The sequence below is a fragment of the Narcine bancroftii genome, chromosome 8 (assembly GCF_036971445.1).
Source record: "Narcine bancroftii isolate sNarBan1 chromosome 8, sNarBan1.hap1, whole genome shotgun sequence".
Lineage (NCBI taxonomy): Eukaryota > Metazoa > Chordata > Chondrichthyes > Torpediniformes > Narcinidae > Narcine > Narcine bancroftii.
In genome coordinates, this window is record NC_091476.1 from 158777092 (window position 1) to 159065449 (window position 288358).

The following is a 288358-nucleotide window of genomic DNA, read 5'->3' on the forward strand; positions in this document are numbered from 1 at the left end:
GATTGTGCATGCAGTATTGAGATTCAATGCACCCCCCCCCCCCAATAAAGTTATCCAGTTTCCTTTTCGTATCTATTTCCAATTGTAAAAATATATATTTTCTTGCTGGAGTGAGTTGAGGGAATTGCCATTACTCCAGGCTACTAGCTAAAATAAAAGAGGTTTTGTTTTGGCTTAATTATTGATAATAAATATTTCTAGTATCAGGATGGTTGACAAGTGATTGCACATATTTTCATGCACATATTGTATAGCCTTTCCTTAAATTCTCGGTGCCCGTCCTTGAATATAAAGGAAGGATTCAATGAACATCTTCCAAGCTTGCGGAATCCACCGCAACTTAATATATCCTCGATCTAATGCAGCCATTCTTTGTTGTTTCCAAATCCTTTGCGGAACCAGAAATCAATTTAACTCCTCGCCCTTCCACTTACTCTGGAAAAAGTTCAGTTCCCCTTATCTGATTTGACAAAGTATTCTTATCAACCCATTCATTATTTCAAAGATATTGAGTTATAACTTGATAACTTCCTTTTTTACAGAAAGGATTAATTAAACTTCCTCGGCGTTCTATAATGAAATAACATTTAAGGGGACAGATCGAAACTATTTTGATCACATCTCACAGAAGAAAATGGGTCTGAGACACCGCAAAGCTCTCACTGAGCTCTGCTGTCAGGGGAGGAGAAACAGTCATAATCTGTTTAAACAAGATTCTAAATCCAGCAATTCTTCTTTTACAGCCTCCACCGAAGAGGTTAACACAGCGTGGGTGTGGCTTTGCTGGCTGCAATGGCTCGACTTCATTGTGTCTTCTAAGTTTCATGGAGTTTTATTGATGGAAGTGAGACACTGTGTCTTGAGAGTTAAGATGTGCAGAAAAGGTAAGGTCTCCTTCTGTGCATTGGCAATGGTGAGGTTGGGGAATTAATGAGTGAACAAATGATGTTTTTCAAACCAGAAGGAGAGGTGCGAGCCTAGACAAAGGAAGTGTTTGCACCGAGTCCAATTCAAGGCAGCGCGCTGTTTGCGCCTGCTGCAATTCGGGGAAGGATCTCTTCACTTGATACCTGGGGTTTCCTGCTCCCACTTCCCTCTTCATTTATCCGCCCTGTTAAATTTACTGCCAACCCCCAACAAGAACGTGATGCCACGTATAAACTGAACAAAATTCCCAGCGGAAGGCATGGATGCTGATGTCGTCCGAGCTAAATAAATATTTCCAAATTCTTGCAAATACAGGGCGAATATTCTCGACATGGCAAATGCAGTTGTTTTAATCGGGCTTTATTTTAATGGTTGTTTCGATTCAGATGCAAAGTATTTTTAAAAAATAATGTTCTGATGTTTGATCTTGTCCATTTCCTTCAACTACTTGAAGAAAAGATAGAAATCAACTTGGGTCTGGAGTATCATCCAGTAGCCATCTGTCATCCCAAATAGGGAGTCAGATGAAATAATAATATTCTTTGAAAATGGGATCTAAATATGGCAAACTTTTTTAACAGTGGAAACATTATGGAAAGTTATTGATTTCCAAATTCCCCTCCCAAAAAAAATGCTGGTGGTTATTGCATATATAAAGCATCAATCATTGTGTGAGCCAAGCCCTGAATACATGTTCTGCAGGTACTTTGTTAATATTTATTTTGGAGTTATTAACTGAAATATTTCTATTGCAGATAATAAGTTCAGTATCGGTGTTGTATGTTTAGGTTACAAGTTAATGAAAAACAAAAACTAATGGATGGATTGCATATTGATTTGTACTTTAAAATAATTATTATTTCAGGAAAAGAGGTAGAGCACAAAGCAAGGTCATGAAATTAGTCAAACAGCAGGAAATTTTATTTGCAGACCCTAAAAAAAAATTTTTATAGACAAAATACATTGTAACTTACATGAAGTTTGAATGATGTGGTCTTTTGGTTTTTCTCTAGGATTATTCATAATTCTGTTCATAAATATTCTATCCTTTCAGGTGGCAAATAATTCAATCAGTGGCAATTTTGTTTGGTTGAAAATGAGTTTTGAAAGATCCTCCTTGAACTTTCCAAAATAATTATACACAACATATTCAGCACAAATACTCATAAAGACGATCAGAACATAAGAAATGGACCATCCAGTTTACATGGTTCATGCCCCATGGTTCATCAAGATAATGGCAGATCTTCTACCACACCACTTTCTTTCATGATCCCTTGATTCCCTAAATATTCAGAAATCTATGGCTCTCTGTTTTGCCTTATTTTGAATAAACATAATAATTGAGCTATTTCAGTGATTTCCTGAGGTTCAGCATCTTCTTAGCAAAGGGATTTTTTTTTTCTAATCACAATCCTAAACTCTTTACCCTTATTTTTAAACTGCTCACCTGATTACAGTCTCCTCATTCAAAGGAAAGATCCTCTGCACCCAGCCTGTCAAGCACTTTTAAGAATTTTGTCTGTTTCGATTAGATCTCCTGCCATTCTTTTCCTTATCGATAAAAGCTCTTACCCTCTGTTTATTTGCACTCCTCGAAACTTGTTCATCCTTTGGCTTAATTGTAATGGCAGAGTGAAGGATATGCTGTTATAAGTTGTGATGGAATACAACCCTGGTGATCCAGATGGTCCATCCACACGATTGCCTGTTTTGAGATGCTAGATCTGTTATGAACCACACCTATTATATCAGAGGAACTTGATGTACAAGAATGTGTTGTGTTTTCCACCTGGGCAAGCATGGAGAAAAACTGTTTCATTCCACTAATATTCTACAAATGAATCACCGTTACATGCTGTGGCAAATTCATATCCATTTTCAGTGCTCTGCATCTAACAGGAAGACAGCATATTACCCACTAATAGATACAGTTGGGGTATCTTTTCTACAAACGGAAAGGATATTCATTGTTGCTTCATCGAAAAATAAAACAATGTTATTATGCATATGTGGAAGTTACACAATCAAGAGAAATGCCCCCATAGTTCAATTAATTGTGGGATAAATATTGGTCAGGTATCAAGAGAACTCCGAGTTCACTTTGGAAAGAGCAGACATGTTCTCAGGTTAGTGTCATGTCTGAAAAAAAACATAAAATGATGTCAATCACTGTAGAAGATCAATGATTCTCAACGTTTTTCAACATCTATAAACCACCTTTTATTCCTTTACTTAAGCCCGCCGCCTATAACATACTCTTAGACCATCAGGTGGGGGAGGGAGGCTAGTGAGCTTGAAACTGGTTTTTTTTGTTTTGTTGGAAAAATAGTTCACAAACGTTTGAACTTTTTTGTTGTCAAAATTTTACAACCTGATTACATATTACTCGTTAATTATATCAGTGATATTTGCTTTCACCATGTCACAACAGATCATCTACAACAAACCATTGACTGCAAGTTAAGAAATACTCTTCTACATTATGTATTGAATGATGTGATTTTGGAATTTAAACTTTCTGAGAGAAGAGAAAATCAAGATAATTCACAGAAAAATAAACAAATCAAAATTACCTCTCCAAAGCAGCAAAAAGTAGGATTGTGAGCCAAGACGAGGCCAAAGGACTGAGTTTAATGAGTATCGGAGAGAAGAAAAGGATGTGGAAATGAAAGACTGTGTTTTAGGGAAAGGATTCCAGATACAGTAAAATCTCCATTATCTGAATTCAAGCAATTGGCAGCCTCAAGCAACAAAAAAAATCACAGAAAATAAACAGGTAAAACACATGAAGATTTAAAATCAGTGCCCCCAGCAATCTGTTCTGCAATCCACACAACACGCAATCTCAACCAACCAGCAAATTCACATATCTGGCATCTATCAAACCCCATAGGTGCTGATACTGGGTTTTTTTTTTAACTGTATAAGGACTTTATAGCTTGTTTGTAGGAAGGAGAGTGCAGAGTGGAACTTGCTTTTCTAAGAGGGTCATGTGGTTTTGCAAGCAGAGAGAGTAAAACAGGCTTTCTCTTCCTCCCCCCCCCTCTCTCTCTCCCTCTCTCCCTCAGAGAGAAAGCAAGAAAGAGAGAGAGAGTTCTGTTCAGTTTTACAGCCAGCAGCAGCAGCTGGGACTGGAACAGGACAAGCTGGCAAGCTTGTGGAAAACCCCCATTTGGAAGATGAGTTCTGAGTGCTTAGTTCAGCCTGGTCAAAGCCCTTGTGGTTCATACAAGAGGAGAGGACTGGGTGTCTAATGTTTCACTTGAAATAAGAGAAACAAAAAGGCACTCTGGTGACCTGAAAGAAAGAGGTTATCATCTGGAAAACCCTGAGGGGACAAGTTTCTTCGGCAAGACACTGAAGTGGCTGGTTACAAGGAATCATTTGTGGGTGTCCAGCAAACAACAAATCTCTCTCTGAAAACCAACAAGCACCTTCCTGAGCGGTAACCATTTACCTTTCAAGCACCAAAACCTGGTGAACTTTATACATGTTAAATTCTGTGCACAGTATAAGAATTGCCTGCAACTAGTGAATTTTGTGGAATGAGAAGTGAGATTGGACTGTGAATCAAAGAACTTTTCTATACTTACACACACATTACATACACGTGCTCTTAGAATTAGAAGTGGGTTAAGTTAGGTTAGTTAAGTCAATAAGTTTGATGCTGTTTTCATGTTTAAAGATAATTAAAAGCAACTTTTGTTTAAATAACCATTTGTCTTGGTGAATATCTTGCTGCTGGGTTTTGGGGTCCTCTGAGCTCGTAACATCCTGTTTATTAGAAAAACTGTGCTAATATCAGAAAAATAAACAGGGTGTTAATATTAACGTGACAAACATCTATTTTCTGCATACTTAAATAGTAATGATTATACAGGAATATTATGAAATGTATTGGAAAAGCTGTACAATATCAGAAAAATACATTTTCATAATGTTCCTGTATTATCATTACTATTTATAAGTATGCAGAAAGTAGATGTTTGTCATGTTAATATATGTGGAATTCCACCAGCGTTGTCTCCGCTCCATCCTCAACATCCATTGGAGCGCTTTCATCCCTAACGTCGAAGTACTCGAGATGGCAGAGGTCGACAGCATCGAGTCCACGCTGCTGAAGATCCAGCTGCGCTGGATGGGTCACGTCTCCAGAATGGAGGACCATCGCCTTCCCAAGATCGTGTTATATGGCGAGCTCTCCACTGGCCACCGTGACAGAGGTGCACCAAAGAAAAGGTACAAGGACTGCCTAAAGAAATCTCTTGGTGCCTGCCCCATTGACCACCGCCAGTGGGCTGATAACGCCTCAAACCGTGCATCTTGGCGCCTCACAGTTTGGCGGGCAGCAACCTCCTTTGAAGAAGACCACAGAGCCCACCTCACTGACAAAAGGCAAAGGAGGAAAAACCCAACACTCAACCCCAACCCACCAATTTCCCCCTGCAGCCGCTGCAACCGTGTCTGCCTGTCCCGCATCGGACTTGTCAGCCACAAACGAGCCTGCAGCTGACGTGGACTTTTTACCCCCTCCATAAATCTTCGTCCGCGAAGCAAAGCCAAAGAGAAAGAAAAATATGTGGAATTAGCCTAGAATAATTTTGTAGACAACTGTTATAACATTTTATTTGAAAAAAAACTAGACGTTGGGGTGGTTCAATTTGAAATGTTATTATATTCTTAATACCATGATACACTGTGCATAAATTCATTGGGCTGGTTTGATACCTTATTTTTAAAGGAGAAGATAATATAATGTTATATTCTCTTTAGACATAACTTTACAGAAGATTATTTGTCACTCCATTACAACCAGTTATTAATGCAATTTGGAGATTGATCATTGTTCATTGTGGAGATCGGCTGGCTCTTGTGCACATCGAAAGCTATTTGTTTTCTCACGTGCAGCAAAGAAACCAGGTGCGCTTCAGAGTGAATCGCTCATTTGACAAGAACTTGGAAGTAACTTCCTGCCAATGTGCAATTGCTCATAAATGGTTTAGACCAGCCATTCTCATACGGAACCTTGGGGGCTGCAGCATAGTTGGGGGGTGGGGGGGGTTTGGATTTTCTCGAATGTGCTGCAAACAAGACTGGGAGAAATACAAAGCAATCAACCTCATGGTTGACTGGCAACAATAGTGTGCAGAGTCAGGGAATTTAAGTCAGGAATGAATGAAAAACTACAGGCAACCCTTCCTGCTAGGACATTAACATTTTGGCAATGAAGAATTCATCAGACTTTTTAAATGCTTTTCAGTTGTCACAGTGAACATCAGGCACTCTTATTATTGAGGTGTAAATTGCAAATCCATCACACAGTAAAAGATATCCAAATGCAAGAGTGATTTCCAAAAGTTAACGAATAGAAATAAATCCCTCTATAAACCCCTCGTCTTTCTGCATGTGATAAGTTATCAAGTAATAGAGGTCGATGGTATGGAAATAGTCCCCGAAGTCCATTCTATCCATGCTGACCAAACTACTCCCATTTGTCTGCATTCGGTCCATATCCCTCTTAACTTTTGCTGTCCATGAACCAATCTAAAAGTCTTTAAAACATTACAATTATCCCCATCTCTACCACCTCCTCTGACAGCTGGGTCCATGTACCAACCACCCTCTGTGAAAAGAAGGTATTCCTCAAGTCTCTTGAATGTTTCCCCACTCACTTTAAATCAATGCCCTTTCATTTTAGAGCCACTACCCTGGGAAAAAGACTACGATTATTTAACTGATCTATGCCCTTAACTGTCCTACTCGTCACAGAGGAAAGTTCCAGCCTATCCAGTCTCTCCTTATAATTCAAGCAGCCCAGTCCCGGTAACATTTTCCTGAATCTTTTCTGCACTCTTTCCTGCCTAATGATATCTTTGCTATAGTTGGGTGACTGCAGTACGCCAAGTGTAGTCTCACCAATGTCTTGTCCAGTTGTAACATGATGTCCCCACTCCTGTACTCATTGCATTTTTTGGGTAATTATATGGAGAGTTATTAAACCATGCAGCACTGTTTTAACTTTGGTTTATGATTGCATTAGAATGCTCTAGTGTGCAGATTAATAAGTTTCATATTTCACATGCTGTTTATACAATATTAACTGTCTGATTTCAGTGATTAATAATAATTCCATAAAGAAGATTCATATTTAATTTTTTAAAATTTAATTTATATATAGAGGCCTTTCTGGCCTACAGACCCATGCCGCCCAAATAGCCCCAATTAACCTACATCCCCAGTACGTTTTGAAGGGTGGGAAGAAACCCACTTAGACATGGAGAGAAAGTACAAACTCCTTACAGAGAGAGCTGGATTCGATCCCAGTTCGCTGCTGCTGTGACAGCATTGCGGTAACCACTACTCTAACTATACCACCCATCTACATGTTGCTCAAGAGAATAAACTATTACATTTACTGGATAAAAATTTGAAATTGCTAACTTGATTTCATCTTCAACTTATAGTGTGCATGTTTAATATCTTCCATGTGTGGAATTTTTTGTGGGGTTAATTTAAGGAGACCTACAATTTTAATATTTGAAGTGGTTTTTTAGGTAATTATGCATGAGCATATAAATTTGGAAAAATAAACTGATTCCCATCGAGACTGGTTTTTGTTCATTCTAATTATCTGACTCTATCTGTATTTGAGAGCATCTTATTTTTTTTTGATGTGTGCTCATATAAATCAAACTTTATTGGTCATAATTTTAATTTTTCCTTTGGAAACCTGAGACTGCCCATTAAATCTGAGTTTAATTTGGAAAGTTCAAAACTGCTAATTAACATGGTGGTGGTGATTCTACTATAAAACACCACACAAAACATTCATTGTAATGTTGTTTTCACTTTAGTGGAATATTTAATTTTCACAATTTTTATTAAAAAAATGGTTTTATCTGGGAGTAATTTTGATTGTGTGATTGGGTTTAGTGAATATATGCAGATATCATTATCTTCACAAGTCATTGCACATAATGCTATTACCTCATTCCCTTTCTGCTCAAGGCAAGGTTCCAGTGACCTGAGGCTTCATCCAATAAAACTGAAGAACAATTGTTGGCATGTCAATTGGTTGATGTGGCTTGTGGTTGTTTTGGATAGATAGGACAAGTGAGTAAGGTCATGGTGATAACCTTCTCTATTGTTTTCTTATGAATGAGAGTTAATGTTTAACCTTTTGGTATGTCAAAACCAAATGTCAATAGTTTGCTTTGATTAGAAGATTAGTTTCTCCCCACCGAACAACTCATACACTGAAATCCATAGAGCAGAAATCTGTCTGCAGCAGACAAACAGTGTAATACACCATAATGTCCAAAGAGTGAAGAAACCATACATTGCATATCATTTGAATCAAAGCAGTGATAGTTTTGTGGCATGGTATTGTTCTCTGACGTGAGTGACATCATTATAACTGTACTTAATCAACAAAGAACATGGCTGAGCTCTTGGTTATACTGTTTACTTAGAAAGAGAAGTTTGAAATAAGTTTGCCATAGTAAGCATAACTTGTGTGTGTGTGAGATTATTTATTCCTTCCATTAGTTCTTTTCTATCCTCTGTACTCCTTATATCTCCAAAGAGCTCCAGTAAATTTGTCAAACATGATCTGTCTTTTTTTGAATCCACGCTGCTTCTGCTGAATGGAACAATTTCTATCCAGGTATCTCACTATTTTCTTAATAATTTTCCTGTCTACAGACATAAAACTATTTGCCATTTAGTTCCCTGTCTTTTGCCTACGTCATTTCTTTAAGAGTGGTGTGACATTCACTGTCTTCCAATCTGCTGGGACCTGTCAGGAGTTCAGAGAAATTTGGTAAATTACCACAAAATGCATCTACTATTACCTTCTGCCAATTCTTTCAGAACACTTGATGCATTCCATCAGGATCCGATGACATATTGCTACCTGTTTAGAGATAGCAATTGTAATGAGGTCCTCAGTTCACACTTTGGAATGTTAGAGGTACCTTCCACTGGAAAGAAGGACACAAAATAGTTGTTCAAGTCCTCAACCATTATTGCATTACCTAATATTAATTCTCCCTTCTTACCTTCCTCAGGACCTACATTCACTTGAGCCATCCTATTCTGCTTTATGTAATTATAAAATACTTATTATCGGTGTTTATATTTTGTGCAAGTTTATTTCATAATCTATTTTTGCTTTCTTTGTCAAAGTTTTCCCAATCTTACATTTTCCCGTTACTGCAGGCAACTTTGTACACACGAGCTTTTAGTATGATGCCTTCCTTTATTCCCTTTGTTATTCAAGGCTGGCTCTTCCGACCCCTCACTGTCCTATTTTTTAACGGGAGTTCACTTTTGTTGAGCACTGTGCAAAATCTTTGAAAGTCTTCCAATGTTTCTCAAATGTTCCACCATGTTGCCCGTGTGCTGTCTCCACTACCCAATTCCTCCTTCCTCCTGTTGTCATCACTCTTGTCTACACTGGTTTTAGACCTTACTATCGGACCCATCATTTGTATGAGAAATTCAGTCATACTGTGATCTCTCTTTCTGAGAGGATTCCAAACTACATGATCATTATTTTTACCTGTGTCATTACACAGGAACAGATCTAAGATAGCATATTCCTTTGTAGGATTGGTAATGTGTTCCTCAAGAAAGCTATCATGAACACATTGTATGAACCCCTCCCCAAGACTGCTTTGACCAACTTGATTGGCCCAATCTATGTGCAAGATAGAGAACCCCATGACAACTGCCATACTATTCTCACATGCATCAGATACATATGGTTTATTAGAGGGGTGGCCAAACTTGCTTAATATAGGAGCCACAAATGATAAAGCTCAGATGCTTGAGCGCTGTAGGACAAGAACAAAATTCACACATATGTTTTTATTGTTACATACACATTTTGTAACAAAAAAATTATATAAATTTTAAGAAATGCATATTAAATGCAATAATATTTATTCATGCATGCAGTTTTTAAACTGTTAATTTGTATTAGTTTCAATCATCACAAATATGTAAAAAAAGGTAAACCAAAAAAATGAGACATTTTAATCAGATTTCCACCTTACAAAATTACTCTTATTATAAATCATATTTTTATGACTAAAATACAATGCTACAAATGTCAGGCTATTAAAGAAGCGAGTCGGGCGAGTGAGGGGGGGACCAGCAGTGCGAGTTGGGCGGGCGAGAAGGAGAGACCAGCAGCACGAGACTGGCAGCGCGAGGGGCAGAGACTGGCAGCGTGAGACGGCCGGGCGAGGGGGAGAGACCGGCAGCAGGAGACAGGTGGGCGAGTGGGAGAGACTGGCAGCGCGAGATGGGCGGGCGAGGGGGAGAGACCGGCAGTGGGTGTCGGGCGGGCGAGGGGAGTGGGGGGGTGGGGAGACCGACAGCGAGCCGTATATTAAAGGTCAAAGAGCAGCATGTGGCTCGCAAGCTGCGGTTTGGCCACCCCTGGTCTGTTGCCTGTGGCACTGTAGAGTTATTATTTGTTGCCTATTGATAACTCCCACAAGTGATGTTTTCCCTTTACTATTCCTAATCTGTAACCAGATGGATTAAATATTTTATTCCTTAGATCTGATAACGTCTCTCATTATGTTCATGATCTCATCCTTGAAAGAGGGCTACCCTGCCTCCCTTACCTCCTGCCTATCCTAGCTAATTACCTGATACTTCTAATATTTAATTCCCAATTACTGGATCTCCACCCCACAACCACGTTTCTGTAATGGCCACTAAATCATATCCCTTTGTACTGATTTGTGCCATAAGTTCATTGACATTAGGTGCTTTCACACTGCCCCTGAAAGCCGGTATTTAATCGGCTTTTTAACCATTTCACTTACCTGTGTGAATATGAACAACATGGTATGGGGGGGGGGGGGGGGGGGGGTGGGAGGGTGTCACTTTCATCCTGATACTTAGCCGCCAAGGTAGGTTGTACCAGTACATTTCACACCGGCTCTAGTGTAAAAGGCTTACTTGCCTTCCCAGCGTGTAATCTCTGCAATGCTGCAGGTCCTGTCTCCTTTTGCACAAGGATGCCAGATCCCTATGTAAAAGGATACAACTGAACCAGCTTTTCTTGGTTCCGATCTGACCCAACCCAGCTTTAAACAGGTCGTTGACATGACAATTTACTGGGATCTCAGTGTGAAAGCACATCATGTTTTGAATGCCTTTGAACTACCCTTCCATCTAGTAATCTCTCAGTCTTTTGCATTTGACCTGTCTTATACTTTTTTACTCTTACGCTCCCTTATACTTTTCTCTTTTCTAACTTATGCTTTTGTCTCTGCATTTGCTCACATCTGTGTTTCTGATGGATTCCCATTCTCCTGCTATATTAGTGTAAACCGTTATCAATAGCACGAGCAAAAAAAATCCCACAGGACATTGATCTTGGTCCTATCCAGGTGTAGACCACCTCCCCAGATGGTTACATTGCCTCAAGAATCTAAAATCCTCCCTCCTGCACCACTGCTTAAGTTACATATTCAGAATCGGATTTCAGATTTATTGTCAGAGTAAATACATGGCATCACATACAACCCTGAGATTCCTTTTCCTACAGGTGAGGCAGAATCACCCCTTACTGGTAGTGCAAAAAAATCTGTACCTAATGTACACATGTAAACAAATAAAGAAATATAAACAAACTCTGTGTAACACAGAGAGAAAAAAAATCAATAAAAGTGCAAAAGAGTCCTTAAATGAGTCTGATTGAATTTGTTGTTGAGGAGACTGATGGTGAAGGAATGGCAGCTGTTCCTGAACCTGGTGGTGTGAGACCTCTTTCCTGATGGTAGCAAGGAAAATGAGTGTGTTCTGGGTTATGTGGATCCTTGATGATTGCTGCTGTTCTCCGACGGCAGTGTTCTCTGTCGATGTTATTGATGGTGGGGATGGTTTTTTTCTGTGATTCCTGAGATGTGTCCACTACCACTTACAGGGTTTTATGCTCAGCAGTATTGGTGGCCCCATAACAGACTGTGATGCAGCCGTTCAGCACAATTTTCATCACACATCTGTAGAAATTTGCCAGAGTTTCTGGTATCATATCAAACCTCCACAAACTCATGAAGAAGTAGAGGTGCTTTCTTCACGATGCTGTTGGTGTGTTGGGTCCAAGAAAGATCTTTGAGATAGTGACTTCCAAGAACCTAAATTTGCTCACTCTCTTCACCTCTGTCCCCCCCAATGATCATTGGATTGTACACCTTTGGCTTTCCTTTCCTGAAGTCAACAATCACCTCCTTAGTTTTGGTGACAAATGAGTGCAAGGTTGTCATTGGTGCACCATTCAGTCAAATTTTAAATCTCCATCCTGTATGCTGACTCATTTCTTTCCTTTATATAACTCACTACTGTGATATCGACGGCAAATTTGTATATGGTGTTGTGGTCGTACTGAGCCATACAATTGTAGGTGTAAAGTGAGTAGAGCAGGGGGCCTAAGAACACAGCCCTGTTGTGCTCTGGTACTGGTGGAGATTGTGGAGGAGATGTTCTTAATAATCCTCACTGATTGTGGTCTGGAGGTGAGGAAATTCATGATCCAATTACACAGCGGGTCTTGGAGTTTATTGATCAATTTTGAATGCTGAACCCTAGTTGTTGATAAAGAGCATCCTGTTGTATGCATCTTTGCTGTCCAGGTGTTCCAGGGCTTTGTGTAGAGCCAGTGAGATGGCATCCACTGTAAACCTGTTTCTATGATAGGTGAACTGGAATGGATCAATGTCACCACTCAGACAGGAGCTGATACGCTTCATCACCAGTCTTTCAAAACATTTCATTACTGTTGATGCAAGAGCTACTGGTCGATAGTCATTAAGGCAGGTCAGTGCACTCTTCTTGGGCACTGGTATGATTGACTCCTGTTTGAAACAGGTGGGTACCATGCCCTGCTGGAGTGAGATATTGAAGATATCGGTGAATACCTTGGAAAGTTGGCCAGCACAGATCATTATTACTTGATCAGATTCTCTATCTGGGCCAGATGCTTTCCTCAGATTTATTCTCCTGAAGGCAGCATGCATGTCATCCTCAGATACAGACAGGATGGTATCATCAGGGGACGTGGGGATGAGGAGGGGTGGTTCTTTGCTGTTAGTGTCATCAAATCGGGTTTAGAGGGCATTGAGTTCCACTGGGAGAGAAGCTTTGCTGTCTGCTACTTTACCAATTTGGTTTTGTAACAGGTTATGGCATTTAGGCCCTGCCAAAGCTGTCAGGTGTCCCTTGTTCTTTCCATTTTCATCCAGAATCTCCACTTCGCCTGGGAGATAGCTTTTTGCAGGTCGTACCTGCTACTGCTGAACTGATCTGAATTTCTGGACTTAAATGCCTGGCTTAAATGGCTCTCAGCAGGTTCCAGATGTCATTGTTCACCCAGGGCTTCTGGGGAAAATCCTGAATGATTTGGTGGGGACACACTCATCCACAGCTATTTTGATAAAGTCTGTGACAGTCCTGGTGTAATCGTTCAGATTTTCTACTGAGTCCTTTAACAGTGACCAATTTGCCGACTCGAGGAAGTTCTGTAATCGCTCTTCAGCCTCCTGTGACCACTTTCTAGCTGTCCTGACCTCCAGAGCCTCTCTTTTTAGGCTCTATCTGTATGAGCCAGAAGGAGCACAACCCAATGATCTGACTTACCAAATTGTGGTCTTGGAAAAGAACGGTAGCCTTCCTTATCTTGATGTAGCAGTGATCAAGTGTGCTGGGAGCTCTGGTAAATAGGTTACATGCTGGTGGTAGTTAGACAGGCGCTGATGTACTTTCTTCACGTTCGGTCCAGAAAAGATTCTCCGAGATAGTGACTCCCAAGAACTTAAATTTACTCACTGATCCCTCAGTGATCAGTGAATCGTACACCCCTGGTTTTCTCTTCCTGATCTCCACAATCAGCTCCTTAGTTTTTGGTGACATTGAGTGCAAGGTTGAGTGTATGATCCAGGATGAGAATTCACAAGAGATTTGGCAGAAAGGTCATGATGCAGCAAACCATGTAGCAATAGGAAACTCCCTATGATGTCTGAGACTTGTGATAAAATGGTGTGAATTTTAAACATATGTTCATCCCATGGAGGCGAAAAGGGTGAATGGATGAAATACTAGGTCTACTGGAGTAAAAATGAGGAATTTCAAAAATACTCAGCAGGTCAGACATGTGCTGTTAAAAGAGAACCAGTTAGGATTAAAAAAACACAAGAGTTATTCAGAATAAAACCTGGTTTTTGGATAAATAATCGTATTATAAAGTAGAATTTAAACTAATTTATTTGTAATTTAATTTCATTTAGACTTACAGTAACAGGCTGTTTCGGCCTTCGAACCTGTGCCGCCCAATTCCACCCAATTAACCTACACCCCCGATAAGTTTTTTTGAATGGTGGGAGGATTCTGGAGGAAACCCACGCAGACACAGGGAGAACATACAAACTCCTTATAGACAGAGTCGGATTCGAGCCTGGGTCACTGGCGTCGTAATAACGCTGCGCTAACTGCTAAGCTAACTGTGCCTCCCCCTACAATATCCCATGTAACCTGTAGTTTGCATGCTTGAGCTACAATATTGTAGAAATGCTGGGTTTGTGCTTAATTTAGGGAGACTTCACTGTCATATTTGGGGCCGTGCTTTCATTTTAAGACAACATATAATAGTCTCTGGGGTTTAGAACTTGGAACAATAAGGAGAACCACCTATTATATTGCCTTCCATTTGATTATATTTCCACATGACTGATTCAGAATTCCCAAGAGTCAACACAATGATGTTGATATTACCCAGCATAACTCACACCATAACAGGACAGGAATATATCAAGGATAATAAAATAACAGAATATGCTTGCAGAAATTATTTCCCAACCATCGCAGTAAAATCAGTGAGAATAAATAAAGAGAAATATCCCACTGTGTTTTCATTTGAATAAAGGTTCCACGATCACAGAGAGCTCCTCAGACCACCAAGTCAGCTGTCAGGCACCCATTTTCATGTTCATCTTACCCTAACCCATTTTATTCTTTCCACATTCCCATCAATTCCCCAAGATTCTACCACTCACATAAACGAGGGGAAATTTACTCTGGCCTTTAACAGCACGTATTTGGGATGTGAGAGGAAACAGCAGTCAATGAAACCCACGTGGTCACAGGGATAACATAGAGAATCTTACACAGTCATTGGAGATCAGGATTGAACTCAGGTCAGTATACTGCCAGTGACCATGCAACAGGAACAAATGGAAGACGATCTTACAAAGCATTTACGTTTCTTTACCAAATGTAAAGCGACCAAGTCAAGGGGAATGAAGATATTTGGTTCACTGAAATGAATGCATTTCAGTGAACCAAATATTTCCATTCACTATGTTCAATTGCTTTCCTGACATGTTACTGCAGGTTCAAATTTGAGCATATTCTATTATTTTCTTCAGAGACTCAGACAGGAAAATCACATGTGTGTGAGCAGTCAAACAAATACAGGTTGAGAAGGGGAATGAAAGGTGACTCATCACCAACCTGAAAGGAAACCAATTAGATTAAACACCAGTGTTTGGAAGCAGATGCCTGTCTTCAAGAGAATCTCATAAACATACGTCACCCGAGAGTGCCTGCTGCGCTGATTTGATCGTGGAATTGGAGAGAAAACACTGCTCCACGGAGGATGCCTGCAAATTGGAATGTTTAAAAAAATCAAAAGGTTTAGAGAAATAGCTGGTAAACTGGAAACTGTAGCGAGTGGAGCAGTAAATAAAGCATAACAGAAGTTGTCTGTGTGCTGAACCGACAGAACTGTTTAATGAAATCTTTGCAGGAGTTTAATTACAGTTGGTGCGCTATCACCATCATCCGGCCTCTGAAGCCATGCGCCTCCCAGAGTTCTTCATGCCCCCCCCCCCGGCCATCAGGAACTCCTGATCCTGCGGGGGCCCGCAACTACAGATGTCGGTTTATCATGGAGTGGCTCGGTTCGCCACAATATGACGAGACACCAATGCCCCCGAGCATGAAACCCTGCTGAAGGTAGTAGACACAGCCCAGGACGTCACAGGCAAACCATTTTCCACCATTAAGAACATCAGCAGCAATCATCAAAGATCTACACCACCCAGCACATGCTCTTCTCTCACTGCTACCCCTCCACTATCAGACTCCCCAACAACAAACTCAATCAGGGACTTATTTAAGGACTCTTTATTTTGCAATTTATTGTTTGCTTATTTTTCTCCTCTCTGTTTTGCATAGTCAGTTGTTTACATTTGTTTATTTGTCAAGTTTATTGTCATCTGATTGTACAAGTACAACCCGACGACACAGGGTTCTCTGATCCTCAGTACAAATACATGCAGACACACAACCAGACATAACACAAATTCAGACAAATAATGTATATGCAGGACAATATCTTTTATTTACATCTGTACATATTTTACAATTTTTTTTTTGCATTGTCAATAAGTGTTAATTCTGCCAGGCCTACAGGAAAGAGAATCTCAGGGTTGTACGTGATGTTATGTATGTATGAAATCTGGAAGAAGAAGATTCAATATATTCTGCCTGGAGGTCAGTGACTAGTAGCATTCCACAGGGATCTGTTCTGGGACTCTGACTTCTTGTGATTTTTTAATAAATAACTTGGATGAAGAAGTGGAGGGGTGGGTCAATAGGTTTGTAGATGATATAAAGGTTGGAGATGTTGTGGATGGTGTAGAAGGGTTGTTTTTGGCCACAACTGGACATTGACAGGATAAAACATTGGCAGAGAAGTGGCAGATGGAGCTCAATCCAGATAAGTATGAAGTGATGCACTTTGGAAAGTTGAACTTGAATGCAGTCTATGTGGTTAATGACAAGATTCATAACAGTGTAGAGGGTCAGAAGGACGATGATTAATTATAATTTAATTCATCAGCTATATTTAACGCCGGAGAAATTAAAAAAATTTGGTCTTAGTAAGTTTGATTCTTGTTTTCGATGTGATCAGACGGCCAATACTTTTTTGCATACTGTTTGGCTTTGTGATCGATTGCAACAGCTTTGGAAAGGTATTCAATCTATTTTTAACAGTTTATATAATATCCATCTTGTATTAGATCCCGATATATTTTTATTAGGGAACATGCAATCATTAATTGATTTAGGTTTAGAGGATTATCAGATTTCCTTTATCTATTTAGCTTTAGTCGTGGCTAAGAAATGTATAGCACTTACTTGGAAAGATAAAAATATACTAACTTTAGATAAGTGGTATTTGGAAATGAAATTTTGTTTGACTATGGAAAGGATATCTTTTTCAATTCAGGATAAGATGTCTTTTTATAAGTTAAAGTGGACTCCGTTTGCTAATTATATGCATTTAAGTTTGATTTAAATATATGTTTAAGCGTGATATTTTAGTATTGATAAAAAAAATTTTTTGTTGTTAGAATTTTTTTTAGGTTAAGTTTTATCTCTTTTTTGTAAGTGGGTATTTTTTTTTCCATATATAATATTGTTAATTTTATTAACTCTTCACTCTTTATTTTGGGGGGAGGGTTGGACTAATTTTAAGTTAGATTACTAAAATTGTGTTACAATTAACGGGGGGGGGGGATATTTTGTGTAGTTTTCTGATGTAATATTGTAATCATACCATTTTAATTTTTTAAATTTTTCTTTAAATGTAATTCTCTATTGTATTCATGTTATAAAATTTTAAATAAAGTCTTCAAAAAAAAAAGAGGGTCAGAAGGACTTTAGGGTCCAAATCCATAGCTCTCTCAAGGTGGCTGAGCAGGTTGATAGGGTAGCTAAGAGGGATTATGGAATGCTGGTATTCATTAGTCAGGGGATTGAGGGAGAGATCACCGGGAGGAACACATTTCACGTGTATTTCTCTTTCTTCATGTTTCAGATAATTCGTTGGATAAAAAGCAGCTGATGAAGATAGGAATTGTTTTAATTATAACTGGCCATTTGAATTTCATACTTGGAGCAATTGTCCATGGAACAGTTCTACGACACACCAGTTTGCCAGGAAACAACATTACTGTTGAGTATTCTGTGACCAACATTTTTGCTACGATCTCAGGAATATTGGTATGGTTAACCTATTTTTAACATCATTTTTATGTTGAAGCTTTTTAGAATGGTGATTATACTTCCAATTAATGATCATGGGAATATTTTCTTGGATGCACAAGGTTCAACTACATCAGAAACAAAATAAGCAGGGCAGGCAGCATCCATGAAGAGAAACACAAAAGTTAAAATTTCAAGTGAATGACCATGCGTCAGTGCTGGAAAGGTGAAAAGAAACAATTTATTTTGAATTGCAGAAAGGGGAAGGGATGCAGAGAACAAAACTAACATTTCTGAAAGGGTGGAGACCAAGGTTGTTCAGGTGACAGAAATGCTATTACTGCCAATGAGGAGAGGCCTGTGAATTATAGCTGTTCCCTCAGGAAGAGTGAAAATGAAGATAAATGAAGGCAGAGGAAGAAAATTAAAAACATAACAATAAAGTGCATAACACTGCAATTTAAGATAAATGGTATCCAGTAAATTAGGCAGCATCTATGGAGAAAGAAAAACACTGAGTTAATGTTCCATTTGGACGATCGTACATCATCAGCTTGGGCTTCTGAAATTTTTGTATTTTAAATCCCCAGGGTTGTAACCTACCTAGATGGACGATAAGGTTACATTAGACGTGATTGGAGCAATGTTAAGAAGTCAGAGATTGTGAAGTCAGAATGCGATGGAGAATTAAAGTGACTGGCAATTGAAAATTTATGGTTCCCTTTGTGAACTGAACAGAGGTCATACATACAGTGCAGCAGGGTAACAGGTCCTTCCAGCCCACAAGCCTGTGCCACCCAAATACCCCAATTAACCTACACCCCCTGTACATTTTGAAAGGTGTGAGGGAACCAGAGCATCCAGAGGAAACCCATGGGACAATGTACAAACTCCTCACAGACAGTGATGGGTTTGAACCCAGGTCGCCGGACCCCTGGCTGTATTTCATTTGTCCAATGTAGAGGAGAACTCATTCCAGTTGTGCAAACCAGGAAAGACCACTTGGGTCTCTGGATGGCAAAAAGGAAAGTAAAAGAATGGGGGTTTCCTATCCTATATTTCCATAGGGAAAGACCATGGGAAGAGGAGTGGCTGGTGGAACTGGGAGAATGAATCAGGGAATTACAGGGGAATGTTCTCATTAGAAATCTGAAAGGAGGGAATTCAGCAGATAGTGTGGGTGCCTCACAACTCCCACAATTCTGGTTCAGTTCAGATCTTCGTTGCTGTCCATATGAATTTTGCACTTTCTGCCAAAGACAACAGGTGTTCCATGGCAGAAAGGCAATGGTCTTTGGAAATTTACCCATTTTTTTGCACTTTGGTGGTTGAAGAGTCAGAATGGATTTAATGGGCATGGGGAAAATGAATAGACTACAGGGTACGAGGCAGAATGGAGTGAAACATGAAAATTTGCAGACATTGTGATTTTAATAAAAACACAAAAATGAAGGAGGAACTCAACCAGTCGAGGGGTCAGCCCCAAAATGTTGGATGTATATCTCCACCTTGTATGGTCACTGAGGTTGGAATTGACAGGATTCCTTTGCCTAGATTCAGTGGGCCAAATGGACTCCTTCTATGTCATATTAATATCTCAAATATAGAGGATGTAGAGGCTGTTGGGTTGGTGGGTGGGAGGAGAGGAGGTGAGAATAGAAGTGTGGAAAGTAGACCAAAAGCGGCCCATTCTGATAGAGGAAGGTGAAGATCACTGATTTGAAGCGTTAACTGTGTTTCCATTTCCATAAGTGTTGCTGGACCTTTGAGCATTTTCTATTTTTATTTCCAGCATGAGAAACAAATTTTAATTGTGTAAAAATCTGGTGATTACAATTTAAAAAAAGGCAGTGGCATCTAGCTGCCTAAAGATTAGTTGGTAACTCTCAATGGTTCGTTCAAGGGTCTGACCTGTTTCTGGAAAATTCAGCTGCATGCAAAATCCAAGGCATAGTGTGCCCCCGAATATCAGTGATCATGGGTGGGAATGTGTTGATGCTCTGAGAAGATGTTGGATCAGCTTGGGGGGATCTGTGAGCAAGGTAAAGGGATTCCTCAGAGGTTGTGAGCTCTGAGTGGGCAGGAAGTGGGCTCCTGTGGAATAGGAAGAAATCCAGATGATAACCAGCCAAGGTCAGGTTTTCTGCATAATCTAGGACCTTCTCGAGCTGCAACTATTGGAAGTTGGCTTATTGGGCATTGTAAATATTTGCGTCTGCATGAGTGGCCCTTGGTGCAGGGTACAGATACATGGTTGAGACAGTGGCGTTGCCAGGTTTTGACATTAGGGGAAACAAGGGCACATAAAAAAAGGCTACGACCATAGGTTTTGCAATCAGTGTACAAAGGAAATGAATGTGGACACAAAAGGTTAGTTACCTATAATAATATAGTAATTAATATATATAATTTAGTCCAGTAGTGGATTAACTACCACCCGGGTCCCTAGGCTTAGTAAGGCTCCCCCTAACCTTGCCCCCCTCAGGCTTCCGGCAGGAACGGGGATGTCAGATTCCTGAAAGGGTTGATATAGACCACTTTGGAGACCCCTTCCCTAGGCTGTGCCACCATTGCGGAGCAGGCAGACTTGCACGACTGCTCACTCCCTCCACGCATCCTCGCTCAGTTTAAGGGCAGCAGCAGTCGTCCCCTCCCCCCCCCCCCCCCCATCCCTATGACATTGCGGGAAGGAGGTCCGTGGGCAGAGAGGCAAGGTGTTCTGAGCTAAGGCTCTTGATGGACTAACCCAAGAAGCTGTCCGTGGTTTAATGCTGGCTCGGCCAGAGGGAGAAGCATTATTTTCCTTCACTAAAAGAATACTTAAAAGCAAAGGTTAATGAGCTGCAGTCATTTTTGTGAGGAGGTCATGTGCTGCTCTCCTGCAGGCAGGATGAGGGATATCCCAGTTAAGTGCCAAGCTCTGGTCCCAGGATGGCGTGAGAGGGCCGTGGGCGTAGCCGGGCTGAAAAGGCACAAGTTTTGAAAAATATCCCCCCCCGGCTCCGCCCCCTTGGGTTGAGAACTGTGGGAGTGGTGACCAGATGTACATTGCAGAATACTGCACATCACCATTTGTCTGGGGTTCCTCATTCAAGAGTGCATCAGGTAATACGAACCAGAAATAACAAACACTGAATACATATAATTCACAGAACATCTCCAATTAGCAATTCGTTTAGATTTTCTCCAAAATTATATTGAGCAGAGGGCAAAAAAAAGTGATTCTGTGCAATTTAATTTCCAGTTATCAGAATACTGGGATTTTCACTCCCAACCAACTGAGTGGAGTTTGTTACGAGTCCAGAGGACCCCAAAACCTAGCAGCAATGGAAATTTACCAAGACAAATGGTTACTTAAACAAAAGTTGCTTTTGATTTTCTTTAAACATAAAAACAGGATCAAACTTTAACTTATTCCTATTAACTTAACCCCCTTCTAATTCTAAGTGCACGTGTATGTAATATGTATGTTCAGGAAAGTTATTTGTTTTAATAGTCCAATCATTTACTTCTCATTTCTCCAAGTTCACTGGTATCAGGCAATTCTTATACTGTGCACAGAATTTAATATTTACGAATTTTCACCAGGCTCCGGTGCTTCAAGTTAAATGGTTACCACTCAAAAAGGTTCTAGTTGGTTTCAGAGAGATATTTGTTACTCGTTGGACACACACAAACTGATTTCCTATGATCAGCCACTTCAGTGTCTTGCCAAAGAAACATGCCCCATCATGGGTTTTCCAAATGATAGTCTCTTCTTTCAGATCTCCACAGAGTTCCTCTTGTTTCCCCTATTTCAGGAGAAACATTCTCTAGCCAGCCATTTTCTCTTGTAAGGACTACAAGGGTTTTGAACAGGCTGAACACAGAACTCATAACCTATATTCAAAATGGGGTTTTCAACAAGCTTGCTAGCTTTCCATGTGACAGCCTCTAAAAGTTACTGCAGAACAGAATTCTCTCTCTTCCCCCCCCCCCCCACTTGTGAAAACCAAACAACCACTCCCAAGACTCCATATCCAATCTTTGAAAGGTCTTTATCAGCACTTGAGCCTGGGCTTCAATCTATTTGCACCTGCTTCTGAAGTTCCTTCCAAAACAGTTTAATTGCCTTTGCAAAGGCACTGGTATCTCAATGTCTCACTTTCTGCAAAGTTCTTGCATTTTAAATGAGATGTCTTTAGTGAAGTGACCTACACTAAACTCCCACAATCTATCTCTTTTAAAGACATATTTATATATAAAATAACCCGTAACAAGTTCCAACGGGAAAGTCTAGAAATGCTATGATAGCAGGGCAATACACAAACGTGCTGGACAAACCCAGTGGGTTACACAGCATCTATGGGAACCAAAGGGTCTGAGCGCAATTACTGGACCAATTGACACAATTTGATTTGAGTCAATGCTCAGAGATGGAGCTAATCCCTTCAGTAAACCCCAGCCTCAGACAAATAATGACAATATGTTGTCTTGAACTTTGCAGCTGGGGTCCAAAGTCTACCAAGAATTTGGAATCCACATTTTAAAAGAAAGGCAAACTTCCAGGTTATCACTGGTGGAAAAAAATGATATCAAGTGTCTCATTCTGTAGCCTGTATTGACATCTATTGAGGTTCTACATCTGGGGATCTTCAGCAAATCACATTTAAATGTTTTGTTTGGATAGATTAATAATACAGGTTTCCTATAATTGCGTTGACAGGGACACCTGCAGCAGGTGAACGTCACCACCTTTCCCATCACATTCCAGCCTTGAGACCCTCATGTGTGGTGATACTCTGAATGATCGCACTGCAAATGTGGAGTGCCTGGACTCATAAACTAAGGTCTCCATTGCGTTCAACGCTTGAGCACTAACTTGCCATCTGAACACCAATAAAATACCCTCCTCCTTAATATAACTAGCTCCCTTTGGCATAACAACAAACTATTGTACACTACTACACATAGCTCTCCAGAAAGCAACATTTGCAAAGGCACTAGTTGACTGACATAGTCAAGTAGAAAATTATCAGGAAGTGTTTGAATCAAAGCCAATGTCTACCAATTAAAACATTAAAGGTTGATTAAACTTCTGACTTAATTGACTCTTTATAGGATAAAACAAATAAACAAGGCTGTGATTAACTCAAACCATTCCTCATAACTGCCAGGTTGGTGATTTTTTTTAACCCTCTTTGTCCTCAGGATGTGTCCGATGCTGATTTGGTTGTATCTAAAATCCATCCCTCATTGATTGCTCTATGAGTTTTTATAAGGCAGGATAATTAGTAGAACCACTCTTTGCTTAAATGTTTGTATCATTGCAGTATTGAAGTAATAACGGTGGAAAGTGGTCTTCCTTTCTCAAAAGTAGTAATTAAATAAATGAGCTTATGAATTGATAAACAAAGGGCAGCTACTAAGGTTGGGATGGGGCCTCATTGACTATCAAAGTCATTCGGGAGCAGAACTACTAAACTTTGATTTAAGCCAGTCAGCTGGTAGCCAATCTTCGTCCAGAAGACTGAACCTGTGACCACGATGTGATCAGAGGGTGGATGGTAGATGAGCAGGTGAGAGGTAGAATCTGGTGTCAGCTGGAGGGTATGCGAGGAGAGAAAAATGGCAAATAGTATAACCACTGAGTCCTCAGTGGTTAGCATGGACTAGATGGGCCGAAGGGCCTGTTTTTATTTTGTATACAGCATTGTGCAGCCTTTCAAACATCTGCATTATCAAAAAAATTCCTTGGTAAGGCTGTTTAAATCACTTCCTCGGGTAGTTCAAGCATCATTAACTACCGAACTACCTTCATAACCAGTTTGTACATTGCTGTGTACACTCAGAGCAACTATGCCCTGCTCTAATTTCCATGACTTCATTCCGTTTTCCCCTGACACTTTCATCTGTTGCTTCTGCAGGCCTCAGTAAAGAAAAGCTCAATGGGAGGTATAAATGTCTAACATTCTGCCACTTTTCTTGACAGAGAATTAGAGGGATGGGTCAGTATGTTTGCGGATGTTACGAAAATTGGAGGCGCTGTGGAAAGTGTGGAAGGTTGTTGCAGGTTACAGTGGGATAGAGACAAGATGCAGAGTTGGGTAGAAAAGTGGCAGATGGAGTTCAATCCAGATCAGTGTGAGGTGATTCATTTTGGAAGGTCAAATTTGAAGCCAGAGTACATGGTTAATAGTCTGATACTTAACGGTGTGGAAGATCAGAGGGGCCTTTAAATCCATAAATGTCTCAAGGTTGCCATGCATGTTAATAAGGTAGTGAAGAAGGCCTATGGTATGCTGTGTCATTTGTCAGGGGTTGAGTTTGGGAGTCCTGAGGTAATGTTGCAGCTCTATAAATCTCTGGTGTGAACACATTTAGAATATTGTGTTCAGTTCTGGACACAGGAAAGATATGGAAGCTAATGGAGAGGGTGCAGAGGAAAATTACCAAGATGGTGCCTGGATTGGAAAATACATCTTATGAGGCAAGGTTAGCAGAGCTTTTCTCTTCAGAACGAAGAAGGATGAGAGGTGACTTAATAGAGGTCTACAAGATTATGAGAACCATAGATAAGGTAGACAGCCAGGACCTTTTTCCCAGGCCAGGAGTAGCAAAATCCAGAGAATATCAATACCTAGTGAAGTGGGAAGGTTTTGGGGAAACATCAGGGTTTTTTTTACAAGAGAGCTGTGGGTGCCTGGAATCCATTGCCAGGGATGGTGGTGGAGGCTGGAACAATCAGGGCATTTAAAAGATCCTTAAACAGACAACACAGTGAAGAAATAAAAATAGAGAATTTATGAGGTAGGGAAGGTTTAGTTATTTTTGTTAGGTATATATCACAACCTCATGGGCCAGAGAGCCCAAACTGTACTGTAATGTTCTATGTTCAATGCTCAATATAAAGACGTTTTGATTCAAAACTTGAAAGTCTACAAATCTGAAACAAAAACAGAAAATGCTGGATGCACTCATCAGGTCAGGCAGTATCTGTGGAAAGAAGTTAGGTTTTCTGTTTAATGTCTGTTCATCTTTCCATGGATGTTACCTTACTTGCTGAGTGTTTCCAGCATTCTCTATGTTAAGGCCATGACATAGTGGCAGAAATAGACCATCAAGCCTTTCGAGACTCCCCCATCATTCAATTATGAGGTGATCTATTCTCCCTTTCAGGCCCACCCCCGGCCTTCTTTTTGTAATTTTTGATGCCCTGGCTAATTAAGAACCTATTAATTTCTGCCTTAAATACTCCCAAATACTTGGCTTCCACAAATGCTTGTGGCCACAAATTCTACAGATTCACCATCCTCTGGATATAAAAATGTCATTCTAACTTTACATTTTAAATTTAGGCATACAGAACAATAACAGGGCCTTCTGGCCCACAAGCCCATGCTGCCCAATTCACTGACAACTCTACATGTTTTGAAGGGTAGGCGGATACATGAGGACCCAGAGGGAAGACAGTCAGTGCCGGATTCGAACGAGGGTCGCTAGTACTGTAATAGCATGATGGTAACCATGCCCCATCTGTGTTCTATGTGGATCCCCTTCAATCTTGAAGTTGTGACCTCTTGTCCTAGACTCTCCTACCAGAGGAAACAACGTTTCTACATGTACTCTGTCTGTGCCTTTCCACATTTGAAATGTTAATTGAGACAATTAGTTAAGCAATTTCTTTCTGCCAAGCAGAGGGCTTTTCCTCCACATCTTGGGTGGCATGTGCATGTTGGCACCACCATTGGTGCAAATTCCCCTTCCAGTTACTCACAACCTGAAGTACATAGAAATGAAATGGCTTTCCTTTGTTAATCTTGGGCCAAGGTCCTAGAAAGACCGAGTAACAGGAATAGAAATACCTTCTACAGGAGACCATGGTATTCTTGGGGCAGTATAGTGATGCAGCTGTAGCTGGTTGCCTACAGTGAACAATTTCAATCCTGACCTCCGGTGCTGTCATGGTGGAGTTTGCACGTTCTCCATAATCACATGGGTTTCCCCAGTGCTTTTTACTGACAACCTTAAGACGTGCAGGTTTGTAGTTTAATTTGGAAATTATTCCTTGTGTCAGTCAGTGGATGTCAGGAAAGACACAGGAAGCTGATGGCTATGTGAGAGAGATTACGGGAAATAAGAAGGGGAATGGGGATGATTAAATTGTGGTGAGAACTGGCATAGACTTGACAGCTTCTGTATACTTCACAAAGAAATTAATTACTTTAACTGAGCAACAAAGTCATTGTCTTATGACTGTAACAAAAAAGAGCTTCTCCAGTTCCAGGAGAAAGTGCACAAATAATTTTATGGAGGTGTTCCTATCTTTAATATGCAAAGTTTGGAGAGAGAGAGAGAGAGAGAGAGAGAGAGAGAGAGAGAGAGAGAGAGAGAGAGAGAGAGAGAGAGAGAGAGGGGAGAGAAATCCAAGGAGGCAAGGAGGCAGTCAGATCTCAATTAGGAATGGATAAGGAAGACAGACCTTTCCTCTTCCGATTCCTAGGTCACATTCTAAATCTAGATTGTATTGGGATAGGCAAAAAGATACAGTGATGGCAAGGAGGTTGGTGGGCTGTTCTTTCTGATAGGAAAGGATTTACTGTATTCAGGAAGCAGTCCTCTGCCCCCTTCATCTGCCATATCTCCCAACTTTGGGAATCTTGGTTAATGAAGATTAAATCCTCAAGTTATGTTTAACTTAATTTACAACTGTATTTTAACACTGACTTGGCTCCTTAAACTAAATTGGCTCTTCACCCCAGAACTATTCAGTAAAAGTGGAGTCGGGTTTGAGATGGCAAAATTAATTGTTTTACTCCTCTTCCCTACTGCCATTTGAATGCTCTTTTTGTAAAAGTTATATAAATTCAGAGGGACATGAGAAAACTCTGGAGAAATCTCCCACAAAAATACTGGAAATTCACCCTGAACCCACAAAAAACTATTGTAGGAACACTGGAACGTGCATCAAATGTGCGAATCTCCATCATCATCTATCTTCTGATGTATGCTAAACTATTGTTTCCGTTTAAAAATTTTTAATTCAGACATACAGCACATTTTGGCCCACGAGTCTGTGCTGCCTAATTTACACCCCATTAACCTACATCCCCGGTACATTTTGAACGGTGGGAGGATACCAGAGCCCCTGGAGAAAACCCATGCAGACACAGGGAGAACGTACAAATTCCTTTCAGATAGCGTGGGTCTCTGACCCCAGTCTGGATTGCTGGCACTCTAAAGGTTTTGCACTAACCACCTCGCCGATAAGACCGCCTAATGTTGCAAATGGTTCTTTCTGTGCTTCATCAACTTGTTTTACTTCTGCCTTGTCAAGTTTCCCTTGTGAATATATTTCAGACAATTTGCACTGGAATTGCAGTGATTGTGCTGTCTGGGAACATGCCACAAACAACCCTGGTGAGTAAAATGCATTAGTTACGTGTCTGTCTCTTTTTATGCTGTATTATCTTTTATGAAAATACCCAGTCTTTACTAAAGCACTGGTGTTCTTCTCAAGGAAGATTTGGACTTTAGAAAACTAAAGTGGTTAGGGAATCTGGCCAAATAATAGTTGAAGAACGTTGTTGGGTGCGTTATTAAAGTGGAAAGGCTGCTAAGGTAGAATTCTGGAATAAGCAAGTATAGTGACTGAAGGCTCTGTCGCTATTAGTAAATTGAAACGAAAGGGGCATGAAATATAGCTGGAGTCAATAGCGCACACAATGCAAGCAGGGTATAAAGCTGAATGCCGCCTCATCACTCCTCGTGATTAAATGGCATCTTCTTCAGATGTACTTGCAAACAAAGACGAGCATTACTCAGGTGTGTTCTTGAATACCTCTACAATAAAAAAGTTTCTTTTTGTTTAATTATGCAGCAGTACGTTGTACTTGCAAGTAGCATGCTCAACTCACTCATCGCTATGGCCTGTGTGATGGGTCTGGGGTTCTCTGTGGTTGTGACCATTGCAAATGGTGGAAGGACATTGCTTGCAGTCTGTCATCTCAGTTCTACTAAGGATGTTATACAAGTAACAAATGAATGTCCATTCGACCCAACGAGAATCTTTGTAAGTTTACACTCACCGACTATTCTTCCTCTGTATTTGCTAATCAATATGTAGTTAAAATGTATCACACTTTTAGCCAATTTGCAGTTTATCCCAATAATCTGAAACACAATTGCTCAAAATATAAGGAGGAGGAATTGACCATGTTTGGTAAAGCAGCGCAGGAATTGGTTGGTCCTTGTTGAGTCTTCAGTGGCTGTTACCAATTGCAAATCAAATGAACCGCTAATTTGAAGCAGCTAAATTCAAACTAAGAACAGATTGTGTAGCTGAACCAATTAAACTAATGTGCTAACATAAAGCTGTGTGGAAACACAATAATATTGCCATTGCATTAATATGTACTCCACATTATGTCGCAGAATTTCACTGCATTATTATTTATCAATTAATATCAGTGGTACTCTGGTTATGGGACTTTGGAGCAGTGTTGCACTTGTCTCACTGAGACAACATAGGCTCAGGTCCAAAACATTGGTAATGTATCTTTATCTTTGCTGTATAAAGTACGTCGTTTAACCTGCTGAGTTTCTCCTGCATTGTGTTTTTACTTCAATCACGGTGTCTGCAGACTTTCATGTTTTACTTATGGCTACTGTTTGCCCTGCTCATCAACATCCCTGGAAGCATATACTCTTTCTACATTGTCTGTATGTATGTGTGCTATGCCTGGTTGTGTTCTTGCGTTTTGCACTGAGGACTAGAGAATGCTGTTTCGACAGGTTGTACTCATCCAATTGGATGATAATAAGCTTGAACTTGAACGTACATAACAGATATCAATGAATCCTTTAAAACATTCATTAAATCATTTTTCAGTGCAAAAAAAATACTTTTAGCTAAATTGCTTATTGGGTGCATTAAATTACTATATTCCATTTATTTTATAGCGCTCTTTGAGAAGCAAATTCTGTGAAGTTGGATCTGTTTGAGATTTCATTTAAAAGAAAATCAGTGTTGAAGAATAAGTCAACCTTGCCTGTTGCTGTGATTGTTTGATATTTTTTAAAAGGGCAGAATCTTAAGCTTCCAGGCCCAAAGATATCATCCCTTTAAAATAAAATCTGCTTTCAACATTGTTTTTCCCATTGCTTTTGGCATGTTTATTTTTGCACGAATAGCAAAGGGTATTTATTAATGCCCACAAGACAAATGCATGTTTTTGTTCAAAGGAGCTTGATTTTTTTAAAATGTGTCCTGCAATTCGCAATGGCAAAGTGTAATTACTGCACTCTGATATAGCAAGTTTACATATTCTAAATGAGATGTCTCAAAGAGTTATGTGTGGCTTAAATGTCATGTCTGGAGTAGCATTGGTTTACACTGACTAAAATGTACAGTCAGGAAACATCACTTCAATAAATCCACCATGAATTCAAACCAAAGTGTTTTATAAAAGTTGCCCGAGAAATAAAGTCCAACCAGTCTCCCCAAACTAAATAGATCTTTTGAAAATGGTTTGCAACCAACGAAAGCAAATATCTACCACCGTGTGAGGAGAAGGTCAAGGTTTGCAATGGGCTTATGGATGTTGGTCCCCTTTCAAATAACCCAGTGTTTCCAATACTCAAGAGTAACTGAATGTGGATGAGGTGATATCCTTGGAATCCAAGTCACCAGCATCATTGCTCAAAAAGAGCAGAATGTGACACAGCTACACAACAACAAAAAATCCCCAGCAGCAAATGAAAACAGCTCATTAACATTGCAGTCATTCCACTCCAAATTGTTGTTCAGCAGCTGTGATTCATAATTTTCCAAAACTGATAAACACTGTTGAAATTATTGCTATCAACTAATCTCTTTTTTACAGCTGTTCTCACAAGGCTTTTGTCGTGCTTGTCTCACTGAGGATGGTTAATATATCATAAAAAATGGAATTAGCACAGGCTGTTTTGTCAATTATAATGATACATTTTTATGGCTCTGTCAATTTGTCATTTCTGCTCCAGTTTACTTGAATCTCTGATGGTTTATAGTTGAAACTCTCGATAAAACAGTCTGATCAATTTGCACAGACCAACTCTGCTCTTTTCTATTTCATTTAACTTGCATACGTTCACTTGTATAATAAAACACGAAAGTCGGCAGATACTGTGATGGCAGTAAAAACACAAAAGTGCTGGACGGACTCACCAGGTCACGCAGCGACTTGTGTAATGCAAGGTTTTCATGCTGTACTCACTTTGTGAAGAGCACATTTCTGCATATTTATGTTCTGTGAATAAAACATGCACATGTATAGAGTTGGCAAGCATTAACAGTAATGTCAGAGTGCAATGACTGTTTGGACCTCACTTAACAAAATTCTTGTGCTTAGTTATCATATTCACATGTTGATGTCAATGTCCTTATTTTCTAGGCTCCTTGTATAATGTTTAGTCTTCCTCTGTCTTTCCTTCTGTGTTATTATGTGTTAATAAGAACATTTCCCAGCATGCAATACGCACAGTTGGGTGGAAACCGTAAGTGACATATGATGGGGATTGAAGCAGCTGAAGGAAAATAAAGTCAGTTAAGTGTTTAACCCATGTAAAGTCGTTCTTCTTGAAAGAACAACTATAACACCTTCCTCCGGCTTCTAGGTTTGTTTATTAAACCCTCATCTTCCACATCCTATTTCACGTTTCTCAAACTGTTGAGAGATTCATTTTTCCCTGCCAAGTTAAGCTCTGCCCAGGGGCACTGGCAAAAAGGAGAGGGTGGAATTCAGGGCTCTTACTTTACAAAGCAAGTATAAATGTTTTGGATTTAAATGTAGGGATTCTAATTGAGAATTTTGACAAATGACACCTAAATTGGCCAAGTGGTTAATAGTTCCATAACGGCCTTAGGAAAACATCAACATGTGATTGAGAGTAGACAGAAAAATGACAAATGAAATTCAGTCTGGAAAGATTGAGGCAATGTATTTGAGGGAATGCTCAATGCTCAATGAAGTGTAGAAGAATGGAGGGATCCAGAAGGGTATATTCATAAACCTCTGAGCAGTACAGGTTGAATAAGGTGCTTAAGAATTCATACAAGGAAGTTGTCTTCATTGGCTTGAACACGATACAAGGAAAGGGATGACATGCTAGAACTGTGGCACAAATAGAACATTGTGTGCAGGGAATGACTAGATGATGGTGCAGAGATTTACAAGTTCACCACAGGAAGTGGAGAAGGAAGACTTGATAAGATGGGGATTATTTCCTTTGAAACAGAAGTGACTGAATGGAGATTTAATTCAGGTACACAGAGTTACCAGAAGCCAAGATAGGATGGATAGAGCCTGTTTCCTCAGTGGAGAGGTCTGGAATAGGTGGCATGGATCAATGGTAATGAAAAAGGGATTAGAGAGGAACTGAGAAAAATTTATCTCACTCAACAATGAGGCCTGGGACTCACTGAGCTCAAAGGGTATACACCAAGAGTTATGATATCTGAATGCCTCATAACATCATGAAGTAAATCCAGCTTGAATTTGTGTTCCTAATTAACACATTCTAACACTGGTTATTTGAGTCCATTGCCAACATGATCCAGGCACCAATTCTGGCATTCTGCCCATCTCTACTCTACACCTTTGAGACGTTTGTTAGAATCTACCACTTACAGACATCCTGTGATCACCATAGAATCATAATTAATGTAGTTGATTCGGTCATGGACTGGGCTCAGAAAAGAAGTGCCCTTCTCTTGGGCACCAGCTAAGTGGATGGACAGCAGAGCAAAAGAGTTCATTTAATTCTGTTATACCTCTGTTGCTTCACCTGCTCTATGTGAAACCAAGTGGAGGAAATACAATCGTGAGGAGGAAAACCAATGAATTAGTCAATTTTAATTGGCTTTGATAGTTCAGTGGTTAGAGCACTGATCTGGTAAACTAGGGGTCATGAGTTCGTTCCTCACAGGGGCCTCATTTCTGTGAGGGGCGCTGGACAAAGTGGTGACTCTCTGACTTCCTTACAGTAGGCAAAGTTAAAGAATTTCATTTGTTACATTCTAAATGAAGTTATTATGTGACAATAATGGAACCTTTTTTAAAATTCACACAAATGCTTCCTCCAATCATGTTGTTTTCCATCTGCAGTAATGATGGAAATGATGATCCAGGAGATAGCATTCAATCTAATACTCTTGTCTCCTAGGATACCACACTTGCAATGTGGATTCCGTGTCTGATACTGACTGGTCTAGCGGCTTTCCTATCTGTTCGATGTTTTTTTATCTCAATGAACTTACTGGGAAGCAAGAAGCAGCGACATAAACAGGTAGGAGAACAAATCGACCTTCACTTAGTGGGAATGAGTCCCATTTGATTTTATAAACATCTCCACATAATGTTATGAGCTAAATAACACGTCTTATTTATATACTAATAATGTGATGGTTACATTTCCTAAAGGCAATTTTTTAAATACAAGAAACGTGTCATATTGTAACTTAGATCATCACCACCTGAAAGAGAGTTAATAGACAACATTGATATTTTAAATTAATTCTTCATGATAGATAAGACAGTGCAGACTTTCACCTTGATCTGAGCTGACTTATTTTGCATCTAATTTTTTTTTCATATGTAACATGTCCTTCTTGCAGTACCATGGTAACAGTTAACCAAATGCCCAGATACATTTTATGAAAAGGATTTTGAAAATAGCTTCAGTTAATTAGGTAAAAGTCACCAATTAAATATGACCAAAGGAATAACATTTAGACATTAATTAACATAACTATTAATAAACACCTAGGATATGGCCTTTAATCTTGTGGGAATGGTAAATAAACTACTTCCAGGTTCCCATGCTGCCAGGGATGCAATTTCACCAAAATATAATGACAGCATAAAAATATAGTAACCAAGTTTGATTGTATGGTTATCTGCCTATCTAGCCTACACAGAATAAACTTATGAAAATAAAAGCTTTATCATAAAGTAAGCTTTACTGCAAACAAATGTTGCATTTAGTGCAAAGTTTTACAATAGGTGATGACGACTTTTATTTGTATAGCATCTCCAGAGAACGATGAGCGGTCGGTCGTGGTCAAATTAGCTTTGATAACTTGCCATCCCAAGCCCCAAATCTTTTGACCCCTTTAGAATTACAAATGTATCTCACTATTCATTGGATGTATCTGTTGACTTGTCCTCCATTGTCTTCTGTTAACGAATAACACAGGCTCAGCACTTTCACTGTCAAGAAATTTGTTGTTTTGCGAAGAGTGAAAACATTTCTATAAAAACAAATTTCAAAATAAATAAAATAATGCAAGAAAAAGAAAAAGATAAAGTGAGGTAGTTCCTGTGATTCATTGTCCATTCATAAACTTGATGGCAGTAGAGAAGAAGCTGTCCTTGTGCCACTGGGTGTTTGTCCTGTACCTCCTTCCTGATGGATGCAGGGGGAAGGCAGCATGCCCTGGGTGGTGGGAGTCTTTGAGGATAGAGGCTGTTTCTTAAGACACTGCCTCTTGTAGATGTTATTGATGGAATGAATACTGGTGCCCGTGATGTCACTGGCCAAGTTCACAACTCCTTGGAGTTTTTTTCCAGCCCTGTGCAATGCAACCCAACAGAATGCTCTCCTTGGTCCACCTGTAGAAGTTTTTGAGAGTCTTTGGTGACATACCAAATCTCCTCAAACTCCTCACAAAGTACAGCTGCTGGCGAGGCTTCTCATGAGACCATCGACATGGAGGCCCCAGAACAGATCCTCAGAGATGTTGACTCCCAGGAGTTTGAAGTTCCCTCTCTCATTTGACACACATCAAATGTGAAAATTAGATTCAGTTTGGAAACATGTAACTGACAGATGCATCACAGAGACAAAGCTAAAAGTCATTTTAGTCGTGTTCCCCAGATTCTGATAGGTACTTTTTAAAACTATTTGCTATCAATTTATATTTTAAGTAAAATAACAATTCCCCTTGGAGAATTTGAGATAATCCCGATTATAATCTCTTCTCTACCCTCCCCTCCACTCCCCCCACCTCGCTCCACCCAGGTTCATAGACAGTTTCTTTCCTACTGTTACCGGAATCTTAAATGGATCACTCATTGGTAAAAGATAATGGCCTTGCACGATTTTAACTGGACTTTTCTATATGCCCTGCACATTTTGACTTTCAGTCACACCACATCGTGCACCTTTGCTTTATCATTGTACTTCCTGGTATATTAATTAATTGACTTGCCTGGATGGCATGCCAAATAAAGCATTTCAGTCCATCTCTGTGTATCTGCAATAAGAAATTCAATTCTTTAATACATCTAGAAATCTGATGTCAACACTGCAACACAATGTTTACAGCCTTCTCCTGAATTGGAATACAATATGTTTTCGATTATCCAAAAACCTTTTTACCAAAATTCTCGAATCCAAAAACATTTTGGCGGAGACATGACACCACAAGTTGGAAAAAGTGGATTTTTTTTAAACCCACTGTGCTCAAGTGTGGCTACAGGGTATCAGTTTTACAAAGGAGACATTTGTCCACAGGTTACATGTTGAAGGAAAGGATAGGATAGATTATTTATTTATCATTTGTCACTTTTTGGTCATAAGTTACCGCAACTTTGTGATGAATATCGCGCTCTAGCTCCCTGCTCACCCGCCCGAGCCACACTCTCTCCCTGCTCACCTGAGCCACCCTCTCTCTCCGCTTACCCAAGCTGCTCCATCTGTCAAATACCCTTTCAGTGGGGTCACTGAAATTCTGCTGGTTAACAATTCCTGAGATTGTATGTGCAATCTCCTACCACTTACAGGTGAGGTGAGACTTCACACTCCCCGCCAGGATTAGTGATGGCAGTGGGGAGGTGTCGGGGATTGGTGACAGGTGATTCTGCTAAATGCTACTGGGCCTGCTTAAAGAAATTAATCGATTATCTGAAATATCCATATAACCAATGTAGGTCAGATCCCAAGCATTTCGGGTCATCGGAAACATACCATAGTAACTTTAGAGGCATCATGCAAATTTGTCAACTCAAATCATTTACAACACAAATGTTAATGAGCAAAACTATTATTTCTACTGATTGTCCCAAAGAGATTAGAGGGATTGCATGAATGGAGTTTACATTGGTTTTGAGGGTGTAAACTTAATTCAGAGCAAAGTTCAGCTTTTCAACGGTTCCTCTGTGTGCTGGAGAATCTAATTTACATTTCATGTAATTTCAGCTTATTTGAAGTAAAACAATAGACTACAAAAGGAGGCCAGCAGATATGTTCACATTACGTTATCACTTTGCACTCTTACAGGACTGGCACTCCCTATTTTATTTTCAGGCTTTGGCAGAAGCGCAGCTGCAGTGACAGAAATGCTCAACAAAGCTAATATATGCATTTACACCAGGTGTCACATGTCATAGAGAAATGAACTTCCACCCAAAAATAATGCACAGGCATGCAAAAGGAAGTTTTGAGCAAAATAAAATCTGAAATGCTATTTGATCGGAAGGGTCTGTACATCTTCTACCTGGATAAATATTAAAGAAATCAGCTTTGAAACGCACGCATGGCAACGTCTTGAGTTCAAAGCACTAAAAACATGCCAGAGGATTGGTTGGCCTTGCTTCCCCACACTTAATCACCTCGACTTCAGTGGAACTGAATGTGTAGCAAGTGAGTACAGGCAACAAAGGATTCCTTCGCATGCATTTACTGTTGGTAAAATCAGATGCATATACTCCCATTTTAATTTAAAACGTAGTAATAATCTCCCTAAGGAAAGAGGCATCCCTTGCTGCCATGTATCCATTACAAGTTCTAAGTTTCCCTTGAATAACACCCCGGGCATGACTCTTTTGATCCATGGCTCAGCAATTTGTCTTCTCTGTTTCTGATAGGTCAGTCGAAAAGTTTTGGAGGAAATTCAGGAAGTGGATGAAGATAGTGATCTTTTGGAAGGCACTACAGTGAAGTTCTGGGTGTGACGATGAAGTCGTGAAATATAAGGCAATTACAGGAACAGGGAGATTTTCAGGCATTAATACTTTCTGTACCGATGACTGGAGTTTGCTCGATACTCGAAGGAATCATAAAATCATGGCAAAGATATCACTGGAACACTCTCCGATATTTTTGGATCACATTTTGGGTTCCATGTCATTTAAAACTGTGGATTCATGCCACCAATATGTTGGAAGTTGTTCCAATCTTAAAGCCCAGGCTGAAAAGCTGGAGAATATATATATTCAGTAACTACTTTAAAATACATTTGGATACATTCTTGAAGCCTATTCTGCAGTGTTACAGATAAAGAGCAGGGCAGTGATGTCAATAGCCCCTTTCACACTTGCAAGTGGTCCCAGGAATTAACGGCCAATCGGCCTAAAAAGGGAATAGTGCGAAAGGAAAATCTCCTCAACCCCAGGGATAGACTGCCTCAATCCCCAGTGTATGCAGATGCCGGTGTTGCAATCAGGCAAGTGTAGAATGAGGAATTGCATTCTAGGATAGAATTGACCCAAGTTTTTGCATGTGCAGGAACTTGATGGAAGAAAGATTAAAATAAAAGTATAAACTTTACTGTGGGTAAGTCACAGTAGGAGAGAGAGAGAGAGAGAGAGAGAAAATAAATAGCAATAGCGTACAATTTTTAAACAGCATGGAAAAGTTAGTAGTGCTATAGTGTACAATTTATGAAAACTGGGGAAAAAGCGATGGTGGGCCTGTCTTCCCAGAATGCCGTGCAGCACAGAAATCTCTCCATGAATGGCTGTGAATACAGCCCTTTCTCTGCCACACAGAATTCTTGGAGGGCAGGTCTGCCATAATTTTTTTCCTATTGTATTTATATATTGACACGATAGCGTTTTCAACTTTCATACACTGTTTAAACTGTACGCCATAATGCTACCAACTTTCCCATGCTGTTTAAAAATTGTCTGCTATTGCTATTTATTGCTGGCACTTTACCATAATCCCTGATATAGGTTAGCATATCAACAACAGGGGCTGAAGGGCTCATACTGTGCTGTACATAAAGCTTAATTATGTTATAATTAGGTATGATTAATTTTGTTCAAATTTAAGATCCACCATCGCTCGATGCATCATGAAGTCACCAATAGAAGGTAGAACAGTCCTAACCCCGGGATGGCTCCTTGCAAGTGTGAACATGTGCAGTGTCCCAGTTAAGAGTGGTCAAGTGTGAACAGCAAAAACACCATTCCTCCCCTGTGATACTGAAATGATTTAGTGGGATGCTGGTGTAAAAGGGGCTATTGAATAGTTTTCAAAGAGCCAGCATAGGAGCAATGGGCTGAATGACCTCCTCCCATTTATATGATTCTAATAATTAAGCACACCCACTTTAGAGAGCACAGCAGATTGTAAATTTTACAGGGATGACTTTACCCTCTAGAGTTGACAGTCAATGCAATACTGAATGCAAACTTGATGTGCATTGACAGTAAACAAATCACGGTTTTGTGTTACGACCAAGCAGGTTTGCTAATCATTCTAAAGGGTAAAGCATATGCTAATGTTCAACAAGAAATTTGTTAACTCAGTTGGACAGATTTATCAACTTGTACTTCTAATCATTTCGTCAGCTACTTTTGATTTTTTTTAAAGGAAAAATACTAATCCCAGGTTTTACTAATCACTGAACAATGAACATTTTGCTTCCTGAACACTTTTGGGTGTATTTAATGGATTTAGGCTGATGGTCATGAAAATCAGCTTAAGATTTTCCTATCATGTACTTTTTTTTAGATATAATCTACTTTTGTGATTTCCTGTCATATTTTAAGCTTTTTCTTTATTTTAAGCATTGCACACAATGTTTTAGTCAATCTAAGAATGATGTACTCAGTGCAAGTGCTATGTAAATGTTATCTCAGGCCTGGGCATGCTTAGTCAGGATAGATTCAGACAGGCAAAAAAGTAGCTCACATATACAATTGATGTTCATTGCATTGATATAGATTGAATGCCATGTTGATGCACATGTTCTTCAGGCAATAACACAATGAGGGTACTTAACAATAGCATGTTTTGTCTTCAGGAAGATTCAATACAGCAGAGACGTCTTGTTTTAGTGCAGTCAGTGATGAACATTGTGAAAGATTTCACCAGCACATTGTGACCATGGAAGAGCAGTATCAGAGTAACTGGAATCCATCAATGCTGGCCGATTATTGTTGGGCACGAGAGGTATCATAGAACCAGAGAACACTACAGCACAGAAAGAGGCCTCTTCGGCCCTTCTAGTCTGTGTCGAACCATTTTTTTTCTCCTTGCCCCACTGACCTGCACCAGCCCATAGCCCTCCATTCCTCTCCCATCCATGTACCTGTCAAAATTCTTCTTAAATGTTAAAATTGAGCCCACGTTCACTACTTTAGCTGGCAGCTTGTTCCACACTCCCACCACTCTCTGTGTGAAGAAATTCCCCCTAATGATCGCCCTAATCTTTTCCCCTTTTACTCTTAATCCATGATGTTTGGTTTGTTTCTCACCTACCCCAAGTAGTAAAAGCCTAGCTACGTTTACTCTCTCTCTATCCACTTATAATTTTAAATACCTCTATCAAATCTTTCCTCATTCTTTTATGCTCCAGGGAATAAAGTCCTAACCTATTTAACCTTTCCCCATAACTCAGTTCCTGAAGTACAGGCAACATCCTCGTAAATCTTTTCTGCACTTTTTCTATCTTATTGATGGCTTTCCTGTAATTAGGTGACCAAAACTGCACACAATACTCCAAATTTGGCCTCACCAATGTCTTATACAATTTTACCATAACATCCCTTAGAATTGTCCTTCACATTGTCTGCCAAAGCAACCTCACATCTTATTTTTAGTCTTCCTGATTTCTTCCTTGTGTTTTCTTACACTTTTGTGTTCCTCAACAACCTCATTAGCTCAGTGTTGCCTATACCTGCTTTCCACCTTCCAAACCAGATTCCCAATATCCCTCGAAAATCAAGGTTCCCTATGACTGATTACCTTGCCTTTAATTCTGATAGGAACAAAGACTGTACTCTCAAAATTTCACCTTTGAAGGTCCTCCACTCACCTTGCACATCCTTGCCTGAAAAAAAAACATTCCAATCCACACATTTCCTCAAAATTGGCTTTTCTCCAATTTAGAATCTCAACCCAAGGCCCAGACTGAAACTTCTCCATAATTATCTTGAAACTAATAGCATTATGATCACTGGATCCAAATGATTTCCATGCACATACTTCTGTCACCTGTCCTGTCTCGTTCCCTAATAAGAGATCTACTATTGCACTCTCTCTAGTTGGTACCTCTATATATTGATTGAGAAAAATTTCCTGATCACATATGACAAACTTCAAGCCACCCAGCCCTTTTACAATATGGGAGTCCCAGTCATTATGTGGAAAACAAAAATTTCCTACTATTCCAACATTTGTCTGCTCTCTCTCCAGATTTGCTCCTCCAATTCTCGTTGACTATTGGGTGGTCTGTAATACAACCCCTTTCCCATTCCTCAGCTTCACCCTTATAACCTCTGTAGACAGACAAGAAAATAGCAATTGACATCCGCTTTAGAACTCTCAGCTGCTACATTCTTCCTATATTGATGTCTGGTTGCGAGTTATGGACCATCACAAATGCAATGGAAAAAATAATCAATGCAGAGATGTGGTTTCTCAGAAGAATGCTATGCACATCATATACAGACGATAACAAATGAAGAAGTTCTACAAAGAATGAAAACAAAACGTACTTAAAACAATCAGTAACAGCAATTAAAATTCTTTGGACACATCATGTGAAGAGATACATTAGAACATCTGGTTACAGCTGGAAGGAAAAACAAGCAGAGGCAGGCAGAGAATGAAAATGATAAATGGATTAACATCACGTTTAGAAGCAGGGGAGGCAACAATTACAATTCAGGGTGGGGGGGGTCATGATCACCCACGCTGAACAGAAAGGCACCTGAACCAACCAGATGAACCCTCTGGGCTGTCCTGCCTGAGACATTTTCCCTGATGAGCAATGCCACTCTTCCCCCTTTCATCCTCCTCCATTCTATCATGCCTAAAGCAACGGAAGCCTGGAACATTGAGCTGCCAGTCCTGCCTCTCTGGCACACTTCCCATCACTCTGCAAATCTAGTTTAAACCACCTGAATCAGCTCGAGCAAACCTTCCAACAAGGATATTAGTCCCCCTCTAGTTCAGATGTAAACCGTCCCGACAGAACAGGTCCCACCTTTCCTGGAAGGGAGCCCAATGATCTAGAAACCTGAAGCCCTCCCTCCTGTACCATGTCTTTACCCATGTGTTACTGCATTATCCTCCTATTTCTAACCTCACTAGCACGTGGCACAGGTAGCCATCCTGAGATCACAACACTGGAGGTCATGTCCTTCAATCTAGCGCCTAACTCTCCGAAATCTCTTTGCAGGACCTCCTCACCATTCCTACCATGTCATTGGTCCCTATATGGACCATGACATCTGGCTGCTCAGGATGCCATGAACTCAATCTGAGATATCGTGGACTCTGGCACCATGGAGTCAACATACCATCCAGGATACTCAACCTCTTCCCCAGGACCTCTCTCTTATCTGTCCCCCTAACTATGAAATCTCATATCTTTACAGCTCACCTCTTCTACTCCTTCCCTTCTTCGCCACGTGACCAGACTCCATGCCAGAAACCTGATCATCATGGCTTGTCCCTGGTAGGTCATCCTCCAACAGAATCCAAAATGGTATACTTGTTATTGAGGGGAATGGCCACAGATGCAGATGCAGAGTACAAACGTAAATCAGTGGGAAAACATTATCAGGTCAGTTGAACTAATTCACTGTGTCTGTATCATTATGTGATTAAATATGCTAAATTTTTAATGAAAGTTAATTTATTGATTCTCCAACTTCCTCTGCGCTACAACAAATCTGAAATTACCTTTGTTTTCAGCTTGAAATTGTCCATCATAATCCCCAATTTTTTTCAGGAAGCAAACCTGTAATTTAATGAATGTAAATTATCTTCAAACCAATTGCTCACTAATAGAATTTGTTCCGAGATACTCTTTTGGAAATGGAGACTATTAAGGCCCAGCTTTAACTGGAACTGGTCGTAAATGCTTCATTGAACAGAAGCAGAGTAAGCTACACCAAAATAAAATCAGCAAGCCCACCTTTCAGGTTTTGCTTTTTGTAGCGTGGTTGACTCAGCAGCCTGAGAGACCAAACGATGAAGCAGACTTTGGGTTAAATATACAAATAATGTACATTAACTTTGATCAAAATTCCTATTGGAAGTTAAAGTGGGCGATGTGTTTGCTCAGTTTTAGTAATTTTTTTAAAATGTTTGTATAATTGTCGTCACTTTCAGATGCAAATTCAGGAATTTTGCAATGTTTGGATTTTTAACAAATAATTATTAACCAAGAATTGATTTTATTCAATACATCTCAATAAACATACTGTAACACCAAATAACTCCAACCTTTCCATTGTTGTTGTTTTCTGCATTTTTGCACTTTGATTAACATGTTAGTTGCAATTTTTAATGCTTTTTATGAGTTTTGTCGCAACTTTACAGAAGATTTCCATGCAAGGGGGAGAAAATGTTCCAGAGATAAGAGGATGGAAAGAATTTTTCTCATTACATTTGGTCATTGCCCGCAAAGAAAGTACTTACTAACAAAATCACCAATTATTATTGTGCACTTCCCACGAAAAGCTGCAGTCTGTGCAGTGGAGGAGGTTCAAAACTATAGTGAGCTGGCCATCTAGTCAGCACAATCTTAACACCCTGAGATTGTCTGATCTCGGAAGCTAAGCAGGCTCAGGCCTAGTTAGTACTTGGAGGGGAGACCACCTAGTAGGAACACCAGGTGCTATCGGTTTCTGTGAGGGGCTCAGGACAAAGTAGTGACTCTCTGTCTGCCTTACGATAGACAAAAGTTAAAGAATTTCATGCATTTTACATTCTAAATGTAGTATTACGTGACAATAATGGAACCTTTACCTTTAGTTGGTTTGATTTATTGGATGGATGGCACTGCATCCGATGGTCAGCATACCGTAGAGGATGGTCAACTCACGCCACCAGATAGTCACCTTGCTACACCAGGTGGTCAGTTCCCTCCACTGGACAATCATCTTACCTACTGTCATTCAGCTCACTCCATTGGTCGTCCAGTTCATCCGGCAATCAGTCATCTTATTTTGTAAGTCAGTCAGTTCACTCCAACAGATGATCAGCTCACAGCACTACTCCCTCAATAATTTATGCAGAATTTGTAATTATGTGATAAAAATAATTTTTACATCCTCTTTCAATGGTACACCTTTTTGTGACTTAAACTTTGTTGGAAATTTCAAATTTTGTTGAGTAGCAAAAAGTCCAGGATGATTCATGATCTGTATTTTGATCATACATGTATAATATTTGACAACCTTAAAAATGGTTCATTTAACTGGTTAGTATAATCCTTGCTTATTTTGTGCCAGCAATTCCAATGGCAAACCCTGACCAGTTTTAGTGCATTTGCCACGTAATGACAAGCCCAGGGGAAATCATTCTGAGGGTCACATTGATCACACAACATGTCGGGGAATCTCAGTAATGACGTTATCTCTACATATGAAAATAAATATCACAGAAATAGTTACAATGCTCTCTGGGGAAATGATGCACCTGAGCTGGTTCACTAATCTCCACTGAGCTGAATGTCCTTTAACTATGACTTCAAAAACAGGCCATGGACAATTGAAAGGACAGATGTCAGAAAAATGGAATAGTGTCTTCTATTCATCCAAATGAAATATTAGATTATAAAAGTCTCTGGAAATTCGATGATATACCCCAAAGCAAATCTGAATCTTCCATGTTAGCAAATTACATTATTTTTGATCAGGTTTTGTTTTGCTGCTTTACCCCAGCAATGAAGGCAGTGAAAGACTCGTCAGGAATCTCAGTACAAAAGGAAGAGGTGTGGGAAATGGACATAATGCACTGAAGTTTAAAATCTTGCTTGTCTGCTTGCTGGGGCATAACAAGGGCACTGTCACTCTACACCTAATACATCATAACCATTTTCATCTGACAGGGGTCCCCAGGTGACCAATGACCCAATTTACAGAAATAAAGGTATTTGCCAATTCTCCTATTTTAAAGCATTTTCAAGTTTGTAGTGATAATATTGAAATATTTTAATGATTATTATTGATAATAGAATATAATACATATTCCATTAATGTATTAGGTGATTATTTGATGAAAGAATGAAAGTGTAAAAAAAAGGTCCAGGTAGCTATAGAAAATGAAAGTTTCTGACTTACAGGGATATAGTATCAACAGTTCCAGGAATAGAACCCTTACATAGCCAGATGACTGCCTGTATTTTATTAATTAGATCTAGCAATGTGAACTTCAAGATGATCAAACTTACCAGAAACAAATTTAAATTTACAGCACGGTAACAGACCCTTCTGCCCCACAAGCCTGTGCCGCCCAATTACACCCAATTGACCTACAGCCCCCAGTATGTTTTGAATGGTGCTTGCTCTCGAAGGAAGCCCACACAGACACAGGGAGAACATACAAACTCCTTACAGACAGTGCTGGATTTGAACCTTGGTCCTGATCGTTGGCCCTGTAACAGTGTTGCGGAAACCGCTACGCCAACTGTGCTGCCCTGTTTTCTAAACAACTTTGTGGTGAACCAATGTTATGCTATGATTGGCTGCTGCCGGCTGGACACGCCTCCCAAGACCGATCCTTCCCATAGCCCTTTGCATGCTTCCCATTCCTCTCTGCCTTGATGTCAATGAGGTTGACGGCTGTTCCAGTCTCTTGTTCATAAAAGCCTATCAGTTTCACAACTTCAGTCTTTTGTGGTTATTGATGGTGCATCAAACTTAGAGGTTTCCTGATTAAAAGAAAAAAACAGGAGTACATTTGGATGGCTATCTAAAATAGTCCCACCCTCTCCCTTGGAAATAACTAACCATATCTATTTGAAGTCACATTTAAACTTCCTGAACACTCCTTCAAGCAGTATATGCAGATTATAACAATTTACTGATAGTCATCTTTAATTTATGCTCTTTCATGTTGATCTGCCTGACAGTTGAAACAAGGTTAGAAGTTCTTCCCCATCAAAAGAAAAGAAGACAAATACTGTACAAATGCCCATCACGGTACTGTGCACCATTTAACAGACCTTTCATTTTCATGAGTTATAAGGCCTTTAATTTGCTTATGTTGAAAGAAGAGGAATATGGATGGACCTGGTACAGGTGTTGTAAGGGCTGCTCAGGAGGGAGGCCCATCACAGGAGTGAGGCTTTGTAATGTGTGTGTTGGGACTTTTAATTCATATAGGGGTATCAAGTGGGAGATCATTTGGATCACATTTGGATGATGTATGCAAGATGATGAGGGAAGATTGGGGGTAATAGGGAGAGGTACAACATTGGGTAAAAGGGTAACCTTTAACTTGCACTGGACCTGCTCGAGGAAGACCCATCAAGTGTTCCTACAGCTGACCTTGTCTCGTAGAAGTCTGCTCCTGCTTCGGAGGCCCATAGGCAAAGAAATGGCAAGTGAGGTGGTTTCGAGCTGTCGCATACCACTATGCATTCCTGGGAGTCTACAGCTCAGCTTGTTGATTGCAAGATAGATACAGAAGCAACGTTGTGAATCACAAGAGATACAGGAAATGCACTATTGGCTTTCCAATGAGTCAAGCACATAACCAATAGGATAAATGTTAATAAATTGGTCTAGAAATTCCATCAAAATAAATGTTGAAAATGAATTAATTTTTATCTGAAACAATTTACCCACAGGACAACAGCTGTGGAATAGTCCCATTGTACCCAGATGATAGCTACAGCACAGTGAAATGTTCTATGAAACAAACAACAGCTACTTCATTATAAACAGAATTATTTTCCCCAAATAAATCATATTGCAAAGTCACAAAGTCCTGGGAAATCATGCAATGACATGAGCTACTTCACATCCTGCTCTGGAATTAGGAAATATAGATCCAAAATCTAACGCCAGGGGACCCCATAAATGTTGCTTTTTTTGTAAAAAAAAGCTTTCGAGAGCTACAATCTGATTAATACCCTGAAATTTATACAAGCGGACTGAAGCAAGATCTCAGAACACAAAACCAACTCCAATAAAATTCATGGACTATACAAGAATGCAGTTTACAGAAATATGATACATCTGTCATTTAAAAAAAAAACACAGTAAAATCAATGCCCTTGAATCATCTTCACAGAATGTAGAATGCACAGTGCCATAACCCACAGTGGAAATCATACATTGCAATGTTGCAGTGTCACATTGCACAGTAAAGCAGCAGCAATGAGCCATCTGATGCTTGCAGTTCCTCCCCAAAGACTGTTAATTTACTGCCATTATTTTGTTTCATTATTGTCCATTGGGTTTCCAATTGCTCTGTGGTTGACATTAAAATTTGTCTGATTCATTATATTGCTCTCAGATTTTCCACCTTGAATAGCTAGTTGTATGTTGCCCAGTTGTTCTACTTATAATTTATTCACAGGACATGATTTTTGCTCATCCCTGTTCAGATAATAGATACAAAATTCCCAAATTTTGACCAGACACTAATGAAAGAGTACTGACATTTCAGTCAATAAGGAAATGAAGTTCAAAAGAAATTTGACTTTCCAGGTAGCAGAGAAACATAAATTTGGGCAGTTCTGTTATCAAACAACACTTTGAGAGATGCTGGAGAATGCATTCAACACCACATTAATGACAGGCAACTAGTGTGTGTTGATACAGGTCAAATAGGACATATTGCTCTAGATTAGTGGTCTCTAAAGCGGTCGATGGGTCTAAAAGGAGACATAAAATGGCAGGGGGTAGAAAGGGGGGGGTCGATTGAACTTTTGGGGGTTGAAGGAACTGCAGACCCCAAGGTCCCCGCACCTGCCCAGGAGCTCGAGGCCACTTCTTTGATGTGGACGGCACTGCACCTGATGTTGAGAATGGAGTCGTCATCGCCGATACCGAAGACTTGGACCCAGCTCTGTATGGCAACTTCCCGGCCAGAAGCAAAGGTTTTTTTAAAACTGTTATTGTAATCACTTGCTTGGTGATTGAGGTGTTGTTACAAAGTTTGGGTTGCTGGTGGGAGGCCCAGACAGAACCAATAAAAATTAGCCCATATGGTGTTATATTTAAAAAAATATTTTTAATTATTGATCAACAATTATTTAACAACTACTCTAATTTAACTAACTTATGTAAACTTAACTAAGTTTATCTACACCCCAACTATGCCCAAATATATTTGTATGTGTGTGGAATGCGTTAATTCTTGAGAGGCAGTTCCAAGTTCAAAATTCAGAAATTCAGTGATGTTGACACGTGAGCTTGAAATTGATGAGACATACAGGCTTTAGATGGGTCAGGCACACAGGCCTTAAGTGGATGTGACATGCAGGCTTTATGATGGGTGAGACACATAGGCTTTAAACTGAAATTAGCAGTTCATGAAGTGGGTGAAAGAGACTGGGGGGGTGACAGAATGTTGATTAACTCACAAAACCTTTGTTGAAGGGCTTCAGAGAAATGTCCTTATTAGATAAGTGCTTTCTTCTGCAATTAGAACCCTTTTCATGGGTCAAAGTGGTCTTCTCATCCTTTTATAATTAACAGGAGTAAATCTGATAATTTGTCTATAACCACACAATGAGGCCAAGTCAGTTTCTTAAACCCACAAAAGACGTCAAAGAGCTCTTTACTCTTCTGCCGCCTTCTTAAAATGACCTCCTGAGCAAACAGGCACTCTCTTTTCAATAAGCTGGTCTCCAGGGCTGCTTCCCTTCACTCTGCAAACTTTCGGAACATGCTGTCTTCAAAACCTGCTGCTGATTTACAGTCACTTTCCAAAACCCGCAGGCTTTTGTTAAATCTGTGACCTTAAAGGGACAGTCCTACACAAATAAATTGAACTGAAAAATGGAAGAATGTCACAGCAGTTTCCCTCACTAATGCATATGGGAACTGCATGTCTACTTATTTATTTATACATGCCCAGGTGTCTATGAGGGATCAAGGATTCCATATAGGGGATGATGGTCTAAAATGTCTGGGGATCCCTGCTCTAGATGTTAGCAGTTCCTTATGTATTTATTCAGCTTCCGTTCTAGATAAACACTAAATATTTCATCATATTATGAGGCTGCCTTACAAGTAAGAGAGTGGAATAAGTGAATTAGGCAATCTATGTTTGACCTGTAATGTATCTTTACCCACTAGTGGCCAAAATGCACCTCATTAGCAGACATTTTCTCTGACTGTTACAGATTAACTATAATTTTGACCGGCTTTAGAAAATAGGTCACCATTTGTCTGATACGCAGCTACTGTCATTCCGTGTGAAGTCTATGCAACAATAAGAAATGATACAGTTAAGTGATTTTACCTGAAGTAAAATAACTGATGTAGCCTCCTATATCAGTTTCTACAATATTCATGATCTGTTTAATACTGATGCATTGCAACATTTCAAACTTAAAAGAAACGCTTAACATGTAAAGTTAATTGAACCTTGATGGCATTGCACAAGATGAATATTGGTTTGGTCATCTCTGAGCACCAATGACAAAATGATGAATGTTTAAGAAAAAACAAGTTTTCTAAGAATATTGCATTTGTAAAGCATTTGCACATCTCTTTCATTATGCCCCAGAATGTATGGCCTCTAAAGACTATTTCAGTGCTGTAACAAGGAAGCACGAGAGCCAATTTGCACATGGAAAGCTCACACAATAAGGATTGGCCTCATAACTAGCTAATATACTCAAGAAACATTAAACATAAATAATGTTTCAAAATCTCTGTGGGCATTTTACATGCAGAGAACACACCTTAGTTACAACATCCCAATGCATCTCTGATAAAACTGCTCACCTCAGTACTACACTGAAGTCAAGGAATGGTTCTTGAATCTAGTACATTTGGAATCAGAGGTAAGAATGCCTCCCACCGATCCACACTGATACTTCACGTGAATTGAAGTGAGAACTCTTTTGCAAAACATGGTTGTGATCCATTGTGCCACTTTGAACAAAACTGAAATATTCCAGAAAAAGTATAGCTTGGTGATTTCAGTAATTGGTTGCAACTTCTGAAGTTCTATGGATGCTACAAGGTACCGGGGAATCAAAAGAGGAAGGTACTTTGTAGTGGTCTCCATGATCATTACATTGGCTAATTTGTTTGACTGGTGAGCTGGGATCAAGCATCAAACTACTAGAAAGCAAAATTTATGCTTCATCAACCAACTAAGCCAAGGATGATGTTCTCCAAATATTGATAGGAATGTTGTTATTACCTCACCAGCAGCAATTGAGAAATGCATAAACAGATGGATTAAGTTTAATTCAAAATTTATTAACAATTGTTGATAATAGAATTAATTCAATAAACTTAACACCCGAACATAAGCCTTTATGGCAACAGATATTCATACTGTGAATGTGGGTAAAAAACCCAGACCATTGCAGTCCAAGCCCAATATGTCCCAAAAGAAAATTTCCAAAACAAAACCTCCAATCAGTCAAAAGAATATCCACAGAATTTGGTTTCCAGGTGTGGATTTCTTAGTTTAGTTGCAGACAGGACTTTTAGTTGGACGTGGAGAGAGATGACTGCTATTACTGCAGACTTACGACCTTGGCAGGGGAACACAAGAATTTCCTGAGTTTTTAATGTGGTAACAAAATCATTTAATTTCTTCACAGGGAAGCACTGACGCAGCATGCTGAGAAAGCCAACAGCTGGTTGGAGTGTGAGAGCCCCTCACTGAAGCTGGTGGGTTCGTGGAGAGTGCGCCTGCGGTTGTCAACCCCTCTCCACCAATCAGGAGAGCTGAAGGCACGTGCTGGGACAGTTGAAGAGCCCAGCGCGCTGAGTTTAAACAGTTAGTGAGACGTCAGACAATCGGTCTGTGTGTGGGTGCCCGGCAGCTTTAGCAGGTAGGAGGCTGAGTTGCTTCATTCCTGGGTGCCTGCACTGCTGTGAGGAACTGTCTGTCAGTGTGCTCACCCAGCAGCTTCGTCAGAAGAAAACAGTGCGGGTGACAGCTCTGTTGTCCTGACAGCAGTTTGTGACAATCTGCCTCCCAGTTTGTGTACGTGTGTGTCCCCAACCTGAGCTTCTCCAGTCCCCTTTCAAGAGGAAGACTTTGTGTGGCAGAAGTCACTTGACAGCCTAAGGCAGGGTTTTAGAGGAGAGGACTTGTGTGACAGAAGGTCACTTGGTAACCCTAAAAAGGGCTTCAGAAGTGAGGACCTCATGTTAGTGACTAGGAGGTCACTGGGTGAAAATTGCCCTGTGAAGAAATTAAATGATTTTGTTACCACATTAAAAACTCAGGAAAGTCTTGTGTTCCCCTGCCAAGGTCGTAAGTCTGCAGTAATAGCAGTCATCTCTCTCCACGTTGTTAGGTAAAACATCATGAGATGGGAATGTACAGGGAGTTACCCTGTATAAGGCTGTAACAAGAAGGGGAGGTGTCCTTGTACTTACAAGATAAGAGAGACATTGATGGATTGAGAGGCAGGAAGCTAGCAGGGAAAGGATAGCAACAGTTTTAGTCATTGGACAAGTAATGATATGATGATGTTCTAAGCACATATCCAAGGGTATAAAAAATCACCATTTTGCTGATAACGGCAGAATGCATTCTCCGACTAACATGTTTAGTCGCAAGTGTTACAATCCGGTAATAAAGAACAAAGAACCCTGATTTCGACTCAGCCTGGTGTTTGTCTCACTCATTCATGAACAAAGCAGACCTAACAACGTCCAACTAAAAGTCCTGTCTGCAACTAAACTAAGAAATCCACACCTGGAAACCAAATTCTGTGGATATTCTTTTGACTGATTGGAGGTTTTGTTTTGGAAATTTTCTTTTGGGACATATTGGGCTTGGACTGCAATGGTCTGGGTTTTTTACCCACATTCACAGTATGAATATCTGTTGCCATAAAGGCTTATGTTCGGGTGTTAAGTTTATTGAATTAATTCTATTATCAACAATTGTTAATAAATTTTGAATTAAACTTAATCCATCTGTTTATGCATTTCTCAATTGCTGCTGGTGAGGTAATAACAACATTCCTATCAATTTTTGGAGAACATCATCCTTGGCTCAGATAATGAATGCAAACAAACTGACTGTACAATACCGAGAGAACATAAAGAAAATTTATAAAGTGCACAAGTAAGAGTCCCTAAATGAGTCTCTGATTGAGTTTGTTGTTGAGGAGTCTGATGGTGGAGGGGGGAGCAGCTGTTCCTGAACCTGCTGGTGCAAGTCTTGTGCCATCTAAACCTCTTTCCTGATGGCAGAAGCGAGAACGAAGCATGTTCTGGGTGGTGTGGGTCTTTGATGATCGTTGCTGCTCTCCGATAGCAATTTTCCCTGTAGATGTACTCAGTAGTGGGGAGGGTTTTGCCTGTGATGTCCTGAGTGGTGTCTGCTAACCTTTGGAGGGATTTACACTCAGGGGTATTGGTGTTGTTCCCATACCAGACCGCAATGCAGCCGGTCAGCACACTTTCCACCACACATCTGTAGAAATTTGCCATGGTTCCTGGTGTCATAACAAACATCTGCAAACTCCTGAGGAAGTAGACTCTTGGGCACGAATAGTGGGAACTATGCTTTGAAACCTCTAATATTTAGCAGAAAATAATTGACAGTCCAACATTTTCCATCAGCTGTAAAATCCATTCTTTGAGGGTCTTGATGAGTGATGGTATCAATAAGCAAATCCACACTGCCCTGTCCAAACCCTTCAGCTCAATCAACTCAGGATCCAATGGGTTTCAACACTTCTTATGAAAAGCAAGTCTCCATCTCACTGTGTGGCAGTTAATGCAACTTGTCACATGCTGAGTTGCTGGCTTCACATAGAATTAGTTAGACTGTGGCAACATGTGGATCTCCCAGTGGCCACCCATTTCAATTCTGTGTCCCATTGCCATGCTGACATGTCTATCCATGGTCTTGTGCACTGCCAGACTGAGACCACCTGCAAATTGGAGGAACAACACTTCATCTTCTGTCTGGTCACCCTCTAATCAGATGGCATTAACATTAACCTCCAGTTTCTGTTAAACACCCACCTCCCCCCTTCTTCTTTCTCCTGTCACCTTTCCCCCAGTGCTCTCTCTCTCTCTCTCTCTCTCTCTCTCTCTCTCCTTTTCCCTGTTTTCTTTTACAGAGTCAAACTCAATTATCACCTTCCCTCTTATTGTATTCAATAAACATCTTTTGTTGGTCCGGACTCCTCCCCCTGCATTCTTCAGTCTTTATTCTGATTCCTTCCTGTTCTTTGCTTATACCTTGAAGAAGGACTCAGGCCTCAAATGGCAGTAATATACAGGTGTGCAGTTCTAATTTTCTAGGTGCCGGAGTTGACAAAATGCCTGCCATTTCCTATATCCTCTTTTTATATACATCACACCCAATTTGTGTTCATACACGAATGGGGCAAGGAAGTACATGAAATGAGCAGGTACATAAACTGGGTATAACTAATATATATATATATATATATATATGAATAGGGTTTCTTAGAACATCAAGCACTAAACCAAGGTGAAAGAAATATATGAATTCCAGAGCTCCACAGAAATATAGTGATAGTTAAGACATTAAAAAGATTATAGCCTATCACTACATTTTGGTGGATAATGGTACAATAAAACAGAAAATACCTAATTTAATAATATGACAAAGTATTGGACTCACTTTTTTTCTGCAGAGGTCTCTGGTAGATAAATTCAAGTGAGGAAAGGATTGTCTAAATGTGTCACGTCTCTGGCCCTTGCTTTCTCAGGTCTCACCTTCATTTCTCTCTTTAAAATGCCATCTCTCTTTCTGTACTTACCTTGAGTTTGTTACATCTCTCCACATCATGCATTTCTCTCTATGTCTGTCTGTCCTGCTCATTTTTTCTCTCTGTGGGTTTGCCTCTTTGAACTCTGTTTCGTTTTGTTCCTTCCTCTTGCTTTCCTGATCATCCCTTCTTCCTCCACCAAAACCCTCAGGTCACAATTCTCATTGTTCCTATTCCATGTCTAATTTTCTTTTCCCTGCCCAGGATGAAGAGATGGCTGATGCCACTTGCCATTGGGGTGGCTCTCTTAAAGTGTCTCGTTATCCCTGCTTAGTAAGAGTCACCCAGGCCAGAGGTTTTACCTGTAAATTTGGGGGAGGGGGGGTGTTAATTATTTATAATGGTATTTTTTGTCTTTCATGCAGCAGGGTGGAGGGGGAGGAACCTGCAGATACATCGACGGTGTATTAAAATAGATACAAAGGGTGTGACAGAAAAATAACAAAAAATGCTTTGTTTGTATATCATACAGGTAAAGTTTGTTCAGTGTAAGTACAACATAGTATTTTTGTCTTTTAACCTGTTTATTCTTAATGCAGGTATATTAGTTAGGCATTGCAAGATTAAGTCTCAAGCAACCAGAAAATACACTTATCTGGCATTTACCAATCCGCATCGATGCTGGATACCAAGGGTTTTATTGTATTTTACTTTAAGGTGAACTTAGTTGTGTTATTAACATCATTACCAGTTGTACAAAATTTCTTTGCTATTGTACTCAAATCCTCTTGCAATAAAGGTCATGATACCTTTTTCTCTCTAATTTCTTGCTGAACTTGCATGTTACATTTAGTGGATCATGTGATTTCTCTGTCACAATTCTATGTTGACTTTATCCAATCATATTGCTATTTTCTAGATACCCTGTTACTACTTGCTTAGCAGTATTTTCCCAATGGGATTAAGTAAATTCTTTAAGAAGCATAGAATGAACATACCCAGCATTGCGAAAGTACCAGATTGTTTTAAGACTGATTTGATTCAGTAATTCCCTTCATGGAAGAAAATCTGGCAATGTCACTGATTTGAAATGGTTTAATTCCAAGCACAAAGTGGTGTGGTTGAATATTGTTGATAAGCTATTAACCTTCAAGTTTGAGTTGTTCCTGCCTCCACACAAATGTTGTCTTAACTGAGTAATATTTAAATACTTCAAACATCCTTACCTGTGGCGGGAACCACATTTCTTAATCACCCACTGGTTGAGTCGCACATTGAAATCATTAAATCTCAAACCTTTTTGTTTAAAGCTACCCAGGAACATTTAAACAAAATGGGTTTTTTTAAAGTGAAAGGAACTGATTCCTGTGTCCACTGTGGAGGCCCTTGTGGCAATATTTTCCAGCTACAATCAAATAGAATTCAGCTTCCATTTTAAGTGAACACATTCCATTTAAAAAATCTGCTGGAGAAACTCAGAGGGTGAAGCACCGCCAGTGGGAAGAAATAGAAATGGTCAGCATTTTAGGCTGGAGCACTTGATTAGTCATGATGAAGTGTTCCAGCCCGAAACGGTGACTGCTCTTTGACCATTGTCTGTCAAATTCCTCAAGATGATTGTTTTTTTCCCCCCACTCTGGATTTCAACATGTGCAGTCGCTCCTCTTTATTCACGCCTGCTGCAGAAAGGTGTGATAAAGAATCCTTCTGCTTTGTAGTTTCTCCCATCATTTCTCAAGCCAAGTTTATTGTCATCTGATTGCACAAGAGCAAACCGACAAAACAGCATTCTCCGGTCCTCGGTGCACATTTCTCCTGTTTTGGCCTCCGGAGCAAGTACAATTTCAAAGACAGTATCCCTTCATGAATATTCACTGTTCTGATCATTTTCACCTTGATTTTGAACTTCATGTTATTCATAGCAATATTCATAACGTGCCGCATTTTATAGATAGCTCCTGCAAGAGGAGAATGGAAACTCGTGCAATATTATTTTAAGAGCTTTCATCTGAGTTCTTGTGACAGTTCAAAAGATCAGTCTTCATATATTAAGTAATGAAAATCTGAAAACAAATGTCATCAAAAATAGAATTTTCAGAGATGAAGGAACATTGCCTGTAGGAAAGTAACCAGGGAACTGTTTTAGATTTATTTTGGGGGTAGTTAATTAACTTTTTGAACCTTACCAACCACTCCACCACGTGAAACATTCCATCAGGACAGGTTGTTGCTTGTGGGCCTTCATCAGCTGTCCTGCAGCATGAGGTTTTTCTGTTAAAGCATCAAGTGAAAGTGCTGGAAAAGAAAGCTTGGGTAATTATTTTGCATGCATGAAACGACTTCTCTGCAGCCCTGCCTATGGGTGTTCCAAAGAGGTGAAAAATCAAATAGAAGGGAGAAAGGAATGTTGGAGCTTGTTTTTTTTTTCTCAAAAAGGGAGCAGAATTATAAATTACATACACTCTCAGGTGACTGAGAGGTGACATGCTTCGTCTGACGATCACTTTGCCTGATTATTGCAGAGAAACGTTATATCTTGTGTCAGAATAAGAGTTGTGAGGAGAGGGGAAGATGGGAAGATGAAGGTAGGAGCATTGCAAACTACGTGATATGGAATACAACTCTATTGTCTAGTTTTTTTAAAATCATGGAGTGGGTCATAATTTGAATAATGGTACTTTTTGGAATGCATAGATCTAATACAATTGGTGAGATCTCAAAAAGAAATAGACTTGATTTGGATGTTGGCCTGCTGAAGATCAAGTGGAATGGGGTTGCACCATCTGCACAGTGTTCATGGGAATAAAGTGGGAGGTTAGTCAAGAAGGTTCAAACGCCAGGTATTGATGGTGAAGTAGTGAACTGGATTCGACAATGGCTGGACAGGAGAAGCCAGAAAGAAGTGGCGGATGCTGGCTTCTCAGACTGGAGGCCTGTGACTAGTGGTGTGCCTCAGGGAACTGTGCTGGCACCATTGTTGTTTGTCATCAAATCAATGATCTGGATGATAATGTTGTGAATTGGATCAGCAAGTTTGGAGATGGCACCTAAATGGACAGCAAAGAAGGTTTTCAAAGTTAATAAAGGGAGCTGGACCAGCTGGAAAATTGGGCTAAAAAAATGGCAGATGAAATTTAATGCAGAAAAGTGTGATACGTTGCATTTTGGAAGGACAAACCAAGAAAACAAACACAGTAAATGATAGGGGACTGAGGAGTGTGGTAGAACAGAGAGATCTGGGAATACAGGTACATAATTCTCTGAAAGTTGCATCATAGGTGGATAGGGTTGCAAAGAGTGTTTTTGGCATAATGGCCTTCAAAAATCCAAATATTGAGTATAGGAGTTGGGAAATTATGGTAAAGTTGTATCAAACATTGGTGAGGCCAGATTTGAAGTACTTTTGGTCACCTAACTACAGGAAAGATATCAATTAGATAGAATGAGTGCAGAGAAAATTTACTAGGATGTTGCCAGGAACTCATGAACTGAGTTACATGGAAAGGTTAAACAGGTTAGGACTTTATTATCTGGAGTGTAGAAGAAGGGAGATTTGATAGAGGTATTTAAAATTATGAGGGGGTTAAACCTAGTAAATGTAGACAGGCTTTTTCCACTGAGGATAGGTGAGATACCATCCAGAAGACATGGGTTAAGAGTGAAAGGGGAAAGGTTTAGAGGAAAACACAGAGTGGTGGGAGTGTAAAGCAAGCTATCAGCTGGGATGGTGAATATGCAGGCTCTATTTTCATACTTAAGAAGAATTTGGAAAGGAACGTGGATGGGAGAAGTATGGAGAGCTATTGAATGGGTGTAGGTCAATGGGTCTAGGCAAAATAAGTTTTCAGCACAGACCAGAAGGACCAAAGGGGCTGTTTTTGTGCTGTAGCGTTCTATTGTTCTATGCAGTGATTTTATTTTACAAAGGTAATCCCCAGCTCAGTGAAGTGAAGTGTAAGGTACAGCATATCAGCTGCCACAGAAAGGCCAAACTAAAAATTAGTTCCAAGATAGTTTAAGCTGTAAAACAGGGCAACGTCCATTCTAAATAGTGGAAATCTGACCCAGAGCTAAGCAAACTCACAACTGGTAGATCAGGTGGAAGCTCTTAAATTTTCCCATATCAAATACATGCAGTTTTGGTTGACCGGCTAGCGGAAGGATATCCATGAGTTGCCAAATGTGCAGCAGATATTCACCAGGATATTATTGGTTCTGGAAGGATTGAATTACAAGGATAGGTTGGATAGGCTGGGTGTTTATTCACAAGAACATAGGAGGCTGAGGCTTTCCTAAGGTTGACAAATCAGGAGGAGCATGGGTAAAGTGAATGCTCAGTCATTTTATCAAAGTAGGGGAATTTAAATCTAGAGGGCATGGATTTAGGCCGAGAAGGCCTGTTTCATGCTGTATGTCAGTACTCCTGAAAAAAGGGTATAGGACTGACTGAATTGTTCTGCTGGCATGGATCTGATGGGCTCAATGGCCTCTTTGTGCTATCAATAAGAAAAATTCATTCTTTAGAGCCAATTGTATTTTAAACTAGGCTATCCCACACAGGCCCTCCCAAAAAAATCAGTCCAGCCAATTATCACCTCATATCTACCCATCAGAAGTGAAGCACAGAGAAGGTACAATGCTATCAAGTGGATCTTACTCACCAATACTTTGCATTGAATTTCTTCAGGACTACTGAGCTCCAGATCTCATTAAGGGCCTGTGACACATGAATCAAAAAGCTCAACTCCAGCAAGGAGAGGACAAGCAGTGCTCTTGACAGAGAGGCCATTTTTGATCGACTCTGGAAAGAGGATCTGGAAAGTCTTCACATGCAGCAAAATTCGGTCAACATTCAGGCCGAGGACAAATGGCAATAACAGTCAAATCATAACCAATAACCATATCCAATGAGAGAGCTTCCATCTATAGATTTTTAAATTCAGACATTTTAGACACGTACAAGGTAACAGGCTCTTTCAGCCCATGCTGCCCAATTACATCCAATTGACCTTCAACCCCAGTACGTTTTGAAGGGTGGGACGAAACCGGAGCACCTGGAGGAAACCCAGACAAGGAGAGGATATACAAACTCCCTACAGACAGCGCCAGATTCGAATCCCGGTTGCTTGACACTGTAACTGTGTTGCGCTAACTTCTCCACTAACCATGCCACCTATATTTACCATTCAACGTTTAGAGGCATGTCAGCACCTCTATTTCCTCAGGAGTTTGTAGAGGTTTGGTATGATACCAGAAACCCTGGCAAATTTCTACAGAGGTGTGGTGGAAAGTGCGCTGACCGGCTGCATCAGAGTCTGGTATGGGAACTCCAATACCCCTGAGCATAAAGCCCTGCAAAAGGTAATGGACACAGCCCAGGACATCACAGGCAAAACCCTTCCCACTACTGAACACATCTACAGGGAGCGCTGCTGTCGGAGGGCAGCAACAATCACCAAAGCCCACACCACCCAGCACACGCTCTGTTCTTGCTGCTGCCATCAGGAAAGAGGTATAGGTTCCACAAGGCTCGCACCAGCAGGTTCAGGAACAGCTGCTACCCCTCCACCATCAGACTCAACAACAAACTCAATCAGGGACTCATTTAAGGAATCCTACTTTTGCACTTTATTGATTTTCTTTTTGTTCTCTCTGTATTGCACAGTTTCTTTATAGTTCTTTGTTTACATGTTTACGATGCGTACAGTTTATTTTTTGGCACTACCAATTAGTGGTAATTCTGCAGCACCCACTGGAAAAAGGAATCTCAGGATGTCATGTATGTACTCTGAAAAGTAAATCAGAAACCCTATTAATAACTCCAAATCCCTAAACAACAATACACTTCAGTGGTCACCATTGAACTGAAATTTAACTGAGTCATATAAAAACTCTCCACAAAGTCTTTCCATCATCCGCAAGGGGCCAGTGAGGAATGTTATAGAATATCCTTCCAGTGCTTGGTGAAGCACACCTACAAAAGCGCTCAAAGCGCATTGTGTACCATTAACAAGATAAACTGTGGCAGAAAGCCCCTGCTCCTTCAGCATCACCTCCCAAACCAATCACTTGTACAAACCAGAAAGAATGGAAGGGCACATAGTGTGTGCAACGCCCCCACCCCCACCTCCTCCACTGCCTCCAAGTTCATCTTCATTTCCCACAGAAGGTCTAAATCCAAGATCAGCTGAACGAGTTCAGTTAGGACACTTCAAACGCAAAATTTGTATAAATTCAAGTCTCATCCCAACTTTCTGATGGGTAGCTCATTATCTTGACTGGTCTTGCTGTATAACCACCATCTATGGAACAACACTTCTGCAATTCTATGGGTCCATACAGCAGCAGTTGGAAACAACACTCTTGCACAATTGCCCCAAGCTCACTGGTACTCATATGCTCTGCTGCTCAGTACTCATTGCCATGAACTAGATCCCCTGCCTCCTTCACACTTGAGAGACAAGTTACTCAGTGCATACCTAGCGCAGCTCCAGTTCAGTCTTGCGAATACTCATATTGACGTGCATCCCAGCAATGGATGTCGCAAGCCACGTTACTGTCAAATTCACACTTCACCTCATTAACTCCCAAAACTAATCCCCCATCAATGCCAATGTTTAGTGAAATATCCTGTGCTCATAGATCATCGTTTGCATCACAATTTTCAGCAAGGTGTTTGCACAGAGGCTGGTTGGAAAGCTGTCCTCACTGGGATTCAATATCCGTCTCTGTAACTGGATTCCCTAAAAGCAAGATCACAGTCTGTCTGGGTCAGCTGCAGAATGTCGAGCACTGTTATGCTGAGCAGTGGTACACTTCCAGTTCATGAAGGTGACACAGGAGAATCAATGCCAGAATCACCAGGCTGAAAACAGTTTTTTCTACAGCATTAATATCATTTGTCAGTATGTGTGTTATGTCTGGTTGCGTATTTGCATGTTTTTGCATGGAGGACCAGAGAACTCCGTGTCGTCGGGTTGAACTTGTACAAGTGGATGATAATAAACTTGAACCACTGCTGTTCATGTGTTAATGGTGAATGTGGGAGAACATCCTAAAAAGTAGCTAAATGGCAGTTTCATTTCTCCAGATATCGCATCACATATTGCAGGAATTTTGTGTGTACAAACTGCTGTCTTTTTACGTTAGAACAGTGACTTAACATCAAGTACTTCATCTCTGGCACATTCTGACAGGAGAGTGAATGAAGCTATACTGATTATTCTCTTCATAGTTTTCAGACCAGCTTTAACCGTGAAATTTTGACATCTGATCATGTGAATGAAATAGCAAATTTAAGAATCATATTGGCATTGCAAAAGCTCAAACTCACAATCTTCCCATTTCTACAATGTGCAAAACTGGTTTGGACGCAGCAATGACTGTCAAATTCAGATGGAGTTCAACTTTATGCTACCAGTTTCACTGGACACCATTTCTCATTAAAGGAAAAAATGGCATTCAATTCTTGCTTTAAAACAATGATGTTTTAATTTAGAATAGTTTTTGAAGATGAATTACAACACTGTTAAAAATACATTTACTTTTGAATACAATTTCCTTTATGTCATGATCAAACATGCACTGCCAGTGGCTTCTGCTTCATTTCTGAAACACACAAAACACCCCTCTGGAGCAAATTCAGTATATTAATTACACAAATTAAGTGGACTGCTATTCAAGTTATTTTAATGTAGTAAATCAGTAATAATATCAGGCAAGTAGATCTTACATCTGGCCCATTTGTTCACAGTATTCTCTTGTACATTTTAACAGCCATGAATTGTGTTGGTCTCAGGACTTGGCCAACACGTTTGATAGATGCAAGATATACTATGTAAATCTGGTGCATGAATCAAATTCACATGATCTCTGCATTTGGGAGCACTTGGGCATAATCACAAATGATCATTTACTGCTCAAATCTAAAATGTTGAAGACTTACCTCTTCTGTCAAAGTGAGATCTATTATTATTTTATGGTACTACAGAACTCTTTCTTGTCTGTTGTGTTTTGATAGGACAATTTTTGCGAATTGGGGTAGGACCTTCATTTGCCCACTCCCATCAACCGTTTTCTCTTCTTCCCAGTCTGTGGTGAAATGGAGTCATGGAGATGGACCACATTTTTGGTTTGAAACGAGCTGAATGAAGAAATGGATGATTTTTCCATCATTTCGGTAGCAGCCCATTGTCATTTCTGTTAAATGAAAGGCCACTTGGTCTATCTGATCAAACTTCGCTTTGGGAATGTACGACATTTCCGAAGCTTAGAAGGAGGAATACATTCAATTTGATAACTCAGTGGTGCTCGACGAGAACAGGCTTTGTCTCCAAAACCAAAATTGTGGTCAGGGTGCATTTTGTATATCTGCCAACAGCTCCACTGTGTATGCGAGGACAATTTAAATATTTTACCTCTCTGCTTGAACCTCACTTTGCAAATATATTTGTCTTCCTGCTTTCTCAGCATAAACTATACATCCCACAGTGATCTGAGGCTCACTGGGTGAATTTGCAAGTTAAATAATCTATTATCTTAATTTGCTGAGCAATATAGATAATTCTGGGAACTAGGTGTTGGTTTGTACAACAACAAGAGCAATAATTAGAGCAGCTACAATGTACATGAAGCATGTTTGCAAGCTCCCATATGTGGCACCTTTACATCAGTGATGTCAATTTTATGTTCAGGTTATGAGCCAGAGATAGACACGTGCATTATTCTGAACCGTTGTGGAGACCCTGGCACATAATGCCCCGTGGCCCAATAAGTGTTGCATGCCTGTTTATTTATTTACTTATTTTAAAGTGTCCATTGCACAGAAAACACAAAACGAAAGTAACAACATGGTGACTACAAGCTCTCTGAAGATAGCGTGGGTAGACTAAACTGCCCATGTTTGTCAATCACCCTCTTATGACAGGAAGATCAATTCATGATGAGATGGAGGTCAGACAAAGGGTTGGCAATCCAGCTGGAATGAAAGCTTGCTTCTTTATTTCAGGTGATCTGTGCGATACCATCATGTCCCATTAGAACTGAGATGCACTGCTTGGGTCACACTGTAGTAACCGTACAATGGAGGGATCACTCTTGGCACCTTTAATAAATTCTTCAAGGGACAATTTACCTGGAAGAAACACAAATAGGAAAATGATGTATTAACAAGCAAACTGTTCTGAAAATAAACTGGTTATTTTCCACAAAAGATGATCCACATATGGAATATTTCACACGAGGAGGTAAACAAATATATTTAATATAATTTTTTGTATTTATGCTTGTCAGACTGAAGGTGACTGAGGAATTGAACAAGGAGTGACGTTGAGGAGGCTACTTTGTCAAATTATAGCAAAGCATGTGGTAAAATTTACCAAGGAATGCCATTTAAGCAAAAAGTACACATTGATTCATGTAAATGTCTGATTATAGTGTGGACGTTTTTCATTTTCCTCCTGACATCCACCAATTGATGTTCACAATAAAGAAAAGCTTTTTTCCCAAAGATAAATTCTTCAGTCATCTGAAACTCACCTCTTCTGTATGCCCACATAGGAATGAGGCCAAAATCCATAAGTTATGTTGGAACCATGCAAGCGCTGAAGAGCTGGCTCTGAATGGGCAACTAAAGTGGCATCGTCTGCAAAGAGTAGTTCACAGACAAGTTTCTCTTGTGTCTTGGTGTGAGCTTGCAGGCGCCTCAGATTGAAGAGACTGCCATCCGTGCGGTACCGGATGTAAACAGCGTCTTCATTGTTGAGGTCTTTCATGGCTTGGTTCAGCATCATGCTGAAGAAGATTGAAAAGAGGGTTGGTGCGAGAACGCAGCCTTGCTTCACGCCATTGTTAATGGAGAAGGATTCAGAGAGCTCATTGCTGTATCTGACCTGAGCCAGCTTTTCAGCGCTTGACGTCCTGTTTTGCGGAAACTGCCAAAATGTTTGGCCTGGAAGTCAGCCTGAAGAAAACTGAGGTCCTCATTCAGCCAGCTCCCCACCAAGACTACCAGCCCCCCCACATCTCCATTGGGCACACAAAACTCAAAACGGTCAACCAGTTTACCTATCTCGGCTGCACCATTTCATCAAATGCAAGGATCGACAACGAGATAGACGACAGACTCGCCAAGGCAAATAGCGCCTTTGGAAGACTACACAAGAGTCTGGAAAACAACCAACTGAAAAACCTCACAAAGATAAGCGTATACAGAGCCGTTGTCATACACACACTCCTGTTTGGCTCCGAATCATGGGTCCTCTACCGGCATCACCTATGGCTCCTAGAACGCTTCCACCAGCGTTGTCTCCGCTCCATCCTCAACATTCATTGGAGTGACTTCATCCCTAACATCGAAGTACTCGAGATGACAGAGGCCGACAGCATCGAATCCACGCTGTTGAAGATCCAACTGCGCTGGGTAGGTCACGTCTCCAGAATGGAGGACTATCGCCTTCCCAAGATCGTGTTATATGGCGAACTCTCCACTGACCATCGTGTCAGAGGTGCACCAAAGAAGAGGTACAAGGACTGCCTAAAGAAATCTCTTGGTGCCTGCCACATTGACCACTGCCAGTGGGCTGATATCGCCTCAAACTGTGCATCTTGGTGCCTCACAGTTCGGCGGGCAGCAACCTCCTTTGGAGAAGACCGCAGAGCCCACCTCACTGACAAAAGACAAAGGAGGAAAAACCCAACCAACAAATTTTCCCCTGCAACCACTGCAACCGTGTCTGCCTATCCCGCATCGGACTTGTCAGCCACAAATGAGCCTGCAGCTGACGTGGACATTACCCCTCCATAAACCTTCATCTGCGAAGCCAAGCCAAAGAAAGAAAGAATTGCCTCATCTACATATGGGTATAGCAACATCAACAAACCTTGGCTAACACTATTCGGGCCTGATTTGGTGACAAATGTGCCTTGCTGATCAGGCAGAATTAATGTATAGCAGATAGGATTTAAATCACCTTTCCTTGTGGATTTGACAGAATCTTTTTCGGTGGGAAACTTAAAAAACACTTCAGGAAATTATTTGTATATACATTTGTCACGAATAAGTTTGAAATGTTAGAAATAAAACAAGTTTGTAAATTAGAAAGGAATCCAGGACAAAGAAAGATGGGCAATCAAACTTTTACTGGGTTTGAAATTACTTAAAGCACACAAGTTGATCCGTTTACCATGAATTCTTTTGGGGATATTTTAAGTAATTTGTTAACAGGTAAACAGGTAAAAATTTGTTGGTTGGGATTGGGGTTGGGTGTCTTTTGGCTGGTAAGTTTGTACAGAAGCTTAAAGCAAGTGGACCAAGAGGAAAAATGTAAGCAATATTGACTGGGTGAACCCAACATGAAGAGAGCTGCAAAACTAGAAAGTAATGCCCAAGTATGAAAGTGTAAAGCTCAGGCATTATGATAAAACTGAACCCAACTCCAGCCTTTCCCACGGACAGTCCATGCTCAACCCATGCCCTGGAAGTTAACTTTTGACATTCAATGATTCAATATACAGTGCTGGTTGGATAGACAGGCTGCAATCTAAAATTCTCTGGAGGTACTGCTGTGCTGAGGTGTAATTATCATTCAAAATCCTTGAAGAGAAGAAACAACCTTTTTCACATCATGCATTTCCTTGAAACATGGAATGAAAATATTTTAACCTATGAAGTCCATAATAAATCACAGAGTCATCCCAATTTTCATACCACCATTCACTTTCCACTTCCCCATATTCTCTCACTCATCTACACATTCAGGAGTAATTTGCAGTGGACAACTAACCTCCCAACCTGCATGTATTTAGAATGTAGGTACAAAATAAAACATCCGGGGAGAACTCGCATGGTCACAGGAGGAATATGCCAACTCTGCTCAGAGAGCACCAATGGTTGGACTTGGCCTTAGGTCTCCACAGCTGTTGGGTGGGGGGGGGGGGCACTTCTACCAGCTACAACACTGTGATTTTGTGTTTCCGCCTCTCATTGGCCTTTACATTTTATTTCTTCTTACTCCACTTGCTTAAAGATTTTAACCATTTTATGGAATAAAGCATTACTTTTTATTGAACTAACTCAGAGACGTGAGGGCATAAACTTGGGACAACACCACATGCCCTTCATGGCCTGCAGTAGGACTTCTAGTGAAAGAGTAATTAAGGGAATGAGAGTACAAATTGTGGAATGAGAGAAGAGCCATTACCATCGTTATTTGTATCCATCTGTCGGAAGATTTTATCTGTTCGTTTCTCTGGTGTTGCTTCATCATCTGGCATCTTCATCACAGTGGATACCATCTTGTAGATGGCCTGTTGGAATAAAACCACCAATAAATGAGTCAATATTCATTGCTGAGCAGATAGCCAATAGTTTTCATCACAGAGCTTTACATTTGCAGATTAATAGAAGAATAATGCAAAAGCAAAATTGCTTATATTATTGGAAGTTGGAATTAAAAGCAAGAAAATTCTGAACATATTCACATCTGACAGCTTTCCTGGAGATAGAAAGGGGGAAAGACAGATCAATGACCTTTTATTAGCATGGTAAGGACAGAGATCCTATGCTGTATGAGGAAGAGAAAGAGGTGGCCGGAATTGGGGTTTTTAGGGGAAGGGAAGGTCAACGTAACAAAACTGAAGATTTGTGATAGGTGGGAATGACAAAGGGATGTTGATCCAAGGTATAAGAGGCGATTCTTGATTAGCCAGGGCATTAAATGCCTAATGGGGAGAAGGACAGGCAGTGGGCTGAGTGGGCAAATGGATCATCTCATCATGAAATGGCGATGGCCCAAATAGCCTATTTCTGCTCTGGTCTTATGGTCTTGTATGTGGTAATTTAGAAATAAAATATTGGTATAGAGGCAAAGTTTGGTCTCTGCTCATTGAAATGAGAAAAAAACTAACAGGGAAATCATATTACCAAATCATCAACATATTCTTTTCAATGTTACCAGAATATTTCCTTATAAAGTTCTAAACGATGTTGGAGATGCAATCCTGACTGACCAAAACATGGTCATTTGAAGAGGTGGTGTGCAATTTTACTGAGTTTGTTCAAGCAGATTGAGTTTTGAACTTGAACTGGGCATTCTTTTTCAAAAAACGCAGGAATTGAGATTTTATTAATTGGAGACATAGTTGAATTTGTTTTACAAGAACCACAAAAACTGGTTTTATCTTTGGTCCTTCAGAGTACTACACAGAAGTTCCAAATGCACAGATGTGTGATGAATACAGTCAATCCAGTTGGCACAAAGATCCAAACAGAAGCAGGGAGTTCGGTCCTGGGATAGCTTTAAGGTATTGGTGCATCTCTTGAGATGTCAATGCAAATTTAATATTGCAACCATAAATTTTGTGCCATTCATCTGCAGAATTATCTGCTATTATCAACTTTGCAAATCCTGATTGTAACTTTACTATTCCCAGGCAGAAGATGGAGTACTGGGTTATTCACACTTCAATGAAATAGGGAGACACGTGATTGAGAATGCATTATGATACAACAATTCTTCACACTAATATATTTATTTTCACAACTTGGAATATTATAAAAAAAGACAAAGTCCCACCATTAAAATTTTGTTTCAGGTGGTACGGTTAGAGCAACGTTATTACAGCGCCAGCAACATGAGTTCTAATCCAGTGCTATGCATGAGGAGTTTGTACGTTCTCCCTGCGTTTCCTTTGGTTTCCTCATCCTTCAAAACATTTTGGGCTTGCAGATTAATTGGTGCATTTGGACAGCATGGGCTCATGTTACCACACTGCATGTTAAAAAAAAATTGCTGTCGAAGTATAATTAGGCCAGGTATATGAGCAACCAAAAATGACAATAAATAAAATTCTAATAATCTACACCTTTGGGACTTTAGTGTTGTCAAACACTTGAGAAGATCTAAATACACTTTAATTTCACATATTTTCCAGCAGGTTTAGAGGGGGCAGGAAATACATAGGTGGTCTGGAGGCCGTCTCCAGCTGCAAACCAATCTCAATCCTGAACCCTAATGTTTCAGACCCTGACTCCAATTACGCATGGAACTTCACACAAGCAAGAGCAAAGGTTCAAACTTCCTGTCGATAACCCTTCATCGCTCTAATGAATAGATCTCCACCAGAAAGTTTACTGCTTTTCTTTGCACAGATGGTGACTGACCTACTGGATGTTTCCAGCATTTTCCAGTCTTTATTTCATATTGTCAACATCTGCAATTTTTGTTTGGATATACATGAAATAAGCATGTTCAACTCATGGACATCATTCCATTTTCTTTAATAATTCACCATCCTCAACTCCTAGGGTGTGGAGTAGGGCCATTGTGAAGGAGAGACAATGGAAAGATACGCTTTTGACAGGTGGAGCACAAGGAGTGTAGTGGGGTTTGTTTTCATCTGAAGTGTGTGCAGTAAAGGGTGGGGGAGGTGGGGGGGGCAATGAGAGATGATAAATCCTGGGTCCTGAGGTGGAAGTGGGCCCCAGTAACCCAAAGCAAAGAGGGAAAGGTGAGTTATCAGTGAGAAATGCCATGCCAATCCCCACTGAAGTTGCCCTGGTAGAATCCTCATGTTGTTGAGACCTGCTTTTGAATGACTGGTCTACGTGATCCAGTGAGCCTACACATGTAAAAGTTATTGAAGTAGAAAGAAATTGACAAACTTGGCCAAGTCCATCATAATGATTTTATTGTCATATACATTGTACAATGCAAAATGCATCAAAGTTCTTATTTGCTCCAGCTGAACACTTAAAAAAGAACTTCAAAGCAACTAAAAACTACTTCATCAAAAAGGGAAAATAAATACAAAAAGATAATAAATATTCACAATTATCAGTGAGAAAAATTGCGACAATATTGCAGGGAATGCTTTTGTTGGGTCAGGGCAGTCCCTGATGGGAGGTTCAAGAGCCTGCTAGCTTTTAGAATGAAACTGCTTTTGAGTCTGGAGGTAATGGTCTTCAGGCTTCTGTAGGGCACTGACCTCCCATCCATTGAAGACACCCACATGAATAGATGGGTCAAGGTGGCAGTCAACATCATAAAGGATCCTCAGCACGCTGGTCACCACTTCTTCTCGCTGCTACCTTAAGGAAAAAGGTACTGAAGCCTGAAGTCCACTACTTCGAGGTTCGCGAACAGCTTTTTCTGCCTCCTCGTATGTTCTGGTAATTTATACTATATTTGGTGTATCCATTAATTGCCCCAAGAATGTCAGTGCATGTGTACATTGTACTTGTGTATATGACAAACTTTTGTATCAAAATGTGAGCTCATCACTGACCTACTCTGACAATCAGGCTCTATGTTTTAGTGTTTCGATATGCACGTAGTCCTGGAACTAAATTTGGTGATGACGACATTCAATGCTCACGTTTTGCTTGAATTACTTCTGTGCTGTGCTCAAAGGCAGTGTACTCAGGTGGAACATTTCTTGCACAGCTTTTAGTAGTGTGCTGCAGAAAATATCAACATTTACCATCAGAGGGCACTTTAGATACAGTTAACATGCATCACGTCACCATTCATTTTCTCAATGCACAAAATGACTTACATCACTTAATTACTCCCAATATGAAATCCATGGGATGGACTGCCAAATTATAGTTTCACAACAACATCACAGCAACCATTCCTGGCAAGCAAATCCAAGATCAAATCTATCAATTTTTTGTTCAGGAGAAATTGTTGATTTTGTCAGCCACATACAGAAAACACACAATACAACAGCACAAGTATTTCTAAAATTCAGTTTAGATATGGATTGACAGCTTTAGTGAATCCAACCAAGGCCAAAAGTTATTAATTAGGCTAAATTCAGTGGTTTTCCAGCAGAGATACGAGTCAAGGTTAAAGTGCTCACTGCTGCCTGGTTTATTATTACCAATGAAAGCAGAGAATCTTTCAACAACAGTTAAAAGAGTATTCTTCGAGATCTTTCCACAACAGTATGGGAAATTATAGTCACGCAAATTATCTCCAGTCTGACGAGACATTAGCCCAAGATCCCGTGGGCTGGGAAAGAAATTTTCCAGCGTTTCTGCTGCCAACCAATCATTCCTGCTTCGAGATGCTGGCCTGTCATCGGACTGAGCTATGAACCTCGCTCTTCTGCCAGTGATTTGCCTACTGGCATCAGTCACACTTCAGCCAATAAAGAGGGCCACCTGGAGAAGAGTTTTTCATCCACTCCTCTTGCACCCAGATCACAACAGGCAATGCTGTCAGAACACTGAGTAGGAATGGAAGAAAAATTGTTGTATGATCAGAGAAATACTGTTTGCCATTCTAAGGACAGTAAAATTCCAATAAAGCACAATAATTTTGAAATCTTGCCTTCAGCTTTCAGCTCACTCAGTGCTGATCCCCAGCTTCATTCAACACAGAGAGGTCTTGGTTTGTCTGCTCTCCAAATACAATATGCCCTTTTTATTTGCTCTCCCTGGTTTCTGCACCTCCTTTAACACACTGGGGCTCAGGTTTCCAAGCTCCCTTTATCTCACTGGAGCCTGTGTTCACATGTATCCTTTGGCATACACAGAGGCTCCAATTCCTGTGCCATCTTGAATCCATCAGTCCTACAGTTTCACCGGGAGTCCATTTCCCTTCAAGATGACTGGATTTTATAGAACATTATAGCACAGGAGCACACCATTTAGAACAACTGTCTGCACCAAACATGATGTCCGATTAAATTAAGATTCTGATACACTAGTATCAAACTAGAAGCCTCTTAAATGCTACTGTTGGATTCGGTACTACTACCCACAGCCTCTGTTAGATCATTCAAACCACTAGAACATTACAGCACAGAAACAGGCCCTTCAGGCCTTCTAGTCTTCGAAATTCTTCTTAAATGTTAAAATTGAGCCTGCATTTACCACTTCAGCTGGCAGCTTGTTCCACACTCCCATCACTCTCGGTGTGAAGAAGTTCCTCTTATACTTTTCACCTTTCACCCCTAAACCTTAACCCTTTCATCCTCACTTCTTGATTATAAAGAATGAGAAAGAGCCTACAGCATTCCTGGAAGGAGAACACTGTCTACAACGTCAATTCTCTCTCACAGTGACCATGTTGCTTACAACCAGATACAAAAATAACATTTAAGAACAGAAAGAATAACAAAACCTTGGTGAGATCACAGCTGCAGTTTAAAAAAAAAATCACTGTACCCAAAAAGAAATAGACTTGGTTTGGATGTTGGCCTGCTGAAGATCAAGTGGAATGGGGTTGCACCATCTGCACAGTGTTCATGGGAATAAAGTGGGAGGTTAGTCAAGGTTCAAATGCCAGGTATTGATGGTGAAGTAGTGAACTGGATTCCGCAATGGCTGGACAGGAGAAGCCAGAAAGAAGTGGTGGATGGTGACTTCTCAGACTGGAGGCCTGTGACTAGCGGTGTGCCTCAGGGATCAGTACTGGGAACATTGATGTTTGTCATCAAATCAATGATCTGAATGATAATGTTGTAAATTGGATCAGCAAGTTTGGAGATGGCACTCAATTGGAGCTGTTGTGGACAGCAAAGAAGGTTTTCAAAGTTTATAGAGGGATCTGGACCAGCTGGAAAAATGGACTAAAAAAAAAATGGCAGATGGAATTTAATGCAGACAAGTATGAGATGTTGCATTTTGGAAGGACGAACCAAGAAAGGTAAATGGTAGGGGACTGAGGAGTGCGGTAGAACAGAGGAATCTGGGAATACAGATACATAATTCCCTGAAAGTGGCATCACAGGTGGATAGGGTTGTAAAGAGAGCTTTTTAGCATATTGGCCTTCATAAATCAAAGAATTGAGTATGGGAGTTGGGAAATTATGGTTGAGATGTTTCTTTTATTTTCATAAAGAAACTTGGGTTCTTTTATAACAACTATACTCCTAGCTGCAATAACCCATCTCTGAATCCTTTTAGTGATCAGGATTATCACTAGCCCTCCATCATTACATCCCCTTTCTTGAGATGTTTAATGTAACATTTCATCCTCACATTTCAATTTAAAGTTCAACACAAACATAAACACAACATCAGCAGCATAAACTTTAAGGGTGCAGTTCTTTTTTCCTTTAGAAATTCAGTCTGTCAGGTGCTTTGATAATGTGTGTATTTTCTTAATACAGGTGCTTGTGTCAGTTCTGCTGGTCCACTACCGGAGATGTTTCCCTCAGTTGCTGTGCAGGCTGGATTTTCTGTATTTAGCTGTTCTTGCAGTGTCTTGTGTTTTCAGCAGGCTCTTTTGAATCTTCCTCAGTATTTAACCATTCTCTGTTCTGACAGTGTAGGATCTTGGATTTACTTCCTCCAGAACAATAGCCTTTATTTCCCCCCCCACCCCTCAAAGTGTTGGAATCTCTGAGTTTCACTGTGTCATGTTGTGCCAGTGGCCCTAAGCTTCTTGCTGACTTGTCATAGTTCACTTTTTGCCTCAGTTGCAGCTGTTTTTGCTTCCACTTGACACCTTCTAGGAAACCACCACTAAAAGAAACTTGCCATTCACAAATTATTTTTAAAAATATTCTTCCCTCAATTTTAATGTATGTCCTCCAGGATGTGACATTTTTTTTTACTGGGAAATATTCTATCTATCCTATTACTGCCTCTTATATTATAAACTTATGTCCCCATTTCTCATACCCTCCAATCCAGACAACATCCTGGTAAATCTGTACCCAATCCAAAGCTATCACATCCTTCCGGTAATGATGCAACCAGAACTGCACACATATTTTACTCTCCTATTGCTTTGAATCTAACAATCAAGGATTTTAAAAGTGCACTGGAGCATTCTTTCTTTCTTTGGCTTGGCTTCGTGGATGAAGATTTATGGAGGGGTATGTCCACATCTGCTGCAGGCTCGTGCTCGTTGGTGACTGACAAGGCAGATGCGGGACAGGCAGGCACGGTTGCAGCAGTTGCAAGGGAAAATTGGTGGGTTGGGGTTGGGTGTTGGGTTTTTCCTCCTTTGTCTTTTGTCAGTGAGGTGGGCTCTGCGGTCTTCTTCAAAGGAGGTTGCAGCCCGCCGAACTGTGAGGCATCAAGATGCACGGTTGGAGGCGATATCAGCCCACTGGCAGTGGTCAATGTGGCAGGCACCAAGAGATTTCTTTAAGCATTCCTTGTACCTCTTCTTTGGTGCACCTCTGTCTCAGTGGCCAGTGGAGAGCTCGCCATATAACACGATCTTGGGAAGGCTTTGGTCCTTCATTCTGGAGACGTGACCCACCCAGCGCAGTTGGGTCTTCAGCAGCGTGGATTCGATGCTTGCGGACTCTGCCAGCTCGAGTACTTCGATGTTGGTGATGAAGTCATTCCAATGAATGTTGAGGATGGAGCGGAGACAGCACTGATGGAAGCGTTCTAGGAGCCGTAAGTGATGCAAATAAAGGACCCATGATTCAGAGCCGAACAGGAGCGTGGGTATGACAACGGCTCTGTACACGCTGATCTTTGTGTGTTTCTTCAGGTGGTTGTTTTTCCAGACTCTTTTGTGTAGTCTTCCAAAGACGCTATTTGCCTTGACGAGTCTGTTGTCTATCTCTTTGTCGATCCTTGCATTCGATGAAATGGTGCAGCCGAGTTAGGTAAACTGGTTGACTGTTTTGAGTTCGGTGGAGATGTGGGGGGGCTGGTAGTCATGGTGGGGAGCTGGCTGATGGAGGACCTCCGTTTTCTTCAGGCTGACTTCCAGGCCAAACATTTTGGCAGTTTTCGCAAAACAGGATGTCATGCGCTGGAGAGCTGGCTCTGAATGGACAACTAAAGCAGCATCATCTGCAAAGAGTAGTTCATGGACAAGTTGCTCTTGTGTCTTGGTGTGAGCTTGCAGGCACCTCAGATTGAAGAGACTGCCATCCGTGCGGTACCGGATGTAAACAGCGTCTTCATTGTTGAGGTCTTTCATGGCTTGTTTCAGCATCATGCTGAAGAAGATAGTAAAGAGGGTTGGTGCAAGGATGCAGCCTTGCTTCACACCGTTGTCAATGGAGAAGGGTTCGGAGAGCTCATTGCTGTATCTGACCCGACCTTGTTGGTTTTCGTGCAGTTGGATAACCACGATGAGGAACTTGGGGGGGCATCCGAGGCGCTCTAGTATTTGCCAAAGCCCTTTCCTGCTCACGGTGTCAAAGGCTTTGGTGAGGTCAACAAAGATGATGTAGAGTCCTTTGTTTTGTTCTCTGCACTTTTCTTGGAGCTGTCTGAGGGCAAAGACCATGTCAGTAGTTCCTCTGTCTGCGTGAAAGCCACACTGTGATTCTGGGAGGACATTTTCTGCGACACTAGGTATTAGTCTATTAAGCAGAATCCTAGCGAAGATTTTGCCTGCAATGGAGAGCAGAGTGATTCTCCTGTAGTTTGAGCAGTCTGATTTCTTGCCTTTGTTTTTGTACAGGGTGATGATGATGGCATCAGGAAGGTCCTGAGGCAGCTTTCCTTGGACCCAGCAGAGAATGAAAAACTCATGCAGTTTGGTATGCAGAGCATTAATAACATCTGATAATCTGGAAAAATGTTTAACAAGGGCCTGAATGCAACAGATCAACAGTTTTACTGGATTTTCATTTAGTTGGTTCAAGTCCGGCCAACAAGGGAGACAAATACACACAGATTCTTCCAGGTTGATATGTGGGTTTAAAAATCGCTACGTGAAGATTCCCTTTATTAACTAAAGTACAGAATATCAGTGCAGGGAGGGTTTGTTAAAACCATACCATGAGTTATAATTGCACAAGGAAAAATAAGCAAATATTATAGTTAGCAGGCTGAGAAAACAAAGATTGAATAGGCAGGAATTAATTTTCCTTGAAACAGAAAGCTCAAGGAAGATTTAATTGAGATTAATAAAATTAGGAAGAGTTTAAAGTAAATTGGAAGGATGTATTCCTTCTTGTATGCATCAACAATTATTGTTTTTGGGGTCCTAGATGCCAAGTAATTTGTAAAATGATTAGATTTAAAAAAAAATCTACCATAGGATAATCAAGTGATTAATTCAAAAATCTGGTGGGGAAGGGAATGACACATGTGTCATTCAGCTGAAGAGAGGTGATAAACAGGGATGTGGACCTGTTCACACAGACCAGATGTATCTTTATCAACTGGGTGGAGTTGATAGACAGATTGGCTTCCTCTCCAGTTTTGCAAACTTTATATTGCTTGGATGTCAAATGAGTCTCCATAGAAACAGGCAACTAGTAACAAAAGGGATATCTATGTTCACTGCAATATGAAATTAATAACTGAGCTACAAGATCATCATTATCTTCTGACCCAGAAGAATCTGTTGGGATATAAAAGGTCAACATGCTTACCTGTTCCTGCACGAAACTGATGCTATTCAATTTCAAACTGAATGCTAGCACTGGGAAGACACTAAAGACTCCAGATGCTGGATTACTGAGCTAAAAATAAATTGCTGAAGTATCTTTAATCATAATAATGTCCAAGCTTCCAACCTACCAAGCATACATTATTAGTTGAATAGAACCTTGACAGATGCTATTATAAAGTTGTTCACAACCCCAAGAACAATGGGCATGCACCACTGGGAGATGGGTCAGGGTAACATATATATATTTATATATATATACCCACACACACATATATATATATATATATATATACACACAGTTCTTTGATGCATCTAAAAATGGGTGCTTATCAGCTTGCCTTCAGTTTTCCAGCAATGGAAAGTGTAATTAATGGACCATTTAAAATTTCCTCAACATTAAGGTCTAAAAATACCGTAATTACATTGGACAATAAATTTTTTCAGAAGGCTTGCTTCCTGAAAAAAAAGAGGGTTATGATAGACAACTTCAAACTGAACGCAAAGCTAACTTTTATTGAATTCATTTCATTTAATCACATAATGATGCTGACACATTGGAATGGTTCTGCTGACCTAAAGATGTTTTGCTGCTGATCTTCATTTGTACTCAGCATCTGATGCCTCTCATGTCAGTGTCCAACAATTGTTGGCCACCAAGCATCGATTTCAGTTGCCCGGATACCGCTTTTCCATGGTCGCAATGTCCTGGTGAAAACTTTCACCATGTTCATCACTGACTGCACCAAGATCGGCAAGGAAGAGGTCAAAGTGTGAATGCAGAAACTGAATTTTCAACGACATGTTGCACTTCATGGTTTTCTATGCTTAAGTAGACATAAATATGACAGGAAAAAAAAATCACAAAACTAGGTTATATCTTTGAAAAAATGGTACATGATATGAACATTTTAAGGTGATTTTTGTGGTTAGCAACCCAAAATACACCCTATAGTGTTCAGGAAGCAACATTTTTCTTTTTCCAGTGTTACTAATATTATTTTGCCTATATTTCATTTGCTCAATTATCACATAGCTGGACCTGATATTTGACATAGTATACCATCCAAAATAGTTCTTCATTTATACCAGTTTTGCTTATCTGAAAATCTAGCCAGCAGTCTACTCAGTGTTGAACACCATTTCTGAGACGGGAATTTAATCCACAACACTGATTCTTAGTGCAATCGCCTTGGATTAAGGAATCTAGTTGGGAACAATAGCAGGCCTGTCAGACCCTGTCTGTTTCTTCATTCAATCAGATCATGATTAAACTGCATTTCAAACCAGCTAAGATGGCCTTCAATAACTAGATGAAAAATATCTCATTTCTAAAAGGTACTCCACCTCATGGACAATTCAATAATTCTTGATTTCCACAGCCCTTTGTATGAGGGATCTACTGACACTATCCTTGCATTTCCGAGATGCAATTTTAAGATGCAAGTTCCCTCTTCTCCAGAAGAAATTATTTCTCTTTACCGATTCAATCATCACCATTTTACAACATTAAAACAAAAACCACACAAATCCCTCAGCATTCATCATGGTAGAAGCAGTTTTTAAAATGCTTTTCGAACGAAGTAGAGGGAAAGGTGCTGAATATGAATGGTCGGTTTGTTCCTACAACCTGCTCTTGCCCAGCATCCAAACAAGTGAATGATCAACACCACATTTTCAGCTACTACAGCACAGTATCTCAATGGTGGATAAGCCCAGCAGGCCTTTGCTAATGCCATTTCAAGTGGATACAAATGATTTTGATCACAGAAGTACAAATCCTCCCAAGTCATTACAGCCAGATGAGTCCCCATTCAATCCTTGCAGAAATCCGAATGAGCCAGAATTTTCTCTATATAAATTCCATTAGGCAGATTCCCAATCCCAGCATAATGCTTTAGTGTAGCAACAGTAATTTATTCCCATTTTACCAAATCCTTTCAATCATTGCAGAATTATCAGAAGTGGCCGAGCAAAACTAAAAATCTTCCTGAAGTACAGCAAAGAGCCTTGTGACGAACTGTATGCAAAGTTTTAAGAGATAGAAAATCTGAAGAGTCCTCATGCACAGACTGAATCTGCATTAACGGCCCCTAAATATTTTGAACCACATTCGAAGTGAGAAAAGTCAGGCCTAAAGTAAAAAGCAAAAAACACAATGCTGGTGAAACTTAGCGGGTCAAACAGTGTCATTTACATAGCAAAGATAGGTTACATAAGCAACATTCTGGGCTTGAGCAAAATGTAGGCAGGTGCTGAGCTTCTCCAGCATTGTTTTTACTTATTGCCCAGAGTGTAGTTGGCATATACTTGAAGCAGGGAATTTAAAGATGCTACAACATTTGGTGGAAGAAGGAAGTGATACCAAAATCGGGCGTCTGCCCACATTTTGCTCATACCTTGAAGAATGGTTTCAGCTTGAAACTCTGGTGATGTATCTTTGCTATATTAAACACAATGTTTGACCTGCTGAGTTTCTGCAGCATTGTATTTTTACTTCAATCATGGTGTCTGCAGAACTTTGTGTTTTTACTCCTGAAGTAGTAAGAGGCATCTTTAGTGTCAGGAGAACCACCAAGTGCTTTTATTTTGTGTTGCAAATTCAACAATGGACAGGGGATTTGACCCTTTCAATTTAGAAACAATGCAAGTGAGGACAGCTTCCTGTAAAATATGGGGAAAATGCTGTCAAATTAACATTTAATCATGTGCATCCATAAAAATCATGACGCCACTAATTTCTTACCATGCTAATAATAAAATCAGCTGTGAGTATTATGAGAGTGGTATTTCCTATCAAACATTTGAAATGTACAAATGACTTAATTCAATTGCCTCAAAGCTGGAAAATAATAACTGAAAGGTTAAAACTTTCTGGTATTCTGCAGTCCAAACCAACTCTTTTCGAAAAGGATAACAAGGCCAGGCATGCACATGTGTGGAGGTTTGCTTTTCAACTCCCTTTGATCAGGTCCAGGGTGGTGCTCTATTCCTCATCAAATGTACCAGAAGGAATGGTGGACTCTGACACTTTAGTTTACCAGTACTCCTTTATTTACACAATTACTTGGTTTGTATACCCTGCCGTAACCTGACTTAACCAATCAAAAGACAGTCTTCTCCTACGTGACAAGAATGACCCTATCAACGTTAAACTGCACACTATTCATCTGCAAATTACCTTGTTACCTGAACCAATCACGTGCCCATGATCCCCTTCTCTCAAGCATTGTTCTTGCACGTCATCTGATCTGGGGCAACTTCAAACTGATGGAAATGCACTGGTTCGGTTGGGGTTGCCTAGCAACACAAGTCAAGGGGTCCCTCACTTGCAGAATATTTACAAGGCTCAACGTTCTTTTACAAAGCAGCACGGCGCAAGCAGGCATTAACATTTATCGATCTACATCCATCTCCATCAGGCAAACCCTTATTTGCACAACTGTCGAATCCAAGATGAACTGACATGCAAAAGACCGACAGCCAATCACTCTCAATTGAATGGTCCACCACCACACCCCCCCCCCCCCACCCCGTCCAGTCATCTTGAGCTGGCCCCTTTATATCACAGACCAGCAGCAATGGAAATTCACCAAGGTAGTGTTATATTTTTCTTCTAAAACACTATATTAGTAACTACTAATAATATAACATATTAGTCAAATCAAAACCAACTCTGTGTATGAGAGAGAGAGTGAAATCCAAACCATTAGGCACAATTGTGGATATTCATTCCAAAATTCTGTCTTAGAAATCCATTGTCAAAACACAGACTTTTAAACTGGTGCACAGAAGTAATAACCAGAAAGCCAAAAACTCGAATCCTCATTGAATTTTTTCACAACTCCCCTTTTGCTTGAGATGGGGAAACAAAACACATGACTTCCATGATGCTTCCAAAACCCAGGCGCAGGTCAATCAAAGTAATCTTTCCTTGGGACATGGAGGGGTTCAAAAATTCCCCTGACAGGGAGAATTAGCCAAATTGTCCATTATTAGAGTCATTCCGATGAGGTGGCCGCTGGTCAATAAAGTGCTGTTCCTTCAGTGTTCCACACACATGACTCTCTCACCACCTGTGGCCCTGGAAAAAGCAACTGATGTCCTTCCTCCTCGCCAAAGTAGCAAATTTGGTATAGCCTGTACTAACTGATGCCACCCAGTCTCTCCAAACCTGTGAATATTTGCAGCCTGTTCCCACCCTTAAATGAAACGGGAGCTTATAATACTTCCAAGTGCTGTCAAGATGGTGCAGGTGGGAGCAAACATTTTTATATCAGCAAGCACAAGCTTTGAAGCAATGTGAGCACATAATCTTGGCTTACACTGGGGGAGTGTTGGATCAGCTAAGGTGACTAATTGCTCTGAAGCCCCATCAATCTCTGTTGGTTTTTGAGAAAAAGCAGGAAGCTTATTTAACATTCTGGCCCTTGTTGAACAGTGTTAATATCTGAAATTACTGGTTCAAACGTTGCTGTGTCCAAATTAGTTTTCCTGCCAGCCTATGCAACATTTGTGATAATTGGCTACAAAGATTTTTGAAGCATCTTCAGGTATAAAAGGCATTTAAATCTGCAAATTTTTTTTCTTAAAATGGCACAAATTTTAATTTTCACTTGTAACTTAATGTCCCTCAAGATTCACATCAAGGGGATGTAACTTGATGTCGTGGAGGAAGGTGATGGCCTCCCGAAGCTCCCAGGTAATTATAAAATTAAGGAAAATAAAATAACTTACGAGAATTTAAACAGGAAGGAAAATTTTAAACGGCACACCGCCGCAGCAATCGGCGAGTGCAACCAGGAGCCAGCAGACCTCGTACTGGCCTCCAGCTAGCAAACCAGCGGTCATACAACTAAGGCAGCGTAGGGGCCAGCATCCCCAACATGACCCCTGCTGCATAGCCAACAGCTTGGGGATAGTGCGCAGGGAAGAAGGCATTGTAATGCAAGAAGGGAACCCGCTATTGTTATGCGGGCGGTGACGTCAGTTGATGGGGTAAACGGCGGGAATGCCAGCAGTATAAAATTCGGGGTTCAGCCCAAATAAACCAGAGAGCTATACCTCTGTGTCCTTCTTAGAGAAGTGGGGAGCTACAATTGGTAACCCTGACGGTTAAGACAACATCTAAACCCAACTATGAGCGAGCCGACAGCAGTCCACGCAGTCGCCCTGAAGCTGCTGTCCTTCTGGATGAATCGGCCTCGCGTCTGGTTCAATCAATGTGAGGCACAGTTTCAGATCCAGCAGAGACCACCCAGTACTACCACGTAGTGATCGCCTGGACCAGGACACAGCAAGACGGGTGGCCAATTTCATCCAGGGGCCCCCTTCGGAAGGCACCTACACCACCTTCAAAGAGGTGCTTATCGAGACTTTGGGCTCTCACGGCAAGAGAGAGGGGCACGTTTGCTCTACTTAGACAGGCTGGGGGACAGGCCCCCATCAGCTCTGCTGGCCCTCATTGGGAAATATGAACCCTGCATAATGTTTGAGCAGGCATTCTTAGAGCAATTACCTGAAGACGTCCAAATGCTCCTGGAAAGTCGCAACACAAGCGGACAACTTGTAGAAGCAAAAGAGAGTGCTCATCGCCAGACCTGGGCCAAACCGTAGAAGGAGCAGTGACCCCACAAGGAAGGTGAGCCCAATGACCAGAGGTGCTTCTACCACAATCGATGGGGCTCTGAACCCCACTGATGCCGACCACCATGCACATACCAGGGAAGTGCTGGGGCCAGCCATCGCTGATGACCATGATGGTTAGCCAACAAGACAGCCTCCTGTACGTGAGGGATCGTAAAACAGAGCAGCGGTTCCTTGTGGACACAGGAGCGGAGGTCAGCATCCTATCCCTGTCAAGGTAGGAAACCAGAAACCGGCAAGTTGGGCCCGTGTTGAGAGCTGCCGACAACAGCACCATCAGGAACTATGGCACGTGCAGGGATCAACTGCAGTTGGGAGGCAGCCTCTTCTTGTGGGTGTTCACGTTGGCGACAGTGAAACATCCACTCCTCGGAGCAGATTTCCTGTGTGCCCACATCCTACTGGTGGACCTGAAGGACCAGAGACTCGTTCATGCAAAGACATTCCAGACCTTCCTTCTCAAGGATACCAGACTTGCAGCCCCCCACCTGGATTAAGTGCAGCGTTCCACAGATGAGTATGCCAAGATCTTCACGGAGTTCCCAATAGTGCTTACCCACCCCTCCCCCCCCCAGTTCACCTTGGAGATTCCCAAACACGGAGTGCATCATCACATCCTGACCCAGGGCCCACCGCTCCACACAAGATCAAGACGACTGCCCCCAGAGAAGCTCCAACTAGCTAAGGAGGAGTTCAAACAGCTGGAAGAACTGGGCCTTCTCCCCTGCACATGGTGCTCAAAGCCACTGGGGGTTGGAGACCATGTGGCGACTACCGCCAGCTTAAAGAGGTCACTATGCCAGATTGCCACCCCATGCCACATATACAGTACTTTGCAGCCAACCTGCCTGCGCAATAATTTTCTCTAAAACGGACCTCATGCGGGGATCCCCGTACACCATGACGACATCTCCAAGACCACCATCATCACCCCGTTCAGCTTGTTTGAATTCTGACGCATGCCATTCAGGTTGAAGAATGCCACGCAAACCTTCCAGCGGCTGATGGACAAGGTGGGCCAAGACCTGGATGGCACCTTTGTCTACTTCGACGACATCCTGGTGCTGAGCAAAGACTGGCAAGATCACTTGTTGCAACTCCGGAATCTCTACATGGCTGAGTGAGTTTGGACTGTCGATAAACCCAGCCAAATGCCAGTTTGGGTTGGAGAACATTGACTTCCTGGGTCAAGGAAGGGGCCACACCACTACCCAGCAAGGTGGAGGCCATCTGAAAGTTTCCTTGGCCCAGCACAACCAAGGGACTGCAGGTGTTTGTGGGGATTATCAACTTTTAATCACAGATTCATCCCCTCAGCGGCCAGAATCATGCCGCCCTTATTCACCTTCATGGGGGACAAAGCCAAGTACGTAACCTGGGACACAGAGTCAGCAGAGGCCTTCATAAAGGCTAAGGAAGCACTGACTGGCACAGTTATTTTAGCACCCCCCCAGGGCAGATGCTCCAACAGCCCTGACGGTGGACACTTCAGGAACGGCGATTGGCGGAGTTCTGGAGCAGGAGATCAGAAGGAGCTGGCAGCTGCTGACTTTCTTCAGTTGGTGTCTGAGACCCCCAGAACTGAATTACAGCGCTGTACCTAGCCATCCACCACTTCCAACACTTCCTCGAGGGCAGGACTTTTATGGCCTTCACCGACCACAAAACCCCTGACCTTCGCCCTAGCCAAAATCTTGGACCCTTGGTCAGCTTGCCAAGAGCATCATCTGTCGTACATCTCCGTGTACACCATGAATGTGCAACATGTCTCGGGCAAAGACAACGTGGTGGCAGACGCACTGTCCGTGCTATTGAAGGGAGTGGATTTTATGGTAAGATAACAACGAGCAGATGCCGCAGTACAGGACAGCCATTTCGGGAATTCAACTCCAGGACATACCGGTTGACACAGGTAAAACCACCCTCCTGTGCAATGTGGCCACCAGACAAGTCAGACCCATTGTCCCCGTGGCTTGGAGACAACAGGTTTTCAATTCCATCCACTGACTGGATCACCCATCATCAGGACCATGGTCTGGCTGGTGGCCAGCAAATATGTGTGGCATGGTCTCTGAAAACAAGTCAGTGGGTGGGCAAAGGAATATACGCAGTGCCATACAGACAAGGTGCAGCGGCAAACCAAGACCCAACCGTAGCACTTCAAGCCCGCGGAGAGTAGGTTTGACCATGTCCACATGGACGTTGTTGGACCCCTACCAGTATCTCAGGGGTTCCGCTACTTGTTCACAGTGGTCAACCGCTTCACCAGGTGACCAGAAGCAGTCCCGATGGTAGGCACCTCCACAACCTCCTATGCCAGAGTCCTCATCTCCTCCTGGGTAGCATGGTTCAGAATACCATCCCACATCACATCGGACAGAGGGGCCCAATTCACCTCCAGCCTCTGGTCCGACCTCACGGGTCTCTGGGGTGCTCAGCTACACTTTTCTTTGGCTTGGCTTCGCGGACGAAGATTTATGGAGGGGGTAAAAAAGTCCACGTCAGCTGCAGGCTCGTTTGTGGCTGACCAGTCCGATGCGGGACAGGCAGACACGATTGCAGCGGTTGCAAGGGAAAATTGGTTGGTTGGGGTTGGGTGTTGGGTTTTTCCTCCTTTGCCTTTTGTCAGTGAGGTGGGCTCTGCGGTCTTCTTCAAAGGAGGCTGCTGCCCGCCAAACTGTGAGGCGCCAAGATGCACGGTTTGAGGCGTTATCAGCCCACTGGCGGTGGTCAATGTGGCAGGCACCAAGAGATTTCTTTAGGCAGTCCTTGTACCTTTTCTTTGGTGCACCTCTGTCACGGTGGCCAGTGGAGAGCTCGCCATATAATACGATCTTGGGAAGGCGATGGTCCTCCATTCTGGAGACGTGACCCATCCAGCGCAGCTGGATCTTCAGCAGCGTGGACTCGATGCTGTCGACCTCTGCCATCTCGAGTACCTCGACGTTAGGGGTGTGAGCGCTCCAATGGATGTTGAGGATGGAGCGGAGACAACGCTGGTGGAAGCGTTCTAGGAGCCGTAGGTGGTGCCGGTAGAGGACCCATGATTCGGAGCCGAACAGGAGTGTGGGTATGACAACGGCTCTCTATACGCTTATCTTTGTGAGGTTTTTCAGTTGGTTGTTTTTCCAGACTCTTTTGTGTAGTCTTCCAAAGGCGCTATTTGCCTTGGCGAGTCTGTTGTCTATCTCATTGTCGATCCTTGCATCTGATGAAATGGTGCAGCCGAGATAGGTAAACTGGTTGACCGTTTTGAGTTTTGTGTGCCCGATGGAGATGTGGGGGGGCTGGTAGTCATGGTGGGGAGCTGGCTGATGGAGGACCTCAGTTTTCTTCAGGCTGACTTCCAGGCCAAACATTTTGGCAGTTTCCGCAAAGCAGGACGTCAAGCGCTGAAGAGCTGGCTCTGAATGGGCAACTAAAGCGGCATCATCTGCAAAGAGTAGTTCACGGACAAGTTTCTCTTGTGTCTTGGTGTGAGCTTGCAGGCGCTTCAGATTGAAGAGACTGCCATCCGTGCGGTACCGGATGTAAACAGCGTCTTCATTGTTACACTACAGCCTATCACCCACAATCGAACAGGCTAGTGGTGCACTTCCACAGACACCTCAAGTCCTCTCTCAAGGCCCATCTACAAGGACCCAACTGGGTGGACGAGCTACCATGGGCACTATTGGGGATCTGCACTGCGCCCAAGGAGGACCTCAACACCTTCTCCGCAGAACTCGTCTACAGAGCTCCACTGGTGGTCCCCAGGGAATTCGCATTGTCCCCAGACAAGCAACTGGATGACACTCCTCCACAGGTTATGGGAACGAGTTGGCAACCTGGCCCCGACTCCATCACCCAGGCTCGGACAAGTAAGGACCAACATACTGAAAGACCTGAAGGACTGTATGTTTTCATCTGTAGGGGTCCATACGGTACCACTACAGGGGTTCATTCTGGGTCATATGTTACAATGATGTCATGTTTGAATTGGAGGTCAGAGGCAAGATAGAGGTCCTCACTACGGACAGGCTGAAGCCGGGCACACATGGACCCGAAACACCGGTACCGCCAAAGATGATAGGGACACTGCCTTCAGGCATCAAAGGCAAAACCACTGATTCTTGGGGGAGGGTCATGTAGTGGCATGCTTCCATGGCAATCAGGCCGGCGCTCCGGCTGTGAGAGCAACCAGGAGCCAGCAGACTGCCCAGCAGCACTGCCCCAGCTAGCGAACCAGCGGTCATACGGCATGGCACTGGCCCCCCCACTGCACAGTCAACAGCTTGGGGATAGCGTGCGGGGAAAAAGGCATTGTAATGCAAGAAGGGAACCCTCTATTCTTATGTGAGCTGTGATGTCAGTTGATGGGACAAATGCCGAGAATGCCAACAGTATAAAAGCCGGGCCTCAGCCCCAATAAACCAGAGAGCTATACCTGTGTGAGTTTTTCTTCGAGTAGCGCACGGCTACCTTTATCATGAAGATGTCGAAGAAGAATCACCAATTGTCGGCGACATTGAGCTCCCAACGAGAAGCACAGTTTTTTTTTAAACTGAAAAGGGCCCACTTACAGAAAGAAACCTGGAGTTCTAGTTTATTCTGCCTCCTGTGCAGGCAACCCAACACCTAGGAGGAATGATGGAACATCTTTGGTGTTGGAATCAAAAGATGTTATGAAAGAAGAAAAGGAGAGACTGGGCATGCACACAATGAAGGAGAACTGGAAGAAACAAAAAGGGGCTCTCTCCCAAAATGGCGACTCAGAGACTGATCAAAGTAAAGATGAACTCGTAAATTAAGTATATAAGTAAATTAAGTATATAGATCTCCTTATTCACGTTCAGAAATGAATCAAAAACCACGCTCTATATTAATTAGATGTATGAAATTTAATGATTGTGAAAAAATATTAAGAGCTGCAGCTAAAAGGATTAAAGAGAGAGAAGGAAAAAAAACAACAAGTTGAAGGTAAAAAAAAATTTTTTTATCCTGATAGAAGTGCTGTGCAAATATTGCGTAGAAAGTAATTTAATCCACTGAAGAGCACCCTTTGGAAAAAAGGTTACAAATTTATTCTGCATCAACCAGCCACTTTGAAAATTATGATGCCAACTGGACATATTTTTTTACTGCTATTGAAACAACAAAGAAATTTTGTGAATAAATGAACAACTTTGAAGCAAATGGAAAGAAAATGAGAGAACTTCTTTAAACTTGATTCTTTAAATCTGAATTATGATACTATACTTTCCTGTGTATTTTTTTAAAATTAATTCTTTGAAAAAAAATGTAATTTTTTTAAAAAGTTTTTTTGCCTGGGAGTTTGGGAAGCTGGCCTCCAGAATCCATGCATATGTGTTTGTTAGTGGGTTTTCCCACTACCCATAAAATTGAGGGAGGTGGCATTGCCACCAAAGGGTTTTTCACATTTTTCTTTATTTTTTTTTCTTGAGACTTCATTTTTTTTTGGGAAGTTTTGTTGATACTGTTTGAGAGAAGTGAAAATAGATTTTGAAAGGAATGTGGTGTTGGGGAATAGCAGGTTTTAAACAAGAATAAGATTCTAAGCAATGTTAGAAATTTTGTGATACTTTTCAACATTTTTGAAATTCACACCGATACTTTTTTGACTTGGCAAAAAGGGAAAAAGATTGTTTTCGTTTTGATACTAGTCCTAAGAATTTTTTTTAATTGTTAATAATAATACTTTTTTTCTGTGAATGTTGTTAGTAGTAGGCCCTATCTTTGAGAGAAGAGGAATGACTTTTGAAAGGATTGAGGACTGGGGGCTTGGTGGGTGTAGAGCTCGTCGAAAGAACCAAAGACTTGTTGATCCAAACCAAGGCTTTTATTAGCAAAAGACCGGAGCTCTTCACAGGTGGCCGACCAGTCCGGAATGATCCGACCTGGCTAGGGACACAACCCTTTAAGGCCCAAACAATAGGTGTGGCTTAGCTCTCAGCCAATCGCTGTAAGCACAGTCTAGATACAGTAACTATATACACTATGTACATTGGTGATAGATCTGTACTATCACAGTGGGGGGCCGCGCTGGGCGAGTAGAATAGACTTGGGTTTTAAAGCCAACATGTAATATGGTTTATGATACTGTACAATGACTTTGGACACGTGAGCCCTGCAGACTACTTTCAACTGTAGGAGAGAGAGGCAGGCATATAAAGAAGAGGTATTAACCAATTTGAAAATTAAAGTTTCTTCGGGAATTAAAAGCTGTTGGTCCTGTTCCCAGATTTATAAAATTTTATCTGAGGGAGCTTCTCTTAATACCAAAAACATATCATAAATGTTAGATATTGAAGGTTGTAAATTTATTGATCTGCCCCACCATTTAAACATGAGCTGATTTATTTCCCCACCCAGCCCCACTTTGTCTCATAACCTTTAATGCTCTGGCTAATCAAGAAGCTATCAATTTCATTCTTAAAAACATCCAATGACCTGGCCTCCACAACTGCCTGTGACAACAAAGTTCAGATTTTTACCACCCTCTGGCTGAAGAAATCCCTATGCATTTCCGTTCTAAGTGAAAACCTTCAATGCTGAAGTTGTGCCCTCTTGTCATAAACCAGTGGTTTTCAAACTACCCCCCAACTCACATTCCACCTTAAGTAATCCCTACGCCATAAGTGCTCTGTGATTAGTAAGGGGTTGCTTAAGGTGGTATGAAAAGGTTTGAAAACCATTGTTTTAATTGACGTTATGTGCATGGTTTCATAACTCCAAAGGAAATAGGCCAATGACAATTTTTCTCAAGCAAAATATTTCACATACCATCTTAAGCAATCCCTTACCAATCAATGAGCACTTATGGCATAGGGATTGCTTAAGGTGGAATGTATGTTTAGGGGGGCAGTTTCAAACCACTGTCTTAGACTCTCCCACCATTGGAAACAATCTTTCTACATCTACTCTGTCCACATCTTTCAATGTTTGAAATGTTTCAATGAGATCTCCTCTCGTTCTCCTAAATTCCAGTGAATTCAGGCCAGGAGGTGTCCAATGCTCCTCATATAACCCTTTCTTTCCCGGAATCATCCTAGTGAACCTCCTTTGAACTCTCTCTCCAACATATTTTCTTAAGTAACTGACAATACTCAGTAACCACAGGAAAATCAATGATCCATCTTGAATGGACTACCCCTTACCTTTAAACAGTAACTTCTGGTCCCAGATTGTCCCTCAAAAAAAAAGCATGCTCTTGCAGTGGCTACTTCAGTAGAGCTACTAAAGGAATACACACACACACACACAGACACACACACACACGCACAGACACACACACACACAGACACACACAGACACACAGACACACAGACACACACACACACACACACACACCAGGTTAGTCAACACAAGACTGTCTTATTTAGACTTTACAGGCTTCTTTTATGTACCTCACGCCCCAGGCTCCACGGGATGGGGTGGGACATCACTGAATTTGCTGCCGATCCACAGGACTGGCAGATTTAAATTAGACACTGTGAACGCCCCGTGCCTTCTGGCAGGAGACACCGTAAATCAATGTACCATTACTCGGCGTGCAGCATTGCATGTGTGCGGCCCATTAACTGGGTGAGTACCCAGTTGTTTTATGTTTCTGCGTGCCTGCCGAAGAACTACGCTGGTGATGGTTCTCAATACTGCGCGGCCCGCTACACGACCCCTCCCCAGAACCGTTGCCAGAAACTAAATCAGTGTCAAGGAGTGGTGGGAGCAAAAACCCGCTACACAGCCGCTACACAAATACCGGTAAATCATTGAGAAGGGCAGCAGAGATATTTTTGTGTAGGATAGGCACCCAGAGTTGGGAAACTCTCCCTTTGCTGCATACCAATGGGTATGTTTGAAAATTGGTGGCATGAGCCAATTTGCTCCGTGAAAAATAAATCAAAATCCTTTTTCTTTCAAATCACTGGTTTATTTAATGAGTTAATGGACAGGGCCAATTTCTGGCGTAAAAAGGGACCAAATGAGCAACTGAGATCTGGACTTGATTCAGCTTTGTAATCTTTCCAGAACATGGAACACAAGCATCAAGTCAACGATTGACAGTGTGGAAGTAGGCCACACAGCCCAACTTTTCAATCCCAGCTTTAGAGGAGAAAAAAGTCACGATTCTTTCAAAATCATTTGGCTTCAGCCTTGCAATTTGTTTTGGATCAGGCAGATTGACTGATCAGTCTCATTCAGCAGTAATCACATTATTTTGGCATTCAATAAATGTATTGTCTGTTTCCCTGGCCAGGTTACAAATGAACAGATTATTACTGAAGGCTGACCAAGACAGATAAATGTCCATCTGCTGATTGACGTTTTGGAGAGCCTAACAAGAGCTTACTTTCTCCACAGCCCCTGGCACTGTGATAAATCCAATGAATCACTTCACCTTTGTTGGTCTCCAAGCACACATTGCTATTTCAAAACAAACGTAGTTATGTGGAAAACAAAATTTAATTCTCACTCAGCCAATTTGATATCATGTCTCCCATAATCAATAATTATTAAATCTAAAATGTGGACATTAATACTGGTGGCTGCCTGTTGTATAGCAGGTAGTGCTGCCTCAGAGGCCCTGACCTGGGTTCAATCCCAACCTCTGTCAGAGTCTCTCCCTGTGGCCATATGGATTTCCCTGGGGAGCTCTAATGTCTTTAACATCCTAAAGATGTCATAGTTGGTGGTTTGATTGATGACTGTAAATTACTCCTAGTGTGAGTGTTAGGCAAATTAGAGTGTAGTTGATGATCATGAGAGAGAAAAGGTTACAGGCAATGCCAGCAGATCAATAGAATGAACAGTCTCTTTCACTGTTGCAAGACAATTGGCAAACTATATAACAATGTGCCAAACTGCTTAAAGCCAATAATAAATGGGGAAAAACCTTGATAAAATGATATAAATTTGTGAATAAGAGTGATGATCCACTTTGCAAAACAAAAGTACATCGCAGAGAACTTTCTGAATGGAGAAACACAAGAAATGCAGGTTCTAGAACCTTGAGGAAACAAAATGAAGCATGACAGACTCAATGGGTCAGGCAGTGTCCATGAAGAGAAAAAGGCAGTCAACAGTTCAGGTTGGGACCTTTACTGGAGACTCAAGAAAAATCAAGAATTGGTTGGTAGGATCTGGAACACTTCCTCAACTAGCAACTGATATCAAGTTGATGTTAATTTTAAATCAGTGACTAAAACCAAAGAAAACATTAAGGGTTGTGGAACAAGAGAAATTACAAAAAAACAAAGGGCAGAATCATTTCTATGAATTAAATGGACCAGTTTTATTCTGAATTCCTAACACAAAATTCCCTCAATGTTCTTTTTCCTCTTCTGATCTGAGTATGTCTGCAAACTTGCTGATCCAATCACCACATTGTTGTCCAGATTGTGGATCTAGATGACAAGCTATGCTGGTCCCAGCACCGATCCCTGCAGCACACCACTAGTCACAGGCTTCCAGTCTGAGAAGTAATTGTCCACGGCCACTCACTAGCTTCTCCCACACAGCCAATGTTTTTGCATATTTTAATATGAGATTTCACACCTAAAGTACAGAGTACCTATGGATAGATGTTAAAATTCTCAAAGATACACTACACTTAAAATCACCAATGCCTGAAGAGGGCGCACAAAATCAGTGAACTGGTGAGGACTCGAAAGGCCAACATGGCCTGTTTCCGCTCCGTAAATGGTTATATGGTTATATGGTGATTTCAGGAGGCTTAGATGGTGTGCAAATGATCCCTACACTTTCCAGCATAACATCCAAGTTGAAAGTTATTCATCGATGCTCTGAGCCTATAATCTCGTCTTTTTTAAAAAAACTTTATTTAAAAGAATTTAAACAACTTACAATCAAACATAAGAAAAAAAAATGTTTTATATATATAAAAAAAACCCTCCCACCCCTTCAGCCAGCCCCCTTTAGGGGAGCCAAATATAAAGATAATGCAGTGATTATAAAGAATATTTCAAGGTATTTCTAAATTCATATACTCCAAATAAGAAGACCACATTTTAACAAAAAACGAATAATTATCGTGCAGATTACATGAAATTTTTTTCCATAATAGTACAATTTCTCAACTCGTTATGCCAGCGTGTTATATTAATCTCCACGTTATCCTTTCAAGTACTAGCTACACATTTTCATGCTACAGATAACACTAGACGTACAAATACAATTTGAAATTTATCCAACACTAGTCCTTTCAAAAAAACCATACATCCCAACAAAAAGGTTGATGGGTCTAACAGTAATTTAATCTTAAATAATTTTTCCAAACCCAATCTAATTCCTTCCCAAAATGGTTGTTCTTTAAAACAAGACCAAACAGCATGTAAAAAAATGTTCCAGTACATAGTCCACATCTAAAACAAGAATCTGAATTACTAAATCCATATTTTTTCAATTTCTCTGGAGTCAAATATAACTGATGTAAAAAATTATAATTAACCATTCCATAGCTTACATTTGTCACTTTGGTTACACTATCAGAACACACAACTTCCCAATTATCTACCAGAAAAATATAGGTTAAATCACTTTCCCATTTAAGCCTAGATTTCTCCCATTCCGGTTTATCTATACTATCCTGTAGTAATTGGTACATATCTGAAATATAACCTTTCTTAGGTACAGAACAAATCAAAGACTCAAATTTCGTCAACACAGGTAAATTAATCTCTTTACCATAATTATCTTTTATCAAAGCTCTGAGTTGATAATACACAGAGAATTTATAGATATATCAAATTTCTCCCTCAATTGAATAAAAGAAAGAAATTGGCCTTCTTCAAAATAGTCCTGAATTATCTTTATGCCCTTAGAATTCCATCTCTTTAAATGATTACTAAACATTGAAAAAGGAATAAGCTGGTTATGATATAACGGAGTTTGAATTGGTAATTTACCCTTTGATCTTAAAACCCTGTTTCTTTTAACCCATATCCTTAACAAATGTTTTAATACTGGCATTATAATCACATCTTGTATGCAGAAGGGAACTGTTTGGTTGGTAGAAACATGAGCGCTTGAATAGTAACAAACTGCAAATATTCACTAATACTAAAACTGCAATTTTACTAGTTGATTCAACTTGAAAGAATATTTATGCAGGGTTAAAAATATACTGCACAACTCGTCTTCTCAACCTTGGCCTATCATCCTCCAAAAATATCACCAGCAGTATGGGAACAAAATTCAGACCGGAAAATGTGCATCGAGTTTACATCTTTGTACCCTGCAGTTAGAGCAGCTTCCTTCAGGACTGAAAAGGCGGATCCATGTAGCTCATTTTGATGAGTTTCACATCAACAGATAATAAAAGTAGGGCTTCTTTCTTTGGATTGAAAAGGGATGAGTGAGAAGTTATTTAACAGTTATGTAAGATTATGAGAGGTATAGATAGGGTGGAAAGCCAACACCTTTTTCCTGAAATGACAGCAGGAAATACCAGAGAGCACCCATTTATAACGAGGGGAGGACAGCTTAGCGAAAATATCAGGGTTTTTTTTTAAAACAGAAAGGGTGCAAGGGGTGGTCATTGTTAAGGGTGGTCATGAAGGCTGGTATAATAGGGGCATTTATAAAGGCTTTTAGACAAGCATGTGGATGCAAGAAAAATAGGGGGTTATGTGTGTGAGGTAAGGAAGATTTAGATTGTTGAGTAGGTTTATATAGGTCGGCACAACATCATGGGCTGTAGGGATTGTACTGTGCTGTCATGTTCTATGCTTCAATTGGAATGCAGAGGTACGAAGCCAGGACACTTGTCCATGCTTTTTTTTTAAATACAAAGACCGCAAGTTGATACAAATAATTTTCAATGAAGTTCCATGTCATTATTTAAAAGTTTGAAATTAATGAATAAATTAAAAATATATCCTCATCTATTATTTAGTTTGGAAATAATTAAAAACATTTCAGATCAACAATCTGAGAATAAACTGATGAGAAGGGACTAATAAGTGTTTTACAGGAATTTATTAAAAACTCACTTGACCCTACGATGCTTTGGCACAATTCATTTCCCCATAATGGACACTCTATTCTGCATCAACACCACAGAAAGGAGCGCCTTCTCGATTTTTGCAAGTGAACATATTAAGACTGTTTATCAATATTTATATGGACTGTGACATACGTTTAAGCTCCAATTTATTCATCGGACTTGCAGAGATGGAGGAAAAATCTACTGAAGTAGACAATTTTTTCTGTGCTTTGGAGCCAGAGAAACATTTAATCAGTTTAATTTCCACAATTCATTCAATTTAAAAATATTCTTAAAATACCGGAAACTGAAAAGAAATTCTACTGCAAAGGGGGAAATTTTAATGCAGATTTTAAGAATTGCAATTTTATTACTTTATTCCTTATTTTGCTATGCACCTCCTGAGATTCAGTTGCACGGACACCCACCCAAGAGAACAGGAAAACCTTGTGTTTCTGATGGCCACACTTGTGAGAAGCGAGCCCAGGGGTGTAGTTCCTGACTGACTGCATTAAGAGCAGCCGGAGCTACAGTTGGACTTGGAAGCATCTTTGATGCTCAGAGCTTCATCGTTAGAAGTTTTAATGAAGAGGTGATGCTCAAGGTGCAGACCGCCACTAGCTGAGTGACCGCCTGTAAAGCAAGAGGGGGGCAGGCACTGAGTGCACATTTCCTCTGTAACTATGGTAATAACTACATCATTTTGGAGATGATTGGGAGATTATGGCATTTCAGAAGAATAGCAAAGATAGCGAGAGTCAGTCCTGCGGTGCAACAACTGGGTGTGATATGCAGCGGGGAGGTTTTTTTATTTTTCACACTGTGAACCATATCAATCAAAATACACACAAACATTTCCCTCTTAAATATACACGGCATTTTCGACCCTTCTTTCCCCCCCTCCTTCCCACCCTCCTCCAAACCCATTAAACTTTCAACATATAGAATACAATAAAAGCATTAAACAATGTCATCACATGATGAAAATAAACAAGAAAATTGTGTCATCTACTTTTACACACTGGATCAGGTCATTTTGTCTTCTTCTCATTCTATCATTTTAGGGGATGGAGGTCCGAGGCAAGCCCTCTCTGTTACGTTCCATGTACGGTTCCCAAATTTGTTCAAATATTGTGACTTTATTTTTTAAATTATATGTTCTTTTTTCCAATGGAATACATTTATTCATTTCCATGTACCACTGCAGCAGGGGAGGTTGGAGATAAACAGAGCTATACTGAGCAGTCAATAGTCAGGGGAATGGACATTAGATTTTGCAAATGAGACTCCAGGATGGTATGCTGCCTCCTGGAACCCAGAGTCAAGGATGTTTATGAATGGTTGCAGAACATTTTCAAGGTAAAGGGTGACCAGCCCAGTGATTGTTGTGCATGTTGGTACCAAAGGCACGGGGAGCAAAAAGAATGATGTCCTGCAGAGTAAATGTAGGGAATTAGGAACAAAGTTAAAAACAGAACCCAACGGTTGTGATCTCTGGATTGCGCTTGGCACCATGTACTAGTGAGAGTAGCAATCAGAGGAGAGGGCAGATGAATGAGTGGCCGAGGAGCTGGTGCAGGAGAGAAGGAATTCAGGTTCTTGGCCACTGGAATCTCTCCTAGAGCAGAGATGAAGGGCAAAGCACTTTACAGCAACTTCAAAAGTGCTGAGGTTGCATTTGAACCTCAATATCTTGGCGGGGAGATTTGGTCATGTCCTTGGGAAGGTTTATTCTAGACTAGCAGGTGGTATAATCCAAAGAAACAGGGTGCAGATGAGAATAACACTGAAGTGCACAGATAAGAAGAGTGTTCACAGACTTTTTCCAGGGTATGGGAGTTTAAAACTAAAGGGTAGAGATTTAAGATGAGAAGGGAAAGATCTAAAAGGATCTGAGGGACAGCTTTTCCATGCTGAGGATGGAGGGTATGTAGAAAAGTGGGAGAGGCAGATACAATTAAAACCTATCAAACATATTTAGATTGGGACATGGATAGCAAAGGTTTAGAAGTTTCTAGGCAAAATGCAGACAAATAGGGTTAGCTTGACAAGGCAACTTTGGCATCAAGGATGACTTTGGTCAAAGAGCTTATTTCCACGCTGTACAACTCAGATTCAAAGGACTTTTACAAGCTACAATTTACAAATCGAGGTTAAGGCCACACTTCATTGCCTACTTAATGAGAAGAACAAACATTCTTCCAAGATCTGTAAATAATGAAACATGATGCAAGAAGTCAACACTGAAGATGGCAAAAAAGTGGCAAGGAACAAGCTGAAAAGACTATTTGTGGACAAAAGAGCTATGTTTTCACCATCTCTTCCCCCCCCCCCCCCCCCACCACCCAAACCCCAAGAGTTACATGCATGGATAAGGAGGAGGAGTCAGAAACATACCTGGACAATCTCCAGCATTTCATCTCGACTGATGTACCCATTCCCATCCAGGTCATACATACTGAATGCCCACTTCAACTTCTGCTCTAGCTTGCCACGCGAGGTGACGCTCAGCGCGATAATAAATTCTCGAAAGTCAATCGTTCCATCAGCATTGGTGTCAAAGGTGCGGAAGACATGTTCTGCGAATTTGGAGGCGTCACCATAAGGGAAGAAATTCGCATATATTTTCTTAAATTCTTCGATAGTCAGATTTCCACTTGGACAGTCTTTCAGGAAGCCTTTGTACCACTCCTGGAGCTCGTGATCTGTAAATTCGGTGTTCTCTCGTAGATCCTGAAGGACTTCAGGACGAAGTTTACTGTTCTGTTTGCCCATTTTGGCTTGGCTGATCACACCTGATAGAAGAAATAAAGGGAAAATGAGAGATATTTAGCATGACAGATTTTCATTTGTCTGTTCACACCAAGCAAATAAACATCTGCTGAAGGCCTTTGCATAAGCTGATGTTTATAGGTCCTCTACATTGGAGGCTGGGCTCAGACTAGGAAATCACTTCGTTGAGGACATTGACATTGCCCTCTGAAATAGCATGAATCTCCTAGTGGCCAACAATTTCAATACCCAATCCCTTACTGCCATGTTCGTCCATGGTCTCATGCACTGCCAGACTGAAACCACCCGCAAATTAAAGTAACAATACTTCATCTTCCATCTGGGCACCCTCCAACTGATGGCATTAACATTAACTTCTCCAGTTTCCATTAACTCACACCCTCCGTCCTTCCTCCACCCCCGTCTCTTGCCACAGAGCCAAAATCAATTCTCACCTTTCCTCTTATCAAATCCAATTAATACCTTTTGTCTATTGATGTGGACTCCTCCCCCCCACCCGCACCCACACATCTTTAATTTAACCACCTGCCTGCATTTTGCTTATACTTTGAAGAAGGGCTCAGGCCCAAAAAGTTGGCAATGCATCTTTCCCTCCTATGAACACTAAGACCTGCTGAATTCCTCCAGTATTTCTATATGTTTTTATTACAATCCCAGTATCTACAGACTTTTGTGATTCACTCCATAAACCGATGTATTCTGAATCCAATTATTTAGGTATTTGAACTGTTTGTGGGTAATTGTATCTGCTGCTACCACTTCCTTTGTCAGCTGTTTCCAGAGAATCATCATCCTAGACTACTCTACTTGGAGAAAAATACTCTATCTACCCGATCTATAGCCCTTTTAATTTTATAAACTCTATCAAGTTCTGCCCTCAGCCACCCATGTTCCAGTGAGAATCCAATCTCCAGGCAACATCCTAGTGAATCCATTTTGTACTCTGATTTAATCACTTTCTTCCTGTGTCGTGATCAAAGCTGAGCATAATACGCCAAGTCTGACCAATGTTTTGTACAACTGAAACAGGACATTCAATTCTTGTCCTCAAGATCTGAAGGCAAACATTCTTCACATCCTATCCAACCACGTCTGCATTTGCAGGAACCCCAAAACCTCTCTGTAAACCAACATTCTGGAAATCTCTGCTATTTACAATACGTCTCCCATAAACATTTGATACCTCCAAGTCTAATAACTCACACTTGCCTGAATTAAATTCCATCTGTCACTGCCACACCCAATTTTGCAACAGATCTCGGTCGCTCTGTACCCTTTCACAATCTTTATAATCTGCAGCTCCACCAATGTTTGTGTCATCAACAAACGACAGTACCCACCATAATGTTTGAGACAAAGACATTTTTTTTTCCATTATTTGCCCCTGTGCTTCACAGTTCTAAAGTTGTCATAAAACAATTCCCACGTGACTAAGGCGCACATTCCAGATTTTATTAAAGGTTACTTGTAGCGCCGATGACGTGCTCTTGTTTTGTCTTTTCATTATGTTATTTTAGATTTATATTTGGCTCCTTTAAGGGTCTGTGTCTCTACAGATTTTTGGATTTTTTTAATGTTTAATTTAAATAATATTTTCCTTGTGATATAGGGTATGGGAGGGAAGGGAGAGAGGTGGGGTTGGGGGAAAGGCTCTGAATGTAATATATCATGGTTGAGAAAGATTGCATTGTTCTGGATTTGTGCATGTTTTGGAAAATCAAAAATATTCAAAGAAATAAGGGTTAATTAAAACATTCCTCTTTTCCTCAGTTGGCAGACAGCCAAAAACGTATATGCAGCCTTCTGAGAATACAGAATTAATCAATAGGCCATAGGATGACAATGTTTTGGGCCTGAGCCCTTCATCAGGAATCAGGAAAAACAAGTATAAGAGGCTGAATAAAAAAGGCAAGGGGTGGGGGGAGGTGGGGGAGGAGGAGGACAGCATGGAGGAAAAGCACATAATAGGTGAAGGATAGAAAAGAAAGCAGCTGAGGAGTGATAGGGTGAGAAGGCAGAGGGCGAAGAAGGGTTGCCAGGTGTGCAGACAATGGAAAATGGAATACTTCCTTGCAACCTTGTATCCACAGGCCCCTTGTCTACAGGTAATGCCAGTCTTCTTCCAGCATCCCCAAAATAGCCACCTTTCTTTCCAGAGAGATTGAGAATTTGCCTCCTTGAATTAGTACCATTGTTATTCTGTTTCTTCCCCCCACCCCCCAACCCCCTCACGAGCATCACTGTTCACTCCTCCAAGGAATCCTGAGAATTCAATCCCCGACTCATGAAGGTCAGCATTCCGTAAAGTGCAAGGAATAAGACTGAAAATACTAGATACTCAGCAGATCAGCAGGCATCTGGTGGAAAGGACACATTTAATATTTCAGCTTGATGACCTTTCTTCAAAATCAGAAAGATCAGAGAAGGAGTTGGCTTCCCTTCACTATGAATAATGAACATTTCTGCAGTGGAATCGTAGTTCTGGACCATTTAATTCAGTTCATATGTGAAAAGTGCAGATTCTTTGAATCTTTCTTTCAGTGGAATGATTGATTTTAGGTTTAAGTAATTTTTTTTGTAGAGATGATAGGGTTCATGGAACACAAAATAATTCAATTTAAACCTACGGACTTGCTACTTTTATAATTAATTCATCGATTAACAAGTCATTAATACAGCAGAAGAGGAGATTAATTGGTTTGGGTCCTTTTCCAGTAGTGATTAGAAGAACGTTTGACTTGTATTTCAACAGCGCATGAGATGACTTTGCTTCTTGTTGATTGGATCCTACTCTTTATCTTTTTCTTTGGCTTGGCTTCGCGGACGAAGATTTATGGAGGGGGTAAAAGTCCACGTCAGCTGCAGGCTCGTTTGTGGCTGACATGTCCGATGCGGGACAGGCAGACACGGTTGCAGCGGCTGCAGGGGAAAATTGGTTGGTTGGGGTTGGGTGTTGGGTTTTTCCTCCTTTGCCTTTTGTCAGTGAGGTGGGCTCTGCAGTCTTCTTCAAAGGAGGTTGCTGCCCGCCAAACTGTGAGGTGCCAAGATGCATGGTTTGAGGCGATATCAGCCCACTGGCGGTGGTCAATGTGGCAGGCACCAAGAGATTTCTTTAGGCAGTCCTTGTACCTTTTCTTTGGTGCACCTCTGTCATGGTGGCCAGTGGAGAGCTCGCCATTTAACACGATCTTGGGAAGGCGATGGTCCTCCATTCTGGAGACGTGACCCATCCACCGCAGCTGGATCTTCAGCAGCGTGGACTCAATGCTGTCGACCTCTGCCATCTCGAGTACTTCGACGTTAGGGATGAAAGCGCTCCAATGGATGTTGAGGATGGAGCGGAGACAACGCTGGTGGAAGCGTTCTAGGAGCCGTAGGTGGTGCCGGTAGAGGACCCATAATTCGGAGCCGAACAGGAGTGTGGGTATGACAACGGCTCTCTATACGCTTATCTTTGTAAGGTTTTTCAGTTGGTTGTTTTTCCAGACTCTTTTGTGTAGTCTTCCAAAGGCGCTATTTGCCTTGACGAGTCTGTTGTCTATCTCATTGTCGATCCTTGCATCTGATGAAATGGTGCAGCCGAGATAGGTAAACTGGTTGACCGTTTTGAGTTTTGTGTGCCCGATGGAGATGTGGGGGGGCTGGTAGTCATGGTGGGGAGCTGGCTGATGGAGGAGCTCAGTTTTCTTCAGGCTGCCTGGAAGTCAGCCTGAAGAAAACTCTTATCTTACAATTACAGTATATGGATTTATCACCTAGTACAAGTCTGGACTCTATGCCTTCATGTCAGGGAAAATGTAAATGGCTGCTTAGATTAAATGTGTTTTGAATAATCCTTCAACTACAACAAAGTTTTGTTCAAACTGAGGTTTACTTTCTCCAGTCAACCTACAATTTACCTTCATGCAATTCCACAATGTGTACCACCAATCAAACATCTGCAAACTAGTTCATGAAATCCATCTCAGACAGCACAAGGTTCATCCAAATTTTCAAAAGGTCATTGCAATGAACTGTAATCTCGTTACACATAGCTTCTTGGCTTCATTAACCCACAATTTTATTTCTTATTTAATATGAATTGTGTGAAACTCCAGTTCAACATTCTTGAATTCTACGGTAGAATTTTATGATAAATACCATTGACCTAAATTGCTTTAAGTGTGTAAACAGAGTTGTCATTTTAAAGTTCATTGATCTAGACCATTTAACAACATTAATGCAGTGAAATGAATCTTCTCCAACAGTATACTGTCACTTAGAACATATTCGATTTGAATCTTATTTTAGAGTCTTTTATTTGTATATGATTAGCAACCATTAAAAAACAATTTTGCAAATCTATCTTTGCAAGGGAGCAGTTTGTTATTTCTGCAAGATTATCTATTAATAACCATGTTGCTGTCACAGATACACAATGCACTTGCATATGGTGATTTGCAAAAACTGCACATTTCAGATTATTTTTTTTATTATTTACAACATAGTAGAATCCAATCCAAACCCAAATGCACCCAAATTATCACAAAACCTCTGTAGGTTTTGAAGGGTGGGAGGAAACTGGAGCATCTGGGGAAAACCCAGATACGTGGAGAATATACAAACTCCCTAAAGGCAACTTCAGATTGGAACTCAGATTGCTGGCACTGTAACAGCATCACACTCAAGGACATACGACTTGGGTGGGGGGGGGGGGAGAAGGGGGCAACTGTCCTCCCACATTCAGATGAGAAGTGTGGAAAATTTGGGCAAAGCAAGAAGAAAAAAATGGACAGAGAAAACAAAAAAAAATTAACAATGATGGCAAATTAATTGCCAGCTAATAGTCATCCAAAATTATTGATAAACAACCTTCTTAAATTTTTCCCCATTAAATTTTTTCAGTACAGGAATTAACCCAATGCTTTTATTTCTCAGAGCTAACTGGCAAATTTGTTTGGGTTTAGAAATCAGGAGTTGGTCACCCCTATCCAGCTGAAATGTAGCAATGTCTGTATGACTTCTGGGGATGGAAAGCCAAACACGCTCACTCTGTAATCTATATGGATCAATCTCCCCAGTGTGTTCTGTTCTTGTCAGACACCAAATCCAAATTGTGTACACTAAATCTCATCATGGAAAATAAACATGCAAATGGTGTTATAGTCAATGCCTCAAATGTGCAGAATGTGGCAAGAAAATAAACTCTGGTTACAAAACACGTTAGGACTGTTCATGCTGGCCAGACTGTGACTTTTAGACCAGAGCCCGAAAACTCGCAACTGACACTAAATGTTCTTTTTTAAATATTCAGTGTGAAATCTTTCAGATAAAGGTGATACATCTATAACCGACACAACTTCCCAAACTTATCTCCAAGAACAGCTTTGTTGACAGTGACCATCAGGATATCACAAAAAACAGCAAGTCGATACAGAGCCTGGCTCCTCCGAAACTAAAAATATTTCAAGAGAAGATGATGATGAAGTGAAGGTGACCCATGAATCACCGCTGGATCTGCAGGAAAATATCACTGAAACTGGACCAAATCAGCCAATTTTGACACAATATAAACCAAAGAAATTTGGTAAGGAATCTAAATTCAGCTTGAGAGATTTCAAGAGTGAATGGTTTAAACTTTATCCTTGGCTTACCTGTGACATTGACAAATGTCAAGCTCCGTGTTGCCCTTGTAAAGTGTTCATGCATAGTAACACTTTTACTTTCTGTGGTGATATGTAATTACACCTCTAGGTCACCAGCCAGTGACCTTGTATATAAAGCAGTCCAGAGCTACAGTCTAGCCTTCCAGGTTCGTCTTTCAGAGAGACGAGACTTCTTAGTGTACATATTAGTTTATTAAAGCTGTCTTATACTCGCACTGCTGGTGTGGTTATTGTCAGTACACTTTCGAAAACTGGTAAAAGACAAACTGGCTCAAAAAGAATGCCAAAAGTGGTCATCTCAGTAGGCCATGAAGTGGATAGACTATCGAGCATCACGGTCGACTGAGAACAACAAATCTCACGGACACAAATCTCAAAGTGCAGCAAAGAGGTCTTGTAGCTATAAAGCAGTAACAACTGTGGTAGATATTGAAAAGACATTGCTTAATTTGACAAGTGATCAAGATCCCAAAAAATATACAGATAGCAGTACATCATTGAATGTCATGTGCGATTTTGACTTCTTAAGTTTGCTGAAAATAATACCATCAAACACAAACAGCCTCAGAAAATACCTCCAGGGAAGGACTGTGGATGTTATAACAGCCAGAAGAACAGCTACGACCAAGGAAACTCTTATTAACTGCAGAAGTGAAGAAAACTTTGAAAGCAGTTGGAAATGTGCTGAAAAATTAGGTGAAACTATCAAAGAAATCATCCAAGACATACAATTCTCAATCAAGGAAGCAAGAGTTGCACAGGGGGGGTGGGGGGTGGGAGACGGCTCGTCGATTGCAAGCCCTGGTTGGTTAATCAGCAATAGAAGTGCCACTGGATCAAAAGACTGCCATTGCATATTTACCTATTATTTCAATCTGCATAAGGTTATTGTGGAAATGGTAATGACCAAGACATACTTTGTGCACTCAGCTACATTATCCTCAATCCATCAACTTGTTATATCACATTGTGGTGTTGATATGGATCTCCTAAAGGCAGAAAGGGCAATCTACACAAAGTTTGTCACAGACCATACATATCCATTAGGTTCACAGACAACTACGGCCTACTGGTGTTGAAACGGTTTGCAAAAATGATCTTCGTGGCATACTGCCCGCCTTCAACAAAATTCCTGCTGCACCGTGTTCTACAGAGCGCTCCTTCAGCGGCCTCAGACGAATGAAGACATATTAGAGGAGTACAATGGGTCAAAACGACTAAACAGGGTGGGCAACACCAAATATTGAGCAAAAGTAAAACATTGATCAAATAATTGATATTTTTGCTGCTAAGAAAGGCAGAAAACAATATTTCTACGTTGTGTGATTTGGGCTGTGTATCGACCATTGATTAAAAAAACTTTTTATTAGAAATTGGTACTTGTGTTTTCATCTGTGTAAAACTTTGGGTAAATCAAACCCTCTTCTCTCCCTAACCCAAGTTTCCCCATATGCCCATGATCGTGTTAACCGCTACACTAACTGTGCTGCCCTTTCATTATTGCGTTCATCAAATAAAATTGGCACAAAAAAAGTAGAACTCATGTTAAGGTCTGAGATGCAGGAATGAGATGCAGAAAATAGTTCCAGGGATGAGGGATTTCGGATACAATGTTATCCTGGTGAGGGAGACATCACCAGCAAAGGCAGGGTAGATGTAGATTCAAAGAGAGTGTAGATTGGACATCAGCTTACACGGTTAAAATGACTGTTCAGACCTGCAATCCTTCAAAACGAAGCTCTGCTATGGTATTGCTGGATGCACCAATTAATTTTTTATGCTTTCACACTGCCCGTGAAAGCCAGTAGTTAATCAACTTTTTACCACTTCACTTACCTGTGTGAACACAACCAACATGGTATGAGATGGGGGGGGGGGGTGGGTCATATTCATCCCATTATTACCCTACAAGGAAGGTAGTCTCAGATGGCCCCTGTGCAAAAGGCTGACCCAACTTCCTGGGACACCAATGCTGTAATGCTGCAGGTCCCACCTCCTTTTGCATTGGGATGCCGGGTCCCTATGAACTAGCTTTTCTTGGTGCAATGTCAATGGTCTGATACGACCTGGCTTTAAACACAGGTCATTGACATGTCAATTTACTGGGATCTCAGTGTGAAAGCACAGGAAAAATACTATTTACTTACCCACCACTACAGTTTTAATATTTTAACAAAAGTTTTATTTCAAGTGAAATTGCTTTCTGGAGAGAAAATTAATCTTTGTCTATTCAGATTTTATAGAATCATTTGTCCTACCAAAACATGTGCAAACTGCCTTTATTACCACTGAATCTTTCCACTATTGTTATCATGGTTTAATTGGTATGTAAATGTTATGATTGAATAAATAATACCCACGATGTTGCAACCATTCAATTTAATCCTTTAATTACTGAACATTTCGATTTATTTCTTACCAACAGAATAATAGATTTGTGCAGATAATCAAATATTGGTATCCAAAACAGATAAATGGCAACTTATAGTTAAGTGGACAATTACAAGGCGAATTAATTTCTCCACATTTTCTCAAGAATATTGGCTCCTTGATGATGGAAAATTCACAATTGTCTGGATATTAGTTGCAAATGTGCTAGTTCTGTGTCACCATTAAATAGAATTATTGGAAATACTTCATGGAGACATTTTGATCCATCTATGCTAATCCGACTTGCCTGCTTCACGTTTCTGTCCTTCAATTTGTGTCTTATTCACTTGCTTCTTCAGTCTCTTAAACATAGTGATTGCATTGGATTCTCTCACCTCCTCTGGCAGTGAAGTTCAGATATTAACTATTCACTATGCACAAACTTTCCTCTCAAGTCCCCGGCAAATTCTCGGACTAACCTGATTGGGAAGATGACTGTCACTTTGCCCTGGCGCTCGACTAAATCCAATGGCATGGCCCAGATTTGCTGAGATTATGCAGTATTGCTGCAAGGATTGCCCTTTGAATCTTCAAGTGGGACCGATCACAGGATCGAAGACCTTGGCAGTTTAAATTTCTGGCTATGGAGGAGGTGGAAAATTTCACCAGTTTGATTTGCAGCAACTTGGGTGTTTAGGGAACATGAACTATTAAAATAAAAATGTTGCAGCTTTAATCATGTGCAAAACTAGGCTTGGGGTTTTGCCAGCTGGCAGAATGTTTTTGGGGATGAAGCCATTTCCATTGAACCAGAGGCCTGCTGTTCCCAAAAGTACACAGATTAAGTCGAGGCCTATTGGTCACACAGATCAAGAACAGAAATGTAGAAACTAGTCTAGTGATGGAGATTCTAGAGTGTGAGAGCCAGGCTATGATCTGGCCTAATGTTGCATTGGGAATCATTCCCCCTTTTATTGGTGATTAAACTTTGTATGTACTTGTTTGAAGAATTAATTGTTCTTATCTGACAATTTATCATTAGTGGACAAGACAAAGATCTGATGTGGTCAGTTCATAACCATAGCTTCCAGTATTGCTTATTAGTTTAAATGATGCTGACTTCAAACATCTATTCTTGCTACTAAGGCTACTGGCCACAGGGGAAACTTGCGTTCCCTATCTACTCTAGCTTTCCTCACTAAAGCTTCTGACTACAATGCGCTCGGCATTACGGATGTTCCAGAGTCCATCAGTCACTTGACATGGTCAGTGAGGCACTGCAACTGGACTCACTCCCCATAGCTATAGTCACGAGGGATACAGGAAGTTTCCCAGATATCCCATTGCCTGCAGGTGCATTTAGCTGCCTGACTGCTATCTCTAAACCACCAAGAGTATCGAGGAGAGTGCTCGACCTTACTTCACCCTACCATTATTCAGTCACCTCACCAAAGCCTGTTGAGACAGAGCTTCAGCCCCTTCATCTCAAACACAGAATTTTGAGCTCAACCCAGACTCTCTCAAAGATTGACACTTCTCGGTAATTAGTTTACAGACTCTATTGTTTTGGCAGACACAATCAATCAAGGCAGGTGCCTCCAAGACACTTCTTGACCAAATTCTTTAAAGCTGGATTAGAGAAAAATAATGATTCGTTTGAGACAATAGTTGCTCATAAGTATGCTCATAATCAATTACTAATGACACACGGTGCTAAATTATTGTTCACAGGAAGAAACCCCAAAGCATTGAACAATGGAGGCTAAGGCAGCTCCTCCTGACTTTTTTTCATCTCCACACTCATGTTGTGTCCGTGAGCAAATGCCTCCCCTGTGGTCACCTTCTCAAGAAGCAATATGTGAGGCAGTAGCTTTTAAGGGAGATCCATTGCAACTGATGAAATGGATTTGTGTCATGACCTGGCAATTGAGAGTAAAACACACGCCACTCATCCCAAACTGAGATTATGAAGTTGGGTAACTCTGGAAACAGGGTTCATGCGAGATGATCCAGACCGGTCATGCAGGGAGGCCTTCCCTCCGAGGCAGACTTGTCCATCTCTTTTTGGATCATTTGCTTTTTTCTGCTTTTTAGCTGCCCTGAGGTAGTTCATTCTCTTCTTCCTGGTTGACTCTCAGGCAAGGCTCTCCTCTCCCATTTACCGAGCTATGTTAACCACCTGACAATTAGTGTAGTTTTTGAAATCTTGTCCACGAGTTCTGTCCAACACCACCTCACCTCCATCCCAAATCTGTGCAAATGATAGAATTTCATTTCAAGACCACCTGGTGGTCCTGGGACTTTCACTGTTGTGTTCAGCTGCAGAAGAAAGAGACCAATAGATCTGGGAATCTAAACAAGGAGTGGTGGGGGAGGGAGGAAGAGAAAGAAGGGAGTAAGGTCTCATCTTTATATCCCAAGATACTTCTCCTTTGTATTTGAACTTGGAATCTAATCACAGGCAGTGCCAGAATGGCAAAAGGTTGAATTTACAAAGTGCTTTCTTCACAAATTAAACAAAACAACTTCAGGTTCAGAAAAACAAATTTTAGAAGAGAGAACAATTATTTGTTCCTCCAGAGAAAATACACCCTCTATATTAGTCCTGTTTTAACTTGCTGCTCTGTGATTAATTATTACTTAGGTTTAAATTGAGATTTATTCCAAACCTTCATTTGCATTTAAAAATTTCTTCGAACTTTCATTAATTTTTATTTTTGGCTCTTTCCCAAAAATCTCTGTAGAAGTTAAAATCAGGTGATCAGAAACATTTTCCTGAAAATGTGTCCATCAATTTATTGCAATTTTTAAAAATTCCAACAATTCCTTTGGAATTGTTTCAAAAAGCCTTCTCAAAGGTTTGAGCGAAGCCAGTAATGGAGTTTTTTTAAAATATAAATTACCCATTGTTACATGAGAATTCGCGTCTTGGGTTGGCCACATCAGAATTGACACAAAGGGTGAGAACACAACTGCCCGATGTGAACTGCATGGTGACTGGAATTCAACAAAGATCAGCTGGCTGTTCCACGATTTCCTACATATTCAGTGATCCAGGAACCCTGTATGGGCCTTCTACTTTAAGAAAGGCCGGCTAGGGAATGTTGAGAGAACTAATCCTAAACAAGTCCTTTCACCTACTCGACAGAAGTTTGTGAAAATAGTGTTGGCAGTGGCAAAAAAATGTATTGCAGTTACTTGGAAGTCGGATTCCTAACTGGGCATGGATAAACTGCATGCAGAAATACAAAAATCCATTCCATTAGAAAAAAATTATTTACAAATTGAGAAATAAATATAATACATTCCTACAAATATGGAGCCCCCATACATACATAAGATAGGAACTGTGGGTTAGTTTTATTCCTCGCCATTCCCTATGACCTCGGCAGATAGTACAGATGATATTTGATATTTAAGTCCTCTGTGCTCCTTGACTTGCCTTCATACAAATGAACATTCTCTTAACTTTTTCTACTTTTCTTTTCTTATGTTATTATATATTATTAACATGTATAAATAATGATATATTTGTTTTTGTGGGAGCTGGGGTCAGGGTGGGTTTTAGTTTTTAAGGGGAAGGGGTATATTTTGGTTTTGTAGCCCATAGCAATTTGTATTAAAATGAAGGACATATTTGGATTATATATACTACATGTATGTAAACTTTAAAAAAGTTTTAAAAAAAGACCTGCTTGCCTTTCTAAAATCTCATGCCCACCTTATGGAATGCCCTTTAAATGTGGTTGTTTACCCTCTTTGGAAAGTAGCATGCATCCAAAAGTGGGTCATTTTCTGACATTATCAACTATCATTCAGGATTTTGTGCATCCTAATTGTAAAATATAATGGTCATTGTCTGAAATTCTAGCTAACTTAATTGCTTTTTAAGTGCATATCCATGACATGCAGCGTCTATTGATCTGTCAGGTTGCCGAGATCTGCAAGATGAATCATTCATATCAATTTGAAACACAGTTCATTTCAAGTAAAGACTCTCAAATTCTCAAGGTAATGGTTACCCAGTGTGCAGAAGGCAAATTTAATTTTCGATTTAAAGACCATGAAAGATAATCCATCTTAAACTTGGAAAGGAGTTGCTTATTAAAAATACATATTTAACAGTTTTTGTCTCATTCAAGATGGATTAGTCAAAAGTCAGAATTATATTTTGCCAGTTAGCACTTTGGATAGATTTATTTGTGCATGTTTCATAATCTGAACCTTTGAAGTAAGAGTTCATGTTACAAGAACTTGTAGTTCAAGTCTCATTTTTAGAAAATAGCCATTGCAGAAGCTAAGAGTTTGATGATGTACAACTTACATTTACCATATTCTCACCACTAACATTAGCCATTATTTTGTCACAGGAAACATCAACGAGTCCATCCTTTTTTCCCTAATATATTAAGAAAGCTATGGTGCCAACATTTCAGTAACTACAGTTAAGTTCCCACACTGAATTTTCAGCCTGGCTGTGGATAAAGATTGCATAGTGTAATCAGCAAAATGATAAATGTTTCCACATGCAAAACTAAAAACTTGAGGAAAGTCAAGGCCCAACGAAGAGGAGACAATTTCATAACATCACACTGCAACATTTCTCCAAATTTAAAACAATTATTTTTAAAATCCTCCATAAGGCCCAAACTCTAAAAAAACAATTTGCATTCATTCATCCTGTTTGTGCTCATTTTAATATGGGATCTTGATCTCATGAGATTTGGGCCATTCAAATTTAGACCTACAGCTCGGTAACAGGGCACGAGTCCGTGCTGCCCAGTTTACGCCCAATTACCCTGCAACCCCAGTACATATTGAATGGTGACAGGAAACCGGAGCACTCAAAGTAAACCCACTCAGATACAGAGGGAACGTACAAACTCCTTATAGTCAGCACGGGATTCAAACCCGTCCCGATCACTACGCCAACCCTGCCACCCACTGTTTACTTTCAAGAGAATGGATGCATTAAAATGTAAAGAATTTATAGTTGCCCAAGAGATGAAAATGCAATTTTTGGGCCAACTGTAGCATTCAGTCCATTACCGTTTAGAATTTTTTGAAAATTGCCTCATACTCCTGACAGTAATTCCAATATATATTTGCAAATTGCACTGGAGTGGCTAAAAATAGATCTCTTCATTCAGAAGTGTCACTGAATTAAACAATTTTACATTGGAGATGCAGGCACAACACAAGGCCTGTTCTTCATTCAATTAAAAAAAACTCAAAAGGAAAAGTTATTTAGAACTTTTTGAAATAGCACAATTCTCTTTTTTTTTGAAAAAATGATCTGAATTATTGGAACAGAAATATGAGTTTATATTTTAATTAAGAGATGTTTTTACACAATTATTTCAGAACAGCTGAAGACAGCTGCTGAGGAAGTGAGGTGATACAACCACTGACTGGACTGTCTGTGACTGCCTGCGCCTATCTGTATTCCTGCCTGCCTACTGCAGAGGGCAATCCACTGTACCTGCAGGGAGGGAACCTACTCCCTGCCAATCACCAGCTCCAAATAAAGACCTCACGCCAGCCCTTGTGTGGGCAGTAGAGCACATGGAGCCAGAAGGGATACTGAACCTTGTGTGCCAGTTTTAAGTTGTAGTACAGCCTTTGTAGCTTGAGCTTATTTGCTCGCACTGCAGCGCATCACAGGAAGGTAAAAGAACGGAGCCGTTCAGGAGTGAACTTTCTTTTGCCCAACCCAGCAAAGAAATGCTGATACTGAATTAATCAACTTTTCAAAGATGGAAGCTTTTAAGGCACAAGAAATGGAGAAAAAAATAGCAATCATAAATCAATTAAAGTGCAATTAATTTACAGAACAGCCATGATCTAATTGAATGGTGAAATAAGGTTGAAGACCCAGAAGGCCTAAATTACAGGACAGAGGTCGCTGACCACACCTTTCCACTATGACAGAAATTCATCATCTGAACTACTTTCTATCATTCAAGTGCTTCAGCAGGCAAGAGGAGTTTCAAGATCCAGGATGGCCAGAAGTTTTAAAAAAAATATATATATGCAATCAGAAAATCCTTTTTTTTTTCGTGCTGTAGAAAACAGAGCTATTCGGTTGCAAACCTCAATAGTCAAGCATATGTTGTGGGCACAAAGCCTGCCAGTCTTTTAGCAGGCCAGGGAAAATAAAATCAACAGGATCTTCTGCTGAGACACAGACCAGGGTCATTTAAAAAGGGTAGTACAAATTTAACAGACAAATCTCAGCAATCCATTCAACAAAACTGAACATACTCATCCAAAAATTATCCATGAACAACAAGCCATAATACCCCAGTTATTTCAAGCTGATATCTTAACTATTACTAAAACCGAGAAAATAAAGAACAATCAACTGAAACCTGAGTTTCTATCTTGGCCCGAGTTCTCCTTCAAGAAGTCTTCACAGTTCCAGGTACTAAAATAATATTCAGTACCTTAAATCAAATATAGATGGCAGAATCATATTTAGTTGAGAAAGGGGATTTAACTCAGTGAAAGGAATCTGCATGATCAGTACCTTATCATAACACGATCACAATTCCAAGGATTTTCTATTTGCACTCTCTGGAAGCTACTTTATTTGTTGAAAATTTCCTCGATAATTGGTTATTTTACCAAACCAACCATCCCCCTTATCCATCAACATATTGCTGTATGTCAATAATTAATTCTGCTCATCTGAAGTGACGACTTAATCAAGTCGTCATGAAAGGTGGACAGTGGAGATTCAAATGGAGAGCCCAGGAAGAAATTTCATCAGTAAACAAATGCATCAAATTACAAATTGTACTGAATTAAAAAAAAAGAGATACAGAGAGTAACAAGGCCTTCCAGCCCATGAGCCTGAGCTGCCCAAATGCATCAATTAACCTAAAAACATCTTTATGTTCTCGGAGGGTGGAAGGAAACCGGAGCACCTGGAGGAAACCGATGCAGTCTTGGGGGAAAACATACAAACTCCCCAAAGACAGTGCCAGATTTGAACCTGGGTTTCTTGTGCCAGAAGTGTTCTGCTAACCACTGTGTTAACCATGCTACACTTTTTTAAAAAAGTGAATAGTAATTTCACCAGGAATTCCCAAGCTGCATTAACCGTCCTAGAGCAGAATTTGCTGGAGAATCTCAGCAGTTCGAACAACATCAGTGAGAGGAAATAAAATAGTCAATATTACAGGCTGGAACCCTTCAGGCTTTTCTGGATGAGATGCTTCATTGCAGAAACTTCTCCCTCAGGAATGAGCTGTTTGGGCTCACTTTCTCCTGCCACTGAGTGCTGTGTAACCTTCATTCATGCTATTATATTAAAAGACTGTACGGATACTTTCTTCTTTCTAATCTTCCACCCTGCACCAGGTTTCAATGCATACAAGTTCACATTAGATTTTTACAACCACCAAGGTTGGAAAGGATCACAATGCTGTGCTCAGAGCTGATGGGAAGGCAGAGGTGCTTACACAGCCTTCTCCAGAAGCCATTTGGATGCAAGAAATCTGGGAACTGTGAACAGAATCAGTTGAGTGAATTTTTAAGACTTTAAAAATCAGAACTCCACTTGCATTTTTCCTCTGATTTAAAGTTTGATATTTTAACCATTAGAATAAAAGGCTTAATTGACTGAGGGTCAATCACATTGCAATAAGCTTGGCAAAACCAGAGATGCTGTCAAAGTTCATACATTAAATTTCATGCTCTCAGACACGCTTGCTTTACATATTCATGAAGCAGCAAGTGGACCTCATCAGAAAGTAGCATAATTTACGAGTCCGCAGGAAGGCAGAAGTGTGCGCGTGCTTCACGTTGAGTACACAAGTTATTGGAGAATTGAAAGATGACATGCAATTCTGATTTAAAGCCAGCAGTATGGCACTTGGCAGCTTGACATCCTGACGGAACAATTCAGGAATTTATTCGGAATGGAACAATTCCAGAGCTTCCAGCTAGAGCAATATTATTAATCGTAAAAGGTAGTAATATTGAACAAATTTATTATAGTTGCTGGTGGATTTGATTGAGGAGGTACGAGTTAGTGCATTTTTTACACCACCTTCCCTTTGGAAAGCTTTTAGAAATGCAAGATTCTTCGTATCCAGCTTAAAGCAGCAAATTCGATTTTTGAATTGTCCAGATTAACAAGTAGACAGCATTCAGACTAAAATTATGTTGCTATATTATGATTGGCCAAGAGAAAATAGGGGTCAAATGATCACTGTGGGTCCCCAGCTTCCTTTACTTCTGCCAGTATAATTAATATTCTGTAGGTCTTGAAGGGTTCAGTTTAGAAATTCTCTCGATCATGGTTTATTAATGACATAAGAAAATTGTAATTCTTTTCTAAATAAAAATCACAAGACTGCTTTAAAAAAAAAATCACAGCTATTATTTTAGTTCTACACTAAAAATGTAGTGCATGTCTAATAAGAAATCAAGAGATTCAAATCCCCTCTCAACATTTGGTTCAAGAGCTGATTGGAACACAGAACAGAAGGCACTAGAATCCGAGCCCATGTAGTTTTTCAGAAGGAACAATAAATGGCCGGATTCTGACCTCCTGCACAATTACACGCTTTTATTTGCAAAGTCATACCAGGGCATCACAGCGTAGCGGTCTACGCAACGTGGTTGCAGTGCCAGCGGTCGGGACAGTGGTTCGAATCTCGTGCTTTCTGTAGGGAGTTCGTACATTCTCCTTGTGCCTGCATAGATTTTCCCTCGGGGCTCAGATTCCATCCCACCCTTCAAAAATGTACTGGGGTGTAGGTCAATCGTGTGTAATTGGGCGGTATGGGCTTGTGGCCCGAAAGGTCCTGTGGCCGAGCTGTATGTCTAGATCTAGAAAAAATTTTAAATTTAAAGAAGCAGAATCTTTAAAAATGTGGCCCATATTAGCTGGAAGCTCTTAATGCAAACCTCCCATTGGCGTAACTGGACTTTCCTGCGGTTGAGCTAGTAATGGAACTCTGGTGTCTACAGATAATGGTACAGCATGTTGGCTGTGGAGGCACTCAAGCGAAAGATCAGGGTGGCCAGTACTGCATTCTCCCCATTTACCAAACATTGTCATGCTTTTGACAATAAAGAGAATGGACCAGAGAGAATGACTTTGCTTGCTTCATGAGAAGAACTTAAGAGTGTGAATTAGTTAAGGGAGGTGGGCATTTACCCTCCTGTCCATGTCTGTGCCTGTATTCATGATCCACAACATTTCTTGAAGATACCCAGGCACTGCATTGCTACAGATATGAAGCTAAATATCTGCTGCTTGCTGACTGAAATTCTTGTAAACCACCTTCTGTTAACTGGTACACCATGAACTTTAATTAGAGACTTTCTTCTACTCATAGCTTGTAGCTAGGTAAAATTCAACTCTTGTGATTTGGCTACAACTATACATATTAGGTCAAATACATGTTATGAGAATCTCTCTTTTCTCCACTCCATCCTTCTCTCCCACTTTCTAGTTTGTTTATCGTCAAGCACAATGTACAGATGAAATGAACATCTTTCCGGACATAGCTTCCCAGGTGCACAAGACACTCAACACATGACAGAATAAAAGATAATGATGCAAAAGGGAGAGGAAAATATATCAAGTTGGTCGTCATGCATAAAAATGCTCTATAGGTCTTTGGTGGTCTTGGAGCAGTGTCCTGGTGCCAATAGTGAAAGAAGGTTAAGAGTTGAAAGCTGTTGGGAAAATAAATATTTTTCTTGAACCCAAGGGTGCTGGACTTCAGCCTTCTGTAAATTTTGCCCGAAAGTAACAACGAAAAGAGAGCATGATCAAGGTGATGAGAGCTTTTTATTGACGTTGGCTGTTGCTTTGAGCCAGTGCTTCATGTGGTTGTCTTTAAAAGCTAGGACATTTATCGCTGTGTCAGTGTTGAGCTTGGCCACACCTACTAGTATCTGTAGCCTGCTGAATTCCAAACCTGGACACACTACAAGAAGTCTATATACTTTTCTCAGTACACCTGAGGAAATTCAGTAGAGTATTCAACAACATGTTACATCTCCTCATTAAAGTAGCTGAATTAGTATCCAGTTTTCACTTTGAGGAACATAGCTACACAGTGTTGAATACAGTGGTACAATAGACAAGTTTATTATCATCTTATTGTACAAGTTCAACCCAACAAAACAGCATGCTCTTGTCATCGATGTAAAACATGCAGACTCACAATCAGACATAACACATACAGACGAACAATACATATACAGAACATGTATTTCATCTATACAAATAAATAAATATAGTTTCATGAATAGGAGAGTCTCAGATGGTTAATGTGAACAGTTTCTTTGGTCGTTCAGCTTCTCAATGCCCGAGGGAAAAAAAATCTATCCTCAGCCTTTGATCCTCCTGTATCTCTTCCCTGACAGGAGCAGCTGAAAGATGCTGTGTATAGTGTGGAAGGGGTCCTCAATGATTTTGTGCGCCCTCTTTAGTCAGCGATCCCAGTAGATCATGTCGATGGGAGGTGAGGGAGACCCCAATGATCCTCACTACCATTTTTACTGTGGATTGTAGATTGGCTTCTAATCCATTTCTCTGCGGCAACCATACCACACAGCAAGGGACTGAGTAGGAAGTCTTGTGGTGCCCATGTTGATGGTCAGCAAGGAGATGATTGGTCAGCTACAATCAGTATAAATCAGCCACATCAATCAAGGTTCACTTGGAGAGTTGGAAACAGAGTTCCATATCTCCAAGTTTTATTTTAAAGACTAACTGCATGAGTTTCTAACCCAGAGTTTTACTTTGAATTTTTGTTTAGATGGGATGGGACTTTTGCTACTGGGCACTGGAAACTGCTCACAGGCATGTCTGGCCCAGCCAATGAGCATCTCATACAAGTCTGCCAAATCCAGCTAAGTAGTCCAAGCTACTAACTTTCATACAAAACAGTTTGTATGTAACAAAATACCTTTTGAACGACATAGTATTCCAAATTACTAAATGGAACAAAGTGGTTGATGCAACAGAAAAAAAACAAGATTAATGGAACTTACTTCCCACTCAATCATCATCCTTGAAATTTTTTTTTCAATAGTAACAATAAAAATTCCCCAGTGAATGCATTGACAAATTATAGCTTGTTATGGAGTTCACTTACATTAAAACATTTAACCACCTCTATTAATATGTGCACATATTGCAAGGTGAACAGAGTAATTCCTGCTCAGAGTACAGATAAGGTGAATTAATTGAGAAAAATAAATAATGATAAAAATCAGCTTGGAGAAGGAGATAAATTTTGCTGGAAATGTAGGTCTTGCAGGCAACTTTAATAAAAAGTCTTTTTTTTTGTTCTGCTGTTAGGGTGATCCAGCAATTGCTGGATGTGAACGAACAACCCATAGTCCAACATACATAATTACTTAAAGCAGAAACAAATAAAAAGCTTAATAATAAAGGATATAGGGGCATTTTCTTGTCAAACAAGATTTCTGCATTTCCCTCACCACGCAGACTAGTTGAACCTTTGCCCATTTCTTTCCATTTATTTTTTGTTACAAGTCATTGTTCTGGAGAATTTTTCCACCAACTTTTCCATTTGTGAAAAAAGGAGAAAAATTAAAAATGTATGCTGTCAAAAATAGCAACCAGCTGCTATAAAGAAACAACACATCAAAAGCGAGCAAAATCATCTATCCTGACACTGCAAAACAATAAATGACCAAACCTTTTCCACGTAAAGATCATGTTAAAACTTAATCAAAGTTTCTCTCTCCCTTTTTTGTTCATAATATTGAAACCAGCAAGTTCTTCACCTAGGAAGCAAGTGATAACTTGGTGCCTAAAAATTTTGGCTCCCTCCCCCTCCCCTCCCCTCCTCCTCCCCTCCCCCTCCCCCTCCCCTCCCCCTCCCCTCCCCCTCCCCTCCCTCTCCCCTCCCTCTCCCCTCCCTCTCCCCTCCCTCTCCCCTCCCTCTCCCCTCCCTCTCCCCTCTCTCTCCCCTCTCTCTCATTATCACTCAGTTCTACACCATCTGTGATACCATGCAAAGTTCAGCCCTAATGGCTGATAGCAGTAGTACAGCCTAATTGGCAAACCCCTCAAATCTTCCAGCAATTTTCTCACGTCATTTGTAATTTTTCTGAATTTCCCTTTGATCTTCCCTGATCCTTGGGGAAAAAAAAATGCACAGATGTGGAAGAAGAACACGTGAGGCATTGATTAATCTATTCTCTAATCCAAACTCCTTTACTGTCAGTGGGTTTTTTTGGTCTTGCAATGCAAAGTGCAGTGCAACCCAAATGTAGGTAACAATTTGCCTAAACATTTCTCAGAAAATCTAATGCTTTCAGACTGTCATTGCAATGAGGTAACATTATATAGTGTAATAACAATTTTAGTCATGCCTCCCATCTTCCAAAGACAAAATGAACTGGCCAAGACTGAAGACGAGGCAGCAAAGTTGGTGGTAACGATTAGCCTAACACTATTACAACACCAGTGACCAGGGTTTCAATCTGGTGCTGTAAGGAGTTTTTAACTTTCTCTCCCTGATTTTCCTCTGGGTGCTCTGGTTTCCTCCTACCCTTCAAAACATACAGGGATTGAAAGTCAAGTGGACAGTATAGGTTCGCGGGACAGAAGAGCCTGTTACCATCCATGCTGTATGTCCAAATTTAAAATTTAAATGTAGCTAAATTAAAAATTTAAATTTAAGTCTGATTCACATTTCAGAAGAAAAAAAAAATGCTTCAGACCCTGGAAGTACAAAGCACAGACATTCTGGGACTGGAGGGCTTGAATTGCAGAGAAAGGTTGGGTCTTAATCTCAGATTGCAAAAGTCTGGGGAGGGGGGTGTTGAACAGAGGTTTGGAAAATCATGAACAGCATTGATAAAGTGAATGCTTAGTGCTTCCCACCACTCCCCCCCCCCCCCCCCCCATCCCACCACCAATGACCAAGAGTAGACAATTCTGGAACTAAGTTAGGTTTAAGGTGAGAGGGACTTGAGGCCAAACTTTTTGTCCATATAAAGAAGCAGCTTTGGAAATGAGTACAACTTCCACATTCAAAATGGATTTAAACAGATCTACGGAAGACGGCTTAGAAAGGTAGGGACCAAATGTAAGCAAATGGGTCTTGCTCAGAATGCCAACTTGGATGATATGAGTTGGGCTAGAGTGCCTGTTCAATGTTATACAACTCCACAACAAGTAGTATTATGGAAAGAGAAATACAGGCAATGTATCAGGTCCAGGTCCCTTCATCGCAAATGGAAACTTGAGGTAACAGGTTTTAGTTATAGCAAGGAGAAACAGTGGAAAGAGGAGAAAGAACGTCTGTGATAGTGTGCAAGCCAAGTTGTCAAGGTAACGACTGGCAATTCAGAGGTAGGAGAAAAAAATACATTTGAACAGGAATATATAATCACATCATGAAGAGTTACACAGATTGCAATCATTAGTTTTATTCTAGAAAGGAGGTGGAAGGCAGAGGACAGAATGGGAATGAGAGTGTCCTGTGACTGAATCACTCTGGCCTCATCTTCCAGAAGGTTGTCCACATTCTACCATGATGCTCCAAAAGGGGCATTATAAAGTGAATACCATTTGCACACGACAAACACAAACAATTTTGGCATGTGAGTATGTATCATCCTGGGGAGTGCCTGGTCAGCAGAATGCCTTCAAAATTATATCAGAATGCAGTCAGTTTGGTCCTTTGCTATTTGTACAAAAAAAACAGTATATATTATGATGCAACCACCAGCCTACTGCAGGGGGCAACCTTAGTACTTGCAGGAAGACCACCTGGGAGGCTGATTCCATCTGACCGCCTGTCAATAAACTGACCTGGATAGAGACCTTGAGCCAGCCCCTTCCGGGCTTGTCACATGTGGAACCATCGAGACTGAAACTGGTGTACAAGACTTTAAGTGGATTAAAGCCTGTAGTACAGTCTTTCTGTGTTTAGTGTCTGCCTGTGGCACCACAGTATGTGATCAATTTTGACCACCACCGTCCAATAATGCAAACACATTTTACCTTGTCATCTATACATGATACCAGAGTTATTGTGAAACAAATAACCAATTTGGAGATTATTCCCTGGGCACCTCTTTCTGTGGGCACCTGTTTCTGTGGCCATCTGACCAATAATTCAAAATAGATTTTCTAAATTGTGAATGCTTTATTGCAGATGTCAAATGTATAGGTGCAAAAATTTCTTACTGTTGCCAATTGAAATGAACATCAAAGTGAGTGAGAAACTTGATGAAGTCCAAAAGTCTGCAGACATTGTGACTGAAGTTAAAAAAACACCACCAAAAATGCTGGAGAGACTCAGCAGGTCACAGAGCAGCCAAAGGAGGTAAAGGTACATAACTGATGTTTTGTGCCTGAGCACTTCTTCAAGATATTAGATTAGAGTTTGTCATTGTGCCAAGTATGAAGTCAATGAAATACAATTAGCATCCAACCAGGAATTTTAAAAAATAGTACTATTTACAAACAATTCTGCAAATAAAAACAAGCGCATTCAGCAAGAAAACAGTACAATGCGAGTGCAGTACCACTCAGTGCTGGGATTTAATGTTCAGCAGGGTCACACACTCGGAGAAAAAAGCTTCACTTAAGCCTGCTGGTTCAAGAGTGAAGGCTCCTGTAGCGCCTATTGGATGGGAGAAGTGTAAAAAGTCTATAGTTTGGGTGCGATGCATCCTTGATGATGTTCTCTGCCCTGTCCAGACAGCTTCCCTGATAGAAGTTCTCAATGGTGGGCAATTGAATGCCGATAATCGCTGGGCAGTTTTCACCATCCGCTGAAGTATTTTTTGGTCCGATACAAGATAATTGCCATTCCATAATGAGATGCCATAGGTAAGTATGCTCTTAATAGTACAGCAGTAAAAATCAATCAATATCCTGGGACAGAGGTGAACTTACTTCATGCTCCGCAGAAAATAAAGTCGCTGTTGCCCCTTTTTGATCAGGAATGGAGGAGTTCAGGGACCAGATGAGATCATCAAAAGTGTGGAGACCAAGGAATTTGAAGTTTAACACACATTCCACCACAGCTCCATTGATGTAAATAGGGATATGAGTGTGGCTTCCAGCACGTCTGGTCCACAATGATCTCCTTGGTCTTCTGGGTGTTACGCGCCTAGTTGTTGTCGGCACACCAAGTGGACTTCCTCACTATAGGCTGTCTCATCATCACCTCTGATCAGACCAACCACCCTGGTGTCATCTGTGAACTTGATTATGGAATTAGAACCATATACTGGAACGCATTCATAGGTGAAAAGGGAATCTAGGAGAGGGCTCAGCACACAGCACTGGAGCAAGCCAGTGTTCAAGGTAAGAATGGAAGAGATTACCTAACTTAACAGATTGGGGTCTGTTAGTCAGAAAGTCCAAGATCCAATTACAGAGGGATGAGCTTATACCAAGATGAAGAAATTTAACGATCAGATATGTGCAAAATGCAGGCAGGAGCCTGAATAAAAAGGTAGGGGTAGGAGGGAAGAAAGAACAGGGGGAGGTGGTGTATAGGCCTACAGGCAAAAGGTAATAATTGGCCATAGATAGAAGGACAGGAGGGGAAAGGAAAGAAATGATTGGGGAGGGGAGATTCTGAATGCAGAGGTAGAGGAAAGGAGTTGGGGGATGGGGAGAGACAGAGCTATAGGAAAAGATACATAGGGGAAGGGGTGAGATGGGGGTGATAATGGAAACATAAGTTGATGTTATTGCTATCCGGTTGCAGGATGCTCTGATGGGATACGAGAGGTTGTTCCTCCAATTTGATGGTGGTCTCAACCTTGCAGAGCATGTTGACATAGAAATGGAGTGGGGAAATGAGATGGGTTGCCATTGGTAGATCCTGCTACTGCAGTGGACAGTGTGAAAGTGCTCAACGTAGTGATCTCCCAGTCTGCATCCAGTCTCTCTGATGTAGAGACCACTACAACAGGAACACCGTAAACAGTAGATGATGCCTGTACATTCACATGTGAAGAGTTGTTTCACTTGGAAGGACTTTTGGGCCCCAAATGATGGCATTTCTTGCTGTCACAGGAGTAGAGCTTTTCTCTGAACCTGAAAGTATCAAACATTAAAGCCTTGGTTTCGGTATTTTGAAGATGGGTACAAGTATCTAGATTCAAACACTTAAAGTGCGGGACAGGCCCTTGAGTCCAACTCATCCATGCTGATTATGTTGACATTCTGGACGAGCCTGCCTTTGGTCCATATTCTTCTGAACCTTTCCTATCGATATACTTTTGGAGGGGCACATTGAAAAAAACAAACTCAATAGTCCTGAATTTGCCCAATGATTTCTTTGTAAAGGTTGTGGAGTTGGGGAGGGGAAGCTGTGCCCTACTGAAGCCACCTCTCCCAAACAACTTCTGTACAGGATCCTGATAAAAAGAGATACACAAATTACTTCCAAAGGAATGGCACGAGCCAGTTTAATAAAATCTATATTCAGATACCATTTCCCTTCATCACTGCATTTTATCGTCCTGCAATTGGACTGCCAGCGGTGTAGAAAATCATGTTCATTGCTTGAATCTTATTCTATTTCCACATCTGAGCCAAAACTGCTGCTTCCCTCATCAGTCACCAGAATGCCTATAAGGTTACATTAGAATGCAGTTAGTTTGGGCCTTTGCTATGTATACTTAAAAAACCTGCAGTGTGTCACCAATTTTGACCTCCACTGCCCAATAATGCAAACACATTTCACCTCGTCATCTCTACACGATATCAAGACTTTCAGAGATATTGAAAAATTAACATCAATTTGGGCATTTTTCCCAGGGCACCAGTTTATGTGGCCAACTGACCAATAATCGGAAACAGATTTTCTAAATTGTGAATGCTTTGTTGCAGATGCCAAACTTATTGGTGAAAAAGTTTCTTTTGATGGCCGATTTAAATGCATAATCAAAGCGAGCAGAGACATTTCATGAAGGCCCAAGTAAATTTGATTCATGGGCTTTGTTTAACCCCTCTTGCTCATGGCATTAGATAAGATCATTAGAATGGTGGTCGGACATTTCTGCCATGGCAAATTGCTTATCAACAGATGGATCACAAGCTGGTATGGTTAATCTTACTTAGCAAAACCTGATACCACCAAATATCTAAAGGGGAATACACTTAAAGAACAATTGCAGCACTGGCCCTGCATAACAAATATTGAAGATGGACGACTGCAGATTGCAGGGAGGGGATGGGTTCCATGTGATTGTGGCTTCCCAGCACAGGGGGACATAATACAAAGGGAAATTGAGTGGAGAGAATTACAGCTAGAAGTGCACATAATTGATTCAATATTTTAGTAGCTTTAGCTTTGATCACTTCTGTTGTATGCATTTACAGCAGGTGCTGTAATTCATGCACATGTCTAATTGCTGAGTAATTCAATGTCATTGTAATGCAGGAGCATCACACATTCACAAACCTGAGAAAAAAGGATCTCCTAGTTTTTGAAACCTTTTTCAAATGTAACCGTTTGCTTTCAGACTCTGCCTGCGTGACTGGGTGTCCGAATAACAATTGTTCATCTGGAAAACACAGGCTTATTATGGCAAGGCCAATTTTTTTTTGTGCATGTCTTTTTCTTTGGCTTGGCTTCGCGGACGAAGATTTATGGAGGGGGTAAAAGTCCACGTCAGCTGCAGGCTCGTTTGTGGCTGACAAGTCCGATGTGGGACAGACAGACACGGTTGCAGCGGCTGCAGGGGAAAATTGGTTGGTTGGGGTTAGGTGTTGGGTTTTTCCTCCTTTGCCTTTTGTCAGTGAGGTGGGCTCTGCGGTCTTCTTCAAAGGAGGTTGCTGCCCGCCAAACTGTGAGGCGCCAAGATGCACGGTTTGAGGCGATATCATCCCACTGGCGGTGGTCAATGTGGCAGGCACCAAGAGATTTCTTTAGGCAGTCCTTGTACCTTTTCTTTGGTGCACCTCTGTCATGGTGGCCAGTGGAGAGCTCGCCATATAACACAATCTTGGGAAGGCGATGGTCCTCCATTCTGGAGACATGACCCACCCAGCGCAGCTGTTGTCCAAAAAGAGTGACGGTCTTGAACTACAGTACTGTAATCTGTGGATCAATATTGCTGTATGGAGGATGCTACTACCTGCAAGTTACACACTAACCTTCCTTTGAAATTTGTCGCTGGGCATTTTTTACACAGAAATTTTAGAATTATTCCAAAAAAAAAATGAACATACTTACCTCTGGTGTGTCCCCATGTGGTCGTTTACATCGGGGCACTTTTACATAGCCTTCCAGTGTTGCGGAGTTTGTCGGAGGAGAAGCGTCGTATTCATTAGGCCTGTTACTTACGGAGTGGTTGCGGTCAATTTATACTGCAACTGCTCCGTAAAAGTGGAGGGGTACAAACAGAAAAATTATGGGATGGAATTTGCAAAAAAAATTTCTTCCCAACATTTTTACACTGCCACTGGAGAAGAAATTTTCTGCTGTTCAGTCAACAGTCTTTAGTAGCTGGAGGTCCTGACATGATGCGAGAGGAATACTGTCAATGCACAGAGTGCAGCAGGTAGCTCACCATCTTCTGACAGACAATTTGAGATGGTCTTTAAATGTTAGCTTTGTCAGCTAAACCCATGTCAATGAATGTATAAATAAAAGTCCCTTTTACACAGCACTTGAAAGTCAGGTTTTATCCGCCTTTTGAGCGGTGTGTGAAAGCATTAAGGGCAGATTCGGCGGCCTAGATTTACTCTGCAAAGGTAGGTAGTCTCAGTGGTGGAGCGTATTGGACTCACAGCACCAGCTTTTTTTGGTTCTGTGTGAATAACCAAGCAGGCTTCTAGAGATATGTTGTGTATATGACAATAACATGGCTTTTCAGTGTTAAAAGGGCTCAAGAAATTCCGAGGTTATGCCTGAAAAAAATTATTATTTTGTTTGAATGTAGCATTGTACAATTTACAGGCAATTAATGGGTAGGAATGAGAGAGCATTCTTCATAATCTTTCAGCCCAGTGATAAGTTGCACTGTTCAATCATGTCAAGATTCACCTTGATAATAATGGAATTAGAGCTTTGGGCCTGGACGCCATGCACTAGAAAGGCAGAAATTTGTTGCGCATCCTCAACGTTAAGATTCATTAATTATTTCATATGTTCCACATTATATGCATGACAAAGGTTCTCTTTTCCCTCTGATCTGCTGCCTTTGCCATGTATTGTGGGTATTACTTGGGCTGTTTGATTTGGAGGACAAGCCCCGAGGTCAAAGCATTGCTGTTGATTCAGGTGAAATGACCAGACTACTTTTGCTGACAGCAGCATCTTTTGTCACTTCAGTTTAAAAGAGCTATTGTGTCAGCTGGGGGCGGGGAAATAAGAGCAAACTTTTCAGCACATTTTCTCAGTTTAAAGCAGGCTACCTACATGCATTTTGACATGAAAAGCCTTGTGTAAATTAGTCATGAACAGCTTGGTCTGAGTAGCGCTGGCTGTGCACATCAGTCACAAAATGAATCTCTGGTGTCCAGCCATTACTGACAAGAACTTGCCAGACTAACATGGATTAGGTGCTTGGCAATGATCAGAGTATCTTCCGTATTAATGGCAGCTCCCAGCCTTATTAGGATGTGAAAGGCATTTTAAAATATTTTATTACATTTTAACAATTTAACTGAAATTGGATAACAGACATTTAGAAACTTAAATCCTTGACAACTGAGAGTAAGGAAAGATTCTGTCCCCAATGTTGTCTACTCTCAAAAGTTGCCATTGTGGATGCTGAGTAGTATCCCACTGGGGTCTGATTGCCCACCTCACCATTTGCCTCTGGGGTGAGGCAAGCCAGTCCATTCGACCTTTATACCCAACTTAGGGCAAGTGGGTTGGATCCAGTTCATTTTGCCCACATCTTGATTCAAAGCTTTTGTCCAATGCTGGTTTACACCACAGTCACACCACCTACTAGCACATTACACAAACAAACGGGGTTGTTCGGTTGTCTAAATAAACAATTCCATGTGTGGCAGTCAAACTAAAATAAATAGAAATAGACATTTTGAAGCATTATTAGTGAAGGAGAAACAATCTTCCTGGTAGATCTTTAGGTAGCAATAACAGTGCAACTCATTGAATGTTTGGCCAAAGATGTAATAGGGAATATTTAACACTGTTCATTATTTTCAAGAATAATTTCCCACTTAATTGAATTTGTTCAAAAGCATCAGGTCCAATAAGTTTCACCTTTAAAAAGGGCACAGTTGCCAACAAATGGGTTCATGTGAATTTTAAATTAGCACATTAAACTCAAAGGATTACTTCAAATTATTCTGTCACAGAAAGGAGATGCAGAAAACAAACAAAGAGCAATTTGGCAACCATGAATGCTATCCTGGAGATTTGATTAACTGAATCCCATCATTAGAATCATTTTAAATCAAGTTGAAAGACCAATTTCTTTGTTATTTATTTAGCAGGACTGCAAGCTTTCCTCCATTTTAAGAGAGAAACCCATCATGTTGTTTCAGAACATACAAACTTAGATATAACACTCGCAGATCGCAGATGGGAAAGGCCACATGGAGACTAATCCACAGCTGATGTTACAATGACCAAGAAAAGTGAATAGAAAACTGATAAATGGCCAGCTGGAAAGAGTTGGCTTTAGGGTTCATACAATCATCATTAATGGAGAGGAGCTGAATTATAGTGACTGACTACATGACAAATCTGGATTTCAGCAAGAAACAAATAAATGACTCATTGATCAGGGATTTTCCCCCTTGAAATCAGAATTCTAAATATGGTGATGATACAGAAAATCCTGAATATGAGGAAATAACATTCTACAAAAGACTCACAATAATAAAGTGCCATGGTATACACCACAGAAAATATAATATTGCAATGTTGCAAAAGAATCTTTTGGGACAGTAAGCCAAAGGCTGCAAGATCTCGTCCTTGCAGAATTCACACAACTGAAAAGCTGTAGGTTGAATGAGTGCTCTGCATTGTTTTTGATATTAGAAATGTTTTGAAAAGTTAGTCATTTAAATTCCATCCTACGATTAAAATAACAGGTATCGAGTGTATTTATTTGGAACCAGACTTCAATAATCAATTATTAAAAAAGCTAAGAAATCTTAATGATAATTATTACAGCAGCCTTTTTAGGTAGGAATGAAAAGGATGCTGTATGAAAGCTTATAATTTGGGCAACAAATACAGTCAAATGAATCTTTAGTGTTTGAGCAGACAGCACACAATTTACATTGGCGGAACTAAATCCAATTTGTGCAGAATTTAGCTATAATCTTGTATTGTTTAGCAATGCATTGGAAACTATCATTCAAGATGACTATATATACTTCAGTGTCCTTTACAGTGCCTCTTAGGGAGCACATGTCAGTTTGAAAATAATAAATATCATTATGGATTTTTATTTCAATTAAATTTATGCAGCAAAACTGAAATGAGCAATTATGATATCCTCTAAGCCAGATTCATTTCTCCTACAGTCACAATCTTTTATCATTGAGACACAAATCAAATAAACTCCCTCATTTACACATCTAATCTACAGTTCAAATAGAGTGCCCCTGCAAGAGGTGGAAATTGAATAATATTCTGAAGGATATGAAATAGCTGATCTTTAATTCAAATAGCTTGCGATATTGTGGGCACTGGAGGAAAGAAATGGACTAGAATTGCATCTAGCAAGCTGAATAGTTGAGACCAAGGATAGTACTCTTGGAAATTAATTTATTACTGCTGATGTGTACTTGGACATCACATTCATCATAGATAAGTGGGTTTGAAGGGCCTTGTTCCTGACCTGCTTTGTTCTACATTCTATGTCACTGAAGAATAGCAAGCAATGAAACATTACCTTCAATTTTTAAAATGTCCTCAGTGAATGTGTGTGGAATTCTTGGATCTGTGACTCAAAGTGCAACTGAGATTGCTGGAAATACTCAGCAGGCCACACGGCGTCAGTGAAGGCAGCCTATTTCAGGCTGATGACTTGAAAGGCATGGAGATCCCTCCACATCGACAGAGCTGTTGCAGAACTCGGAAGTGAATCAAAACCATGATATATTTGGTTGGTTTGGGATTTGAAATTCCACCCCTATCCCCCAGGGAAGATTTTGGTAGAGGTAATCTCTGGATTAAAGGAAGGTTCCATTCCTGAGAAATGTGCACAAGTCTCTGACATTTGGAGAAACAAACATTTGTTTTCTAAAGCTACTGCACTGCTCTAAATACATGATATAATTATTTAATCTAATTGAACAATCATTAATAACATTGGACAAAGAAGATTTTGCTTCCTGAACACTTCTGTGTGTTTTTTATGGATTTTGAGTTGCTGATCACGAAAATCACCTTGAGGTTTTCCGCACATAGTTTTTTTTTTGTGTTAAATATTTTTTTTTAAATTTAGACACACAGCAGGGTAACAGGCCCTTTTGGTCCCCAAGCCCGTGCTGCCCAGTTACGCAGTTAACCTACAACCCTGGTATGTTTTGAAGGGTGGGAGGAAACCCACGCAGACACTGGGAGAACGTACAAATTCCTTACAGTCAGTTTTGAACTCCAGTCGCTGCCGCTGTAACAGCTTTGCAGTAACTGCTACACTAACCCAGCCGCTTCATGCGAACCTTGCCGCCCCTGCCTATTTAGGTAAAGATACAACCTATTTTGTGGTTTCCTATCATATTTTAAGTATATTGCCTACAATGCAAGCTGTTTTGTTTAGTCCAAGTATGCCTGGGCATGCACTCAGTGCAGGGATTATGCAAATGTTGCCTTATATCTAGGCATGTCTAGACAGGATTAGTGCAGACAGGCTATAAAGGCAGCTCACGTATATAGATGCTGTGCATTATATCGATATCGATTAATAGCGTGCTGATGCGGATGTTCTTCAGGCAGTAGCATAGTGAGTGAACTTAATGGCATTTATTGTCTTCAGGAAGATTCAATACAGCAGAAATGTCTCGTCATTTTCTCAACAGCTGTGATACATTCTGTTACATTTGTGGTGAGTACATGTTTAATGCTAAATTCAATAAAAGTTAATTTAATGTTTCTTAAACTTCATATGTGATTCAGCAAATCTGAAATTATATTTGTGTTCATCTTGAAGCTATCATAATCCCCAATCTTTCTGAGGTGTTTGAGGAGATTTGGCATGTCACTGAAGATTGCCAAAAACTTCTACAGGTGGAGAGCATCACTGTCTGGTACAGAGGTGCCAACTCTCAGGACAAGAAAAAACTCCAATAGGTTGTTAACCAGACTGGTGAAATTACAGGCACCAGACTTCACCCCATCAAGAACATCGACAAGGCAGTGCCTTAAGAAAGCAGTCTCTATTCTCAAGGACCCCCAACACTCATAACAGCTTTGTCCATTTTAAATGTTCTTTTTCTAAACTCCTATAGACAACAACACCAATTTGCACTCCTCCCCAAGAGTGGACATCTTTTAATATCCCTCCCACCCATGCCATGCCTTCTTCACTCTGCTATCATTGGTAAAAAGGTACCGGAGCCTGAAGACGAGAACTCAGCGGCACAAGGACAGCTTCTTCCCCGCTGCCATCAGATTCCTGAATAATCAATGAACCAAAGACACTGCCTTACTTTGACTTTTCAAGCACTATATTTATTTACTTTTTGTAAGATAGTTTATATGAATGTTTACACTATGAATCTGCCGCAAAACAACAAATTTCATGACTTGTCATGACAATAACTTCTAATTTTTCAAGAAGCAAACCTTTTGGTAAAAAATATTGTCTAGTGTAATAGACAAAAATCAAACTCATGGAATATATACTGTACCCAGCTATCAATGAAACCCTTGAAACAGTTACTATTTGCCTGAAAATACTTAAAAAATCTAGGATAATTTGTATATCATTATATTTATGCAAATCACATCATCCAGAACTTGGGGAACTCTTGTATTATTAGAGAGGAATCCTTTTCCTTTCACTTCGTCCAGGTAAAAGAACCACACCATGTCAAATGAGGGAAGTGCCATTTTCTACAAGGTGCTGGATGAAGATTTGAATGGTATTAGAAAATCTTTTAATACCCTCAATGTGCAAACACTAATCAGCACATTGGGGAACTGGGTGTTTGACAAGACTATTCATATAACAAAAAACCCAAGGAGCTTGCAATTTGAATTCAGTTCAGAACATTGTGGGCTCAAGCGAGCACATGATTAGATAAAGCAACACCTTTCTGCTATAGTACCAAGGATAAGCTGCATTATTGGCAAGGTCAACTTGTAGATGGCAAAGCAATCCAAAAAATCATTTCTGCTCTGTTGTGTCAGAAGATGAAAGTGAGAACAGGGAGAATAACTAGTAAATCACCATTGCATTGGATCAAATGTAATTGATAGATAACCCCTTAGCTCAATAGGTGCACCAATAAGAAGGGGGAGATCTAATTTCCAGATGCAATTGTCCAACTCACCTTCGTAGAAATTAATGAAGATGGGAAATGTCATGAGGTGGATGCAAGAAATTAAACGATGGGGATCTGCTTCCCTTTTTATTTCTACTCAATATTCTATTTGCATCTCACTGAATAGAAAGAAAATCATCGTCGCCACTGGCTGTTCTGTAAAGCACCATTAGTCAGATCTTCCTGGGAGTCTGCTCATTTCTGTGGAAAACACAAAAACAATTCAAGGCCAATTGTGTGGAAAGCAAATGAAATGTTATGGGGTGGTGGACCGGGCAGGTGGGGGGTTGATTCTGGAGGCAAAGTCTCAGAATCTACCCCCTGGAACTTGGCCACTTCTCATTTGAAAGATGATCTAGTAATCAGCAATGCTAAACAATGTTTTTTTTTGCTATGGCCCCCTTAAGACTGTTCAAAGTTTATGGGTCCCCCTTTCCCGTGAAGCAGTCATTTTGAGATGGTTTCATCTGTACTTCTCTCCTACATAAAAAAAAATTATGATTTCACCACCCCCCCCCCACCTTAAATGTGCTGTGACCCCCAAGGGGGAAGGAGGTTGCACAGCTTCTGTTGAGATGAACTGGTCCTTCACAACTACAATTTGCAAGATCGAGTAGCAGTAGTCTTAATATTTACAAGGGAATGTAAAGTGAAATTACTTTACAGCCTATTCTGTAAAGTCATTTCACAATATTTTCCCATTTAATTTCAATGAGGAGATTCTACTGTCAGTTCTCTCAGATTTGTTAAATTTAATGGATTCATATAAATTTAGCATCCTTCATGATTATTTCACCCATGTGTCAGACCCAGTTCTCTCTTACATTCACCAGAAACCGCCAATGGCCCCTCGAAGATCCAAACTGCAAATTAAATGAACAGATAGAAAGCAATCAATATTCATGACATCAGGCAAATGCTTGGGCAAAGCTCGTTTTATTGAAGATTTTCTGCCCTCTGTACTGTTTGCTCTTAGAATCTGTGGACCCAATAATAATCTAGAGCACAGAGAAGAACAAGATGAAGTGGATTAGATATTTTTTTGTGGAAAATGCATCTCTTACCACTTCCTCCAAATTTAACCGAAGGACAGATTTTTAAAAAAATGCTCTCAACAAGCTGCTAGTCTGACAAACATTCAGGCTGCATCATATTGGACCAGAAGATATAGTACAGGTGTTGGTGGGAATTCTCAGGGAAGTGAACCTGTCTGGAGGAGGGCACAGGAAATAAGACCCAATATGTCGCTGGCCTCCATGGGTGGGTGGGATATTAAGATATGTCCACTCTTGGGGAGGAGTGCAAATTGGTGTTGTTGACTATATGAGTTTAGAAAATGAACATTTAAAATGGTTATATTATTGGGAAGCACACCCTCCCTGCGGTGATACACCACTAGCCTACTGCAGGGGGTGACTTGTGTACCTGCAGGGGGTGACTTGTGTACCTGCAGGAAGAGCAGTGGAGGACAAGACAACACCTAGCCTGCTGTCAATCAGCCAACCTGAATGGACCAAGCCACACATCCCCTTGAGGTCAGTCACACAGAACCACCACAGCTAACTGCAGCAGGGACTTTAAGTGGAATAAAGCCTGTTGATCAATCTTTAAGTCTTGTGTCTGCTTTCTGTACAACAGCGCACCACACTCCCCTTTTGGCCTATAACTGCAGAGCCAGGGACTTTGGGATTTGGTTGTAAGCCTTCTTATAACTGCCTAGATTACCACTATGCCAGAAGGAATAAAGAATATTTGAATTAAAATGGAAGCACTCAAATTCTTTAGAAAATGTTATTAACACTCAGACACCAGTTTATAAGTTGACTTTCAGCCCCTGACCATTCTTAAAAATTGGTCTGGCAACTGCAGTGGGATTTTCCAGTTTCTTTTTGTTAACTGGTCAGGCCATATGGTCATGCAGTTAGAAGATTTGTGCTCAATTCCGACCTCTGGTGCAATGCAAAGTTTGCACACACTTCCTGTGACGGCTCAGAATTCACCCACTTTTTCCCAAGACTCAAATATGATAGATTGATTAGCCACTGTAAATTGTCCTTAGTGTAAATGGATGGGAGTATCTGGGAGAAGTTGATGGGTATTTGGATTAGTGTAAAGGGTACTCACTGGCAAGCCTGCTTCCATGCTCCAGAACTATTATGAACTTCTTACTTCCCTCAAAAACTCTCCCTCAACTTTTATTCAAATACGTACACCATAATGAACAAATATAGTTATTTCACCTATGTCCTCAATATGTAGTTACAACCTGGACATTTGTTCATGTATCACAAAAAGGAAGTACAAAATCCTTTTCTCCTGCCATTTGATCGTCTAGAAATTCCTACAAGGGTGAAAATGGGCTTAACCTAGACTACACCAGCATTGTCCAACACATGTGAGATAATTAAATTTAGTGTGCCAGCATCCCAAAAATGCGGTGTGAATTTCAAATGCAATGACCAATATTTACTCACCAAAGAAATTGTGTTCACTGACCTTGATTCCTCATGGACTGTGCTATCCAAAGTCTATTCTTTGACATGTGCTTCACAATACACTTCAACCTCGTTACTTATTTGACCTTGCTCACATTTCAGATTATCATTCTTTTATATTTTCAAATACTTTTCTAGACTAAAAGCCCAACTTTTGCTGATATGGGTCAAGTTCTTAAGAGGTCATTTTCCCAGAATTATCCACCAACGGTTTACAAGTGCCAATGTTAATAGGTTGAGTTCAAATGAACGGAGCTCACGCAGGCAAGACCATACCATGATGGTCTTCCCTGGATTTCAATGACCTCCTACAACCTTACACAGATTCCCTTACTCCAAATACAACACCAGCAAGGAAAGCAGTTCTTGAAGCCACAAACTTATTTGTATAACAAGCAAAAGGGATATCCATCTTTGTAGAATACAAGAAGCCAAAGATGTGTGAAGTGGCCATCTTAATGATCATTCAGAAGACAAGGGTTACATTGTTTCAAATGCTCAAGAGTAGTGATCAAGTTAAGATGGTAAAAAGCTTTCTTGGCCAGGGCTTGTGAGGCAAGGTCAGAAAAGGAGGACGTTTGTCAAAATCAGAAGTCATCCAACATTAGTAATACAGAAGTGCTGGGACCTAACAAGATAATCACATTGTGACTGACAAATGAGGAAAAGCAGGAGCACGCTTTCCTCAGCACTATGGAGAGGTTAGAACTTTGACAAAAGGAGATGAAGAGGATGAACACAAATGAATGGGTTTCTGGAATAACAAGACTGCAGATTCTGGATCTCCGTGTTTCTTGGTTGAGCTCCTTCACTCCGTCCACCGCGGCATCTAGGATCTCCCAGTGGTCGGCCGCTGTAATTCCACTTTCCGTTCCCACATGCCTGTTCATGGCCCTCCAAAATGCCAGGTTGAGGCCACTCTCAAATTAGACTAGCAGTATGTTAGATTTTACTTTTTCCCCTTTTTAAAGTCTTTATTCACACAATTACATCAAAACAAAATCAAATAATTTTAAAACATCAATCGCAATACAACTATATTAAAATTTTGCCATCACTATTGAGGATGCAGTGTACTTCCTGTGGTGTCCAATGCTCTCGGACCCTTCCATGGTTCCTGTAGACACCGCATGTTCCCACTCTACAGATACCCAGGCTCGAGCATACCCCCAGAAGATGGACAGTGCATCATTTTGGGTGAAACCCCAGACCGCAAGGTGAGTTTTGCGACGCCTAGATGCAAGACTACCAGGACATCCTCCCCCTCCCTTCCCTTCCACCCCCTCCACACTGGGTGGCCCAAAGTAAACAAGGTGGGGCTAAAATGTAATAAAAATAGCAGGAAGCACCCTCTTCAGAAAGGCAAAGAGGGCCTGCAGCCTCACACACACAATATACATGTGGTACATGGCTTCCAGCAGATCACAGAACAGACGCACAGCTGGGGTGCCCATATACCAGCAAGAACTTATTACAGGGTACTGCTCAATGTAGCACACTCCACCCAAAGGTCTCCAGTTTAGAAGGGCCAAATGAACTGCTAATGGGCCCCACCTCCCTTATATTTTCTCTTAGTAATCTTCAACCAGAGAGCATCACAAGACATAGGAACAGAAGTAGGCCATTTGGCCCATGAAGTCTACTCTGCAAATCCACCCCAAGTTAAATTGTTCTCATATCTAGTTCCAAGTTCCAGCCTTTCTCCCCTCCCCCCCACCCCATATTCTTTGAACCTTTGACTAATTAGATACCTATCAATCTCCCACGATGCCTGTCCCGCATCGGACTTGTCAGTCACAAACGAGCCTGCAGCTGACGTGGACTTTTTACCCCCTCCATAAATCTTCGTCCGCGAAGCCAAGCCAAAGAATCTCCCACAATGATCTTGCATCCACAGCTGTATGCGGCAACGAATTCCACAAATCTACGACCTCCTGGCTAAAGAAATTTCTCCTCATCTCGGTTTTAATTCTAATTCTAAGAAAATAGTTGGAAGAGGTTGTTCTGTAGAGAATGTCCAACCCACTGGACTGATAATCTCAGCAACTTGCACCTTCTGCACCATCGAGACTCCGGAATGATAAGAGTCTTGAATAAAGGGATATTTTGCCATTAATTGTTATGGGCTGACAACATTAGAATGAAAAGTACTTAACCAGTGCTTGAACTTCCACAAAGTTCCAGTTCGGTTTTGGAATTTTCTCCAAAGTTAGAAAAAGCAAGCTTAAAAAAAATTGCACTGAAGACCAGCTCTCAGTTTCTAAAACAAAATGGATTCCTTCACAACGGAATGAGCATTGAAATCAAAATGGTTTCAATTTTAAAAATAAATTTAAATATAGATAAACAGCACGATCACAGGCCCTTTCGGCCCTCAAGCCCGTGTTGCCCATTGACCTGATACTTGGTACATTTTGAAGGATGGGAGGAAACTGGAGCACTGGAGGAAACCCATCCAGACCAAGGGAAAATGTGTAAACTCCTGACAGAAAGCGCTGGATTCGAACCCCAGTTGCTGGCACTGTAACAGCACAATGCTAACTGCTACACTAACTGTGCCACCATTTCTTGCATCAGCAGCTTTTGTACAAAACCAGAGATAAATTGCATTGTTAAATGAAGTTATCTTCACTCATTTTCGGCCCAAAATAAGCTTCTTTTACATGGCACTGATCAAGGCATCCCAAAAACTTCAATCCCCAGAATAAAGCAAGTTTTTAAATTAAATTTTAAATTAGTTTAGCAAAATTATTGGATGATCTCAACACAGGCAAAGGGAGAACATTAAGTAATTAATCTCAACCATCACTCCATACTTCTGCAAAGGTGCGCTCACAGTTTACTGGCCAACTCAGTCACCTCCCCAGCTTTCACACAGTCTTAATTCTGGTAATTATCCAAGTGGAGACCAATCACTGGTGACAGAAAACAGTCTTCCTAATTTAGAAATCCAAACTTTCAATTACATCTCAATGAAAGTATCTCTTTAGCAATTACTACATGTCAGAAGAAAATTCTACCACTTCCAGATTTCAGAGTGTTTAAATACACAATGAAGGAATGCAAAACCAAGGTTAAGTTTCTTATCAATGAGAATTCTTAAGTCAAGAACATTATCCACCTACACTAATTCATTAAAACGCCATCTGTTATACACAAAGTAGGCTATCAAAAATTTGCCAACTACATTGGTGCCGAGGTGAAGATAGCAGACAGGTTTAAGTTTCTAATGACTTGGCTCACCTTAATCACTGCAATGTCCTAGAAAGCCTATTTCCTCAGAAAGCCAGAGGAACTCTGATGTCACCTACGTCCCTGAACAGTTTCTACGTGTGCACCATGGAGAGCTACCACTCAGGGTGCATCTCTGCATGGTATGGGAACTAGACCACAAAAAACTGTGGAGAGTTGTGGTCGTGCTCAGTTGATCATACAAACCCCCTGCTCCTCAGTATACTGTGTCTTTGTCTCTCACTACTTGGGAAAGACTCATCCCTTCCCAGCTGCAAACTCTTCACCCTTTTCCCGTCAGCAGGAACTACTAGGTTCAAGTACAGTTCTTTTCTGCTAGTTTCCGGAATGAACACCAAATAAATAAAATTACGTTGCCCTTGCTCTGGACCAACTAATCCCTCTGAGACTTACACTTTTGTACTATCTATGTATGAGACATCTACTGGTATGCTTGCAAAACAACTTTTATCACTGCATGTGACAAACTTCAACTTGGTACAACTATATCAATCAGCAACAGTAGGAGATCGTCAACAGGTCACTCTAAAACAACCTGAAGCACAGTAGGACTTTTGAAGAGCTTTCTATAAATGGCTGAACTCACCCAGAACAAACAAGGAATTACCCCTGGTCACAGAAAACTACAGGTTACCCCTTTTGTTAAAAAAGTTAAATCTGAATAAAATGGCAATTATATTTCAAAATAATTAATCGGAAGCGAAGAGAACATGAAAAGTGCCGAATAATTAAAATCCTTGCTGTTATGTTTTAAAATGCCCAAACTTTCAAAAGCCCAATTTTTTTTTTTAAATGTCAACTTGAAACTGAAAAACAAGCTGCAAAAAAATACATATTAATCATTTTAAAAATAAAGATGATTCAAGGCTGTGAGACATGTAGGATGATCATGTTTATTGGGTGTGTGTGTGTGTGTGTGTGTGTGTGTGGGTGTGTGGGTGTGTGGGTGTGTGGGTGTGTGGGTGTGTGGGTGTGTGGGTGTGTGGGTGGGTGGGTGGGTGGGTGGGTGGGTGGGTGGGTGGGTGGGTGGGTGGGTGGGTGGGTGGGGTTACTCACCTAAAATTAGATCAACTGGAGAATGGTTCATTGGTGCTTTAGTATTGATGCTCAAATGCTGGCTTGCACCTTGGTCCACCTTCCCACTACACGCTTTCACTGATCTCCAGGATTTGTAGCACAGAATTTATTAGTAATCTGAAATTAATTACCTTCATGGAGCAGTCCTTCCAACATCCATGATCTGCCAACAACCTGGCAACCCTTTGACCTTTACCTTCCCTCTTCTTGCCTGTTGTGCACTCTCCAGGTGCTTTCACACTTGCGTCCTCCGAAATCAGCCATTCAGAGTCCTGGCATAGGAATGGGGGGTTTGGCTTTTCACACTGACCACTCCTAACTGGGACACTGAATGCTTTCACACTTGCAAAGAGCCATCCCCGGGGTTAGGACTTGCCAAGAGCCATCCCCGGGGTTAGGACTGTCTTACCTTCTACTGGTGATGTCATGATGCATCGAGTGATGGTGGACCTGTCCTAAATCCTAATTAGTGTATTATGATGTAATATTTGAACAAAATTAATCATGTACAATTATAACATAATTAAGCTTTATGTGCAACAAAGTATGAACTCCAGCCCGTTGTTGTGCTGACCTAAGGGACCGTGGAAAGTGCTAGTAATAAATACCAGTAGTGGACAATTTTTAAACAGTGTGGGAAAGTTGGTAGCACTACCGTGCACAATATTGAAATAGCGTGGGAAACAGCAATGGCAGACCTGCCCTCCCAGTATGCCATGCGACAAAGGACTGCATGCCTGGCTGTATGCATGGAGCACTCATGGGGTGGGGGGTTCTCTACCATATGGCATTCTGGGAAGTCAGGTCTGCCATCGCTTTTTCCCCCATGGTCTTTATATTTTGAGCACTGTAGTGCTTACCAATTTTCCCACGCTGTTTAAAAATTGTCCGCTATTGCTATTTATTTCCTCTTTCTCTCCCACTGCGACCTTCCCACGGCAAAGTTTATACGTTTATTTTAATATTTTTTTCCTTCACATTCCTGCACTCGCGCAAAAACTTGGGTCATTTCAATCCCATATTGCAATTCCCGATTGCAACGCCAGCATCTGCAGACGCTGGGGATTGTACTGGGGGTCGAGGCCCCAATCTCCAGTGGAAGATGACATAATTCATGCCAGCGTTGGGACAATTTTCCTTTCACACTAGACACTTCAAAGGCTCATTGGCCTTTCATTCCTGGGAATGAAAGTACTTTTCAAGTATGAAAAGAGCTTCTGATTCCCTGTGCACAACTATGGCTACTCAGAGACCGAGGCTCCGAGCAATAAAATTCTCCTTCATAAACCTCTAATATAAGCACCACAAACTCTCTCCTCAATGAAGTACTTTTATGGGTGCCTTGCATGTCAATACTAACATTCCTAAGAGGGAACCAACATGTTCAGAATGGTTATTGCCAATAATTACTTATTAATGTGGAGTTGGACACAAATAGTCACAATTTGGTCACATTGCATGTTTCAACAGACCATTTTCACTTGCACACCACAAATAACAAGCAATATAATAACAGGCTTGGATTTTATTGAATGGCTCCACAGACCACTCCAGCTTGAATTTTTTGAGCTTTTTGACCCTTAAACCTGCATTGACTTTCTCACCATCTTGGGCTGAACAATTCCAGTTTTTAACTTGTTGTGTAATAGAATGGCTCAACTTGAGGATGAAGAACCCCAAACACACCTTGCTGTAGAAGGGCACTGCACATCAACTGTCTGTCAATCTTTTCCACAGCAAGTCAGAACACTTTACTGTCTACATCATTGCAAACGAAGGAGGAACCAAGGTGGCAGAAGGCAAAAATACAGACCAAATGGATAGGGAGGGGAAAAACAATAGAGCAAAGCTACCATCTGCACTTTTTGTCCTCTGGCAACCAGCAATAATGACACTGTTGATCGTTAAAAATAAAGTGAATGTCATTTCACTGTAATGATCGTGTAAAAGATGAAAGTGAATGCATTTCAGCCTACACCAAGGCTGAGATTGTACCAAGCAGATGTACAAGGCATTTTGTACATGGAGCCTAAATATTAAGGATTAAAAATTGGATTACAGAGCTCTGTACTGATTCTCAGAAGGGGGGGGGGTGAAAGTTGGATATTAACTGTATTCAACAGAGAATTTGGATGCAATCACATGTACAATGCACAGAAAGGGACAGAATGGACAAAGGTCATTCAAGTGGAGTGGCATCAATTTGGTGTGGAGCCAACAGCTTCAAATCTATGAGGAGAGCTTCGGGGTTTCTCACGTTGGCTTGGAATTAATGAATCTAAATGCTTGAACATCACTGCAGAATCCCAGAAAATTGCAGCAAGATCAATTTTGGACAAAAAAATGTCTTCTCAAGAACCCTGACATTTCCTTCTCTTATCCACCCCAGACCTCTGCCCACACATCATTTGTGCCCATAGTGATTTTAAGCATTAAGAATGTCGGTAAACTTGGATTTAAACTCCACTTGGCCAGTCATTATTTACTGAAATATAACAGCCTCATTATTAATCATTAATCAGAACAATGGCATGGACAAGCTCCGATAGAGTGAGCTGCAAGCAATGAGACAGGATTTTTAAAATCCCTTTTGTAATAAAAGGAAAGGTGATCAAGGACTGTTTTCTACACAGTTACTGCTCTTCAACATGAAAATCTTAGAAACATGAGCAATTTTAATGAAACCAACTGCACCCTGAAAACAGGCAGCAGATTCAATAAATCAGCATTCAGTTGTCCAAGGAAATCTGCAGATGCCGTGATTGTAGTTTACACCAAAATGCTCAACAAGTCACACAACGTACTTCATGTAGCAAAGATAAAGATACATAACCAACATTTCAGTCCTGAGCCCAAAAGGTGGGGCGAAGGGGAAGAGGAAGGAGCACAGGCAAGAGGTTATGGGTGCATATGGGTGGGAGGACGCAAGAGGAAAAAAAAGCTGAGAAGCGATAGCTTTCTGAATGGAGAGGGAAGGAGGTGGAGAACTCAAAGAAAGGAGAGAGGGATGAGGAAGAGGGGAGACCAAGAAATAGCCTAATAGAAACCAGAGAGGTTGATGTTAATGACATTTTGTTGGAGAGTGCCCATACGGAATATTATGTGGCTCCTCCAAATTACAGGTGGTTTTTTGGAAATGCACAAGCCAATGGATAGACATGTCAGCATGAAATGGGACACATAATTGAAATAGTTGGCCTTGGGCTTTGTGGTAGATACCTGCATCATAAAAATGATGGACAGGACAAGAAAATCAATTGGATTTTTACAACACCAAATCTTAAATAGATTTTTGCGTGCTTGTTCAGCATTAATACCAAAATTAAGCTGTTATTTACATCAACACCTTACCTCCCCCCCACAACTAATTTAAGCATAGACTTTGGTAGTACCTTTTTTTTTAAACAAGTTGCAGATTGTTTGTGGGGGGGGGGAAAGCAGATTTTTAAGAAGGTAAAAATTCAAAATATTTAGTCAGGAGTTAAATTTCCACAGGCTCCAATGTTATTTTTACTGGGTAATATTCCAGGGATAACAGCAAAACTGTAATTGAATTTATATCAAAAATAATTTTTAAAAATTGCATTGGCAGTTGCAAGAAAATGTATAGCAGTGTCATGGAAATCAGATTCTCATTTAGATGACATGTGGAAATATATAGCTGTATACCTCGAGATTACATACAAGAAAAATGATACGTTTTTGAAAATTTGATGCCCACATCTACATATTATAGGTATAAATTTATACATGGCTTTCCCTAAACCTTGTGAAACCTTGTTAACTTCTTGAAATAAATAAATAGATAAATAGATAGATAAATATGAATAAGGTTAGAATCCAGTGAAAGACAACCAGGTTTACTAATTTTTTTTCTCTCTCCTTACTTATTGTATTCTTTTTCCTTTTCTATCTCTATTGGGTTTTACAAATCCCTCATGCATAATGGATTGACATGATTACATTATATATTCTGCATTTTGACATGAATACATGTATGGAAAATTTAAATATTCAAAATATTTTTATGGGCCCATATGCATTTGTATTCACCTTAGCCCAGTTAAGAACCTCTGACCAAATGCTACCATTCTCTTGTCACCATCCTTCCTGCTCTGGCATTCACGTCACATCGATCCGCTCTCAGTGTTCTCCACATACCTGCTCGGTTTTAGCTGCAGTAGGCCAGAACATTCCAGCAACATGGTGAAACAAAACCTGCAGAGCCTGAGGACCCTGTGATATCTGTCCCTGAGGACAATGTCAAAAACATCATTCAAGAGGGTGAACCCTCAAGGTATCAGGCCTATTTTTTTTTGTATTTTATTTAAATTCCATACATGTACAGTATTAATATTCAAATACAGAAACTAATAGACATATTTTAAATCAAATATACATGTTACGTATTATACCCCCTAAAATCCCACCAACCCCTCCTCCCCAAAGAATAGAAACAGCAAAAGTAACAGATAGAAATAAGAGTATAATTAATGAAATGAAAAAAGAAAGCAAACCTGGTTACCAAAATATCACGACTCAACTTTCCCTTCTCAAAATCATTAATTTACTTCTCGCAAAGAGTTAGCAAGGTTTCAGGAGGTTCAGGGAAAACTCTTTACAATTAATACCTACAGTATGGGCACCAAATTTTCAAAAAAGTATCACATTTATTCCTTATATTATATTTAATCTTTTCAAGAGGTAGACAACTATGTGCCATCCTTCGATTCCTAAATGGGGATCAGATTTCCATGTCACTGCTATACATTTTCTTGCAACTGCTAATGCAATTTTCACAAATTCCTTTTGGAAAAAAATTCAATTTCAATTTTGGTCTTATTGCCGAAATATTATGCAAAAAAAAAAAGACAGCATTGGATCTTGTGGAAATTTAGCTCCTGTAAATTGCTCTAAAGGTTTTCCTAATTCTATCCAAAATGGCCTCAATTTTGAACACGACCATGTAGAATGCAAAAAATGTGCCTATCCTTTGACTATGCCCAAAACATTTATCGGATAGATCTGATTTTCATCTACTTAATTTTTGTGGAGCATGAGACAATTGATGTAAAAAAATATATACTGAGGGCATCAGGCCTGGACAGCGTACATGGCAGTGTACTGAAAATCTGCACCTCACAACTAGCTGGAGTGTTCACAGACATTTTCAACCTCTCATGGCTGCAGTCAAAGGTTCCCATCTGGTTCAAAAGGGCATCAGTCATCCCAGTGTCCAAGAAAAGCAGTGTGAGCTGCCTCAATGACTAATGCTTTGAGAGGCTAGTCATGGCCAGAATTATCACGTACCTAAGCAAAGGTCTGGACACAGTGCAATTCGCCTATCATTACAATTGCTCTGCAGCAGACACAATATCGCTGGCTCTCCACTCAGCTCTGGATCACCTCAAAAACAGCAACTCATACATACAGCTGCTCTTCATTGACTATAACTCAGCCTTCAATTCCATTATTCCCTCAGTGCTGGTCAAGAAGCTAAAAACTCTGGGCCTCTGCAACTGGATCCTTGATTTCCTCATCTGAAGACCACAGTCAGTACAAATTGGAAACAAAGTCTCCTCCTCATTGATCATCAACTCAGGCGCACCTAAAGGATACGTGCTTAGCCCACTGCTCTACTCGTTATGCACCCATGACTGTGGCCAGGCACAATTCTAATGCCATTTACAAATTCCTGGGTGTCAACATCTCCAAAGATCTATCCTGGAGCCTCCATGTCAATGCAATCACGAAGAAAGCTTGACAGTGGCAATACTTTGTGAGGTGTTTGAGGAGATTTAGTATGCCACCAAAGACTCTCGTAAACTTCTACAGGTATATGGTGGAGAGCATTCTGGCTGGTTGTATCACTGGCTGGTTGTATCACTGGCTGGTTGTATCACTGGCTGGTTGTATCACTGGCTGGTTGTATCACTGGCTGGTTGTATCACTGGCTGGTTGTATCACTGGCTGGTTGTATCACTGGCTGGTTGTATCACTGGCTGGTTGTATCACTGGCTGGTTGTATCACTGGCTGGTTGTATCACTGGCTGGTTGTATCACTGGCTGGTTGTATCACTGGCTGGTTGTATCACTGGCTGGTTGTATCACTGGCTGGTTGTATCACTGGCTGGTTGTATCACTGGCTGGTTGTATCACTGGCTGGTTGTATCACTGGCTGGTTGTATCACTGGCTGGTTGTATCACTGGCTGGTTGTATCACTGGCTGGTTGTATCACTGGCTGGTTGTATCACTGGCTGGTTGTATCACTGGCTGGTTGTATCACTGGCTGGTTGTATCACTGGCTGGTATGGAGGTGCCAATGCTCAGGACAGGAAAAAACTCCAGAGAGTTGTTAACTCAGACAGCAACATCACAGGCACCAGACTTCACTCCATCGAGGAGATCTACACGAGTCAGTGTTTTTAAAAAGCAACCTCTATCCTTAAGGACCCCCCACCACCATTGGTAAAAAGGTACAGGAGACAAAGACGAGCACTCACCGGCACAAGGACAGCTTCTTCCCCGCTGCTATCGGATTCCTGAATAATCAATGAACCAAAGACACTGCCGTACTTTTCATGCATTATTATTTTATTTATTGTTGTAGGATAGCTTAAATGAATGTTTGCCCCGTGATGCTGCCACAAAACAACAAATTTCATGACTTGTTCATAACAATAAATTTTGATTCAGATGCCAGAACCTGAACAAATACAGAGAAGCTGGATGGGCTCTTATTTTAAAAGTTATCCTCTTTCAAAGAAACCATGGAGAATCACTCAAATATATTCCACACAAAGAAAGCGCTGAGGATTTTAATTGAAAACCCAGTCATTAAACATAGATTAAATGCAAACTTCTTTTGAAAATAAGGCTTTATGTCCTGTGAATGTGTGTTTATACATGGAAATGAGTATGTCAGTGCCATTGAAATGGCAGATAAAGACACAACTCAACAATTGCCACCAATCCAACCCTAACCCAGTAAATTTCATTCACCCCAACCCAATCAGTCTGACAACATATAATGGGTTCACTCAGCCAGACTCTCGATGCCTGAATTAGTGGAAAGATGGCGTGGGAATATGACAGTATCGAGGGCAGAGGAGATAAATTAAAATTGTCTCTAGACATCTTGGGGTTAATGTCAACGCTGGGTATCAATGGGCATAGGAATTCAAGTTTATCCAAGCCATCACAGCAACTCAAAGGCTGCTTTGATAACACCTACCTCCTCAAGATCTCAAACTTGATAGGGCTTGAGTAACAATGTTGTAACAAAATTATTACTTTCAAGTTCCCCCAGGTAACAAAACCTGAGCTGACCTTTCAAATTCCATATTAACATCATTACGGTTACATAACTACCACAGGAAATGTGACGGTTTGCAAAATGATTCTCAACACCTTCTCTGAACAAGCCAAGGATGGGGAATAAAAGCAGCCTTATCCCAAGAACATACATAAGTTTGTATTCCACTCTCTAGTCTCTGCCAGAGCTGGATACATGGACTCAAAAGTTTTCTTCCACTTAATTCTATGCTCATGGTACACATACATAAATTAGATGCAAGTGAGGCCTGCGGATTGGTGGTGTAACAGAGGTGCTGCAAAGGATTACGATATCATGAAATTGGAATTTAAAAAAAAATGCCGAGAAATAACCAGGCACGAGAGTACAAGACAGCTGGGATTTATAAACACACAGTTCATTACAGCTGTCATGAGCTCTTCAGCTGTTAAATCAAGCTCCTGGAATAAAAGATTACCATCAGAAGATAACAGTAAACCACATTTCTTCCAATCCTTAGTTAAAGAAACTCAAATTTTCCACAGCATCTCAGCTAATTTTCCATATACTAATGAATATGAAGTATCCATTCAAAACTACATTTGACCTAAATGTCGCACAGTGATAGAATTCATGCAGTTTCAAATTCGGAACTCAATTGCTGCTGTCAGGATCGACTTCCCACTATTATCACCCAAATACCATTATTTCATATCAGGAGTTTAACTTGACTGCCTAGATTGGTGCCCCAAGGCCTGTTTCAGAACAAGACGCAACATTTTCATCTTTTGGTTTTTGTTAGCGTTCACCAATTCTCACCCTGGTTGCAAACTGGCGGATACATTGCTCAGCTGCCCATTGACAGTCAGCTAAACCCTTGAAAACTAGGAAAGAGATGCAAAACCAACGTTTCAGGTTTGAACCCTTCATCAAGATATGGTGAGGCACACCATTTTGTTTAGACGCCTGTCCACATTTTGTCTGTACCCCGATGAAGGGCTCAAGCCCGAAACACTGGTTATACATCTTTGCTACATAAAGGGCACTGTTTGATCTGTTGAGTTTCTCCAGCATTGTGTTTTTACTTCAATCACGGTATCTGTAGACTCCCGTGATTTGCTCCTTGCAAACTAGGCAAGTGTTTTGAGGCTGCATCCAGAAGTTTCTGCAAGTCCAGAATGTAAAGGTTCCATTATTGTCATGCAATGCTTCATTTAGAATGTAACGTGAATGAAATTCTTCAACTTTTGTCTACCGTAAGGCAGAGAGTCGCCACTTTGCCCAGCGCCCCTCGCGGAAACCTACAGCGTGGAGTTTGACAGTTCAATAGCACTTCCAAGCACCAATCTTTACAGGCAAGGACAAGAGCAGCAAGCAGATGGCAACTCCACTGCAGTCCCTCACTAAGTGTTTGTTGGCCCTCCTCTGTTCTGGAACCTTCCAACAATAACATGAAGGCACTTTGGTCACACGAACTACAGTAGTTCATGCAAGTGGTTCACTGCTGCTTCTCTTGGGCACCAAAGTGTCAATAACATTGCACAACATGACCAACAAGTGCTAATTTTAGCAATATAGCCTTGTTCAGAAGCCAAGTCAATTTTTCTTTTGCATTTGATGCTCAGTAGAGCAAACAGTAAAGTCAGCTGTGTCGAGGCATATTACTGCTTTTAAAAATAAAACTGGAGTTTGGTTGCCATGGAGCAAAATGGAAAATGTCAACTTTTCTTCAGACATCCCAGCCACTCATCAGAGGTCACATTTTTTCATTTCCTGCTACTTTAATGCCTGCTGCAGTATTCGTATAATCCTGCAGGCCATTAAATGGAGCTACAAGTCAGCTTTCAAATGCATGATTCATGACATCAATTCTTTTGATCACCCACCAGTTTCAGAACTAAAAAAGACAAGCCATCAGCTCTTGCCTCATACAGTCCTTGCTTGGTCTTTTACAAAAGCAGCATTCTAACTGTTTTGTAACAAGCTCACAATAATCAGCCTCCATGCTGGAATTCAATTGAATTTTCTCCAACAACAACTTCCTCAAGTAACCATAGATCTCAAACCATTTGTTGATCAATTTTATGGTCACACAATGAAAACACATCGGTGCATTTCTAATTGGACAAGATCTACGCATAAAGTTTAGACTCCGCTGACTGTGACAAATATAAAGTATCTAACGTGAAGGATCCTTCAGATGACAGAATAATTTTTTGGGGGGTGGGGGAAAATGTGGGAAAAGGGTGGTGCTCAGCTATACCCAGTTCCACATCTGCAGATGAGACAAGAGGATCAGAACAGCTTTCAAGGTACAGATAGGCAGATTGAATGGCTAAATTACTGGCAAATTAAATTTAAACAATATCTGCTGGAGAAACTCAGCAGGTGAAGGAACAACAGTGGGAAATAAAGAATGGCTGATGTTTCGAGCTGTAGCCCTCCATCAAGGCACTTGAAGTGTAGAGTTCAGGTTCAGATTCCAGCGTCTGCAGTCCTGAGCTTCTCAAATGAAATTTACATTTTAGATTTAGATATACAGCAGTGACAGGCCTTTCTGGACCATATTACACCCTTTTGACCTACAATTCTTTACTTTTTAAGAGGGTGGGAGGAATCTGGAACACCCAGGGAAAGCCCATACAGACATGGGGGAAGAACATACAAACTCTTTACAGATAGCACTGGATTTAAACCCAGCTTGCTGAAGTTCTTGGTTGAAATAAGTTGGGGGGAAGCAAATCAGACTACAATCTCTAGTGTCTGAACACACAAGAGTTAAACATGGATCATGAAGGCACTGGCTAAAATGCCCAACTCCTGGACAAGTTTAACACCTCAGCATCCTGCTGAGAGCTTCCAGTTTGTGCAATGCCACTCTTCCAGTAAAAATATCTATGAAAATAAGGTCTTGTCCATTCATATACAAGAATTTGAAGATATGATACATCTTAATTACTGCCAAGCAACCTGTGCAAAGCAAAAAAAAAATTACTTTTATTGACAGGGCATCTCATTCACATCTCAAATATTGTTTGAAATATTTGGCCGACAGGAAAGAAATGAATTAAAAGCTGTCCCTTTCACCTTTAACTTAACTGGTTTTCCTTTCTCTTTCTGCAAATAATTTACATCCAGTTAAATATTCCGATGTGGTGATCCAACAAGCGAACCGGCTCCCAAAATGGCAGATGTACTATGGAAAACGTGGGATACTGACTGCATCCACAGGTTTTTATGTGGGCTGATGACATCACATGTGACAGAAGCAGTGTTGTATACAAGCCCAGGGTGCAAGCCTGGAGGAGTCAGTCTTGCACTAGACTCCATAGTGTGTACATCAACTTGACAAAGTGTGCACCAATGTCTATAGAAGCTCAGTATAGAATACTTCACCACACCAACACATTTCCTAGATTAAACTGCATATATTCAGTGAAGGCTATTCAACTGGATTACCCAAGTAGACATTACACTGCATCCCTTACTTTCACAGCCCCAATGCTCTATGGAAGGTGCTGCACTATTACTGCACTCTAGATGGTCTAAGTTACCATTTAAAAGCTCAGGACAAAAAAAAGTCAGTGGCAGGAACTACAATGAATGGAGAGGAGAGATCAAGGGATCCATAATAGAAAAACAGGGAAATTCAACCCTCACATTAAACTGTGGAATGAACAAGAGTCTCTTTTCTCTGTGTTCAAAGATGGCTGCATAACCCAACTGACTGACAATTCTTCCAGTTGACTGGAGATTACTCAACCTTTTGTATGAGCCCATTTGCTGGCATTTTCTGTTCTAATTCTTTCTCAACTCCTTTCCTGAGCTCATATGGTCCAAGCAGTAAATGTTAGGGCCCTGGAGAGTGTTGCAGAACAGAAAGATTGAGGGATAACAATGCATATATGCATAGTTCCCTGAAAGTGGTGACACAGGTAGATGGAGTGGTGAAATTGGCACTCATCTTTATAGGTCATGGCATGGAGTACAATTGTGATGGCATCCTACAGCAACACGAGACACGAGACCACACTGAGAATTGTGTGCAACTACGGTCAATCAGCTGAGGATGAATGTTGCCAAACAGGAAATGGTGCAGAAACTATTCACAAAGAGGTGGCCAGGACTGGAAGGCTCGAGTTGCAAAGGAGACACTGAATTTTCGTTGGGATATAGGAGGTTAAGGAGTGACCTTATAAAAAGATAATGCAATATCATTAGGGACATAGACCAGGTGAATCATCAAAGTTCTTTAGACCAAAGGTAGAGGAATCGAAAACTAGAGGGCAGAGGTTTATGTTGAGAGGGGAAAGATTTAGAGGACACAAGAGACAACTTTTATATGGAGCAAATTGCCTTAGGAAGTGTGGTGAACTGCTACAGTTGTAACATTTAACCCATCATGGATAGGAATGGTTCAGAGGGATATTGGCTGAATGCAAGCAAATGGAACTAGCTGGGGTAGACAGCTTGGTTTGCCTTGGACAAGCTGTGCCACAAGGCCCATTTCTGTGCTGGAAATCTCTCAGGGATCCAAATCCACATGTGATGATTAAGGGTTTTTTTTTTAATCACAGCATGGCACAAAATATCAATTCCTAAGAGATTAATCAGCTCCCTTCCCTTCATTACACAGTTATTCCAGCCAGCATACATCCACTCAACTGCAGACTACATGCTTTGGCTGCATTTATTCATTCCTTAAAAAGTTCCTGCTTAAAGTCATTATCTGTGCAAGAAATCAAAGTTTGTTTAAAGATTTAAGAGGAAATGATACTTGCCTACAAGCGATGATTTGCAAGGTCAAGTTACCTTTATTTCTCGTTCATACCATGCTTGCCTGGTAAAGATGAGATCGCGTTTCTCCAGATTCATGGAGCATATTTACATAAATATAAATGAGAATAGAAGTTAAACACATTAAAATATTAAGATGTTTACAGTAAAAGTCCATGGTACACTATCCACATATGCTCTGGGAATTCAGCAGTCAATGGCTCGGGGGGGGGGGGGGGGGGTGGGGGAACTGTTGCTTAATCTGGACAGAAGGGCGCAAGTGCTAAAGTACCTCCTTATAAACTGTTTTCCCTTCTGCCATATAAACTATGAGGGGTGTGCGGAGACCTTCCCAGTGTTTATTGCCGTTCGCCTGCATTGTCCTTCATGGGAGGAAGAGCGCCCCCAATGATCTTTTCTGCTGACTTCACTCTCCTCTGCAGTGTCTTGCGGTCTGAGGTGGTAGAACATCCAAACCAGGCAGTGATGCAATTGCACAGCATGTTCTTGTGCATGCTCTGTACAATGTAGTGAGGATGGAGGGTGGGAGGTGAACTTTCCTCAGCCTTCGCAGGAAGTAGAGGAGCTAAACATAGAAACATAGAAGATAGGAGCAGGAGTAGGTCATTCGACCCTTCGAGCCTGCTCCGCCATTCAACGAGATCATGGCTGAACTTAAAGTTCAGTACCCCGTCCCCGCCTTTTCTCCGTAACCTTTAATACCCTTATACTGAAGAAATAGATCTAATTCCCTCTTAAATAGATTTAATGAACCTGCCTCTACTGCCCTCTGTGGCAATGAATTCCACAGATTTACCTGCTGGACTTTCTTGGCTATGGAGCTGGTGTTAAAAGACCAGTTGAGATTCTCCACCAAGGAACTTGATACTGTTGATGACCTTAATGGTGGAGCCGTCAAGAGTCAGCAGAGCGTAGTTCCCCCTGGCCCCTCCTAAAGTCGACAACCATCTTTGTTTTATTAATGTTCAGATACAGGTTGTTGGCTCTGCACCAGCTCATTAGCGACTGCACCTCATCTCTGTATGCTTACTCCACATTCTTACTAATAAGGCCCACCATGGTTGCATCGTCAGCGAACTTGATGATGTGATTTGAGCCGTGTTTAGTTTCACAGTCATGGATCTGCAGAGTGAACAGCAGTGGACTGAGCATGCAGCCCTGGGCATGTCTCCTATCATTGTAGCTGAAATCGGTTTCTTATCAAATATTCTCTCAGTCCTGTAAATACACCCTCAGTTCCAGGCATGGTTTTTACCTTTACATCACATCAATCCAGTAGTCATCTTCGCTGTCTTTGTGGAAGACTGCTTTGGAGCAAGAGCTACCTTGTCTTATTGCATTTCAGGTACAATCTACAAGCAAACTCATTTCAACCAAAAGCTAAAAGAGCCATAAAACCATGACTCCAGCTTTTCCCAGCAATGTATCATGATCAGTTGATTATGGTTTGGGACCATAAACCAAATATACAGGAGCCGAAACTGTACACCTCGCCATTGAAATGTTTTTTTTATCTTGTGTTCCTTCTACCAATGCTCCATCTTAAACAATACAATGGACTTCTGGCCAGAAATAAGAGCACAATTCCTTCCTGCCATGTTAGAACCTTATCAGGGTGGTTCGAGTTGTAAAATGGCCATTGTGAGGTTGGAGTCCAAGACAATGACCTTCAGAAAAAAAAGTGGGAGTGGGGAGAGGAATGTACATATGGTTCAGGTTATGTTAAAGGGGAAGTTGCCATGGATAACTAAAAGATTGCTTTAAAATTCATTATCTTAAGCTCATTTTTTATTATGCAAAATGCCAAATTGCTATTCAGTCATTAAAATAAAGGAACATTGACAGTAAAATGAAGTATTGTGCTGTTCAACAATATCATCCATCACCTTAATGGAAAGAAAATTTCACCCTTGACTAGAAAAAGATTACAAAACCCAATTTACTGCATTAAAAGGTTACTCTTTGGCAAGCCAATAACAGCTTTGAGATAATTCCATTATTTCTGAACGAGACTCAAATAACAAATGAATATAAATTCACAAAATTGAAAATGCAAATGAAAAGAATATAAACCGCTTGGCAGTTTCTGAATTATTTTGCTCCTATTATCATGGAATCTCTATCTATGGATTTTCATCCAAAACCTGATGAAAATGCAATAAAACCAAGGTATTGCCACGTGACATCAAGAAATGACACATGCTGGAAAGACTCAGCAACCAATCAGAATCAATGGAGAAGGGACAAACTAACGTTTCCTGAAAAGCCCTGAACGAGTTCAAAACCTGCAGTGCTGGGAGTGAACTTCATTTTGAGGAGGATAAAATGATAACATTGCAAAAAAAATGACCAAAACTCCTCATTTTCATCGGTCTCGGCCAATCACGGAAGTAGATACACTCTGGTTAATTCACCAGTGTAAACCAAGTTCAGCTGCACAGATAGTGCTCTTTATTTCTTTATAAATGAGCTCACTCAGGACTGGAGTTTCAATGTCACATAGCATGAAAACTCACTCTTTGGCCCACTGTCGAGTGCATGGTTATGTGACCTCTCCAGCAGAAATCTGATCAGAAGGCACTAGTCTGTCAATCAAGGTCAAGACCACCCATGCTAAGCATTTACCTTGTAATTGGTCTTTTCAAAACCATACAAGTCACCTGGCCTATTTTGAGCATATTGGGCCGGCCCCACAGACCAACAGGTGGGTATAAAGTCCAACATGAAGAGCAGTTGGGCCACTTTTCCCAGAGAAACAAACCAAAGCTCCACTCCAGATCACGAGCCAGAGCCGACACTGGTGCAAGGCTTTTGTGGTGTACACTAACGAAATATTGTTTTACTATGTTTCTTCTTCTTGGTGAACACTAGCGCCATACCTGCACTGGGTCGAGGGGTGGCAGATATTGTGTTTCACCTTTCCTCTGCCCTATACATTTATTTAGTGTGTTTTGTAGTTATTATCCACCAAGTTGCGTCCAATGCCGTGTACGAGTATGTTTGATTCCCTGTGGCAAATTTCCCTTGCGGGCAGATTTTTACAACTAATCTATGTCTAGAGTCGTTGCTTCTCAAACCCATTGAACTTGTTCTTTACATAACACCCACCTAGTCTCTGCTGTCCATCTAACACTTAATCTTCCCCACATTTCCGTTAAGACCTCAGACCTTATCACTCATCTCCACAAGCAGTGATAGTGCACTGCATAGATCACTGGAGCAACGAAGCATCAGTTCTGTTAGCTATGCCTCTGGGCTGCTCCACTCGAGGATCTTGGTCCCAACCCGTTAAGGACTTTTTTTTTTGAAGTAACGTTAAAAATTGAAACATATTGTTCTGCCAATACTTTGAGACTGGAAATAATACAATAGAGACCCTGAATCACCTGTCATTACATATCTGTCATTAAAAGTAATGGGACTGGCAGGAAACAGAATTTTATATAGTGTAGCACCAGTTATTTCATCACCAGGACACAAATAAATACACTGTCAACAAGATGGAACAACATCATGCTTTAAACAAGATTTTAAGTCAAATGCCAAAATGTCCAATTTCATAATCTGTCTTCAGACATCTTTGGATCTTGACTGCAAGGTATTTTGATGCACAAAGCCCACTTACACTACAGTTCTATCAGTTTTTTAAAAAATGTTCAATTATCTGACTTCTGTTTTGAAAGATACTGTCTGTGTTGAGAACGGCTCTGGAATTAAAATAGGATTGGAATGCTGCAATTTGAGGGAGAAGCTATTACAGTAATCATGAAAGGTGACTGATTGAGCAACTCCCATCAAAGCCATGGGATAAATACATGGTACATCAGCCTATTCATGTAATAAATGGAGATATACATTAGATTTAACAATATAATACAGAACAAAGCAACACAGTCAACTGGAGGTATTGGTAGTTTTGTTTATAGTAGGGATCAAAATAGCTGAGACATTGGCAACTTTTAGTGTTACAAACTACAGATAACTATTGAGGACTTAGAAAAAAATACATTGAAGACATTTGAACCAAGCATTTAGAGAATGTACAGCTCTACATGTACCACCAAGGAGCAGAGAAGACACTCAGCAGGTCATGTAGCATCCACAAGTAGGGAAGCAATGTTTTTGGCTTGGCCCTTCATCATATATCTAACACAGGGGTCACGCCCAAAATGTTGGCTACTCTTTATTTCCTATGGATACCGTGTGACCTGCTGAGTTTCTCCAGCACATTGATATATTGCACTAGACCCCAGCAGTTGCAAAGATTTAGTTTGACTCCAAGGGGCAGAGGAAATGGTTTATGAACATGTGTGGGCAAAAAGCATTGTTGAACACTGCAAATCAGTGGAGGTTGAACACAGCAGGGAAGGGATGGAGCAGAACAGCCACAACCACTAAAATACAATTGGAAAACAAAGATGCTGTTAGCAAGTTTGGTGGAATGCCCAGGTCACATAACTGCCAAAACCAGGAAAGTGGCAAGTCACACGGATGGATAAAACAGGGAGACTTGACAGAAATATCATGGAAGGCTCTGGATTTCAGAGTTGCCCATTCAAAAACATTGACTTCTTGTAATCACACAGGACAGGATATATTGCACGAGATAATGAAAGCAACTGCTGCCACACTTTTTAAATCCATGCACACTTTGAATGCAAAGGGTCAAAGGAGTTGACCAGTTCTGTTGATGGCCCATTGGCATCAGGAGGAGAATAGATGTGGAATGGAGTTTACTGCACACCTGTAAAGAACAAAAATGACAATATATTTAAAGCAACCTTTTGAATCGAGAAAATGGTGGCATTGATATTTCTGCTATTTTGGCTGTTTATAAGCCAGTATGTTCTTTGGAATTACTTCAAGCACTGAGACAACAAAGAAAATGGTGTTGAATAACCATGCAAGAAGGATTCAGCATATTACAGTCCAGTTTCCAGTGGATATAGATGGATCCAGCTACCCACCTTGGCTACGAACCAGAAAAATACACCAGCAAATATGGTCACAGTGAGGATCGAATCAGTTGGATTAAAGTCCTGCAGTTGAGAGAATAGTAATAAGGTGCAGTGAAGAGATTTCGGAGCCACACACTTTGGACGCACTGGCCCTGAGCAAACAAACATCTGATCAGTCAGGCTTAAGAAGCGCGAATCCTCAAACTCCAACATTGCTGAGATCACCAGTCATCTCAGAATTGAGATCAAAAGCTAATATTTCACTCTCTGAAAATGTGACACAAAATTTAACCTGCGGCAAGATCAGCGCAGATAGGCAGATCTCTCCACAATGGTCGGTCCAGCAATCAAGGTATGACTCATGGCTTCTCAGCATTATGGCCAGATGCAGCTGCTGATAGACTATTTAAAGAGAGCTTGGATTGCAAGTGAGAGCTTGGATTGCAAGTGAGATATTTTCTTGGAAAGTAGGTCAGAAGCTGGGATGATGCATTCAAGGAGAACGAAACAAAAAAAAGGATGGCGGGATTTGGAGCCAAGGTTGAAATCGCACAGCAAGATGAAATTTCCACGTGGGTTTGTTGCACGCGCTGTTAGACTCAATGAAGAAGGCTTTAATATCCTCTTTACAAAATCCAATGACTGGCAGTGTCAACTGTTCAGGTATATGTCCAGTAGAACTGTACATTTACTTTAGACCATTTCATGCCAGGCTTCCGCCTGGAGGCCCACCTAAAAGCGCGGAGGGAAAACATAAAACTTACCTTTCATAGAGCAGCCCCGAAAGGTTGCTCCTGTGCCGCATTCATGTCGAGCGGCATCTCATAGTGCCCTCCAGGTCTGATGGAGGCGGGGCATCTGATGCCGTAGCACCACCTATCAAATACGTGGCAAAGCAATGGCAGTCTTCCCTACCTATAATCCCCCACGCAGCTGGAACCACTGTGTTCCCCAGAACAGTTCCAGCTGGGTAGGGGACTATGGGTAGGGAAGACAGCTAATGCTCTGCTGCGTTTTAAGCCACAGAGAGTGGCTCTGAAGACTGAGGCACCCCAGTGAGGCCGTAACAGCCTGCACTAGCCACCCCCTGATGGTCTCTGCCGACCATCCCTGCCCTGACGTCTCCCACTGCCTGATGGTCTCTGCCGACCGCTCCCAACATACAGCCCCTATTGCCTGATGGCTCCCGCTGCCTTGAGGGAGATCATGGAGGGAGGGGGTGAGTGGGGAGATGCATCATATGCCTACTCACAACTGTACATTCATATGGGGGCGGCGCAGCACTGCACTCCGCCAATTATCCTTCCCCACGAAGGGTTGCACTCGGCACCTCAGAGCCAGTTATAGCGCATTCAGAAAGGTGTCTCTAGGCTTAAAGGCGGAGTCGGGCATTTTCCTTCCTCAAAAGGGCCTTTTGTTTCAGACAGCAGGCAAATAAAGTGAAGAGACTTGGACAGAAAATGTCCATCTAAAGAGCCATCACTAAGTGAAAAGGCAAACCAAAAGTTACAAGTGGATCAGGAAAAAGGCCATGGAGTGTAATCCAAAGTGAGAAAAGCCCCATTATGAGCAGCTCAAGTTCAGAGCATTATTTCCACAATAACTCAGTATCTTCCGAACAGTCAGGTTGTATGCAATCCACAATGGCCAACATTTTGGAGGAGAATTTGTGATCCGTTCTGACAGAAGGAGACAATGAATTCATCAGCTGGCAAGGATGACAGCTGTTCCAAGAAAGATCCACAAATAGAGTGGAAAGCAAGAAGTTCAGCACTGTGCTTAATGAGGTTGTGTCAAATATTCTTTGATGGATGAGTGCGAGAATCTTGGGAAGGACTGGTTCCAGAGTCCAAGTTACTAAATAGGTGAAAATTGAGCTGGGATGACTCAAAGGAATGCTTCGTTAGTTGAAGTGGACTTGAAGTTTTACAATGGTACACTAGCTCTGGAGTTACTTACATCAGTACAGTAAAAACACTTCAAGGGGGATACTGAACTATGAACACTGGAACTAATATAAAGAGGAAATGCCAGGTGATGATCATTTCAATAGGATTATCTGACAAAAGAAAAGGTTTATGGTTGACAAGAGGTCAAGAAGCAACATCAAGACAGAGCATAGATATGAAGAGGAGTCAAGGAGTCACAGTGGAAAATGTCAGCTGTGTGTTTGGGATAGTAAATACACGCCGTGCAGATGCAATATTTAATTAATGTTCTTAGTCTGGATTTCGTGTTACAATTGACAGTGCACAAACATGGTTAACAGATGTGGGATTATGTGGGTATGAAGTTTACTTGGAATGGTGGGTTTTTTTAAAAAAATAAAGCAGTCAGTACCTGGGAAGGATGTTGTGGCAATACGGAGCCGAGCTTACAGGGAGAGTGATCAACACCATGCAACACCCTAACAAATACACAACGACAAAGCATTAATCAGAAAATTTCCAGTTGGGTTGGGAAAAATTACCATGATTTTTGTTAAAATTTAGACAGAAATTCTCTTTGAGAGCCAAGAGTGTTTAAAAATCTCTTCAATTCAGTCAACAGCTTTTCAATTCATTTCTTTTCATTCAATACATTCTTAGAAAGCTCAAATTTTGCCAATTAGTCACCTAGCTGATCATCAACATTGAGAAGACTCTCGATCTTGTCTTGGGATGAAATTCACGCCAATGCATTTCAAGCAATAAAACAGAAATTAAATTTTACTTTACTGCAACAAAGTAATCTTATGCATAGAAAAAATGTTTTGAATGGATTGCATCTCCAGAGTAACAAACTTATATTTGTATACCTTTGTAATAGCTGCTATTCTTCCAAAGGGAAGAAATGTTTGAAAATAAAGCCCCCAATTAATCGAAGGTAAGGTCTCACATAAATAACCCAACACCAAGCTAATTCAGTCTTGATGAATGAATATTGGCTAGCACGCTGGAGGTCACCTCTACTCTTATTAATTGTAGCACAGAATCTCCTTCACCGATCTGAAATGTCAAGATCGCCATTTAATATTTCCACTGAGATATAGAATGCTTTGTGCTGCACGCTTATCAAAACATCAGCCTGCGCTTGGTTTCTGCAGAGGTTCTTGCACACAGTCTTCTAATTTACAAATGCCATTGCTGAATGGGAAACTGATGGAGAAAAATGTGAAGGTCTGATTGAGTCACCTCAGCACTGATGACTGTGCGCACATACTTGCAATAATGCTTGCTTCACTCTTGCTTAAATAGAGAAGGTAGAAAATTTAGTTCATTGACAAAGAGGACCAGCTATTGTCACAGTTTGCAGACTAATTTTTATTTTATTCAATACATTCTCAAAAAGGACATAATAGCATTGGAAGAATGTATTTGTTGAAATACTTATGTATGTGGTAGTCTCTGTACAATAATCAATCCCACAATTTGATGCATTCAATTGTGCAGAAAGATGAAAGGGCAAACCTTAGCACTCAGGCTACACAATTTTTTTAAAAAGTACAGCGCTTAAATACTAACTTTATTTCCAGTCAAGCCCAAAATTATGGTCATCAATATATTGCCAAAAAAGCTTTGATTATTTGCGGGAATGGACAAAGCATAAAACATTTGAATACTTCCGCTTTTTAAATTTAGTTCAATTGCACAATAGCTTGAAATAAAAGAAAAACAATAATCATGTAGCTTGGTGGACATACAACAGTAATGTTAATCCTCTCAGTATCTGTTTAATGGTACTTCTGTAACATAGTAGTGTGCTTAGAAACCAAAAAAAATACAGCGAGCCCCAGTGCAGGAGAAAGTTTGATTTAGACCAATGGTGCTCAGCCTTTTTTCTCCCACTCACATACCACGTTAAGTAATCCCTTACTAACCACTGAGCATCTATGGCATAGGACACCATAGGAGCTCTGTGGTTAGTAAGGGATTACTCCAGGTGGTATGTGCGTGAAATGCTGCACCATTTCATCAGATGCAAGGATCGACAATGAGATAGACAACAGACTCGCCAAGGCAAATAGTGGCTTTGGAAGACTACACAAAAGAGTCTGGAAAAACAACCAACTGAAAAACCTCACAAAGATAAGCGTATACAGAGCCGTTGTCATACCCACACTCCTGTTCGGCTCCGAATCATGGGTCCTCTACCGGCATCACCTACGGCTCCTAGAACGCTTCCACCAGCGTTGTCTCCGCTCCATTCTCAACATTCATTGGAGCGCTTTCACCCCTAACGTCGAAGTACTCGAGATGGCAGAGGTCGACAGCATCGAGTCCACGCTGCTGAAGATCCAGCAGCGCTGGATGGGTCACGTCTCCAGAATGGAGGACCATCGCCTTCCCAAGATTGTGTTATATGGCGAGCTCTCCACTGGCCACTGTGACAGAGGTGCACCAAAGAAAAGGTACAAGGACTGCCAAAAGAAATCTCTTGGTGCCTGCCACATTGACCACCGCCAGTGGGCTGATATCGCCTCAAACCGTGCATCTTGGCGCCTCACAGTTTGGCGGGCAGCAACCTCCTTTGAAGAAGACTGCAGAGCCCACCTCACTGACAAAAGGCAAAGGAGGAAAAACCCAACACCCAACCCCAACCAACCAATGTTCCCCTGCAGCCGCTGCAACCGTGTCTGCCTGTCCCGCATCGGACTTGTCAGCCACAAACGAGCCTGCAGCTGACGTGGACTTTTACCCCCTCCATAAATCTTCGTCCGCGAAGCCAAGCCAAAGAAAGATGTGCGTGAGGGGGGAAAAAATGGCTGAGAACCAATGAAAGCTGATGTCTACCAGTTTAGGGGACCATTTTTACCAGATAACTCATCACCAAGTCATATCAGTCTAACCAATGACCCTGTTCTCTCCATTCTTCAGTGAGAGTGGAAAGGTGACTGAGAAATTGCTTCCCCAAAAACTTATTTCAGGCACAAGGTTCAGTTTTCAGTTTGTGATCCAAGGTGGCTGTGCTCTTCTCTGACCTGTCATTTGAAATAAAGTTACCACAACTTGAGGCAACTCACACTAACAGCTGTTGCTTTACAAGCTCTTCCCATGGTCGGAGATTGTTTTTTTTTTGAGGATTGTACTTCTTTCATGAATACAAGTAATGCACGGTTTCTCTGCTTTATTGCTCTGAAGGTTCTTAATAAGCATGAACATAATTTTAGGTGCACGTAGCAGTTAGTGCAATGCCTTTACAGCGTCAGCAATCTGGACCTTCGAATCCCGTGCTGCCTTTAAGAAATTTGTGCATTCCCCTCCCCCATGTCTGCATGCGTTTTCTTCGGGGGATCTGGTTTCCTCCCACCATTCGAAACGTACCGGTGGTGCGGGTTAATTGGGTGTAAATTGAGTGGGACAGACTCGTAGGCCAAAATGGCCTGTTACCGTTCTGTATGTCTAAATTAAAAATTTGGAAGTTGATCCCTCGAGGATATTGAGCCTTTTGCTCATGTGGGTTGTTCGCTTGTTATGGATCTGTGTATATTTCAAGGCAACAGACGGAGGTACAACTGGCATGCCAAAGTGTACATGCTACAAATGCGAGCATTTCATTATACTAATGAGTGTTTTAATACATCTGCATTACAAGGTAGCATTCAAGAACTTGGCTGTCAAAGTTGCAGAGAATTCAGACTTTGGGGACAGTTAAAAATAAAATACCTACTTTTTAAATATGTCATTTAAAGCATGTAGCCCATTTGTCTTCTCTTTCACTGAACATCTCTCATATCTATTCCGTTGTTACCCTGGTCATTAAAAAGTATTTCACTAATTTAGCAATTATTTACTCGATGGACTTGGGACTCTACGTGACAAGTTTTGATTTTACACAAATTAGAAACTACGTTATACTAGAGGTGACATTTATAGTTTTATGAAAAGATTTCTGACAACTCAGGCATCACATACAAACATTGCACTTCTCAAATCGCCTCTGTGTGTCAGAGTCTGTAGAGTCGTGCAGTATAGAAACAGGCTCCAAGTCCATGTTGTCCACACACATTCTTGTACACTGACCCTATTATATTCTCACCAGAACAAACCCCAGATCCTTTCACTTCACCCATGCACTACAAGTAACTTATAGTCTGCAATTATTCCTACCAACCTGGATGGCCTGGGATGAGAAAAGAAACCAGAGCATGCCAGGGAAACATGTGCAACCATAGGAAGGATGTGCAAATTCTACACCAACGTCAGAAGTCACGAATGAACCTGGGTAACTGGAGCTGCAAGGATCCAACTCCTGCCTCACAGGTGTGCTACCCAAGTACTCTTTTACCTGAACTCCACTCAGAATGTACCAGATGCCTTCAAAGTAGTGCTGAAGTTGGCAATCCACCAGGCGAGCTCATCTGGTGGTTAGCTAAGCATGATTAATATTGGGTCACAATAAATATTGGGTCATAGTATTGGATCACGAATAGGTTCTGCTCAATTATGACAGGTCGCATGTGCAGCGCACAAAATCTGGGACACTGCCACTTTATTTTTATCCTCATGACAGCCAGTGAAATCTAGTCAAGTTGTGTCAGCATTAACAGAGACTCGACTTGATATGAAACTTATTGTTACTGTGGTCACAATTAAAATGTTGGCCTCAAATTGCCATACAAGAACTTCCCCAAATATTTATGATTAAGAGTGGGAAAGCAAAAACAAAGATGAGACTAAAAATTTTGTCCATCATTTCTACCTATCCATTGGAAATTTTAATTGCATGCAAAGAGATGGAGCAAGAGTAAATTAGTTGATTTTTATGGCAGACTGTACACACATGTGGTCACTGAGGCATGGCAAAGCATTTCAATGCTTGACATTTTCAGAGTACTTCTCAAATGCCCTACATAATCAAAATCTTACAATTGATCAAATATCCTGTGCTCTAAATCAATATTCATTTCAGTCCCCTTCACTTGCCCTTGTTGCTACAAGGTCCCGGACCCAAGCACCATCATTCTATCAGATTCATGAGAATATGTCACAACATCAAGCCCAGTTGTTGGCTGTAGCTTTCTTCATCTTGACACCAACTGCAGCCACAAAGTTCACTTTCCACATGCACTTTTTGCCGTCTTCCTTGACCGCACAACTCAGGGACCAACGTGGACTGCCACAGGAAGACAAAGGATGGCCACTTAATACCAAAGTTGGAATTGCTCACACTCTGGGCAAGACAGAATGCCCGCAGCCTCACTAAAAATGGTCAGTGTGGCGGGCACCATCAATAACCAACCATCCAATTGGTGCCAAAAGTTTAAAGCTACCCTCTAGCTTTGGGCCCATCTGGCTCACTTCAATGGGCATCAAAGTGGCTGAAACCCCTCTGTAACAAGGAATAGAGATTATAGAGAAGTTACAGATATGCATGAGCGTGAGGCTTCGCATTTCAGGAGGCCAAATGTAAAGGGAAAATATACAGTTAATGGCAGAACTATGAAAAACATCGGTGTGCAGAGGAACCTGAGGGTCAATGGCTCCTTGAAAGTGATAGGGTGATAAAGAACATAAATGGCAAGTTTGCTTTCATTGATCGGGTAATTGAATAAAGAAGTCAATGTGCAGTGATATAAAACTTTGGGGAGACCACACTTGGAATACTGTGTGCAATTCAAAATAGGATTGTATTCAGATATAAAAGAGTGGCTTGCTGGACAACTTCAGAAAACTTTTAACTGCATCAGTATGGCATTAGAGTGGACATGCATGCAGGTTTTTGTTTCCAAAGACAAACATTAGTCAGTAGCTATTTAACAGGGAGCATGCATCACAATTTCTGGTCCAAAATAAATTTGAATTGTCAGACTACCAGGAAAAGATTAAATGGATTGAAACACGAAAGTCTGCAGACGCAGTAAAAACACAATGCTGGAGAAACTCAGCAGGGCACATTGGTTATATAGGTTTATCTTTTCTACATGAAGTACACAATGTTTCTGGACTAAGAAAAATGCAGACAGGCACCTGAATAAAATGGTGGAGGGGTGGCCAGGGGAGGGAGGAGGCAGGGGAGGAGCACAGGCAAGAGGTAATTAATGGATAAGGAAGGGAAGGAACAAGAAAAAAAAAACAGGAAAAGGGATAGCTCTGTGAATAGTAAGGAAAGGGGTAGAGAGCTGTAGGGAACAGGGAAGAGTGGGAGAACATGGAGTGGTCTAGCAGAAATTGGAGAAGTCAATGTTAAGGCCATCTGCTTTCAGAGTGTCCAGATGGAATATTAGGCATTGTTCCTCCAAAGTATGGATGGCCCTAGTTTGGCAGTATATGTACCTACGGAAAGACATGTTGACATGGGAATGGGGCACAAAATTGAAATGGTTAGCCACTGGGTGATCCCCACTATTGATCCAGACAGAGCAATGGTGCTCAGCAAAGTGATCTCCCAGTCTGAGTCCAGTCTTTCCAATGTAGAAAACAGGTGCACCGAATGCAGCAGACGATCTTCGCAGATTCACAGGTGAAGTGTTGCTCCATTTAAAGGACAGTTTGGGGCCCCAAATGGTGGTCACTACAGAAAGCAGAGAGTGAAAGTTGTGTCTGGTGGTGGGATCAAATTCTAGGTGATGGTAATTGCAGAGGTAACATTTGATGGTAATGTTGGATGTGGAGGCTAGCATAGAGTTAGGTGAGAAGGGGAAATCCTATTCCTGTTGTATTTAGGGCAGAGGGGACCAGAGCAGATGTGCAGGAAAGGGCGGGGGGGGGGGGGGGGGGAAGAGATGCAAGTAAAGGCTGAATTGATGATAGTAGAGGGGAAAACACTTTTTTTAAGAAGGCTTGCATCTCGGATGATCTGGAATGGAAGACCTCATCCTGGGCACAAATGCAATGGAGACTGAGGAATAGATAGAAAGGAATAAAATCCTTGCAGGGTGCTGAGTGTGATGGAGTGTAATTGTGGGAGCTAATAGGTTTGTAGAAAATGTCTGTAGAAATTTTGTCCACTGAGGTGGAAACAGAGATCAAGAAAGGGAGAGTACCAGAGATGAACCAAATGAATTCGAGGTCAGGGTGAAAGTTGGTAGCAAAGTGGGTAAAGTCGACAAGCTCATCACAGGTACACTAGATAATATCAATGTAGTCCGTGCAGCAGAGGAAGAGTTGAGGAACTTTGCCCATGTAGGTTTGTAGCATGGATTGCTCCACATTACCAAAAAGACAGTCTTAGATGGGACATGTGCAGGTGGCCAAGTGGAATGAGTCAAAGAAGAAGTTATTAAGTGCGAGAACAAGCTCTACCAGGTGGAGGAGGGTGGTGGGGGAGGAGGACTGGTTCAGTCTATTGTTAATAAAGAAATAAAGGCTTTGAGATCTTTTGTATGGGGGATAGAGGTATATAGAGATTCCATGCCCATAGTTAAAATGAGGCAGTCAAGTTCAGGGAATTGGAAATTATTGAAGAGATGGAGGGCATGTGAGGTATTGCGGATGTAGGCAGGGTGGGACTGGACCGGGGGATAAAATGGAGTTGGGGTAAGATGATACTAGTTTGGTGGGGAAAGAGCAAAGGGTAATTAAGAAGTGTCAGAGAGCTGTCATGTGGCTTTGGCAAGGTAGAGATCAGTGTGCCAAACCATAACAGCACCACCCTTGCATGAGGGCTGTGATGGTACAGATTCTATCACCAATGTGCATATGTACAGATGGTCATGTAGGATGACTGAGATTGGCTGACAGTGTAGCCACACCTACTGGCAGGTCTTAAAGGATTGCTCCTAGCCAGACCAGCTCATTCTGGTCTGGTCGACCTACTTGTGATGTGCTCCAGTCTTTTAGTTAATAAAAGCCTTGGTTTGGATCAACAAGTCTTTGGTTCTTTCGACACGCATTACAAGGGTTTGATAGTGAAGTTGGGGGAGAGTGGAGAGCAGAGTATTACAGTGGGGGGCAGGGGGTGTGAGATCAGAATAAGAGGGGACAGTGACAGTTGATGTCTCAGAGATTGAAAATATAAATATCCAGAATGGGCAGCTGGCCAGAACAAAGTGTCTGAGAGGAGTTAGAAAGCTCAAGGCAGGAGAAGGGTTCTTCAGGTTGGGGGGGGGGGGGGGGGAAAGAGAGAATCTTGATGTAGTGGGCAAGGAGACAGATGACAGAAAAAAAAAGTTTTGCATTGTGGTTTGCACAGAAGTCATTGAGAGGTGGATGAAGATAAGGCCTTTAGTGAGGACAGAGCATTCAGTCTGAGAGGGGAAGGTTGATGGAGATGGTAAAGACCAAGCAGGGGCCAGAGTGAGAGTCAGTGTTGTGGAAGGTGTTAGGAGAAGAAGGTGGGGAAAAGCAGAGCTTTGGTGAAGGCAGAGGAAGAGGTGGAGGATTGGGAGGTCAGAGGGTGGCAGTGGTCAGATGGGGAGGTGAGAGGGTCAAGAAGATGGAGAGAAAATGAGAGCTCAAAGGAGTAGATGGGGATCAATAGGAAGATGTGTGATGAGATAGGGAAGGGGCAAGGAGTGGCAATAGGTGGGAAAATTAACCGAGATATTCAAGGTGTCAGTCTTGCGGAGGCAGAGAATGATGAAGGATAATTACAGGAGAAGTCTATGGCAGGCCATGAGGTCTGGAAGCGAAAGATCATCTGCTGATATCTTCGCGTCGAGGCGAGAGTAGTCCACACAATTCAGTGAGAGAAGCGAAGAGAACAACAGTCAATGCAGTGCAGGTATACAAAGTCCTCATGGGGGCCAAACTGAGAGGCCAAGAACCAGAGGTGGAAGCCACGAGACGCAAGATGGCAGTGGAGACAAGTTGCTTGGAAGGAAACGTGGCTGTGGAAGCAGGACTGGGTGAGGACATGGTCGTAGATCTTGAGAACAGCAGAGTTACAGATGGGAAGCAATGAGAAAGATTCTCACAGAGCTCCTGGAGAAGGAGAATATTTTCAGGAAAGAAGAGATTTCACAGATTTTTGCAGCAAAATGGAGTGAAATCAAAAAGTTTGCAGACCCAGTGATTGTAATATTGACTGAATGTATGGTGTTGTGGAGTTATAATAATATTCCCCTTTGGAAATGGAATTGAATTGTTTATCGTCACAAGTACAAAAGGTTCCATGAAAAGCTTTGTTTTGTATGCTATCCAGCCAAGTCAACCCCTTCTCAAGTAACTCATAAAGCATGAGAATTTCAAGAATTGCTAAACCATCTATTATGTTAAATAGTTGCGCTTGATCAGATTTACTTTATGATGTTCTACTCAACCACTCCATGCCGATGGTTACGCCCTCCAACCCTTGCTGTGTCGCAGCCTAATCCCATTTCCTTCAGAATCAGCCACCACTTTATTGTAACTGGACTATTTGTCCCAGTCGTTCCCTGTGACTGCATCTTCCAAATTTCACCCATTTGGGAACAAAAGTGTCTTCTGAATTCACATTTGATAGCCTTGGATTTAAATTTCTCCTGTTGATTGAGTGATTATTACAGAGTGGTCTGGTACACAAAGGAAACCATGGATGTAGCACCTCTCAAGGCCTCAGCATTTCCCAGAGCCTTTTAGAATTGATAAAGTTTTTTTTGGAAGTGTAGTCATTAATTTACCATAGGAACTGCAGCAGGCTATTGGATCCAGGAAACTCCCAAGTACAAAACGTGAGGATGGATAGGGGGCTAGAAATTGCTCCGGGATGAGTCAACGTAATAAAGTCAACAGAACATAATCGTATGATTCCTCTGTGTAACACTTGCTGAAAATGATATTAAATTGGTTTCAGTTCAGTGTTCCACACTGATGTGTTGCAATTTCATACCGTTCTCCATATCAGGTACAGTAGGTGTAATCTTTGCAGTCAGATCTTAGAAAGAGATGGGTCACAATTCAGACAAAAAGAAAATTCTGCTGCAGAATGAGTGAACACTACAGTGGTTGGAGAATGCTACCTGGTTATCAAAGGGAATTCAGAGAAGCTGAAGGAGCACATCATTGTGCCAGGGCACTGCCATAGCCCTCCAGGACTCCTGGCAGGATGTCACTAGGGCATTAGTGCAGCTGGGAAACTGACGATGCAGGCACTTTTCCACCTGCAAATAAAAAGTAAATTAATTCTCTCAACTAGGACAATTGGTGACTTCCCCAAGGCAGCCGTGAATAGCAACAGCAACGTAATTGATAGGCTCTATCATCAACTCCAAAGCCGTAGAGTGTGGAACGATAAGCTTAACTATACTTCAGACTTGTAGCTGTCCTGATTCCAAGTGCTTGACTGAGGGCCGGGAAAAGGAGGTCGACCTTTATTCCAGGGTCGCAAGGGGAGGAGATACCAGGGAGTGAGTCACCAGTGAGGGACGGGCCATCTGCAGTTACATATTCGTATCAGCACAGTAAGGATGATCACAAGGTCAGGAAGGCGAGAGCAAGGGGGACACCAAACTCCAGGGGCAAGTCTGCGACAAGAATTTAAGTGGTCAGAGCAGACAAAGTGCAGTTTAAGTGCTAACATGGTAGGTTGCTATTTTCAATGTCTCTGCATTTGCACCAGTTTGCTTCCTGAATGAAATGTGAGTGTCGCATCTTTATGTAGCATGACTTTGCAGAAAAAAAACTAACACACAATGAGTCAATAAACATTGGTCCATTTTTATACTGTGGAGGTCAACTGTTCTGGGTGCCTTAATGTCCACTGGAAAATTTGTCATTTATTTGCAGTGTGAATTTTGTCCTCCAAGACATCTTCCCCATCCAGCCCCAGTGTGAAGCTGCCCCAATTTAGCTGCAGGTGTATTTTGCCAATTGTATTACCGTTCAGATGGTTTGAAATAAATTTACTTTGAAAACGTGCCGTGAAGAACAAAATTCCTACTGCAAAATGAGATGAATCTCCCAATGGGGCATTAGTGTTTCCCGAAATGTGGAAAAAATTTCTTTATTCTGGTTAACCTCAAAGCAAAAATCAATCTGTTTTGGAAGTGAAATGAGGGAATTTCAGGTCTGATCCATTTCACTGATGTAGATTGATGGGATATTGCATCAGCTGGAACACATCTTCAATATGACCGATAGGATTTTAACAATTCAAAACAAGGATTCTCCTGGCTACTTTCCCCCCCATTTCAATCCAATTTTACTGTTTCTATTTATTTGTACTTGGGCCTCAATTTAATGTTTTGTTTGTTGTTCATTACATTTTAATTCAAGAATATCTTAGTTCTGCAAATACATTTTCAAAAGATCATTGTATTGTTATTAGTACAGCAGGAGGCATATAGTCCACAACTTGTGCTGTACATACACATACCTGCACACACATATAACAAAACGCTACAGCACAGTAACTTGGGGTGAGGGGCCGTACACAGCCTTTAGAGCCTCGTAGAAACCCCTGAAGTCGCCAATGTCCGCGCTGAGCTGTGTTCGTTTGGCGAGGCTAGTCCACCACTCATTTTGGATCTCCCGGAGTTTGCGCTGAAGATGGCTGCATGCGCGACGGAAGGCTTGTTTCTTCTCTGGACAGGACGGCTTTGTAAGGTGAGCCTGGTGGGCAGCTCGCTTCTTTGCCAGCAGCTCCTGGATTTCCTGGCTGTTTTCGTCAAACCAGTCCTTGTTTTTCCTGGAGGAGAAGCCCAGTACCTCTTCAGTGGATTGCAGTATGGTAGCCTTCAACTGATCCCAGAGGGTTTCAGGGGACGGGTCCCTCACCCCAAGTCCAAAGCCCGCTGCGCAGCTCAGACGGCAAAGTCCTCCTCAGCGACAAGATCTCCATCCTCAACCGATGGTCAGAACACTTCCAATCTCTTTTCAGTACCAACCGCTCAGTCCAAGATTCCGCCCTGCTCCAGCTCCCTCAACAGCCCCTAAGGCTAGAGCTGGATGAGGTTCCCACCCTGGATGAGACATATAAGGCAATCGAACAACTGAAAAGTGGCAAAGCAGCAGGTATGGATGGAATCCCCCCAGAAGTCTGGAAGGCTGGCGGCAAAACTCTGCATGCCAAACTGCATGAGTTTTTCAAGCTTTGTTGGGACCAAGGTAAACTGCCTCAGGATCTTCGTGATGCCACCATCATCACCCTGTACAAAAACAAAGGCGAGAAATCAGACTGCTCAAACTACAGGGGAATCACGTTGCTCTCCATTGCAGGCAAAATCTTCGCTAGGATTCTACTAAATAGAATAATACCTAGTGTTGCTGAGAATATTCTCCCAGAATCACAGTGCGGCTTTCGCGCAAACAGAGGAACCACTGACATGGTCTTTGCCCTCAGACAGCTCCAAGAAAAGTGCAGAGAACAAAACAAAGGACTCTACATCACCTTTGTTGACCTCACCAAAGCCTTCGACACCGTGAGCAGGAAAGGGCTTTGGCAAATACTAGAGCGCATCGGATGTCCCCCAAAGTTCCTCAACATGATTATCCAACTGCACGAAAACCAACAAGGTCGGGTCAGATACAGCAATGAGCTCTCTGAACCCTTCTCCATTAACAATGGCGTGAAGCAAGGCTGTGTTCTCGCACCAACCCTCTTTTCAATCTTCTTCAGCATGATGCTGAACCAAGCCATGAAAGACCCCAACAATGAAGACGCTGTTTACATCCGGTACCGCACGGATGGCAGTCTCTTCAATCTGAGGCGCCTGCAAGCTCACACCAAGACACAAGAGAAACTTGTCCGTGAACTACTCTTTGCAGATGATGCCGCTTTAGTTGCCCATTCAGAGCCAGCTCTTCAGCGCTTGACGTCCTGCTTTGCGGAAACTGCCAAAATGTTTGGCCTGGAAGTCAGCCTGAAGAAAACTGAGGTCCTCCATCAGCCAGCTCCCCACCATGACTACCAGCCCCCCCACATCTCCATCGGGCACACAAAACTCAAAACGGTCAACCAGTTTACCTATCTCGGCTGCACCATTTCATCAGATGCAAGGATCGACAATGAGATAGACAACAGACTCGCCAAGGCAAATAGCGCCTTTGGAAGACTACACAAAAGAGTCTGGAAAAACAACCAACTGAAAAACCTCACAAAGATAAGCGTATACAGAGCCGTTGTCATACCCACACTCCTGTTCGGCTCCGAATCATGGGTCCTCTACCGGCACCACCTACGGCTCCTAGAACGCTTCCACCAGCGTTGTCTCCGCTCCATCCTCAACATCCATTGGAGCGCTCACACCCCTAACGTCGAGGTACTCGAGATGGCAGAGGTCGACAGCATCGAGTCCACGCTGCTGAAGATCCAGCTGCGCTGGATGGGTCACGTCTCCAGAATGGAGGACCATCGCCTTCCCAAGATCGTATTATATGGCGAGATCTCCACTGGCCACCGTGACAGAGGTGCACCAAAGAAAAGGTACAAGGACTGCCTAAAGAAATCTCTTGGTGCCTGCCACATTGACCACCGCCAGTGGGCTGATAACGCCTCAAACCGTGCATCTTGGCGCCTCACAGTTTGGCGGGCAGCAGCCTCCTTTGAAGAAGACCGCAGAGCCCACCTCACTGACAAAAGGCAAAGGAGGAAAAACCCAACACCCAACCCCAACCAACCAATTTTCCCTTGCAACCGCTGCAATCGTGTCTGCCTGTCCCGCATCGGACTGGTCAGCCACAAACGAGCCTGCAGCTGACGTGGACTTTTTTACCCCCTCCATAAATCTTCGTCCGCGAAGCCAAGCCAAAGAAAGAAGACAGCACAGTAACAGACCCTGTGGCCCAGAAGCCCGTTCTACCCAAATACACTCATGTGACCAATTAACCTACTTATTCCGTGTCTTTCGAATTCAGGAGGAAGCCAGAGCGCATGAAGGAAACCCAGGCGCCCGCTGGGAGAACGCTGAAACTCCTTCCAAGCAGCAGCAGATTGGAGTTGGTTCACTGTACTTCAAGTGTGAGATTACCTGCCACATTAACAATGCCACCTGTTAACCTGGCAATTCGTTTTCACTTGAAGTATTTTCTGAATTTCTTTTTGAAAACTTCAATTGATTCTGCTTTCACCACCCTCTGAGGTGCGGAATTTCAGATCACAACAACTCCGTGAAAGGCGGCTTTAACATTTGCAAGTGTGGTGCAATTGAGGAGTTTAAGTCATGGGAACTGGTTGGTAATGTGAAGGCAACAATCATCAACAACCCAATGGCATTTTTAAAAAAGTGTTTGATAACAACCTGCACAACAAATCAATGAGTGGGAATAGCATCATCCAGCCTTTTGGGCTGCTTTATCATTCTTCAAAACAATGGGAGAGCCATATTACTGCAATTTTCTTATCCCTCGTTTCCCCTCAATTTTTGGATACCATTCATCTATACTGACAGAATAGAATGGCAGTCTCTACAACTGCCTGAATGATTTCAGATTTAGTGTCAGATTACATACAAGATAAACAACCCTGAGATATTTTTTCACTGTGGGCAAGGCAGAATTGCTATTTACTTGTAGTGCAAAAAACTGTACTCAACATACACATTAAAAAGAAATGTAAACAAACTGACTGTGCAATACAGAGGAAAAAAAATAAAATGCTAAAGTAAGAGTCCTTATATGAGGACCCAATCGAGTTTATTGTTGAGGAGTCTGATGGTGGAGGAGTGGCAGCTGTTACAGGACCTAGTTGTGAGAGTCTGGTGATTCCTATACCCCTTTCCTGGTGGGAGCAACAAGAACAAAGCTTGTGCTGGGTGGTATGGATCCTTGATGATTGCTGCTGCTTTCTGGCTGCAGTATTCCTTGTAGTTGTTCTTGATGGTTGGGGGGTGGGGTTTGCCTGTGATGTTCTGTGCTGTATCCACTACCTTTTTGCAGGGCTTTACGCTCAGGAGTTTTGGTATTCCAAGACCAGTCCAGATAGCACACTTTCTATGGCACATCTGTCAAAGTTCGCCAGGGTTTCTGATGTCATACCAAACCGCTGTAAATTCCTGAGGAAGTAGAGGCACTGATGTGCTTTCTTCATGATACCATTGGTGTGTTAAGTCCAGGCAAGATCCTCCAAGATAGTGACTCCCAGCAACTTAAATTTACTCACCCTCTCCACCTTTGATCACGAAGTGATCACTGGATGGTACACCTCTGGCTTTCCCTTCCTGAAGTCAACAATAAGCTCCTTGGTTTTGGTGACATTGAGTGTAAGGTGGTTGTTAGTGCACCATTCAGTCATGTTTTCAATCACCCTCCTGTAATGCTGACTCATTAGTGACTGAAGAGTTGGTGCAGGGGCTCAGATTCATGGATATCTTCTTTAAAATTTTTATTTTGAAATTTACAATTATATAAAATTAAACCATAGTTATATTTTAGGATATAATTGCAGGAGAGAAAACCCATAGTCAAAAAGTTGGAAAAAACCCAACTGTAGACATCAAGGAACGACAACTCAGAAAACAGTAACAGCATCGATGATCAGATCAGTCTTAAAATTTTAGATTATGGTAATAGTCTATGAAAGGATCCCATGTCTTTAAGAAATGAGTATTTGAATCTTTAATGGCAGATCTAATTTTTTTCTAAACTTGAACAGGAATATCATTTAACCATTGTGCATGTGTTGGTGGAGTGTTATCCTTCCATTTGATCAATATTGCATGTCTGGCTATCAATGAAGAAAATATGAAATTTGGCTTTAAGATGAAGTCAATAAAACATAATCAGATAACCCAAACAGAGCAATTAAAGGGCAAGGTTCCAATTTAACCTTGAGAATCACCGTTAGTGTGTGAAAAATACCTTTCCAAACATTTTGTAGACTAGGGCAAAACCAAAACATGTGAACCAAGGGAGCCTCCACAATTTTACATTTGTCACAGAGGATTTAGATCAGAATAAAAACAAGCTAATTTAGCTTTAGATAAATGTACTCTATGGCTCTGAGATATCTTCTGGGAAAGGTATGACCTGAACAAAAAGGACCATTTGTACCCAAACAGGAGGGGGGATGGGGGAAAGACTGGTGGGAAGGTTTGCTAGAGCTGTTGGGAGGGTTTAAACTAGTTTGGCAGGAGGATGGGAAATGGAATGAGAGGGCAGTGAAAAGGGCAGAAGATACCCAAGCAGATGCACTGTATAGCAAGACTGAGAGTAAAGATAGGTAATCAACAAATTTCAAAGGAATAAGAAGGGATTTGGGGAGTATTGAGTGGGACAGGATATTTTCAGGTAAGGATGTAAATGAAAAATGGAGGATATTCAAAAAAGAAATTTTGCGGGTACAGAGTAGATATGTCCCAGTGAGGATCAAAGGAAAGGCTGGAAGTCATAGGGAGGCTTGGTTTTCGAGGAATATTGGAAATTTGGTTAGGAGAAAAAGGGAGGTGTACAAGAGGTATAAAGAGCAGGGAGTTGAGAGTTTGAAGGAGGACTACAAGGAGTGTAGAAGGAATCTTAAGAAAGAAATTAGAAAGGCCAAAAAAAGGCACGAAGAGGCTTTGGCAGACAGAGTAAAAATAAATCCAAAGGGTTTCTATAGGTACATTAAAAGTAAAAGATTAGTGAGGGATAAAATTGGACCACTTGTAGATAGCGAAGGTAGGCTGAGAGAGAAGTCAGAGGAAATGGGGGAAATTTTGAATGATTTCTTTGCCTCAGTATTCACTAGGGAAAAAAATATTGAACCAGTTGAAGTAAAGAAAAATAGTGGGGAGGTCATGAAGCATATAAGGATAACCGAGGAGGTAGTGATGGCTGTGTTGAAAAAGATAAAGGTGGATAAATCTCCAGGACTAGACAAAATATTCCCAAGGACACTCAGGGAGGCTTGTGAACAGATAATGGGGCCATTAACAGAGGTATTTAGGATGTCACTGGTCACGGGGGTAGCGCCAAAGGATTGGAGGGTGGCGCATATGGTTCCGCTGTTTAAGAAAGGGTCCAAATGTAAACCTGGGAATTATAGGCCCGTGACTCTGACGTCTGTGGTGGGTAAGTTGATGGAAAGTGTTCTGAGGGATGGTATTTACAAATATTTGGAGGTATAGGGATTGATAGGGAGTAATCAGCATGGTTTTGTCAGGGGTAGATCATGCTTGACAAACCTGATTGAGTTTTTTGAGGGTGTTACAAAAAAGGTTGATGAAGGGAAAGCTGTGGATGCTGTCTATTTAGACTGCAGTAAAGCTTTTGACAAAGTTCCCAACAGGAGGTTAGGAAAAAAGGTGGAGGCATTAGGTATAAATAAAGAGGTAGTGAAATGGATTCAGCAATGGTTGGATGGGAGGTGTCAGAGTAGTGGTAGAAAATTGTTTATCCAATTGGAGGTCGGTAACAAGTGGAGTTCCTCAGGGATCGGTCCTGGGTCCACTATTATTTGTTATATATATTAATGATCTGGAAGTAGGGGTGGAGAATTGGATAAGCAAGTTTGCAGATGATACAAAGATTGGTGGTGTTGTGGACAGTGAGGAAGATTACCGTAGATTAAAAGGTGATTTAGGAAGGCTGGAGGTGTGGGCTGAGAAATGGCTGATGGAATTTAATCCAGATAAGTGTGAGGTGTTACATTTTGGAAAGGCAAATCTAAATAGGTCATATGCATTAAATGGTAGGCTATTGAGATGTGCAGAGCAACAAAAGGATTTAGGAGTTGTGGTAAATAGTACCCTCAAGGCTGATACTCAGGTAGATGATGTGGTGAAGAAGGCATTTGGAATGTTGGCCTTCATAAATCGGAGTATTGAATTCAAGAGTAGGGAGGTTATGATGAAATTGTACAAGGCATTGGTGAGGCCAAATTTGGAGAACTGTGTACAGTTTTGGTCACCATATTATAGGAAAGATATAAACAAAATAGAGAGAGTGAAGAGAAGGTTCACAAGAATGTTGACAGGATTTCAAGGTTTGAGTTACAGGGAAAGGTTGTGCAGACTAGGGCTTTTTTCTCTGGAGCATAGAAGATTGAGAGGGGACTTGATAGAGGTGTTTAAGATTTTAAAAGGGACAGACAGAGTAAATGTGGATAGGCTTTTTCAATTAAGAGTGGGGGAGATTCAAACTAGAGGACATGGTTTAAGATTGAATGGGGAAAATTATAAGGGGAACATGAGGGGAAATTTCTTTACTCAAAGGGTGGTAGGGATGTGGAATGAGCTTCCGGCAGACGTGGTTGAGGCAGGATCATTGGTTACATTGAAGACTAGATAGTTACATGGATAGGAGAGGACTGGAGGGGTATGGACTGGGCGCTGGTCAGTGGGACTAGGAGGGTGGGAATTTGTTACGGCATGGACTAGTAGGGCCGAACTAGCCTGCTCTGCGCTGTAAGTGGTTATATGGACAGAGGAAAAGTGCAAGATTAAAATATTTAACAGGATACTTTTGAACAGAATTGAAAAGAGTGATGAATACAGCACTGAAGGTTTTGTATTTAAATGCCCGCAATTCAAGAAATAGCATTGCTGATCTTGAAGTGCAGCTGGAAGTTGGCAGGTATGACATTGTAGCTATTGTCATTGTTAAAAGATGACCACAGCTGGGAATTAAACCTCCAGGTATTGGAAGGACAGGGAGGTACGCAGACTAGGTGAGGTGGTTCTGCTGGTTAAAAATATAATTCACTCTTGGGAGTAGAGATATTGGATCATAAGATATAGAATTCCCATGGAAAGAATAAAGAAACTGCAAAGATTAAAAAAAGAGCCTGACAGGAGTTGTAAATGTTGTTATTCAGTCAGGATACTGTGAACTATTTTGTAACCGCGCAAGAATACCCTTCTCACTGCAGTAACTGGAGTGCACCACTGTGGAGTGTATGTATATGTAAATTAGTGTATGAGAACAGTTTACAGAGATGGTGGAAGGCATCAGTAAGTAAAGTCTCTTCTCTCATTTGAATCTTGCGTCTCCAAGTTATTTAAGAAGCCACTCAAGTAACACAGACATAATACAGGTCTTCAAACAATAACCAGGAAGTGGCATGCAAACTACAAGGTAAGATAGAAGGCCATTTCACTTCAGGTCTCCGCTTGGTGACCGGCTACAAGAGCGGATCTAAACTTAAAACTTACCTTTTAGACTGCAGCCTTAAAAGGCTGCTCCAGCACCCCATTCATATTGAAAATCACCTTGTAGTATCCTCCGGAGCCAATGGATTTCGGGCAACTGGTGCCCCAGTGCCTCTCAACTTAAATGCATGGCAGAGCAATGGCCATCTTCCCTACCCATAATCCCCCACGCAGCTGGAACTGTTCTGGGAACCACAGAGCAGTTTCAGCTGCGTGGGGGATTACGGGTAGGGAAGATGACTATTGCTCTGTCGTGTTTTAGGCTGAAGCAGCCTGGTGAGGCTGTCACAGCCTGCACTGGCCACCTCTGAAAGCTCCCACTGCCTCTGCCTTGAGGAGGTCATGGAGGGAGAGAGGTGAGTAGGGAGATGGGTCGCGGGCTGACCACATCATCAGCCTACACCTAACCACCCACTTGCAGCGGCTGTATATTCAGGTTAGGCAGGACTCAGCTGATTATCCTTCCCCAAGAAGGGTTGGAATCAGTGCCTCAGAGCCAGCCAGGGCATATTCAGAAAGGTACATCTTTAGATTGAAGGGTGAAGAACTGGCCTTTACAGACAGGTGTTTTCCCTGCTTGAAGTACCTAGAGAAGGTATGTAAAAAGGGCACAGTTACAATAGGCATGGGGGATTTCAAATTGCAGGTTGATTGGGAAACCAGGTTGGTACAAGATCCTAAGAGAAGAAATTTATTGAAGATCTTCAGGGTGATTTCTTAGCAGCTTACAGCTGAGCCAACCAGGGAAATGTCAGTTCTGGATTGGGTTTTGTGTAAAAAACCAGAGTGGATAAGGGAGCAGAAGTGAACCCTCAGGAGGCAGTGATCACAATATGATGAATTCACTTTGCAGTTTGAAAGGGAGAAACTAAAATCAGAGATGTCAGTGTGCCAGTGGGTTAAGGGGGCGACAGGAGTATAAGAGAGGAACTGGCAGTTATTAATAAGATATACTGGCAGGGAGGACAGAGTTTATGCAAGAAATAAGATGCAGCTTAAGTGTATGCCAAAAATGAAATAATTCAATGAAAAAAATGACGCAACTATGGCTAAGAGAAGTCGAAGTAAGAGCAAAAAAAAGGGGATACAAGAGGATGGAGGATTACGAAGCTGTGAAAAGCTTAGAGAAGGCAACTAAGGTCATTATGAAGGAAAAGATGAACTTTGAAAGAAGGCTAGCAAATAATATCAAAAAACGATACCAAAGGTTTAAGTACATTAACAGTTTAATAAAAGAGGCAAGAGTAGATATAGGACCAGAGATTACACTGGAGAAATTTAATGGGTGACGAGTTGGTAGAGGAACTGAATGAGTCTTCACTGCAGAAGACATTAGAAGTGCACTGGATTTTCAAGAATATCAGGGCAGAGGCATGATCACCAGAGAGAAGGTGCTTGGAAATCTGAAAGGTTGAAGACCAGACCATCTCCCAGATCAGAGAGAAGGTGCTTGGAAATCTGAAAGGTTGAAGACCAGACCATCTCCCAGATCAGAGAGAAGGTGCTTGGAAATCTGAAAGGTTGAAGACCAGACCATCTCCCAGATCAGAGAGAAGGTGCTTGGAAATCTGAAAGGTTGAAGACCAGACCATCTCCCAGATCAGAGAGAAGGTGCTTGGAAATCTGAAAGGTTGAAGACCAGACCATCTCCCAGACCAGAGAGAAGGTGCTTGGAAATCTGAAAGGTTGAAGACCAGACCATCTCCCAGACCAGAGAGAAGGTGCTTGGAAATCTGAAAGGTTGAAGACCAGACCATCTCCCAGACCAGAGAGAAGGTGCTTGGAAATCTGAAAGGTTGAAGACCAGACCATCTCCCAGACCAGAGAGAAGGTGCTTGGAAATCTGAAAGGTTGAAGACCAGACCATCTCCCAGACCAGAGAGAAGGTGCTTGGAAATCGGAAAGGTTGAAGACTAGACCATCTCCCAGACCAGATGAAATGCTCCCACACATTCTGTAAGAAGTAGCCACAGAGATTGTAAAGGCATTAGTAATGATATTCCAAGAATCATTAGATTCCAGCATGGTTCTGGAGAACTTGAAAATTGCAAAGGTCACTATTTAAAAAGGGAGGCAGCAGAAAGGAAATTATAGTCCTGTTAGCCAAACATCAGTGGTTGGAGTCAATTGTCAAGGATAAAGTTATGGAGAACCTCAGATGTGATAGGGCAAAAAAAAAAAAAAAATCTGCATGGTTTCCTTAAATCCTGGCTGACAAACCTACTGCAATTGTTTTGAGGAAACCAGGCTAAGTGGATGTTATAGATGTGGGCTTGCAAAAGGCCTTTGGCAAGATTCCACACATTAGGCTGCTGAACAAAATGAGAGCCCAGGAAAGATACAAGCATGGGTGGAATATTCGCTGATCGGCAGGAAACAGTGGGAATAAAGGAATCCTATTGTGTTTGGCTATCAGTTGCCAGGGATCAGTGCTGGGGCCCACTTCCTTTTACATTGTATGTTAATGATACGGATTGTACAACAAATGTAGCTCAGTTTGCAGATACAAAAATAGGTGGAATGGGAAGTAGTAAAGAGGAAACAGGCTGTAGAGAGATGTAGATGGATTAGGAGGATGGGCAAAGTGGCAAATTAAATACAATGATGGCAAGTCTACCATCATGAACTTTGATAGAAGGTACAAAAGGCAGTCCATCATTTAGATGGAGAGAAAATTCAAAGGTGCAAAGGAACTTGGGATTCCTCATACAGGACACCACAAAGGTTAACCTCCAAGTTGAGTCAATAGTGAAGAAGGTGAATGCAACGTTGACATTCATATCTAGAGGAATAGAATACAAGAGCAGGGATGTGATGTTGACATTTATGGGGCACTGGTAAGACCTCACTTGGAGTATAGGATACAGTTTTGGGCTTCTACTTAAGAAAGGATGTGCTAGCATTGGAGAAGTTTCAGAGTAGATTTACAATAATGATTCCTGGAATGAAAAGATTAGCATATAAAGAACCTTTGATGGCTCTTGGACAGTACTCCTTGGCATTCAGAATAATGAGGTGGACCTCAGAAGCATTTTGAATGTTGAAAGGGGTGGACAATAGATGTGGCAAAGTTGTTTCCCATGATAGGGGAGTCAAGGACAAGAGGATACAACTTCAAGATTGAAGGAGGTCCTTTTAAAAAAGGGATAAGGAGGAATTTCTTTGGCCAAAGAGTGGTGAACTTCTGGGATTTGCTACCACGGGTGGTTGTGGAGTATTGGGTGTATTTAAGGCAGAGATTGATTGGTATCAGAATAGTCTCAGGGTATCAAAGGTTCTGGGGAGAAGGTAGAGGAGTGCGGGTGAGTGGGAGAATGGAACAGTGAACTTGACAGGTGGTGTGGCCTATTTCTACTCCTATATATTTTGGGCTGCTGGACTTCTAAGATTTACCCTTTGTATGAAGAAATGTCCCCATTATCTCAATTGTGAACAACCTAGTTCTTATTCTGAAGTTCTTGACTCTTCAGTGACAGGAACATTAGTCGCATACGCAGCATGCGAGGACCTGGAAAAGTTTCGATGAGATCTCCTCTAATTCTTTTGAGCTCTAGAAAGTGCTAATCTGGTTTATTCCATCTGTCCTCATCTAGAAAACCTACTGGAAAGAGTACAGTGAAGTTCAGCCTTCCCAATGCAAGTACATTCTTTAAGCCAAGAGACTAAAACGAAAGACAATACTTTAGGAGCAGGTCTCACAAAGGCCTGATTCATATAGTTCTATTTTCAAAATCATTTGTAATAAAGGCTCACATACAATTAGTCTTCCTAATTATTTGTTGCATCTGCGTATAGTCTTTAATTGAAAGTTCCTTCAAACATCATCTAAATAGATTTTTAAATACATGTACCTGTACCAAAAGATAGTTCCTCACATTATTCTATCATTATATTGCATTTGCCATATTCTAATCCTTCTTCATACACAAAACTAGAAGAGTTACTCAGTCAGCATTCATTGCTAAAGTCCAAAAACAAATGGATTACTTGTTCAGAAATATTAGTTGATGCATAGTATTAGTTTCTCCTCCCTTCCAAATAAGAGTGAAGCAATCTCCTTTACACCAATGAAATTGGTTCACAACTTGGACCCCTTGTACTACCAATCAACCACAATCAGACAGATAATCATAATTAATAGGTTTAATCACTTTAAAGTGTTATGTTGTGAGCTTGGTTCCAAGGCAGGTGTTGAGGGAGGGGTTTGGGTGGAACAGCCTTTATGGGGTTATTTGGGAAGGAGGAGTCACAAGTTCAGGGAGAAGACCAGTCCATACAGCACATATATACACAATAGTGATAGCACTCCTCAACATACAAAACATCCCAAAAATAGGAAAGAATAATTGCCAGTCAGGATTGGCAAAGAAAAATTAGAGCAGTTAACAAAGTTAATCCTTAAAGTTTGATTTTGATAACGCAACTGGAAGATAGAAGACAGGCACCAAGACACAGGCAAAGATCTGGGGAATTCACTCAGATGAACATTAATGGTTTAATTAATATTCTGGAAGACAAAAAACAAATAAGTCACATGTACACACAGAGTGTTGCTATAATGAGCAGGGATTTTTAATCACCATACAATTGCAACGAAAATAATGTTTGATTAGTGTGTGTTGTCAGGATGAATTAGGTATTAAATACTCTTCATTGAGACATATCCCAAATATATTCTGTTTGGGTAGCTTAGTGTTTTATTCTATAAAGACAATACCTCATTTTCTAGCACAAGTTTATCTCCCAAGATGAGGGTCAGCTATTTTGGGGTAAATTGTAGATTCATTATCTACACTCCTTGGGGCAAAAGCAAAAAATAGTCACCATCCATCCTTAAATAGTACTCAGGGTCATGCATTGTCCCAATTAGCTTGTTTTCAGATATTCCATTACTACAAAAAAATTGATAGGACATTCAGTCAAACTCAAATTGAAATTCCAGTAAATGCGTCAAATTTATATTTCAATTCAAACAAAAGAGAATTTAAAGATGCATAGTTTCACAAAACCTATATGTGACATTCCTGCCAAATTCCACCCCCCCCCCCCCCCCCCTTTAATGACTTGTGTGTTCAATAGTTTATCTGGTACTGGAAGCTAAAGCCTTTACTAAAACTATTCATTCTTCTCATGTAAAAGACACCATTTTATTGTGGATAAATCAGAGTCAAATCCAACCATTAATCTATCTTGAGACACTCGAATACTCTGGGAGTAGGGCATTGGCTGATTGGCAGGAAGTCAATACAGGGATCTTTTTCTGGTTGGCTGTCCAGTTGTAGTGTTGTTCCAGGAAGGTTGGTGATGGGGCAGATTCTTTTTCTGTTATATGTTAATGATTTAGATTGTGGAATTAATGGCTTTTGTAGCCAAGTCTGCAGAAGAAACAGAGATGGGTGGAGGAGCAGGTGGTGTTGAGGAAACAGTGAGGCTGCAGAAGGACAGACCGGTTAGGAGAACAGGCAGAGAAATAGCAAATGAAACACAATGTCAGAAAGGGTGTGGTAGGAAAAATAAAAGTCAGATCACTTTCTAAATGGAGAGAAAATTGAAAATACCCAGATGCAAAGGGACCCGAAAGTCCTCATGTAGGTAGCCTGAAGGTAAACTTGATGGTAAAGAAGGTAAATGCAATGCTGGCTTTAATTTCAAGAAGAATGGAATGCAAGAGCAGGGATGTGATGTTGAGGCTCTAAAAGGTACTGGTGAGCCCTCACTTGGTGTAAAGTGAGCAGCTTTGGGCTCCTGGTTTAAGAAAGCATGCACTGATGTTGGAGAAGGTTCAGCAGAAGTTCACAAGGAAGATTCTGGGAATGAAAATTACCAAATGAGGAGCATTTGACAGATCTTGGCCTGTACTCATTGGGATTTAGGAGTAGTGGTGGTGGGGGGGTGGGAGGAGGGCAGGGGAAATCTCATTGAAACATATTGAATGTTAAAGGCATGGACAGAGTAAATGGTGAGAGTCCAAGACAAGAGGGCATAATAAGGTTTAAAAGACATTTACTTAGAACAGACATGCTGAGGAATTTCTTTAGCCAGAGGGTGGTAAATATGTGGAATTTGTTACCACAGGTGGTTGTGGAAGCGAGGTCATTGGATTTATTTAAGGGAGAGATTGGTAGGTTCTTCATCAGCCAGTGTGGGACCAGGTATTTAAATGGTGGGACAGACTTGATAGGAGTAGAAATGGGCTATTCAGCCTATGTCTTAGTCTTGAAAGGTAATCAAAAGTATTAAGTGATGCACTTTGGTACTCATTGCATGTAGAGAGTTGAAGGGATTGAATTTTAAGCAATCAATTTTAAATGTTCTTTGTTGACAAGTCCCTGCATACCTTTGCAATTCCCCATCTCCACCCTGTTGCTTGGCTATGGTCATTTTCGCATTGTGATCCTTCTGACTGCTCATAGACCAATGCATTCAGGAGTTTGCTGGTTGAACAAGCAAAGCAGCAACTGCTTCAGGCCTATTTTCCTCAAAGGCATCAATCTCCTATTGACACTGTTTGCAATTACCTCTAAATTTAATTATTCCTTGACTGGATGCCAAAGCATGCTCCCACGCTCTGGAATTCCTGAAAACATCCCAGATCTCTGGGAGCCACCTCTTCAAGCACTCTTTTGGTCACTGGTTCCAACATCTCCTTATGCATATCGGCATCAATTATTTTGTTCAATAATATACCTACAAAACTTTTCACTGCATTAATATTTCAAATAAATAAACATTGTTCATCATTTCATCTTGTCCTTTGTGTGTTACTGTCTTTCCACCCATACCAGCCTGGTGCACTATCTGATGATTAACTGGCCAAATAAATAACAGCACCTTCATCGACTTAATGCCTCAAAACAACAATGACTTGATTTGGTCTGGTCAAGGAAATCCGTGACAATCAGCTGATGGACCACAAGCAGCTACAAATACAAGTTCTTCTGTGGTCGTCAAGAGAAGATACTGCCATAGAATTGATGAATAGAAGTATCAGGACACATGCATGAAGTAATGGTGATAGACTTCCAAGGGTCTGGTGTTATTGCTACCAGGTTAGAAAGCAGCCAGGCCACCCACGCCCCCAGAAACTGTTGATGGAAAATGCAGACAGATACAGTTTCACGGTCTCGGTTATTGAATAGCCTGCAGTGCATTAACCGGCTTTGCATATGGAGTCTGGGTAATTGCACTATGCAACTGCAACCCAGAACAAATCAATTGCCCAAGAATAGAAGAGAAAAGTAAACATAAAACCAAAGCATACATAAAGTGATCTTACTTGCCTCAGAAGATAAAATGGATAACAATAATTTTTAGCTCTCAATTTAAAACATCTGGCAATTTAAAAAAAAACTCAAATTTGTGCAGTATTTTAATTTCTCTTTAAAATGTTGTATTTTATCTGCATTCTGCCAGGTAGTACTTTAAGGAAGATTAATGCAACCTTCATAACCTTTGGTCCAACTGTTCTAACCCAGCTGGAGTGACAGACATGCTAATGAGTCCATCATTACCCACACATGGCCTATTAAAGAGGGTCAGGCTGACAGGAAGGTAAAATGTCTGGTCATTTTGAAAATGCTCCATCAGTAAATAATGCTTAAAAAAAAATCAAGATTAATGTTTCCATTGATAAAGCCAGTTTATATTAAAAAAAAAACCTTCTCTATAACCCCAAAAGGGAAAAACTGGATTCTGGAAGCATTTGAACAGCCATTTGGGTCAAGGAAACCACACCAGCTGTTCCAAAACAAAACGCCCAGTCTCCTCCCTATGACTGCAAAGGCTTTTCCAATCTTTTTTGCCCCCCCATCATCAATGACTGAATTAGCTTCCATCGCCCTTTCAGCAAATAAATTATTAATCACAATAACTGTATGAAAACACCTTTCTTCACGTTATCTTTTTTTGCTAATTACCTTGAATTGGTCTCCTGTTGTTTGCAACATCCTGCCCATGATATACGGGAGATAGAGCAGCAATGGGCTATTGGGCCCTCAGGCCTGCTCCACCATTCAAAACAAAAAGATAATTGTTAGCCTAATTTTTGACCTCAATACCCTTTTCCTACCTGATCTTGGCCAGCTTCAAATTCCCCACAATCTTCAGATTGAATGTGTTCAGTGACGTGACTTCCATCAGCTTTTCGGGTGTCAAACTCTACGAGTTACAGCTCTGAAAAAGGAAATTCCTCTTCAGGGCCTGGACTGATCCTTTATTCTGAGTCCATGTCTCTTGTGATAAACTACCCCACAGGAGAGACGAGCTCCCTCAGCATTCATTGTCTGCTTCAATAAGATCTTTCTTTTTTTCCCCCCTAACCTTCTGAGAGTTCAGGTCAAACCTGCTCAATCTTTCTTCATGACAATCCCCTCATCCCAGGAATCAAACCAAAAAACACCAAGAATTCAAATATCCAGGAATGCAAAAGGCCCTAGGAGATAATAAAAGTGAAACATTGCCTCAAGAAGGCAGCCAACGTCACATCCTCTTCTCACTGCTAGCTTTGTGAGGAAGTACAGAAGACTGGAGTTCAGCATATCAAGGCTCAAGAACAGTTTCTTTCCAACAGCCATCAAACTCTTGAATCTTCCAACGTCACACTAATTAGGAACGGCTGCCACATCACAAAGAGGACTGCCTGAACTATTCCAAAGTCACTCATTTTTGCACGAGGTGATTTTTTTTAAATATTTATTGTCTCTTTTTAATTCAATTTACTATTATAGTTGTAGATTTTTTGAACAAGGTACCCGATTTGCCTCAACAAGTAACATTATCATCAATCCAGAACACCTAGCTACAGTCCCCATGACAAGAACATCTTTTCAAAGGAAGTTAAAACTCCACATTTACAATTTCACTGAAGCCTTATACTCTTGTTCTCCATTTCACTTAAAAAAATGCAACATTCTTTTTGCTGCCTTAATTACTCAGTCTCCCCATGCCAACCTCTGCCCTTGTACGACAGCCGAATCTTTTCAAACACTAACGATTAATCCCTTCACATTTCATTATATTCTGATTTTCTATCCTTCCTGTCAAAGTGAATAACTGCATTTTTTTTCCATGTAATATTATAAACAAAGAATTTAATTAACCATTTGCATCCCTTTGTAGATTGTGCTCTCTTCACATTACAATGCCAAAACTTTTTGCTTACAAACCCTTCATTCAAGCGATTAACAGATTTCACATCATCCAGATTATTTACTACTGGGCAAACCACCAGTCAGATCAGAATCCTTCTCAGGTCCAATGTGGAGAAAGCAAGCTCCTGTTGAACATGCCCTCTCATTCCCTGCTCAGCTGATGGGTTAGTGCTTCTTCATGCACTTCGTTTGAAGGCCTTTACCCTGGGTGGTCGATGTCAACGTCAGTCACTACTATTTTTTTTTTTTAAAAAGCAGCACTAGTTCTGCTGGAGCCCAGAGGACGTAACTCAGATTAGTCTGCGATAGGTGAAAAGAGAAACTGCACAAGGGATAAACCACCTACTCATCTCATGTCTCACTGAAAGCTTCGGTGGCAATACTTAATGCACAAACTTGAAACAGAACATCTTCATATGGAGAATGTTACATAGTTCACTCAGCACCAATGAAAGAAGAATTGCATTTTAGAGGCACAATGTATTTCTGGTGTCCAAAGAATTGAATTCCACCAGAATCTGTAAAGAGAGTAGAAGCATAGGCTATTAAGTCTGCATGTTTTAAATCCCTTCAATCATAATGGAGGGGATCTTTATTTGAACCAAAGGCAAAATGATATTGCCTAAAGGTGAACTAATGGAGTCAGAGACTTTGAAAAAATTCAGTGGGCTCGTTCCAAGAACTAAAAGTGAGAGGAAGTACAAGATGCTTAAACCCACAAATGAGTAACTGTTCGTCATCAGCTTCCACCATTTCTTGCACCTCGAATGTGCTGTCCAGAAACAGCCTCACTTCTCCCTGCCGGAATTTCAAGGGACCATACAGCCAAGACACTGATTACTTCTTAGGACTAACAATCTCTTGTTCTACGTCACCTTCCCAATGCAACTAACCTTTGCATCACCTCCAATTATCATCGTCCTTAGCCAAAAACTTCACCAATTTATTTAAAAAGTACAATTACTGGTTCGTCTGCGAAGTCATCACTGCTCACAATGGGATCATCAGACATGAGACATAAAATTCAGATTGGGTAGCTGCCTTTCAGAACACCTCCATTCCGTTGGCACATGCAATTGAATTTATTTTTGCCACCTGACATTTATTTGCTGCCCCATTTCCACAGTCCCATCCTCATTCTCTCACACTGTCCTAATGAAGCTCAATGGTACCTCAACATTCACCAAGTCCATTCCAGCCTCAGGTGGGTGACAAACCAATGGTATAAACATTGAATTTTCCAACTTTGGGTAGCTCACAATAACCGCTGATGTTTATCTCCCAAACATTACTTCCTTGTGCAATCAGTTTGGTTCACTTTACCCATCTCGTTCCACTTCCAACTAACCCTTATTCAACTATCACTGAATAACAATCAGCCACTCCCTGGTGTACTGCCATATATTGAACCTTTCCTCGTTCTTTTGGCATAGTCTTGACCTGATGTATTAACTTGTACCTTTTGTCTCCACTGTTGATTGACACACCAAATTCTTCCAACACGTTTTTTTTGTTCTAGATTGAAACAACAATACCACACACATCCCAGGATTAATGAACAGTTTTGGACAAGGGAGCAGAGCAGGGCTCAACCCAACCAAATTTGATAGTGAATCTCTAAACTAGTTGGCTGCAATAAACATTCAAATCTGCACCATCCAAAATTAGAGGAAGGCTGTAGCAGGATGAACAGGATTAAGCAGTGAAGAACAATGAACAGTTGTACAATACGAGCAGAAAGGCTGGAGAGAGATTCAGGCAGCAAGGACCATAAAATATTCTTCCATAGCTGAAATCCTGCCCCAAAGTCTAGAAGAAATACGTTGAATTAAATCTTTAATCAAGTACCCAGTAACACAAGGCATTAATTCCCATAGAATAACATATTTCTTATGTGATAAGTATGGATTTTTTTTTAAATAAAAGGATGAGTGTCAAGCTTTTTGCAAGGGAATCTGTACAAGATGTATTAAAACTTGCTTTAATATCAATGGGCAGAAATACAATAACAGTCAACATCCATAAATGCACCTTTGGAAAATTCCTTGCAGGTTAAAAAAGAGAAACTGGACCCTTTGTCACCAACAAGTAATTTTTCATTAAAATTTTTGACAGATGGATTTTTTAAATATAAATTGCCCAAAGCCACTTTAGCCCAATTGAAAAAAATGTGCTATTAAATCAACCGATTTTCCAATATATCAGAAAACCTCAATCTGACCTGCACACAGAGGTGGGCACAGCCAAGCTAAATTTTAAAAAGACAACTATGCTCTAGTGTGAGTGATCCCCATGTTTTAGTATTGCTTTTTACATTCTTTACCAAACAATCTACATAGCTGGCAATATCAACTGATTAATTCAGATAGATGCATTTTTAATTGGCCATAAATTCACACTCTACTGGGCACTGAAACTATCATTCACACCCACATAACAAACAAGATAAATTGCCTGAGATTCAATGCAATTCCTTCAGGAGAAGGAATGGACTAATGATTAATTAGTGCTGTGGATCCTCTGGACATACAAGCAAGATCAATGCCAACAAAATTAGGCCAAGATTTTGGGTTATTTAAATATCTGGTGTTCAATAGAAAATTAAATGTGGCACTTGTACATAATGATAAAATATGTACGTGACTCTTTGGTCTTAGATATATGCAGCTCACATCACTAACTAATTAATTGTCATATCAATAACTTGCAATGAACACATTGAAATCCAGAAGGCTTTGCATGGTCAAACTTGTATACAAGTTGCATCAAGGTTCACTTCACCATTTTGTGTTATTTCATTCAATTTATTTTAGAAAAAACAAAGATCAGGCAGTCATCTAGTTACAGTCAAAACATAGAAATGCTGGAGGAACTCAGTCTCGCAGCGTCCATAGGAGGTAAAGATTATATTACCAACATTTCAGACATGAGCCCTTCCTTGAAGCATTAATTAAAAATCACAAGCGTCTGAATTAAATGCTAGGGAAAGAAAGGAATGGGAGGAGGAGGACAGACCTTGTTAACTGGATACAGTAAGAGGAAAAATGAGAATTTTGCCTCTGAGAGAGGGAAAAGAGAACTAGAGAAGAGGAGTCAGGGAAGATGGGGGTGGGAAGAGGAGATTTTAACTGGAAACCGGAAAAGTCAGTGCTAATGTCATCTGGTTGAAGGGTGCCCATATGGAAGATGAGGTATTGTTCCTCCAATATGCAGATAGTCTCAGTCTGGCAGTGCATGAGACCATGGCCAGACAAGTCAGCAGGAGAATGGGGTGGGGAATTGAAATGGATGGACAGAGCAGAGGTGCTCAATGCAGCGATCTCCCAGTTTCTCCAGTGTAGAGACCACCACAATGGGATTCTATTCTTGAGAACTATCTGCAAGTTCGTTTCTCAGTGTCAAAATTATCCATTTTCTGTGGGAATCCATATATCACTCGACATATACTTGCTATGATTCTTTAATTTCATTCAACAATCACGCTACCATTGGCTGTTAATAAACAAATGGAAATATATACAGTATCCAGTCATTAATGAATACTGTGCAACATTTCTATTCCTAGCTTAAAAATTAATGGAAGAATTTACTCAAAGGTGGATTTTCTTCAATCAGGTTCATTCTAACCTAGAGCTCCAATACATTCTAATACTGTAGAATACACATTATCCAAAATAAATGGATGCAATGGTGATTACAATCTGTGGTTATAATGCACATAGACTGTGCTTTCATGGTTTAGATCTTCCAATTCATCCTGGATATTAATTATCCTTATCAAATCCAATGGACCCAAAGAGAAATATCATTGAATAGGTTTGCCTTGTATCATGAAGCAATTCATGTGGTGCAAATAAACGACATACACAGCTTTCATACTCAAGGAAGCATCTTCCTCATTATCACCATTTTCATCTATTTGTTGCTGGGCTGCGGATTTATTATTCATTCTCATTGCCCCCGAACGAAGACAGTAGTTAAGAATTATTGACAGACCTCCTTTCCTGAAGGAACCTACTGAACCAGATGGATTTTTAATGACATTCCGATAGCTTGAAGCTTGCCGTAGCTGATATCTGCGGTTTTTAAATAACATTTATTTAATGTGAATTGGAAATCCCCAGCTGCTGGAGAGGTGGGGGGGGGGGGGGGGGGTTAGATTTGAACCTTTGCATCAGTTGTGCAATAAATTAATCACTTAGGCTGCCATACAAAAATAGTCAAAACAGAAATGAATTCAAAAGCAGCAATTTAATCAAAGTTCCCTGGATTGCTGGGATGTGGAGGAAATACACATCTGAAAATGCACCATCTTCCCTATGCTTGAAATCAGAAAGTCAACCAATAAGCCAAAATATTCAACATGTTCTAAAATTACTGCTTCATGTTATTGAAAACTTGATGAAGATGCTCTCTACAAACTTCCTGGATGGAATGACTGTAGACTTGGGTTAAAAACTGTTGGTTTTCAATGCTAAACAGTGACATACAAAGAATGGCAGGTCCATTTTCTGATCTACATATTTAGGTGTTGAATCAAGTGGAACATTCTATCAGAATGTTGAAGGAAATTAGGAAGAAATTCCACATCCTCTGGGAAATACAAACTCAGCAACTGCAATCAATTTCACATTCTGACCGTTATAACATTTTAATTTGGCACAAACTAAGTCAAATCGAGACTTTTCAAATCAGAATATTTGACTGAAACTGCACTAAGAAATCAGAGACCTACTTTGCTCTTGGCTGGAGAATAAAGATTTTTTTGTCTCTAGGTAATTTGACTGCCGATAGGTTTTCGTAAATGGTAAAACATGGTTTAGGTGAATCTGGTAAAAACACAATGCTGGAGAAACACAGCAGGCCAATAGAACAAAACCAACATTTCGGGCTTGAGCCCTTCGGACTCCAGCAAAGTTTCTCCAGCGTAATGTTTTTATTTCAACCACGGTGTCAGCCGACTTTCGTGTTTTACGAACCATCTGGATTGCAGAAGAGGCCAGTGAAGCCCAGTGGATGAAACGGTTGCTGCAAGAGCCATTATCAGGCAAGGTCTCGGATAGTTGGGAGGATGGGCTCGGAAGACCACGTTGCAGTAATGCACATCTGGCAGGATGAGCAAAGCCTGGATGTGATGCGTTCTTGCAGGAGATGTAACACTGCAAATGTTAATGTCAATCTCACTTTTAAACGGATGCCATTTCAAGAAGGACAGTGTATCAGAGTCGAGGACCAACACAACATTAAAGAAAGGAGTTCCTTCACTAAAGGGAAACAAATTTAAAACGTCGCTTTATTGCGTCCAAAATCAAGGCATGGGATTGCTTTAAACTCTCTTTTTGAACGCCAGCCACATGCAGGAACGGTTTCAAGCTCTCCAGCGACAGGCAAAGGATTAACATCGTCTGATTAACAGACTGCGCTGAGATTTATTCCCTGCAAATCCCTGGCGTGGCAATGCAACAACAAAAATGAAAAATAAATCAATCCAGAGTAATTTAATTTTAAACTTACCAGCTCTCAGAAGTTGGAGCTCGTATGGAAAACTAAGTTGTTCCGATGGAATTTTTTACAAATCCTCTTCGTCCTGGAATTAAAATGCTCTATTGACTCATTGTTAAAACAACCGAAATGCAGCCCCACCAGTGAAAGGGCTCTGGTGACTGACCCTTCACCAGCCCAAGTCGAGCCCACGTTATTTTATCCATGCGGAGAGCAGGCAAGATAACCCATCACGTTTATTAAACTATTATTCTGGAGTGAACCAAAAATAATAACCAGGGCTCAAGGTCATCGCGAGAAAATTGAACACCCTGCCCGTGCCGGCCGGAGAGATCGTGACCTACGGTGTAATTGGAATTTCAAGTGGAGGAGACAAGTGACTGGGAAACTGAAACCCTCTTCCAGTCGGTGGCCGGGGGGAGACAGTTAATCCAAGCACTGCATTTTACCTTGCAGGGGCGGAATGCAGTCCCCCCCTCCCTCGTCTTGGGTGCCCCTCTTTGTAAAGTCGATCCCAACGTGGGGACGACGTGAAATCGACACGGTTTAGAAGCACAATGCAACAATGTAACAATTCGCAGCGCGGCTGATTCTCACACAGAGCGCGCCCATTCCACGGCGGGGGAAATGAACGCTGGCTTTCACAAACACCACCACCACATCGTCACCTGGCGGGATCCAAATGAGGCGAGGGTCTGGTCCGCTCACAGAGAAACAGCTTTTTGAATGCCAGTGGATGGAGTGGCTGATAAGGCTTTGACTTCCAGCGGTTTCCCCTGTCCGCTGCTTCGTGTGGATGTGTCCCTGCAAATTGGATCTTCCAAGCAGGATGTCCAGTCTGCATCGATGAAGGCAGGAGCTGCTCTTGAACCCTGCTGCTGGAACACGCTGGGCTGCGGCAGCAATGAGAGAAAGGCTTGTTTTACACGACCTTTTTCAGATGAAACATGCAGTGGAGATTTCATTCACCAGAACTCGAAAGGCAGCTGGAGCTATAAATAGATCATTTCGACTTCAAATACTCTGCGCATAAACTTAGTTACCAACAGAGTGGCAATTGATTAAAGGCTTCAGGATGAGCCCAAATCACACTCGTGTCCAAAATGTTCCCTTCCAACTCGGAATTGCATACCTAATAAAGGCCAAGCAATTGAATGAGTGGGTCGTTCCCGTGAATCGGAGATAAATGGATCGATTAGTGATGGTGGAGGGCTCCAAAACAAAGCGGCCGGACGGTTATTAAGGGTCAGTTAATCCCATGCTGTGCTAATTTAGGAATTGGAGGATGTTGTCACCATCTTTTGGACAGAGATCATAGCAGATGTCGTTTCTAAGGTTGAGAAGTGAATGCTTCAGTACAATTGGAAGATCTATTGTCAGAGATGGTGGTGTCTGCCTGCTATGCTCTGGTCTCTTCCATTGGAGAGTCTGTGTAATCTACCCGACTATTATTTCCATCCAAGCCTTCCTCCTTCCCTCCAACTTCCCTTAAATGACTCGACGGCCTTCATGCAACCATCCAAATGATTCAGCTCGCCCAACGATGGTTTCTAATCATCCACCCAATACCTTCACTATCTTTCTAATGCACCCTTGCCATCATTCTTCCTTTTCTCTCCGCTTCTTCCCCTTCCCACTTGTATTCACCTATCACCTGTGCTGGTCCTTCCTTCCCTCTCCCATCACACCTCCCCCCCCCCCCTCACCCAGTCTTTTCTTCTAGCATCTGCCCATTTCATTCTTTTTCCTGGTGAAGGCTTTTGGCCCAAAATGTCAACTACCTTTGGTCTTCCATGGATGCTGACTGACCCACTGAGTCCATTTTGTCTATTGGTTTTCAATTTGTTTATGGAGATGCAGCACAGCACCAGGCCCTTCCGGTGGGCGCCACCCAAATACACCAATTAATCTACAAACCCTGCACTTTTGTTTTGGAGGGTGGAAGGAAACACATGCAGATCATGGGAAGAATGAACAAACTCCTTACAGACAGCACCAAATTCAAACCCAGATCTCTAGTGCTGTAGAGCATTGTACTCAATTCCATGTTAACATGCTGCAGTCATATACACTATAGACTATGCTGGCAGGGAAGGGAGTTAGTGTACCAAGTAAATGAGATTGATCCAGTGGACTGCTTTGTCTTCAGTGGAATCGAACCCCATGAGATGTTGAAGTTGTACTTGTCCAAACTTTTGATGTTATCATTTAAAGATCGTGGAAAGTCGACGTCAATGACCGAGCCGCTCATTTTGAAATAGTTTCACCTGGTTGAAGAGCAGAGTCATTAATGTGGCTTTTATATTTGAGTTTCTGGTTGGTTACCATCAGATTGTTTATGATCAGATCCTAAGCCATGAGTATCAAGGATCAGTGCCATTGCATTTCTATGGAGATGGATAGATCTTGCAGTATGAATTCAAAACTGTGAGCTGCAAAAAGGAGCATCATAGAGAGGGAGAGAACATAATCAGAAAGAGACATATCAGATCAGGGTTTCAACTCATTACAGCCATCCAACAAATATGCTGAGAAGGTACTTGTGTGAACATGATGGGATTAAAACAGCTTAATGTCACCTCTCTAATTCAAAGAAGCTGCCATTATTCTTCTTCTTATCAAGTGAAGAGTGCTCTGGAGCCTTAACACAACATGACCACTTACCACAGAGCCACAGGGGAAAGTGAGAAAAACTGCTGACAAGGAGAATTAAGTTTTTCCCTGTTGGAGCAAACAAGAGTCACGATTACGATCGATTACCCTCTCACTGATGATCAGAACGTTACCTCAACAAATAGACAGGTTTGAAGAATATAAAGCTGCCAACATTTTAATGCAAAATTTAGTTGTGTTTAAATAATTTTCTAGAAAATATAATTTAAGAATTATCTCCAACAAAATTAATTCTAATGAGTCCTTTAAATTATGAATATTTTTATTAATAACCATGCTATTCATAATGAGTTATCGATGTATCCACTGAAATTATCGCTGCTGCAGTCACAGGTAATTTGTATCCAAAAAAAACTGGAATAATGTACATTATTGAAATGAAAGAGACAATGAATACAAAAGAATGATAATAAATATCAACAGATACCCTCGAACAAAAAAAAGTGGCTTTGCAAGTGTAGGCAGTCCTTTTCGTGGTATTGGAGCAGGCAGTTCGTGATTATGGGTAGTGTTACAAGAAGACAATAGACAGCCGGTGCAGGAGTTGGCCCTTCGAGCCAGCACCGTCATTCACTGTGATCGTGGCTGATCATCCACAATCAGTACCCCGACCCTGCCTTCTGCCCATATCCCTCAACTCAACTATCTTTAAGAGCTCTATCTAACTCTTTCTTGAAAGCATCCAGAGAATTGGCCTCCATTGCCTTCTGAGGCAGAGCATTCCATAACTTCCTGGGTGAAAAAGCTTTTCCTCAACTGTTCTAAATGGCCTACCCCTTATTCTTAAACCGTGGTCTCTGGTTCTGGACTCCCCCAGTATTGGGAACATGTTTCCTGCCTCTGGAGTGTCATGAGTGTACAGGGAATAGTCATGTTTATTTGTCATTCATACCATAACCATTGCAGTGTACAGTGCAAACGAGATAGCAATTTTCCAGGCCGTGGAGCTGGTTATTTAGATAGCTAAATTACATCAGAAACATATCACAAATATCATGTTACTTATGCTAGCCCTGTGTTCCCGGAGTTCAGATGCCTTACGGCTTGGTAGAAAAATCTGTTTCGCAATCTGGTCATGAGGGCTCGAACGCTTCAGTGCCTCTTCCCGGATGGCAGGAAGGAGAATAGATTATGGAAGGGGTGTGTGGAGTCCTTCACAATGTTTATGGCTTTCCACAAATAACGATCATTATAAATGTCTATCATGGCAGGGAGAGAGACCCCAATAATCCCCTCAGCAGTGTTTACTATCTGCTGCAGGGACTTGCGTTCTGGGGTGGAGCAGTTCCCAAACCAGACAGTGATGCAATTACATTGTATGCTCTCAATGCATCCCCTAGAGAATGTAATGCAGGTGGAGGGTGGAAGCAGGAAGTAAAGGAGTTGTTGGGTCTTCTTGGCAATGGATCTAGTGTTGGGGGACCAGGAGAGATTAGCTGCCAGGTGCACGCCAAGGAATTTGGTGCTCTTGATTACCTCAATGGTGGAGCTCTCGATGGTCAGTGGAGAGTGATCCCCCTGGGCTCTCCTGAAGTCAACCGCCATCTCCTTTGTTTTGCTGGCGTCAGGTTGTCTCTGCACCAGTATGTTAGTGTTTAGTGTAGAGCAGTAGATAAAGGACACAGCCTTGGCTGCATCCATGTTGATGGGCAGCATGAAGGTAGCCTGCCTTTCCTGTTTACAATGAAGACATGAAGAAGAAATTAAACTAATTTTTCCACTTACAATTATTGTACAAATAAGGAAATCAAACTGCCTTTTGGACAACCATTGTTGTTATTGATGTGATGTGGAAAATGCTGAAAGTGAGATCCATAGACATCTGGGGAGAACAGGATTGTCCTTGATTCAAATCCACCCATTATTGAAGCTCATGAGGAAGAATGATGGATAAGGATCGAGTGGTGGAGGTGGACGGGTGAAAGGACAGGATAATGTATAGTAAAATTGGAACCATTTCTCACCAAGAAATCAAAGCAATAGCAAAAGAAAATCACATAGAGCAATTGTTACTGAAGCGAGCCACCAGTTGTACTCATCTCTCATGTTCTCCACTCAGTTGAATTTACTTTATTATTAAACTACCTCGTTTGTTCCAAGAATCTCAGAATCATGTCACAAGTCTCTGAGTGACAGCTGGGTCACAGGCAATATAAATGAGTGATGTGAGTGAGCCAGAATAAACATCATTCACAAATTCTATTGGCAGCTCCTGTCCGCCAATAAAGTTTCACCTAATTTTGCCAGCTGTCAGGGAATCAAGAACATTCAATTCAGAAACAGTTGAAGACCTAATAAAAAGTAAGTAATGCAAATACTTTAAAACAAAAATCTAATGAAAGGAAAAAAAAACCCAAAGAAGCAAACTTTGTTAGTGGTTACTGCAATGCTATTACAGCGCCAGTGATCGGGGCTTGAGTTCGAATCCCGCGCTGTCCATAAAGAGTTTCTACATTCTCCCAGTGTCTGCATGAGTTTCTTCCAGGTGTTCCTGTTTCCTCTTACCCTTCAAAACATACCTGGATTGGAGGTCAATTGGGTGTATTTGGGTGGCATGGGCTTGTTGGCTGTTACCGTGCTGTTTGTTTAAATTTTTTAAAAAATTGAAATGATTGTACCTTGTCTTATCCACTCTTTTCTTCCCTTCTGACCAAAAATCCACATTAAAATGAAAGGAATTTGCATTCCTGCACCTGATTTCGCCTGGTTTGTGTTTAAAAAGATTTCTCACCTGCAGCTATACTTTGTGAGGTGTTTAAGGAGAGTCAGTATGTCACCGAAGATTCTTGAAAACTTCTACAGGTGTACCATGGAGAGCATTCTGGCCTGTTGCAACACTGTCTGGTATGGAGATGCCAATGCTCAGGACAAGAAAAATTTTCAGGGGGTTGTTAACTAGGCCATCGACATCACAGGCATCAGACCACTCCATCGAGGGCATCTAAAAGCGGCAGTGTCCATCCTCAAGGACCCCCACCATCCAGGCCATGCTCTCTTCACTCTGTTACCATCAGGAAAAGGGTACAGGAGCCTAAGGATAAGCACTCAACAGCACAAGGAAAGCTTCTACCCACTGCCATCAGATTCCTGAATGATCAATGAACCAAAGACTTTGACTTTCTGTACATTATTTTTATTTATTTGTTGTAAGGTGGTTTATATGAATGTTTGGACAGTCATGCTGCCACAAAACAACAAATTTGGTGTCTTGTTATAACCATATAACCATTTACAGCACAGAAACTGGCCAGTTTGGCCCTACTAGTTCGGGCCGAACATCATCTCCCACCTAGTCCCACTGACCCACATTTGGCCCGTAACCCTCCACACCTCTCTCAGCCTATCTAACCTATCCTTGAATATTAACATCAATCTCACTTCCACCACCACGAAAATAAATTCTGATTCTGATTCCAATGCATAAGCACCCATGTGTGAGGACCCAGAGAAAATCCAGGGTTGAAGCAAAGCCAGGAAATTGTTAAAGAATTTGGGCAGTGAGTTTGGGACATCAGTTTACGGATGCCAGAGGTTTGATGTGGGACAGATGGAAATTCCCAGCAAAATCCAGGCTAATGTGATTTCCTCTTTTGAGAACTTCCCTAGCTTGGAACCGGAACTGCTCTCACCAAGACTAGAAGAATTCGCAGAGAGTTGCACTTCCCGCTGCCTTGGGAAGGCAGCCAACACGCTAAAAGGTGCATCCAATTCCAGTTCCATCATTTTCTACCCCCTCCCATCGAGCAGACAATACATGAGGTGGAAAACATAAATGGTCAGCTTCAAGGACAGTTTCTTCCCTGCTGTTATCAGACAATTGAATGGACCTTACATTCATAAAATGATACTGCCCTTGCAGTGTTTTAACTGAACATTTTCTCTGCTAGCACAATCCTCTACTCTTTTGTTTTATTTTGCCCAATGTTTTGTACTCAAGGATAGGTTTACTTGTCTTGTTTTTCACTGCAACTCAGGACATGTTTCAGAAAACAATTCAATTCAAAAACAATTCAGCACTTTGCCGAATGGTCGCATATCAGCAATTCTCAGGATGTACGATTCCTCTTCTGAGAACAGGAGGCTGCCTGCTGTACCCTCTGGTTCAGAACCAGCCACTGAAGTCTCATGTTTGGAAGGTTGCAATTTGAAAGAATGCACTGCCACCATTACCTGAGTGAGTTGCTGACAACCTTCCATATCAGTGCCTCACTTCATCAACCCCTCCACCATTTCTCTTCCCTTCCCTATATTCAGCTACCCCGACTGAAAGAGTTTCAGCCATTTCCCTTCTTCACTCGTCCTCTGTTTAATACCATTCTTACCTTCTCAGTACAGTTCCTCATTCACCTGCCCATCACAATCAGACTTGTCCAAGTTATTATCCTCTGCTTCCCCCAGTTCATCCTTTTCTCTTTACAACTCTGGGACCCCCTCATCTATCAGCTACTCTCTACTTGCTGTCTTTCCTCATTACCAAACAACATACAGAATCCACCTCCCAGCCTGACAGCTCTTCCTGTTCAATCCAGCTCCTCCCAGCCTGACAGCTCTTCCTGTTCAATCCAGCTCTCCTCTCTTTCGTGACTTCCACAGCCGAGGTTTATCCTGTCCTCTCCCTCTTTCCCTTTTTACCACTCCAGTGGCATTCATGCCCATCCTCTAATTGCCTTCGGATCCAACTTCTATTCTCTATTCATTTCTCACCTTCTCTATAGCCCTTATCCCCATCCATTCTCCACTCCTATTGTTCTTCATGTTCCTCCATCCCCTCCTCCCTGTCTCCATCTGGTTCTTCACTGTGCAATAGCTGCTTCCAGCCATCCATCTTGTGGCCTGAATCTGAATATTTAGGTGGCATTGATTCCCGAAGTGCAATGATGAGGTAGATTGTCCAAACTATCATACAATTCAGGACAGTTAGAGTTCATGCTCTGCAAGCTTGAATTTTAAATCTACAGTAACAGGCCTTTCCGCACCACAAGCCCGCGCCGCCCAAATACCCCCAATTAACCTACAACCCTGGTACCTTTTGAAGGGAGGGAGGAAATCGTAACACCTGGAGGAAACCCACACAGACTTGGGGAGGACACACGAACTTCTTATAGAAAACGACGATCTTAGTTTTTTAAAAAAGTGCATGACTTGTCTAGGGATTAAAACTATTTTTCGACCAATTACAATTAAAATAGTTCTATTCCCAAGTGAGGGATGATGGATATCCTCTACCATCAACTTTATTAGGTATCCTATTCTGTTTTTCGCTTTGATTGAAGTTGTTATTTATTATGTTTAATGCAATTTCATCTCTAATTAGTCAAACAATAGCGTGTTCCTGCAAAGGGAATAGTGAGGAGTGTTCAGTGCTGCAGTGCACCTGGGGCTCAGTTTCTCTACCTGTGTCCTTCACTTCATGGACAATGCCACCTGCAATTTAATACAATCCTTGCATCGCTGTGCCTCTGTTCAAGAAAACCTGAACCCCAGTGGGTGCATTTCTGTTGTTTGGTGTCAGCTTTGTTCATTGTAAACCTTGGTGTTGACGCACATAATGACTCAAGGAATAAAGGGTAGAGTGCGGCTATTTCCTCTGGTACAAATGTTCAGATAAGAAAGCCTAATATTAAATTAGTGCCAGGCCATTCTGCTGAGTGCTAGGAAGAACTTCTCACACAAAAGGTGGGGGGGGGGGGCGGGGGAGGAAATATGAAATCTTGTCTCTCAAAAAGCTCTTGAGAAGTCAAGAGAAAAATAATTAAAAACTGAGATTGGTGAATTTTTTTTCAGAAAACAGTATTGGCATTGTGGAATCGTGTTGAATAAACAGAGTTGATCCCAATCTGCGATAAACAAACTAGATGGTGGAACCACCTCAGAAGGTTGAATAGTTTCCAGCTGCTCTGATGTTACTGTACCTCTCAGTCACAGCTGACAAAGCAATGTATCAATTTTGTTTTCCCCAATCCTTGCATTTGTACCACAATGAAGGATTAAAAATTCTTCTGGAACCTGTTATCAAAATAATAGTGGATCTTTTTGACATTCAGTATGATTTAGACATAAGTGGTAGATTGCATTCTGTTTACAGTTAAAAGCTAGCATTCAAATAGCCTCCCTTGTGCTATTCTGCTACTAGCTTGCGAATGCAACTGTTCTTTATGCTTTACCATTGAAATGCATAGTTTCAGTAAACACTAAACACGCCACAAAAGTCAGCCTTTGTTTCTTTATTCATTCTCTTCTTGAGAGTGAAATTGGGAAAGCTAGCACATCATAAATTCTCCTTTTCAGGTTGCTCCTTAGCAACCTTATTGAACTGCAACAGAACATAAAATGAAGGGACTTCTACTGGTGGGGAGTTGGAGGATTTGGACCCAAACAATGGTGTAAGAATGGCAGAATATTTCAAAAGTAGGGGTAGTTTAAAACTTGGAAGGGAACAAGCTTGTGCCTATATTTTGATATGATTGGTCTTCTAGATGGTGGAGAATTCTTATAATATATCTTCCATATGGTATAGGCAATAACAATGGTTCACATGTGATGGAGAAACTTTTGGAAATATTTACTCAATCAAGCAGAATCCATGTATAAATAAATAGAATCAGAATTTATTGTCACGAACAAGTCATGAAATTCAGCAACATCTTAGTGAAAACATTCATATTATTACCATCTTACAACATTATTGTAAAAAAAATAAAAATAATAGTGCATGAAAAGTCTTTGGTTCATTATTTATTCAGGAATCTGATGGCAGTGGAAAAGAAGCTGTCCTTGTGCTGTTGAGTGCTCGTCTTTAGGCTCCTGTACCTTTTTCCAAATGGTAGCAGAATGAAGAGGACATGGGGGTCTTTGAGGATAGAGGCTGATTTTATTTTTTAAAGACATCACCTCATTTATATGTCCTCGATGGAGTGAAATCTGGTGCCTGTGATGCCGCAGGCCGAGTTAACAACTCTGGAGTTTATTCTTGTCCTGAGAGTTGGCGCCTCCATATCAGGCAGTGATGCATCCAGCCAGAATGCTCTCCACAATGCACCTGTAGAAGTTTTCAAAAGTCTTTGGTGATATACCAAATCTCCTCAAGAGAGTTAATATTTCAGACGATAACTCTTTTCGTCAGGATCTTTCACTTGTTGAAGTTACTGGATGAGTTGCCAATCAACTGGATTGTTTTGTCTTGAATCGTACTGAGCATCCTGCATCTTCCAGGCAAGGGAAAATAATTCCATCACACTCTCAAGTGACATTTTTATCTCTTGCTCTTGCTGTATTTGAGTGGTAATGGATGTATCCATAGAATTTACTCCTTCTGTTCCAATCTTGTGCTGAGAACTCTGCAGCTTTCAGGCTGATTGATGTCAGAGATGTTTGATTACTTGGATTATTCACTCAGTTTCCATCTCCAACATTTTGGTTAAAATCTAACCATGCAAGGACAAGACTAGCTTACAAAAGATATATTTTTGGTACCATTTATTGCCATTGGATGTTGGAGTTGAAAATACGCATGCAATGAAAAAAATGACTATGGTGATTTGATGATACCCTAGTCCCTAGAGTTTGGCTACCTCATGATCAATTTTCTGAACACAGGTCCAAACTGTTGATCCAGAGATAGGAGCTGTGGAATTTTAGTTCAAGTAAATTTTAAATTTATAAACCACCACTCTGATTAGATTAACCATGAAACTACGACATTGGCGAACTAACACACAATCACGCAATTTCAAGCAACCAAAATATCTGTATTTTTTACCCATTTATTTTCTGCAATTTTTTTTTTGTCAGTGGCTTGAGACTGCCAGTTGCTTGAATTCCGGATAACAGGGGTTTTACTGTATCTAACAGGGAAAGAAGTGCCATGCTTAAATAGTCTGGCCTATATGCAAGTCCATACCCACTGATATGGATAATTATTCACATCCTCAGATCAGAGGGAATTTGGGATGGCCAATAAATGGCAGCACCGCCATTCTATGAATAACTTGAAAAAAAACTTGTCAATTTGTGCCGACTGTAATATTGTACTGCTACAGAACTCCGATAAATGACAGATACATACCATCAGTGAATGAACATCTAATGTAGCATAAATAATTCAATGATATATTTCCCAGTATTTTCACCTTTCACCATCATGTGCCCAATTTTTCAAATTGTATAATCACTCATTCTGTACATAATTCATTTTCCATGTTTACTTCAGATTTTATTTCCATTTTACCACGTATTATTATAAAGCAGAATAAACAGCTTGGAACTCAAAGCAGAGTCCTAGCAGAAAAATCTGCTAGAGCCTGAACTACTCCCTCCCCCTACCGCCACCCCATCCAACTTTTTATTCAGGTGCCTGATTGTTTTTGTTTATACCTGTTGAAGGCCCAAAATCCTTACATGCTTATGGATAGTGTGTGACCTGTTGAGTTTCCCAGCACCTCTGTGCATTGGATTCAACCCCAGCATTTGCAAAGTTTCTTGGAAGAGGTCAGTATCTTGAGCAGCATCTGTGGTGGCAAAGGAATTGTTGCGGTCTTGGGTCTTGCTACGGAGAGTGAAGAGGGTGGCAGAAAAAGAAGAGTGGAGGAGGGGTGAGAAAAGAGGCAGTAGGGGGAATGGGCAGTGAAGGTGGAAGCATTTGGATGGTGATAAGTGGGAGCACAAAATAATCCAGTGCTGGAATCTGAGAAGAAAGGAAGAGAACCATTAAAGGGGGAGCAAGAGGCATGGTTAGTAAGTTTGCGGATTGATGGTGTTGCCCAAGGCTGCAGTAGGATGGACTGTAAATATGTTGGAAAATGGGACAGAGCAAAGGTAAATGGAATTTAATCCCAACAACTGCAAGTTGATGCCATAAATGGAACACAGATGAACAGAGGATTTTAGACTTCAAGTCCATTGTCTACCAATCCCTGCAATACGCTATTTACCTAACTATAATCCAAGGCAAATAGCGCCTTTGGAAGACTACACAAAAGAGTCTGGAAAAACAACCACCTGAAGAAACACACAAAGATCAGCATGTACAGAGCCGTTGTCATACTCACGCTCCTGTTCGGCTCCGGCATCACCTACGGCTCCTAGAACGCTTCCATCAGCGCTGTCTCCGCTCCATCTTCAACATTCATTGGAGTGACTTCATCACCAACATCGAAGTACTCAAGCTGGCAGAGTCCGCAAGCATCGAATCCACGCTGCTGAAGACCCAACTGCGCTGAGTGAGTCACGTCTCCAGAATGGAGGACCATCGCCTTCCCAAGATCGTGTTATATGGCAAGCTCTCCACTGGCCACCAAGACAGAGGTGCACCAAAGAAGAGGTACAAGGACTGCTTAAAGAAATCTCTTGGTGCCTGCCACATTGACCACCGCCAGTGGGCTGATATTGCCTCCAACCGTGCATCTTGGCACTTCACAGTTCGGCGGGCAGCAACCTCCTTTGAAGAAGACCGCAGAGCCCACCTCACTGACAAAAGACAAAGGAGGAAAAACCCAACACCCAACCCCAACCCACCAATTTTTCCTTGCAACCGCTGCAACCGTGCCTGCCTGTCCCGCATCGGACTTGTCAGTCACCAACGAGCCTGCAGCAGACGTGGACATATCCCTCCATAAATCTTCATCCGCGAAGCCAAGCCAAAGAAAAGAAGAAGAATCCAAAAAGCATCCATCTACTATCACCCTCTACCTCCTATCACCAAAACAACTCTGGATCCAACTGTCTTTGGGTCACATGTACCTTAACTTCAGAATCAGTCTGTTATTTGGGCTTTTATCGACAGATTTTCTAAAGTCCTTGCAGATAACATTTGAAAGACTGCTTCACATTTTCCAGTGCGTTACATTGACAGGTCATTTTTAATTGAAAATTAAACATCACTCTTGAGAGAAAGGAACAGTATCCTTGTGTCCTGGGTAAACGTGTACCTCTCACTTTGTTCGTTTTAGATTGGTCACAGTGTTTGAGCTCCCAAAAGAAAACAGATACACACGCCGAGAGCACCTCAGTTTATACAAATCTTTATTACTAAATCTAAAGCTGATTTCAAACTACAATATGCAAGCCCTTCCCAATCATACTTATCAACGCCTGGACTGGTGCCAACTGCCGAAGCGAGGCAACGACTGCACACTTGTAGTAGGTTGTCTGGGCGCCGGTAGCAGCTTCTCCACCTCCCCCGACCGGGACGTTGGTTGGAGTCTAGAAGTTCTTCTTCTTGCTGAGAGATGTTTCCACCCCTCAGAGAGTCTCAAACTTCAGCAGTGGGACCATGGCTTATATTACCCAAAAATTGCTTACTCATAGCCCATCACCCTGCATAAATGATTTACTTATCTTCAAGGTCTCCTGACAGTCTGCGACCAACAAAAGACAACTGCATCTCTGGGCCTCATGGTGTAAATTAGATTATGTCTTCTGATTCATATGCATGCATTCTTGCATAAGCTGGTCTAAATCCTCCATTACACCTTGCAGCGGTCAGGATGTGAAGAAGTGTAGTTGAGGTGACTGTAGGAGTTGATGGGTTTGCCGAAAGTGTCTGTTGAAAGTTTGTCTCCTGTGAGTTCGAGTCTGTTGCCAGAGATGGACCAAATGAATTTGAGCTCAAGGTGGAAGTTAACAGCAAAATAGATAAAGTTGATGGAGCTCATCATAAGTGCTCGAGGGCTTCCAGTAAAGATGTGCATAGGTTGGAGAACCACAAATGGAAAATAAGTTGATATCTAAGTTACAAAAAAATGGAAAACATCTTGAGTAACTGGATAGATATTCATAGGTTATGTAAACAACTTGACATTGAGTCACAAATCAGGAAACATATCAGTGCCAGCTACTTCAGTGGCACAAAATGCTAGAAATATTCGGCAGGTCAGGAATATCTGTTCAAAGAGAGATAGTTAACACTTCAGTTGTGGAACCTTTTGCTAGAAGTGGGAAAGAGATGGTGAGGCAGAGATGAGCAGAAAAAAAGAAATGGGTGAATCAAATGGGGAAGATGAGGAAAACTGCACAATAAGCTTTGCTTTGGTGATATGCTGTTTATGACCAGACTGAGGGACGTGACAAGCAGCAGGCCAGACCTTAGGAATAGAATAAAGAAATGAAGGCAGGCAGCTGGGCAGTAGTAACACAGGCAGAATTAGAGAGTGAGTTACGTGAAGATGGTGAATCCATTAATGAGTTTGGAGCTCTTCTCGGTGCCAGGAGAGAAGACGAGGAGTTGTTCTTCAAGCTTGCATTGTCGTTCCAGAGCAGGATGCCTCAAACACATATGCCGGAGTTGGTGATGGGATGGAGAATTAAAATGGCAGGCAATGGGAAGCTCAGGGTAGTTTGCACAGGCTGAAAGAGTGCTCCACAAAGCCTCTTACCCTATCATGTTGAGGAGGCCATAAGGGGAGCATTGAATGGAGTCCACTAGTTTGGAAAGAAGTACCATGGATCACTGCTTCGCCTGGAAAGTCTCCAGGATTTTCACTTCTTTGATTTTCATTTACTGTTGGGTGGAATATTTTGTGAAAGGAAGTGAGAAAAAAACAAAACTTCAAAATAAGGGTTCAAGGTTATATCAAGTAACAATGAAGCAGTTGATTTAAGCTCAGGGGTATGAAAGTTCAGGGACAACATTAGCAATCACTTGATCAAATATGGCAAAAGATTGAAAGGAGGCACGGGAAGATATTGTTTTCAAACAGTAAGTGTTTGAGTCTGGAATGCACTATCAGGTGGAGAAAAGGGTGTCGTTTCATGACGAACATTCAAAAGAGAATTGGATAACAGCATGATAGAAAAGTATTTGCAGGGCTGGGGAGAGGAAATGGATAAGCACAGTTCTCACTTATATCTGACTTCGAATTGACAAGCAAAATGTCGTCCTCTGCTTGAAAACTATCCTATCAATGATGGCGAGGATTTTGAGGGTCCCTGTGAATTTGACTCACATGTAAATAACTCAATTTAAATAGCTCATTCATTATGATTTGCAACACTACAGAGGAGATGTGATTCCTGATCCATGTTGAGTTATGATTTTTAAATTTAGATATATAGCATGGTAACAGGCCTTTCCAGCCCACAGAACCGTGCCACCCAAAGACCTCAATTAACCTGAAACCCCCCTCCATACATTTTGAAAGGTGAAAGGAAACCAGAGTACCCGGAGAAAACCCACGCAGAGATGGGGAGAAAGTACAAACTCCTTACAGTAGTTTCTTTAAAAAAATATCGATCGCAGGTCACTAGTGGTGCAATAGCATTGCGCTAACTGTTACATTTACTGTACTGCCCCATGATCCAAGGGTTGTGGCAGGAGTGATGGAACTGTTTGTTATTCCTGGTCTCATTTGTGAGGGGAAGGAAAGAACAGCCAGGTTTCCCTTTGCCAGTTTGCAAGGTAATAATCCTGAGCTCAGTAGACGTGGATGGGGAAAAAAAACCCACTCAAATTTCTGTGATATTCTTCATGCGTTTTTGCCATCAGAGGACAATCTGACAATGTATGTCATCTAGATTCAAAGACTGACATTAACTACTTGGATAAAGGATTGTGCCACTGCCTTTACAAATATGTAGTAGTCAACCTTAGGGGATATTAGGAAAGAAAAAGAAAAGAAAAAAGTGCTTTTGTGGGAAATAGAAATATCAGGAATCAAGATGTTTTAGTCTTGCGTCTGTCATTACAAACATAAGCTGGGTCAATGACAGTGTCACAAATAACTCACCTTCTATCATGGAATCATCGAGTTATACAGTGCTGGCCCACCATGCCCATTCCCACTATCAAGGAATCATCTGTTCTCATCCCAGATATGGGCACTGTCAGTAGTCTTTTATGCCTTGGCAATTCATGTGCTGATCTCAAAATATTTTAAAGGTTGTGAGAGTATCCACCTCCACTACTTGCTTAGGCCAAATTGTAGCACCCTTTCCTCCCTCAGATTCCTGTAACCTCCTTAATCCTCATTTAAACATATGCCCTATGTTTCAAATCTTAAGACATCTCAGTTCTGAAAAATGTTTTTCATTATCCTTCTTATTTATCCCCCCATCATCATTTTGTAGATCTGTATCAGGTCCTCCCTCAGTTCCTTCTGCTCTGAGGGGGAAAAAAAAAGGTCTATCCAGTCTCTCCTCATCAATTAGACCTTTCATCACAAACAATCTCCTCTGCACCCCCTCCAGTGCAATTGTGCACTTCCTACAGAGTTAGAAATGTGCATGATAGTCCTGTTGTGGCCCAACCAAGTGGAAGAAAGTGGGACCTTGTCCTCCATTCTTTGCTCCAGGAAATGGAAGACGTGGCCCCACTTTATAATGATATTGTGCTTGATTAGCCAGGGCATCAAAGGTTATGGGGAGAAGGCCGGGCAATGAGGCTGAGTGGGCAAATGGACCTGCTCATGATTAAATGGTAGGGTAGACTCAATGAGTTGAAGAGCCTATTTCTGATCTTCTGTCTTACAGTCTTATAGTCAAACCTTCTACACCATTTTATCCATCTGTGCTTCCATTTTTGAAGGTCTAAGAATTTGTACGCCAAGAGCCCTTTGTTCTTCAATGCTTCCTTGGATTCTACAATTAATGGTAAATGTCCTACCTTTATTAGACCTCCCAGATAAGGTGGCATGGTTGGCATAGAGGTTAGCGTAATGCCTTTACAGCATCAGTGATCGGGACCGGGGTTCAAATCCCATGCTGTCTGTATGGAGTTTGTTCTTCTGTGTCTACATGGGTTTCCCCGGGGGCTCTGGTTTCCTTCCACCATTCAAAACTCATTGGGGTTGTAGGTTAATTGGACAGCACAGACTTGTAGGCTGAAATGGCCTATTACCAAGCTGCATGTCTACATTTAATTTAAATTTAAAATGCATCACTCATACTTTTTGGGATTTAATTCCAATCTACCCTATTTTACCAGCAGATTGTTGTGTAATAGCAGACTATTCTCTTTACCAACAACATTTTTTATATCTTCTCCTTGACTGCTCATTGCAGTAAGTTCATCTTTCCTGCAGGGTTCAAGACAGCCACCATCATCCCAGAACCCGAGGACAACAATAGCAGGCTTCAATTACTACTGCCCTGTGGTACTGACCTCCACCATTATGAAATGCTTCGAGTGTCTGGTGATGGAACGCATCAAAGCATACATCGCAAATACACTGGACCCATTTCAATCCACCAAAAGGAAAAACTGTTCCTCAGACAATACTATAGCCTTGTCACTTCACTCCGCCCCTGACTTACGTGGAGAACAATGCCTCATACGCCAGGCTGCTCTTCATTGACTTCAGCTCAGCCTTTTACACAATCATTTTACAGAGGAAGATGGAGAAGCTGCTCTTGCTGTGACTCAACACCTCTCTCTGTAACTGGATCCTGGACTTCCTAACGGAAAGACCGCAGTCTGTCTGGGTCAGTAGCAGAACATCGAGCACTGTCGCGTTGAGCACTGGTGCATCTCAGGGCTGTGCGCTCAGCCCGCTTCTTTTCATGCTACTGACCCATGACTGCATCGCCAGATTCAGCTCCAACAGTGTCATCAGGTTTGCAGATGACACAACAGTCGTCGGCCTCATCAGCAACAACGAAGAGCAGCCCTGCAGAGAAGAGATGGAAAATGTTTACATGTTTAAAGTGTGTACAGTTTATTTTTGCACTACCAATTAGTTGGCAATTCTGCAGTGACCACAGGAAAAATGTATCTCAGGGTTGTATGTGATGTCATGTATGTACTCCGACAATAATTCTGAAATCTGAAATGTTGTGGAAGTAACAATCTGAGTCTCAATGTGTACAAGACGAAGGAGATGATAGTGGACTTGAGGAGGACCAGGACGGCCACCCTCCGCTACACATCAACAGTTCTGCAGTAGAGAGAGTGGAGAGCAGCAGTTCCTTGGAGTTCACTTAACTAGTGACCTATCATGGACACTCAACATCTCCTCACTTGTCAGGAAGGCACAACAGCGACTGCATTTCCTGAGAAAACTGAAGTGGGCAAGGCTACTTGCCACCGTTGAGTCAACCTTCTATAGGAGCTCTATCAAGTACATCCTGGCTGGCTGCGGCACAGCGTGGTACGGATATTGCAGATAAATGGATCGGAGGTCAATCCACAGCACCATAAGAGTGGCAGAGAAGATTACTTGAGACCTCCTCTCCTTCCTCCTCCCCCTCCCCCCAATCAATATGATCTACCCTCTGAAGAGGGCGTGCAAAATCATTGAGGACCTCTTCCACGTTGCACACAGCATCTTTCAGCTGCTCCCGTCGGGGAAGAGGTACAGGAGTATCAGACCCAGCACCACCAGGCTGAGGAACAGCTTCTCCCCACGGGCAATGAGAATGCTGAATGACTGAATGAAGTGCTCACACTAATTATCTGAGACTCTCATATTCATGAAACAATGTTTATTGGATGAAATACTTGTCATGCATTTGTACTATTTATCTGTATGTGGTTTTGTTTGCGTGTTTTGCACCCAAGACGAGAAAATACTGTTTCATTAGGTTGTACTTGTACAATAGATGACAATAAACTTGACTTGACTTGTCACCTAATTATTTGCAAAGAATGAGGAAGAGGTAGAGTGGAATAAAATTTGGATAAGCACAGCTTCAACAACATTCAGGAAGCTTGACACCATTGCAACTAAGTAGTCCACACCCCAAAACTCCTCCAGCACCCTAATCATTCCTATTCCATTCCCCCAATGCTGTCCTTTCACATCAGTACTCTGTATGTTCTACAAGATGGACAAGGAACTTGCTAATGCTCCTTCAATTGCTTCACATAAATTCATAACCTCTGAAGGACAAAAGTCAGGGTGAATGGGAATGCCACTCTCTACACATTATCTTTCAAGTCACATACCTTCCTGAGTTAAATACGCATATTGCCATTTCTTCATCATCCCTGGATTCTTCAATTCATATCTCTGGAAATGCTGTTGTGTCATTGTGGAGCCACAGTAGTTCAAGAATACAAATCCACCTCCTCAAGGGCAATAATGGACAGGTATTAAATGCTGGTCTTGCCAGCAATAATAACATCCTGTAATTGAATAAATATACATCGTAAAAAGTAATTTTGTAGCATGCACTAGATGCGTGGATAACTGGATAATTCACGATGAACCATGGTTGGATAACAGTGATGCCACTTGTGCTGTAAAGGCTTCGGGTCGTTTCCGTCTACATCGGAAGATTAATGGTTCCAAAGCCCCCAAGTCTTTTTCCAACCTGAAAAATAAAACAGTGTACATTCTCTGACTGTATATTTAACAGATCAAGAGAAATACTTTTTGAATCAATTGCTCTTTTCAGAATTGATGTTTAATTTCTGCACCAATTCAAAGTTTTTAAACTGCAATGGCCACAAAACTGAAAAGATAAAAGTGTGTCACATCAGTTAAAATTGCTTTCCTTCCTGATCTTTTTCTTCTCGCTGTTGTTTCTTCCCCATTATTTTCTGAGTGAATCTTGATCGGGGTTGATTCCTTTCTCTGCACAGTAGTGCCAGATATTTCACTTGACGCCATCTCCCTCTGCCTGCCTATTGCTGTTATTGGGTGTTAATTACCCACCATTTCTTCACATCTTTGTTTCTTCATCTGTATGTGCCATTTAGACTTCTTTTCTCACTTGTAAATGCCTTTGCTCACAATCAATACACATGATATTGGCCATCTGCCAAACCTTTTGTTTTTGGCACTGCTATTTTACACAAGAGAAAACTGAAAGAAGCTAGAAATGTAAGTGTAATATTTTGAGATGCTCATGACATCAATGCATCCATGATGCTTTAAACTGGAACGAAGAGCAGCCAACATCTTAGGTACCATTTTTAAAAATTTACTGTTGTGTGCCAAAATAACATTTTGAAATATGCTGTTTTGTAAAATGAAATGGGACACCTAATTCAGAATCAGAATTTATTGTCATGAACAAGTCATGAAAGTCGGTGTTTTTCGGCAGCGTCACAGGGCAAACATTCATATTGTATCCATCTTCTTTCTTTGGCTTGGCTTCATAGACGAAGATTTATGGAGGGGTCATCTCCACATCAGCTGCAGGCTCGTTTGTGGCTGACAAGTCCGACGCGGGACAGGCAGACACAGTTACATCTTACAACATTACTATATATATAAAAAAATATATATATATATAAAAATAGCACTTGAAAAGTAAGGCAGTGTCTTTGGTTCAGTGATTATTCAGGAATCTCCTGGCAGTGGGAAGAAATTGTCCTTGTGCCATTGAGGGCTCATCTTTAGGCTCCTGTACCTTTTTCCCCCAATGGTAGCAGAGTGAAGAGGGCATGATGACCTGAGGGCCTTTAAGGATAGAGGGAGGCTGCTTTTTTGAAGACACTGACTCATGTGGATGGAGAGGAGTCTGGTGTCTATGATGTCGAAGACCGAGTTAACAGCCCTCTAGAGTTTTTCCTTGTCCTGAGATTTGGCACCTCTATACCAGACAGCGATGAAACAGCCAATATGCTCTCCACAGTACACCTGTAGAAGTTTTTGAAAGTATTCGGTGACTTACCGAATCTCCTCAAGCCCTCACAAAGTATAGCCGCTGGCAGGCCTTCTTTGTGATTGCGTCAATGTGCGTCATTATTTCTGCTAACATTGTCCAAAGGTAGTAAATCATAACAGTTTTAAATCACTACTTGATAAGTCAGTTTTCCATCATAAATTACAGTGTGTATACTGCAGGCAGTCCCTGGGTTATGAACGAGATCCATTCCTAAGTCTGTCTTTAAGTCAGATTTGTAGGGAAGTCAGAACAAGTACATACAGTTCTTATTTAGCATCAATTAGTCAAATGTACTAACTATCCTATCTATTCCCCTCATTAGTTGTAGACCTCTATCTGAACACTCCCCCTCCCATACAACCCCAACTTCAGCCTTCAGGGTAAACAAACTCAGCCTTCTCAGAATGGCAATACTGCAGCCGAGGCAACATAAGGTGAATCTGTTCTAACGCTCCCCAGTGCCACACGTTCTGCCTAGAGGGTGTTAACTGGAGCTGCACACGTCTCCAGCTGTAACTTAGCTGATGTTTAAACTGATGGCATTTACAGACGACTCTGGTGTCATGTTTCTTTTATTGTAATAAAGAAACTTGGGTTCTTTTAAAACAGTGATTCTCAACATTTTTCTTTTCACTCACATACCACTTTAAGGAATCCTCATGTCATTGGTGCTCTGTGATTAGTAAGGGATTGCTTAAGGTGGTATGTGAGTGGGAAGGGAAGGTTGAGAACCATTGCTCTAGACTAAATTGTTATTGAAATATTTTGCTTGAGAAAAATTGTCATTGACCCATTACCTTTTGGAGTTATGAAACTGTGTACATAACAAGTCAATTAGGTATGATTAAAACAGTGGTTTTCAAACTTTTTCTTTCCACCCACATACCACCTTAAGCAATCCCTTACTAATCACAGAGCACATATGGCAAAGTGAATACTTAAATTGGTTTGTGAGTGGAAAGAAAAAGGTTGAGAACCACTGTTTTAAAACAACTATACTTTATTAGCCATAAACTCAAGTCCAAGTGGAGGCATCCATCTTGAATCCGACCAAAGCTCCAATAAACTAATCTCCGACTCCCTCTAGTGGTCAGGAGTATCACTGGAACTCTATCATTACATCCTCTTTCATTGAGATGTTTAATCTAACAACATAACACACTAATACAGTATTCATTTCAATTTAGTTCAACACAAATATAAACATAACATCAGCAACACAAATTTTTAAAGTGTGCAGTTCTTTTTCTTTTAGAGATTCAGTCTGTCAGGTGCTTTGATAACATGTGTGGATCTTCTTATCACAGGTGCTTGTGTAGGTTTTGGTGGTCCACTATTGTCTCCTCTCTTTCCTCTGTTGCTGTCCAGGCTGGATCTTCTGCATTTGTCTGTTCTTGCAGTGTCTCACGTTTTCAGCAGGCTCTTTCATTTCCCTCTTAGTATTTCACCATTCTCTGTCTGACATGTAGAATTTTGGATTTACAGTAGCCTTTTTGTCCCAAATGTTGGAATCTCTGAACCTCACTGTGTCATGTTGTGCCAGTGGCCCTAAGCTTCTTACTGAGTAGGTCATAGTTTGCTTTTTTTCTCCATTGTAGATGTTTTTGTTTCCGTTTGACATTTTCAACATCTGTGTTCTTGTTTGGGTCTGCAGAGTTGGGAAATGTGATGCGTGGTCTACATTTCATTAGAAGTTCAGCAGGTGACATGCCATGTTCAAGTGGCAAAGCTCTGTAACTCATGAGAGCTAAATACAGATTAAGCAACTATCTAGTGCTTTCTTGAGCAACTGTTGTGAACTTCTTTCTCTATTTTACCATTAGACTGTGGATGAAAAGGACTTGAAGTCACATGTTGAAAACCATACTCCTGCAAAGTTCTGGAATTCTCTACAGCTGTAGCATGGTCAGTTATCACTGTAGACAGTTTGAATAATTCCATGACTTGCAAAGATCGATATAATATATTTGATCACACAAGCAGCAGACATGTTAGGAAGCAGCACAATCTCAGGATGGTTTGATAGATAATCAATAACCAGCAGGAATTCTTTCCATCCATGTGGAACAGATCAGTCCCAACCTTCTGCCATAGTTCTGCTGGTAAGTCAGTTATTATCATGGGTTCCATTGACTGCTTTGCGTGATGTTTCAAACAGATCTCACAGCTTGAAACCATTCTGTTGATATCATCATTTATCCTTGGCCAATAAACAGCAGTTCTGGCCTCCTCTTGCATTTTTCCATTCCAAGGTGGGCCTCATGCAGCCTTTTCAGCATCTCTTATCGCAATAATTGAGGAATGATAATTCTGCTCTGAGGAAAAGCCCATGGACAACACTCAGCTCAGCTCCAACACTGTAATATTGCTGCCATTCACCTCTAAGCCATCCTTCATTCAGATTCTTGATGACCTTTTGAAGAACTGTGTCCTTTTCTGTTTCAACTGCGATCTGCTTGAATTTCATGTCAAATACAGGAAGGGATTCAGTGATCAGGTTCATGTAGTGATTCACACCTGTTGCTGTATAATTCTTATTGTGTGCTTCACTCTGAGTCATTGCCCTGGATAACACATCAGCTACACAACAGGTTTCTCTGGTGTGGGCACCCTCTTGACTAAGTTTTCACATGCTTTGTCACCCAGCAGTGATTCATGACCATAGACTACTGGGAACCAGAGGTGGTGTTCTTTATCTTTAACTTTCAACTTAAGTTTACATGTATCTTTCATGATGATGCTCTGTCCATTGTAGGCTTTGAGCTGTACAGGATTTGTATGGATGTATGGCTTTATCTTCATGGCCCTGATGTCTCACTCACAAATCAAATGGACTCTTGCTCCTGTGTCCAGCTTGAAAGTTTGTTCTACTTGTATGTAATGACACAGTCCACTTGACTCTTGGCTGTTGGTGTCTTTTGGTTTATTATCTTCCGGCACTACCATGCCAACAAGAAGTGTATCACTGGGGAAAGTTTCTTCTATAGTGTTTGCAGCTTCACTTCTGTTTTGTTTCCCTTTGGAAAAACATTGGTTTGCATAATGATTCTGCCCTTTGCACTTATGGCTTTTCCATAGACTGGACACCATTTGGGTGCATGTTGAGTGCCACATTGTTTGCAATTGAATGTCTCTCCATCTTCTTGTTCTTTTCTATATCTCATTTTTTGTTTCTGTGTGTGGACAGACACTGTGGCTATGACTATGCCATCATTTTAATTGGATTTTGCACTGTCACTGAACCTTTAGTGTGCTGCACAGCTAGTTCACTGGCATGGCATTATAATCACAGCTCCAGCTAAAGTAAGTTCTGTCTCTCTCTCACTTTCTTATCAATAATTCCAAACTCAATTTGATCATATATCTTGCAGCGATCCAAAATTGCATGTTCTTGCTTTTAATTTCAAGTTTGTTAAAAAAAATCAAATTTCTCACTCTGTGCAGCTGCGTGGGTGAGTGAAACACATACTTCACAAATGTTTCATTTTTTTTTGGTGAACAATGCTCATGAAACATCTCGAAAACCTTGTCAAATTTGTCCTGGTCTTCTGCCTCGGCATAAAGAAATGTATTGAAAACCTCTAGTGCTTGAAGTCCCACCATGGTAAATAGCAGTGCGATCTTCCATGCATCTGGTTTGCTATCGAGTCCAATGGCATGCGGGTACAGCATGAATTTTTCTTTGAACAACCTCCACTCATGGTCAACATTTCCAGTCCAATGTACAGCATCTGGAATCTTTACACTCTCCATGTCTCTGCTGATAATGACTGATACACACTCTGCTTCTTCCACTCCTGCTACTATGCATACCCGTGCATCCAAGAAAGCCATCAGGACCTTGGTATAATGTCATCTCAGAGGAAAGGCATTTTGGGGAATAAGAAACAGCACACACTCCATCTGAGCACAGAAACAGCGGTTCTGCTTTCTGTGTTTTGATCTTGGAAGCTGAATAAATCAACAGCCTCTGACACAACCTAGTGTGGGGTGACTTGAAGGGTGCGCCAGGGTGCATTGAATGTGAAGGACCAGCGAGACTTGGCCGCAACTCATGTGTGTGGCTGTTGGGCCCTTCTGGGGTGATTTCCAAATGATTGGATGCAACAGGTTGTTTCACTTTCGTTTGTCGGCACTCTTTCCAACCAGCTGCGGGGACTTCATTACTGATTAAGGATCATGAAACCAGTGCATGTGGGAGTGCTGCTGAAGTAGGCATCAAGGGAGGTAACATGATCTGACTTAAAATGGTGGATGGCATTCTCCTTCCTCAAGCCGACGAACCACTGAAGCTATGCGTAGTCCTTTTGTAAGTGCAAGTTGTCCGTAAGTCAGAATTTCGTAACCTGGGGACTGCCTGTATAACAGTTAAAGAAATAACTTAGAGCAGACAGCATATTTGCAAATACTATAACAATTCTAACGGAATAAATAATTCTCTTTCATGTGTTAAATGAAACATAAGACACTAAAAAAAAGTGTAAGCTATAATGCATTCAGCAGCAAACAGAATCATACATCAATAATATTCATAGACAGCTTTTTGACTGTTAGTCCTTCAAAACAATCTGCAGCATTCAACTACAATTTTCAACACTCCAGGCTAAATCTCCTCTCACTCACTTGTGCACACTTTGATTCATTTTAAGTTGACAATGTTTATCATCATAGATCATTCAGTGCTGATGAACCTGAACACAGCTTTATATAAAAAGACTGCAACAATTGTTTGAGGAATTACTTCTGTCATAAAAACAAAGCAAACATGCGGGTTCGAATACTTGTTAATAGTCTATTTTAGCTCAGTTTCTATTCTTTCTACCTGATTATGAATATTAGCGGACAATTAAAGAGCCAAAAAGAGACGAGGCATCAAAAGCATTCCCACCTTCAAATGAAGCCAAGATCCAATGTAGAGTTACAGTGATAGGCCCTTCCATCCAGGACATTCCTGTTGACTATGAGATGCAACTCAGTAAATCCCATTTGTTTGCATTATGCCTTTACAATTCAACTCATTTCCTCCCCAGGAACCTGCCCAAATGGCTTTAAAATATGATGATTGTATGTGCATTCTCTGGCATCCCCTTCCAAGTAACTCCCATCCTCTGAATGAAAAAGTTGTCCCGCCACGTCTCCACATGCTAAAGATGAAGATGCAACCCTCTTTGCTTGATGTATCTCATGGATGATCCAGCTCAAATTCCTGGACATCATGGAAGCCAGTTGGGTTGATTCACTCCATGCAATATCAAGTGGCTGAAAGCACTGGACACAGCAAAGGAAAGAGAACCAGATAATACTCAGCAGGTCAAAAAGTATACTTTATATAGCAAAGATAAAGATACATAACAATGTTTCAGGCTTGAATGATTCATCAAGGTATGAAATAATGCAGGCAGTTGCCTAAACAAAATGATGGGGGGAGAGGGGGGAGGAGGAGGGGGAGGAGAACAGTCCCACAAGCAAGATGTAATAGGTGGATAAGGGAGGGAGGGAACACCAGCAAACAAGGGGAGGGGTGATGGCTCTGTGAATGGAGAGGGATAGGGGTGGAGAGCTGGGAGAAAGTAGACAGAGGGATGGAGAAGAGAGAGGAAGAACAGAGAATAGGCTAGCAGAAATCGGAGAAGTCGACGTTAATGCCGTTCAGCTGGAGAGTGCCAAGACGGAAAATTGGGCGTTGTTCCTCCAATTTCCAGGTTGTTGTTGCTCCTCCAGTAGATGATATTGGTTCAATACAGATATCTACCCAACAATTTGGAAAAATGAAAAAAAAAATTGTAAATGTGAAAATTTGAAACAAAAAAAGAAAATCCTGGAATCACTCAGATGATTATTCAGCAGTCGGGGGAAAAAAAAAGGACCTTCTCTCAGAATTCCTTCAGACACAAATCATTGATTCTGTTTCTCTCCCCATGGATGCAACTGGCTCCTGAATGCTTCCAGGAACACCTGTTTTGAATATACCGAATTTTGCACGTAAATCCTGTCTGTAACAATTGACAGCCTCAGTTAGGTGGGGAAATGTTCTCACCCAAGGCACTTCTGATCCTTCCTCATTCTGTTCAATGCCCCATTTAGGTTTTACTTGGGCCACTCATCTAGACTTCATTACAACATTGGGCTGAGCATGAATTAAAGGCCTGAATTCTATTTGAAAGTGACCTCCCTTGATATTGCACATCTGCTGTCAAAGAGTCCTGTTAAAACAGAAGGCAATGGGCACTCAAATAGTTGGAGTAACATTTCACACAAAGGAAGATGATACTGATTGTCAGTGATCAATCATCCCATCCCCATAACATCATAGCATGAAATCCACAGGGCAATGTCTCACAGCAGGAGATCCACAGGGCAATGTCCTAGATCCAGATCTCTTCAGTCACTTCATCAACGAACCATCATCAAGGTAGAAATGTGAATATTTGTTGCTGATTACGCATTATAATTGAGGCGATTACATGCAGCAAAACCTAGACAAAATTTACTGACTGGATGATAGATGAAAAATGATCATTTGTATCATAAAACTCTCAAGCAATGAGAGTCAACTATCAATGGTGAATGTTCAATGACATGGCATTACCATCTCGAGGTTCTCCACCACTAATATTCTGAGGATCGCGATTTGTCAGTAATTCAACAGGACCAGCCACAGAAATACTGCGGAAACTGAGTATCTAAAAAGTCATTCATCTTCAGAAAAACCAAAGACTTTCCATCTTTTATAAGACACTAATCATGAGTGCAGTGAAATATTCTCCCATATTGCCTCAATAACCCTCAAGAATTTAGGATCATTCAGCTTATTTCTTTGGCAACTCATCTCAATCGTCACCATTCTTACCACTGGCTCGCTGGGACATTTTTATTGCAGAATATTACTTCGGCTACTTTGACAATCTGGCAATGCTTCCCAAGGCCTTGACCTCTGTCAGCCTAAAGAAAGAGAGCAGTCATATGGGGACATTATCCTCTGTCATTTCAAGTTACATATCATTCTGACCTAGAACCACCACTAATCCAAGAAGTTCCTATCCAATAAAATAGCAAGGTATAGACATCACAGTACATGAATTGTTCTGCTCGAGATCATGTCCACTGCAGAGTTGAGAATGCAACTCAGCCGTCAAGCAAATCAACTTCAGCCCCATCAACACTTCCCACTACCTCAGGAGAACAGCCAACATATTAAAGGAGCCACCCCACCCCAATCTCATCGTCTTCTGCCCTATCTCGTTGGGCAGAGGATACTCAAGTTTTTAAATACACACCACTATATTCAAATGAAACACCAAAGTCTGCAGACAGCTGTGATTGTAGAAACACAAGAATGCTGGAGGAACTCAGCAGGTCTCGCGGAGTCCACAGGAGGTAAAGATATATAACCAACATATTAAGCTGAGCCTTTCCTCAAGGTATTCAAGGTACCTTGAAGAAGGGGGTCAGGGCTGAAATGTTAGTTTTTTTAATCTTTACTTTAATGGACACTGTGAGACCTGCTGAGTTCTTCCAGCATTCTTGTGTTTTTCTCACGATATTCAAGGACAGTTTTATTTCCCTATTTTTATTAGTACAAGATGATGCCTTGATCTCACAAACTCTACCTCATGCACTTTTTGAACTGTACTTCTTGCTGTAAAACAATATTCTGCACTTTTATTTTTGCACTACTTGCTTTCTTAAGTATGGGTTGATGTGCCTAGAAACACACCCAAAACAAAACTTTTCACTGTATCTCAGTACATGCGATAATAATCAAACATCACAGAAGTATGCTTGCCAGAAAGATTGTATCATAACCTTCCTAAGGATGGACAGACCTTGCCAGCATCATCCTTAACCAACACAAGGTAGAAAATGAAATTGTGAAAAATATTTGACCCGAGTCAATATTCAAACTTTGAAAGATGTCATAACAACTTCAATACACCAGTATGTTTATTAATTTTAGTTTCTATCCAGGACAGCATAGATTCTATGGTTCCCTTCTTTCTAATTCAAACTCTAAATTGGCAACACATCTGTAAAAAATAATGAACAATGAATTAAAAAGAAAAAAACATATATATCAAAATACACAAGGGAACATCAAATGGGTCATGATATAGAAATCCAATTTTTGAGAAAAAAACATTTGCCCAAAGTAGTAGACCAGGAGAGTTTGTTGCCTCACACAGCAAAAGACCATTATGCATTCAAATACAGTAAAATCCCTGGTATCTGGCACCTATGGGGATTGATAAATATATTCTCTGATTACTTACTCATACAATGCCAAACTAATACACCTGCATTAAGAATAAACAGTTTAATAGACAAAAAAACTATACTGAACTGAACTTCATTTGCATGAATATGTAAATCTTAAAACATTTTACATTATTTTCAGTCACATTCTTTGAAAACGTTTAACCATCGCTGCATCTGCAGGTTCCTCTCCCCTCCACGGAGCTGCCCGAAAGATGAACAATAACATTGTAGATAATTAATCCCTCTCCTCTCCACAAAGTTTACAGGTGAAGCCTCTGACCGGGGTGACTCTTACTAAGCAGGTTTCACGAGACAGCCCCATGGTGAGCAGTATCAAGCAGCTCTTCATCCTGGGTGATGACATCGCTGTTTCTCACAACAGCTGCTATGAGCAAAGCCTGACCAAGGTATTCTGCTGACTGGATATCTACTCCTATCTTCATCAAATATTTGTGTTACTTCGGAGAACGTTTACTTTTAAAATGTTAAACTTTTGTATTTTTTAACTATTATTTTATTTTGATTTATTTTAATTTTTAAGATGTATTTTTGTGATTTTTTGCCGTTTCCTTAAGTCTGCTGGTTAATTGAATTCCGGATAACAGGGATTTTACTGTTCTGATAAAACATTTTAAAAAGTATACATTTTGGAGTATGCATCAGGAAATTTTGCAAAGAGAAACAGAAACTTTAGAAAATTCCTTAAAGGAATCATTTTCTGTTTAAGAGGATTGCAATGCCAAAAATCTTCTTTGCCATAATTAGTTAGTGCACTGAGGTATGTACAGTGTTGGCTGATTGAGGATTTAGATCCAAGAACAGAATGTAGAACTAACCAAGAAGCAGTTGACAATCCAATTAGATATTGCAGGAACCATCTAAATTGGATAGCCTGTTAAGATGCTGCAATGTTGATGTGTAGCTTCTGTCTAACACTGACAGATTCAGTGATTACATGTTAAATTCTTTCATATCAGTTGAGAGCTGGAATTTTTAAAAATAATTTTCAAAAACATGTTCTTTAAATGTATACTTGGGTCATTGTAATCAAGCTTTATACTGGAGGACAGCAATCGGTGCATGTGTCGTATTTCATTTCAATAGATTGCTTTTTCCTGCAAAACATTCAGGCAAACGTATAGCTTTTCAGATGTTTACTGCACATGATCCACCTGTAGCAGAGCACAAATTTCACCTGCACCTTAACGCTGGCTTAATTCCAAAAATGATTCTAACTAAACTTAGACACAGTTGACAAGTTTATAAGCACAGACACAAGCTGGGTTGTAGCATGGAAGTTTCAGTCTTTTATATTTGAATATCACATCATGTAACTAGTTGCTCCATGATCTCAGAAGCAAATGCAGGAGAGGATAGAATGGAGTAGATCACAACATAACCAGTAGAAAACTCTTGAAAGTCCTTTTGAAATCCATGTCTTAAATTGTTGGTAAAAGGATTAAGAGATGTGTAAATAACACAGCTAATCCACCTTTCCCATATTCTTTCTCCATTTGTCCATTCACCGTCACCCAAGCTTCGGCTCTAATGAGCACTGTATAATGTGAACATTAGAGCATCAGTCCAATATAAGCAAAGAGATTGAATTCTGCCATCAGACATTTTCTATTCTCACTCAATAGTAACTTACCTTAAATACCATGCAGCAGATTTCTCCAGATACCAGATTGCAAAGGTAAATATGATTAAAGGCTCTGATAATTTATCTGTTGCTTTGTGGATTGTTAAACGGGACCTAAAATTTCACACAGAGGAGAAATGTATGAGCAGAATTAAAATCATGTCCAACTATTAATAATATTTGGAGTTACATTTCTGATCTTTAGTTCACTTTTATATATCTTCCACCATTTCTTAAAAATATTCAACTATTTAATTCTGATGAAAGCATCTTTGCGATTTCCAAGATTTATACTGAGATTTTCTTAGATTTAATATGCTTGTCTAATCAATAACATTTTAAAATTTGATGTCCACCTGAGACTTACATAACATCAATTTTTTTTGAATATTTTGTTTTCCATTTTCAAAGACTGATACAAATCCAAACAAACAACACAATCTCTTTCAACAATAGTATATAACATATAGAGTTTACTTTTTCCCCTACCCCTCTCCCATTCCTCCTATACCCTAATACATCAAAGAAAAGATTATATGAATTAAATAAATATAAAGAACCAAATATCAGTAAGGCACAAATCCTAAAGGGAACCTAAGAAACCTAAAATAAAAAAAAAGATAAAGAACAAAAGACAAGAGCACGTCATCTGCACCATGACCCACTTCATTAATCTCAATCATTTTGCTACTGGCACTGATTGTTGCATTTTCTTTATTCAGAAGGGGTATAATTATATCTTGCAGATAGGGTTGCCGCATCCTAACAAATGTGTCATATTTCCTCCTTAAACTGTACAGGATTTTCTCCAGGGGAATACAACTCTGTATTTCTGTATTTCATCGTGTAATATTTAGTTGGGAGTTCGACTTCCACATGATCATTGTATGCTTCCTGGCTACCGCCAAGGCAATCTTCACAAACTGAATTAGAATTTGGACAGTTTAAAACTCATGTCCATAATGTTTCCCAGAAGGTACAATTCTGGATCCTGTGGAAAAAATTTTTTCAGCATGTCCCTCAGGTCCTCCCAGCCAGGTTGAATGGATAAAGGTTCCAATCTCCACACCACACCTAAAGCACATTTTTGAAATTTCTGATTTAGATTTATATTAATTTTGTGGTGTGAGGCATAGTTGATGCAGGAAATTGTACTGCACCAACCTGTACCTGACATGTCTGACACAAGCCTGACAAGCACCTCTCATGGTTTGTCTCCCACCTTTCCCTCAACTAGTGTAAGCCGGACTTCGGGTCCTCACTTTGGAATAGGAGATACATGATAGAGATGAACTTGCACGTATTCTCCTTTCGAATAAGAATTTCCATGTCACTACACACAGGCAGGACCATAGCTGGTCCCAAATTTAAAAAAGATCCTAGCTGAAGATAGCAGAAGAAAGTTTTGAGACAAATCATATTTATTCCTTAGCTGTTCGAACGAAACAGCTGCCCTTGCTCATGACAATCCTCGATATATCTGATCTCCTTCTGGCACCAGATGTCCAGAATCTTATTATCCAGAGTCATGGTATTCATTTTTTCTGGGTCAAGAGTGCTTTCAGAGATATCCCCACCTTTATTCTGATATATTCATTTATTTTTTTCAATGTCTGAATTACATGTTTTAATATGGGGTGATCCATTTTCTTTCATATTAATTTAATTATTGTCCCCTTTATATATGAATTCTCCTGCTATCTTTTCTCCAATTTGAGACCAGGAGGGGGTACCACTTCCCTCAAAGAGTGAGGCGATAAACCTTGACTGGGCCATCCAATTATATTTTTTTAAATCCGGCAATTTCAGACCTCTCAATTTATAATCCAAAGTCAACCTTTTCATGGAGATTATAGCCTCTTTACCATACCACAAGAACTATCTGACACGTCCGTTGAGCATCTTAAAGTGCCCTGAAGCAATGGAATAGGCAAGAACTGAAAAAGATATTGTAGTCTTGGCATCACCTTCATTTTAATGCAATTAACTCTGCCCTCCAAGGTTATAGGCAGGGTTCTCCATCTATTAAGGTCCTCCTCAGTCTTCCAGAGCAAAGGGAGATAACTGAGTTTATATAAATAATGTTTATCCTTATCTACTTTTTTCCCCCAAATATTTAATGCCCTCTTGCAGCCATTTAAATTGACTCCCTTGTTGATATTGTCTGTAATCCCCCTTTGTGAAGGGCAATGATTTCACTCTTATCTAGGTTTATCTTATACCAAAACATCTTTTAATAATCCTCCAATGTGGTCCTCAGCCTGGCCAACGACCCCCCACCGCCCGGGTCAATCAAATGTACTAACACATCATCCATGAATATATTGATTTTATGCTCCTCCTGGCCCACTTTCAACCCCTTTATGTCTGGATGCCATCAGATGGCTTCTGCCACTGGTTCAATAGCTAGCATAAACAACCCTGCAGACAGTGGGCAGCCCTGACTACTGGACCTGCCCAGTGGGAACACTGGTGACATTTGCCCATTTGTAATAATTTTAGCTTGCGGTTTATGATAGAGCGCCCTTACCCAATTAATAAATAGTTGTCCCAATCCAAATCTCTCCAGAACTTTGAATAAGAAGGCCCACTCCCGACTGTCAAAGGCCTTCTCCATGTCCAGAGCTACAGCCACACCTGGATCCACCTGACTGTGCCAGATGCACTATATTGAGTAATCCATATATATTTTCTGCTGATTGTCTCTTTTGTACAAATCCAGTGTGATCTGGATTGGTTAACCAGTAAATATTGAGCCAATCTATTGGCCAATGCTTTTGCTATAATTTTATAATCTACATTCAATAATGAAATGGGCCTTTAGGAGTTGGGGTTAAATGGGTCCCAGTCTTTTTTTAGGATCATTAATGTTTGCTGTTGAGAAAGATTCCTTCATAATAAGGGGCATTAAAAGATCCTTAAACTCTTTATAAAATTCAGCGGGGATTCATCTAAACACGGATTTAGCTGACATAATCTCTGTGGAAAGAAAACTTATTATGTGAAGAACTTTAAATAATGCTGTGAAAATGTGTAATATAAATACAAATAGTATATTATCCATCTATTTAGGGGACTACCTTACTCTACTTGTGGCTGAATGAATCAGAGCCAGTTTGCACATTGCAAGTATTCCAAATCATTTTCTTACTTCATCTGTAAAAATAATATTCAATGAAAATTGTTCAGTAGGGAAACAGAAGGATCGACAGATTTAAGATTTATCCACACCATTGGGGTAATGTTCTTTTGTGCACAGTCAGGATATCTTTCAAATTGTCAAAGATGAAATTAAAGTTTCCTGTTAACAGGTGAAAATTTCAGCTTTGAAGATGGCATAAGACATATGGCGAAGGACTCTCTTCTATCATGAGGAAATTGAGTGAGTTGCGCCAACCGCATCTTTAATGTTCCAAAGGTTGGTGTCTTTCATCCATCACAATCAGTCACCAGACCTAAAGAATCAGGAAAGCAAAGAGGCTATGATTTTGGCTTCTTGGAATGAGACAGGGCAAATTTCACCTTAAAAATACAATGCATATTGGAAAGTTAAATATAAATTTTGTACATGAAATCAATTTCATACCATTTACAGCACTGACTTCACAAGGGTTGATTGACAGAACAAATGCTTAACTATATCCATTTCCACTTTGAAACTTTGTGGACCCTCACATTTCCTGATTTTGGTAGACCATAGAAACCCAGCTTTACTAAATGGTTTTAATTTCATTTATCTAGATATCCAACCCCATAAAGATCGGCCAGGCCTTGAGAAATTCAGTTGAATAATAAACACAACATTTTGTATGAATTTAGAGAAGCTCCTCGAAGGTTAAGCAGAACAGCCCACTTCCTACAATGGATCAACCAAACACAGAAGCTTTTGTTTTCTCCAGATGGATAAACTTTCCTTACCATTACCTTACGATGAAATTAAAAAAACAAATAAATGGGGAGAGAGCAATTCATATCCCTTTCTGGATGTCCCGAATTGACTTACAGCCAAAAACAGACATTTGAAGTATGGTTATGATTTTAAGATAGGAAATGTAATGGGCATATTTTGTACATCAAGCTCCCCAAAACAGTGACTGTTAATCTGTTTTCATAACGTTAAATGATTAATGAATATTTGGGTGAACAGCCGCAGCAAAACATTCAATTCCATTGCCTCGGGGACATTAATCCTACGTGAATCGAGGATCTTCAAGGTATGAGTTCATTTATTTACCTTCCTTTCCGTTGAAATGACTAGACTGCAGAATATTCCATAAAGTGCCAAGCTAAAATATAATGCCAGTTTCAGATAACGTGACCCCTTTTCCTTACAGGAATTAATTGCTCTTTATATTACTCCATGCAGGCTTTTGAAGTATTCGTTTTAATTACAACTATTGATATAATCAGCAATTATTCCAAGGACAAAGGTAAAGCTGGAATTTTTTGTGGGGCTTTAGTAGCCGATGAGTCACTTTGAAATAAAGGTCGGTTCTGAAAATCAAGGCAGGAAGAGAGGTTACCATGGGAAAGTGTTTGCATTGAAATTAGAAATTTATGGCCTTTTTATAGGCAGGCAAGAGTCTTGGTCTGTTGTTGCATTAATAATAGACCAGGCAGCCAGCAACCAAGTCTGATAGAGTCTGATATTTCATTTGGGAAAAACAGCGTTCATGGGCTGCATGGAAAAAGAATAATCGAATTAGCGGTGTCATTCATCCGTTTATTCTGATTTTCAGACCACGGCAACTTTGAAAGTGACTTGAAGTGAATGGCTGGAGGTTCTGTATGTTTCAGGTTAATCAACTCTTCTGAAATCAAAAGCCTACAATTTACACAAATCTTTGGTGGATGAAGTACCTTGTGCATGCTCCCGACAAACTAAAAGTAAAGAAATGAAAGTGCTAAGTGTGAAAGAATTCATTTTTGTGGAGGGAAAATATCAGACTTGATTTTATAACTCAGCAGAAAACCCCAAGATCAAAGCTATGATACTCAGTTTCCAATTAAAATACTTAGTTGCTTTACCTTTGTTTACCTATGCAAACACTTTGCCATGGTAACCTCTCAAATTCCTTCAGGTGTAATTTGGACCAAATCTACCCCAAACGACTCACTGTGTGTCCAGATGAACCACACGAGTCCCTTGGAATGCCTGTTGATTGCTCACAGCTGTCAATCCAATATAAATGAAACAAAGGCCACAGGTCACTTCATTGCAGTCACGTATTTGCTGATTCTTGTTGGTACCCAACACTCCCATCGTTACATTTTAAAGTGCAATTTTTCTACTAAACTCAAAGTCCTGTTGTTCCATTTTATTACTGAAAAAGAGAAATATTTTACTTTTCCAATAGTAACATTTTCTACCCAGTTGATAAGAGACATCCTCTGCTGGGCTTGGTCACAAAGTACTTTCTGATTGTCAAGAAGTCGTCTCAAATGTAAAGTTGGCAGACACCCAGAGTTCAAGCCTATTGTGCAAGCAAAGTCATGCAAATAAATTGAGCTACATTTTAAGGGACTCTAGAAAATCTCCTTGCTCTGGTGAACATTGCCATTGGATCATTTATGTTCAGCTGATAAGATGATGGGGCTTAATTTAAGTTTCTATTTAATTGTTGCATCACACCTGGTACAATGAGGAGGTTCTTGCACAAGCAGTCTAACAAGTCAATTCCAGCCATACAAAATAGAAGGGAAAATAGCACAATTGCAGAGTTATGATGAAATAAAATGCTATGTCCAAAAGAAGGGCAACCACTGAAATTCTACACCCCCCAGTTAAAACTTATTTACACTTAATCTGAAATTACATTTACACCGAAATTGCACCCCACCCCTCCCCTCCCCTCCCCTGTTAAAACTTACTTACGGTGGTGGTGGCTGACTCAAAGTGGGATCCATAGCCGTCTTCGTTACCCATAGTCCCCATGCAGCTGGAATTGCTCTGTCTGTTCCCTGGCACCAGTAGAGCAGTTCCAGCTATGTGGTGAACTATGGGTAACAAAGACAGCCACTGCTGTTGCATTGAGCAGTCACCGTGAGCCGCCCGGGCAGCCCTGAAGCAGCCCAATTAGATGCTGGAGAGGCACTCTGGTGAACTCTGGCATCACCGCACCTCTGCTGAAGTGTCGGGAGTTACATGGGATGAGATGGGAATGGGATGAATTGGGGGGCTGGGGCTAGGAGCGAGGCAGATGGCCGGGGTTAGGAGCAGGTTGGATGGTTTAGGCTAGGAGCGAGGCGGTTGGGTGAGGTGAGGACAGTGGTGCTCCCTTTAAGGTTAGCGATTTTAGCTCATTATCACCTTTAATCAGACGATTGTGCAGCGGCAATGAGACACAACATACCCACAGACTGTTGTAATAACCCCGATTAAAGGTTAGCAATTTTAGCCAATTATCACCTTTCTTCTTCAAGTTTTTTATTAACATTTCATAATATCACAGCACAAGGTGAATAGAAACAACACATTAAAATGTTACGTCCAAGTCCACATAGTATATTATATATAAATTCCAAAGAGTGAAAATGTGACATATTAGAAATAATTCTCCTAATAAAGAAAACAGTGATAAATAAATAATTATAATATTAAAAAATACCCAACCGATCTACTAAAAAAAACATATAATTTTAAAAATCAACAAAAAAAAAACAACTGAGCGGCCTGTCGTGAGGATCTGTCGAATCATTTAAAACTTCGCTCCGGTCCACACTTACAGATATCAAAAACAGCAGGAATGATATTACGTCTAGAAAGGAAGAGTTAATTCATAGAATAATGCCTGTTATATCCCATGAAAGTAATCCATAAATGGTTTCCCTGTTTCTTCAAATTTAGTCGTTGCATCTAAAGTACGACTTCTGATTTTTTTCTAGATTTAAGAAAGATGTAACATGATAAAGCCATTGAAGAAAGATCACTTTTAATTGGGGTTATTAACACAGACTATCAGTGTGGTATCTGCTGCACAAAGATGAAAATGGAAATCTTTCTCATAATTCATCGTTCACAAATGTGGGGCCCTTGAAAGTCCACGGTGTGTAGCAGATGCTACTTTCACTACTAGTTAGTCTAGCCCTGAGGGAGAAGAGAGCGTGTCCAGGTTTTGATGATTCCTTCAGACTGTCGGCAGTAAGAGATCTAGATGGATCTCATGTGGAGGGGAGGGAAGACTTCATTATATTCTGAGCTGCATTTACAGCCTTTAGTGGTTTCTGATCTTGAGCAGAGAAACTCCTGTGCCACCCAATGGCATATATATGTCTCTGATGGTGCACAAGTGGAAGTTGTCGATGGACCTGGGGCACCGACTGAATTACCTTATTCTTCTCTGCATCATACCATAAGATTTTCAATCTTCTTTCTACGTTCTGTTTCATCATTGCTGTATTTAATACTCAGTCTACTATTGTGACATAGTCAGGAAACCTGAAGATGGAGTTGGAATGATATTTGGCTGTATGGTTGTGGGTGCAGGAGGACTACAATAGAGAACCGAATACATATCGTTGAGGAGCGCCAGTGTGATCATGGAGATGTTGTTATCCATCTTCACTGACTTCAATCTGTTAGACAGGAAGTCAAGGATCCAAATTACAGAAGAAGATGCTGTGGACCAGATCATGGAGTTTGGGGATAGGGTACTATATTTTTGAAGAGCCATCTAATATGTGTCCTTGGTGCCCAGGTCTTCCAGGGTTCCATAGAGGGCCAGGGAGATTATGTCTGCCCTGGATCTGTTTGGTAGGTAGGCAAATTGAAGTGAGTCAAGGCTGGCCAGGAGGCCAGAGCAAATATGAGCTATAACCACTCTCTCAAGGCACTTCATGTTGATGGATGTCAGAGCCACCATTCAGCAATCACTTTGGCTCTATTATGCTTTCTGTCAGTACTGGTATAATGGTGGCCTTTTTGAAAGAAGTGGGAACCATTGCCTGTTAAGGTATCTGTAAATAATCTTGGCCTTTGATATGTAAAAACACAAAGCTGGAGAAACTCAGCTGGTCAAACATTGTACTTTATGTAGCAAAGATAACTTTTTTAAATTTTTGCTATATAAAGTACTGCAGATGATACAGAACTGATAGAAAACAGTGAAGTAAATTTACAGAAATTAGTATCTACCATCAACACAGAAAGCAAAAAACTTGGCCTAAATTTAAAAGAGAAAACTGAAGTAATGGTAACATCAAAGAAACCTGATATTTCAAATTGTAAAACTGTGTTGGGAAATTAATTCCTGAAACAAGTTCACAACTTGGATCATGGATAACATCTGATGGAAAATGCAAAATAGACATAAAAGCAAGAATAGAAATGACAAGAACAGCATTTATAGAAATGAGAAACATCCTAACAAACAAGAAAATAGTTATTGACATCTGCCTTCGAACTCTCAGCTGCTACATTCTTCTGATATTGATGTATGGCTGCGAGTCATGGACTATCACAAATGCAATGGGAAAAAGAATTAATGCAGCAGGGATGTGGTTTCTCAGAAGAATGCTACGCATCTCATATACAAACAGAATGACAAATTAAGAAATTCTACAAAAAAACAAAAACAAAATGTACATTACTTAAAAGAATCGCATAACAGCAATCAAAATTCTTTGGACACATCATGTGAACAGATACATTAGAACAATTAGTTACATGTGGAAAGCTGGAAGGCAGACAGAGAATGAAAGTGGTTAGAAATAGGAGGCAACAATTAGAATTTGGAGAGTCAGGGACAGTGATAGATAGAAAGATATGATCGCCCACATCGAACGGCAAGGCACCTGAATGAACATAAAGAACACTGTTTGATCGGCTGAGTTTTCCCAACGTATGTTTTTATTTCGACCACAGTGTCTGCAGACTATGGTGTTTTACTTTGGCCACGTGCAGGCTCTCTCAGCACATGTCCTGGGAGACCATCTGGGCCAGTTACTTTCTGCAGGTTCACCCACCGGAAATGACTTAAAGCCTAATAACTAAAACTCTCTGCACAATATTTCTTCAATCATGCACTGGAATCCTTGGACTGATTATACTCTTGGGTCTTTCGAATGACTCAGAGGTCTGAGTTCTCTCACAGAGAGCAAGAGGTGAGCATTAGATTGAAGCAATTGGATGGTCTCTAGAAGGAATGCTTCTACAGTACAACTCCGATTATCCAAAAAGTTCGGGACTGGGTCTATTTTGGATAAATGTTTTTTTGGGAGAACTGGTCAATTTAAAAAAAAAACAGCCCAGTAGCAACAGCAAATCACTTGTAACAGTGTTTGAACAACAACAAAATAAAAGGTAAGGCTTTTTAAGCATTAAAATTATTTCTAATTCTCACCAAAAAAAATGCTGGCCACTTCCATCACCAACACTTCTCCGCTGAGGCCCCACTCCTGCAGGGAGCTTGATGTCCCCTGCTGTTGCCGCCACCGGGAGCCCGAGGTCCGCTGTTGCCGGCGTCAGGAACCCAATTTTCCTGGTCAGTTTGGCTCTGAAAATTATTCGGATAAATGAGGATTTCTGATTTGTTTCGGATATCTTCATTTATCCAAAATTTTTTTTAAATTTGGATAACTGAGGATTTCAGAGGATCTAATTTTGGAATTGTACTGCAGTTTCAAATCCTGATGGGAAACTTAAGCAATAACAGAGCTTTGTAACATATAAAGGTACCTGACTAGAGAATGGTGAGACAAAAAAGGTGATATTAACACAGGTGACAAAACCATGGTCAGAATGATAGATTTAAGGAACTTTCTAAAAGTGGAAAGGAAGGGAGACAGATGGCGAGGTTTAGGGAAGGATTTTCAAAGGGTGGAATTGTGGCAGATGCCAGAGACTAAATTATCATATTAAATTTCATCAAAAGTATAACTAAGGTTGATAAATATGGGTTGAAATAAATGATTTGAAATGCCATGAATTGAAAACTGATGATCAGAAATCAATTGTGGTCCCTTTGCACCATTCACATGTTTCTGCTGCACTTTGAGAGAAGGCAAAATTAAATTTCATTTGATTTGGGTTTGATCCAACTTGCCATCTGCAGAGCTGAAATCAAAAAGGTTTTGGATGTTCCCTGTTTCCAAATTTTGAGTGTATGATTGCAAATCTGATTTCCTCTGTGGTCTCTCTCCTTCATGACATGAAATAGGCATCAGGGTTTAAGCAAGTTAAATGTCAGGAGACTCTCTCAGACAAATGGCAAGAAGCCTCAATGAAACACATGGTACTCTTTAGAATGCTTATCAGAGCTTGGCTTAACATTTATGTTGGCAATAAAGATCCTACAAATTGTACCCTGCATGAATAGGGACACTAAAATGTAACTACTCAAGGGTACCATTTTCATCTGAGTTGCCAGTGGAGTGTTTTTTGGTTATTTTTGGTCAGGTTCATTAACAATCCATAATTTAGGATGTCACAAAATGAAATGTAAGTGCAAGTGCTCTTCAAAATGGAACTGCTGTTGGAGATAGAAGGGAGCCCAATATTGGGAGTGCCCAGACAAACACAAAGTGTAAGCACCCTGCTTCTCCACAATCATGGTGGCAAAGATGGGAAGAGGATTAGACCACTAACCTTCCCTCGCCTAACCCCACCCAAAAAGTAGAAAGCCTCACCTATAATGGAGATGTGATAAAGAGAAGCTGGAGGGATTCAGTGGATCAGGCAGCATCCATGGAGAGAAATGGTCAAAGTATTGGGGCAGTGGATATTGTCTTCCATGGCACATCCTCAATGGCAGGGCAAGTGAGATCCATCTGTTTTTAAGGAATCAGCAAGCTGGCTTCCATTAAGTTTTTCTATCCTAGTTGAAGCCCATGCTGCTTCACAGTTGCACATGTAATCGAACATTGGAAAATAATGCCATCAACCATACCCTGCATGCCAACTGGCATCTCCACTGTGTGACCAGTTAATTTGATGCAAGGAAATCTCTCACATACAAACAGCCTGATGCAAAATGGAATGTCCCCCATGTGCTCTGGGAAATGTTGATTGCGTTTTGTGGTTGATTTTACTCTTCAGTTCAATTAGGCAGCCTTCGAAAACCATGTGGAACGCAACTAAATTTATAAGCCATGCACTTCATTGTACGTGAAATCTATGTCGTATCTATCTGCAACTGCAGGATGCCTGTATCTGATGGCAACATTTACAGTTCTCTACATTAATAATGCTTAAAATGGATTAATAAAATAGTTCTAACTTATTACCATATTATGATAAAAGCACTATAATTTCTTACATTATCGGCAAAATTAAGTATTGTGGACTAAAATGTTTCCATATTTGTCTAGATATTGTTTCCATTCGTATCCTTGCATTGGAACTCAGTTTGTGTACATCCATGCTTTATTTATCAATATAATTATTTTAACTTATATTTATGTAAATATTTTCCATGTTATCTCGTCTTTACCATATGATAAATAAAGGTGATTTGATTTGACTTAATGTGGTACATTTTATCTACAATTTTGTAAAGAACCAGTTTCGGTTATGTTAAGCATAAAATAACTGCATTGCCATAAAGATCATCTTCAAGGGCAAAAATCCACCATTCTTATTAGGACTTGAGAGCTGCAACAATCTGCCTGACACTTAACTGTCCTCTGAAGTGGCCTATCTAGCCATTCACTTACACTAGGACCACAATCAAACTGGACAGAACACACAACACCTACCTAAGCACTGAATATGGATGCAGCAAAGTTGCTCTAACTTTTATGCAAGGTCCTCTTCACTTAAATCTGGAATTGGAGTTACACAGATTAATCAATCAAAAGCTTAGCAGAATTGTATCATCTCATGAACATGTAAGGATTCCTCTATCAGAAACCCTGGGTATATCCTGTTCGTCTGACAGGACAGAGCCATCAGGTAATCTTGGGAGTCCTCAACATTGACTCCATATGCTATGGAGTCTAACATATCAAGTTAAACATGAATGAGGAGACCTCCTCCTGGTGATCACCTACCAGTTGCTGAATCAGTGGTCCTCTTGAGAAGTGAGAGCAGCAAGAACACAGATTGCATTCAGGGTGGGGCACCTCATTGAGAGGCTGAAAAACACCACTAATGACCAAGATTGCCATTCCACAAGGACATAGCTGCTAGACTGCATGTGGACCAGGTGGAGAATGAACCAACACAAGAAATAAATCTACTTATCTTTGTCTAACTGATGCAGATCCATTTGTCCATGAAAAATGAAAGCAGTCACAACCACACAATCCTGATGGAGACAAATCCTATCTTCACACAAAGGACACCTTTTTATCATGCTGTTTGGTATCACTAGTGTACAAAATGAGATCAATAGATTTGGCAGCTCAAAATGGGCAGCGTTAGATGCTGGACTATCAGCATGAGAAGAACATACCAATCGAGAACCTCATGGCCTGACATATTGCTCACCCCACCAATACATTCAAGCCAGGCCATCAACCCTGGTTTAATTGGATTGCAGGATGACATGCCAGAAGAAGTATACATGAGATAAAAGAGCTACTGGTATACCATTGACTTGAAATGTTACTTGTTTTTTTCTTTCTCCAGAGGTTCTGTCTGACCCACAAAATATTTCCAACATTTTCTGATTTATTTCAGACTTCTAGCATTTACAATTTATGATTTTGAATTAGAAATGCTAGTTTGTTTAAAACTATAGATAGAAATTATTGTTACCAGCCTCTGCAATTAAATATTACTGAATTGAATTGGCTGCACAAGAAACACTGGCTAATAGCTGCTGACATTTAGATTTGGATTTGTCTTGACATGGCTGTGAATTACAATCTTTAAAAAGATTTTGAAGGTCCAAATTACAGAACTCACCAAGTCATCAACTACCTTTCTTTTCAATGCCCCAGCCACCTACTCCCACAGCTGGAATCACCTTTTGGATGAATCATGCAAATACTCAGGAAGCAACATATGGTCTGGGGCACATTATACACAGCTTTGCTGTATTCATTCCAACCTAATTCGGAGAGGGTGTTCATTGGAATACTGAGCTCCAAAAGAGCAGTTTCCAACCAGCCTTGAATGCAGACTCCCTTTGCACCTGCTTGCTCTTGTGTTGAGCACTCAGTATACTCAGGGTATCAAGGCACAGGAGGCAGAAATAGGCAATCTTCATGAAGGAATTGACCAATGGTCCAAAGCTCATCTCGAAAGGTCTTGTTCCTTTGTAGATAGATGCAGGGACAAGGGATGGCTTCATTGGCTAGGGAATAGAGGTTGTGCTCTATGGCTTGTCTTCCCAATATTTATTGGGTGGAAATTTCTGCTCATCCCTTAAATACCTGCTCGTTAGGCAACCAATGTCACAATTTATAGACAGTAGACAATAGAGTGCTTGAGACAGACAGCTGACACTTTGTATTCAGAGGATGTTATTAAAGAATAGCATTTTTGAGAAATTGGGGTTAGTCAAGGATTTATCCTTGGGGGACACCTAAGGTATTTGTTAGAATGCAGAAAGTGAAACTATTGCAGATGATTTTCTGACCATGAGTAGATGGAGAGAAAATACATCTGGGTGAGTACATCCAATCTACCTGGCTGACAGGCAAACTGCTGATAGGTAGGAGAGAGATTGCCTTCAACACAATCAAGATATCATTTGTGACCTCCACAGGAGCTGTTCAGGTATTGTTACAAGACTGTAAACTTGACAGAGAAAAAAAATTAAAGGAAATATTCCCTATGTGACAAGGCCAATGAGTCATTGCCACCTAGAGCATGCACTAAATCTTCTAAAACATCCTTGAACGATTCAATACTGAGCAGCTTAACAGAACAATTGTACTCTGTTATATTAAGGCCTCAGTTAGATATATTAAACATGTGCACCAATGTTCGCATCACCAAGATCAGTTAGTCATGGAGTTTCTAGTTCTAAAGATTAATTTATCTTTCAATGCACTTTGTTTTACTGCTTCTGTGAAAAAATGTTGCAACGCATTTAGGTCTCGATTTTTTTTACCCCCACAGAGGATGTATTGTAGACCATTCAAGGCAATGCATTTAATTCAGCTTTACAGTCAGAGCATTTTAGGAATATCCTATATTAAGAATGGAATCGTGCTTTAATTCATCAGCATGTCTGCTTTCAAGGCAACTTCCTGTCAGTCATTTGATTCTGGACCATCTTATCATATCAGTGCGAGTTGGCATCGCTCTTCAGAATGAAGGTTTTAACTTCACAATGTCTGTTTTGAATCTAGACATTTATTAATATGAAGCAAATTTCAGCTAAGCTGGTAGCCTCTCTGGTTAAAAAATTTGTTTATGCAGCTGGTGATGCTACCATTAAAATTTGAACAATTATTGAGAAAGTGTATGTGACGTCATGTTTTCAGAAGAGCTATGACTTGAACTACTCAAAACTATTTCTGCATATAATCATTTTATTCATTTGTATTTTAGAAGATGTCAAAGATACAAATCCAATAAAGATCTGTTTTGCCAACTTCATGCTCCTTGTGTGCTGGAAATAGTACTGGAGATCTAGAGATATTATTCATACAGAAGCTAAATTAAAAATATAAAGCAACAAGATAAACTTCACACTCAAAATTATATAATTTACAGTGTTCTTTTTGGAATTACAAACATTTTCTAAACTGTTTTAAAGATACTTCAATGAAAATAGATTAACAGAACAATAATCCTGCTTTTTTTTAAATCCAAATATTGAAATGAAACAAATGGTATAGTAATAAAGCTAGTACATCTTCTGCCCCACAGCTCCAGTGACCCCGGATTCAATCCTGACATCTAGGTCTGTCTGTGTCGAGTCTGTAAGCTTTTTGTCCTTCCTTCTGGGTGTTCCAGTTTAATCCCACATTCAAAGATAAGCACGATGATATGAGGCACAGTATATTGTCCCCAGTGTGTAGGTGAGGGTGGCACAGTCCAGGAATGGGAATGGATGTGAATGTGGAGAGTATAAAATGGGAGTTATGTAAATGTGTGCTTGATGGTTGGTTTGGGCCCAAGAGGCTGCAAGGACTGTTTCCATTTTGTATGACTCTATGCCGCGCATATTTATGTTGTACTCTTCTTCTAAAGAACTGTGAAGCAGCATTGCCATTTTCAAAATATTTCAGAAAAGTTTACAAATATGAATCTGTGAAGTAACATTTCCCATCAAAGAAGCAGGAAAGCTTCCAGTTGGAGCTATCCAAGTGTTAGCAAAGATATCAATTTCTCTGGTTCCCTCCTGGGAAATTCTGTGAGTGGGTCAACATTTCTTCTTTCAATCCAATAATAATAAATACAACGAATAAGAGTCTGGAAATAGGGCTCAGCTTTGCTGCTTGTCAGCGCCTCTACTTCTTCAGGAGTTTGCAGAGGTTTGGTATGACTTCAGAAACACTGGAACATTTCTACAGAAGTGTGGTGGAAAGTGTGCTGACCAGTTGCATTACGGTCTGTTATGGGGACACCGATACCCCTGACCGTAAAGCCCTGTAAAAGGTAGTGGACACAGTCCAGGACATCACCCTCCCCACTATTGAGTACATCTACAGGGAACGCTGCTGTCGGAGAGCAGCAGCAATGATCAAGGATCATCACCACCCAGCACCCGCTGTTCTCACTGCTGCCATTAGGAAAGAGGTGTAGGTGCAACAAGACTCACGCCACCAGGTTCAAGAGCAGCTGCTACCCCTCTACCATCGGACTCCTCAACAACTAAAATCAGAAACGAATCTAACTTTTGCAATTTAATTTTTTTTCTCTCTCTGTATTTCACAGTCAGTTTGTTTACATTTCTTTCTTTATTTACATGTGTTGGTATCTTTTCAAGTACAATTTTTTTTGCAACCACTACCAATAAGTGGTAATTCTGCCAGAAAAAAAGATTCTCAGGGTTGTATGTAACATTATGCATGTATCTGCCAATAAATCTGGAGAGCCAGATAATGCAATGTTGTACAGCTGGCTTATTGGAAGCAGGAGTATGAAGGAAGCAGGTCAACCTCAGCTCACTAAATCTGTACTCACTCTCTGGATCTATTGACTGCCACAGTTTTGTTTTATTTACAGGCTGTTTATTATTGACAGGTTACTAAATAAAGCAACCAATCATATACACCAGACTTTCCTGGGATGATATTGAATTAAATAATTTAATATCACTGCATATTTAATTTTGTTCAGTGTCAGAAAATAAACCCAATTCCTCGAGGAAAATTACTAAAATTCAAAATTTAATAAACATCTTTTATGAGCAATTAGATGAAGGTTGTCTCATCCCTTGACAGATGAGAAATGATACGCCAAGTCAATCAAACAAAGGTATGGGAAGTGTCCACAAGTGATAAACCATGTTATAACAACTGCACGTCACTGATACTTGGAGGGTAGAGCATTCCAGGCTCACCTGCAGAGATGAATGCACAAATCTTGACCTGGCTTTCAGCCAAGTGGGCATGATTCACCCAATAATCAATGAGACTTTTGAATTTCTCAAAGTCCTGCTTTGTACTGGACTTTGGGTCTTCCTCTGTACCATAGGCAGTGTAAAGGTTAAAACCTTGTATTTTTGATCCTTAATTAATTTTGTGCTTGTCTCTTTAAGAAAGACTATTGTTTGTAGTGTTACCATAGTGACTATGATATAATATCCGCAGACGATGATGGAGATGTGAGCATGAGATAATTTTCTTTGAATTAGTCTTATTTCTTCTTGTATATCTCTTTGAAGTTAAATATCATTATATTTTTAATGCAGTATTTATTTATTCATCGTTATGAAAGTCCTAATGCAAAGTTATGCAAAATGTTTATCTGTTTTATCAATGAATTAAAGCTACATAAAGATGCATCTACAAAGTTTGGTTTATTGGATTAAAAATATAGTAATATGGAATATCCTAGTACATGATGCCTTGAAGATGACACGTTTTGAAATTAGAAAATACTAGAACCTGGCAAGTGTTGTCTCTAGGCAGTTCTTGAGCTGTCTACTAGAATGCAGCCTTCAGCAGAGAACCTTGAGGTCATGTCACCCAGCAAGGGAAGCCTGTAAGCATCTGGTCTGGTCTAGATAACTGTAGTAGGGATCTTTCACTACCCCATGGAAGTATTCAGCAGGTCAGAATGTATGTTTGCAGAGAAATAGAGTAAGTAATGCTTCTCCTTTCACAGATGTTATCTGAGAAGTGAGTACTTTCAGATCTGCTGTTGTTATTATTGAGGGCACAGGCCTTATAGACAGCGACCTTTGGTTTCATTGAGTGGTTCATTGTTCTAGACATGCAATGCAAGTTTGCCAAATGTAGGAAAGATCCAAATTAACCTTATTTTTACGTTGATTTTGGGTCGGACGTTGATACACTTGGCTACAACAAATGTTACCATGGCACCAATTGGCACATTAAATAATATAAACACTCAAATATGCTTTTATAAAATTGCTCAGAATTCATGCCATGTTACTACTCTTCATCTTCTCTCTTCAAGGTTTATTTTAGCACCACTGATTACAAACTTAACCAAATATCAAAATAATTAAGACATTAAAACTCTTGAGAACCAGAATAGAAGCAAAGAAATCCTTATAATTGTCATAACTCAGCTCCCTCTAGAGGAGCTTCGGTTCTGAGTTTGCTTCCAGAATTTATTAATGATTTTTAAAATTCTTTGAGTGAATGATAACAGCCGTTGAATAATAGAACTCAGTTAACCAATTAAAACCTAATTAAAGCAGTTAGATCAGATTAATGTCCTATGTCTGTCACTTTTATGCAAACAATATCAATGTATCAAACTGTCCTATATAAATAAAAATTTCAAAGTATTAGCTGCAGGTGTATTAATTATATCTCTGCCTATTCATCACCTTCAGCCAGGGAACAATAATAAATAGAATGAGCTACACATAATTGAGCTTATGCAATAATTATTGATATGATTGTAACAATAGCCATGGTTAGCATGGAGCTATTACACAACCAGAGATGAAGGTTTGAATCTGGGATTGTCTGTAAGGAGTTTCCACGCCCTCCCTGTGACTGCAAGGGTTTCCTCTGAGTGCTCCACCCTCCAAAAAGTATGGATTTTGTAGGTTAATTGGTGTATTTGGATGACACAATTTCATGGGCTGGAAGAGCTTGCTATATCTCTAAATGTAAACATATATTTTAAAAAAATAAATTTTAAATTTAAGTTACATTTGTGACATACAGGTATGAGGTAATGATTATCACCAATAAGAGGGATCTTATCCACTTTCCATTGCAATTCAATTGATTTTGCATTTGTCAGTCTTCCACCATGAATAGAGTGGTGCCTGCTGACCAGAAAGTGAATTGAACCAGTCACACAAATCGCGTGGTGGCTAAAGAAAGCTAAATGTAAAGTATGCCACCTGAAGGCACCTAGGAAGCACCAATCTGGAATGTGACAGAATAATGACTATCTTTTAGAAGAGAACAATTGCAATGCATTGACGTAATTCAAAACCTTCTAAAATAAATGAGTCCACTTGATCGGTAATGCATCCGTTGGGCATTATGGCTGCAGGATATAAAGGAACAGCTGACAATCGTGTCTCACAGACAGGAAACTTCATTATCTAAAAAGCTAAGATCAGCAGATGCATGCCAATATCATGGTGATGTGTTTTTTTTCTGTGATATAATAAAGAAACATGGGTTCTTTTATAACAACTATATTTTTATTAGCTATCGTACTCACTCACGACCTTGTAGAGGCATCCATTTTGAATCTACTCCTAGCTGCAACAACTCGTCTCTGACTACCTCTAGTGGGCAGGATTATCATTAACACTCTATAATTACATCCCCTTTCCTTGAGATGTTTAACACAAACATAAACACAACCATCAGCAGCACAAATTTTTTAAGTAGTGCAGTTCTTTATCTTTTAGAGATTCAGTCTGTCATGTGCTTTGATAACACGTGTGGATCTTCTTGACACAGGTGCTTGTGTCGGCTCTGCAGGTCCACTACTGTCTAGTGCTGATGGTGTTTCCTATGTTGTTGTGCAGACTGAATCTTCTGCATTTGTCTGTCCTTGCAGTGTCTCTAGCATTTTCAGCAGGCTCTTTCGATTCTTCCTCATGTCATCTTTGTCATCTCTGTTCTTGTTTGGGTCTGCAGAATAGAGAAGTGTTGTGCATAGTCTACATCCCATCAGAAGTTCAACAGGTGACGTGCCATGTTCAAGTGCTTAAGCTCTATAACTCAATAGAGCTAGATACGGATCTGAGCCACTGTCTTGTGATTTCTTGAGCAACTGTTGAACGATTTGAACTCCTTTCTCTGTTTTACCATTTGACTGTGGATGCAGAGGACTTGAAGTCACATGTCAAAAATCATACTCCTGCAAAGTTCTGGAATTCTCTACAGCTGTAGCATGGTCCATTGTCACTGTAGAGAATTTGAGGAATTCCATGTCTTGCAAATATATTTGATCACACACGCAGCAGACATATGAGGAAACATAACAATCTCCAGATAGTTCGATAGATAGTCAATAACCAACAAGTAATTCTTTCCATTCATGTGGAATAGATCAGTCCCAACTTTCTGTCATGGTTCTGTGGGTAAGTCAGCTATGATTTGCTTTGCATGATGTTTCAAACAGGTCTCACAGCTTGAAACCATTCTGTCAATGTCAGTATTTATCCCTGGCCAAGAAACAGCAGTTCTGGCCTCCTCTTGCATTTTTCCCTTCCAAGGTGCCCCTCAGGCACTCTTTTTAGTACTTCGTCGCAGTGAATGAGGAATGATAATTCTGATCTGTCTGAGTTGAAGCCCATTGACAACGCGCAGCTCTGATGTAGTATAGCTAACATTCACCTCTAGGCTATTCTTCATTCAGATCCTTGATGATTTTCTGTAGAAATGTGTCTATTTCTGTTTCAGCTGTGATCTGCTTCAATTTTATGTCAGATAGGGGAAGAGATTCAGTGATCAGATTCACATCTATCTCTGTGGAACTCTCATTGTGTGCTTCACTCTGTGTCATTGCCCAGGAAAAGGCATCAGATAACACAACAAGTTTTCCTAGAGTGTACACCAGTTCTAAGTCATAATGTTGTAGCTTCATCATCAGTCTTTGGATTCTCAGTGACATCTCACTGAGATATTTCTTGATTATCGCTATTAATGGCTTGTGGTCTATCTCTACCATGAATGTTGAAAGACCATACACATAAATGTGGAATTCCTTGAATCCATCAACCAGACCTAGACACTTTTTCTTGATCTGTGCTTATCAACATTAGGATGTTGTCATCGTCCTTGATGCATATGCTACTGGCCTCCAATCTTCTCCTATCTGACTCCCTCTAGTGGTCAAGATTATCCTAGGGGTACTTGTACACCAGTCTCTGAAGGCGAGCATGCAGGTACAGCAGGCGGTTAAAAAGGCAAATGGTATAGGAACAAGGATACCTTACTGCAGCTGTACAGGGCCTTGGTGAGACCACACCTGGAGTATTTTGTGCAGTTTTGGTCACCTTATCTAAGGAAGGATGTTCTTGCAATGGAGGGAGTGCAGAGGCGATTCACCAGGCTGATACCTGGAATGGCAGGAATGACTTATGAGGAAAGATTGCGCAAATTGGGATTGTACTCGCTGGAGTTTAGAAGATTGAGAGGGGATCTCATAGAGACATATAAGATTCTGGCAGGACTGGACAGAATGGATGCAGATGGGATGTTTCCAATGATGGGAAAAATCCAGAGCCCGGGGCCATGGTTTGAGGATAATAGGCAAACCATTTAGGACCGAGATGAGGAGGAATTTCTTTACTCAGAGGGTGGTAAATCTGTGGAATTCATTGCCACAGAGGGCAGTAGAAGCAGGTTCATTAAATATATTTAAGAGGGAATTAGATATATTTTTTCAGTATAAGGGTATTAAAGGTTACGGAGAGAAGGCGGGGACGGGGTACTGAACTTTAAGATCAGCCATGATCTCGTTGAATGGCGGAGCAGGCTCGAAGGGTCGAATGACCTACTCCTGCTCCTATCTTCTATGTTTCTATCACTAGCCCTCTATCATTACACTCACCTCAAAACATCCCACCAACATACAAGGCATCCCAAAGTGGTCATTTACCACCATATCTTCACAATTACTGTTTCAAAATTCTGGAACTCGCTCACATACATGGAAGGACCACCAAGTTCAGGAACAGTTGCTGCTCCTCTACCATCAGATTCCTCAATAACAAACTCAGTCAGGGACTCATTTAAGGATTCTTACTTTTTCGCCTTATTTATTTTTTTAATCTCTGTATTACAGAGTCAGTTGGTTTACATTTCTTTATTTGTTTACATATATGCGTGGAGTACAGTTTTTTTTTGCACTAGCAAAAGGTGGTAATCCTGTCTCACCCACAGGAAAAGATGTTCAGAGTTGTCTGTGATATCATGTATATACTCTGACAATAAATCTGAAGAATCTTCACCACATGGACTATAGCTTTTCAAGAAAAATGTTCACATCCTGAAATTTTTAAAAATTGTTATTTTAATGATCTTCTCAGGAATTTCTTAGACTTTATTAAAAAGTGTGATATTTTATTAAACCATTAATCTTCATCCATTGTTTGATGAATATTGGCAATTATTGATCATTGGTTTAATGTGGCAAGTCCTGTTTACAACCTTATACAGGAGCAGGCCTAGTCTTGTAGATGGAAGAAAAATATACAGAACAAAGAGGCTATTGAATTAGCGAAAAAGGATGTACTGTGAGAATTTCAAATTTCTGTTTGACATCATATTTTAAATGGGCAAAGTGGATAATGCTCAAAGCATATAATTTATGATGGGGGTTCCTGGTAACTCTGATTTCTAAGATTAACTATTTTATTCCTCCACAATAAATTATCTCCTTAAACTGTTTACCTGCTTATTTACACTTCTCCTTTCACATGCAAGGCTAAAGTGTCACCATATGACAGTGAAGTGGGTTATGACAAACCCACCAAGACCCAGGAGTTCCACCAGCCGGCAAGTTTCTTCTTGACAATAGTTCATCATAAATTGGTTCTAGGAAGCTTTCAATTCTGCAATAGTTCAGATAGCATTACACTACATAAAAGGACCAAATACAAATGTAAACAAACGGTTGGAGGAGCTCTATGAGATGGGCAGCATTAATGGAGGGAAATGGAATGTCTTTGTACCTTTACAACCCATTCAAATATAAACCAAGGAATCCGTGGGTGTCTTTAGCACTAAGACTGACACCATTCATTCTACTCTAGCACAATCCCCTATCATATCAGCCAACTTGCTCATCCAGTCTTTTGAAGCACTGTATTTCTTTAACATTTCCATTTCCCCTTTTGACTCCCTCCCATTCAATACCGTATATAATTTTTCTCCCTGATCGATATACAGGATGACATTATACACAATTGTTCCTCTCTTGTGTTATGTTTCTCAATATCCAAACTTCTGTTTTCTCTTCAACAAACTCACTCTTGTTCCCCTGACCTCACAATGTAGTCCCTCAGCTTTGATCCCTGCGAAAAATCATCTTCCAAATCTGTGAACGCCATTCCTGCAATTCAAATTTACAAAACATTTCTCAAGTTACAACCCAGCATTTGGCAATTATCTTTATACATGTTATGAGAAATTGCTCTGGTCTTTTGAAGGGAAAAGCTCAAGTTCAAGAATTTTACTTTTGGTTAGACAACAAAAGATCCAGAGAAGCAGCAAGAGTCCAGACGAACCATTGTACAAAAGTGTGGATTAGGAAAACAATGAATGTGCTTCCATTCTTGTGATAATAAGTAACAAATGTTTCCACCAGCCAATGGAACCAGGTGTGTTATTAGATTTCTATGGTGACAAGAGGGAGTGTAATTACTGTAGAGCAGGGGTGTCAAACTCAAATTCACAGAGGGCCAAAATTAAAAACTTGGACTAAGTCGTGGGCCAAACTAAATATTTATTGAAAATTTTCAACAACATCTGCATGTTTTCTCTTCTTTCAACATATGTAATGTTAAACTTTTTCTTATTAAAATAAATGTTTAATAATAGTTTTGGTTAAACTCTTTCCAGAAGAAGAATTAACAAATGAGAAATAAAATATTCAATAAATAATATTTCTCTATAGCCTTTAAGCTCCTTTTAAATGTATTTTTTTTCACAAGCCAAGAAGTCAAAAAAAATCACAACTTGCTTCAATGAAAATCCAATCTTTCAACTATGAACAGTCCAAAGTTAACCAAAGAAAATATTAATCCAAGCTTAGCTTGCTACACTGTGATTTACTCTGATGCACCTGGGTCTAAACCAGATACTTGGCATCTCTTCTTAGATGCAAGTTCATCAAACTCTGGGGTCAGAGTTTGCCTCCCACCTGTCTTGAAAGGCCCTGTTTTCTGTCTTTCGTTTGGCCATTTTTCATAAGGGGTTTATTACATGTGAGTTAGGTGACAGGTCGCAGACGCTAATGAAAGTAAACAGAGGAGGTGGGGGTGATTAGCGGGCTGACGGGCCGGCGCCAACTCACTTGCAAAGCATTCTGGGATTTGTAGTATTAGCTGCGCATGCGCTATACTGGCGTGGCGGCCAGCGGGCCAGCTCTAATACATATTTGATATGATCTTGCGGGCCAAATATAATTATATCACGGGCCAAATTTGGCCCGCGGGCCTGAGTTTGACATGTGTGCTGTAGAGGATCATAAATTCTTTAAAATAAAGTTGTCCAAGATCAAAAAAAATGATTTTGTTGATCGCAATATTTTTGCACAAATGAGCACATTAAGAGGCTTGAACCTGATAGGGATTTCAAAGAAGTTTAATTTCATTTTGATAAAGACGAACCAACAGCATTGCATTTTTTTTTAATGTCTGTGAGCTACTGGTTCTGCAATCATGCCCATCGAAGAGGATGTTTTTTGTAATTTCGAAATAAGGAAAGTTTAGATCATTCTCAGTTTGTAAATAATCTTAAGATCTCTGCTTTGCAACTATCTGATGAGTCCTTATGTTTTGTTTAAAAACTTGTGCAGGGAAAAGGGGGTGTTTACAATAATGTTAACATTTTCTTTAGCTGACATTTCCATTGGAAGTACTTCAGTTAAAACTGTTTCCTTATGGCTGGATACGTTCCATTTATTTGGTAGAGTGGATTTGGCAACAATAATAATTGCAAAGGACTGAACTTCACAGATGCCAAATTATTTCAGCCACACTATGTACTTGTTTTTACCACATGTACAATTATTTCCTGTGGAAAGGATAAAGGAGGATGTTTTATAAATTCTCCATCATTGTTATCAAATTTTGCCTCTGCAACAAATTTGAGCAATTTATATTTGGAACTATGTACAAACCTTTGCAAGGATGACTCCAGGATTAACACCAGAAATGGATTTGCCTGTTCAATTTTAAAGGCTATTCCCAATTAGGTCCTTCCCATTGGAAGAAGGTCTGAAAAGAGCCAGTGCCTTACAGCTTGAAAAGGATGCCGGCGGTGAGCATTTTATGGGGCGAATTACAGTGGATGCCAAAGCATTGTGAGTGCTTGCACTCACTCAGTGTACATCCCTGGATCCTAATTTTAACAATGAACAGAGCAGACCTCTTGTAAGGAGAGATTTCTTACCAACACAGATTGTGTGGGTGCTTGTGTGAAGACCTGTTCATTGCAGCTGCCCTGTCCAAAGAAGATGAAACCGGGGAAGATGGATGAGAATTAAAGAGAGAAGATTTATCAGAGCTGAAGCTATTATTATGCTGGGAATGGCAGATACTGGAAACCTAAATTGAAAGAGAACGTTGCAAATAGCAACAGGTCAAGTGGCTACAAGAATAAATCAGAGACCAGGAATCCTGCCGAGTAATGCATCTCCTAACTCCTCAAAACCTGTCCACTATCTACAAAGCTCAGGTCAAGACTATGATGGAATATTCTCTTTTTATCTGGATAATGAGCAGCAATAATAGCATTCAAGATGTTTGACACCATACAGGACATGGGAGCCCATTTACTAGGCACCCCACCAACAACCAAAATTTAGTTTTGAATCCTGGTTTACACATTCCCTGCCCTTCCCTCGCTTTGTAACCTCATTCATTGCCCAAGTGACTAATGATGTCCTTTGCACACATTTCTGATTTTATTCTTGGCACTGCTGGTGCCCTTGCTTACAGATGCCAAAATCCTAAGTTTTAGAATTCAATCTCTAAATATCAATATTATCTCCTTTGAACCTTTCCCCACACTTCATGGGCAAAGCATTGGGCCATTGATCCTTTTAATTGTCTCTGTGGAACATGTTGTGAATTTTTTTAAAAATCAATCATCTTCTTGAACTTCGCCTCCTCACTGATTATCAACACAGCCGCACCCCAAGGATGCCTGCTTAGCCCATTATTCTATTCCTTATGAACCCATGACTGTGTGACCAGTTTGCCAATGACATCACAGTTGTCGTCAGAATCACAAACGGCAATGAGGACGCGTACAGGAGGGAGATAGGTCAGATCGTTGAATGGTGTAATGACAACCTTGTGCTCAAAGTCAGCAAAACCAAGGAGATCAATGTGGACTTCGGGAGGAAGTCAGGAGAATACAACCCAGTCCTCATCGAGGGCTCAGTAGTAGAGAGGGTCAAGAACTTCAAATTCCTGGGTGTCAACATCTCTGAGGATCTGTCTTGGAGCCTCCATGTTGATGCAATCACAAAGAAGGCTCGCCAGCAGCTATACTTTGTGAGGTGTCTGAGAAGATTTGGTATTTCACAGAAGAGTCTTGTAAATTTCTATAGGTGTACTGAGAAGAGTATTCTGGCTGGTTGCATCACTGTCTGGTATGGAGGCGCCAATTCTCAGGTTAAGAATAAACTGCAGTGGGTTGTTAACTTGGCCTGTGACATCACAGGCACCAGACTTCATTCCACCGAGGACATCTACATGATGTGGTGTCTTAAAAAAAGCAACCTCTACCCTCAAAGACCCCCACCAATCACCCCATGCCCTCTTCACTCTGCTACCATCAGGGCAAAGATGAGCACTCAACAGCACAAGGACAGCTTCTTCCCCGCTGCCATCAGATTCCTAAATAATCAATGAACCAAAGACACTGCCTTACTTTTTGTGCACGACTATTTTTATTTTTTATAGTAATGTAACATGATTATAATATGAATGTTTGCCCTATGATTCTACCACAGACCACCGAATTTCATCACTTGTTCATGACACTAAATTCTAATTCTGATACTGAATGCACCCTTGATTACAGAAATGCAATTTTATAGAATCATACTTATAAAGCCACACTGCCTAGAAACAGGCCCTTCGGTTTATCATAGCCTTGCCCATAATTCACTGTATTCAAGTTAAAAGATTCCCTAACCTACTGTATTTCTGGACTGACATTGAAACTAATACTTGCAAAATTAAATCAATGTCTTTGAGTTGCCCTTCTCTAATGCCAATGTAATATTAAACTGTATTTAAAGCAACCTGAATGCAGCTTAAGAACTGAGTGCTGTGAAGCAACATGAAGTGAGCTGTCTTGGAGCAGAAAAAAGTGACCCCCCCCTCCCCCGCCAATCACTGATCGCTGACAACACTCTGACTTCCCACGTCCCTGATTTTCAATAGGCAAATCCCAAACCTCAACTCAAATTTCCTCCGGCTAAATAAAACCTGATTATTTTCCTCACCAAGTGCCATTTAAAGAAGGGAGGGGATTAAAGAGGGTTGGATCATTTTTTTTCCGCCAAAGTTCAGGGGATTGAGAGCTTTGTGGAACTGTCACAAAAGAGTTCAAGTCAACCACAATCATATTGAATGGGAGGTGGAGGGGGGTGAGAGTAAGGGACTTACCCCTGTTCCTATTTTTTTGACTTCCAAATTCTGATTCCAGACCCTCCCTTCGAATCCGTTCCCCTTCCCCGCCAACCTGATAAGGGCTCCAGAATTATCTCACTTCCTTTGGGCCTGTTGCATTACAGGAGCACATGAAGGATAGGTCTTCCACTATGCAGAGTTTCTTGGCTGTTCAGACATGGCACCTTGTGATCTGGAAAGCAGGATGCAGGTTTGCAGCCCCTTACCTCACAATTCCAAAGGATGCATTCACGTACCTCAGTAAAATTATCCCTGCAGATGACAGGATTTTGAATGCACACATTTGATGAGTGAATGGATAAATACCGAGTGAATTGCTGTACTCTGAACTGAATATCATTACATCTTCCCAAGAGCTTCTGTCCATTTGTGTGATGTTTTAGTTCACTGAATATTATTCTCAGCACAATGACACATTTCTAACTAAATGCATTCCATTGCACAGCTTTTCTTTCACAATATTCTGCTCAGAAGAGATTTACCTCCAAGTTCTTTCTCATCAGCTTCAAAAGCACTGCTTAATTATTTTTTTTCCCCCAAATGACAAGTGAAAATGAGCACAGCTAGCTGAGTGCTGCATTTCCACACTATTTGTCCATTACAAATCCAATCACGCTTGTCTGTATCAGTTGAAAATCAGGACCGTTTGGATTGCTGCATCATTGAATCTATGACTACCTTCAAATATGAAGCCAAGCTACTCTTTCTGCACAATTGACATTTGGTTGTGGTTGAGAGCCTATTAGGCTCACTCAAAGTCAGATCTGGAAATTAAATAGGAATTCAAGATGAAACAAGTGGAGGAGAAAGAAGCAAGGGGAAACGCACTGAAAACCAATTCATAACATTAACTGGACTCCAAATTAAAGGCTTGAGCCTGAATCAATCTGTTTCACTCTTGTGAGGTCCTTACCAAATGGTAGAGAGCAGCTTGGCAGTCACCATCTATAAACATCCTGTCGGATGAGTGGCGAATGGTGGTTGGGGCTTGGGAAACCACAGAGATATTTATGTAGGGGCTGGAGTGGGCGAGGGGGGGGGGGAAGCAGAAAGGAGAGAAGTTGGGAAAGAAGCGGTTAAGAATCATTAACAAACTGTGATCGTGTGAAACAGCAGTGTACACTTTTTAAATTATACATGTATAGGATTTCAAACAAGGTGATAAAGACAATGCAATACACAAAAGTGCTGGAGAAATTCAGCAGATCACACAGCACCCTTAGGGAGCAAAGGGATATAACCAACATTTCAGACCTGACCCCTTCATCAAGGTATGAACAAAATGCAGGTAGGTGCCTAAATAAAAGTGTAGGGGGCAGGGGGGAGGCACTTCCATGTTGGACGGTGCTCCTCCCCCTGTCCCTTCTTCACTCCTCTTTTCTCCTATCTCCACCTTTGCATTCAAGTAACTATCTGCTTTTTGCTCAAACCTTGGCAAAGGGTTCAGGTCCAAAATATCTATTTTCTTCCTATGGAGCTGCTCGACTGTTGTGAGTGAGGAAACAGGTTTGGTAGGTCTCAAAGGCAAGGACTCTGAACACAGTTTTTATGTGGGGAAGAATTTTATTTACAGGAGGCAACTGATGCAGAGCACGCACGCACGCACGCACACACACACACACACACACACACACACACACACACACACACACACACACACACACACACACACACACACACACACACACACACACACACACACACACACAAAATGAACTGGTACATACAAGGATCAGGGATGAATCACTATGATACCCCGCCACCCCTCGACTCAGTGCAGGCACGGGCTCTATGCTACAAGGGACACTAATTAAATGCTCCCAACCCTTTTAACAGTGCACATCTTACCAACAGTTTCTCCAGCATCCTTCCACATTCCTAGGCCTGGAGAGGGGGAGGGGGAGGGAGAGGGGGAGGGAAAGGGGGAGAGGGGGGGAGAGGGGGGGAGAGGGGGGGAGAGAGAGAGAGAGAGATCAAAGAGCACATGGCACCTTTATAGTGCTGGAGGGACAAGCCCACATCTTTTACAGGGGTCCAATAGCTCAGTGACAGGAGGATTAATCTAATTAAAATAGCCAATGGCCCAAGGCCAAGTACAGCCAGGCTGGAGAGTGCAGTCCAAGTAATTTCCATGTGACCAACAGCAAGCTGTGCCCTAATGGGTGGGGCAGAACCAAACCTTGATTTGTGTCAAGGTGTGTCCTCCAACTAAGTAGGGAGCAGTGCTGTCACATGACAGCCACAACCCTTCCCAATACACAGCATTTTTGTGTATTGCACTACAACCACAGTGTCTGCAGACTTTCCTGTTACATGTGATAATGACAGTGTTCTTTAGATAAGGGCAATAAATCTGCTTTAGAAGCAAGGGTCAACCTATTTATGCTTTGGCTAGGACAAAGCAAAAGGCAGTCCCTTCATTACAGCTAGATCATTGAACTGAAGAAAATAAGAGGGCTATAAACCATTAGGGTTGCCATTTAAATCCCCACTGCATCAAATGTCACTTGGTTTCTTTTTCTTTGGCTTGGCTTCGCGGACGAAGATTTACGGAGGGGGTAAATGTCCACGACAGCTGCAGGCGCGTTTGTCGCTGACAAGTCCGATGCGGGACAGGCAGACACGGTTGCAGTGGTTGCAGGGGAAAATTAGTTGGTTGGGGTTGGGTGTTGGGTTTTTCCTCCTTTGTCTTTTGTCAGTGAGGTGGGGTCTGTGGTCTTCTTCAAAGGAGGTTTTCTCAAGATCATATAACCTTAAACCTCTCCCCCCCCCCCCCAACTTAAGGGGAAAAAAACCTGGACCTAAGAGGAAACAAGAGACAAAGGAGATTCAAGGGGAACAAGAATGAGAGAGTACAGTGGCCTGGAACTATTACTGTGTAGTGTAATATCATAACATCAGAGAGCCAATTACAATGGGTATATAGAATATAGAACAATACAACTCAGTACAAGCCTTTCGCCCCTCGATGTTGTGCCGACCCATATATTCCTTCCAAAAAAAATTTCTAAACCCTCCCTACACAATAACCCTCTATTTTTCTTTTGTCCATGTGTCTGACTAAGAGTCTCTTAAATTCCCCCAATGTTTCAATAGAGTCATGAGTACGACCAACCTCCATAAATGGATTTTCACCATTTCATTGAAGCCTTCGACTCTATCAATCAATGTAGAGACTAGAACACCCAGCTCAAATTCACCTAAACTGATCTCCATTTGACATGTCATGATACAAGTCATGATCATAATCAATGGTCCTTCATCAGAGCTGATCCCAGTGAAGGCTGCAGCACATGCCTGACATTTACCTCAATCTTTCACGCCTCAGTGTCATCTTCAAACATCTGGTCAAAGTGGATTGGGTGATAAACTATTCAACCTCCTGTGAATTCACTCCAAACTCAAAATCACCCAAACCTCAGCAACTGATCTGCAGTAGGCAGGTGATACCCAGACGCTGAGATCCAAACCATAATCGACATAAAGCATACAAGAGGATGAGCCTGACATTCAAAGTCCACAAGACAAAGGTCTCATCTGGCTTATATGTATCTGTTGACGAACTGCAAAGTGGTTAATTGTTAAACCTCCCTCTAACATGGGTGAGGATAGCCAAGAGCTAGAAGTGCTGGCCTAATCTTATAGACATTCTATGAATGAACTCATAAAATAAATTGTTCTTGTGCATACATTTCCAGCACACTCAAGATTCAAGATTCCTAAGACAGTGTAATATTACACAGAATTTGCTTTCATCTGCTGTAAAGCAGACAAATTTGACATTAGCAGAAATTGCTTGAAGCGCCTCTTAGAGTCAGAGAAAGAAAAGCAAAAGAGAGTCCCCTCGGAGTGCCCGTGGATTCGCCTCCACTGCTGCCGCAGCCCCACAGAGTCCAGTCCAAACATACAGCAGCCCAACCTCCAGATCCAAACTTCTGTCATGTCTGGAAACCTTCAGCGCCCTTGGCGCCCTCTCGCTTCGTGGTTCTAACACCTGGTGTGCCTCCAGCAGTCCGCCACCTGGCATGAATCTCTCAGCTGCAGTCGCCAGCAGCCTGCATGGGTTCCTTACCTCACTTTGAGTTTCAAAAAGCCTGCTGACTGAATATTCATCAGCCACTGAATCCCTCCCTGATCCGCCACCGTGATCCGCCACCTAATCACCATCCCGTGGGTTGTCTCCTCTCCTTCTCCATATTTTCTGGGCCCTGCACCATCCCTTTCTTCTTCGGAGTCTGCAAACCCTCGAGGTTGTTGCCGATCATAGGTGCCACCATCTTGGGAGCAGACACTGAGGTTGCAGAATTTTTAAATAAAATCACTATTAACAAGCCTTCTAAAGCTTTTATGGAGCTGATGGCAGTTGGACTGGATGGTTGGACTCCATGGGAGCACTGTGTCTCCGGTCCCTGCTCTCTGGGGTCTGCTCCAGCGGCAGCACTGTGCAGCTCTGGCAGTGCTGCTATTTTCTGTCCTTAAGGCGACCCAAATGTCTGGAAATGTAATTTTAGAACTAGTAAACTAGTTGAGCTTACTTTTCCAAAATTCAATTGGCTAAATTTTATTCTAATTTCTTGTCAAAATGTGATAGGTGTAAGAAAGTACATTATTTCATATGTTTTATTTCATGTTCCTTGCTTTCCAATTATTGGGAAAATATCTTCCGTACCTTGCCTTTAGTTCTTAATATTCATTTAGCTCCTAATCCTTTTCTTGCCCTATTTCAATCTGTCTGGGCTACAATCCCATGTAGTTGCCTTTCTCTTCTTATTGCCAGAAGAGCTGTACTTATGAGATGGAAGGATTCTGTCCCTCTTACACATACTCAATGGTGATCCAATGTGAGGGCATGCTTGATTCTGGAAAAAAATTAGATGATCTACTAAGGTAATGAACCTTAATTCTCTAAATTTATGGGGCTCTTTGCTTAATTATTTTCTGAATTTATAAGATTATTGGATCCCATTTTACAGTTTGGTTGTCCTTTCTTACATCCATTAATGGAACATATATGTTTAATCATAAACTTCATAAGGGAAGGGTTAGATTGTTAGATTAGTTCTTGTTTTATATACATTTTGTTTTTTGTCTTTTTCATAGGTTGTTTACAGCTATATGTTAATATATGTTTACTTTTTTGGATATATATTTATGTATTTTGGATATATATATCTATATAAAAAAACTCAATAAAAATATTGGAAAGAGAACCTGTTAACTGGCACGTTGATGGATTATTTTTCTCTCTTTCTCACAAAAAACTGAATGAAACCAATCATGAATTGATAGCAAAGTTACAAATTCATATGATATATTGTAAAACAATGAAAAATTAAATATTTGTCAGGAAGTTTAATAAAATATGTCACATTTACAAGGTGAATGTGAATATAACAGTAATGCAGCCTATTAATATATTTGGGACGACATTCATCTAGAATTCATAACTATTTTAATACATTATCCACACAGGTGAAATGTCAAGACCCACAAACATATTCAGCTAACTTTACATTGAGGCTAGATAATCTTACTTCCATAATAATTAAGGCCAGATAGATTAGCAAATGCTAGTTTGTGTTTTCTGCAAAGACGATGTCGCTTTAGTTGCCCATTCAGAGCCAGCTCTTCAGCGCTTGACGTCCTGTTTTGCGGAAACTGCCAAAATGTTTGGCCTGGAAGTCAGCCTGAAGAAAACTGAGGTCCTCCAACAGCCAGCTCCCCACCATGACTACCAGCCCCCCCACATCTCCATCAGGCACACAAAACTCAAAACGGTCAACCAGTTTACCTATCTCGACTCCACCATTTCATCGGATGCAAGGATCGACAACGGGATAGACAACAGACTCACCAAGGCAAATAGTGCCTTTGGAAGACTACACAAAAGAGTCTGGAAAAACAACCAACTGAAAAACCTCACAAAGATTAGCGTATACAGAGCCGTTGTCATACCCACACTCCTGTTCGGCTCCGAATCATGAGTCCTCTACCAGCATCACCTACGGCTCCTAGAATGCTTCCACCAGCATTGTCTCCGCTCTATCCTCAACATTCATTGGAGCGACTTCATCCCTAACATCGAAGTACTCGAAATGGCAGAGGCCGACAACATCAAATCCACGCTGCTGAAAATCCAACTGCGCTGGGTAGGTCACGTCTCCAGAATGGAGGACCATCGCCTTCCCAAGATCGTGTTATATGGCGAGCTCTCCACTGGCCACTGTGACAGAGGTGCACCAAAGAAGAGGTACAAGGACTGCCTAAAGAAATCTCTTGGTGCCTGCCACATTGACCACCGCCAGTGGGCTGATATCGCCTCAAACCGTGCATCTTGGCGCCTCACAGTTCGGTGGGCAGCAACCTCCTTTGAAGAAGACCGCAGAGCCCACCTCACTGACAAAAGGCAAAGGAGGAAAAACCCAACACCACCAATTTTCCCTTGCAACTGCTGCAACCATGTCTGCCTGTCCCGCATCGGACTTGTCAGCCACAAACGAGCCTGCAGCTGACGTGGACATTACCCCTCCATAAATCTTCGTCCGCGAAACCAAGCCAAAGAGAAGAGTTTGTGTTTTATTGCTTTCACAGAACCCCAAATCCACAAGAACAAAGTTCACAAATATATTGGTCACAGGTTAAAACTAGCATTGACTTCCAAAATCACTATTCAATTGATGGTATCTCATGGCTCAAGTGACAAGAAGAAAACTGATATATAAATACCTGCAACATTAATTGTTTTTGCCATCTTAAACTTATCTTCTTGATGCAATATATCACGATCCTTTATTTTTACTCGAAACTAGCAAACTGCATTGTGCAACCTATTGGAATGTTGCGCTTCTTGTCAAGTTGGTATCAAACTCTGTCAAGTGAGGTGAATGTTTTCTTGCTTTGGTGGCTGCAAGCGAAACACGTTTGGACAACTCTGATCCTTTTCCAGGCGTGGCACTCTAAATGCAGATCTGTGAATTCACATCAATTAGCATTTCACTGGCAAAGACATTCATGGAGATCACAAAATAGCTGGTGTGTGAAGCAGAAAAACTTGACTTGGCAATACTATGATGCAATTATGTGAAGATGAAAAATCTGGCTGGTGTTAAATTGGATGAAGTCCTCGTTTGGCCTGTTCAGTATCTAAAATTGGCAGCTTTTGCTAAAGAGTGAAGCTATTAGAATTCTTTTGGAAATGTTTTGTTTTTAAATGATCACACAGCTTCTTTATGTTATGCACTTCACCAAATTAGTTGAAACTAACCTAAGAGCCAAAAAGCAACAGCCTCACAAATGAACAAGCTTGGGATTCAAAGTTAATTACACACAATAGGCACAATTTCTATTTTTAAAGGAAAGCAAATCATTCTTTTCAACTATTCATAACCCTACTGATATACCCTATGAGCAAGTGAACAATTTATTCTGTTATTTTAGAAGGATTAAACTATTTTTTATGCTTTTAGTGTACTTCTTCCAATAATGATACCCAAAATTATTCCCTCAGCTAAAATTAGCTTCTTGCATAATGTTATGCCATTACATTTCTAGTAATGATTGACATTTCCTCTGGGTTCCTTTAATCAGTTAAGTATTTTCTTCAGAAACTAACATTTATAATGTAACAGTGTTTTAATAGCTAAGTAGTATCAGGCTAGAGAAAAAAACAAGGTATGGTTCATTACATTAAATGGCTAATTCAATTACTCTGGATTTAGTTAGTTTAGCTGTATGAATAATTAGTATGATTAGTATTCAAGGCATAAGCAAGAGTAATCCCACAACAATACTCCTTCTCTTTGATCTTCTGTGCCTGTGGGGATTTTCGCATTTGAAGTTAGAATTCTAATTAGCAACAAAGTTCACTTGACTGGCAGCTTTGATTCCACGTTCTCCAAGTTCAATGCCAAGTTCTGCTCAGTAATCTCATTACTCATCTGAGTAATTTCTAGATACAAAATGAAAGAAATGATTGTGGAGGAAATATTCATTTGTATTTTATAACTGGTTTAAAAGGTGGTTGTGGTGATCTAACAAAAAGTTAGAAAATTAGGCATCAAAATTTAACCTGTGTACTTTTGATTGAATTAATTTCAAAACATGGTCCAGTGCACATTGGCATGGGGTGTGAGGACACGAGTGTGTGGACAATTGACGCCTAATTAAATCACACAGAGTAAGCATTCCTATGGTCTCTTAATGAAACCATGCTAATTTGATGCCAACATTGCTATGTTGGTATAAATGCTCCAGCAATCACTCGTTTTTTCACCTTTCACAATTGAACAGGGCGGAGCCCACACCAAGATAATAGAGATGCATAAGCTTCTGCTTTCACTTAAAAGTTGATTCTCAGCTGGTCCAAGTCATGAGAAAGTCTTGGAGATTGGGAGAATCAGCGGCAAGAGGGTAGGAGCAGGAGAAATTTGACAAGGACGAGTGGTCAGTGCCTGGAATGCATTGCCAGGAGTGGTAGTGAAGGCTGGTGCAATAGAGACATTTAAAATACTCTTTGATAGGCACATGGATGTAAGTAACAATAGAGCAGTGGTTTTCAAACTGCCCCTCTAAACTCACATACCACCTTAAGTAATCCCTATGGCATAAGCGCTCTGTGATTAGTCAGGGATTGCTTCAGGTGATATGCGAGTGGAAAGAAAAAGCTTGAAAACTGCTGTTTTAATCATACCTAATTGACTCATTATGTGAACAGTTTCATAACTCCAAAGGAAAACTCCAAGAGAAAAAGACAATTTTTCTCAAGCAAAATATTTCAGTAACAATTGGGTCGAGAGCTGTGATTCTCAACCTTCCCTTCCCACTCACAGATCAATAACTAAAGTAATGAAAATAAGACAAAAAAATCATTAAAATCAATGTGAAATGAGAACTCAGTCTTCAATTATTTAACACAAAAATAATTGCTTTTATTGCATTCCAGAATTGAGCACTGAGCTCTCCAATTTTGAGAGTTATGAAAACTGAAAAATATGATGGCAATCAATGGAGCAATAGAAGATGTGAGGGCAATTTCATGATTACTCTCAGGTTGGGATAAGGAATTGTATTTGGATGCACTGTCAATAAAGTCAAGGGAGCAGACTTCTCTGAATGTAAAAGTTCATCTTCTAAGTATGTATTCAAGTATTTAAGCTTGTCTGTTTGATGCCCAAGGACCAATGGAGAGTGATTAGTTCACAGCCAGCTGTGTTTCCAGATGGACCAGTTTTTCATTTAATGGAGTAAGGAATATTTATTTTGGATTTCATTTGCAGTTAAACCCCTGTTATCAGCACCCATGGGGATTGGTAGATGCCGGATAAGTGAACTTACTGGTTGCTTGAGATTGTGTGTTGCATGGATTGGCAAATCCATGCTGAGGCCTACCTATTACAAACCCTTTTTGTTTTTTGCCTATTTATTATCTGTGATTTTTTCTTCCAGGTGCTGGAAGCTGCTGGTTACTTGAATTCCATATTACAGGGCTTTTACCATATTTTTGAATAGAAATTGTAACTCAGAATCAGAATCTGAATCAGGATTTATTGTCATGAACGAATCATGAAATTCGGTGTTTGCAGTAGCATCATCGAACAAACCTTCATATTCTAACCATCTTAAAACAATAATATATATATTAAAAAATCAATAATAGGGCATGAAAAGTAAGTCAATGTCTTTGGTTCATTGATAATTCAGAAAACTGATGGCAAAGTGGAAGAAGCTGTCTTTGTGCCACTGAGTGCTCATCTTTAGGCTCCTGTACCTGGGTGGTGCAGGTCTTTGAGGATAGAGGTTGCCTTTTTAAGACACCACCTCATGTAGATTTCGTCGATGGAATGTAGTCTGGTGCCTGTGATGGTGCACACTGAGTTAAATTTCTGGAGTTTATTCTTGACCTGAGAGCTCCTGCCTTCATACAAGAGAGTGATGCAACCAGCCAGAATGATCTCCACAGTACACCTGTAGAAGTTTACAAGAGTCTTCGGTAACAGAGAGAATAACCTCAGACACCTCACAAAGTGTAGATGCTGGTGAGCCTTCTTTGTGATTGTATCAATGTGGAGGCTCCTGGAGAGATATTGACACCCGGGAATTTGATGTTCTTGACCTTCGCAACTACTGAGCCCTTGATGAGGACTGGATCATGTTCACCTGCCTTCTTCCTGAAGTCCACAACCATCTCCTTAGTTTTGCTGACTTTGAGTGCAAGGTATTTTTTCTTACACCATTCAACGAGCTGATCCATCTCCCTCCTGGACGCTTCTTCATTGCTGTTTGTGATTCTGCCAACAACTGTGGTGTCATTGGCAAACTTGTAGATGGCATTGGGATTGTGCCCGGCCACACAGACATGGGTGTATAATGAGTAGAGCAGTGGGCTAAGCACGCATCCTTAGGATGTGCCCGTGTTGATGATCAGTGAGGAAGAGATGTTGTTTCCAATTCGAATTGACTATGGTCTTCCAATGAGAAAGTCAAGGATACAGTTGCAGAAGGGGTGTAGAGGCCCAGAGTTTGTAGCTCCTTGACCAGTGCAGAGGGAATGGTATTGAAGGCTGACCTGTAGTTTATGAAGAGCAGCCATATGTATGAATTGCTGTTTTCGAGGTGATCCAGAGCTGAGTGGAGAACCAGCGATGTTCCATCTGCTGTGGAGCGAATATTAAAGTGATTCTAATCAAAAATTCTAATAAAACCTCCACAGCTTCAATATTATCATGGGAAGGTGTAGGTTGGTACGTTTTTGTTATGTTTAAAACCTGAGTTGAATTTTTGGAATTTCAGTTATTTTGGGGGAAGAAAAGAACTGGGATTTGTTTTCAATTTACGTGCTTTATTATATATTTTTTTCCCTTATTCTATGGCTTTTTTTTACCAGGTCAGTCAAGATAATTTGTTGTCATTAGCCCTGAATCGTATCTCAGAACAACTGGTGAAATATTGTTGCCCCCAAATCTTGGTTTTTCTTTCCCACATTTGTGCCCTGACTTGCTGCATTTCTAGCGTTTTCTGCTTTTATTTTAGATCTCCAGCATTTGCAATTCTTTTTCTATTTTGAGCCTTGTAATTTTAGCCTCTCTGTCCAAGGGAAACAGTGTCTCTGCATCTACTCCGTTGTGCCCTTTCACAAAGTGCCAAAGCTTTTGTATTGAATGAAACTCCATGCTGTGATTGTGTATGCAACTGATTCTAATAATTCATAGTTTAAGAAAAAACAAATATGAATGTTACAGGTAAAATAAGTGGCCAGAATATTAAAGACAACATCCTTTAATAGTTTTGATAACTTGATGTAGGACAAAATTAGTTCCACACAAGGCCCCAGCTACAAATCTTGGTTTTTGCTTTCATGATTGCAATTTTTTTTCTGAAGAACTTAACAGAAGCCTGTAGATTGGTGGAGCAGGTTGTCAAATCATGAAAGAGTGTACCAACAACAACCTCACACTCAGTGTCTTTAAAACCAAGGAGCTGACTGATGACTTCCAGAAGGGAAAACAAGAAGTGTGCAATCCAGTGATCATTGGGAGATCAGAGGTGGGTACATTTAAGTTGTTGGGAGTCAACTTAAATTAAGTCTTGGTGGATCTTTCCTGGACCCAACGCACTAATGGTTTCATGAAGAAAACACTTTAGTGTCTCGAGTTCCTCAGGAGTTTGCTCAGGTTTAGTACGACATTGGAAACCCTGGTAAATTTCTACAGATGTGTAGTGGAAAGTGTGCTGACTGGCTGCATCATGGTCTGGTATGGGGACACCAATGCCCTCAAGTGTAAAGTACTCCAAAATGTAGTGGAAACAGCCCAGAACATCACAGGAAAAATCCTCCCCACCATCAAAAACATCGACAGGGTATTCTGCCATTGGAGAGCAGCAGCCCTCATCAAGGATCCACACCACCCAGCACACGCTCTGTTCTTGCTGCTGTCATAAGATGTATAGATGCCACAAGACTCGTACACCAAATTCAGGAACTGCTGCTACCCCTCACCACCAGATTTCTGAAAAAAACTCAATCAGGGACTCACTTAAGGACTCTTTCCTCTCTGTCTTGGACAATCAGTTTGTTTACATGTGTACATTGTGTACAGTTCTTTTTACTCTACCATTAAATAGTAATTCTTCTTTGCCTGCAGAAAGAGAATCTCAGGTTTGTATGCGATGCCATGTATGTACTCTGACAATAAATCGGAAATCTGAATCTAAACCAGGGGAGGAAACTTCTTGAGTTAACTTGGACAATTTTATTCCTGTTCCGAAAGAAATCAATAAGCAAATTTAAAAAATACAAGCACTGGGTGAGATATGGCTAAAATTGCATGGTGGATCCACATAACATAGAATATTCAGAGTCCATTATTTAAATGCTAGTCATGTCATTTCTCTGCCTGAGAGATAGCTTCAATGTTGCAAGACTCCTGGAGCTAAATGGTGGCAGAAATTTTAAGCTTCCACTTTTTATTTCCAGTGGAGAGGCAGAGTTAAGATTGGAGCCAGATAATCTCTAGAATTCTACAGCCTTTGGTAGGAGAGGAGATGGCATAAATGGAATTTTAAATTAATTCAAAAGAAGACAAATAACCCATTATTGAAACATGTAATTTATATTTGGGATAAAATTAAACAATTTGTGGGAGTAAAAGAGGAATTATTCTCAAAGATGCCTCCATCTCAAAACAGTTTAATATCCATGACTTTGGGTAATAGAATCTTGGCTACCTGGTACCCACATGGTATGAGATGCATTGAACAACAAAGGCAATTTATGTCTTTTGAGGGACTTAAAAATAAATATAATTTATCTAACAACATATTCTTCTGCTATCTCCAATTGCGATCTTTTTTGAGGGAAAAGTGAGGGCTATTAATAGTCTTACCAATATGCTCAGACATGGAAATTCTAATTCAAAAGGGGAATGCAACCAAATTTATCTCTAATATATATGCTCTAATCCAAGATCAAAGCCCAAAATCTGGACTCCATAGATTGAGGGAGAGATGGAATTGGATTTGGGTAATGTAATTGACACACAATGCTATGTGTAGATAGTATAACTATCTTAAATTAATTCTAGATATAGACGGATCCATTATAATTTTGTGCACCAATTATATCTTACACCTCAAAAGATACATCAAAATAAAACAGAATTTACTGATAGGTGTTTTAGGTGTGGTGTAGATGTCGGTACCTTTTTACATTCCACCTGGTTATGTACAAAATTAAGACCCCTTTAGATAGAATTGGGGGAAATGTTAACAAAAATTGAGGGGGTGAATTTCCCTCTCGACCTGGAAAATCTAAATTTATTAAAATTGCATTGTCAATAGCCAGGAAATGCATAGCGGTAACATGGAAATCTGATTCCCTCCTTCAAGTTCATCATGGGAACATAGGTGATCAATTATAGTCTTAGGAATAGATATAGTATGTTCATCAATATTTGGCAACTTTATTTAGATTACTTAAATGCACAGATTGTATAATTTATTTTGATATTTATAAATTAGCATACTCCATATTGAAAATGTAATACTTTTGCAATGATGCGACTCTGAGATGTCAAACCCTGCTCCTGTTTTTCTTTTCTTTCTTTTTCAATCTTTTTATTAAGTTTCAGATTAATAAACGTAAGAATGATACAAAGAGATCGGGATTGCATTATCAACGGTTAACATATACAAACACAGACATCGAGTAACATCTGTGAACTGAGCCTTCCAATCTCTTTAAGGCCAAATATGAAAAGGAATCAAATTTGATTACAAAAATGTCCCCCTAAATAAGAAACAAAAGCAAAAGCTGGGCTACCATGCTTCAGCAGTTACATAATTATTTTGTGGTTAATTCTTTCTACAGTCACAAGAAAAATTTTTAAAAAGGATTGGGAAAGGATCATCTTTCTTCATATGAAAATATTGAATAAATGGCCTCCCATGTTTCTTCAAATTTAACTGAAGGGTCAACAGGACCACTTCTAATTTTTTTTTTCTAAATTTAAACATGCTATAGTTTGGGAAAACCATTGAAACATTGAAGATGGTTTAGGGACTTTCCATTTGAGTAGAATGGATCTCCTGGCTATTCAAGTGACAAATGCAATCACACGACAAGCTGAAGCAAGTAAGTGGCCAGAGTCCAAAACTGGTCGTCCAAAAAGTGCAGGAATAGGATAAGGTTGTAGGTCAATGAGCAAAACTGCTGAAATAATATCAAAAATATCTTTGCAATACTTTTCCTTTTCTAGTTTTTTTCTTTTTTATTCCCTGCCATCTGACCCCTTTTCTTTTGAATCTGGGGAGGGGGCACTGGGAGAAGAGGGACTCTCCTTTCCTTATTTTCCAGACTTATGAATGTTTTCTAAGATTTTATAGTCAATTATATTAATTGAGTCCTATATTATGTGAATTTACTTAAAACAAATAAAATATTCCAAAAAAAGTTATACAGCCTTGAAATTCTGGGACTTCTGGGGAGAAAAATATTGAAAATTTGGAATCAATGCACAGATCTTCCTTTCAAGGTGATTGTGCTGCAGTGTGGAGGAGATCAGACAAGGAGGCAACTCTTGTAACTTTGAATAAGCAGCACGAACAATTTAAAGAACTGAGATTTATACAGTAAAAACACAGTAAATGCTGAAGGAAACAGTCGGTCTCGCAGCGCCTACAGGAGCCAAAGATATATTACCAACATTTGAACCTGAAATGTTGGTAATAGATCTTTACCTCCCCTGCATGGTATGAGACAAGCTGAGTTCTTCCAGCACTTACTGTGTGTTATTACTACAATCACCGTGTTTGCAGACTTCTGTGTTTCACTGCGATTTAGACAGAAACAGGAGACAGAACTGATTAGAAGATAAAGGTGCAATATTCTGATTTAATTTAAAAAAAACATTGTTCCATTAAATTCACAAAAAAGGTAGAATTAATTCAAAATCAAGTGATTGATTGTTAACAAAAAAAAATGGAATGCTTTTCAGAGCCAGAATGATTTTCGTTCAGATTACTAGGAAATTCTTGATTTCTTGTGTGTTGCTGCGATATATATTTCAGTTTGTTTGAGGGTACAATGTCAGTCACTTCAATTAATTGATTGCAAATTAATTTATCTCTTAGGAATTCAGCCGCTCGTTTCAATTTCAGTCTTGTTTTAATTTGTTCTTTGAGTGGCAATTCCAACCAATGTCACAAGTTGACAGATTTATGGTCTGCTATGTATAAATCATCCATGTGTTGGATTCTTTGTTCCGACATAAAGCATGTTCACAAAAAAAGCTTTATTCATCACACAGAAGCCTTGCGGGCTGAACAAGATTATCTTCCCTGCATATTTTTAAACCAATAGAAACACCCTGCAGTCAATTCCTTTTGAAGTAATAATTATGTTTGCCAGATTAATACCTTTTTCTTCACCAATAAATATGAAGATGTTGCTTTCTGAACACTTTTGGGTTGTATTTTACGGATTTTATATTGCTGATCATGAAAATCACCTTAAACTTTTCCTATCACGTACTGTTTTTTTTAGGTACAACCTATTTTGCAGCTTCCTACCATATTTTAAGTCTTATAGTTGATTGACTACAAAGCAAACTGTTTTAATCAGTCCAAGCATGCCTGAGCATACACTCAGTGCAGGTGTTATGTAAATGTTGTCTCAGGTCTGGGCATGCTTAGTCAGGATAGATGGAGACAGGCTATAAAAGCAGGTCCCATATACAGATGCTGTGCTATATACTGATACAGATTGGACACATGTTGATACACATGTTCTTCAGGTAATAGCATAGTGAGTTTACTTAACAATAGCATTTATTGTCTTCAGAAAGATTCAAAACAGCAGAAATGTCAATGTTGCTACAGCTCTGATACATTCTGTTACACTTATGGTTAGTATACACCTAGTGCAACCATGGAAAAGCAGTATCTGGGCAACAGGAATCCATCAATTCTGGCCGACTATTGTTGGACACTGACATGAGAGGCATCAGATGCTGAGTACAAACGAAGATCAGCAGCAAAACACTTTTATGTCAGTTGTGTCCCAGCATCAATTAAACATATTCAATTCAAGAAAACACATTTTAATGTATCTCCAACTTCCTAAGTGATACAGCAAACCTGAAATTATCTTTGTGTTCAGCTTGAAGTTGTCTTCAGAATATGAAAGTGTGTGTTTATGCAATGGCAATTCATTTCAGGTGAGATTTAACCAGCAATGAGCTGCTCTCTTCTCCCTGAGGACTTCCACCCTAATTTGATAAGATTCCAAACAGTGTTATCTACTGTTTGTCTTGGAACAGGAGATACGCAAAGTGGTGATTTTTCAAATGCAGAGCAAATGCAGCCACTTGCAGTGATCACATTATAATTGTAAATGTTTTATCCAGATGTCATGAAACTTCAACAGCTTGAGCATACTGGCTGCCAGAATCAACTTCAGCATTGCTTTTTCAGATAACCATGTCAAATGAATCCTCTGTGAGACCTTTTAATGTCTCTTGAATATCCATCTCATTTCATTTTCAAATAAAATATACAGCAAGCAATATATTCTTAAATTGAGTTTCAGTTGACACCAGATGTCAATTGCTTTTCAGTTCACATGTATGCTTTTCCCATTTTAGTTTGGCATTTAGATCAGAGTTGCTTTAATTAAAGTGTTATTAGGCTCGGCAGTATCAGCAATAATCTCCACTCCTGCAGTCCCTTTTAACTATAATTCACTATCGCGAACCAGGATTTATATACATGTTCTATAATGGTATTACAGCTTTTTCCTTCTCAATCTTGTATGGACAGAGGGACATCCAAAGATGTACAGGAACATGTTCCTGTCATGCTCATCCCATCCAGCACAAATGCCCTATCAACCATTCTTGACTATCAGGTCCTGAGAAACAAAGGACGAATTAGGAAAGCATTACAAAGTCCTCCCTCGCTCTTAAAAGTCAGTGAAGCAGCTTGCAGGAGACCTCTGACTTCGACTAATAATCCTTCACTACCATACCATCACTTCCCAAGCCACCTCATCAACATAATTTCTCTGTTAGGAAGTCTTGAAAGGCCCTTTCAAGCACAGAAAATGCCTAATTGTAAAGGCAGAGATTCTCTGCCCTTACATCTAGACACTTAACTATCTGAATGCGGGGAAGGATGATCGGCGGAGCGCTACGCTCCGCTGCCCAACATGAATTCTGCTGCAAGTGGCCGGTTAGGGGCTTTCGAGGCCGCTCTCTGCAGCTCACAATGCGGAGGAGCAATGGCCATCTTCTCGACCCATAATCCCCCACGCAACTGGAACTGTTCTGGGAAACACAGAGCTGCGTGGGGGATTATGGGAAGGGAAGAAGACCATTACTCTGCCGCATACCTGTGATGGGTGGCGCTACGTCACCAATTGCCCCATCTCCATCAGCTCCGGAGGGTGCTACGAGGCAGCGCTCGACATGAATGCGGTCCAAGAGCAGTCTTTTAGGGCTGCTCTATGAAAGGTAAGTTTTAAGTTTTCCCTCCACGCTTATAGCCGGCCTCCAGGTGAAGGCCTGGCATAAAATGGCCTGAAATCTCTGAAACATTTTCTGCCTGTAATAAATGCTGTTATGTTGCTTCATTCATCAATTGATGCTGTGTCACTTATTGGCAACCCTGTGCCTTAAAAGTAACATTAATAGCGGGAGGTAATCATCAGTAACTGTTGCATTATGCTTACAATGTTCAATCTTCATTCTAAGTGCAATTTACAAAGAGCGCTTCAAAAATTGTCTTCCAAAGAAATCATTACCAGCAAATGTCCATGGAAAGAATCCAGCATGTTAACAGGAAAATAAAATCATGTCGGTGCATCGCACAGAATTCTTTCTTGTATTTCTGACACAGTTCCTAACGATGATTTTCAAAATGCATCTTTGGTTTGCCGTTGGATTAGAATTATTGACAGGACAGAAGGAGTGCCTTTGACTTAGTGCACCAGAAATGATTTGTTGCCGCAACAGCCCAAAACGAATCCCATTGCTCTGTTCTCCCTCTATAGAGATGATCCTCTCTTAATTCAAATCAAATATTGATCCATTTCTTCAAAAATATGCACTGGCTTCCATCCTAACTATTCTGGAGGGCAAAGCAGTCAATAATTTAACACTTATTTCATGAAAGGTATTTCTCATGAACTTTTTTCTTCCTTTCAAAAATAATCAGTTTTCTTTTTTCCCTATAAATTTTTTTCATGATTTAAACATGCCCATTGAATTTGCCCAGCTCTTTTAGCGTCAGTGGGGAAAGGCAGCTGAAAAACACAGCTGAGCTTTTATCAGCTCAGGTGCCATTGGGTCAAGGGCAATGCAAACCTCATTTATTATGTCCCTGCACTTTATAATCTGGAGGTTTGGAGGCAGTTTATTATCATCAGACTAGAGATCGGTATGGAAAGAAGGCGAGGTTAAATTAGTCTGTGCTTTCTGCAGAGTTAAATAAAAGCATCTCTCTGTTCAATTTTCCTGACCTCTAGAACATATTTTGGGTGGATGGTAGAGTCTGGGTTTGGAAGTGGGGTGAAAGAATGGGAATGTGGGGAGAATAAAAGGAGCAAGGGTGGAAGTGAGTGCTTGATTAGGGTAAAACACAAAAGTCTGCCGACACCGTGGTTGAAGTCAAAACACAATTCTGGAGAAACTCAGCAGATCAAACCATGTACTTTTTAGAGCAAAGACAAAGATACATAACCAAAGTCTGAACCCCTGCCTACATTTGGACAAGCTCTTGCAAGTGGCACCTAATATTCTGAAGACAAGGAAAAATAAAATTCCATTTAAATGATCTGATGTGAATAAGAACTTAGCCAATAAATATATGCCATAGGTTGAAATCTTGATTTCACCACCATGAAACCAAAGAACTGGATTAAAACCCTTTTTATAAAAACTAACATTTCATCATTTTGCAAGGAATTTAGGGCTACCAAAGAGAATAACAATGCTCATTTCATTTGAAATAATTTGAATCATGGGGCATGCAGATATGTGCAGAGACAATTATCTGTTCCAACAGCTACAAAGCCTCCAGTTCAATGGACAAAGCCACATCTTTGGAATTTCTCAGCTTCTCTGCTCATTCAGCCTTGTACCTTTTAATTAATTTTCCTCACCCTCTTTTCAAATTCAGATATGATATTCAATCATCTTGAGAGAACGACTCAGCTGATCCTAAACTGGATATTGCACTTGCTACCGGTGGATGTACTTGTGTGTATGTGTTTAGATGTAGTGTTGACTCACTCCATGGCAGGTGTTCTTATTACAAGCCAAGGAAATGTTTGGCAAAAGAAGAGTCAAGGTGCAAAGATGAATTGAGCTTTCTGGAAAAGCAATATGCTTTCTCAGGTGGAAAACAGCATGTAATATAGAGAGACATTTCTCCAGGATAACCTGGAAATACATTGGGGTAAAGTAACAAAGTGTTAATGTTTTATTAGTGTGCCAGCGAGCCACAAAACAGTTATGATTTACAAATCTCCAAAACCAGCTAGGTGACTTACAGCAATTTGTCATTTGCTTTGAAATACAGTTTTTCACACTTATTATTTTTCAGCATTGCCGAGGTTGCACATTGATTGCCAAATTCGGGTAGAACATAATTATGCAAGTACCTTTTTTTAATAATTTGGCAATAGTAATTGCATTGCTGGGTTACTTCTCTGATCCAGAAAGAAAACAATAAAAAGAGTCAAATTTAATTCCTGCATGTGTTAGGTCTGCTTTGTTCATGAATGAGTGAGACAAACACCAGACTGAGTCGAAATCAGGGTTCTTTGTTCTTTATTACCGGATTGTAACACTTGCAACTAACCATGTTAGTCGGAGAATGCATTCTGCCGTTATCAGCAAAATGGTGATTTTTTATACCCTTGGATACATGCTTAGAACATCATCATATCATTACTTGTCCAATGACTAAAACTGTTGCTATCCTTTCCCTGCTAGCTTCCTGCCTCTCAATCCATCAATGTCTCTCTTATCTTGTAAGTACAAGGATGCATTCACATCTTGTTACAGCCCTGTACAGGGTAACTCCTTACACATTCCCATCTCATGATGTTTTACCTTACACATGTTAACCAATTTTTGACAAGTGAGAAACTTCAGAATTAATTTGATTTGTTACTTTAGTTTTTTTATATTTTCTAGCAACTGATATATTTTACCTCATTTCTCTTTACAAATTTGGTTTGTTACGAGCTCAGAGGACCCCAAAACCCAGCAGCAATAGATATTCACCAAGACAAATGGCTACTTAAACAAACATTGCTTTTAATTATCTTTAAACATAAAAACAGAATCACACTTTAACTTATCACTATTGACTTAACTAACCTAACTTAACCCCCTTCTAATTCTAAGTGCACATGTATGTAATGTGTGTGTAAGTTCAGAAAAGTTCTTTGATTCACAGTCCAATCTCACTTCTCATTCCTCCAAGTTCACTGGTCGTAGGCAATTCTTACTGTGCACAGAATTTAACATTTATAAAGTTCACCAGGCTTCAGTGCTTGAAAGGTAAATGGTTACCACTCAGGAAGGTTCTTGTTGGTTTTCAGAGAGAGATTTATTGTTCACTGGATACGCACAACTAATTCCTTTTTAATCAGCCACTTCAGTGTCTTGCTGAAGAAACTTGCCCCCTCAGGGTTCTCCAGATGATAACCTCTTTCTTTCAGGTCACCACAGAGTTCCTTTTTGTTTCCCTTATTTCAAGTGAAACATTAGGCAGCCAGTTCTCTCCACTTGCATGATCCACAAGGGCTTTGACCAGGCTGAACTAAGCACTCACAACCCGTCTTCCAAATGGGGGTTTACCACAAGCTTGCCAGCTCGTCCTGTTCCAGTCCCAGCTGCTGCTGCTGACTATAGCACTGCTGAACTGAATTCTCTCCCTCTCTCCCGGTTTTACTCTCTCTTCTTGTCAAACCACATGACACTCTTAGAACAGCAAGTTCCACTCGACAGTCTGCGGCTCTGACAAGTTTTTTCATCTGTTGACTTTTTTTAAACAACAATCTATTAGTGAAGTCTCTTGGGCACTCTCCAAAGCTTTTGCAAAGATGGCGCCGATATGTCTAGCATTAACAGAGCTCCAGTATTTTAAATAAGATCTGAGTTAAAGTGTTTGTATGTGACCTACACTAAAAAACCTGCCCCAATTTATCTCCCAAAAACTTATCTATATACAAAACAAACATAACATAATCTGTCATAGGTTAGAACCGAAAGCATTACCCCTTGCTCCTGTTCATTTCTTAATCTTTCTCTTAAGTTTATCCTGGGTTTTACCATCCAAAGAAGTAATGCCATTTTCAGCCTGCATTCCTAGCAAGTTACGGTATAGAAGAAACTTCAAGCTGAAGAACACTGGTAGAGGGCTAGCTGATGCTACATAGTTTGAGATGCACCGATTCAATAGATTGACTCACTGCCTACCAGTCGCAGAATGGGAAGGTAGTGATATCCGTGCAAGAGGATGCATTGACTTGAACTGAACTAACATAGCTATACAATTGTTTGTCCCAACATAAATTCTCAGTTGTAACATTCTGAAATCTCACATTACTCCTGGGGGCACTTTGAATGAATGCTGCTTTATTGAAAAAATTGGAAGTGACATTGTGATGCATTGAGTATTCCATTTGTAACTGAATATCTCAGTAGAACATAAAGATCAAGTTCCTTTCAGTTTGCTAACGTTGCTTGTAAGTGGACTGAATGGCTGTATCCTAGGCAACATCAAACCCATCAGATATTGCTACATACAGCTAATCAATCTGTAATGAACCCTGCTGATCTATTGACATCTGTAATTAAATGTTGCTCAGAGAACCTTCATTTCTCTTCACTTTAATTATACAAGTGTTTCCGTTTGCAATGGAACCCATAAAATTATACAATTTTGTCCATAATTAATCTGATTTTTTTTTTAACGTGTGCTTTCACTTCACAAATTACATCCAACATTGGCTCCTCTATGGATCACTTTATATCAATCCAAACTTTCAAAATCATCAATAAAAAGAGAAAATGCTGTAAATAGTTAATGAATTTAGAGAAGATTTTTTTTAATGCAGTTGTGCAGAAGGTTTCAGATGCTGCCTTTTGTTTCTAACCTTTGTTGCACATTTCCAGCGGACATTTAGAGTGTGGAGTTTGGATACTATTCATCTTTAATTCATTTTTACATGTCCCATTGTATCGTTGCCTCCCCATGCTCCGTTGCACACAAACCAACCATTAAAAGAAGGCCAAATCTGGTGCCAAAATAGAGCAGCAGACCCCTCAAGCATGTTCTGCTGTTCAATCACATAGTAACTCTTGACTTCCAAAGTATCTATCGACCTTGGCCTAAAAAATATTCAAAAAATAGAGGAAGAGAGCTCTAAGGCCTTATAATCAGAGATAAAACAATTCACCTACTTCTTAAATGAGTGACTATTTTAAAAGCGTGACACCCTACTTATTAATTCTCCCAGAGAGGAAACTTCCCACAGCCAATATTCTGCAGGTACTGCAAAGGTCAGACAGATGGAAAATTAGTTGGACTCATGAATTGTAAGATCAAGTTGGCCTTTGCGGTGACACCAAATTGTGAGGTAATAATCCACAAATTATTAAGTGGAAATGCAGAAATAATTTAATTAATAAATATTGAACAATTGCTTGGAACATACATGGAGCATCATGAATGGTTCTGGCTGTCAACAGTCCATGGAGTCATCGGTGTAGATACCAAAATTGAAAGGTTTTGACTCTGGGGAAATATTACACAAGGAATCCTATTAATAAAATAAAAACCTGAAGGGTAATCTAATAAAGTTTTTGTTAACATTACCCGTATTCCCTTCTGTCAAGTTAGAGAGAATGCAAAGACCAAGAGACTGGGGTTCAAAATATTCACTGAGATCAGGAACAAGACTATGGTGGCATAAGCTGGAGAAACTCAGCAAATTAGACAGCATCCATAGGTAGAGATAATCAGGAGCGGACCTTATCTGAAGACATATATAAAAAGGCGGGGGGGGGGAGCAGGGAGCAGGGCCCAGAGATATGACAGAAGGTGTGGGAGGTGGAGAGACAGGTAGGTGGAGAAACCATGAGGTGGGGGGGTGGGGTGGGGGGTGGTAAGAAATATTGGAAAGAGAAAAAAAAAGGTAACGAAGAGATGGGAACAATTAAATCAAATGGGGGTGGGGTTACTTAAAATTAGTTCATGCAGTTGGGTTCAAGGCTGTCCAGGAGACACATGTTTGTCAGACTTCTGTTTAGCCTTGTTTTTCCAATGGATGAGTTCCTCCAGCATATTTATGTATTGTACCTATTCCCTGGCATCTGCAGACGTCTACCAACAAAAAATACATTGGTTCCTTAAATTGCATGGTTTTAGGGAAACCACAGTGGGCAAAACCAGATCGATGTATGAATGCAAAATGTAAGTTCTCAACTAGCAAGGTTGAAAATCTCACTGCGGACGAATTTTATATGTTGACACCATCCACGGAAATTTTCTTTCTTTTTAAAATATTTTTATTGATTTTAATAAAGATACAAACAAAATGGGTGCAATTCAATAAGACGATATGGACAGTTACATAAACTAAATAAGATCATTCATATATCACTAACATACATAAATTGTAAATCATATTTCATATTCTAAATAGTAACTACCTTTTTTAGAAAAAAACCTAAAAATAAAAAAATGGAGGGAAGAATAAAATAGTAAAAAAAAATCTGTGGAAATTTTAAACCAGCAATATTAGGGTAAAGATCATCCTGCTGGGAAAAAACAGCATTTAAATTTGTGCAAGTTAAGTCTATTCATTACAACTTTTTTGAAGCTGAAACTAATTTTAAGGCCTAACTTTAATTGAATTTATTTTATCAACTGAAATAAAATTCAAAAACTGCCATGTTGGGATTTGAACTTGTATTGCAGATTACAAGCAAAATCCTCTGGACCAATAATAAAGCCCCTACAGCATTTCTATGATTTATATAGCCACTTTCATGCCTCAAAGAAATCCCACAGTCAATGATGTCTTTTTCTTTGGCTTGGCTTCGCGGACGAAGATTTATGGAGGGGGTAAATGTCCACGTCAGTTGCAGGCTCGATTGTGGCTGACAAGTCCGATGCGGGACAGGCAGACACGGTTGCAGGGGAAAATTGGTTGGTTGGGGTTGGGTGTTGGGTTTTTCCTCCTTTGTCTTTTGTCAGTGAAGTGGGCTCTGCGGTCTTCTTCAAAGGAGGTTGCTGCCCGCCGAACTGTGAGGCGCCAAGATGCACGGTTTGAGGCGCTATCAGCCCACTGGCGGTGGTCAATGTGGCAGGCACCAAGAGATTTCTTTAGGCAGTCCTTGTACCTCTTCTTTGGTGCACCTCTGTCACTGTGGCCAGTGGAGAGCTCGCCATATAACACGATCTTGGGAAGGCGATGGTCCTCCATTCTGGAGACGTGACCCACCCAGCACAGCTGGATCTTCAGCAGCGTGGACTCGATGTTGTCGGCCTCTGCCATCTCGAGTACTTCGATGTTAGGGATGAAGTCGCTCCAATGAATGTTGAGGATGGAGCGGAGACAACGCTGGTGGAAGCGTTCTAGGAGCCGTAGGTGATGCCGGTAGAGGACCCATGATTCAGAGCCAAACAGGAGTGTGGGTATGACAACGGCTCTGTATACGCTTTTCTTTGTGAGGTTTTTCAGTTGGTTGTTTTTCCAGACTCTTTTGTGTAGTCTTCCAAAGGCGCTATTTGCCTTGGCGAGTCTGTTGTCTATCTCGTTGTCGATCCTTGCATCTGATGAAATGGTGCAGCCGAGATAGGTAAACTGGTTGACCGTTTTGAGTTTTGTGTGCCCGATGGAGATGTGGGGGGGCTGGTAGTCATGGTGGGGAGCTGGCTGATGGAGGACCTCCGTTTTCTTCAGGCTGACTTCCAAGCCAAACATTTTGGCAGTTTCCGCAAAAATGATCTACTTCCATTGTGAAAACTCATTGGAATGCAGGAACACTTCATTTAGCTTGTGCACAGCAAGTTCCCACAAATAACAACCAACAGTCAATTTGTTTTAGAATCTGTGGATCACCAAAGTACCCAATCCTTTTCATGAGTAAACGGATTGAATTTAACATCTGTCTTCAAGAACAGTTGTTTGGTTTACAGTATAGTGACTCAAGGTGAAAGTCATGATTCCAATCCATAATATATTATTGAACGGATTTATATTATGCAATCCCTCCCTTCTTTTTCAAAACAGCAAAACCAACACACATATAATATACATGAATATAAAAGTAAAATAATTAAATACTCTCCCTACAAAATTGGAACAGTAGAGCAACAAAGCTAAAAATAATTCACACACACCTTCAAATAGACACACTGAATACCCACCCCCCCTCCCCCCCACCAACGCAACCTGACCACCTTAGCTCATTAGCTGACAGTATCATAGAATATTACCAATTAGGCTAATACATACATCTCTCAATCCAACATTCACTCAGTAAGCACTCGTAATTCAGAGAAATAATACCTAAAAGGTCGCCATTGATGGAAAAAATTCAAGATGAACCCTCTTAATGTGTATTCGATTTTCTCCAGTTTAATGAAGAAAATGATTGTGTAATAGAATGATACCTATCAGACTTCCAATGCAATAGAATTAGATGCTTAGCTAATGAACATGTAAATACTTTTATGTCTTTATGCAAAGAATTTAGGGAGTTGCCAGAGATTCCAAATATTATAGTCAATGGGTATGGTCCAAATTAACTTTGCATTCTTTGGGTAATGTACTTGAGTCTTCACCCCAGAACCCCTGCATTTGGGGCACTGGTAAACATGTGACTAAGGTGGCAAGGGGAGCCATTACACCTATTGCATTTCATTTGATTTTTAAATTTAGACTTACAGCACAGTATCAGGCCATTTCGGCCCATGAGTCCGTGCTGCCCAATTAACCTACACTTCCAGTAGGTTTTGAACGGTGCGAGGAAACTGTAGCCGCCTGGGAAAACCCACGCAGAAACAGGGAGAACGTACAAACTCCTTACAGACAATGCGGGACTCGAACTCTGGTCCCAATCACTGGCGCTGTAAAGGCGTTGTGCTTAGCTCTATGCCAACTGTGCTGCCCTACTTTGTCCTCTACCTCTAGATAAATGGCTGACAATTTAGATTTAGAAAAATGAATCCAATGCAGTCCCAGCCGGGCATAGCAGGTGGCCGAGCAAATTCTATCAATAGCCTCTTCCCCACAGTTTCATCTTAATTTTCATTTCCAATTCTTGCTCCTATTGAAATTCATGCCTACCGTGCTCAAACTTCTCAATTGGAACTTGTACCTCCAACCTTCTGACCTGGAGATCATCACTGACTAATCAAAATAATGCAAAGAAAAATAAAATGAAGATGCTGGTTAGGAATTTTAAGTGGAGAGACACCAGGGCTCATCTGGGAAATACTGCAACAGAAAGGACCGAGGTAGCATTGAAACTGAATCATAGTCACATTAATCATTCCCTGCAGCAATATCATTTTTCTGTGGCCTCTTGCCGCTGTCTGGAAATAGGGCTGGCTCAAATCTGCTTGTCAAATCTGGAAGCCTCTAATTGTTCAGGGATTCCAAAAACAGTTTCCACTGGGCACTTAGGAGAGAAAGGGCATTTTCATCAGTGATTTCACTCAGGCTTTTGAATGTATGCCCTGTTGTGATTTTATCCTTGAATAGTCTTCTCCCAACAAAGGCCCGTCATTTAATTTATAAAATGCTTCAAATTACTGGAAGCTGGTTCACCTTTTAGATAAAGTCACTTTGGAGTTTCCAAGGGTGTAAAGTAGAAACAGATCTCATCTCAATTTACCCTTGAAACACTGATGGTTTTAAAATGGGAGTCATGGTCCTTTCAGCAAAACAAAAGGTGAGGATTGCAGTGCAAAGACACTGGATTTCAACGCAATAGCTGACTCCATAGATTTCACTTTGCATTCATTGCCAATATAAATTTAAAGGAAAAGCTTTCTTTCCATAATCAGGGAGTGTATTTGAAGGATCCGACAGAACTCAGTAAATTAATGAAGTTCAGAGAAGAGACTCAAACTTTTAATTGAATGTTATTATATTTTGAAATTTGACCCACAAAATAGATTTTTTTTTCTCTGGTAGGAATATCACCTTCTATTTGCATAAATGGTTGTATTTGAAGATAATTAACAATTATTGCCTGGGGAGATGAAGGAATTAGAACATTAGCTAAGAAGGGACAAGCTGTAATCTACGGATTATAAAACTGAGAGGCATAGATAAGGTCGATAGTCAGAAAGGTCATGGTTTAGGTAAGAGAAGATGAGTTTAAAGGAGGTGAGTGGCAAGAATGTGGAACAGTCCGCCAGGGGAGATGGCATAACAAATATAACAGGAGGACAGACACACGAACAGGCAGGGAACAGAGGGATAGTCTCTGTGCAGATGGGATGACTTTAGATTGGGGTCATGATCAGTGCAGACATTCAATGAATGGTGGGCAAAGCATCTAGTCCTGCTCATTACCCTTTTATGCTCTACCTTCCATTGGAGCGTAGCTTATGAAACTTCATTTTGTATTTTGGAACTCCTGATGTGATCCCTACACAGAATAGGGAAGTGATTGAATGGGAAATGTCCTGCCAAAGCTCTCTGAAAATTGGCTGAAGAGGAGCCTCGCTACAAAATAAAATGAGTATATGTCAGAGTGTAATTAATTGTCCCATTATTGATTCTGTTTCCTTGGTGGGGAGATTTCAATTATTGGCCTGCCCACAGCTGCAAATATATAACATTACTAAATGCCAGGAACATTCCCAGGAATATGCCCTCTAAAGAATTTGACTAATTGAATTTAACTTATTACCTTCCATCCTCCAGTTAAGTGTCACAGATCAGCGATGTTGATATGTTGATTAGCTCTCATCTAATAGGCTTCTGATCTGTGCCCAGAATAAAATAGTGCGGCCACTTGTAGTCCTATTTGTTTGTTTTCATTTTCATTTATACACGAGATGCAACTTTCCTGGCAACCCTCCCATCTTCAATTATTTCCCTTTGAGAAGGGGACTGAGAATTTTGAACAGCTGCTGCTGTGTAATGGAGAAGGTACATCAGTTAGGTGGAGAATTCCAAGATGTTGACCAAAAGATGCTGAATGAACAGGGATAGATTATCAAGCTAGATTGATGTGTATTGAGGAGCACAATTTCCATTCACATGTTCCCTGGCTAGTAAAGATCATAGATTTGGGAAAACAGAAGACAAGAGATGGCAGACGCTGGAATTTGGAACAAAAAAATTTCTGGAAGAACAGTGCTGTAGCAGCATTTAAGGAGACAACCTATTTTTTTGGGTTGAGAACCTGCATGGAAATCTTTCCTTGTCCCTGTCTGAGGAAGGGGAGGGAAAGAAGCTGGTCGGTGATCAATGGAATTGGATGACGGGTGGGCATGACTGACATGGAACCAGGTGGGAAGGTGTAGTGCAGGGGTGGCCAACCTTTTAATTTTAAAATTAGACGTACATCACAGTAACTAGCTATTTCGGCCCATGCTAACCTGCACGCCCAATATGTATTCATGGGCCAAAATGGCCTGTTACCATGCTGTATGTCTAAATTAAAAATGAACATGTTGGCCAGTAGAGTCTAATATATATGATATACACACAATTAAAAGAGCACACTCACTTGTTCTTCAGCTCAAAAATGGTATTCTCTTAATCTTTGGCTTGGCTTTGTGGACAAAGATTTATGGAGGGGGTAAATGTCCACGTCAGCTGCAGGCTCGTTTGTGGCTGACAAGTCCGATGCGGGACAGGCAGACACGGTTGCAGCGGTTGCAAGGGAAAATTGGTGGGTTGGGGTTGGGCGTTGGGTTTTTCCTCCTTTGTCTTTTGTCAGTGAGGTGGGCTCTGCAGTCTTCTTCAAAGGAGGTTGCTGCCCGCCGAACTGTGAGGCACCAAGATGCACGGTTTGAGGCGGTGGTCAATGTGGCAGGCATCAAGAGATTTCTTTAGGCAGTCCTGTACCTCTACACAACCCATAAAACACCTCTCACCAAAGACCCCACCCCAGCCCTTTTCATAGACTCTCTGCCACGCAAGTGACTACGACATTCCTAATCTTCTCCTTCTGCGACCCTGCGCATGATCCATCACATTGTCTGCACTCACCCGTTCTGAACCGTGCATGTGCAACAGATATGTCAGCAGTGACGACCAGCTCTACTCCCGACCCATGTAAGTATGTAACCACAACTTCTCCCCAATGCACCCTGCCCCCCCCCCCCGCCTCCTCATCATCCCCCGAGCCATAAGAGGAGGCAACTGACTGGATCTGTCCTGCTACATAACAGTCTAGAGGGCTGACATTCCGGTCCGATTTAGTCCAGTACTGCAAGGTGGGCAGTGGATGATCCAGCTGGCAGGGGTCCAGCTGTTTGTTCAGTGTTGGGAGGGACGAAGAAAGCAGTCCATCGACGTACAGCATGCTGCCTTCACATAATCAATGGCGATAGAGTCAGGCTTCCCATTTCGCTGGATCACAAATCTTTTTGGGTGGTGTTATATGACCTCATAAACAGGCTTAAGTGGTCACCAAATGGCATCATGTTGAACAAAAACGTGTACAGTGTTGCAAATCATTCAGTGCATACATTGCAGTTGGCACTTGCTTAGGTGTTGGTCTGAGCAATCACAAACTTTCCCATAGACGGTCGACATAATTGAATGGATCATACAGTGCAGTTACCATACACGAATCAACAAATTCACCAGGCAGAGTCAGTGTGGTGCCATATTCCAGTTCTGCAGCTGAACAACTAAGGTCTGCTTTTAGAGCAGTGTGCTCGCAAAGGAGGACCATGGGCAAATGTTTGCTCCACAGAGATGCCTCGAAATCTGCTGTTAATGCTGCTTTCGATTGGTGATGGAAATGCTCAACAAGGCCATCGGGCCGTGAACAGTAGGCTGTAGTCCAAATGCGGATTGTTCCCAAAAACCAAAGAGATCTTGGAGCAATGCCAACTCGAAGTGAGACCCTCAGTCCATCGCATGACCTGGCAAATTTTCAGAGCTTCCAACAAATATGCTACCCATCGCCTCTACCCACATGATTCCAACTAGGCTGAAAATTAGGGTAATTACGTTGAGAGTTTAAATCCTGGACAATTGCTGCTCATTAGTAATTTAGCCACCATCTTTTCCTCAAAGATAGTCTCTTGGGTGTTCAATTTCTTGTCGAATCTGATGCTGAAATTTCTGTGGTCCCTCCAACTCCTCAAGAGTGCAGACGCCTTAATATGTCATGTGTTCTGTCCTCCAGAAACGATTCTCATATTCAGACTAGTGGTCACTCACGCTGGATTTTGGTCTCAGTAAACCGTTTTGGTGATGTTTTCATGGTTGCAAATGTAGCGAATTCCATTGTGGGGTCCAATTTTCTGTCACATTTTTGGTTGGCTTGAAGAATTGCTGTGTTGTGACTTGCAGCACATGTATGCAAGTGAGCTGCTATTGTCATCTTCAAACATCTGACTCCAGATCAAAGGCTGTATGTTCCAATCACGTCGGGATCACCACTTGTAGAGACCACAAGGTATACGATATACACACTCACTCATTCTTCAGAACAAAATGGTGTTGACCATCGTTATTCTTTTCTCAAATTACAACTCTTCTTCCCATAAAACATCTCGCATCAAAGTCCCTCCCACCCCTTCCCTTTTCATTAGCTCTCTGTCATGCAGGTGACTGCAACCCTGCCCATGTAGGTGGTCCATTACACTGTCTGCACTCCCTCGTTCTGACCCACACATGCGCATTACTTCTTTCGTGCACCATCTCAGATATGTCACCAGCAGTGACCGGCTCTGCTCCTGACCCATGAAAGTATGCGACAAGGGGAAAGTTAATAGAGGTGAAGAAACAGTCAGGGACAGGTGAGTGTGTGGAGGGAAGAGAAGACTTAATTTGGGTTGCCAAGATGCCCTGGGGAAAGCATAAAATGCAACCTTGGTGAGCTGATATTGAAAATAATATGTATTTAAAATGTTGCAATAGGATGCCAAGTGTTGCTTTGTCCTGGATTGTTCCAAATTTCAGATAAATGAAGAATTTTCCCATCACAATCCCATCTTATATCTTGGGCAGCATGAACAGAATTTTGGGGCATCATTAGGAGAATCTTTCACCAGAGACAATGTAGCCTCTCCTGCTCCTTTATTGCAATGATGTGGCTGGGTACAATGAGACTTCTGGTCAAAGATAATGGGGAATGTGAAACTGGACATCAAGGTTGATTGTTGAGATAGCATTTGTGTGATGCAAATATTATTTCCTAATTGAACATTGTTCACATCTTTCTGCATGTAGGGCACAGATCATTTCAATAACTAAGGGTTGGCAAACAGAACTGAGCACCATCACATACACAATGGTGCACATCCCAATTTCTGACCACTTAGTGGAAGAAAGGTCATTGATGAAGAAAGTGAAAAATACCTGGTCTAGAACAATGAACCAGGAACATTATGCAATTATATGGACCATAATAATAGGCTGTAACCACCCCCCTTGGTGTTGGGCTTGACCAGAGATAGCGATTTCTCTTCAATCAGCTTCAATTTTATTGTAACTCCTTGTTGAATGCTGCCTTGATGTCACTCTAGATTAGACACACATCAGACTATCAAGCGGCCTAATCAGACAAGTTGCCTACAAGTTCCATTGCTTTCATTGCTGGTGCTTGATCAGTGAGTATGTCAAAAATAGCATCCATGCTATTCACAAAGTAATTCTTCACAGAATTCCATTAGGTCATTGAATCTTGACAAGACTAAGCCCCAGAATTGATTGTCATGGCAACTACAATGCTGTACCATCGAAGGATTTTCCAACTATAATGGATGTATTGAGATGATTATCATTTTCCCAGGGTTCCTTGCAGAACCTGGTTACCAGGGGAACAGCTATCCAAAGAAGATTGAATAAATATGTCCTCTTGATCTGCCAAATGTAGGGCTGCAGTCTTTGCTAGAAAATATTCAGAACCTGGTTGCCATAGTTATGAAGCTAATGCAGCTTCCTGTTTGAAAAATCACATTTATTGGATTGAAAAGAAAGGTGGTGAAGAGTTCTTGTTGTTGGTCACCACTGATAGGACATCATGTTAACCAACAAATGATTTCAGTTGAAAACCTATGATCCAGCCCCTGGCTCAAGTTAACTTGTTTACTCTTTCGAGAAACAAAGACCTTATAGCAAAGGTTTGGAGAGTAAATAATGCAGGTTCTGAAATGAATTGCCCTGGGAAGGGGCACAGGGATCAGTGATAATGATTAGTCCTTTCATTGTGTTGAGTTAACCACCTGCTACCTGTCTGCTTGAAAGATTTCAATTTTCAACTGGGGGCCAATTTTCCGAGAGGAGTGGAGAGAAAGTTGCCCACAATTCTGCTGCGATGGGCCCAGATGTGAACTGTACTGAGAGTGGTTAGTTCCAGTTAAAACACGTGTCTATTCTTACAGTTGGCCTGCACCTCGTAAAAGAGTGGGCATGTCACATGTGAAAATGAAGAGTAGCACAATGAGGAAGGGAGTAAGCAGGAAGATTTAGTAGAAAAGGACAGAGGTGCCCTTTTTATAGAGGGTCTGGAGGCTCTCGAAATACAAACAAACAAAAAAAATTGTGGGTAAGACTACGAGATAAAGAGCCCAATTCCAACACACTAAAGATATACACGTCTGGCCAAGGCATGTTCAGTAACAGTGAGCAAAGCAAATAAATCTATCCTCAAACCTTCCAACCCACAGCTGTATCACAGCATCCACAATACACAGCATTCCTGCACACTCAATTACCAACTCTCTCTTTTAATCAGGACCCATTAAACATTCACGTACTCTAACACATACACACTGCTTGAAGACTCATACTCCTCCCTCACAACTTATTTTCAACTTATTGGCAACTATTGAACGAGGAAAGGAAAATCATCCCTCATCTCTCTCATTCAGAATTTGATATCATAACCAGACACAAGAGGAACCATTGGATGATTAACAGCTTGCCAACAAGTGTCAATTCTCAGGAAAGAGACATTATTAGAATGCCATTGCTGAGGTTGTGATCTGCAGTGGGATTGAAACCAAAAAGATAGCAGTATCCCGATAGTTTACCTCTATCTCACAGCCCCTAATCCACAGTCTCTTTGGATTTACAAGCAATGAACGTTCTCCTACCACTCATAACTATAAACCTTTTCTCAAGTCCTCCTTGCTTCTGACCCTTAGAATAGCCAACCTGGCCAAGCTAGGCAAGAACCAAAAGTAGATCAGGATGATAAACATGACCGATTTCTCACTTTCATGTTGACACTGAATACAAATTTGAGATTAGCGCTGAGACAGAAACTGCATTTGGGGCTAGTTGGTTAATTAGTCACATGTGTAATTGGGCAACACAAGCTCATGGAGTGGAAGTGCCTGTTACCATTAAAAAAAAATTAAAGATTCTTTGATTGTCATGTAAAAACACAGAAAATATATTACATGAAATTTCATTTAGTCCACTGAAGGCGGACAAATATTCACCATCAGCAGAAATTGCCCAGCACCCTTTACAGTCAGAGAAAGGAAGAGAGACCCCCCCCCCCCCCACTCAGGGTAACTGAGCATTCATGGATTTTCTTCCAACACCCACAGCCTCCGCAGCCACACAGCCTTCAGCCCAAACAATCGCCAACCCGAACTTCAAATCCAAACCTCTGACACAAACAGGAATCCTTTAGCAACCTCTCGCATCTCCGTTCTGATACCTGGTACCCCTTTGTGAGGTTTATCTTATTGTAAAAATAAACTTGGGTTCTTTTGTAACAATTATACTTTATTAGACATAGTCTCAAGACTGTGTGGAAGTATCCATCTTGAATCCAACAGACTACTCTCTGACTCACTCTAGTGGTCAGGAGGATCACTAGCAATCAATCACTACATCCCCTTTCCTTGAAATATTTAATCTAGCTACATGACACACTAATACAGTATTCATTTCAATTTAATGTTCAACACAAACATAAACAGAACATCAGCAGCACAAACATAAGTGTGCAGTTCTTTTTTTCTTTTTGAGGTTCAGTCTGTCAGGTGCTTTGATAACACATGTGGATCTTCTTAACACAGGTGTTTTTGTCAGCTCTGTGGTCCACTACTGTCCAGCACTGGTGGTGTTTCCTCTGTTGCTGTGCAGGCTGGAACTTCTGCATTTGTCTGTTCCTGCAGTGCTTCTAGCATTTTCAGCAGGCTCTTTTGATTCCCTCTCAGTATTTGACCATCCTCTGTTCTGACAGTGTAGGATCTTGGATTTACCTTCTCCAGAACAGTGGCCTTTTTGTCCCAAGTGTAAGAATCTCTGAGTTTCACTGTGTCACGTTGTGCCAGTGACCCTAAGCTTCTTGCTGATCTCATAGTTTGCTTTTTGTCTCCATTTCAGACACTTTTGTTTCTGTTCAACATCTTCGAAATTTCTGTTCTTGTTTAGGACTGCAGAGCAGGGAAGTGTTGTGTGTAGTCTACATTCCCTCAGAAGTTCAGTGGGTGACATGCCATGTTCAAGTGGTGAAGTTCTGTAACTCAATAGAGCTAGATCTGGATCTGAGCCACTGTCTAGTGCTTTCTTGAGCATCTGTTTAACTATGTGAACTCCTTTCTCTGCTTTAGCATTTGACTGGATGCAGAGGATACATGTCGATAATCATACTCTTCTGCAAAGTTCTAGAATTCTCTACAGCTGTAGCATGGTCCTTTGTCACTGTAGACAATTTGAGAAATTCCATGTCTTGCAAAGATCGATTTCATATACTTGATCACACAAGCAGCAGACAATCTCTGGATAATTTGATAAATAATTAATAACCAGCAAATAATGATTTCCATCCATGTGAAACAGATCAGTCCCAACTTTCTGCCATGGATTTGCTGATGTCAGTTATTATCATGGGTTCCTTTGCCTGCTTTACATGATGTTTCAAACAGGACTCACAGTTTGAAATCATTCTATATCAGTATCCTGTCTATATTGCTGGCCAATAAACAGCAGTTCTGGCCCTCCTCTTGCATTTTTCCATTCAAGGTGCCCCTCATGCACACTTTTCAGCATCTCGTTGCAGTGATTGAGGAATGATAATTCTGCTCTGTCTGAGTAGAACCCCATTGACAACACTCAGCTCAGCTCTGTTGTTGTAATATGGCTGTTATTCACCATAAGGGCACCCATCATTCAGATTCTTGATGAACTTTTGTAGAACTGTGTCCTTTTCTGTTTCAGCTGTAATGTGCTTGGATTTCATGTCAGATATGGGAAGAGATTCAGTGATCAGGTTCACGTGGAGATTCACATGTCTCTGTGGTACTCTTATTGTGTGCTTCACTCTGCATCTTTGCCATGGATGATGTATCAGCTAACACAAAAGGTTTCCCTGGTGTGTACACCTTCTTGACTAGGTTTACGTTTTCACATTGTTTGTCACCAAGCAGTGATTCGTGACCATCAGGGACTATGGTGAACCTGAGGTGGTGCTCTTTATCTTTAGCTTTCACCTTGAGTTTACAGGTACCATTTGTGTCAATGGTCTGTCCATTGTAGGCTTTGATCTGAACAGGATTTACATGGATGTATGGCTTTATCTTCATTTCCCTGATGTCACACTCACTGATCAAATTGAGCTTTGTCCCTGTGTCCGGTTTGAAAGGAATATTTGTTCCATTTGTATGCAATGACTGTCCACTTGTCCTGCTCGACTCTGTTCATGCTTGGCTGTTCAGTGTCTGTTGGTTTATAGTCTTTCTGCACTACCATGCCAATGAAGAGCGTATCACTGAGAGTAGTTTCTTCTATAGTGTGTACAGTTTCACTTCTGCTTTATTTCCCTTTGGAAAAACATTGTTTTTCATAGTGATTCCACCCTTTGGACTTATACAGACTTTTCCATTGGCTGGGCATTGTTTGATACATGTTGAGTGCCACGATGTTTCTACTTGAATGTCTCTCCATTTTATTGTTCTTTCATATATTGTTTATATGTGTGGAGACACACAGTGACGACAGCCATGCCTTCATTTTCTCTGGCTTTTGAACTGTCACCAAAATTTTTCACATGTTGCAGAGCTAATTCACTAGTGTGGCATATCTTCACAGCTCCAGCTAAGGTAAGCTCTGTCTCTCGAAGTAACCTCTCTCAGTTTATCAATAATCCTGACCACAATTTGATCACAGATCATTGAATCTTGCAGTAATCCAAAATTGCACATTCTTGCTTTTAATTTCAAGTCTGTTAAAAAAAAGTATCAAAGTTCTCTTCCTGCAGCTGCGTGCGTAAATAAAACATGTACCTCTCGAATGTTTAATTTTTCTTTGGTGAACAGTGTTCATCAAACATCTCAATAAACTTGTTGAACTTGCCCTGGTCTTCTGCCTTGGCAAGAAGAAATGTACTGAAAACCTCTAGTGCTTGAGGTCACACCATGCTAAGTAGCAGTGCAATCTTCCGTACTTCAGGTTTGCTTTCGAGACCAATGGCTTTCAGGTGCAGCATGAATCTTTGTTTGAACAGCCTTCACTCATGGATACAGGATCAGGATCCTTCACACTTTCCATTTCTCTGCTGCTACATCGACTGATTCTCACTCCTGGAACCCTGTGATGTTTCTTTAATTGCAATAATGAAACTTGGGTTCTTTTATAACAACTATATTAGTTATGGACTCAAGAATGTGTGGAGGCAACCATCTTTTATCCAACCAAAGCTGAAACAAATTAGTGGTCAGAAATATCACTAGCACACTATCACTACACCCTTCAGAAGACCATAGCCTAGCGTCAGTCCTTCGACCACAGTTGCCAGCAGTCCACTGCCTGCGTGGGTTCATTGCCTCGAGTCACCATCAGCTCACCACCTGAATGTTCTTTAGCCTCAGTGCCCCTCACTGATCCACCATCATGATGACCGTCTTGTAGGGTCAAATGGGGGTGGTCTCCCCATTTTCTGATGCCCTGCACCAGTCCACTGTTTCCCTAGCGTCTGCAACCCCCTCTAGGCCACTGACAAACGTAGGTGCCATCATCTTGGAGCCAGATCCCGCAGTCACAAGACTTAACAATAAACCACTATTGGCTCCTTTAATAGGCCATTTAAAGCATGTACACGTCAGTCGGACTTGGTGGTTGGAGGGCGTGGGGGAGTGCTGTGTCCCTGCTCCCCACTCTATAGGTCCATACCTGCTGCCATTACAGCAGCTTTGGCAGCAGTTATTTTGAAAAAAATAACTGCATTAAGATTAAATACCAAATTGCAAGCCAAGCCACAAGGCAAAGACTTCTCTACATCCTCTTCTTACAAGAAAGCCATAATGGTTCTTAATGTGGCATCTTAACATTTAACACCTTTCTTTTCATATGCTAAAGACCTGCTGTTTGCTTCCAGCATTTTCTGTATTTATCTCTCATTTGACAAATTCTGCTTCTTCAAGCCATTAATGTCGTTCAGTGGAAGGAAGCTTTCAGTTTTTGACTCCATGTCATTTCCTTGAACTACAACCATCACAACTTGAAGAGCTTGTGAGGCAAGCCAAAATGTCTACTGAAGTTTGGGTAACCTTTGGTTCTGGAATGTAATCACTGCAGGATGACAGCTTCCCAGGAGTTCTGAGCATTAGCTTTGATCTGGTGTCAAATTGAGAAAGGTGATGTATATTTGTTTGACACCAGATTTTACTAATAATGGTTCCATTGCTTAATATCATTGCTTCCAAACAGTTGTAGTGCAGGACGCAGAGGAATTTCTATGGACAAGAAAATTTGATGAGAATGTCCCAATTAGAGTTAAAGGTTTTCGAGGGGGTTGTAAAAGGCTATACTGTATACAGTGCTGCTGTCATTATGTTTTGGAGTTGTCACACAGTGTCCATTGTGACTCTCCACAGATTCCAGAGAACATCCGGCCCATGTGGATTCAAAGTGGAGAATGATATTGAGAATCTGGAGTCTGTGAACTGGGAGCAGGGCTGAGTTATTAACACAGTCTATGGGTGTGTTGTAAATTATGCATTGCCAACAGCTTTGAGAAACCACACCGATAGTCTGTGTTAATAACCCCAATTAAAGGTGATAACTGGCTAAAATTTAAATTTAATCAGGGTTATTTACACAGACTATCCCCGGCATCTGGCGCGACGGCTCAATGCGGGAGTCTTGGTTACCCATAATCCCCATACAGCTGGAACAACTCTGCCAGTGTCAGCACCAGGGAAATGCAGAGCAGTTTCAGCTGCATGGGGGATTATGGGTAACCAAGATGGCCATTGATCCTGTCAGTTGCTGCCACCGCTGTAAGTTTTGTTTGAACAAAATATGTAAGTAAGTTTTAAAAGGGGAGGGGGCAGGGCAGGGGGAAGGGGGAGGGGAACAATTTTAGTGTAAGCTCACCAGCAATGCGCCAGCCAGCACGATTTAGGAATGTGCATGCGTTAGCCAGCACAATTTTAATATATTTGCTACAGGCCCTTAATCTAACACTGACTGGGAGTACTGAGATGTCCGATGTAAGCAACAGGAGAGAATCATCTCAGAAATGACCCCCTAACGTCCTGTCAGCTTCCATCTTCCCCATCTGTGGGTCTGCGGTTCTCACTTTGGTCTCATTAGCCAGCACACAACCCAAGAAATCAGAGAGGAAACAAATCATCTTTGATCTGCAGAGACTGCCTACATGCAACCAATACACAAGAAAGGTACTGCCAGTTTTTGGAAACATCAAAGAGCCCATTGAAAGGAACAGGTTTAGTTGAAGCTATAATAAAGCTGCAACAGAAATGAGTGAACAAACAATTTTCTGAATGTCTAACCTTTGAACTGTAAATATCTACTGACCAGACATTTTGATAACCAAAGCATACACAAAGCTCTATCAACAGCATACTGTCCAAATTCAAACACTTTTTCCTGGCGTCTGGAATACAGTTCACAAACAAGGGGATTTGTATCCTGTTCTTAACCATGCACACTTACAAATCTATATTTCTCTGTGGGGTGCACAATTCTAAAAAGTAAACATTGTGATAAACCATCACTTTTGAGTTAAAATCTGGAGAATTTCATTAACCTTAATTAAAATCAATTTGTTCTTGGTGCTAGAATTTTATTGTGTTCTTCCCCAGTTAGAGCACAATCTGCTATTCTCACTAATCAACTAGTTTTTAAAAAAATATATTTCAACACCGAGCCAGATCAGCTTTGCATGTTAATTGAAAAACTTAGTCACATGATTTCAAACAGTGGACAAATGAGCACTGCCTGACAAAGGAGACAGGATACCAGGTGGCAGATAGCTGGAGACTGGCGAAACTGGCTGAAGGGGCACCAGATCTTGGAACTGGGAGGCAAAAGGGTGCTAAAGGTGCTGATCGTGTCGGAGGTTCGCATCTGGAGCTCGGGCTGCTGATGGTTTGGACTGGACTCTGTGTGACATTGGGGGCTGTGGCAACACTGGAGGTGAATCTATGGATATTCGGGGACACTGGGGAGACTCCCTTTTGTTTCTCTTTCTCGGACTGCAAGAGGATCTTCAGACAATTTCTGCCAATGGAAAATCTGTCTGACTTATGAAAGACAAACCAAATTCTATGTAATATTGTACTCTCTTTATTAATGCAAATCAATGTGAGAGTATGGGATCCTATCACCACTGTAAATATTTGTATATATTTGCATAGAGTGATAATGATTGGCTGAGAGCCATAGCCACACCTACTGGCCAGGTCATAAAGGGCTGCACCTAACCAGATCCAGGTCAGTCTGGACTGTTCGACCTCGATGTACTACGCTCCACTCTTTTGGTAATAAAAGCCTGGGTTTGAGTCAACAAGTCTTTGAGTCATTCGACGTGCTACAGTTAATAAGGTAGAAGGAACTTTCCCACCACTCTGCAATATAAATATCAAAGATTCCAAATATTCCCTTTAAAAAAAAAACACTGAGAGTACAGTGCTTTAGAGCAGCCATTCACCGGGATCCACAAGTACATCCAAGTCAAAACCTTGTTTTCTTTTCACCTCACGTAACAGAATTTTTTTTTAATGTAGTTGGTAGGAGAGCAGTAGGGAAGAAATCAAAACATAGGGAAGGGGACCCATAAACTTTGAGTTGAGGTGCAATAGCTGAAAAAAGTTGAGAATGGCTGCTTTAGACAACATTAACACAATGTGTAAGTTCCCTTCACGTGTACGGCAGCTTCCTTCAGCACAGAATTAGTTGCTGGGTAAGTGTTATTGGCAAAAGAGATTTCTAAACAATCATTTTGCAGTGGTTGCATTTGCCAAGGAAAAGATCTGTACATGGTTTGGTTTTCCAAAAAAAAAAACACAACAAGCTTTCTGTTTGATAAATAGGGCAATGATACCCTTAAAAGCAAAAGCAAAAAATTATGAGGGGCAAAGTGGCACTCACAAAGCCATTAACCCAGTGAGCAGCATTTAATTTTGACCTCTGCTTCTGCCCACATAGAGTTCGCACATTCTCCGCGACTGTATGGGTTTCCCCCAGGTGCTTCTCTTTCCTCCCACATCCCAAAGACATGTAGGCTGGTAGGTTAATTAGCCATTGCAAATTGCCCGTCGTGGAGATGAGTGACAAAATCTGGGAGGCGCTGATGGAAATATAGGGGAAATAAAACAAGGTTGGTATAAGATGAATGTAAATGGATGCTCAGTGGTTGGCACACCTTGAGCTGAAGAGAAGACAGAGTGCAGATGCTGGAATCAAAGCTAAAAAAAATCTGCTGAAAGAGCTCAGTGGTCAGCCAGCCACCGTGGAGGCAAAGGAATGGTCAACGTTTCAGGTCGAGACCTTCCGTCATGGCTGAGAGTAGGGGGGTAGGGGTGAGGGGGGGGGGGAATGAGGTGGAAATAAAGTCTATATAAAAAGTGAGGAGTAGGTGCTGGGTTAAGAGGCAGAAGCTGTGAGGCAGTAGGTAAAGCCAGTTCAGAAGTGCTGTGTATGATCACTGGTGGGAGTAGTGCCGTATGGAGACAGTGCCTGGTGAGTGATAGGCAGAGAGACAAACAAGGAAGCTAAAAGATGAGGCTAATGGGGGAGGTAGAGAAAGGTTGGAAGGTGATAAGTAAAGGCACAAGAGGTGGAATCTGATAAAGTAAGTATGTAGAAGGAGATAAGGAAGGTCTGATGGAACCCTTTGGGGAAGGATAATAAGGACAATTAATTTATTGTCATACATGCAAATACAAAGTGCGTATGCACTGAAATTCTAACTTTTTTTTCTAACAGTTTGTGGATGATAAGCAAATGGAACTAGAAAGTCAAGGAAAGAGTGTTGGTTTGTTGCAATTGTAAAATTGAACATTCATTTCATTTGGTTGTAGACTTCCCGGGCAGAATATTACCTTCTGCTCCTCTAGTGTATGTTATACTCACCCTCGCACAGGAGTCACAGAATGGTATGGAAATTGGAAGGAGAGCAGAAATGGCATGCAACTCTTTGGCAGAACACAAAACTCTTTGGCAATGGCCATCCTGACCTTCTGGTTGCATACCATTTCAACTTCCCTGTCCAGTCTGTTTCCACACCCCCCCCCTCCCCCGCCTCCACTTCAATATCTATACCAATTTTTCAGCACTAATTTGATTTACCAACAATTAGTTCTTTGCTTTCTATGCAAAAGTTTTCATGGGAGTAATGTTGACGAATAAGGTCATTTATACTTTGATAAGGAATTATTTTTTTCCTCTCCTTGCCAAACAGCTTTGTTTTGGTAGTGGGTTTAGATTTCCCTTTTATAATAAAATATCACTGTAATGCAATTTGTTTAATTGAGAATGCAGGGTACCTTGGATGAATTGGTATGATCTAAGTGTAACATATTATTTTTTGGCTTTTAATATGTATTCTATGTACTCGGAATTTTTCAATGTGGAATTTCAATTTCAATAAAAATATTGAAAAAGAAAGAAACCCACAGAGGCAAAAAATTCTGAAATTTTGACTTAAACATATCTGGGAACCTTATGAAACTCATTGGCAAGACATTAAAATTCTTCAAATTTACATTAACAACCAATCAAAAATTCAGGCAGGGATAAATTTTTCTCTTCTATACTTAGAACGATCACTAAAATGCCATTTGAACGTTTGAAAATGAGTGAGATGATCCTGTTGAAACAATCATTTCAGAAAAATCAATAAAATGCACTGCAAGTCACTTGCCTGTCAACAAAGATGAAGCATGTGGCTGCTGTCACAGCAGTTCCAGATTCTAATATATATGGAAATTGTATTACATCTATGGAAATTAATTGTTACCAACTTTTCTGCCTCCACACACGTTTAATTAGGCATTCTGCACAAAGAATTTGAAACAATTGCCAAAGAAAAATCAACTCTGACATTAGAAGACAGGTTAAATCTACAACCCTTATACAATGAATTGGTAGCTGCAGATAGAGCCATTTGCAACTTAATTTCTTTTAAAATTTTGTTCTGTTTCTGCTCTTTTTAAATTAAAATGTATCAGCCTAGTGCAGTGAAGTACTACGTATATTGTCCTTCTGTTACCAGGGGCTGAGAACGAGGGGAAGCCCCTCAAACAACAGATGGGGGGGTTGGGGGCAGTGGGGGGGGGGGGGGGTAATGACAAGGTACCACCTTGGTTGCAAAGGTGTAAATAGAAATGAACAGAGATGGAAATGTATGGATAAGAAACCAAGCATGGGAAGATGCTGTGATTGGTTTTCCTTTTGTAAATAATTAGTGAATAGAGTCTACTTCTGGTAAATAAAAAAAAGAATCAGCCTAGTGCAGTACAAAGGTTGGAAATCATCTAAGAAATTGACCTCTGCACACTTAGAGGTGTTAAAAAGAGCATTTTTGATGTGGGCCAACCTTGTCAACCTTGTTCAGGAGTTTAAGTAGCATTGATGAACCTCTAAGGCAATGCAGAGCACAGCCACTGGACAGGATTAAATAGCATGAAGCATCCACCCCCATTTAAAAAAAAATTGTGTATCGTGAAAATATTGGAGATTGTGAACCCTAATGTTTGAATTGGTAACAAGAGTCCTTGAATCAACACCCTCCTCACCCTGAAAATATCGTCATCTCCAAGCCTACACTCTCTGTGACATGATATTCTCAAAATATTGACAGTCTTCAATGCTGGAGGCAAGACTTTGCCAGCATTCACAGCTTCCACTGATTTTAATTACTTCACAGAAACATTGAAAAACTTAAAGTGAAGTTGTTATTTTTTTCTCCAAGAAGATACAAAATCAACCACAAAAACATAAAGCAACAAATTCTAAGTCGCAGGTTTCAAACCCCAGGCTGGTCCTGATCGCTGGTGCTGTAAAGGGATTGCACTAATCGCCACGCCAACTGTGCTGCCCCATTGATACATGCACAGCCCCCAAGCCGTAATCATTATCAACGGATCTACAACAGAATCACTGGCAGTGAAGATTGGTGTCAAACAAAGCAGGGTCGTTGCATTCCTCAATTAATCTTGCTACTATCATGTTGCTTCAAATTTTCAGAAGAGCGGAATAAATCTTCAGAGAAATTGGGAAACTGTTCAATCCATAGCAACTGTTCAATCCATGGCAACTGCACTCCAGAATCAGAGACACCCAGACTCAGTGGTTGAGTTTGAGTGTGCAGGTGATGCATGCCTTGACTCCAAGTTTCTGCTATTTTTTTGACATTTACTGAAGCACAGGAGATGGTGGCCCTTGCATTCAACATCCACAAGATATCCTCCACTTGCCTGTCCCTGCCAATTTAGAATCACACATCTCTCAGCAAAACCAAATATCAATGATGAAACGCACCATCACAGCCAGAACAGCCTTTCACTGATGGCAAGGAAGGGTTTTCAAAGATCAAAACTTCAAAACTAGCACAAAGCTAGATTTTTTTTGCAGAAAAAAAAAGCATCTTTCAATACGATGATCATTCAGTAGCACTTGATATTTATTTGTGTGTGCATTTTTTCTGGGAAAAGCATGCAACGCAGCTGCTCAGAATGAACAGCGAGAAGGGTTCCATTTTGCAAATATATAGTCCACAAAGAGATGGGCGACCATCTAATGAGGCAGAGTCTGTCAGGAATGAGATTCTGACCAAACTGAAGATTCTGACACGGAGGGCCCCTCTTACTGTCATCCGCACGAGCATCTCGTATAACCTAGGCAGTGTAGCCTGAGACGTTTCCCTCTCTGTAGCACAACTGTGGGCTAGGTTGTCACTCCAATAATAGTTTTGATACTTATAGTGACACAGAAGGCCAATTAGCATGGGAGAACAGTCTCATTCCCTGATTTTCCTGTCCCTCTGCAACTTATTCTTTCTCACACATGCCCATCAATTCTCTTTTACCATTAACCTACACTGCAAGTTACAGTAGCCAATTAAAATAACATCTTTAGAATGTGAGAGGAAACACACACTGCTATTTTGCATTCTGCCGCACACCATTTCTTTTGATACATAATTTTATCTCAAGCAACCCTACAAAACTGTCTCTCAGAACATTTTCTCGTATTATTCCCAGAAGTATTAGTGGTATTACTACTCCTGCTGTATTCAGTAGATTTGTCCTGTGGATCACTGCTGGTTCCTAATTATGTGGCACAACCTCAACAGCCAAGCAAAATTAATGCTTCCAGCTGTGACCCTGAACCTTTTAAAAAAAAAGGCCAGATCTTCAGCCAACCAGAGAATGAGCTCAATTGATACCAGTAAAATGTCCACCCGAGCAGGAGATAGTACCATCATTCACAATTTTCCAGCTTGATTTTAGGCCATCGGCTATTTACTTTTGTCAAAACATACGGTTATCAAAGCCGCACTTGCTTGTCATTCAACTTCACCTCATATGCTTGCTGAATGGTTTAGTCCCACCATCCACGTAAACCACTGTCCCAAAACCTCGAAAGGACAAACCCCAGGGCAGGGCTGAGCTGAACCACGTGAGATTGAATATCTAGCTGAAGTGAATCAAAGCAAGAATGTTTGAAATTGTCTCACTAATCAGATTTCACTCTTTACCTGCACCTGGTGGTTGGCTTGTGTAATGAAATATTTGGGAGATAATTTGGTAAAATTAGAGTAGGTTACATACATACACACATTTTAAAACAGATCTTATTTGAAATACTGAAGAATATATTCAGTGAACTTTACAGAATCTATGGAGAATGCTATGCACATTCCACAAGTAGGTGCTAATTGAAATGATGTAATTAAATGAATTGACTGGAGACAGGTCATCTGTGTTGAACATTTTTACAAGGCTTCTGACCTTTCTGCAAGGTGCTTACTCAAAGGTCAATGAGAAGTTTTGTTCACCTAAGACAACAGATGGGAGGAAAAGACTAACTCCTATTGTTTGCTGGAGAAGGTGGGAGTTTTGTGGCAAGTGAGAGAGTCACGTGGGCTTTCTAGCAGCTGGAAGATGAAGAGAGAGAGAGACTGAACAGTCACAGCTGAAGCAAGCAGAAAAATATATTTTTGGAACTGAAACAGAAAGCTCCAGAGTGGCGGATGGCTGGAAGTGCTATCTGTCTGATGTTTCTCTTGGAATAAGTGGAAATAAAAGGAACTCTGTGCTTTTTATCATCTGGAGAACCCTGATGGGGTAAGT

The 288358-nt window shown here is 40.8% G+C and overlaps 2 protein-coding genes across 3 annotated transcripts; one reads left to right on the forward strand and one right to left on the reverse strand.

The window, feature by feature from the left end:
* Window positions 1-660: 660 nt before the first annotated feature.
* LOC138741473 (keratinocyte-associated protein 3-like) lies at window positions 661-41463 on the forward strand. The gene is made up of 6 exons (XM_069895645.1): window positions 661-884; window positions 17831-18015; window positions 27337-27396; window positions 27857-28048; window positions 32182-32304; window positions 35886-41463. The coding sequence occupies exons 1-6, from the start codon at window positions 839-841 to the stop codon at window positions 35970-35972; spliced, it is 693 nt and encodes a 230-aa protein (XP_069751746.1). The 5' UTR covers window positions 661-838; the 3' UTR covers window positions 35973-41463.
* A 17894-nt stretch (window positions 41464-59357) lies between these two features.
* On the reverse strand, window positions 59358-186362 carry LOC138741474 (hippocalcin-like protein 1). Of its 2 annotated transcripts, none has more exons than XM_069895647.1 (5): window positions 186238-186362; window positions 185582-185654; window positions 93269-93666; window positions 64093-64198; window positions 59358-61025 (listed from the first exon to the last, which is right to left on the reverse strand). In XM_069895647.1, exons 3-5 carry the CDS (start codon window positions 93644-93646, stop codon window positions 60928-60930), a joined length of 582 nt encoding a protein of 193 aa, XP_069751748.1. In that variant the 5' UTR covers window positions 93647-93666; window positions 185582-185654; window positions 186238-186362; the 3' UTR covers window positions 59358-60927. The 2 variants fall into 2 exon arrangements, with proteins under 2 accessions (XP_069751748.1, XP_069751747.1); XM_069895646.1 differs by lacking the exon at window positions 186238-186362 and adding an exon at window positions 186019-186109.
* Window positions 186363-288358: the final 101996 nt, after the last annotated feature.

What these genes read in the sequence shown, in the direction of transcription:
- LOC138741473 (XM_069895645.1), top strand. Translation starts at nt 839, where the DNA reads ATGGAAGTGAGACACTGTGTCTTGAGAGTTAAGATGTGCAGAAAAG. An exon ending in ACATGCCACAAACAACCCTG is followed by an intron (nt 27,397 to 27,856) that starts GTGAGTAAAATG and finishes TTAATTATGCAG; the next exon opens with CAGTACGTTGTACTTGCAAG. An exon ending in AGAAGCAGCGACATAAACAG is followed by an intron (nt 32,305 to 35,885) that starts GTAGGAGAACAA and finishes TGTTTCTGATAG; the next exon opens with GTCAGTCGAAAAGTTTTGGA.
- LOC138741474 (XM_069895647.1), bottom strand. Translation starts at nt 93,646, where the DNA reads ATGGGCAAACAGAACAGTAAACTTCGTCCTGAAGTCCTTCAGGATCTA. An exon ending in AAATGCTGGAGATTGTCCAG is followed by an intron (nt 64,199 to 93,268) that starts GTATGTTTCTGA and finishes TTATTCCAACAG; the next exon opens with GCCATCTACAAGATGGTATC. An exon ending in GATGGATACAAATAACGATG is followed by an intron (nt 61,026 to 64,092) that starts GTAATGGCTCTT and finishes TGTTTCTTCCAG; the next exon opens with GTAAATTGTCCCTTGAAGAA.